This window comes from Buteo buteo, chromosome 9, assembly GCF_964188355.1.
Source record: "Buteo buteo chromosome 9, bButBut1.hap1.1, whole genome shotgun sequence".
In the NCBI taxonomy this organism is placed as follows: domain Eukaryota; kingdom Metazoa; phylum Chordata; class Aves; order Accipitriformes; family Accipitridae; genus Buteo; species Buteo buteo.
Window position 1 is genome coordinate 614,841 of NC_134179.1, and position 288,358 is coordinate 903,198.

At 43.7% G+C, this 288,358-nt stretch overlaps 6 protein-coding genes, 1 long non-coding RNA gene and 3 other non-coding genes across 14 annotated transcripts; 4 read left to right on the top strand and 6 right to left on the bottom strand.

Annotated features, from left to right (window-relative positions):
* Nucleotides 1–42,452: 42,452 nt before the first annotated feature.
* UBASH3B (ubiquitin associated and SH3 domain containing B) lies at nt 42,453–116,958 on the top strand. 2 transcript variants are annotated; one of them, XM_075034815.1, is made up of 14 exons: nt 42,453–42,736; nt 90,490–90,543; nt 91,107–91,293; nt 91,814–92,012; nt 94,224–94,393; nt 96,040–96,248; nt 102,506–102,641; nt 103,044–103,164; nt 104,143–104,265; nt 106,089–106,181; nt 106,961–107,105; nt 109,639–109,745; nt 110,699–110,808; nt 111,687–116,958. In XM_075034815.1, exons 1-14 carry the CDS (start codon nt 42,576–42,578, stop codon nt 111,822–111,824), a joined length of 1,953 nt encoding a protein of 650 aa, XP_074890916.1. In that variant the 5' UTR covers nt 42,453–42,575; the 3' UTR covers nt 111,825–116,958. The 2 variants fall into 2 exon arrangements, with proteins under 2 accessions (XP_074890916.1, XP_074890917.1); XM_075034816.1 differs by having other exon boundaries at nt 42,516–42,736; nt 90,490–90,547.
* A 1,945-nt stretch (nt 116,959–118,903) lies between these two features.
* CRTAM (cytotoxic and regulatory T cell molecule) lies at nt 118,904–134,149 on the top strand. Its single transcript, XM_075036703.1, has 13 exons — nt 118,904–118,975; nt 122,272–122,418; nt 125,130–125,282; nt 125,496–125,627; nt 128,655–128,825; nt 129,382–129,438; nt 129,570–129,635; nt 129,872–129,979; nt 130,732–130,803; nt 131,315–131,419; nt 131,828–131,974; nt 132,357–132,440; nt 133,178–134,149. Exons 1-13 carry the CDS (start codon nt 118,927–118,929, stop codon nt 133,306–133,308), a joined length of 1,422 nt encoding a protein of 473 aa, XP_074892804.1. The 5' UTR covers nt 118,904–118,926; the 3' UTR covers nt 133,309–134,149.
* A 272-nt stretch (nt 134,150–134,421) lies between these two features.
* On the top strand, nt 134,422–154,117 carry JHY (junctional cadherin complex regulator). 3 transcript variants are annotated; one of them, XM_075034820.1, is made up of 9 exons: nt 134,422–134,502; nt 135,548–135,971; nt 138,376–138,871; nt 142,811–142,921; nt 145,503–146,125; nt 146,922–147,207; nt 149,134–149,214; nt 150,498–150,623; nt 152,880–154,117. In XM_075034820.1, the coding sequence occupies exons 2-9, from the start codon at nt 135,580–135,582 to the stop codon at nt 153,081–153,083; spliced, it is 2,319 nt and encodes a 772-aa protein (XP_074890921.1). In that variant the 5' UTR covers nt 134,422–134,502; nt 135,548–135,579; the 3' UTR covers nt 153,084–154,117. The 3 variants fall into 3 exon arrangements, with proteins under 3 accessions (XP_074890921.1, XP_074890919.1, XP_074890920.1); XM_075034818.1 differs by having other exon boundaries at nt 146,946–147,207; XM_075034819.1 differs by lacking the exon at nt 142,811–142,921.
* A 7,987-nt stretch (nt 154,118–162,104) lies between these two features.
* BSX (brain specific homeobox) lies at nt 162,105–164,292 on the bottom strand. The gene is made up of 3 exons (XM_075036704.1): nt 163,728–164,292; nt 162,556–162,752; nt 162,105–162,350 (listed from the first exon to the last, which is right to left on the bottom strand). Exons 1-3 carry the CDS (start codon nt 163,990–163,992, stop codon nt 162,105–162,107), a joined length of 708 nt encoding a protein of 235 aa, XP_074892805.1. The 5' UTR covers nt 163,993–164,292.
* A 27,438-nt stretch (nt 164,293–191,730) lies between these two features.
* HSPA8 (heat shock protein family A (Hsp70) member 8) lies at nt 191,731–197,246 on the bottom strand. The gene is made up of 9 exons (XM_075034821.1): nt 197,008–197,246; nt 195,946–196,155; nt 195,219–195,424; nt 194,968–195,120; nt 194,312–194,867; nt 193,781–193,983; nt 193,248–193,446; nt 192,679–192,911; nt 191,731–192,189 (listed from the first exon to the last, which is right to left on the bottom strand). The coding sequence occupies exons 2-9, from the start codon at nt 196,148–196,150 to the stop codon at nt 192,004–192,006; spliced, it is 1,941 nt and encodes a 646-aa protein (XP_074890922.1). The 5' UTR covers nt 196,151–196,155; nt 197,008–197,246; the 3' UTR covers nt 191,731–192,003.
* Nucleotides 192,492–192,588, bottom strand: LOC142035140 (small nucleolar RNA SNORD14). Its single transcript, XR_012651813.1, has one exon. It is a non-coding gene; the product is annotated as a small nucleolar RNA SNORD14 (small nucleolar RNA).
* On the bottom strand, nt 193,533–193,629 carry LOC142035139 (small nucleolar RNA SNORD14). The gene has a single exon (XR_012651812.1). It is a non-coding gene; the product is annotated as a small nucleolar RNA SNORD14 (small nucleolar RNA).
* Nucleotides 194,057–194,147, bottom strand: LOC142035137 (small nucleolar RNA SNORD14). Its single transcript, XR_012651810.1, has one exon. It is a non-coding gene; the product is annotated as a small nucleolar RNA SNORD14 (small nucleolar RNA).
* A 16-nt stretch (nt 197,247–197,262) lies between the features above and the next one.
* Nucleotides 197,263–200,920, top strand: LOC142034134 (uncharacterized). 2 transcript variants are annotated; one of them, XR_012651466.1, is made up of 4 exons: nt 197,263–197,420; nt 198,048–198,084; nt 198,241–198,536; nt 200,328–200,920. It is a non-coding gene; the product is annotated as an uncharacterized LOC142034134 (long non-coding RNA). The 2 variants fall into 2 exon arrangements; XR_012651467.1 differs by lacking the exon at nt 197,263–197,420 and adding an exon at nt 197,433–197,495.
* Nucleotides 200,921–200,997: 77 nt separating this feature from the next.
* Nucleotides 200,998–245,835, bottom strand: CLMP (CXADR like cell adhesion molecule). The gene is made up of 7 exons (XM_075034822.1): nt 245,442–245,835; nt 210,274–210,431; nt 209,369–209,570; nt 208,372–208,539; nt 207,875–207,997; nt 206,107–206,248; nt 200,998–204,669 (listed from the first exon to the last, which is right to left on the bottom strand). Exons 1-7 carry the CDS (start codon nt 245,467–245,469, stop codon nt 204,375–204,377), a joined length of 1,116 nt encoding a protein of 371 aa, XP_074890923.1. The 5' UTR covers nt 245,470–245,835; the 3' UTR covers nt 200,998–204,374.
* Between the last annotated feature and the right edge of the window lie 42,523 nt (nt 245,836–288,358).

Genomic DNA, 288,358 nt, shown 5'->3' on the forward strand with positions numbered 1-288,358 from the left:
CATGTGTGCTTCGTCGTCGTGGCACGACTCTGGGATGGTAACTTGCTAGAGAGACAGTAAGACGTGAACACCACAGCTGCCCACAAGATGAAGGAGTGTTTCAGCCCTCCCTGGCACTTACAAGAGAACTGCTGCATGAACTGCTTCAGATATTCAAGCTGTAACCACGGACTGTCACCGCAGATCTCCTCCCCATAACGTTAGTGACAGAGCTACTGAGTACCTCAAGGCTGCTGTATGCTCAGCATCCATTTTCCTTGCGAGTACCACAGCGCTGAAGCCCTGGAAGCCAAAGGCACATTGCAAATATGCCGTCTGTGAGTCACAACGGAGGGAGCAGACTGCTGATTCCCTTCATGCCTAATTACCCATAAGCAGTTGGCACGATGATTTATTTAGCACAGCATTGGCCTAGCTTTCAGACGAGTCCTGTGTCCAAATGGAAAACATTCTACTTCCAGTTTTCTTCTTGAAAGAAAAATCATGTGAGGCATTCTAGTCCCTAAAACTATTCTCTCCTGTGATTTATTTGAAAACTGTATGGATGACTGTATGCCAAAGGTACAATGCCTGTACCACCAAGACGAGCTCAGCTACATATATTCTGCCCTGACACACGATTACTGGTTTCTTTGAAGGAAACTGGGATCAGTCCTACCTGTAACTATTCAACTGGGACTGCAGGATGACTTACCAGGTAACAGTCCAAACTGAATTTAAGTGGGAACGAGGTGCTTAAACACCCTTTAGGCTCTGCAGTTAGGGCCTTTAAAGAGCAAAGAGTTGGGCAGGATTGCAAAGGAGCAGAAAACAAGAGCCACGTCCTATGCCTAGAAGCTATTAGGTGACTCCCAGATGGACCATCAGCAACAGAAAGAGGAGAACACAGTCTCCTTCAGGCATCCATGAGTCAGGACAAGGACTGAGGGAAGCCTGGACAACTGAAAAGCCTATAGGGAACAGTACAAGCTTTGGACAGAGAAACTACTTGGGGTTTGGGATGCTGCCCACATATTCTGTTTAACCAGTAAGCTGTGCCCTAAGGCGCAGACCTGAAACAGACTTTGGTGTGGTATCAGTCCTTCTCGGGGTAAACGACAGAGCCCACCAACGCACGTTCACCAAGATCCAATAGGGAACTACCGTTACTTAGATGTTGCCACTTTTAATGAGAGCCAAATGGCTGCCCCTCCCAGAGCTAACAACTCCAGCTGGGACAACTTTGCTTCTCTTTTCCCCCTAGGATGCATAAAACGCGTTTTTGCTCTCCTTCCTGACACCAGAAAAGCCTGGATTGCTTCCCACTGTACTGTGAGAGCTTGAAACTTGGCCATGCTATTTACAGCATCTTCTTTGCCCGGAGGAATTGGAGACACATCATGATTTTTCCACCATATGCAAGCAGCAGGCACTGCTGCATGTGCCAGCACTACTATATGGCAAGCCCAGCCCTACCTGTCGATGCTTCCTCGTGGCCATTCGAAGCACTACAGTCAAAAAGAACAGGATTTCCCGAGGGATGCTTGCCTGCTGGCTCTCATCTTCACTGTTCTTGGTGTTCAGATGCATCCATCCTTCAATTCTTAGTGGGAGAGGACAAATTAAAGAAAGACTGTCAAGGGTGGGGCTCCATTTCTGGTCCTCTTAACTGTTATGTTAGCTTTTGGCTATAGAGAAGCTTTTCAAAAGGACTTAAGTGACTCAGAAGCCTCAAATCTATTGGTTTTCAGTGGGAGTTGGGCTCCCAGGTTCCTGCTGGAACAGCAGAAAAGCCAGTTTTGCCTGTGTCTGGAGAAACATCCAGTCCTTTCTGCTTCTCATTTAACAGCCCCGAGAGAGGCTCTGGGCATCGAGAGGCGGTCTGGCCGATGGGGTATAAACTCAAGGGTGACTTCTAGAGCCTGTTGTGGTGGGCTGACCTTGGCCAGCTGCCAGACACCCACCCAACTGCTCTCTCACTCCCCTTCCCTCCTTAGAGGGACAGGGGGGAGAAAATCAGATGAAAAAGCTCATGGGTTTCCAGAGGCTGCAGTCCTTCAGGGTAAACCCGCTCCAGTGTGGGCTTCCTTTCGGGAGACCCTGACCCGGCGTGGGTCCCTCCCAGCTACTGCCCAGCTCTGGAGGAGACGCCGGCCAGCCCCTGCGAGCGCCGAGCTCTGCGCCCAGCTCTGCAGAGAAGCGGTCCTCTACAAGGCGGTGAGCCCGAGCCGCCACACCGTGCAACAGCCACGAGGGAAGGACCGCGAAGGACGGCAGATCGGCCCAGCTCTGTCAACAGAGCGGCCGCGGGGTTGGCGTCGAGCGTGTATCACATAAACGCAGCCACGCTGGAAATCTCCCAGAGAGCAAACCACAGAGACTCCGCTGGCAGAACGAGCAGATGTGAGTTTCCAAAGATATGGTTTTCCTTTGCTTCCCATGTACTTCAGCAAAGCTTATTCCTACCTTGCGCTGAGAAAACTGGGACCCAGGGGACTTTATTCCTACAGCCACTCGGCTGGCAAGCGGGCAGCCCACACAGGTGGAAGAACTCGGCCTGGTTTTAGATAATGGTGTGTACACAAACGTCCCCAAGAGATGTGCCTCCAGGAGATCACGTCACCGGACTAGAGGTACCAGATAATGGAGCGAAGGATGCTGAAGGAGGAAGCTTCAGAGCTGGTACCAGAGGCACAGCAGTCCGTCTCAAAGGGAGGGTGATACAATACTGCATTTCGGCCCTATCTTTCTGCTCAGGGTAGACACCATACCGTTTAACGTCCATGTTACATACGGGATTTTCATGAAGGTACAATGAAAGCACAAATTTGACAAATTAATTCAAATTGGGACAAAATACTAGCCAGCTTTGGGTCTGTTACTGTTGGTAAAATATTAGGAAATTAAGACTATGTATCCCGCTAAAGATATACTTTGGTCAAACCCCAGTAGCTGGACTTAGAGGGAAGAAACTGAGTTAAACTGTATGATTGTACACAGAGATTGACCACACTGTCTAAATATCTCTTCCAACTTTAGGATCTACTAAAATAGAGAAGGAGTTATTGCATTTATTTTTTGATAAAATACTAAGGTAATCTAGACATATTACAAGTTAATCCACAAGAAAGTTTAACTTTGAAGATGGTACAAAGTACTTGTTTGGCTAGGACAGGAGGACAGACCAGTTATTGTGAAGCATAGCAATTTCCAAGTCTGTACTCCTATGCCACTGGTCTTCCACACAACTTTGGGCAAGACGCCTTCACATCTCTGATTAAAAGTAATCAAAAGGAACTGGACATAATTATTACAAAGATGGCTATGATAAATCTGAGACAGCACTGACAAAAGGCTACAAATAATGCAGAAAAGATCCAGCCACGAAATTCCAGGGGATTCAAACTCAACTTTACATAAATATGCAAAGCAATTACACATCAAGAAAGAAGAAATTGGAGCAAAGCAAGCACACCCTCAAACCACTCAGCCATTGCTTTTGAAACTCCAAATGACCTGACTGCAGGCCTTTTTGCAGCAGAAACATTTTCAAGCAAGTGATTCAAGCTAAGGGTGAGGGTAGGGATGCCTTCAGAGAATTGTCTCCCAACAGAGCAGAATGCTACCTGCCAGAAATGACCCCACCACCACACATGTGGCTCAGCCTGCTACAGAGTGGTGTAGTTCTGCTAAGGTCAAAGTGACCGGCTCTAGTTGCACTAGCTGAGCCAACCTTGGTCAGCAGTCCATCATCTCATGTTTCATAGGAATTAGAAGCTGTGGTTCACATTCGCTTGCTGACTTTTCTTTCGCATTTCTCAAAAATTTGGACTGTTTGTTTCCTCCTGACTGACCTATAATACTTTCCAATTTCATGACTAGATTAACTATGATTTTTCAGTCTTGTTGTAGGATAATAAATGACAGCAAGCATTTCCTATGACAACCCATGGTTTTTTATTCTAGGCAAAATAAAGTTGAGGAAGGAGAAAAGACAAACTGCACGACAACAGTGTTGAGCTCAGGGAATTCAATTTTTCCCCTCTCACAGGAGAGAGCTGTCTCAAGGCTAAATGTTCTGTGTGCATAGGTACATATGATAAATACTTGTAGAGGGATGTTGGTGAAGTGCAATTCTTCTGAAGGAGTTGAGTTACACCATTTGTGCTACGTCTCTAATCTCAAAACAGCTAAACTTCAGTAAGACATGATACCTAAAAAGAGAAAAAAAGGGGGGGGGGGGGGGAATCAAGATTTATTAGTAATTTCTGATATAAGGCAAAAAAAGTTTAGAGTTTTGCTTCTGATCAGCTATAATTAAAAGCCATTATATCTTACTGAATGGGTTGGATGTGTCTTTGCCAGCATAAAAGGACTCACCATCTATCAATCCCTACAGGATTAATGAGTTTGCTGGTACCTAATCCCAGCAAAACCATCGCAGCACGGTGTATATCAGCATCTGAACATAAGAAAATTAAGAGCAGATAATAACCACCAGGAGCATTGCAAGGGACAGGTCAGAACACACAACTTTTCAGACATCACAGTGGCATAGGAATGAGGCTGGACCCTAAGTCTAACTGTAGCTCCTACAAAACCCAGAAAAGGTCAGGTGTTTGCTTTTCTGGTCTCCTTGATCATACAACCTTCGTAAAGATGGAAGATTTCTTTGAAAGGCAACTGCTACGTTCCTCCGACAGGCTCTTCCAACATAAATTAAACACCCTACTATGTGGCTAGCCAGAATTAGAACCTCAGTCTACCAGTTCCCACATGCAAACCTCCAGACTTAGCACTTCGCAGGCGCTTTCCAGGAGCTAGCAGCAAAAGCAAGTCCATAAACATCTCAGAGAAAAATGACAACTGTCTATATGCACAACAACAGGGCCAAGCCATTAAAAAAACAAGGCAATAATATCCATCTCCTTAATCATCTCCCTCAGCTAAAAGCTAGTACAGTCTGCCTTAAATTTCAGCTCCAAGTGCTTTTCACGGGATACGCATCATCCTCATGAATCAAATGGATCCATTTCATTTTTTCCACTTAAAGTCGCTGGTGAGTTCAACTTTGGCACTCCAACAAAAAAAGTCTTCATTGCCAGCATGCACAGTGCTCTGGAATCAGAGTGGGGTGAGGGGAGTGGAAAGTCATTTATAAGGCAAATTTTGCAGCACTGAGAGAATTGCTAAGCTTTACCTCTGGATTTTATATTGCATTTCTTTATGTAACGTTGTGTTTAACTCATAACAGTCTGTCGCGGAGAGGGGGAGAAAGGTGACAGTTTAATTTTCTCACTTCATTTTTGAGATTTACAATAACAGAACCATAGCAATGTTTGATTTCTTTATGAGATTTTGCTGAAGTTTTCACATATCTAGGATTATAACAGCTTGCCTCTGGGGATGTCATTGCTTTGCTAAGGGTTCCCCAAGCACCTTGCAAAGGCATGGAACAATGTGAAAGCCAACAGACTTCCCCCAAGGAGCATCTGTGATTTAGGGGGTCCCTAAGTCTTGTAGCTCTACAGCAGCCACCCAGCATCCCCATAGGCAAGGTGGTCCCAGGTGGAGTATTTCAAGTGTGACCACCTTGATTTGAGGAACCTCGGTATAATGTAACAGTATTTTATTTGACAAGATTGACAAAGAGAAAGCATGATTCTTTATTATCCTATCTGAAAGAGCTCATGGAAAATGTCATTAAAACTGACACTATGAAAACTTCAATTTTGGATATAGTGACACTTTACTATTCAAATTTCTTTATCCAGAAATTCCCAAACAGCTTAGGCGTGGACCAATTGATTTTTAACTTTCACCTGAAAACATCTGCTCGTTTTTTTTTCCTTTCCATCAAATACACATTCCCTCCCTTTTCAAGCCACTGCCCGATCGCTGATTTATTCCAAGAACTCTCCTTTCTTCTTACTATCTGCCTCATCCTTTCTTTGGCTGTTGGTAACTTGTCTTAGCTTATCCTGTTTAAGTAGTTTGCAGGGTCAAACTGAGTGTCATGGTATGTTTGTCTTATGTCCCATGAATTTAAAAGTACCACGTCCTGCAAATGCTGTTGTCTATTTATGTGGCTATCATCACTGCTTTAACCGTGCACTATACCACTGCACATAATACTTTTTCTTTTGATCAGCTGCTTTAGTGATTTAGTAGTTTTTAACGTGTCTGGGTGAATTCACATATCTCCATATCACTACCGACCTTGAAGTAACTACTTCAGTAACTGCTAGGGAAGTGAAAGCCTTTCATTTGTTACAGAGGTAAATGCAATAAATACATACACACCTCTGTAAAGCTTTCATGCAAGCAGAATTTTGTCTTGTGTTTACTTGGAAACCACTTTAAAATGTACTTCTACCATAAATACATAATTGTAAAAGAGTCAGCAGGACTAAAATTCTTGGTATTGAGTGCTACACCTAGTGGTAAGTGTTTGCAGGATTTGTAGCTTTTTTGACATTTAACAAGTAATTACATAAAAGCAACATTTAGAGAAACAAGTCATAATACTAGGAGCAGGAGAGGAAAAAACATTCTAGAATGCTTCAGATACTTACGCAGGGGGCCTATTCTTGCATCAGCAGGCAAGAAATTTATGCAATTAAATTATAACCATTAATGAAACTCGCCCACAAATATAACCTATACATCAGAAGAAAAAGCCCAGCTACTTAAGATGCAATTTTAATATAACAAAGCAAGAGCAATAGATGGTGCTCTGCTGTTCCTGTTCCATGGTACAAGGAGATGCTATAGTACACTTTCTTCTTTACCTGCCTACTGATGCATCAGAACACTTAAGGTACCTCAGATATAGCAACCATGTGAAAGAAAGAACAACTTTAAAAATACATGGTATTACACACCTGTGCGGTTTAAAACAGATTTCTATTATGAACTGCAGCAGAAATTCACAACTGCCAATAAAGGGTAAACGTACATTTTAAATGCAGTGCCTTTAAAGATAGACATTTATTGCATATATGTACTTGAAAACACAGTAGGCTTAATTCAGCAATACTTCTTTTTACTTTGCATTAAACAGCCATGGGACAAAACCAAGACAAAGTGCTTGGAGTAGGGACTGGCATCTGCATAACCCCTCACCAGGGGAGTGTCACAGCACTCGACTCAAGAGTCACATTTCCTTTCACTGGATTAGTGACCTTTAAAATCTCTTCTGCAGAGTGCAACACCTTCTGCAGGCAGGCAGAGCACTGAGTCAACTCAACCCAAAACGTCTCATTGCAAATAACTTCTAAAAAAAGAAGAAGAATTTCAGGGAAAAAATCTCTGTCTTCCTTCTTTATTAGCGGTTATCTTCCTTCTATTTGAAATTTCCAGGGGAAAATAATTACCGCCTAAAGGAGCCTTCTTCAACCTGAATGCCCCTGTCTGTTTCATAAGACCAGTGCCCCTCTTGATGCAGACCTCTCAGGTACAACACAAGTTTTGCTCTTAAGTTGTACCTGCAATTTGCAGATCTCAGCCTGCTCCATAAGCCTCAGTTAAGAAAGTGTTCCCTCAACACTTGCCATCTCCAGCTGGTTAATTAAAGCACGTGTAGGCTGAATGCTGCAATTCCTGGGGATGCTCAGACTGGCCACCTGCCCCTCACCTGAGCTGGTGGAGGAGCATCAGGTGTTGAAATGTCACTGCTTGCAGCGTGGCCTTTCTAAGTCAGCCACCAGCACCTTTCAACCCTTTGCTGTTAACTGAAGCGGCTCAGCAGGGAGCTCATGCGTACCGGAGGGCTGGGGTAGAGGAATACACGGACAGCTGGGAGCCTTCACTTCAAGACATCCCAAATACTTCCACTCCCACTCACAAATGAGAGTTTGCAGTTATGTGCCCAAGGTTATGCACCGAAATTAATGGAAGGGATGACACCATAAATCAGGAGTCCCAACTTCTGACACCAGTCAGACCCACAGACTCCGCATTGCATCATGTGCAGCAGTGTGCACAGTCAAGATAGGACACGTGGGAAGGGAAGAGGCAGAGAGTCTGAAGCTTCTTCTCTCCTTTCTCTATAGAAAGGAGAGTAGTGCTGGAGAACTCGGCAAGACAGACCCAGCACTGTTATATGGTTAGCACTGTTCGCTTGCCAGCTGGAAGGAGACACAAGTTTCAGGGGTCAAAACTCTTAAGTAACGCTCCAGTTTCCAGCTCGTGTCTCCCGAGATGCACAAATACCATCCAACTCACTGTGGACATCATTTCCTTTTTATGTTTCTCTATTTTCAAATTACTAAGTAATACAAATGCTTTTAACAGCCATTTCCACATGCTTGATGTACTCCACAGTTTCTAAAAAGATTTCCTAATAACCCAAGCTTATCTAAATCACTTATTGTTGGTGTTGTTAACATGCAGAAGTTAAGCAATTGATTAAAGAGGAAACAACTGTTTGGTGTCTGATATGAAACGAGCTTCCAAGTCTCAGAGTATCAAGTGAGTTCCTGTCCATATCAGAAAAGAAGTGAGCAGCGGGTTTTCTGTGGTCCCCACAGAGAGGCCATGGCTTGGGCAGACAGGGAGGATCACTTCTCAGTATTGGGCTCTTGTCAGTTTGCTGGCACTTTATGTCCTTTCCCTTTACGTTGTGCAGCTAGAGAACAGCTCCATTTATAAAGTTCCATGAATGAAGAGTTAATATATGATTGGGATGTCTTTAAATACATAAGCATTTCTGTATTAAGTAATAAAGAGTTTAGCAGGTTGATTTGTTGCTTATAACCATTTCTGACATATACTATGTGCTGCTATTATTCCTGTTGCATAGCACCTGTTATCCTACTGGGAGAGATACTCTGCAAGTACAGAATTAAAAACAGATTAGAAGGTTTTGGAGCAAAGACTGCCAGTCATATTCCCATGGCCTCATATCCACCTTCTGTTTAACATTACCTCTTGGCTGGCTTCAGGTGTTCAGAGGAACCTGTGCCAACAGAAGACACTAGCCTCAGGGACGTGGGTGACTAGATGGGGCCTGTAGTCTAACCACAAGAAGAAGAGCAGAGAAGACAAAGACGATGACAACGTATTTAACAAAGTGTAACTAGCGTAGGGAACGGTCAGTCAAATGCTGCTTCTGAGGCCGGACCGTATCTTTGCAATGGGCAGTAGGGAAACACAGGCTCTGACCTTTCCAGTGCAGGGCCATTGCCACAGAGTGCAAGCACAGGTGGTGTTGTGTTGTGGCTCCTTCTTGCACCATTAAAAGCCTTTGAACCTGAAACACTCAGCGGAGGCCACTGCCACTTGAGTTACAGGCATAACTCCATTGGCTGCTAACCCATAACATGCCATTATTCCTAAACCTGACCAGCCATCAAAGGCAAATACACTTTTTCACTGCATCATTTTTTCTTATTGATAAAGAGATTAGAGATTTAACCCAACTTTTTTTCTTAATCTCACATTCACACGTATTTTGAGAATTAGAGGAAGGTTTAATGCCAATTTTATCCTGACAGATCTCAGCCTAACTTCCAGGCATCCTATATATGAAAGAAGCCAGAAATCTTTTATGATACCACCACCAGAGACATTTAGACAGCTGACACTTTAACATCCTTAGGAATATACAATCATCGTCACTTCAGGCAGTCATGCTTTTCAGGCAATAAACTATGATTTGCCTTGTCCTTCACCTGCAACAGTAATTTAATCCACTTCAGTCAATTTAGTGACGGTCCTCTAAAAAGAAGAGCTGGGAACCCAGGTAATTAATTAAGAATAGAGCTTGAACTTGTACTGGAGATGGAAAGTAATCCTAAGTACTTATGCAATTTATTCAAAATTTAAAGTTTCTAAACTACATGTACTACAATGGTGGGGGAAAAGCAATCTTGTTACAAAAATGTTCCAGGACAGCAAACATTGTACGTGTACACAATGCAGGCACAAATGTGTAACAAGATTATGAGATTAAGCACTCCAGAGGCACAGACTTCACAAAGAGATGGTTACTCCCACAATATTAATTCAGCCATATTTTTATACCTTTATGTCTGATGTTAACATTACTGACAATTAATACACTAAGATTTGCATATCACAAGGCAGAGAGGAATGGGAAGCATTGTACAAATGACACATGGTTGATTTAAAATCGCTAGAGTAATGATAACTTTCAGTGATGTCCCTGACTCCCTTTTTTCCTTTGTCAAAAGGTGATATTTCTCTGAAATTTCAGGGGAACTCCAAGAACTTCGTTCAGTTGTAATGTCTGAAGCATGGAAGCAACGTGAATTTCAGGGCAAGCTGCATGATCACTCCAGATAAATTACATCAAAGCATGGGGCACATGGACAAGTTTCACATGGAGTTTTGAGGTTTGTCCAGTACCAACGGTTAACATTTCACTGCCAACCCACGCTAAGCAAAATGAGCCTTATAAGCTGAAACAGTGGAGGAAGCTGCTGAGATGTCATCTTGAGCAGGTCCATCCCTCCTCCCCCATTACAGAGTCCTACCACTCTGCCCTCACCCCAGATACTGACAGTACCATGAGCTGAAGTGAATACTTGGGAGAAAAATCTGAACTGACTTGCAAATGGGTCTTTGAAAAGGAAACGCATTATCTCTCAGTTACAGCAGGTGACAAGGTACCCAGTGCTCATGAGTTCTGCAGTGCATACTCAGACCAGCTGGGGAAGAGAAAACAAGGGTATATTAACCCAAGCGAAGTGCTGCCACCCTGCTTACTGGGGCTACCGCTATAAGGACCTTTCAGTGGAAGATTGCAAATCATTAAGTGACTCCATATGCAGCACATCTGGGAAGGGTTAATTTAACGGCAAAAGGTGTGGTGATGGTAAGCTCTTCAGAGCAGCAGCCATTTCTAGGTACAGCTGCACATAACTGAATGGGGGCTTTTTGCAAGAAACTCCTTCTTGGCCCAAGAACTTCAAATAATACCTAAATATTTAGGGATACATTTGCACACAGTCACTCCCAGTTTTATACAGGGTGGTCATCTGAGTGTGCCACGGAACAGAGGCACCTTGAGCTGGCCCCACACCAGCACAGGTCTGGTAGGGTAAAGACAAACCCAGGGTTCAGCACAGGTATGGGGCCAGCTCTGGTCTGGAGCAAATAAACCCTTCTGGAACACAGGGAGCCCAACACAGGGACACTCGAGTGGCACCATGTGCAGTCCCAGACTGGATCTGGTCAAGATAGTGGAAAATCTGAACTAATCGGCTCCCCTGCGCCTAACTTGCTTCCACATGCAGCCATTCATGTATTTCTGCTTTGCATCCTTTAGTAACCCTATTATCCACGTCTTCGCATTGTCTGGAGTTTCAGTCGCCCCATTATTTTGGACAATGGAAAACAGACTGCGCTATGGTACCTTTCTTGACATTTTAACACCCACCCCTTGTCTTTTCTGTTGATAGAAAGGGCAGAACAAAGTTCAAAAAATAAAATTAAATAAAAAACGTATCTTGGGTTCTGACCCTGAGCTCTGATCTGCTTGGGCAGTCCAACAGCCCAACTAGCTAAATGATCTGTCAGAGAAAAGAACTAAATACATGCGTATATGTATGTTAAGCTTTTATTTAACAGTTAATTGATTAATATTTCTACAAACATATACACCTCTCTTTCCTAAATTCTGTAAGTCAGCATATTTTTTCACCGCAGACTGTTGTAGCCCCTTTTTTTCCTTCAAACTTTATTATAAAGCCCCCAAAGTTCACATAATGTCTCGCTATTGTTTCTTTAAAGAGGAATTCTCCTCCCCGCCTCCTTCTTTCTCTGTATCTCTGAGGCACCACATGGCACAATAAGAGCCCTTTCATGTTCAGGACTCAGAGTCGTTGCTGTGGTAACTCACCCAGCCTCACCGAGTATCCAAATAAATAGCTAAAATTAAAAAATAAAATCAGAAACCCAGTGGGTCTGACTGCAATCTTATCTTTACCGTCATGGCTTCGAGGGACATTAAGAAGCAAAATAACAACCCTTTGCCCAGATTAGTCACCTAAAAGTGTCGATTATTTAAGACAGAAGGACATCTGTGCTGTTCCAACAAGTATTTGGCTGAGACGGGAGCACAAAGACAGAGAAGACGCAATGCAGAGCACTAGTAGCCAGTGGCATAAAAATTACGGTGTGGAGTTTTTAACCACTTGCAGACAGATTTCTCTTCCCCTCCCGTGCTGCTCCCTCGCTCGTATAACAGCTTTGGGATAGACACTGTAAGGAAAGCTTTTGAAGGATTTTATCTAACGGGCAATAAGCAGCACAAACTGTCATTAACTGCTACCTTGCAGGAAATGCTGCTACAAAGAGAAACCCATGCTTTCCGTATGAGGGGAAAAAAAAAAAAAAAAGAAAAAAAAAGGATTCCCCCCCCCCCCTCCACGTGCTCAGACAAGCCACCGCTTGAGGCCCCCAAGTATCTGCTATTATCAGTTAAGTCACGTCTAGTGCCAGGCAAAAGGTCATTTCAGGTCATTCTGGAGATGAAAGGAAGGGGTAATGTATGTGAGAATGCCTGAACTGGCAAGCAAAGAGAAAAAAGGGCGAGGGGGTGAGAGAGAAAAAAGGGAGGAAGGAAAAAGGATGGGAGAAGAGGAAGAGAAGGATAGAGAGAGGGAGGGAGAAGATGAGAGGATGATATCAGCCTAAAAAGGCATATTCTTATTGCCAGGAAACAAATAAAAGACCAAATCACAGCACCTCTGGTGACACACTCTATGAACTTGATTCCTCATCAAGTAAAAAGGCTGCCACATTTTCCGAGGTCATCTTTTTAATTCATTCCTTCAATGAGGTTTTTCTGGTTCTTTTTTTCTTTTTTTTTTTTTCTTTTTTTTTTTTTTTTTAACCTTAACTGCTGAGAAAGGCAAATGCTTAAGGGAGAAAGGACTATCCATTGTCTGGGGTGTCTGCTTCAGCTTCCTTTGTCTGGGAATTATAAGAGAGAGGTAGAGGCTCCTTTTTTTTTTTTTTTTCTTTTTATGCATCTAAAAAAAAATCAATTTTGCATTTAGCAGTGAAAAATAAAATATCATGATGCTAGAGCAGACAGCCCAGCCTTTCTCCATTTGCCTTTTCTCACTTCTCCCCCTTCCACTTCTCTGCCCCCCTCCATAAGGTAGTAGTCGGATAACATTTTCAGTCAAGCCCATCAGTCATTCCTGAATCCATTCCAAGGTTCCCCCTCCACCCCGACTCCTTCCACCTCCCCCTGCTCTCAACTCGAGCTATACTTGTCTAACAAATCATTTTTGTAGGACAAGCGACTGGCTCATGCGGAGATTGCACACATAACCCAGGCACTGTCGACAAACTGTCAGGGGAGGAAGAGCTTTAGTGGATTTTTTTTTTTTTTCCCTTTATTTGTAAAACATTCCTGTTCTGGGATGCCCTTATCCTCTGTGCTCTCCTCCAGCCACTCCAACTTCAAGCTGACCACACTGATCTTGCCTGAAGCTTCAGTGGAGTGCAGACCGTGTTGGGAATTACATCACAAAATTATCCTTTTATCCATGTGTGGCAGCATGGTGGGATCCCTTCAGCACGCAGCAGCCTCACCCAGCCTCATAAAAACATCTTCTTTTGTGCCTTATGCCTGAGAGTGGGTTTTCCAGCCACGCATGCAGAAAGTGCTGCTGTTTGCCCCCTCCCCATCCCGCCATACCCACACAGATTTAGTGCTTCTTAAGGCTGGGAAAAAGGGAAAATTACCTGGGGGATGACTACAGTTTTCTTTGTTAGCAGCAGGATGCTCCGTTTATTGGGGTGGGGAGGGGACGACGGTTGTTAAACTACCTGCGGGTTTTTGGGGGGGCCGCTGAGAGGCTGGGTGGACCGTAGCCAAATCAGCGGGTGACACAAAGCTCTGCCCAGCTTCATGCCGGAGAAGGCTGTTGCCACCCCGCACTGGCCATCTCCTCCGCTGCAAGTGCCAACAAGAGCCCCGTGGCAAACGCTCACCGCTGGCAGCAAGTGGAGATGGCAGGCCATGCAGACTGGCCGCCAGCCTTCCGCAAAGAAAAGCATGGCTATTTTAAACAGGACAAGCTATTTAAAACCGTAGTGCTAAAATAGTTCTGGACATGCAGAAAAATGCCCAGGTGAAGCCTCAGGAAACTGCTGATAATGGTGACATTCCCGCACAAGGTATATTCAGAGGACTTTTCTTGGTTATTGTTCTGGCAGACATTTGAACCAATCAATTAAAATTCATTTTAAGGTTTTGTAGTCAGAGTTCAAAGTCCTCCGAGATACCAAGTGACTCTGTGGATAGAGCTGTGGAGGACCAAGGTTTAAGTCCCATACCTAATTAATCGGGATGAATTAGGTTCACTCTCTCCTGCTGATGGTTCTTCATTGACAATAAATTACACTGTGCATTTTTTTCATTCAGTCATGCTAAGTTTCTAGCAGACACACTATTCTTCCTCATTTGTCACTTTTATTATAGCACTATCTTAGACGCATAGTTGTAGACACTTAATCAATCCTGCTGAGCTGTTACGTCTCTTTGCAACTTGCTGCAACTCTGAAGAAAATTCCTACATGATTCAGAGTCTTCACCAGAAAACCTTAGGACTCTTGCTTGTCTATGTATTTTATAATGCTGAAAGTTAAGACATTTCATAGTGCCATTTGCCCCTTAAGAAGAGCTCATTGCCAAACAAAAATCACTCCCTACTTTGCTTAGGTGTCAACTCCCCAAATACAGGGATGAAACAAATTCAAATGTCCCTTCTTCACACAAAAGTCACTCCAAATCCAGAGTTCTATTTCCCACATATTGACATTTCTCCAGCTGTGGCCTTCCAAAGGGTTAAAGCAATGGCACATTTGTTGATGAAGACAACACTGCAGGTGTGAGTGCACTAATTGGATAACTGAACAATAATGAAAGCAAGAACAGGGGATGGTGGAAAGGGGCTTTTGCAGTAGACTGAACAATTGCAAGTGCAAGATTCTGTGAATGGAGATAAAACCACAATGAGTTTCAGTGGCTTGACACTGCCCCACACCAAAGGCATGCGATTCCCACTGAGCTCAAGGAGACTTACACCACCAGTGAGGCCGATTCCATACATCCCTCATTTGTTTGCCACATCTCTCTAGAAGTACACAGAGAGCAAATCTCCAGATCCGTATCAGGTTCTGCTGAGAAGCACTACTTTGGGCTGTGAGCCCAAACCAAGCTCCAGATGAGAAGGGACCTGAATATTGGGGCTGTGATGGAACAGCACATGTAAAGTTTTCAGCCAAAGCCCAGGGGGAAAAAAAAAAAAAAAAAAAAAAAAATTGTAGTTTGGCTCAGGTTTCAGTGCTAAGGAAACAAAAGCAAATATTATTAATTATTACAAGCAGGTAGGCAAAAGTGCCAGCAGTGGAGAATAAAAATAAAATCCCCAACTATGGTTCAGTCCAAGTTCCTTCCCTGAAGCCTGGCTCTATTAATGCAAGAACCACAAGTGCAACATAATTCAGCATGCACATGGTAACCACTGATGGCCCTCTGAGCTTTCAGCAAGCTATAAAAGAGGCAGGCAAATGCAAAGCAAGAGCTAATGCTACAGCACCATCCCATCTTTAGGCACAAAACGGAAGAGAATAATGATGATTTAGAACAAGAGGTTTCTTATTCTCAGTACAAGGCACACCAGATTTGCTCACCAAGGGATTCAGTAGAGCGTCCAACAAAACTCTAAATGGGAAAACATCTGCCAAGGGACAATCTGGGCCTTGTGATCCTGAACTGGAGGGTGGGGATGGACTACAGAGCATCCCCTCTAACCCTATGATTATAAAGCAATTTTTAACTCCTCCATTCTGCAGAGGTGACCAACGTAGGTACAGACAGGTGATATCATGGGAGACACCGAGTCCTGAGAGAGGCTCTCATTATGAAATTACTGGGGTTTTTCCTCAGATGAGTATTAAATGGAGCAATGCAGACCTCATGCAGCATTCATTTATTACAGCTAACGGGGAATGTTTATCAGAGACTTTTAAAGTAGGAATAGCAAAGAACTTCCAGTGAAATTAAAAAATGTAAATGTATTTCTGATATCAGTTGCAGATTCCTTTCCCCCGCCACTTCCTGAAAATTAGTGTATAAGCCTCTGCCACCAGATTTCCAAGATAGCTTCCTGTAATACGACTGGAGGCATATGCCATCACCACCTGAATATTACTTTGTTGTTAGGGACCAGCCATATGTTTCCTATTTAAAAAAATTACTTTATATCACAGGAAGCCACTTTTTCTAGCAACAATAGCAGAGGTTCTTGTAACAGTTTCACCCATAGAGGGAAAAATAATGACTAACCACCAACTATAGCAGCTTTATCAAAGTCGCAAGTGTAACCTGTTTTTAGAGTCTTCATATTCAACAAATCATATGTTCTGATTAATGTATTCAGTGAAATGGTGCTATTGCAACAGCAACCAGGAGAAATTAAAAGACTTCAGGATATGAACAACATGTTGGAATAACGTCAGCTTCCTCAATCACTGTGCCTCCTGCCTGAAAGTAAAACTCAGCTTTACATAGGGACAGAAAACTTCAAATCTGACAGAACGTTTGGCTCTCTGACAAGGGGACACCTCTCAATCACGAAAACTGAGACCCAGTCTTGACATAGAGTTTCCAAAATCGTATTAAAGATAGTTTCTGATACTATACAAAACCATAACATGGAGTATCTGGAATGGAAGGCAGATGGGAGTCTGCCAAAATTATATTACATTTTTCACTTGAAAAGGAAACTTTCTTTCAAACAACATTATTTGCAATGACAGTGATTTTCCTCCTGAAAAACATCCTGAATACATTTCAATTTGATAGACCCACTGCATCACTCCACACCTGAGACAGGAGGCTGGGGAGCATCATGGCAGAGGGAGCAAAGTGTCTCCCCTATGAAGAGGGACCAAGAAGCATTGCAATCACAGTTCATAAGACACCATGATGTCTTATTTCTGGAACCTAAATCATTTGGGTTTTTAACTACAATATTTAGTCTTTGATTTCTAGCAGGAACAAAAAAAATTTTTCTTCCTCAGAAGCTCTTCTGGAAAAGCTCCACATCCCATTCCTCCTTTGCCAGCTGGCCAAGTCTTCAGAAACATGGCACTAGACAGCAGTTGCTTGCGGGTATCTATTTCCCTTAGATATTGAGGTAGACATTTGATGCGCCTCTTGACAGAAATTGAAAGTGTAAAAAGTTTTAAGAAAAAGCAACAGCGATAAGGAAAGCTTTCCAAAGATGGAGGGTTCAATATTTCAGTATTTCCAAGGTATTCTGATGGTGGCAGGTACATCTTCCATCTACTTTACCAGAAGAAAGGTATCGGAGTCTCAAACTCTACTTTGTGAGAAACAACTTTATTTCACTTTTTACTCAATTACAGCTGGGATTTTTCAATCACCAATGTCAGAAAATTTCCAGTCAGACGCAGCCGAGTGTTAAAGCTGGTTCATCATCAAATTTAGGTTGTCACAACATGTATTTGAATTTAAGTTGCAATTCTCATGATATTTTTGGGAAAATGAAAATATATTACAAACTCTGCCTGGCTCTGAATACAAGCATTTTAGCTTTTATACCCCAATCTAAATTTCCTCCTGAGGAGTAAAAGTACTGCTCATCGTGCAAAACTCTGGCACACATGGTCTAACTTGGTCTCGCCGCACCGTAATTCAAACTTGTCCCTCTGAAATTCCCACAAGTTCAGCGTCAGACACAAGATAGCCTCCACTCAGAGATCTTTGGCTGAGCTTCTCTTGAGATATTTTGATGATTCCAGTCCTAGATGAAACCACACAACTTCCAAATGTGTGAAAATTAGCAAACAAATACTTAGGGTTAAAAAAAAAAATTGTTATTATTATTTTTCTGCCAAGTACATATTTTGGACAAAGATTCTGGTTGGCTGCGGGTGTGTGTGAAGTGGTTCAAACTGCCATCTGCATTAGAGACAGTAATGGGATGTGATAGGAGCGCAGACACAACACGGCGAAGGCAGCTCTCCCTCACTCGCGCTATTGTCTTTCCGCCTCTGGGAGCTCTGCCTGCATCTGGCAGAAAAGTTGATCAACTTGGGGTAGCTAATCAGGCTGCTGCAATTTCCGGCCCTTTCTTTCCCAGATTCCTCAGATCAAAGTTCAAGTCCCAGAATTATTATTCCCCGAATGCTTAATGAGCTCCAACCGAGGGACACCAAAGGCAAAGCTGAAACATTGACCGTGCACTTCATTGAGTTTGGCCAATGTGGCTAAAAACAAGAGGGTGGGATCCATAGCATGCAAAATCACAATATACAGATTTGTATTTTAATCCAATTAAGATTCCTACATGCGAGCAGGGATGGCAAAGGGCTTCAGTCACTTTGTAAAGAGATGTCTGCTTTCCTCATTGCTTTCCCCATATTAAAATTGTGCAAAGGTAGAATTGGCCTTGTCATCAATCAGTTCTAAAGAACTCTCTTTTGGGAGAACAGCAGAGCCCCACAAGCACAAAAGCTTCCTTGAAGACTAAAGTTCAGGATGTTGAAATGCAAAAGTCAGATTTTGCCAGGAGGCACGATTTCTGAAGCCAGATGATTCCACCTCAGATTAAGTTATTGAAGATCTTTGCATGCAGAAACATTTCTTTGTTCTGGCAAACGCTCCCTGAGTTTTCTATTCACAAACGTGACCCCTAGGAAAGCCAGCCAAGATTCTTCTGCGTTATCAGGTCAGAATGTTCAGGGCCCAATTATTTTAATAGTTACAAAAAAAACCCCCAACAATGGTTCAGTACGCCAGTGAGAATAGTATTCAGGGACTTAACAAGTCACTCTAACATCTGGCATGTTCTTTCGAGAAGACTAAACACATGGAGAGTCTTGCTGCAAAAGTCAATGGAAAGGAATGATAATTGCTCATTAGAATGCCTCCTCCACAGGTTATTTTTAACTTCCCCTACTCTTTCTAATCATGCTGAATGCATCAGATGATACTGAAAAGGGTCAGTGCATAGGTTTCTCCTCTCCCAAAACACACTTATAACAAAGCCTTTTCCTAAAGCTGAAGATTCACATGCTACACCAATGGCACCTGTTTTGGTTTTAGACTACAAGCAGGGGCCCAAACAAAACACTTCCAAAGCACCATGCCTTCAGCCAGCAATCCAGATTGCAAAGGCAAAGATACTGACTATAAAAATCAAGAGCTTTCTTTTAATCTGTAACGAAGACAATCGTTTTCCCTCTCCCTCAGCTTTAAGAATGCTGTGCATGGGAAGAATCGGAGATGCCCAAATGCAAAGGCTTTAGAAGACATAAGACATGGAGAACAAGGACAGAGTCCCAATATCAGGAGACTGGTGCCAACAAAGCAATAAAGCAGAAGCCACCAAGTGTCAAATGAAGCAAAACAGCTATTCATCTGCTTTTGAAGGAAGAAAAATTCTGACTGAATTTCCACAGTGTATTTCACCTCATGTTTTCAAGACTGGGGGCTGCAGGTTCTTTGCATTCTTAAAATCAGTGTTACCAGAGCATACCCATGACTACGCAGAGAAGAGACAGCAAACTGGTCAGGTCTGCACACTGTTCCTGAAAGGATGGACTGTATTAGCCTAGCTTGGCAGGGATGCCTTTATATCCCTAGCTGTGTCTCCTCTGCCTTTCAGCCAGTGCAATGCAAAGACATCTCAGCTCAGCCCTGTCTAAATGAGTTCAGATCTTTTCGCTGAACCCATCACCATAGCATCTGAGCCTTTGTAAGTGACACAAAAACTATTTGCATGGGTCACCCCACTTCCTCTCAACCTAGTTACATAAAACTTTTTTTTTTTTTTTTTAATGGGGGTTCAGCAGAGCATTAGGAAAAAGGGGAGATTCTTTGTGGTGTAACATCAAAGACTGCACACAAGGAATCTTGTTCTGAAGCCTCTCACCAGGAAAAGCCAAACGAATGAAAAGCTCACATCAGACAGTTAGAAGACAGCAAAGGCAACGGACCTAGAGGCACAAGGAAAGCTTAAATTCAACAGTTTATGGCCAAGACTCAAGAGGCTGTGTCCTTATTTAAGGCTTTTTAAAACAGCAAAAAGCTGTTTGAAGAGGAACTGAAGGACATGCTTCTAATGGGCTGTAATTTGTTTGTTTATCTGTCTGTTTTTAATGAAGGAACCACAGAGCCTACTAGAGAATATTTGAGTTTCACTTCTGCCATTGTCCCAGCCATTCTCTAAAAGCGCTGTGACCACATCAAATAGCTGCCAGAGCTCCCTAGGAATGGGTCTTAAAAACACGTTTCAGAGCACTGAGCCCTGGGGGAAGGCAGTGGCTGGACGCTCCTGGAATGCAAATCTTCTTTCAGCAACCAGACGCGACCCTGACAGTAGCTGTGCAAGCATCCCTCGCGCCTCCTGCACCAACCTGCCCCCGGACCACCCTGGAAGGATAAATTGCAGGCGGAGGAATTGAGATCAGGCATAGAGGGCTTTTCAGCCTTGATAACTGGAGCGGAGCTGCCAACAAGCAGGCCACCTGCGCGGCAGCCGCGTACGCCGGGGTGTCGGACGCCCTCCGCTCCAGCTGGCCCGCGTCGGCCCAACCGCTTCACCTCCACCAGACGGCTGTCGGGGGCTGTGAGGAAACGCTTGGGCCAAAAACGAGGCAATCATCTGGAGGTGAAAGTCTGCAGCTCCCTGGGCCAATTCAGACCTGAGCCATCTAGCGCCCGGTCCCAGGCCCCTGCCTCCGCCAAGGCGTGAAAGCCGGGCCGCGCTCCTTCTGCGGTTTTCCTTCCGCGCTTGTGGCAAATCCCCCTTCCTTCCAGGAACGTCCTCCTCACCAGCGCCGGGTTTTGCTGAACGCAGAAGTAAACCAGGGTGGCAAACTACCCAGAAGTGCCCTGGTGGAACGAACCCTCCCTTCTGGGTCAAGTTTTCCTCCAAGGCCGTGCTGCCTTTTTGCAGCCACATCCACAGTGCAACACTGACCTCCTGTGGCTGCTGCTCCTCAGCCACGACCCAGAGCAGCAACCAGCAGGCTCTTCCCTTCTCCCCTCACCAGCTGATGGAGACTATCTGGGCAAAAGGGGCTGAAAAACTCCCTCTGTGCACATCCCTCTACTGGCGTTGTCTTCCATGTGTCTATCACCACAGAGAGGACGAAGGGAAGCTTGCCTGTACTCAACTCCTGGCATCAGCCCCAAAAGAAAACCTACCTTTAGGAGATAAAACTAGTCCCTGGCAGCGGGACAGAGACCCCTATTCCCTACAAAATCCGGCTTGCACTGTGCAGGGCCCTTGTGAAGTCATCTACAAACAGATGAATTCCACCCATAGTTCAGTGGCAACGTTAAAGTGATTTCTGGTTTTTCTCATCGCTGCCTAAATTGAAACAGAAATGGCATCTTGCCTGTGTCAGAAGGGGGTCTCGGGGAAGCCAGGATGTACAGTCATTCCCACAGATACCGCTGTTCTGAGCAATAGAGTGGGAAGGCAGCTTGTTCAGGTTTTTATGGTTGTCACAGCTACCAGGTGTTGAAAAAACTTCTCTAGTGTGTTTTCTCTTCCTGCAAGCTTATGCTCTTTTACCACAGGCAATATTAAAACCCCTTCTGGGACACAAATGCAGACGGTCCATGAGTTTCCACCTCAGAAATCATGCTGACCTGCTATACAGCTCAGAGCTCACAGAGGCAAGGAATCCCACAGCAAATTCAAGTGCTTTTTAAAGGTCAACGTGGCAAAGACTTCCAGAATCTAAGTCCTACTCAAAACATGTCTGGCCTACATTCACAGCATTACCTGCCTTAGTTTTGCAGGCAAGCTTGCTCCTGAAGAGCTCTCTTTTCTGGCTGGCACCACCACGGGGCATGTTGGGAGCAGGGAGAGCCTCTCAGCAGCGGACCAATATCCTCAGACGACAGTCCTGAGACATATGCCTCAACTCTCCGAGAGCCCAAGATGAAAAGGGCTCTGGGATCACCTTGCAGGAGGAAGATGATAGCAGATGCCCCAGAGAATTTCTCCATTCAGGACTATGGTACGCCTGGCTACACAACTGAGCCATGCACAAGCAGGCAAGGCTCGTCTCAGCCACGCTCTTGGAGACCCTCTGGGATGCTCAGCAGCACCCAGCCCTGTACTGCCCGACTCCCACGCTCACAGAGCCACACGCATGCTCCCAGGAACCACCGTTCGACTGTCTCCAGAGCGTACTATCTCCAGGTATCAGCAGACACCTTTTGTTGTTGCTGCACCTGCCTTGTTTCAAATATTTTAGGATCCTCTTTAAAACAGCCTAGCATTAGAAGGCTTTTATACCAAACAGCAGCAACACACCACTCAACGACAAACAGCCACCTCCGAGATGCAACGGGAAATCATCAGGAATCACTGTGTCCCACAGAGCAAAATTGTGCCTGTTGGGTTGCTCTGGGTGACCCCGAAACCTGACAAGGTCCTCCAGATATGGCCTGGAAGCTGTACAAAGGGTACGCTCAGCTGATAGCGATAACTTGCTATAGTGAAAGGACGCTTTCTCTGCCATGCCAGCAGGAAGACAGAGGGAACCAAGAACCGCTGCCCTTGCCAGAAGCTGTTAATCAGTTGGTTTTTGCCCTGCACAGAGCAGTGGCTCCTGCTGAGCTGAGAATTATAAACCTACATTTTCATTCCCACCTGCCCCCAGCCTGCCCCTCATTTTGAACACTGCATTGTAAATGATGCATAACCCTTCTGGGCCTTCTGCCTGGGCACAGAAACTTTCCCATATCGAGGGAATTAAAAACTAGGTTAAACATACTTGTCACTCCAGTAAGTTCCTTAAAGCAGATGCAAAAGACTTTTTTTGGTCACTTCTCATTAGAGTTTTGTGACAAGATTCCCTGCAAAGGCTGGAGGTGTTAGATCACAGCTGAAACACAGCAGAGAGGGGTTTGCAGTGGCCCATCCGGACAGCCACTTCCATGTGTTTAACACCCTTGTTCTCCAACAGCTATCAGCCCTTCCAGAATTTATCAGGGTAAAGGCAGAAAAGTCACGTAAAAGATGAAACTGACAGTATACCTGAGTGCACGCATTCATTAACCTGAATGCTTGATCCTTAACTGAGCATCTTGTAGTTTTATCACCCCTAAGGAAAGCCAGACGGCAATACTGATGTTTGGATATGAAGCATCCCAAAGTACAAAAGATCAGGCTTCCACGTGGGGCATCTTCTCTGCCAGCTCCACATTATTTAAAGACAAGGTGGAAGCTTTCAGAAGATTCGTTTTTAAAGTCCTGTTCTCAACACATGGTATACATGTCATTGATACACAATTAACTGCATGTGTGCAATGACGGAGACATTGGCAGAAGAAATGTACGTCTAAAGGAAAAGAAAAGCAGAGAGACATGCCGTGACATGTTATCATTAGGGAGTCATAATTTCCTTCCTGTAGTCATACAACAGCTGTCACTAACATCTTGAACACAGACCATGTATTAGAATACCATAGCAAATGCCTTTTCAGGCAAAAGAAAGAGAGGGCATGTTAACTGGGTGAATAGCAGGAAGAATATTTTGACAGCTTGAATGCATTAACCTCCCCGCAGAACGCCCACAACCTTTGCTAGAACTTGGCTTGGTAGATACCTTCCACATGCTGGGTGAGGAGCGAGGGACCCCAGCAGCTCTGTCGCAGGCACACCCAGAGGCCTCAGCTGTCCAGGGGCCCGTTTCGGTCGGCAGGGGAGATGCACTCATCCCTAGTCACCTCTGGGATCCATCTCTCCACCTCCGCCCTCCCAGCTTTGCACTTTTAGCTTGGATTCAGAAGGGCCAAGCTGGATGTCTGAAATAGCGTGAGTGTCCTGTCTTGTAGACAGGGAACGATAGCACAGGTTGACCTTACACATGAGAATACATCCTCTAGCCTTGTCTTCAGGAGGAGGGAAGGCATTTTTCGCCTTCTAGCTATGACTGTTAACCAACACAGAGGTCCCACCAAAGATGCTATAGTTGCCATTTCAAAACAGAAGTAATTAGATTTCTTACAGTTTCTGCCTCAATCTTGTAGCTTCTGAGAAAGCTCCACACCACTGGCGATATGTCAGCCAACACATTTTAAGAAAACATTTTCCTCACGTGGATGAGGTCCTCCGCGACAGGGCCACGTTCAGGCACCCTGAATGTTTGCTGTAAGTAGTTTATCTAAGGCAGAATGATTATTAAAGCTTTCAGTGCAGCTTTTCCAGGAGCGGTAGTTCTCATTACAATACAGGCTGCAACAACTTATCAATCTTGGGCAAAAGATAATTAATCAGCACCCAGAGCCATTTTTGCAAATACAAAGCCTGGTTGCAACAAACCAAAATGGGGGGGGGGGGGGGGGGGGCGGAGAAAAAAAAAAAACAACCATGACAGAGCTGTTGGCACTTGCCAACTCCTCTTGATTAAACTTATTTTCACCTCCAGGTGCATACACAGGATGAGTTTTGTTAATTAAACCTGCCAGTCAACTCATTATGCATTCAATTAAAAAAGCCTGATGCCTTGATTTTATGCAGCTGGCGGGCTGTGTGGTGACAGGCCATGTTGTTATAGTGCATAAGTTCTAATAGGGAAGGGAGAAGAAACACTCCAAAATATGGCTAAGTGCGATATTTGCTAATTGGACATCCTCTTGGTGTTTTTGTCTTTTTTTTTTTTTTTTTTTTGAGGCTATAACGGATGGGGTTGTTTATCAGACATACAGCCTGGCTGTGTAAAGTGAAAGTCGAGGAGGAGAGTGGAAGAGCATGTTCATCTCATTTGGAAACCCATATAGATGCTCAGAATATTCATGATAGACTCTGGCAAGGTTAAGAGATGAGGAGAGTGGCACCTAGATGCCATGGTGATGAATGCTTTGTAAATAGATTAGACAGAGGCCCTGAAGCTTCTATAAAATTGTGGGGGTTTAATTTAGATGAAAGATAGCCTTTATTCTTAAGGCATCACACTGAGAGTCAGCAGATCTGGATGCAGGCCCTGGCTCTGCTACAAACTCCTTGCATGACCTTGAATAAATCCGAGAAGACCATGCTTTAAAGGTATCTACGGTTATATCTTTCAAGTGGCAACCCTCATCCACCTCTGTGTTCCTCACCTGTCCACCAGTAACTGAAGGCTATTGCTTCTGCTGTGCCTACCACTCTCTGAGCTATCTATATTCAACTTCCTAAGAACAGACGATATCTCTTGTTATACACTGCAAGAAAACCTGTTACAATGGATCTCCAATCTCAGATGACAGAATGAAAACCTGTAACATCTGTGACAAAAGGATTTGTGGTTGCATGCAACAGTTTTACAGTTACCTCACACTGACATTTCTAAGTCTGCTTCATGCTGGCCACAAATACAAGAAATTACCTACAACAGAGGTGACCCATCTGTCGTGCTCTGAGGCAGAGAATTAATTTCTTTTCCACTGTTTCTGTTGTTTTCTTCAGGTTTGCAGGCTTTCGATATAGCTGCCTGTGCAGACAAGAGGTATACTACTCCAGTACTATGTTAATGTGTTAATGACATCTTTCCATCTCAGACCATGCTCCAGTTCTTGTGATAATCTGGGAAATTTATTTAATGCATATACCATCAATGGAAAGACCTTAGGACACTGGCAATAGCATTGATTCCCCCCCCCCCCCTTTTTTTTTGTGCAGTGCTTTATAATTGTGACTTTTCACGTCCTTACTGCAGCTCTTCAGTTTGTTACTGGGTATTTTGTGACTGATGAGGAATGAACGAGATATTCTGTGGAGGCCTCCAAACTACACCTTTGTTCTAGAGCTCACTGTAAGTGTGAGGAACTGAACTTTGACCAAGGAGGTCCCTTGAGTCTTGTATGTTTTATCAGACCATGAAATGGAGAGGGGTTTATTGTTATTATTATTGTAACCTTCTTTACTATCTGGTTGCATGCCCCCTGCAACTGCTGGAAGCAGTGGCCCAGATTCACAAGGATGTCTAAAGGCAAAAAAGATACACCAAATACTTGGTAAATCCCAACAGATCTCTCTAGTGACCATTGTCCACCAATATATGAGAACTGGTCCAAATCCAGAATGACTGCTCCAGACTCCAGCTAAATGCAAATCAACAGTCAACATCTCTTCCCTTGTGGATATTTTTTTTTTCTGTTAGCAGCTGTGTCCCCATCATCAAACTAGCAAGGCAATTTGTGGTTGGCAGTAGCTATTGCAGCTGGTCTGAATTTTTTATGACAACTTTCATTGAGAAATACTAGTTTGTCAGAACAAAAAAAAAAAAAAAAGTTGTGAAGGATGTTAGGTCAGCTAACCTCTGTCAGGACCAAACCACAGGATGGCTCATAGTCTCAGAGAGACACTGACCTCTATCCAGCCAAATACCCTTGTGATTCAGTCTGTTATTTGGAAAATGCCATGCTTAGGTTCGGATCTGTTTTCTGACCCAGACTTGGACTGGAGCCTCTCACATCCCAGGTGAGAACTTGGCTCACTGGGCCAGCAGCTGCTCTGCTCAAGGAGTCTCATTTCCCTATGAAAGTTTTCTAAAAATCATGGTTTAGTCTCACATCTGGGCAGAAGAAAGTGATAAAACTTCAGGCTTTTTTAAGTAACCTGCCCTTCTTGAATTCCAGCCAACCATAGATGTTTATCACCTTTTCCAACAGATGATGGTTTGCAATTCCACCCACATGTGAACAGTTTATTAACACATCCTAACACACAGAGACCAGCAGCTACTGCTAAACAGTCTTAAGACAGGACAAAATTTTTGCCCCTTCTCAAACTTCCAGTACAGGAAAACAGTTAAGCTTGCATGGAAGATATCCCCCCAAAGAGTTATGGTTGTTTCGTTCGAAGGCAGCCCAGATCAGACGCTGCATCTGGTTCTCCCAAGAGACACAATGCGGGCAAGCGTGTGTGTGCTGGCGTGTAGATGGAGGGGAGACGATGCACATAAGATCAATAGCCCATCTAGTCCAAGTATCCTGGATGACAATGGTGCTAGGGAAGAATATAGGAACAGGATATACACAGAGAGATCCTTCCACGCTTTGTCTTTCCAGCCTTGAATGCAGGCACTTCAGGGATTTTCTCAGACAGAGGTTACACCAGGTTAAAACTAAACTTGCCACCTCAAAGGAAATTTGAAGTGAATTTAAAATAAAAATAACAGATAGTCCAAGAGAAGTTGGAAAGCCTTTTTCCATCCCATCAGTGTAATTGCTGCTGTCCTCTATTCACATTCATTTGCAAGGATAAAATAGAAAAAGAAAATTACTGGTCTACAAGTAATTGCTTTCTTCCCCTGACCTAGAAAATAATAATAGTTTGCATTTCTACAGCTCCTTCCACCCAGAGATCTCAAAGCACTTTGCAATCACTTATTAATCATTGCTCTCAGACCCCTGCAAGATAGGTAACCAAAGTACGAAGTACTTTGTAGATGCTCGGAGATGCACAGAAAGCAAATGGCACAGTCACAAGTAAGCATAGAGGGATCTGACAGAGTCCCTCTCACCAAGCAATAAACTATATACCCAGTCGAATGTAAACAGCCCCACTCCCCTTTACTCCACTGCCTGCTAACAGCACAATGGGAAGCGCATGTCCCCCCCTCGCCAGGCTGGAGCAGCTCAGGGCACGGTCCAAGCTCCAGCATCCATGAGAAAGAAGGGTTTTGCAAGGGTGTTCCTCAGGTCCTTGTAAAACACAACAGTTCTCTCTGTGCTGCTCATCTCTCACCTGATCTTGCTCTCCACTCTATAGACTAGAAAGCTGGATGCAGTGCAAGTTTTACGTCGCTTTTGCAATGAATGGGGACACTCTGGCTGTACGTTCAGCATGCCTTCCCAATAATCAGCCTTTGGGTAACTGAAAATTGAGCACAGGATCTGAGAAGGGAAAGGCAGGACATTTCCAGGGTCTATGTATAAATTCATCTCATCCTCTAACAGCCTAACGTTGTTATTTTGGTTCCCTATTCCTGTAGGCAACAATTGAAAATACTACCCTTAGCACAGGTCATTGTCATCAAATTACTGCTTTCTAAAGCTGAGGAGGCAGTCACTTAAGCAGCAAGGAAAGATTAACATAACCAGAACAAATTCAGAGGTACTGCACTTTATAATGGTAAGTCTTCATTCCGCTAGCTCTTTCCTACTTGAAACACTGTTATTACCCTTATGGTGTATTGTGTCCAATACTTAACCAGATTGAAAGTATGCCTGAAAGAAGACTATCTGTTTTAGCATATTAGAGTAAATGAAATAATAATTGTTCCCTTACAACTCTGACTTTTTATCCAAGAACTGTAATAATATTTTACATGTATTAAATTAAGACTCAATCTCTGTAAGGTAGGAAATATTCCCACTTGGTGGAATCAAGAGACAAAAGAATCGGCCACTGTACATAACACTACAGCCTCTATGCACTCTGCTGGGTAGGAAATATGCCTGATTTGCAAGGGTTACTGAGTCATCAGCAGAGCAGAGAAGCTTTGAAAAGCACGCAACTGAACTAGGAGCTTCAGTTCTGTTTTCAGAAGCATCTCGAGACTTTGCAGTTCATGCTACTTTCCAGTGATAGCGGGGTCCTTAACACACTTTTCGAAGTGAAGCTATACTCCTAACCCACAGCCACCCATAAGACAGTCACTACCCTCAAGCCTTGCACCACACTGATTATGCAGTTTCTTCCATCTAAAATCCTCTACCAATACTCAAGCCAGATGGCCCTTTAGTACAAACTGACCTCTCTGGCCCAGGAGCTAAACATGTAAACAAAATTTCTTGCAAGAAATATCCTTCTCTCTACTGAGGTCTGAAGATGATTTCTCCCTCCTGGCAGATGGCAGAGCTGCCGTACAATTCACATCTTGGCACCGCTACAGGCTGGCCCTGCCAGGGGGATTCTGGAGCACAGGACCATTACGGGCTTCACAGAGAAGTTTGGAGGAAGTCAGTGACACAGAGGAAGATGGGGAGGAGCCTTCAGGTCTTGATGTCAGTTCCATAATGGTATTGCAAAATACCAATGTTGGGGTCAGATAGGGTATTTCAGACATTAAGCACACTTATGGCATCCCCAGGAAAGCAAGGACAATTTTGTGCCAGCATTTTAATACTTTGCCCTGGCTCCCGGTGAATTTGCTTAACAATTAAGAAAATTATTTTATTCTTATTTATTCTCATAAATGCCAAGAATAGCCTCATCGCACACTGAAGAGTTCCCTTGCACCATTTAAAACTGCAACAGGAATAAGACCTTAGCATTAGCTTTTTAAAGGAGGGACCTTCTCCAGATGAGAAATAGCTGTTCTGGAAAAGGGATGAGGAAGGGGAAAGACCTCTCCAACCCATCACATGAGGGAGAACAACACGCAGCACTGATACAAAAAACAGGCTACAAAAGCTGCAGCCCAGGAAGAGCTACCCCATCCGAGCCGCCTCCAGTCGACGTGACCAACTTGTCTTCTCCCTTTTCTGTCCCTCGCTAGGGTCTCCTGGGACTTACTATCTCCTCCTCGACAGGCCACGTGCTCGCAGTAAGTAAACAGGACAGTCACGTCACATGTGACCTCTACCAAGGCCAAGGGAGCATCAAAGCTCAGCCACGCTTCTGTCGCAGCTGGGCAGAGGTCAGCAACACGGAAAGGCTCGCACACACCCTGCTCGGTCAGACAGTCAAGCTCTTGGCCAAAAAACAGGGATCTGCGCTTCACGGTCCCAATTCTCATCTTCCCTGCAAGCAGGAGGGCAGGGAAAGACCCCTAATACACCTTCCATGTCTATGGTAAGTCCCTGTTTTCCCCACCTTGCCTTGCCTTTCGCTCTGAGGCACAGCAAACTCTTATTTCTTCAAAAGCAGAACACTTACAAAGGTGGTACGCACCAGAGTGTCACCACCCTGGCAAGGTTACAGCCAGAGCCACCAAGCATTTATCATCTGAACATTCCCGATCAAAAAAAATCTACCTGAGAGAACTCTGCCTCCACAATGTGTTGGGTTTCAGATGACCACGTTTTATATTCTCTATGTTTTGTTTTGTTCTTTTCCAGTTCTGAATGACCATCCTTTTAACCCCATACCCTCACTTGGAAAATCTTGACATTTTCCAAGCTGCTCTTTTTGTAACCTCATTCTGAAAAAAACGTGCCCTATTCACTCACCGCTTCCTTTCCATAACTAGTGCTTGAGCTATTTCTCTGTGTGAGAACTAACTCTCTCTGTGTATCTAACATGTACAAGTATTGCTCAGGCAGAAGGTAAAACTAAAATCGAGGACTCAGAGCTGCATTTTAGAGAAGTTGAATGCTGGAATTAAAATACGACAAACTCCAGGCTCAATACATGGTGTACCCACTAGATGGGGCAAAGAGCTATTTTCTGGTTGTTTTTTTTTTAAAAAAAAAAAAAAAAGCTCTCCAGGTGCTCCTTTCACTACAGTTTCACCTGGCCCATACGACTAGGGAGAAGGCCAGGGCAGAAAGACCTCTGGGTGCTAAACCACTTTTTTCATTTCTAAAACTGCTCCAGGCTGGAGCAGCCCAGCACCTTGGCTGCACTCCCATATTCCCCAGTTACACACTGACCCGCAGGGCCTGAATTACTACAGCCAGGAATTAAATAACCCAGCCAAACCCTAGACTCTATGTCAAAGCTGTCACTTAGGAAAGGGATCCTCTGACGGGGCTGGTGTGCAGGGGCTGCTGTGCACCGCCGTGACGTTGCAGAGGGGGGAAGGACACGATCCTTTGAAGAAGTTTGTGTCCGTGACACAGAGCTGCCCCGACTGACGGCTCAGCGTGTTGTCAGTGCCATGAACCCCACGCAAACCCTCAGCTCCACAGAAGCTGAATGTAGCTAGAGGAAATGAAAGGACCTTAACTCTTCCCCTGCCAAAAATTTCCCTCCTGCACAAAGGTTTTACATAGCTTAATGCACCAAACCATTTGCTAAGCTTGGACCCTTGCCTTCATTTTAAGGCCCTGCTGCTTTGGTCATATGAGAGCCTTTTGTCTAGACAGCGTTGGTGTCAGGAAGTGTTTTAGGCTAGGCTCTGCACTCAGCTGCACTACGTGTGGAGTAACTCTGTTCACCCCCATGGAACTATACCAGCTTCAAACCGATGACCCTGCAAGGGGGATCAGGACATCTGCTTCACAAGCAATTGCTCTGGAAGCTGCATTTCTCACCCTTCAACATCACAACTATGTTCTGTGTTGGCCTTTCACAGGATGAGCATGATATTCTAGTCAGAGCAATTTCAGGTAGAGCATAGGAACAAATTACGCACGTTCACTAGTACTGCACTAACAAGCTGCCAAAGCAAGCAACCTTCTACAGTTTTTATGCTTCTAGGACGCAGGAATTTACACACTGCAATGTTAGCAAACGACGCATCGACTTGGTGAGACCATGAACGCAGAGCATCCTGATCCAAAGCCCATTACAAATGAGTAAGAATTATGAAGAATCTTCCACTGATCTACCATGGGCCATCCAGAAAGAAACTCAAGGGTGCTGACACACTGGGAGGGTCCTTTCTCAAAACTTTCCCTGAAAACACTTGGAGAATGAAGTTCAGGTATCAGGTAGGTTTTGCAGGCTGAAATCACATTACACCAATTACACCGTAATTCCAAACCCCACTGTCCCAGACCAGTAGCTTGTTCAGCACCCAGAAACCAAGGCTTTACAGGCACACTAATCCCATATCTCTCCTCCTAGCAATTCCTGCAACAATTGGTGTGGACATTAGACCCCAGGCTGTACATAACAAAATAATGTCAGGATATGCTATAACCACATACTACAAATGAGCTTTCTAATCACCACAGTCTCCTCTCCAATGGAAAGACCATCAACCCACACCCAGAATTCCCAGGTGATTAATGAAATTTTCCCACCTCAAAAGGCTTCTTTTCTTCTTTATGCTTTAATGAGACCACGTTACATGAAACGAAATAAAACTTGGCAAAACTCCACAAACAAAAACAAAACCTCAGTTTGAGTTACTGCGAACTTCCACCCTCTGAAGCCAGGAAGATCTGATTCACCAAAACAGTTGCTGTGTCCCTGTAGCTCTTTTTATAGCACAGAGCCGGTCTCTGCTGGATGCCTGATTGCCCATTTCTCGTTATACCAAACACCTGTGCAAAACCTGGCACAAAAGTTAACTCTTTGCATCCTTCAACTTGCTTCATGCCTTCGCCCCCCTCCTGCAGTGACTCATGACTTCCAGCAGACTTCCTGAAAACAACCCATTCGCACAGAAAAGCCGGGTTCGACACCAAAATGAAAGGAGTCAGCTCACTGTAATCCTGTACGTCTCGCTATCAAAATGCAGCTGCTTCTGGTCAGAAGTATGCTAACAGGGATAAGTTTAAGGCGGGGAATAAGGAATCTTCAGCCCAAACTCAGTGGGGACTAATGAAGAGGCGGGATGCTAACTCCCAGAGTGAATCAGAGCATGTATGAATGAATGAATGAAGCCAGTTAATTTAGTTTGCCTTGCCTGTGGCTCAGACTGGCTTGGGTTTCTTATTTCTATGCTGAAAGCCTTGTGTACCTCCAAGGATGGCAATTCATCGCTAACAAGCCGCAACCTTTTCTCCACCCCTACCACAGCACCTTGCAGTGCTCTCAGAGGCAGCGTGTGGCTCATGATCCCACTCTAGCTAAATACACTAATGCAGTCCCATTAAAGGTCTCATGTCATGTCTGAAAACCTCATCTTCAGTCATGCACTTGGCCTGCAGATACTGTACCTCGATTCATTTTTTCCCCCTCCTTGTTTTGTAATAAATAATTGCCAGGCTTCAAGGAGGAGGATAAATGGAAACAAGTCATTTGAGGCCTGCGTTAAAAGCAAGTGCTCTCATCTCTCTTTACCTGACCTGCTGGAAACTTCCTCTTCGGCCCTGCTCCAAATCAATAGCTGAGAGCAGCATGATGCATGCTAAATAGCACCAAGCAAACCTACTTTGCATGGGAAGACTAGAAAGAAAGCCCATACTTAAGTGGCCTAGGGGAACTTTTGCCGAACAGGTACAGAGTCAGATAAATTTCAGCAGAGCAACTCCCAGTCTTTTGAAGACATGACTGGAAAATATTTCTATACAAAATGCAGTGTTAAAAGTCCCTTTCAGCATAGTTAAGTAAGGGAAGCTGATCCCAACTCATATGTCTGCCTTCCTTATGGTGTCAAATCCATAGCTGAGGGAGGAAGACAGGCATCTGTCTGTATATACTGTAAGGACGCCTGATCTTGTGCGCCCCATCTGCTATAAAGCTGTATGTTTGGATTTCTCAGGGGTTTTTGATTTGTCAAAAAAATACCCAAATATTGTGCAGAATGCAGTAAAATCTTTCAGAAATAAAGGAGAACTTCCATATACACCACGGTAGCTCCCCCCTTCGAAATACCTCTGTGGGACTATCGGTGGTCTGAGACTTTAACCTCTGGCAAAAAACTTAGGAACAGCAAAACCAGGAAAAAAGCCACTATTTGTCACACTGTCATTAAGCAGCTCCAACCTCCTCATTCATCCCAGTGAGAAATAATTTACTGGAGTCACTGTAGTTCCAGGGTTTTCACTAGTACATGATTTTTCTTTACAGCAAAAATTAGAAAAATTATCTGGAACACAACTGCTGATAGAAAACCACATCGCTTCATCTCTTGCCTGAAAAAAGTCAAGATATACAATCACACTGGAGACTTAATAGCTCTGGGACTGGACCCTGATTTTGCCATTGTTTACAGGCTGGTTTAAACTCCATGGACTGGAGTGTGAAGGGACAGGCAGGACCTTGCCCTCTTGGGAGAAATCTCTGTTCCCTTACATGGACTTTTCTTTCGTAAAAAAAGTCAAAATGTCACTGTCCCAGGGCAACTCCTCTTCTTGTGACCTCAGCCATATGGTATACAAGCTGGCCAGAATTATCTCATGCTATATTCAGTGCACAAAAACAGGGCTCCCGCCTCAGGAGAAAAAAAAAAAAAAAAAAATCAAATATGGAATCGGGAATTATTAAATTATTCCAGCAACTCTTAGGAAAGAAGAAAATCAAGGCAGGGTAAACAAAAGCTGCATTCACCAGCATTTGGGGGGACACCTTGGAGGAGTGCGAGGCTCTCTTGAGTGTCTTGCAAGCGCACAGCTCTGCAGGCATAGAGGAAATACATTATTATCAACAAACACAAGAGGGAAGTGCAGCACCAAAATCCAGCCTGTTGCGGCACAGAGCAACAGGCTTTCAGTCTCGGCTTAAATGTGCTCACACGCTGGTGCACAATGGCATAAAATAGATGGGTCGTTTCATGGTAGAGCCTTTTCCCCCGTCCCCATGTACTGATGCCTGGACCCATGAAGAATCTCATTTACTTTACATGGTTTCGAGGAGGCCATTTTAGTCAGCAACATTGCAAGCTCAGGCTGAGCGCAAGCTGCATTGTAGCCACAGTCTCCAACTGCTTAAGCAAACGTCATTTAAGGCCAAGGTTAAATTCAATTGGACTGCATAGTCTCTTGAAGGTACATTGGTAATTATCCATATTTTTGCTTGTCTAAATTCAACTATTTAATCATCTACTCTTCGACAGAATGCCTCTAAAAGAACAACGTTACTAGACCCTAGAGCAGGACTCTGAATCCAGCCACTTAGGACTTTGTGCTCAGTATTTCAGAGGCTGATAGGGGAAATCCTACCAGATTTAATGGAAGTAATGAGCTTTCAGAGCGTACTTTGAACACAACCACAACGATTCTCCATCTTAATGATGCTACAGAATGATTCAAAACCCCTTTGTCCAACAAAACCTTTTTTGTTGTTCTTTTTAAGTTGTAAAAAGAATTAATGCAAGATCCCTTTGCATTTCCAGAAAACCCAAAGGACTGTACTCTAGGAACTCCAGCAGCTCTCCGAAGACCCCTTCTCAGAGACGAAAGCCTCTCATGCTTCATTACCACCTTTTCACTGAAGTAGCACAACTGTCCAGGCAGAGGAAAGAAGGGGAGACAGCTGATGAGTTTGCTGGGGCTGAAAACTCCTGAGCGGCCGCCACCAGTGGCTCTGGTCCATGTTCCTCAGCAGCCTCCGAGCTCTCCCCCGCCCTGGGCTCCTGATCTGGCCGCTCAGCCCTACTGCAATCGCACCTCCGTTTCCTACTCTTTCCCGTTTCTGAGCGGGTCTATACTTCACTGGGTGTGCAGTGTCAGCCCCTGCATCAGGGACTGTCTCCTCTATTAGGCAGCAGCTTGGAGCTGGGCTGTAATTCCTCCGGGGTTGCTTTTAGCCCAACCTAACACCAAGGATTCCTGCAGGGCCACGGGCCATTTACACAGATCCGAGTGAAATAGGAATCCGGTTCAGAAGTAGGAAGCTCAAAGCATTCATCCAGACTTTGTGTTCTTTAAAATGAGATGTATACAGTGTGGAAATGTTCCCCGGAGTCAAACAGAATGAGAAACAGATGGGAAATTATTTGCAAACAGGAACTCTTTTCTTTCCTTGTTTGCTTGCCTTGTTTTGTTTACCCCTCAAAATCCTAACAAGAAACACAAGCAGGATAATAGGACTGCAAGCTACTTCATCCTAGCAGAGCTGGATAAACAAAAGTACAAAGCCCTGACAAAGCAACACATTTATTTTTATGTGATGTGTTGAGTAAGGCATCTAGTCTTACCTTGGGCCCCAGTCCAGCAGACGCTGATGCATGGACTTAATTTCATTGCTGGGAGTACAATGAAGCTATGCTGAGCACTAAAGTTAAACATATGTGTACACTTCTGGGACTGTGGCCTTAACCAGTAAATCTTCATTATTCTTTTTGCGGATGACAAGAGCAAGGTTTATGCTAAGTATTATTAGTAGAGATTAGAGTTTTGACTGAGCATATTTAATTTGCTGCATCGTTCAGTCAGATAAAGACAGTAGCAGCTGAAATCAGAGCGCCATGTAAATTTATGCTCTAAGTATGAATGTAACGTTTTAGTAGATGATTGCAAAGAGTTACACATGGAGCCACATACGGTGGAATTTAATTTAATTTACAGAAGAGCCTTTATCTTTTAGTCATTCATATAATGAAGATTTAAATAAGAAATAAATTGCAAAGACTTGCAGCTGAAGCAGGATGTTGGATGATGTTCATTCATATTGAAATTACATCTTTAAGGTCCTCTCAAGCTACATAAATGTATCTATAATGGACATACACGTACATGTAAAACAATCCTCTTCTGTAACAAAAAGATGTGCATTATTGAAGTGCTGTTTTCCAGATAAAACTGTTATCATAAACATTAAAAATTGGTCTCTTATGTTCCTAAGCATGTTCAATGACTACATTAGAAATCTCTTTTTCAAATTTTGCTTATCTCTACCATTCCAGCTTTATTGCTGTGTTATTTCTATTTCAATAACTTTGTGAAACTTGATTAATCATTTTCACTTTTGCTTGTAAGCACTTTCACTCTCTTCTCCATTCAAAGGCTGTTGCCATATCCAAAGAGAGGAAAGTTAAAAAGCAAAAAAAAAACTAAAGAAAAATGAGAAAAGGAACAAAAGCAATCCTTAGTGTCACTCCACTGATTTTAGTTTGTTATTGCCTGTCTTTAAGACTAAACCAAATCACCAATCTTCGTATCTCTTCAAACAAGTCTACAAAAGAATTTGGAAGATTTCAAGTGACCATAAACACCCCCTTCCCTTCCTTTTCAATATTATATCAAACAAATGCATTTTTCTCGGAGTAATCTGACAAGGGCCCCGTTAACGATACAGGAATGCAGCTAAACAAATCACAACAAAAAATAGCAATTACAACAAAAGCGAAAGTCAAAAAGAAAGGCCTTTGCAGAAATGGTGCAGACTTTGTACAACCTCCTGCAGATCAGCATATTTTACTGTGTGTGGGAGTTGGGGAAATCCCAGCAGCTTTCTATTGTATCTCGTTATTTCTTGGCTCATTCCCAAGCAAATAAATAATCATCGTAATAAACTAGATTCATACAAGTGTAGCAGAGGCAGACATGAAATCCAATAGATAAGATAGCCAATATTCAAGATGTTTCTTGCATATGGGTTAGAAGTTGGGAGTCTATTAATCTTTTGTTTGCTCAACTGTTCTTCCACTTACAGAGACCAGGATTACAGAGAGCAGACCATGGCAGAACTAGCTAACCATGCTTCTCAAGCCCAGTGTAAGTGGATTTCATACCGATATGCTAATTTACTGGCGGCTTCAGTTCCCTTTGAAAATCCCACCTATGTTACCGAACAGAGTCTGCAAGCGTTTTTCACAGCACGCTGTACACGCGCTTCCCCCGGTCAGCTGCACTGCTGCAGCAAGCAAGTCTGCAAGGAGAAATTAAAAGGAAGATTTGCTGCATGCAACCATTTGCCGAATATATGAAAGAACATGGTGCTGCGCAGGTTAGAAGAGGGTGAACTCCGTCTTTGGAAAGTCTCAGCTACTCACTACTCCTGCGTCTGTGGTTTGTTCGTTTTTTAATGACCCATGAAAGGCCATTCTGCTAAGACTGCCAAATGAAGCTGCCGGCCCTCCCGGCAGGCAAATTCTGCTCTCACATACCTAGAGTATCCTCACCCCACGGGGCCACCGAACTGCAAGAACTGGGCTCCATAAGAGAGGAGCTGGCGCGGTAAATCATTTCCTAGGCACATCCAGAGAGAAAGCCAGGAGTCCTTCCTCACCCAGAATCCCCTGTTGCCTCCTAACCAAAAATAGCTCAAAGCATTTTAAAATACATATGTTATTTTATTTTTCTTTTACGCTGAGAACTGGGCTTGAAAGTTAGGCAAGCTGCGCTAGATGTCATCTGCCCTCTGCTCTCTGAAAGAAATATCTGAAGGACACTTTGCCTCTGGGCTCGTACCTGATGGTCCTGCTCGGCTCCACAGCTCTATGCACAAATGAAGGGATTATGATGAAATTAAAGTGGATTTTGTTTGTAATGAGGAAAATACACTCCAAGTTTGAAGGAAATCCAAGCTAGAAAAGCAAATTCTCCTGCGCCTGTGGCCAGCTTGGATCCTCCAGACCCAAGCCCCAGCTGCTCTCTAATGAAGCCAATAGTGCTGTGACCAGCCCTGGGCCTGAATCCACCCCCACACCTCCACGTCTGCAGCAGAGTTTGGAGTTACAGCCGCAAGGCAATAAAAGCTGGAGATGGATAAAAAATCCCTGCTCCTTAGGGAGTGCTCTGCAGCCCTAATGCATCCTCCCAGAGCCCAAATCTCATGGCAGAGGTTTGAGGTGAGGTAGATATGGCGAAGGGTGAGAAAGTCCTTTCACAGCCTTCTGGACAAAATACAGAATCCTGTTCTGCTATAAACCAGCTGCTCTTTCTATTTTTAAATACTCTGAAGGGACTCAAATATTGCGGTGATGAGAGAAGAGGAGGCTCATGTAAGTACCTAGGCAGATGGATGCTTAGCAAAGGAAGGAAACTATCCCTGCGGGACACAACCACAAATAAATGCTCATTCCAGCTCAACTATAGAAGCCCAAACAGGTAAAATAATCTGGACAAAGGTGTTTTAGGCTTTAAAGCTAAGCTGCTCTCAGGAATGTTGTTCTTCCTCTTTCACCAAGGCTCAGCAGTTGTTCCAAACATGCTCAGATGGGTGTTAGAAAACACAAAGCCCAAGCAGTCACAAAACACTGCCCACAGAGCAACGACCAACTACATCGGAAATGGGCTGAAGTTTGCTGAAGTTTCTTTGGTCTCAGCTTTGTAAAAACTCTGACTAATAATTTTGACTCAATTTTCATGCTGTTTTGAATCAAGTGTGAGGCAGCTGTTCATTTTTCTCAGTGATAAATCACCGTTTCTCAACATTTGGAAACTCTGGAGACAAAAAAAAAAACCAGGGGAAAAAGTGCTGAGGGTGGACTCAATTTTATTTTTAATAATTTAGTGCATTCAGATGCTCAGTCCCAAAGGCATGTTGACACCACTTCAACATGCAGGCAAATAATCGAAGGATGGACTTGCCAAAGCAAGTGAAGGGGGAAAGCTGTAGCCCTCCTTCCCCCAGCTGCCGATGGGCCTGAAGTTGCCATGTGGAATATCTGTGTATGTAAAATGGCTTAAGCTTGCAAATCATTGCAAGATCAGGCTCAAAGTCTAGGAAACGGGGCAACATCACCATTCAGTTGGTAATAATTCAAAAGCAGGGTCTTGAACAAGGACTTTCTGAAAGCATCTGACCCCTTTTTTAAGGGAGGGAAGTTAGGAAGAAGGAAAGCAAAAACCCGTTTCCTGCTGTTGTGCTGTTTATTGCAGAATATTTCCATTGTTAGAGAGTAAACCCCTTGCATGCGAATGCAAGGAGGTAGCATCAGGCTGGGAAGACGGCTAAATTTGGCTCAAATTCCATAGGATCCTGACCCCTTCCTATTGAAGTATACAGCAACACTCCCACTTGCTGTCCAGTGGCCCCCCCCCCCCCCCAATTAGTTCTGTGTTGCATTGAAGGAAGTGATATAAATAATCCCCTAAGAACGCATTTTCCTGTAGGTAGAAGGGTAATATTTGAGCTTCGGTCAGGAAAATAGTAGAAGAGCATGGAGAACACAGACAAGCCTGTTGCTGCTGGAACTCGCAAACTTGCCTGGCTTCAGGCACCCGGAAGCTGTTGCGCTGAAGTCGGGAAAATGATTAGCAGTAATAAGTTAAGCACACATATAAATTTCTAGGACCAGGCCAGCAGAGGACAGGCCACGTGACAAAAAAAACGAGAAAGGTTTTATGTGAAAATCTGACAGCATTTTAAAATAAACTGCCTATCACAGATTTCATACAGGCACAATCCTTTCGTATATTTCAATTTTTGCACTAAAAGTATTGTTAATTTGGGGGACCGAAACACAATTTTCTGGGTGCTTGCCTTTTAAAAAATTTGCTTTCTACTTCTATTTTCTTTCCTCTTCCTATAGGATCACTAAGACAGCTTTCATTTTCAGCTTTCAATCAAAAAAAAAAAGGTGGGAGGAAGCATTATTGCAAGGCACGTATTTAATTGTTGGGGGGAAAAGGACTCCTTCCCGATGAAAGGGTTTTAATGTAGAAAAGCACAGCCAGATCAAATGCAGAGGGACTCACTGAAGTTACAAGGACATGAGGCGGTTCTCTTAGCGGGCCTGAAAAATCATTTCAAGCCAGTATGCAGCCAGTTTCCCTGATGGACTACGAATTCTACGCTCAGCTAGCCTAGATGTGTAAGCATCCTATTTCTGTTCCTTCTTGTTTGTTGTAACATCTTCGATGCTTCCAGTGGACTTAGTTGCAGCAATTCGTCCAGCCAACAAAACTTCAATAATATAACTTCTGTAACGTGGAGGGTTTTTTAATTGATCATGTGAACAGCTAGAGGAAAGAGATCCTCATCTGGGCAAAGTCCCTGGAAGCTACTTCCATAGCAAATTACATTTTTATTGTTATTTCCTGATTGAGTAATACAGCTGGAGAAAAAACCCCATGCATGAGTGAAGGATACCGAGTTAAGTCAAAACACAACAATCCTCACAGATTTCTGTTGGCTGCAAATCCCTGTGTATTGATCACACTCTCCTGGGAACTGCCTGCAGTGCTTGTCTGGGAGGTGGGAGGGTGGGGTCAGCGCTAATTTGGGATTTTCATCTTCCCCTTTCACAAGTCCAGAACTAGCTGTATCTTTGTGGTGTTCCTAGCGTGGCTGGGTATGAGTTCATCGGTGTCAAACACTTCTGGGGGCTCTGGCCATATTATGTTTCAGTGCAAATATTGTTATTAATAATCCTTAACTCTCCTCTTCCGTTAAAATGGAATAGATTGGGTGCCTGATCCAGATTTCAAAGTTGCAAAATGTCTTAACACGGCTGAAATCCATGACTAAATGCTTCTTGGTTTTACCCACTGACTTTAAGGAAGTTCTTGCCAATTAATAGTGGGGGTAAACGAAGGAACCAGTGCCTCAGCAACATCAAAGGAGTTAAAAGTGACTTCAAGAAATGAACAAGTAGCGCTTTGTGCGGCGTCCTTCTGGAGCTTTAATTTTCCTGGTGCTTGTTAGTTCAGCCAGTGCGAGGATGACTTGCCGGCCTGTTGTCCCTGTGGGAACACAGCCCCCAGTGTAGCACGGGAGTGCTGACGGCAGCATGTGGCCGTTTCTCATCACGCCTTTGGATAAAGCGGCAGAAAATAAACTGGCACGGGAAGGGAATGAGCGGATAGTTGGGAGGGGATTTTTTTTTCCCTTCTCTGGCTTCATTGATACAACAAAATGGAAACGGGCTGTTTGCTTTCCCTAACGCTAACGCTAATAACTGCAGTGATAGATTTGTCATTGCCAACATTGCTTCCCTTCCCCAGCATAAACTATCGTACGTTTTAAAAATGCCTCTTACTGGTTTTTAGTTATTTGCAAGGTTGTAATTTCATGCTGTTCTCCATAGCCCTGCGAGCTGGGCTAGTAGTGGTATCTGCTCGTCTTTAAAAGTGAAGGGGAAAGCGGGGAGGCTGTGGGGTGTGTGGTGAAGAAGGGGACGTCAGAAAAAAGACAAAGGAGAAGGAGGATGCCTCTTCCCACGTATAAACCCCTTGGTTTACACCCCAAACACAACGCCAGACTGCAGTCTGAGCTGAAAGACGCCGGGAAGAAAGCAGCAACGTTTGTCCCACCCAGCCCATAGGAACAGGCAGCTTTCGCGTGGGAGGGCAGCAGGGTTGAGGAGCAGAGCCCCGAGTCACAGCGGAGCTGACACTGGGAAGGGCAGTCCCTGCCCTGGAACTGTCACGCTCCGAGGTCGTGTATTCCAAGTGACGGCCTGGAGAGGGCTGAGAAGGACGCAGGAACACAGGATTGAGGTGGAAATTTTGGAGCGCAACTCTTTTTGCCTCTAACTCCGCGTAGTTTTAACTACCAGTGCTACCACATCAAAGCGGCATCAAGCGGCGGCCAGAGCCCCTGAACTCCCAGTACCGCGCAGCGCCAGCGCTCTCTCCCGCGCTCAGTTAGGCCAACATCGCGCAGAGCTTTTCCTCCAAAAAAAAAAAAAAAAAAAAAAAATTAAAAAAAAATCCCCAAACCCCAAAGCAAAATAATTTCTGCCAGCCAGCCTGCGTTCCTCCTATCTGCTCCAACGCCCGGCCCTGCTCAGCGCATCCCCCCCCGCTCCCGGGGGCTGCCTGCCGCTCCTCTCCGGGGCTGCCCCCGCCCGCCCGGAGGCGGCTTTAACCTCGGGGGGGGGGAAGAGGCCGGGCTCCGCGGGGCCGGTTTCTCCTCACCGCCCGCCCGCTCCTTCTGCCGAGTCGCCGGTGGCGGCGTGGGCTGCGCCGGGCGCGCACGTGTGGCGGCGGGGGTGGCCCGGGGAGGAGGAGGAGGAGGAGGAGGAGGAGGAAGGGGGGGGGGCCGGGCCGGGCGGGAGCGCCGAACGGCGGGCAGGGCTGGGCGCGGAGGAGGGCCCTGCCCCGGCCTCGGCCCCCCGGCGGGGCGCTGGGCGCTGGCGGGGGTGTATGGCCCTGCGCGGGCGGCGATGGCTGCGTGGTGGTGATGGCCCAGCGCGGGCAGCCCGCACCGCACGCCATGGCTGCCAAAGAGGAGCTGTACAGCAAAGTCATCCCCCGGCGGAACCGGCAGCACCGAGCGGGGACCATCAAACATGGCTCGTCGCTGGAGATCCTGCTGTCCATGGGCTTCCCCAAAGCCCGGGCGTAAGTCGCCGTGCGGGCCCCCTTGCCCCCACCCTCCCTCCCTCCCCTTGTCCTTTGACGGCCGGCGAGAAGCGACGGGCGCCTTTCTGCTTCGCTGCTCCGGCCTGGGCGGCGGGGGGAGGCGGGATGCGCTGCCGGCGGCGGCCCGGGGATGCTGTCCGGGATGCGCCCGGCCGCCTCTCCCGGCCGCCGCCGCCGCAGCCAGGCGGGAGCGCTGCCCCGGCTCCCGGGCTGTGAGGGAAGGGGGCGGGGGGGCGGCAGGTGCCGTCCCGGTCTGCCCCCCCTCCACCCCCGCGTCCCGGCCCCGCCGCCCGTGGGAGCCGGGGTGCTGGAGGGGCCTCCGGAGCAGCGCGCCCGCCCCGCGTCGCCGGCAAGTTCGGGCTCGCCGGGGAGGCGGTTTTTTGCACCCCCAAGTGGAAAGGGGAGCCCGGCGTTCCTGCGCTTGGAAAAGAAGAGAGTCCTTGGCGCGGTTGCTTCGGCTGACTCGGTCACCCGGGAGATTCTCCTTAATCCGCGCACGAGTCTGCCGAAAAGGGACGGAGCGGTAGAAGAAAATTTCCGTAGTCCGAAGCGGTGGGGTTTTTTCTTGCCCAGTTTAGCAATGCCCCGGTGTAATCTCCTTGCATGCGCTTATGCTTTAAATTAACGAGGCAGCAACATAATGATAACTTAATAATGACTCTCCCGGTTTTAAGCGTAGTGACTCCTGAAGTGGGACCGTGCGCTTTAGGGTGCAAATGAAGCCGGCGGGGATTTGGGTGATTCCTTGATCTGCTTAAGTTTTCCTTTTGTCGTTGATACCCATCAGAAGTCAGTGGTTTTGCAGCCTGTCTTTGTGCAGTTTTTTTCTAAACATAGGAGATACACACATGCAGTTTTAAGGACACGTGTCATCTGTGGATTCATGAGGTTGCTGTGGATCCACTAGCACGTACAGAAAATCTAATGCGTGTTTTCCACTGTCCTACTTATGCTCCTGATGTCTGTCAGTGATCTATAGTTCTCTATTGAAATCAACATACAGCTTTTATATACAATGAATGCCAACAGAGGTAGTAGGAGTCTGGTGACTTACTTCATGCTCTGCTTGTTTGGAAAACCAGATGTGCATCTTTCAGTGTAGCTAGAGAAAAAAAAACCAGCTTGATACTATGAATGAAACTAGTTATTACCTGTACAACAGTGCCATCAAGGCTGACAGTCAGCCCTGGTCTTACCTAACCGTTAGCTGAGGAGCTATGTCTATGGTTCATATTCTTGCCCAAGAAAACACTAACATTTGACAAAAAAAGGACCCGAAGCTTCATCATACGAGACAGGGAAGGTTAAAGGCAGAGAGCAAGCCAGAGAAAGGGGTAAAACATCCCCAACTGCGAAGAGTACTTATTGCAAATATAACCAGCCAGATGGGTAAAACTGTCTTGATACTAAATTCAAGATACTGCGATATAACCCTGTTTGACAACTCAGCCATCTGCTGGGCGGGGGACCACTTTCCCAATCTGAAGTAGCAACTAGTGCCTCTATTCCAGCCTGCTGGAAATACTACAAATAATTCATCATTAAAATTCAGATAAGAAGAAAAACGGAAATAAAACCAGCAACTAAGTACTGCCACCAAGGGTACGCTATGGAACGGCACACAGGTTGGGAAAAGTGAGAGATAGGGACTGCATGGCAAAAGGACATTCCCTAAAGGTCACTGCCTCCCAGAAGCTGTTTTTTAACTCCCAAGCACATTACTCTGCAAGTGTGAGTGAAAGACATTACCGAGTTGCCAGGGAGGTAAAAACACCCTGTCTCCCAAAGTCGGTATTGAGAAGTAGCCTTAGAACAAAGCCCTTTTGAGAGTCTTCTCCCCAAACTCTCCCAACCCCTGTTTTCTATCCCAAAGCCACAGTTACAGCAGGAGACAGAGAATTCAGTGAAAAGGCGCATTTCAGATCTGTGCCTGTAGATCCTGCATACAAATACAAGCCAGGCTGATACTTAAAAGTGGTGACCATCTGTTTGGGTGGCTTGTGCAAAACACAGCTCCAAGTTGTCAGACTAGTCTGTCAGGCGTGTCACAAAATGCCATTGCTGTTGGCATCAGTGGCCGCCTGGCTTCTTCATAGAGCCAGGGGGGATTGATTGGGGCAGGGGACAGAGAGGACTGTTGAAGCCAGGGTAAGAGATGCAGGAGCTACCTGGAGATCCCCAGAGTGCCGCTTTCAGATGTGGTATGGAGACAGTACCGAGGTCCTGGAGAGTATTCACATTGCCTAGCTCTCAGCTTCTAATTCAGCTCGAGTAACTTCACGTACCTCACACCCGTACTAATGGACAGCTTTTGTCTCTTCAAAACTGAAATAGTTAATTATTTGATAGTACTTCTCCATGCTTACAGTTTATAACAGCAATAAGAGCTCAGATGGCCAGGATGATCCTGGGCTTGCGCTGCTGACAGGAACCGAGGATTCTCATGTTCATTTTATTTTCCTGGTTCTGTGTTACTTTGGGCAAGCCGCTTCCACCCTGTGTATGCTAAAATAATCAAAGGTGAAAGACTAAATATGATTTCCAAGTATTACTGGATGGTTAGTATAGCCTAGCTCAGTTAAGGGTAGAAAACAGTATAAGCCAGGCTGAAACCAAGAGAGGATGTCACGGGCGTTTATGCTTCAGGTATCAAGTGCAAAACTGCCATGGATCTTTTGTTCAAATCAAGGCATTATTAAATAAGCCTTTATTTGTCAATCCTGTGTGTGGTTTATGGGGGACTGGGGATACAGGGTCCATCAAAGAAAGACATACCCTTCCTTTCCGAACAAAGATAAATTAAGAGCAGGTATTGAAATTAACGGAGCTCCACCGATGTCGATGTCCCACAACACAGACTGAGACCCCGGAGGTTTTCCCCATTCCCCCGCTAAAGTCCTTGTCGGCACAGTTAGAACAACAGCTCTATCGTGTGCTCCTGGACAGACGTCTGTCTGTCTCTTTTCCTCCTTCCCAGCAACAGCTTTAATTCAGCTGGGCTACTCTAAATTACATGGTGATGCAGTGATGTACAAACCACCTTTGGATGCATTTACCTGTGGATGACAATTGCTCAAACCAATGTAGTATGTCATTGCTTTGGACTATTACTGTGAAGAGCTGTTCTATTTTGGGTTTTTTCGTCAGCACACAATCATTATTTTTTTATTTTGCAATTAGCCCATTATATTACGTACTGTCTAGTCACACAGGAGAAGGCTGTCCCTATCCCGAGTGGTTTCTGATTTAAACAAAGGAAGGAAGGCAAAGGTGATGTTACGATTGCCATTTTGCAATTTGGGCACTGAGGCAAGCATTTTACCCGGGGTCACACAAAAGTCTAACCAGATCCCTAGTGTCTCAAGACCCTGAACACAAGAACAGGCTTCCTCTAGAAAGAGATTTCACACAACTGTTATTTCCCAGTTGAAATATTGCACCTCATCTTGTTATGGATCTACTGTCAGTGGTTGCACCCACAGATCTAATCTGACTGCCAGCACCTCTCATTATTGTGTGATAATCCCTATATAGGTGTTGATAGTCTTCCTGAGAGTAAATAGACGGGGAACCACAATGTAGTTTACAGACCATTGAAACCACAGGGGATCCCTTAAAACTGTTATGCATGTACAAGAAATCAAAAAAATCTATGCATAACATGCATCTCTGTAAAATGGTAAACACAGGAAAATTTAATGATGGACTGCAGTTTCTTTCAGGATGGAAGAAGGCCTTTGACCAAAATTAAATTATTGGAACTAATATAGGAATAAGCAGTTGAAATGCTCTAGCCTGTATGATGCAGAAATCAGCGTGGCTCCAGAATCTGTAAAATTTCAGTGATTCACAGATATTAAAAGTTTCGTGTCAGAATTGAAACTCCTCCAAAATATCCTCAAAACCAGAAAGTTAAAATTCTAGTATGAGAAACAAATCCTGCTTTCTTTGTTTTAATTCTGGGTGCGCATATGTGCACGAATACATAAATATATAAAATCTAAAATGTTACTTGAGTTTCTGCATACAACTCTGAATTCAAGCTGCAGCCCCGAGGTACTGTTTCAGAAGAGATACAGACCTAGAAAAGTGAAGATAATTCTCTGGCCTCTGTCATTACTCAAACTGGGTAAATCACTGTCCATAAACAGAACACTTAAATTACAGGCATCATGCTTTTTTGGTTGCCGTGCTCTGAGTGATAAGCGTAAGAGATAAGCGCTGTTCTTGATACAGGTGGCAAAGCTTTCCAAAACTAAACTGATGCTCCTTCCCATCATCTCAGCCTGAAAAAGGGGAACCTTCTTCTACAGACAGGTCCATAATGTTGGTTTAGTGCGTAATGCTGTGCTCCTGGGTGCATCGGCTGACGCTAGACATAATTGCAAATACTTCCTCCTCAAAAAAATGGGATAGACAGAAATATTGTAGAGTTTACCATGAATCAACTTCACTGCTTCCCCTATGCTACGCATTTCCTCCTTCCTCCCTCTCACAAAAGACCACCTGGGTTTAACTCTGTGTTCATGGGCATGAAGAGGAGTTAATTCGCAAAGCTGTACTACCACATTTCCCCTGGTCCTGAATAGAACCAAGCCAGGCTGATTTTGATTTCGTTTCTCGGTAACTATGAGAATTTAGGACTATTAACAGTTTCATTATTCTCAAAGAAAAGAAGCTGAGATCCAGTTTACAAACAGTAAAATCTTCACTTGTGTTTTGAAAATGTTTTCTAGGCTGCTAAAACATGTTTTGCCTAGTAACAGACGTGGCAACATAGCAGTAGTTCAGCACAGAAAGGCTGCAATGTCTTTCATTCCTCTAGGGTTTGAGCTGGATTTGGGAAAATACTGCATGGAAAATAAGTGCTGCAGATAAACTTTTGATTTTGAAGTGGTTTCTGTTCCTTCATGGCCTTGCCTTCAGGGTACTAGTTTTCTGCACTTGGCTGAAATTCATCTTACTACAAAGGACCATCCCGAAACGTAGGCATCCCGTAAGTCCCACTTGAGCCCAAGCTTTAGAAGGGTTTTCATAATTCACAGGGACTTGTGTTGGCCCAGGGTGTGGAGGGAAACCCCATCCCAAGTGAAGAAGTTGATGCGTGGAAATGTTTCTAGAAGCAACAGTTTAGGCGGCTACATTGAAAGTGGATTTCCAAGTTTGTTAACAGCACTGGAGGAAATCTTCAGCTATGAGAATAGAAAATCCAGGTGGTGTAGCTGCAAGGGCTTAGGCAAAAGCTTTTGTCAGAAGTTGAGAGGCATGCAGCTCTTTGCCCGTGCCGGGGTTTAACGGATGAGATTCTGCATTGTAACTTGAGCAACAGTTTGAGCAATTCACTGGTCTAGTTCGTGTATTGCAATTCCTAGGTTCAGCACGGAGGCCTCTGAACAATTTTGTACATCTGTGCTGGAAGGGATTCAACAGGTTTGCACTGCGCAGTGGAACATGGATACTGTGATTGAGTTAGCAGCTGCCAGGAGGGTGCACTGGAGAAAGGCTTGAGCAAACGTACATTTGGGACTGAGTCCTGCGGCTGCTCTGCATATGGATTTTTTTTCATCGGCTTTATTGCAGATTTCTGCTGTGGGACCGAGAGGTGATTGCTGCAAGTATTCAGACTGTTACATGCCAGCGGCTCCACTGTCTTTGGTGTGGGGGAGATCTCTATCAGACAGTTCCTTACTTTAAAGATTGAAAGTGATAAAACATAGAGGGGTCTTTATTTCCCCTGTATAGTCTGGAAACTGAGGCACAGGGAAGTTTAGATATATACGTCAAATGTGTAGTTAGGCTGGCCCTTGCACCTAACTCTGTAGAGTTTCAGTCTATTAGCTTAATCACAAGACTTAGATATCTGGTCTAAGTAGAACATCTATTTCCATGACATTGTATAAAATTTTCAAATGGAGAGAGACCTTCTCTTATCAGAGACTGAAGAAGTCATTCCTGTGATAAGATCACACTCTAAAATGATAATGGCAGGAGTGGCACTCCATGTTACCTCAGTGATTCAAGATACTATATACGTAACTGCCATTAATCATATCTCAGAGTTGGGAGAAGTGGAACAATCAGATATTCAGGTCTGATATTGACAAACAAAATGCTTCTGCCACAAACATCAAGGAAATGGTTTAAGGACAGAGCATCCCTATACAAAGACTGCTCACAGTAGAGCCAAGGTCAGCGAGTCACTGCAATACTTGCTGCGTAAGTGCTAGCTGCCCAGAAGGCAAGCTTGCACAAGTTCAGGGGAGGAAAAAAAAATACCAACACCTTTATAGTGCCTTCACACACCGTGCTTCGTTGGGATCTCATATTTAAATGTCTGAGTAGCATCACCATATGCAGCAAGTTCCCGGTTCGGTGGCAAGTCAGCCAGAAGACAGCAATCCCTGGATTTCCGAGACGTGTTTTTCAGGGCTGTCTAACTTTGACAAACACTGTAAGAGCTGTCAGAAAGTTTCCTGGTCCCTGAGTACTTAGTTCGTTTTGGTATTGAAATGACACGGTGACAAGAAAACATTTGCTTGTGCTTCTCTCTCCCTGATGATTTTTTTTGTCTTGGAGCAAAGGGCCTGAACTTGATCCTACCCTCTAGACTAGGAAGGAGAGGAGCTTCAGAAAGTGCACCTCAGACCCCACATGTCACTGACAGAGCCTGAAAAATTACTTTCTGCCTTCTGTGTCAAAACCCCAAGCAGTTAATAACTTGATCCTTAGTATGCAATTCTCTTTCAAGCTACATATCAGTTTGGAGTAATACAGATACCAGTGTTATCTTCTCCTTTTCTGTCCCTTTTTCTCTTGCTTCACAGACCTGATACTTCTGTCAGGGCCCAGTTTAAATTTACTGGTGAGATTCTCAAGACAAAGTCTCGCTAGAGAAGCTCATGATTTCAGATATCCAGCATGGACTATTTGAATGGAGCCTTGTTTGCATAAAATGCTGATTAGTCTTCCCCCTTGGAGGCTTGGTGACAGTGTTGGCCTGTTTCTGCAGAATTCTGCAGCACTTATAAAGCCCTCTGGAAGTTTACTCCTAGATTACTGCTGCCACTTTGCTATGCAAGAGCCGATGCTCAAAGGGCGCTGCCAGCCCTCAGGACCTCCTGAACAAATACGCTGACAGAAGTCAGGGGGGAATTCTGCTCTTTGAAATATCATGAGCAAAAGTTTCAAAAAAAAAAAAAAAAAAAAAAATTGGTGCTTTTAAATGTCAAGTGCTAACCCTGCTGGCTCCTGATGAGACTTGCGTTAAGTCACCTTTGAAAGTGAAGCTTAGGCTCCCAAGTCTTGCTCACACTTGAAAATGTTGCCCTAGGTTTTAACTGGCACTCATAGTGGATTCACAGCATGTGTTCTGCAATTGCAAAAAGAATAGAGACATCCGTGTGTGTCTGTACTGCACCAGTCTAATTATCCTCAACAAGCAGAGTCATCAAAAGAGCTGTAGTTTAGCAGCTGACAGTGTTTTGGATTCCATCACCAAGACTCGCTGCAGGCTTTGTGCATTACAATGGGGTGCACCGCGGCGCCTGTGTCTTACTCACCCCCTATATAAACAGACCTGAAAAGAATAGGCCTCGGCTTTGCTTGGCATTATTCCGTCTCCAGCATATCCTATGCTGCCCGGTCGTGCACAAAGACTGAATCTAGAGAGCAGTGTAAAGTGGAGGGGCAGAAAACAACAGCAAGAAATAATGGGATGGGTTGAGGGAATTGCTCAAGTCACCGCAAGAAAGCACCTGACAGCCTGCATAAACAGTGTTTTAGACATCTTGTACCTCTTGTCTATGTGCTGCCCTTTCAAATCTACTCTCCCAACACTTCTCCTGGAGCTCTGACAAGTCCCGGCAGCAAAAGGTGCTTTTTAAGGTACTCCCAAACACCCGCAACTCAGGGTAGGCAGCTAAGAGATGTCGATCTCTCACACCTGGGGAGCAGGAGCCATTGCTCCTCCATTCCCTGGGAAGCCTCAGCCTTCCCGTGTTTTACACGGGTTCCCAAAAGAATAAAGATCAGCACAGAGAGCAGAGTTGCACGTGCAGATATGGCAATATCCTGACGGGTATCATCAGGACCTGAGACGTTTCCGTCCCCCACCAAGCAGCTGCGTTGAATTTAAACAGAAAGCAAGCAACTATAAACTGGGACCTGGAATGAGTGACGGGAGGTGTGTTTGATGCCTTTGCTTTCCCCAGACACCAAATTCAAGTCCTCGAGACTGACTGAAGTCTCCTGTCATTGCCAGCACGAATACCTTGCAGGCCAGTCCCTGTCAGCAGGAGATTAGCATGAAAATGCTGGCGAAAGGTTATTCACGCGGCTGAGCAAACAGCAGCCCTGAGTAAACGTTGGGATATCTGTCTTCTGTGCTAGAAATGCAGAGGCATACCCAAAGATGGGTAACTCTGATAAACACCCTGGCCTTCCATAGCCTGACATCGAAAGAAATTTTAACTGTATTTCGCTCACACCCATCCCCCCCCCCCCCGCTATTATCAAACGCAAGTCAAGTGCCACTTTTTTCCCTTTCTTGTAGTATTAGCTAGGCTCTGCAGTTCGCGATAGCGCGGAATTAATCATTCGTGGTTGGTGACGGTGAAATAATCACCAGTGTAGAGACGGGTGTGTTTCAGAGAGATTTTTCATCTCCTGATTTGTAAAAATGACTATTTTCTTTCTCCTCTACCTAATGAAATATAGCAAGTTCTTACACGACGCAAATCTCATTAATGGCCTGACTCAGCAAAGCCCTTGAGCACATGCTTCTCTTGAATGGCTGAGATTAAGACGTTCGATACATTTCTACCAAGCTTGAAGGGCAATGCATTAAATGGCATTGGAAGTACCTGAAATAGATAAAGTGGTACTGTTTTACTTCTAAGTGGTTCCTCACTTTATTGAGAGCGATTGAATCAGTGTCATGACGCAAATTTCAAGCCCCAAGTTCATGCTGACGTGAAACACTAGTATTGTTTTTCCCTTGTATGGCACCAGTGAGTAGAAGCCTGATTTTTATGCACCACAATCCTGTTGTGCTGGGGGCTGTGCAAACAGAAAAGGAAAACATCATCCCTGCTGCAAGAGCCGGCAATCCAAATAGGAGCCAGAAGGTGCAAATGCCTGGAGAGGAGGGTAAGGAGAGGCCACACGAGGAAGCAGACAGTATCATCTCCTGCTGACAGGCAGTGATCCCATCATTGCCTCCAAAATCCTTTACTCCCAGTTGTTACCCATAGTTACAGCAAGTTAGATTGATGGGTGAAATTCACAGCTGCATGAGAATGGCAATGTTATGAACAGCTACTTTGAAATAAGTATCAGTTCCCATTTTACAGACAGAAAAATTTAAAATGAGACAATACATCAAGTCGCTTGATGCCAGAGAGGGCATCTTAATTAACATTTGCCATCCACTTGAGACAAAGGGCACTCCAGAATTGCAGACTGTAAATGGTGTCAATGATGTCCTGCTCCCTTGTTCTACTATTATATTGAATTTATGCTTCACAATCAATATTTCTTTCTGAGACTAGCTGCCAAGTCCTAGCAAGTGTCAAATCACAATATATTACCCATGGATACATTGCAGTCAGTTCTCCCAGGCACTGTTCAAAGAAATCTCAAACTAAACAAGACTTGGATCTGGTTCATATTCACACTAGTCCATGGGCAGTGCAGACAAACCTTGGAGTAAATATAACTTACAGCTGCACCTTACAAGACACATTTATGTTCCCTTTACAGTCGCTTCGACCCCCTCCCGTAGCATAGCTGTATCATAAATGCATTCATGTTCTAAAGGGCAAAGCCTTCTGGTAGTGTATATCAGCCCAGCACCATTTACTTTGTTGGAACAACACTAATACAGGCCGGCTGAAGATCTCACCCAGAAATAACCCAACTTTCATTGCTTTCATTGCTCATTGATTTTTAGAGAAATTGGGTTTTTACACCATTCCAGTAATGCAAAGAGTCTGTGTATAAATAAGAATCAGTACCAAAGCCTCTGGGAGAAAAATAACAACCACAGGTGTTTCTTGCCCATTGGCAGCACATTTTTATGTTAGGGCCGCAGAGTCTTTTATAAAAAGAGTGACTCCAGCTCTGTGCCGCAGCACAGCTACCCGCTGCCCAGCTGCTCTGTGCTGGGGGAGCACCGGGGCCGCCCAGCGCTTTCCAGAGCTGGTGCACGTAATAATGTTTTCTCGGGCAGCGTGGGTGCAGCTGCCTCCCCAGGTACCCTGATTATTTGGGTCTGAAACAACATCAGCCAAGCGTAGCAGGCTGGGGAGAGGATGAGTCAGGATGGGTCCACAGAGACCCAAATCACGCACGCTCCCTGCAGCGGGCAGATAGCTTGTGCCGCGGTGGCGCAGGACAGCTGATGCTGTTTCCTTCCAATATTACAGTGATTACAGGCTCACTGCTCCACAAACACCCGTTGTCTGTGCTGTTTAACCCCCTCGCTCCTCAGAGTTAGCCCTGATGTGGACAAGAGGCCTCCCGTGTGGGGTGAGTTGCACAACTGGGACCTCTTACACCAACCTGGAACCAGCTGTGTGGGGGTATTTTAAGTCCCACTGACCCACTCCCCCATGGTACTTCCTCTTTTCTCCCTAAGGTAGAATTTTCTCCTTGCAAATGGGAAGATCGGCCTTCAGAAGAATTCTCCATTTCATCACCCAGCTTCCCAAAGAAGCTCATCAGATACTATCTCTGAGAGAGGATTTAAGTCCCTAAGAAGACCCTGACTTTGGGGGTCTTTCCGACTTCCACCACTTCCTGCCCCAAAGCTGCTGATCCTTATCGGGATCAAAGGATTGTAAGCCCTCGGGAATTCTAAGGGGGAGAATGGCGTGTTAGAAGTGCATGGTGTGACTGGGGTTTTGTTTGATTCCCGTATGCCTACCAACAGTTGACAGCCACCGTTCGTACAGCCTTTAACTCCTTTGGAAGTGCATCGCGCAGAGAGAGACTTCGGCTGGTGCTTCGCCCCTGTGATTTCAGCCTAGGCTGCGTCTTAGTGACTTGAGCACCCCAGAAACGTGTCTCGCCAGGCTTCTTGTGTGAGTCAGCCTAACCAAGGGCAGCCTGCTGTGAATCTTTTCATGTTCTCCTAGGAAACTCCTGTGACCAGCTGCTGATTTCTTTGCTTGCGCTTGGTGTTTAGATAGGCCCATCTGCTGCAAAGTGAACTTTAAAAGGGTAGAGCTAAGGCCGCCCAGCTAAAACGTGACGACAGGCGGGAAGAAGTGCATAGGTCTTTTGGGATGACGCAGAAACGGGCTGCAAGAGCCTGAGGCCAGATTGGCAGAACTACATTTGGAAGTAGGTACTGGGATCCTTTGGGCTTAGAGATCCCTTAGCGTGGCAACAGGACTGCCATGTCTTAATGATCTTTCCTCCCTCCATTCGCACCCCCAGTCTCTGTTCCACCAGTCTGCATGACAAATGGAGATAAAATTCTCCTGTTGCTGTGGCTGCCGCGGCCTCATTTCAACCATAGGACTAAGAGCTTGCTGAGGTATCATGGGACTTTCCTGGACAACAGCTTAAGAATTTTACATACTTGCTGTCACCAGCTTGCTCCAGGGGAGAAGGATGGCAGAGATGTCATTTCAGTCCTTCCTGACAGCCGGTGGGGTTATGCAGATATGGGAAGGGATGAGGGCAGGGTATGCCAGAGCATGCGACCTAACACACCCTGTCTTACTTCTGCGGGAGTGAGGGGCAGTGAAGAGGACACAGTCACCAGGGTCTGTTTATCATCCTCTCTGTCAGTGGAAAAACTTGTCAGATCTAACAGGAAGCTCAAGTGAGCAACACAGCGAGAGCCGCTGCAGAGCAGCCCACCCAGCAGACCGGCTGCTGGCTTAGGAGAAGCATCTGCCTCGGTTCTTTGCACCACGGCCGGCTTCAAGGGCAAGGTGCTGCTTTCTTTCGGCCTCAGGTGCCCATTGGTGGAGGAGTATAGTAACTCCCTGTCTCACAGGTGTTTTGGAGGATAAATACATTAAAGATTGGGAATATAGAAGTGCGAGCTTTGATAGTGATGGGGCGTAGGGGTTGTATATGGACCACAAAAAGGGCATGATCCCCCCCCCCCCGGATCACCAAAAGCCAAAAAAAACCCCAAAACCATTACTTAACAGCACACAGGAGAAAGTTGTATTGCTGGGTTTTTGGGTTTTTTTAACTTGCAAATGAGAGTTGATTAACCGAAAGAAATTTGCTATGAAACCTGAGTGCTTTGCTGTGTCTGGAAACCAACCCCTTTTCAGAGGTCAAAAATGGATTACCTAAAGTCAGCAACCAACTTGGAAAATCTTGGCTAACTGATGCTCAGTGTCTCTGCAAATTAAACGCCTCCCAACAAGCATGAAAGCATTATAAGGTATTTGCCCGAGGACACAAAGAGAGTCTCTGGCAGTACTGGGTTTAGATCTCAGTAATTTCGATTTGCCATCAGGCCATAAATAACACAAAAATGTACTCTTATGTGGCAATTAGATACTGTTCCAGGCACCTAGCTCAACTTTCCACCTACTAAATAGTATTTCAGTTTTGCTGCAGCATATCCCCAAGTCTTACAGGGCCTTTGATGTGACTTTCATTACAGAAAGACATGAAATTTTGTGGTTTCATAGGTTGGGTGTAAGTAATGGTAAGGAAGGAATCCTTTTTCCATGCTGCTTTATCTTTCCCTTACTTGCAACACGTTAGTTTTGAGTGTCAGGAACATGCAGTCAGTTTATTTGTGGAGCATCTTTCTAATCACAAAAGTATTTGAAGCAGTTGAACAATTTGGATGAGATTATGCAAATGGATTGAATGTTGTGACTAGATAATTGTCCCTTTGCCTCAAGGTATGCGTCAAAGCAGAGACAAGTTTTTGGTTGGAATGAAAATTCCTGAAAACTACGGCTTTTTTGTTATTGTTATCAGTGGTCGGTGCAAAAACAACCGGTGAATCCTAGACGCATCCCATCTACACCCTGCAAGGTCTGGGCAGAGTTGTTTCCACTGCTGAAGAGTAGTTTAAGGTATGCCTAGCATAGAAACATCCCTGCAGCCTTTGCAGTTTAAGGCAAGTGGAGCTTTGCAACAGCACGCTAGGCAGCGGGAATGTCGTCCTTGGAACAGCACGCTCTGAAGAATCACACAGGTTTCCACAGGCTCCCCCGCCGGGCCCCATGTTCAGGGAGGAAACCCGGATGAAATTTAGCTGCCAATCTGGCAAAGGATTCAAACATGTCGCTCAAGTTCAAACGCGTGAACAATTCCATTGGTTTTAACTGAGATTACTCAGGCACGTAATTGCGCGGCTAGCTTGTGGCCTTTGAAACAATTTTGCTTTTAAATACTGTGGCGCAGGGTGGAGCTTTGCTGATAGTCCTTTGCTGCTGTTGTTACCATTAGCTAACTGCCATCCCACATTAGAAATGCTCGATTTGGTTATCTGGATTAGTGTCTCTAATTTCATTTCCTCTTGGGTGTTAATCAAGAGGGTTTTTTCTCTGATGTGTATATGTGCATCCTGTTTGTTCTGAAATGTGCAATTCCATTATTTGGCTCTAATTATTGCTGTACCCGCTGCCCATGCTGTTGCCTGTGTCCCTGATCTACCTCTTGTAAAGGAACAGAGTTTCAAGCACAGACATTGCCCCATAGTAACTGTGAATGGTCTGCCGCCCACTGCAATGTAAGGAAGGCGGAGAAATTTCCAGTGACTTACTTTGCCATCAGCAGGGTGGTAAGTGTTATTGCTATCTCCATTTCACAGACATGGAAACTGCAAGTGCAGAAGGGTTAAGCTTCTGTTTTCAAAACTGGCTTTCATTTTTTCTGTTTTAAACATGGAAAAACAGGCATGTGTGAGTGCTCACACATCCAATCCCAGATGCATCACTCTCACCATCTTTGAAAATCCTTGCACAACTGAAATAGAAGCATTCAAAATCAGCACCTGCTTTTGACAAACAGAGTCTATGTAATTTGTCCAAAGCCAAACTACCAGTCCAACTTGCATATACTGCCTGGTATGACATGTCTAACATAATCTATGAATTCAGTAGCTCTTTTCAAAGGTGATTAGGGGCTAGGTTTTCAAAAGTATTTAGGCACCTAGACACACAACAAGTCCATCTTGTTTCCAGCTATCTTTTTTAAAAGAAACCACAGGTACCGTCCTGCCCTGGTCCCCATGTGAAACCCATGACCAACCCAGGATGCGTTCAGCCATCACCTTCTCCTGTTCGTTCTCAGCAATTTTCTCAGCACCATCTTGGCTGCTACCACACACCAGTCTGCACTTCCCTGCCTGCCAGATTTTGCTGTACATCTGAAATGGCTCCACTCATACCTGTGGTGTAACATTGCATTAATGTGGCATATAAGTCGCAAGAAAAAGAGGCTTATATTCTACCTTATTCAGGTTAACCTTTGTTTTTCAGCACTAGTGCTTAAAATCTTCTAACCGCGTGGAGGAGGGAAGGGGATCTAACATCTAACAGAAGAGCTTTCTTTAAAGATGTAGATTGCATTATAGGAAATGAGAAGCAATAATCAAAGGAAGTTCTTCATTCTCATTATCAGTTCTCACCGTCTTGTTTCTTGCAGTAGAGTACTTCTGTCTATCGAGCACAGCCCCTCTCAATTCTCTTCATTAGAGATTGGAGCCTGCCTGCATCTCATCATCGCAACCTCTGCACAGCCACAATCACCTTCCCCAAGCCAGCATGGATTTTGCCTTTACTTTTAAACAACTCATTTTCAAACCTAGCAAAAGACGCAGCTCCTTTCCCTCAAAAATCAATCGCTATCAAAGCTTTCTTTTGTCTAGCCTCATTCAGAGCATGCTGGCTTGAAGAGGAATCATTCCCTTGGATTCAGCAGCCTTTGAATCTGGTTGTAAGCATGGATTTTCCTCCCTCCCTTATGTGCTAGTGATATCCAAGTCATCTATAAACCAGCTTCAGCCAGGAAATGTGACTAGCCTGGCCAGTGAGATTGGCATGGCTTCAGCTGGTCAGAAGACCAGGCTGAGAAGAGAACATGTAAATGTTTGCACTCATTGGTGACAATGAATATTCTATGCCGATGGCTGAATGGGATCTATTAAGACATGCAGAGAAGGACATTTAGGTTCCCATCAAGAAAGCCCAAACACATGTTTACATGCCACTGATTTCAGTGAATGGGTCGGACTGAGGTAGAGAAATATTTTGCTCTCTCCCTCCCTGTGCAAGCTAAGCACGGCCGGCAGCCTGTCAGATGAGGAGTAGTTTTCCCACTTTGCATGTGTTCAAAATGGCTGCAAAAAGCAAATGGCAGGAGGAAAACCAGCCCTCTGGGTTTCAGAGAGCAGCGTGCTTTACTGAGGCCGGTTGGAGTTTTCAGAAAGCGCTGAAGTAACTACCGGGTTTGACTTTTAGGAGGTTTGTGAATCACTGTGAGCATCCAGCTCTGTGCCATTTTCGCCCCACCGGGTTTTCACTGCCAGCTGACATGTTTGCAGCGGTTTGTCTCTGTGAGCGACGTTTGGGGAAACAAGAAGAGCAGATGTGGAGAGGGCCGTAGCCATCCTGACCTCTCGTCCAGCTGCAGAGCGTATCCCTCACCACCTTCCCTCCCTGCAGACGCTGTTCAGCATCAGTGTAAACCCGTGGCAAACCTTTCCTCCCCATCGTGCTAACGCTTTCCAGGCATACTCCACCGGCAGCTTTTGCCAGGGCTATTGTGCGTATTTTTTCCCTTCTCAGGGTCTCTGCTTTTGCAGAATCTCCTATTCCCATGATGTGAGGCTCACAGCGCAGCAGCATTGAACGCGTCCCAGAAACACAGTCCCTGGCTTCCTTTCCATCCCTTCCCTCTCCCAGAAGCGCGTCGGACAGAGCGCAGCACGCAACTGCCCTTGCTCTGGGCAGGAAACAAAGGTCAGAAATCCGGAGCTGTAAATCTGCCACCAGTGGCTATTTCTGGTTTTAGCTCCGGTTACAGAAATATGCTCTGGTGACAGGTGATTCCACTGGCCCACCTTAGGTGAAAAGAAATGTTGAAATACAGGATTTTTGTGTCTTCCTCTCCTCTCCTTTTCATGATGCATTCAAAAGACAGAAACAATAGTTCTCCCTCCTGAACTCTGCAAGTTTTAAAACTGCTGTGACTTTTTGTAAGTCATATTCTTCTGTTTTTTTGCCAAGGCCAGTGCAGCCCTGGGAGCACTTCTGACTTTCACCCATTCCCATAATCTTTACAAGCCATAACAGAAGCACACAGTAGTTGGATGATAGTGGAGGCCCCTTCCTCCACCCAAGCACAGGTACTTGGGTTTGCTCCCTGCTCTGCCTCCCCTACCATCCTGGGGAACTTGTCATGACACAGCACAGGGGCAGTTTGTCTCCTGGATATTTCTGAATCTGGGCAGGAAAGGAAAGGGCTTCTTCCATCTCTGCAATGCTTCTGCAACTATCTAGCTCACCCGAAATGTCTTAAGGCGATTGCATATCTATTCAAATACAACATATCTATAATGCTGAAAATCACCAAGATTACTTAGGGCTAGTAGCTGTAAAAATACACCGCGATATACCTACTTACTGTATATATACAGGCATATGCACATATTTATATACATATACACAAGCATATGTTCCTACAATATATACAGTGAAGTATGCAGGATATGTACAGTTGAAGTTAGGCAGCAATTTTTGGCCAGTGTGTGGTTTTCTTTTTTTCTTTTTTTTTTTTCCCCCCACTCTACAATACAAACAAAACCATCAGAATAGCAGTAGAAACCAGGAGAGCTTGTTGGTTCGGAAGAGAATTTGGAGACTGACAACAAACACCACTTACAGAAGTTGAACGATACATCCCAACCAGCCAGCAAACTATGGCAGAGGGTCTGCAGTGTTAAGCGATTCAGACCACAAGCAAGTATGTGCAAGGGCTGGCACTAGAAACACAAACCTGTCCTACAACATATTTGTTCTGATGAGGTCTGTCTTCCTGACCACACTCATAGGAACTTGATGCCTGATTAATAAAATCTTAGGTTTGCACAACATATTACATTACTATTTCACCCATGCTTTGCAAGTTGTGGCCTGGATTAACAGAAAGCTATTGTCAAACAATATATAGGACAGGGCTTAAAAAGAACAGGACACTCAGCAGATCACCCTCAGACCCTTATTGAGATGAACAGTGCTTTGGGGAAAGTGGTGTGTATATATATTGTCTTGCAAGGCCTCATTTTCTGTGGTTTCATCTAAGAGATGCACACCATTGCATGATTGAACATATACAGGATGTGAGCCAGTGGTTTCAGGAAATGAATGGGCTTAATTCTGATCACGTTTGCACAGTGATAAATGAGCAGTCCAAATCCCCTGCTGCCAGTGGGGCTCTACCATGGTTATCACACCGAACTCAGCGATCAGTCCTGGTCTGCTACGATACAAGAGATGTCAGAAATCATCCGTCCAGGCTATAAAGAATAACAGCTTGCCCTTCCTCTAATGTGCACACATAAAAATATAAGACTTGCACAGCCCGTTAGATGAAAGGTTCATTTAGCTTAATACACCATTAAGCAGTTGTTCTGTTCTTAGTCTGTGCCAGTCAGCAACTTGGAAATTTCCTGAGCCAAACTTTGCATTTGGCCCAAAATGCTTCAAAGCCACCATTAAGCCAATCCTAATTTAGATTTCCTTTTCTTAATGCATTTATACTTCAATCTCCACAACACTATGGGCCAGTAATTTCCACCACTCAGTAATGCATTATCTTAAAAGTACTTTGAGTTTGTTTGCTTACGTTTTTAAGCACAAAAGAGCTAGACTCTTTTAAGCTCAGATCTCGGCTTGCCTGAATAACCATCTAAATCAACTCCAGAAGATGCCCAAGGCTCCTAAGCTTATATTGTAGGTAGCTCAGTTAAACACACCTAGTTATGTGAGAAGCATCCAGACCTGAGTTTAGCAAGCAAGATTCAGCAGAGAGGACTAAATTTTACGGGTAAAAAAAAAGGCAAACATCCGCCTTCCCACTCTCCCCAAAGATACCTAAGCCCTTTATTCCTCAGCCACTCATGTGGGTGCTGCTTGTATATTTTTAAAATTGATAGACCTGGGAAAAAAGCATGGATATGGCATGCCCTTAGCTCTTTTAAATGCATTTGACAAAACTTAGTTATCAATCTTAGTGTAAGTTTTGACAGCACAGAAAGTATTGGGTCAGATACATTTTACTCCTGGTCTTCAGTGGGTATTAACAAATCTGTAGTTCATCTGGGCTGGGCATCTGCTTGCTGTAACTCCATCAAGTACCACGCTGAGGCCACGAGCATATTATGGAGAGATTTCAAAGGAAATAGTGCAAAGCCACTTGAAAATCAGTGGGAGCACAGTTCTGACTTGTAATTAAATCATAGCGAATACAGTTTAGAAGAGTCCGATCTTACTGATTTTTGAAGGAAATGGAGAGAATCAAGGATGCAAGTTACTGCAAGAGTCCAGACAGAGATTGGTGGCTATTATTTAGCTGCATTCTCTCTTAATGGGAAGCAAAAAGGCATTGAGTAGAAGTGGGAAATCCCCCTTCTCCCTTTTAGATAAAAAAAGGAGCTTAAAGGTTCAGCGTGAGAATCTTGTCTCCTCCCTGCTGCTCGGTATTCCCCTATTCTCCAGTCTGCAATGAGGGCTGTGTAATACTTCAGTATTAAAGTATTCTGAACTCAGCCTAGGTTGAACATGCCAGAAATTAGTCAGCAAGAACAGGAGCAAGCCATTATCAGGCAGAGCAGTCATGTGTTTTTTCTCTGAGCCAGCTCTGGGATGAACAGAGTTATAAACCAGTTTACAGAATCACCTAAAAGTGTGATATAAGCAAATCCCAGTGCCTAATTCCTTTGATTCTTAGCTGAGCTTATCGCTGGATGGATGATAACAGTTAATTGAACGTGTGGGGGAAACGATGCAGCAGGAACAGTTGGAAGCAAAGTCTGCCCCTTTGGCCTGTGCAGTTTATCCAGAAGAAAGTACCCCTGTGTGAGCTTGCATCTGCACAACCCAGAAACTGGAAGGACCCCAGAATTTGTCCTGCAGTTAACATAGTCTCCAATCTGAACAGGAGCCAAACTGTGAAATCGCTGGGATTCCTGCCATTCGATTTCCTTCAACCTGAATGGAAAGGTCACAGCCTCTACCTTTTAAAAATGACTAAGACTAATAAACAGCTGGGCTACCTTTTGGTAGCAGAAGAAGGTGTCATTGTATCTGCTGTGCGGGTGGGGAAACTCCTTACTGCTACTCGGCGTCTCCTTTGACTCTTCCTTCGTCCCAGACACTCGCTAACAGAGCTTGCTCTAAAAGCTGTGCTTGTCCCCTGAGCGGCAGGCAGTGCGTGCTGGGTGCGCAGGTGAGGCCACGAAATCACGCTGTGACCACCAGCGACTGCGTGCCAGCTGCGCTCTTACCCCTCTTTCTTCAGAGCGGGTCACTTTGCATGCAAGAGGATTTTCCCTGAGTGTATAGTTTGCAAGAAAAAGATGATCCTTAGCAAAACAGGAGAGGCCAAACGGTTCAGGGACTATTGCAGGGCTATACGGATAAGGATGAGTTTGCGCGGAAGCACTTTGACGGTGAAGACTGAAATCTGCATGTGTAGCATGAATGAACCTTTATCCTGCAACCAAATGCACACCAGATGCTGGGATTAAAACTGAAACTTTTCCCTACAGTCCTAGGAAGGCAGAATAAAATCTAAACATGGGCCACTTCAAAGCTCAGCAGCGTTTGAAAGCTACTTTGCTGTGATCTCTGGTGGTTCTGCTCTTAGCAGGTGCAGCGGTTGTAGTTGACAGGAGATTCAGCTGCTGACAGTGTGGAAAAAGCTTCGCACAAACAGGTCACTTTTCAGTTTTGGAGCGAAGCTGAAAGTCATGTGAATGACCAAGTATTGGGCAGTTTTACAACCACTGCCTCCCTCCCACCACAATCACATACCCTGCACACGTCCTAGACTGGGGGGGGGCAGTGCCAAAGTCTGCAGGATTACAATTTGGGGAAATACTGAAAGGAGAGAATTAGTCCGTTGGCTTCGGTTACAGCCTGCAGCTAAAACTATAGATTACAGCATCACATTGTCCACTTTCTTGGATGTTTGTGCTGAGAGATGATAAGTCTCAATATTTGCCATATAAAGCCCCTCTACCTATCGTTAAGAGCGATTCCACTGGCACAACAGTCTTTTATGCAAGAGCCTCAGAGCATTTTACAGTACTGCATGGCAGGGGTGTCGGGGGTCCACCCTGGGCAGGCAGAGTGGGATGTCCTGTGCGAAAGCTGCTTTCCAGGCACAGGAGTTGCCCCCCCAAGACCCCGGCTGCTGCCTGTCTGTAAGAGTGCTACAAGCTCCTTGTTCCAGCTTTGCTCTCCATTCCTTGCAGCAACTTGAGCCATTACAGATTTACCTACTTGGTGGCTTGTCGGGCAGCTGAACACTCCCAGATACAGCCAAGGGCTGTGCTAGTTTATGTGAAAGGGGAATAATCAAAATGAGTGCTACTGCAGAAATCGGAAATTACACTGCTTTGTGAAAGGAGAGCTTAGTAAAACAAGGGCTGAGACCTATGCAACACATCTGACCCACTCCCTCTTTGATGCTAAGAGGTCCCAAGGATGATAAACTGTTCACTCCATTCTCTGTCTTCTCTGTTTAAGCTGTGAGTACTTCAGGGCAGGGATTGTGTCTTACCCTTGGAACAAACAGCAGCCCTGGGCCTGAAGGAAGTTAAAGCATCTCTCGCAGCCTGCATATTTTAGGATGCCTGAGGAGCCTGGCTGTGAAAGCTCTGGGGAACAGCACACCAGGTTCAGCTCTTGAACTAACAGAATACATGAGATGGGAGAAAGTATAGTAAACAACTCTGGGTTATTACGTTTATTTGATAGGAGTTTAGGGGATGTAGGTGGTGTGATTTCTTTTTCCCAGTCGCATCGTAGTTTCTTGACTATTGGGTTGTGCCATGTTATAGCGAGAATTGATGGTTTGTTCCTGTGGAAATAGATGGAGCATTCGAAGAAACAACACCCTGTTAGTTATGAGCAGATTTAACACCCCTGCAAAGCTACCATCTGCCACCAAGAAAGGGAAATTAAAGCAAGATGCCTGAGATTCAGACGCCTGCCAGGGCTTGACTGCCTCCTTGCTTTCTGCTTTCCCTCTCAGCAGTGATTCGTTCTAGGTAAGCATCAGCAGAAAAGAAAGCTGACACATAATTCAGGTTTTGTGCCATTAAAAAAGCATTTCTGTACGTTCTCGAAAATTAGAAACTGTTTGGTTTGTTTGGGGTTTTGTGTTTGTCATTGATAATTATCAGCCTTGGGGCTATAATTAGCTTTTCTGTATCATGTATTTATACAGGGGAAAACGGTGCTTTAAAGATCATGATTTTCCTTCTGCTAACAAAATGGTTCTACCACATGCTGTTTGCTGAGTCTTTCAGGGCTCAGATGAATGCAAAACTAGCAGTACGGTTCATCTCGCCCCATCGATAGCACAGGAAGTGGTTCTCTGAGTATTTCGTAGACAACTACAAGAAGGAGGTACTCACCAAGGCAAGACTCCCCAAATGTCACACGCCAGGTCCAGACCAAAAGGCTGAGGGGAATTATATTCCTACGGGGACACCCACAATATATCCCAGCCTACAGACAAGGGCAGCACCTATTCCATAATGGTCTTAATCTAAGCATGGAAGCAGAAGGGAGCAAGTACCAGGTGGTATTATATAAATGGGATTCACTGCTGTCTGAAAGAAGAGACACTTTGGTCTCTATAAAGGCATGCAAAGGGACTGGTGTGAGCAGGGGCAGCGTTTGGGTAAAGGCGAGAGGGACTTCATACCACTTGAGGAACTTTGCACGAATTTATAAATAGCTGTGCATTTAGACTGATTCTTTTTGATATTTCCATAGAGGGTTGCCAAACTCCAGCCGTAGCTGGAGGGTGAAGGACACATCTGTGGCACTGCACTGGGACGTTATCTGTGCTGTGGTATCTCGGGGGTGCGTCGTTGCACTGGAATGCAGCATCCTACCGTGAGGACACCGAGTTCTTTCAGGGGGATGGGGAAAACGATGCCAGAAGTAATAGTTTACGTCTTCTCCCTTTTCTGGGGGTGTACTGTCCCCTAGCAAGCACGGAAGTGACCAACCAAGCTTATTGGGTTTTTTGGTTCTCTTTCTCTCTTCCAAATCAGTCAACAGGGTGTGGTAAAAAAGCAAGCACACCAGCACTTGGTTTCATCAGCTTTTCTGCCCATTTGCAAGGTCAGAATGACTAGGACCCCATAAAAAAAAACCACATTCAGGATTATTCCTATGCTGATAAAACCCAAATTAATTTCTACAAATGTACTGATATGCTCAACACATGAAAATCAGAATTTCCTGAAAGTAGCTGGACCAAACCGTGACCCATTATCAAGGCAATGGTCTTTACAGAAAAGGATGGACAATTCCAGAGACATGAACTATTCACCATTATTAATAAAATTCTTAACATGACTCAGTCAGATGTTTTCATCTCTAATGAGCTTAGATAATTCCAACATTAAATTTTACTGTATATATTTCCTTTTATTCTTTCTTTATGAATGATGTCCCCATCATTCTGCCACTAACATTCCTGCTTAACTTTTTGCCCTTAAGTCCCTGAATATATTACTATCTATGAAAAGTCAATTCTTAAGGCAACAAACAATAGGAGCAGAAGAAAGATTATATTCTTTTTCTTCTAACGTGCAGCAAGCGGGACAGGGGAATTAGCTTGTTCCTTGTTCTCTCACTGAATTACCGTGTTCTAAGTTTAGCTACTAAACCCATTTGTGCCATGATTTTCTCTCCGTTAATAAGGCTAATGACTACCTGAGACAGCAGCGTAGAGTTTAATCCACTGAGCGCTGTAAAGCATTCTGAAATTCTCAGAAAATAGGGTGCAGGAGTAACGCTTACCTGCAAATTATGGAAAATTCAAATTTATTACTAAGTGAAACACTGTCCTTTTAAGTCATTAAATATGTAACTGCAATACAGACACACTTAAATAAATTATTTAAAGTTATTTCTAGTTGTGTGTGGGAGGTGGGTGGGTGATGAAGTTGATACTTAGTGGTTAGAGCAGCCTTTAGCCTCTACATTTCTCCCCGCTTTTGCACAAGCTTTGTTTTTTTTGTCTGTTTAACTCCTCTGTCTGATACAGACAATTGAGCTGGCTTTGGTCAAACTTTTTTGAGGGGTGTGAAAATTTGTTCTAATTCTACATTTTTCTCAGGCCTGTTTGTGCACCTTGAAAATGTTGGTTTGCAACAACACAAAAGCAGCTTCACACTGTCCTGTCGGTGACCTGATGCGAGGCCAGGAAGGACTCCTCGCACTTCAGAAGGCTTGTCAGACTCTTGGCTTCTATACTTTTTATTTAAGGATTAAAACATATCGTTTCCATGGGATCCTAGTGGCTTTTCTCATGAAACTTCATCTGTCTACAACCAAAGCTCGAATATCATTCCTAAGCCTGAATTACAGCCCTGTGAATGTTCCTTAATGAACCCAAATTTCAATGCCAATTTCTCTCCCCATCTATCACACATATAATGCCTGCGGTACCCAGGTACAAATGTTCCCATTGCAGGAGATGGAGTAAATTACACAAACCTCAATACTGATTTCTCCATTTTGCCACACTTCTTTACCTTCTACTTTCTCTTACAAAATTTGTTGGGAATCGAAATTGTTAGGAAAATTTCTTAGCAGACAATTTGGCCTTTTTCTTTTAAACAAAACAAAAAAAAATTTGAGTTTTGCCACTGTATTTAGTATGAATAGGATTTAGTTTCAGAATCAGGCAAATAGCAATGCTAGAAGATGAAAAGCAATGATTGTCTGAAAAAAAATTATCAGAAAGGTTCCTACAGGATCAAAAAATACGGTTGCAGTTGACTGAGAACTGGATTGAGAAGGAACTACCCAGACTTAAGCACTGAGAACAGATACATTACTGACATACACTTGAAAGCTAAATATATCATTCCTGTAAATGGCTCTTAATGTGTATTTGTTTGAGTTGCCTCCCTCAAACCTAAAATGAGCCTAGCATACATTTTCTGTCTTTCTCCACAATCTGCTAGTCCCCATACAGCGTGACCACAATGAGATTTTGTTGACTGGGTATAAAAAATGCTCACCATTTTAAAAACAATTTCTCGAGTTAATAAGAAGATCTAGCAAAGTCTCGAAAATGCCAGCGTTTTTAAGGAGCTCTAGCTTAGACACAGCAAATACAAATGAAGCCGCTTGACCTATCCTCACAGGCCTTTATATAGCATAGTGCAAGGGAAGAAAATTCTGGTTCCTCACAACTAGTTGTTATGGTATTTGCATCAACAATGCATATCCTGGTAGAACCAAAAAGCCTCCTTCTGACATCAAGGTCACAAGCCAGTAAGCACTGTTCATACGTATACTGATGTCCTTTACTACAAAAAGCTCCACCTGAGTAACAGAGAGGTAACATCATGTGAATACAGACAGGGAAAATGCAAGGAAAGATGGGGACTGTAGCTCAGGAAGAACCGCCCGCTTCATCATCCTATACAGAGATGGGCTTTGCGTGGCAGGCGGGAGTGCAGGACTGCACCTTGTCTACCCATAGAGCTTCCTAGAAAGACAGAAACATTAGCCCTTGTAATGTACCATGTGTGTATAGTGCTGTTTATTTTGCTCTGCAAGTTACTGACCCCACACTGAGCTACATTTCAGCATGCACAGCATGGGCATTATAGATGAGCTCTGAATTATGAAGTCTTTCAGGGTGGGGTTCTCAGAGGAGGCTAAAGAAGTTAAGCAATTTAGTTCTTTGCAAAGCAAGGTGATTTTCAAAACGAAAGTTGATTTGGGAAGCTCACACTTCAGGGTGCCTGTAAAAATCCCCACCTAGGTGCTCCAGAACGCACAGGAAGAAAAAAATCATCACAGACTTTGTTCTGCTGAAGTACCTACAGCAGAGAGCTGTCGACAAAGCAAGGGAATTCAGAGAAAAGGTGCAGTGAATGAATGGAAGGAATAAAATGTACATTGGTTGAGTGACAGGGCTATGAATCTCATGCCCTGGCTGGAGCGTCATGCACTGGGGAAGCGGTTGGTACTAACAGCCCAGTGCTGTTACCAGTTAGTGGACACGCTCCCTTGATGTGACTGCCAAAGCTCTGTGCTCTGGCTCTGAGGACCCTGGCTTCAAACCCTGCTTTCAAACCATGCAAAAAAAATGTCCTTCCTTAAGCAGCCAGAAGGGAATGCAATTAAGGTTGCCTTGAGAAGTTCATAAAGGCTAATGCATGAAAACGAGCAAAGACAAATTGCGGCGGAATATTAGGAAGAACATTTCTAATTGTAAGGTCGGCTGGCCTCGTTCCTTGGAGCCTCTAAATACTGAGCTGAAGAAAGCAAATGAGACGATAGTACCGAGAACAATTCCATGCTGTCTGGGAGATGGGCAGGATGAGTAATATGGAAACTCCTTCTCTACTATATAATGCACTTTTTCAGCCTTTCTCTAGATATCCAGCCACAGTTTCTGGCACTTACTTAGGAACCTGTGTCCTTCAGAAATGAAAATCTTTTTTTGTTTGTTTTTGCCAAGCTGTTTTCTTTCTCCTCACTGGTTGTTTCCTTAGCGTAGTTTAGGATGGGCTTTACCGATTCAGGAGAAAGGAGTATCTCCTATCCTTCAACTCTCAGTCACTGCTGGAATTGGTCTCCAACTCATGTTAACATATTCGGCTCTTCTTTTTGGTTTGTTTTCAGAGTTTGCCTGTGACTTGAACTTGAATTACAAAAATGCCACATGCACACACTGAACACCCCCCCACCCCCCCTGCCTTGTTCTCAATGTTTCCTGCCATGAAGAGCCACATATTCTGCCTATTCTGGCCTTCTTTCCAAGCAGCTCTTGTAGGCTTGTGTGGTTCTTGTAGTTTAGTTCAAGGAGGGAAGCCTGGGAAACCATCACCCTGAATCTATCCCCAGCCTTCGCGCTGCTTAGGATCACCCACTAACTTCTTGGGTTTTCCCCATGCCTGTTTTCCAAACTGTAAAGTGAGAATATCCCATTAATAACCCAGGCACTCTAGCAAAAACCAGCAAGCAGCAAGCTTTTTCATGAGAGTGTAACTGTGGGAATTAGCGTATTTGTCACAAATGTACAAGTGATTAAACTCTTTCAGGGTTCATTCATGCTTCAGTGGGGAATGTGAGGTGAATATGAATATGCTTGTATGTTTTTATTCTGTATCTCGTATCTTCCAAGACTGCTGTGGGGCACGGGGATGGACAAATAGTAGCATTATTCTGAAGTATGTGTGAGTATATGTCACACACTCATACACAGGGAAAAAAAATCATAAGATGGTGGTTAAGTAAGTCTTTGTGTAATTTTAATCTACTATTTTCCACTATGAGTCACCATAATTTACATGTTATCTAACATTGAGAGTCCCAAGTTTATGTTACTTTCTGTTCTATTCAGTGCTCAGTGGGAGAAATCGGCTTTTTGAGGTTTATCCAGCCTGCTTGGAAGAGGTCCTCTCGGTCTGAAGGAGTTAATGGTTTGCTAGAATAACTGTCATCAGACAATTGTGTTATAAAGAGCAGCAGTTACCAAAATACATTTTAGCCTGCAGCATACAAGAACAATACAGCTATTGTACTGTAACCACAGAACTTGGCACACAGATAAGCTTGAAAGGGAATCATGTTTTGTTTATTACGGAAGTGATGGAATCCATTGAAAGGTTATTGTTTGACTCCTTTTGAAGCAAATTCCAGCCCCTTTGTGAAGGGTGTTTGCAGTCTTTGGGTCAAAGGCAGAAGGGAGTTTATTCAGTGGTGTTACCTTTCTTCCACCAGAGAGAGTCTGAAGGATAACAAAATCAGCCTGCCTCTAGGTGACCCGTCAGAAACCCCTACCAAACTGTAATTTCTATTACAAAGACAAGGAAAGGCTGAAACCTTCGGGAGAACAGTTTATCGACATTTTCTATTTTCATCAGAAAACCCGCTCCCTAAAAAGCTTGAAATCAGAACATTTTCAGCTCTTTTCAACAATGATGAAAAATGCATGTTTCATTTGCAAACATGTAGTTCTAAGACAGGAAAAAAGCTGATTTTCAGGCTACATAAAATGCTTAAGCCTCATGGAAATGGACAAGGTGTGAGACTGTCACTTATTTGGCTTTTACCCAGGATCATGTGTTCTGGTCTTAGTCAAAGTCCTCCATCGCTTGATCTGTAGCTCCCTAGTGTATTATATTGATGGGCTCAGTTACCATTTTACACATTGCTTTGGCCACAAGCAATCTAAGAGGCTGCCTGGGTCCTACAGCTGGTGCAGGAGGCAAAAGGCTTAAAACAAGCTCAGGGAAGAACTTTTCACGCAGCGAATAGCTACAGTGTGGAAGTCACAGAGGTAGGGTGTTGTAAAGGGGGAAGGCGAACGTGGATTCAGAGATCATCTATCACAGTCATTCAGATGCACTTTTTAGCTCAAGAAATACTTAAACTGCCTGTTGCTGAATGCTGGGAAGACGCAAGGTATGGGCAGAGGAAGACAACTTCTATGCATTTGCTTTTATACTAGTTTTAAGTATTCACTGCTGGCCGTGGAACAGGAAAAAATGGGCTGCATGGGCCTTTTATCAAATCTAATACAACACTTCTCAAGTATCACAAGGATCAAGTGTCAAATACTGCAATAAAAACAAAAAATCAACAGTGGAATAGAATGCTTACAGAGAAGGTTTCTTCAGCAAGTACAGACTTTTTTGCCTTTTCTGTATGAGTAATGTCTGAATTAATTCAAGCCACCTTGATTTGAGAGAAGCGAGGAGGAAAATGATGGGGACTTCAATATAGTGAGTAGATTTTTAAACGGTAGTGGATTGCCCCAAAAAATGGTCTTGCAGATCTCCCTACTAATGGGATGGAGGGATACATCCTCACATCCTCACCATAAACTGCCATATATTTTTAATTCCTGTGGGGAACCGCCACAAAGTTTGAGGGATGGAAGAATTGGAATTTCTGACCCTTTTTTCTCTCTATCTTGCACCTACTCCAATGGAGAACTGCAAAGCTTAAGGCTTATGACTAAGGACAGAAGCTCATGAGATTGGCTTAAAGACAGTGAGATTTAATAACCAGAACATTAAAACTTGAAAAATTTTTTTTTTCATGGTCTCTAAGGTTTTACGATACACTTAAGTTGTTTTCTTAAGCTTTTCTCCCCAGCCAGGAAGGATATGGATTGACTTTGCTTTTTCTAATGAAACTCATTGATTCTGAAATAATCACTTGATATTAGGATCTGTGCCATTAAAAAAAACAAAGGAAGTAAAATTACAGGATTGAGGAATTCTAATAATACAAATATGAAAGGGCTTTTAAAATTCTTCAAAGGTTATTATGCACTCCACACTTTGCTGATTTTTTAAAGTGCATAATTTCATTTGAGTCACTTCCCCTATAAATTACATACTTAAAAACCTGCTGATGTTGCCTCCAATACTTAGAAAAACATTCCATTTTAGACTTTTTTCCATCTCCCACTGTATCTCAATTTTTTCGATAGATACTTTCAGGCAATTTTTATTTTTATTTTAACCTCAGGAGCAGCACAGATGAACTCAGTTAAAATTAGCTATCACGTACAATGCAGAGCCATCTTAAATCTTCAGTCCTTCTAGTTGTTTTTCAGCAGAAGGTTTATTTTCTGTGATTTTAATTAACTTTGGACTTGGTATTACTAATATTAAGCCAAGTTCAGTAGGGTGCAGTGGCATTTCATGTACTGTGGGATCTTACCCAAAATGCTTACACCTTTAATTAGAAATATTGAAGCCAGAGACATTCAGGCTTGAGTTTGTTCAGTTAAGCAGTGACATCCATATAAAGCAAAACAAAAGCAACCCAGGTTGACAAAAACACTGAGTGCCTGCTGATCCTCAGAGCTACAGATTTTAACACCACATTTGAAAATCAAGGCAGTTTTGTTTAGGTTCCTATTGAGATGCCTGACCTCAGTGATTGACATTTGAAATTTTTTGCCCAAATAATCAAAATTCACAGTGCCTTGTGCAGCCCCCAGTTTATAAAACCCTCCTCCATCTTACAGATGCTGAAACCAAATGCAGAGAAGCAGATCCCTCCCTCTGTGTAGCTGCATTGAACTGGAGCACACACATAAAACAATCCTTTTGCCCATCCTGAAAGAGTCAGACCAATTTATATAGATGTCCCAAAGGCTTCTGTAAGCCACTGGGATTTTCTTCTGTGGGCTTCAGCAGATTTTGGAAGAAATCTGTGGTAACCTAAAGAATAGCAGCAGCAGCCAGAGACCTCACTAACTCTATTTTGGGCACAGTATAAAATGCACCCAGAAATAGATAGACTTGCAAACATCAACCAGCAAAAGAGAACCAAATCCAGCACTCGATCTAGCTACTCAAGTCCCCTCAAGACCTTAATAGTCATGTTTGTCCCTGAGTTTTGCTTGGCCTTCCTTTTCTTCAATGAAGAAGCTGCTCCATTAGACAAAAAGCTACTTCTAATTTCTCTTCCACCCATAGTCCGCCTGTCCACTCATCCATCCATCAGGGTACCACAAGGAACTGCAATTTCATGACGCAGATGATGTGCAGTGGGAATTCATGAGATCTCCTCGGTATTGGTGATTTACCAAACAGTAGATGTTCTGTATTCACCCCACAGACAAAAATAGGGAAAACTCAGAGAAGTATAAATGTGTATATATCCAGAACACTGTCCACAAAGAATACTTTGTACAGTTTTATTATTGGGTTTTTTTCCCAGAAGCATCAACAGTTCCTTAGGCATGTAATTTGTAAGAGGCTAAAATCTAAATTATGCATCAAAAAGGGAGAGATGCAACTTCAGGGTAATAATGCATTTCAAAAACATCAAATGTGTAGTTCAGAGCAGCAGCCTATAGCTGGATATGAGTGCCCAGTCAGCAAAGGCAGCAGAGGAGTGGAAATGTCTCTTCCCCGCATAAACAAAACTGGTAGAAATCTTTATTTTTAAATCTGGCAACAGCAGGGTTGTATCCTGGAATCCTGAATCTATTTGAAGGACTCATCTGATGGGGGTGATCCTTCAGAAACACACTGAACAAAATAGACAAGTCTTGCATGCAGGACAGCCAGGTTTGCAGTACTGAAATCTTCCTTCATACGTGACTGGATATCCAAAAAGGACATTGCAAATCAACAATGCAGGAATTATCTGAAATTATATTTCAACCCAAAAAGAAAATAATCCCTTCTGTTTAACTGACACATCACTATAATATAGCCCAGGGCAGATGTTTGTGCAAATACGAGTCTTAACGCCATCACTTGGAAATCTCGGAGAACTCTGCAAGAATACAATCCCTTTTCGTCCTCCTTGAGCTCTTCTACACCAATATATAGCAGGGGTATTAACTTTCTACTAAACTTCACTGAAACCTAGAGATGGGTGATCTTTTACTAGCAATTCCTATCAGGATTCTTACAAGAGTTATTTAGTTGAGGATAAAGAAACTGAGTCATACGTAAAAGCTGCTTGCATGGCTTAAGGTAAAAGATCCTCCCCCTCAGCTCTTTTGATAGCGTAGAGACCACACTATGAATAGTTTGTGTCTCACAGCTGACATTTTTTTTCTGTCTGTATGTACTAATTGGAAAGTATTGTACTGTTATTTTTGTGATGGTGCTCCTGAAAGATCCGGAGATACTGTCACACTGGCATCATGCATTACGGGAGTTTACAGTGCCGAAGGGAATTTATAATCTAAATATACAGGAGAAAAGGATAGAATGCACCAACAAGAGACAGAGAATAGGCACAGAAAAATAGAGGGCAGGCGTACTTTCACATAACCTTACATGTCAGTAGGTGATGCCCATCTCTGGGCTAGTCATCTCACTCTTCTTCCAGGCAATGGGGAGAAACAGGCACTTAGGGAGCATGAGTCATCCAACCTATTTTAAATGTCTACCCTTGCCAAAAGTAAACATGCCCTACAAGTGCTTCCACTGACTGTAAAGACAAGTCTAGATGCAGGTATCTCTACAGTATGAATAACTATTTAAAAGGAAGGATGCCACCACCACAAGATTCATTGACTTCACTGAAACTACTCACAAAGTGAGCAATTGCTGCCACCCTCATTGGTTTAATGGAGCGAATCCTCCTCAACCTTTCGTTGAGGCAAAAGTCCGTCCTTAGGCTACTGCCATATCATGAGGCTTTTTAGCTGTCCACATTTACTGCCACAAACAGTCAGATTCAACCTGAAATTCAACTGGACAAAGGAAAAATGAAGAAATCTAGGCATAAGCTGATGAAGAGCCACCGGAACAGAATGATTCTCCTTCCATGTTGTCTTACTGTTTCCCACTAACAGCTGGCAATCAAAATATAAGCCAGATTCTGCTCCCGGCAACCCAGATGGAGAAACTCCAGATTTGCTGTGAATCCAGCACAGTTTCTGGGGATTCCTGCCAGGATAACTGAGAAGAGCACATCCTCTCCAGCTCCCTTCACACTGCACTGCGAGAGTAAAAGCGTGAAACACTTGTTTGGAAGGTGACAAAGCTGTGTGCTCTCAGGTGGCCAACTTACACCCTCTTGGTAGACCAAAGAACCCCATTTTGGGGGGAGGGAGTGCTAGAAGCAAAACAATAGCTCTGAGCTAGTACACCTCCCCCTACTCCCCTTCCCACAAACTACAGGAGAGATGACTGTGGACATGCATTTTTTTCTCTCTCAGACTTTAGTTTCTCGTCAGGGCTGTGTTGCAAATAAAGGCCTTGACTATCACAGTGAGCAAATTTTTATCCTTCACTGATATCAAGGGCTCCAGTTAGGGGTCAGGACCAGGCCTGGAGCTGGTCACAGATTTTTTCCCTTGCTCTTTTAATAGAATTTCTCATTTTCTTCTTGCAACTAGGTTTACTGCTCCCAGAGAATGCAGTCACATTGAAATACTACCAGAATATGTGATCGTAATGTAAGGAGATACAACAATAATCACTGATTAAAAAGGAAGAATGAAAAGAGTAAGAGCTGGTGGCAGGATTGCTAAATGCTGATCAGTGCTGTAAGACAGTCTTTGATTTTTTTAATTAATTATACATTCCCTCATACTTTGTACTGCTGTTGATTTAATTGGACTCCTTATTTTTAGACAACCACAGCAAGAGGAAGATAGGGTACAGCTTTCAGAAGCTCAGCTCTAGCCTAATTCTGCCTCATTCAATACCACTGGGAGCAAAATTAGGCTAATGCTGAGCTCTTCCGAAAGCCTTGGTCTCAATGCAGTTTAGCACACTGCATGTTCATCTGTCTTGCAGGATGGAGTAAGTTCTATGCAGTTTAGTCTGTCCACACAGGAATCCATGCAGAACTGGGCTTAGCATCCGTAAACATCCCAGAACCTTAACGCAGGAAAGAATAAGTGCTGAGCAGCAGAAAATGGTGCCGAGGTCTGTCTCCTACCAACAGAATTTGCCCTGATACTCACTTCAGCCTCACTCTATGCAATTTATTTGCACCCTATATAGAAACGTGTCTGCGAATGTGCTTTGCGGAGATAAAGCATTAAATGTTAAACTGCAGAAGGGGCAAAGAGGAATGCACTGAGAAAGGTCTGTTTTCAGCTGCAGCCTGAAATCCTGTATTGCCACAGATGAAAGGGACATGGGGAGACAGAGAAGACCCCTGCATGCACACACTAATTCACATTTCATGGCACCTCCTTATCTGTGCTTCCCAAGGGTGGTTTGTGAAATCGTTGAGGGAGGTAGGAGCAGTGAGAGGCTAGCAGAAACAGGTCTGTTCAGAGAATGGGGAAGGACTGAGGAAAAGTTAGTTATCTTACATGCCCGTATGCACATGGAACAGCAGCCACCAGTACTGGGAGCACAGGAGCCCACAGATCTGCAGCTGGGAGGCCATTATCCTGCAATATTTGTTGACTTTCTCGAAGCCTCAGCACCTGTAGTTGTGGGATCCCCCAGACACGTATGTCTTGTTGAAACACACATTCTGCTCTTTTGGCTTTCCCAGGATAGTAATTTCTGCAATGCTTTCCCAATATATCTGCAACTGTGGCAGTATAAAAGTGCTTGTGTTGGTATAGTTTATGCCAACTTTATCCCCTTTCAGATCTGAACTCTTGTACAGTCCTGATCTCGCTTGGGCTTTAACTGTCTGCACAAAAGCCCTGCCTACCCTGATGAATCTAGGGCAAAAAAATGTGTAGAGCATGCTGTAGCTGCCTTTGAACCCTCGCTGTCTTTGAACAACCAGCTCCAGGAATGCCAGAACTCACAAAGCCTTGTTTTGTGCACATGTCTTTCTGATGGTTGATGCTTTTCTTATGACTGCAGCATTTCTTAGGGCTTGCTTCTGTGAGGATCCTCTGTTGTCTAATGACAAGTAAGGTCACCTCACAATCTTTTCCAGCTGGTGCACTCCTAAGGTTACTTCTGACTATCCAAGAACCTATTTTTACAGAAGCTGCAAGACATGAAATATCCTCGATAGCTCTACATCTCTGTCACATTGGGTTTAAATATACTAGTAGGTTCAGAAGTTATTGTGGAATGTTGGAGAGACCCGCAGACAGACACATGGATGCAGCACGGTTCCATAAGCCTCAGCTCCTTTGAGAACCAGACTAAAGAAAGGCCTCACTGCAGAGAAAAGCTTGAAATGTGTTCCCAGGATACCCTCAACTCCTTCTACTTAAAATTTTCTATTTTCTCCTTTTGCCTTAATCTGAGGCTCTCTAAGCCTGTCTCCTGGTTTGGTGATGCCAAGCCTGCAGCTGACTCCGGCTGCGGATTGTAGGGCAGCAGCTCAAATGGGCAGTGACTCCCTGAATGCATTTGCATTCAGAAGGCAATACTGGACAGGGATAAAAGCAGGGTGCAGCTTTCTGTTCCTGTGAAACACACTGGAATGAGTTTGTCTCTTGGAAGAATGGGATCCTGGACTCTAGAAGAGCTGTCCCATCTCTTACAGCGCACTTACATGCACAATTTACCATATGTGCCTTGCTATTAGCCTCTGAAATACACTGCAAAGAATTATTCTTAATTGATAAACGGTATTCTCCTTTCTTGACCACTTTTCACAACACAGCTCTTAAATATTTACGAAGAAGGAATCCCATGGCAGTCTAGGTCCTCTACCATAATCACAGGAGCCTGCATAACAAAATAGTCTTTAAAAACTGAGTAGACGTTATAACCAATCCTTATCCATACTAAGCACCTGTCATTCATTTAATTTATAGCTCTTTCTTATTTCATCTCCCAAGACCCCACTCTGACAGGGCAGAGAGAGGGGGTCTTGCTGTAAGCACCGTTATTATTTTGCAGTACCAATGCTGCAAGGTGCTTTTCCTGGGTACCGCCACTGACGTGCTGCACTTGCTAATGCTGCTGTTAGTGACGGCTGCCTGGCTAGCAAAAGCTGAAGTGCATCAGTGACGTACAGCACAGCACAGGCTGCCTCGTCAGCGTGATGGCAAGAAAGGCTGCAATATCATTACCATTCCTTCTGCATTTAAGAAAAAAATTGCATTTCTTTGTATGCTTTCAAGATATCAGACACACACACAAAATAGATAAGATGGGGATCAGTTGTAAAAGATTTGCATCGTGAATAATTTTAGAAATACACCCCCACACCAGTACTTACACTCTAGCGCGGGGGAGAGCTATGCTAGGGAAATGAGGTGATGCTAGTGTGTATGTGTGTCTGTCTGTCTAACAATACCTGCCTGAAAAGATCAATCTGGATAACAAGGTCTTCAAGGCAAGCATCCAAGACTTGGCCTCCTACACAACCCTGGCAATAGGATGAAGTGTGCCTCCACATGGGAGATGCTTCTGGTAGAGTGCTAAAGCGAAATGCTAGCTGCCTTTGGTTACTGGGAAAGGAAAAAATCATGAGAAAAACCACTTCGTACTCAGACAACACATCTCATCTGAGAATCCTTATGGTCAAAACTCTTAACTAAAGGGAAGACCCAAATCTCCCACCATTTAGGTACGTGAGCAATCGCAAAACTTCAGTAGTCATATTGGCCAAGCATATGAGTAGAGGAGGCAGAAGACAGGCCAGGTAATGTCTCTGATCCTCAAACACACACACTACCAGCTTGTCTCAGGCAAAAGGAGTGAGGACTGTCTCCTTACTTATTCCCAGTCCACTGCTCCCAGTACCTGACTACTTAGGTGTCAGAACTTAAAATGATAATGGTGAGAGGAGGAGAAGGAAGGAGACATAACTAGACTGTGGGACCTACTTCACGTCGATTATTGATGTGAAAAACACAGAATAGGAGTCGAGCACCTTTATGGTCGGTGCTGTAAAGTTGGCAGGTTTTCAGCAGTGCTTAGCCCCTGGGAATTCCCATCCCTTGCAGACGGATGAAATTATGTGCTGAGCACTTTTTAAGACCTAACACTGCTTGCATTTACTCAGATGGCTCAGATGAGACTGAAATGATTGGGGGAGAGACCCACTGAGCTGATGTTTTATGATCTATACCGTGGTTGTGCCCTACTGAGGTCTCTGAGCCCCATTGTGCCAGGTACTGGAAAGTGCTGCAGCTGCAGAGAGCATTTTACGCTGTTAAACAGACATCTTGGAGCACAGAAAGGTGAAGTTTATTCCCCCGCAACCACGAGAACTAAGCATTAGAGTAACCAGTGCATCACGACACCCGCTAGATTTGGGAGCCCTCAATTGAAGGCTATGAACTGGGTCAAGGAGAATCCCACGGTGAGGGGATGGAGCGGGACCATGCGGGTGACGTGCTGTGCTGTGCTGAAGGTTGCGGTAGACCTTCAGTCAGGTATGCGGCTTTGGGATTTTTTTTGTCAGGGGGTGGGAGTGTTAAGTACAGTCCGGTTCCGGCAAATACATATCCATTTGTTGCTCGCAAGCATCAAATCCCCAGGTTTTCAGTGAACTGAAAAAAGATACTTTTATCATGGCAAACACTTGTTTTAAAATCCTTAGAAAATCTGCTAGAAGAAAGAATAGACCCAAAGCCTTGATTTGCAGTAACCTTTCAGCATAGGCTTTGCACTAGAGCAGCTGGCGTGTGCTTATGCCTCACTGAAGTCTCTAAGTACGTGCTTGAAGTTAAATATATGCATAAGTACTCTTTGGTGTAGGGATAATTACTAAATCCAGGTCTCATTAAGGTCTTCCTATTTTCTTTTTTGTAATTGACTTACATTCTGCAAGAATGTGATCAGATACGGGAATAAAGACTATACAGTTAGAACTGACAGGCAATAAGAAAATCAGGAAAGTATGCAAGGAAATATTCCCAGTCTGTGGTAGAGTTTTCTCATTACATTCTTAGATCCTTCTTTATCTCATTGTTTCTCAGTTTATCACAATTCTTCATTTCCTGTTCCCTTTTAGACTTCAAACATACATATTTTTAATGTGGCTTTTTTTTAACCCTTCCATAGTTAGCATTTAAACCTTTCAGAGACTCTTGGCTAGACCTCATGGACAAATTCCAGATTACTTAACTGGACACTACAAGGACATTTTTAATATATAATCTGGTATTAGAGTTTAAAGTCTGGCCAAGAGTTTATGACTTCTCATTGTTATTAATGTTATAACACTAAAATAACTGTACTTGCATTTTTATAGCTTCTGCCATTTGAGCTGGTAAAGGACAGATACTAACACACAATACTTCATTCCAATTCGGATACCCCACCTTACTTTAGTGTGCAGGACTCTCAAAAGCATCCACATTTGCCTAAATTTCCTCCTCTTGCAACAAGAAGTAGAAGAGGCAAGCCAAAGCTGAGCTAACTTAAAAATCTCCACCAAAGTTTATGTTACAGCTTCATTTGGCTGCAGTTTCCCTCATGTCCTGGGCTGCGGGATTACTTTAGAGAGCTCACTACAACTAGCGAAGACTTGTATCAGCTGAGGACTACAGTGCGATCTAAAGAAGACCAAATACCGTTACCCAAATTGAAATTCAGACCAGAGCTTGCTAACTAACTTTTTTTTTCCCCTAATGGAAACTTTGACATTAGCTTTAGCTTACTGGTTTAACCACACACTTCAAAATCTCTGAGGCAAGAGGCTGAGACCTGTGTGTGATTTCTCACCCCAGGATGGAGCTTCTAGTACCACGGCCCTCCCAACCCCAAGACTATTCGGGGGGGGGGGGGGTGTTTTAGCCTTGAGTCAGTGGCAAGTGTGCCTCATCATCTGCTGCATTAACCCTCCTTTCTCCCATTTCCTACAGCACTTTGGGGTGCTTGCCCAGGCCTCCCATACCAATATTGACATAACTTGGTCCTATCTAGATGGCAAGAAACAGTAAGCGAGGAATACTTATTTGAAATATTTCAAAGTATTTGTATTATTGAAAACAGCAAGGCTTGAAAAATTTCCTCAACAGAGCTGTCTAGAGCAGGAGGCTATTCTGAGTATCTTTTTGCCTTTAACCCAACTATCTCAGCACCCCACCCTTCTTCCTTCCACCTTCCTTAATTTCTAAGACTTCCTTCTTGTTGCTTTGAGTGAGTCTATTTTAGGTGTGCGATCATGGTTAGCTTCTTGCTAGGCATCTACTTCCCATTTTTTGTCCCTGGGGTTTGCCTTTTCAGCAAAGTTGTGAGTCCATTAGTACATACAACATGTAAGATTCCTCATGATAAACAGACGTTGCCCATACAGAAGAGAAAATAACTACTGGTGAAGAAAATAAGGTGTCAGAATGGACACAGCTAGGCTCCTCCAAATGCAGGAAATAATGCAAAAACTGACTAGTGCAAAGGACACCAAATTAAGCTTGCCAAGTCCAGCTGTCAGCACATGGGTGTCTTAACGCTTCCACCTCTGGCAAACAGATATTCAGACTAACCACAAAATATCATTGCTTTGATATTAACCATCGCCTTTCCTCTGGGTAGAAAGTTATTCCATCTCACGCCCTGACCAACTTTAATATTTAATTCCAGATAGGCCCGTGAAGCCTTACTGTGGAGCCCACAGTGGGATTTACTTGTGATATATTCCCTTCCCTCTACCAGACGGAAAGGGGCTGAAACAGTGAACGGATTTGGCTATGCAGGCCCCAACCTGATGCTTCACCGTCTTTGAGCAAAACTTTGGGGATGCTTGTTGTTTGCATGTAAGTGGACGGTATAGTCCAAATCTCATGGCTGTCAAGTCAGAGCAAGTTCAGACAAACATTCAAACTCTCCCTCTGAGGATGCGCATGATACAAAGACCTGGACTCTAACCTAGAAGGAAGTTTGCATCACAAGTTTCATCACAAGATCCAAACCGAGTAGCTCAATGCTTTGTTTTCAGCCTTTAGCTATACCATGTTGACGTTGGTCTATGTTATCTCTACCCGCTTCCTCTCTGTTGGGCTGGGAAAACTTCCCCTTAGCTCTGGGCTTTACTCTGTCTCTGGTGAACAAGGCAACTGTCCACGGGCAGTCAAGAGGAGCTAAAACCACAGGGCTCCTACTCATAGGAGCAGCACATCAAAATCTCCTCGCATTGCACTGAGAATTAGTCCCAGAAAATGAGGGCCTTGGTGGCCTGCAGGGCTCAAGTTCCCGGTACAGCCCAGTGTCACCGACTTCACAGAACAGCAGCTTTCTGGCAAATTGTGCAACTGCACCGCCCCCAAACTTCCTGTTTTGAAACCCCAAGAAGCTGGAAAATGTTAACACCGGCACTTTAAAGTGCTAGTTGTGGCTTTTTTTTTTTTCTTCTTCCTAAAGATCTACATGATACTAAAAAAGTCTACATACAAAGGAGTAAAGTGGGGCTGCCTTAAGGAACTGGGGGCAGAAAAGCAAGCGCATGTCTCTCCAGGGAGCCCTGAGCCAGGCAGAGCACGGCACGTCAGAGCATCCCTAGAAAAACCATCCCCTCTTCCATCGCCTGTGTGACATCAGGTAGCTCACTGTCTCTCCACCTCCCATCGCGCCGTCTCCGATTTTAGGTGTTTGGGGTGCGCTCCGTCGCCGCGGCTGTTGCTGAGTTTTTCGGCAGCAGGTCCTGGTGCTACCGGCGGGAGCTGTGCTGGGCTCTGCGGAAAGAGCGGCCGCCAAAAACGAGCTGTGCCGCTCGGAGCAAGAGGCGAGGTGACAGATGGAGAGGCAGGTGCTCGTGAAGCGGCAGCGAGACGATGGCGGTTCACGTGCCGAGCGGCGCTCGCCGGGCACCGCGTGCCGTAAGCAGCCACCTGGCCCAGCTTCCCGCTCTGGCAAGCCCTGCTGGCAGATCCGCGCTCTGCCTAAAACCCACCCGTGATGGGAAAAAGAGGTCCTAGCGATAAGAGGACCGCGATGCAGAAAACAGAGATATGGCAAATCTCTCTTCCATTCCAGCTCTTTTCTGTATAGGAAGAAGAGCAATTAGAAAGAAGAAAGCGTTGTGTTTGTCTTGAATGCTGCGAGAGAACTTATTTATTTCCAATCAGCATGACAACTGCTTCCTTTTCTGGCTATCACTGAAACTCCAGATGGTACATTTGAGCATACTGAAACCTCTAACTTGGCTTCTTGCAAAGACATTGTCTTCCTGGTTAGCTAAAAATGTATTAATAGTACTGGGATGAAAGCTCCTGCTCTCCTGCACTGCGCTATTTGAATAATGAAATCTTGGTCATTCTGCAGCATTCTGGCTAGTATTAAAATTAGGTGTTTGAAGGGGACAAGCCTCTGCTGAACGTGCTCCGCTTATAACCACCTCCTCTTTGAATTTATTTGTATTATCTATACTTGACTATTTTACTAATATTCAGAATTCTGTAAACCCTTTAACAGCAGCGGTTATTACCTGTCTTCCTTAACCCTGTCACCCTTTTCCAGTGATTGCTCTGCATTAAAAGTTTGAACCATTCTGAATCAGCTAGCTGAGGTGCTGCCAACTCTTACGGTTTTATTAGGGAATTGTGAGACATCATTTTCTTAAATCTCCAGCTTCAGGACTCCTGTTATTTTCAGAGACTGCTGCTCTTTCTTTGACCAGCAGTACATTTCTAGATTCACATATAGAGAGAAAAGCCTAAGGAAGGGAACTGGGAAGCCAGACAACAAATGTAATCCAAAACAAAAACTAAAAAGAAAAACAGTGTCATGACCATAAGCAAAATTAAGGGAAGAATAAAAACACAGAGGACTTTTGATGGTGTGTGACCAATTCAAATCAGCCAAAATACCTGCGCCTCATTCCTCCTCCATCACACGGGGACCTGGCAGAGTGGCTGGCAACTGCGAGCTCAGGACTTTGACATCTAAGCCCATGCCTCATAAAAAGCTGTACTGTTATTGTTCTAAAGAAAATAATATCCTGTTTCCTTTTTAAACTGTGTATCTCTTTAAAAATGTTAAATGGCTGCTACATTCCTGCCTTTATCCCGGACACTTTTTATGAGTCTGTACTTCCCTCTTCTTTTGCTTTAACAAGCTGGCTGAGCAGAGGATTAGGGGAATGACTTCGTGCACATGTGCTAAAGAAGGGGGAAAAAAATCTGCCTTCAAAATCTTACATAACTTAAAAAAATAAACACATAAAACAGAGACACACACCCAGGGCCTCACTCTGCACTGAAAAATCATCATCCATCATCATCATCATGTGGCCAGACTGCAGTTTGCCAGCTGGACTGTCCTCTGAAAAAATGAACATTTTAAATTATGGAAACTAGAAATACATAGCAGTGTGTTTTCCAAAGTTACTTCTGGTGGCGTTTCCCATTTCTCTCTCTTTCCTATTACCAGAGCTTGGTATTCAATAGCTGGGAGTGAGCAGCCACCCCTCGGGAAGAAGGAGGAAGGGAACTACTGAGACCCTATCATGCTGTCAGGCACCTTCTATAAATATTTATGTGACCTACAGGATATAGCACAGTTTGAAATCTTGCAGTCTCCATAGCCACTGTGCAGTCAGGCAGTTCCCCGTACTCCTCTGAAAGTTCCTGTATTTCAGGCAAGACCTGGATCTTTACATAGCTGTGATCTGCTTATAGCGTTTGCTGACCTAAATTGGGGATGTTGTACCGAACGGCGTGTTCCTAAGGGGATCTCGGCGTATAGCAATAAACTCCTGTTTTGTGGAGGATGTGGCTGCAATTAGAGTCACTCAGTTAAACGTGAGGAGAACTTTATGTCTACCATCATGCACGGAAAGCAACAGAAGGATAAGCTAAGGTAATGCTTGCAGGATTGAGCCAAAGCTCAGTGAAGGGAAGAAAAAGTAATTCTTCTGCCATGCACTTCTGTTAGAGTCATTTCTGTCTTGCAAAAACTCCCAAGTTTTTTGCTTAACAAACTGCAGAAAAGGAACCTACCCAACCCCCTACCCTAAACAGGAACTTGATCCCTAGTGATATCTTCCTGTCCTGTCCCTATTTATAGAAGTAAGGTCACCCAAATAAGAACAGAAACAATATCATATGATTTTTGGTGGCCAAGTGAATTCTGCATATTGAAAATTCGGAGGAACACATTTGAATAACCCACATTGAAAACCATTTGGAAAGAACACCTCACTGTGGCCATTTTTGCATGTAGAACAACTAAGCAATTCATGAGACATGCGATCGGTTATTTGGAATTTGGGTATCTTTCCCTACATCAAGTCAGTCATTAGATGGACAGAAATTTTTCTTGCAAAACTATTCTTCAATGTGCAATTGTTTATTGAAAGCCTAAAATAGACACATTTCCACTATTGTACTGTTAATGGTATAAACAATTGATGAAAATTGCAAAAATTAAGGAATCTGTAAAGGTCACCTGATGGGCAGTTTGGAAACAAACACACAACACAAAGCTGGAAATTTTACTGTTTGCGAAGAATTTATAACTGCTTCCCTACACATATTGCTATACAGCAGGGTTTGAATTCAGGACCTCCCACACCATGACTGAGTTTGACATGTAAGCTAAGGGGGCAGTTAACTATTAGGCTTCTGACCTGTACCTGGACTGACAGGCATACTCCAAACAGCAACTGCAGCCACATGTAGAAAAGGCCTATTTTTATTTTTTTTTCATTCCCTTGAGCCAGCCAGCATTTTGGTTTCTACTCTTTTACGATGAACCAACACAGACTGAAAAAAGTCAAGTTTTAGATAGATATATGTACCTATTTGAATATATGTTTACATGAATACGTATTTTATACACACACACAAGCAAAATTAAAATGCCTATTTTACAATCCTAAGAAAAATGTTCTATTTGACAACATTCTTCTTTGAGACTCATTTGGCATAAATTATGATCCATAATTCCTATCTTATCATGTCAGGCAGTCCTTCGAACTGAACCTAACGATGAGGAGAGCCAAGTACTTCCATCATGCTTAATGCAGTTTCCAAAAAAACCTTTATTTACACAGCTAAGTATTTTATGGGCCAAAGATTCAGGGCTACTTGAAATTATGAATTCATCCCTCTGAGGGGTTTTGTTCATGGATAAGAAGTTTGTCTAGGCTTGAGGCACATAATGAAAGGGAAGATTTAGTCATTCCCTTTTACAGGCTGCCTCCATCCTTCCATTGCTCATTCACAAATCCCTCGGTGCCTCCGTAGGCAGATAACTCGTAGGTGGATCTGAGGTAGAGGCTGCTGCGAGCATTTTCTGCTGCCTCGGTGAGCAGCAACACGCAGCAGAGCAAGCTCCCTCTTACAAACAGAGAGGTCGGCTCTGCCGACGGCAGGGTTTGAATCTCTGCTTATTGTAGCAAAGGGAGAGCCAGTGGAAACGGGGAAATTCGGTCCTAAGCAGCAGCCAGAGGGGCCAAGTTTCTATGAATTAGGCATTGCTTCTGGAGAACTAACAGGCTGTCTGGACCCAAAGGTTCAGACCAGCTGCATGACTCAGCCTTGGCGTATTTGAACGTGTGAGGAAGAGAGGAGGCTGCCTGCAGCGGTCTCTGCTCTCTCCGTGCCTGAAGGGCCAGCTCCGAGGGCTTGAATGTCTCAGCCCCTGCAGCCCAGCCTGGCCGCGATCGAGGCTGGGAACCCTGCACGACCGCGGTGCACGAATACGTTCGTCTTCCCTGCCCCAGCATGGTGCCTTGAGTGTCGGCTGATCTCTGCTGTGGGCATCAGTACCCCAAAGTTTGCATACCTTTTTAGTGATGAAATATAATGCAGGTGCAGATAAAGAAATATCGCAAAATGGTTCACTCCCGGCCCTTGCTCTTGCGCTGTTTGCATTAACTTTCCCACATGGCAGTTCATTACCCCGTGCGCTACGACACCATTGGCAGCCATACGCACGCTCCTTTTTTAAACTGGACTAGAATAAGAAAGCTGAGCGCTCACAGAGGAAGGATTTCTGTGTGGTGCTTCTGAGACTGAAGGTTCTCTTTATGGTTAATGCATCATTCCCCATTACAGTCATTTCCTCTGAAGTAAATGGGGTTTTGCCATTATACTTTATGTTTATGGACATATATTTCCTAGCTGAATTGACATTCCCCTGTTGCCTTTTTTTTCTACCCTGAAATTGCAGGAAGCCAAAAATCCTTCAACAGTAATGAGTTAAGTTCTGTAGCATGCAGAGCGGTGTGCTCTCCCATTAAGTGGGCTGGGGTTAAAATGGGCACCATTTACACATTAATATGTATGCCAGGGCAGCAACACCAGTTCTGCTGTAATGTTTCAGGCTAAGGGGTCAACTGTTTAGCTGGGACGCTTCCTAGCAGTATTTTGATACCGTTTAACCAGCGATTGAGTGGCGGAAGGCTTTCCTTGTGACTTGATATTAAAGAGTGTCACAGGGAGGCCTTTGAGGTTGAAGAATCAAAAACATCTAATTCTTTGTGGTGGCTAAAACACCTGCAGTGCTTTTGGAAGGCACTGCGATTAGGATCTTCTTTCCCCTTCCCTAAACTCTCCATCTCCAGACCTGCAGTTGGACATAGCATCTCCCTTGCTGCCTGTTGAAAATCGCTATTATGCGTTGCTGTGCATTGTTAAATGGTTTCCCTGTACTTCATCTCAGAGGCAGCAGAAGTTAAGAGACAGAGGAATTGGGTGGCTCGAGGGACTAGTAATGCTGCACAAAGCTTTTCGCATCCTATCTGAATCCAGGTGCAATTTTTGCATGACCAGAAATGGTTACTGTGTGATGCCGGTTTGGTAGATTCTTAAAAATAAGTTCTTTCCTGGCTTGTTTTTCTTTTCTGGTGCCTCTGCATCACAAAACCACTTCGTACCACTAGCTACAATGCTACAGACAACACTTGCTACCCAGCATGAGTAAATCCAAGCACCTAAGCCATAGCTAGTCACCTAATTAAGTGACCTGATTTTCCCAGGAGGAGAATATGTCTTCCAGCTCCCACTGCACTCAGCAGTTCTGAAAATCAGGCCACTTCTGTAAGCGGCCAAACACAGCTGTGACTAGTTTTGAGTACTCAACATTTTAAAAGTTGATCCTGACAGGCAGGGCCTGGGAGCTGGAGCACCCGGAGGATGGGTCCTCTCCAGGTTCTGGCTGGTGGCTACAGAGTAGGGTGTTTGGGAGGGATGCAGCGCATGCCCTGTTTTGCGACTAACCAGAGGCTATCAGTTGTCATCACCGTTCCCAGCACTAAATTTAAAACAAAAAGCCTCTCAGCTTCAGGTCCGGTGATAAAAATATACTTTGGCTTTTGTTCGCTTTATGCAGTATTCCCTCCTCGCACTGAAAATTAAATTGAAAAGGGAGTTTATTGTCCCCGTGGACGAGATAGGCACCTTTTGAAATCACACATGAACAAACGTGTGTGGGGCCCAGCCTGATGTTTTCTAACGCCCTTTGGGGTCCCGGGAGCACAAAGGCAGAGGAGAAGGAGCTGCAGTCAATTCCAGCAGAGCTCTATTGTGTGATTTGTTCCCAGGAAACATCAATTCATTTAGCGAACAAGTCAACAAGGGTGGGTGGCAGAACCGTCTGTCCTACTGGATTGTGTATGACTCCTTCAGAGATCTGCTCTGGGGTCTGGGGAGAGTAAATAACGAGTGAGAGCCAGCTTGTCTGCCCTCACTTTGCAACAGGAGAAACTGCTCATTTCAAAGCCAGAGCTTTACTGGGAGGGCTTTTTTAATTCACTGCCTCGGATGCAACACAGACAGGCACACTTCAGTAGCAAGATCTATGGTTAGGAGAGTCACATTTTAATTGTGTTTTAAAGAGCATAAACAAGGCAGGCAAGAGGAGAGGTGAACTGAGCAAAGGTGACGTAACAGAAAAGGATGATGAAACCCGCGTAGGATGATCCACGGCCGGCCAGCTGAGGCAGCTGCACATTGCTCTGCTCAAGGAGCAGCCTTCCTGAAAGGTTCCTGGCCTGTGCAAGGGGAGAGCTTTTTGCTCTTTGCTCTTGTCTGAACTACTTTTCAAAGCAAAGCAGTAGCTGTTTTGCATAGTGCATCTGAGCCAGACTAGGGAATGGTCAGCAAGATAGAACAGACCAAACTACAATGTTGACCGCACAAGATGTATCCTTCCAGAAGGCAGGTGCTTGGACCAGCACTCTGCTGATCTCAAATGAATGCTGGCAGATAAGGGCAGCAAAATGCTTCAGGAGGAAGTATTTTCATAATCACAGATTTGCAACACAGCCCTTTTTTGCAGCATTATCTTTCTGCCTTCCTCTTACTCTCAAAATGAACAAAAATATGTATATTCAACGGGTGGGGAAGCCAAGGGCAGAGCTGAAACACAGCTGAGTCAACAACACATGTCTACGAGCTGGTGGGTAATGTTGCATACTCCCGCATGGTTATCAGAGTGCTTTTGAAAGTCATCACTGCAGACAGAAAGGGCGACAGAAGCACAGTAAACGTCCTACCCAGCACTATGGGCAGAAACAAGAAATGCTGGATGGTCCCAGCTGCCCTAATCCTAGAGCCACGGGTTGGACCCTGGAGTCACGACCCTTTTCCCTCACTTGGACCCGCTTCCTATAACCAACCAGCAGCATCTACTCGCAGCAGATAACACAGGGTTCATAGTACATTGATCTTGTCCCTTTGGTCAGGCACATTCCCTCTAGCTTAAAGAGGTCAGCAAGTCTTTTGCACTACTATCAAGCTGTAACATACCATATTTAGTAAGATTAGGTTACAGCTCAAGGCTGGCCGCTGTAAACTAGTTTTCCTGTCCTCAGTCAGATTTTCTGTCGCTAACAGCAGGCAGCTCTGAGACACAGCCTACAACGCACAGAGCAAAAGGGAGGCAGCTGCTTTGGCCACATTAACAACAGGAGAATACAACCTTTCTCGGTCCCTGGCTGTACCCCTGCTCATGCTTCACACGCCAAATGGCAGCCAGTGGGGCTTTACCTTCGGCGGGAGCCGTGCCGGTGCCTGAATGCATTCCCTGTTGTCTAACGCTGGGAAAGACTCCTCTGTCTACCAGTGCAGCGTGGTGGGTCTGTAAGATGTAGATCCTTTTCTGGCAGTGCCCATCGGTAGGATCCCTTCCCCTTCCCTGGCTTCAGGGGTCAGCTGCCTGGAGACCCTACTCTCACCTTCAGCGAAGGCTTCTTGCTCTTCTGACCTTCCTCCAGCCGCATCATTTTGCACGAGTGTGTGCTGGTTAATTAGATTAAACCAGCATCCCGCTCATTTTGGGCTCCTTCCTGCCCCACCTGTAGCACTTGTTTGAGAGCAATACTGCCCTTCTTCCCTTCAGTAGGAAGCTCTGAAATCTTCATGGGAAATTTGCCTCCTGACACCCAACTGAGGGCCTGACTTCTGCCCCATCACCCTAATGTTTCTATTCTTTTCTTCATTCATAATGCTTGCTAAATATTTATGCCATTTGGATTCTGGGTGAATTCCTCATTTTGGCAGTCTCTAGTGTTACAAAGCTGAGCTGATCCACAGCTGCATTTCAGTGCTGATGTCAAGCATTTGGAAAACACATGTCTACAGGTTAAACAGCACTGTGCTGGTTTGTTCTGCAACTGGAAAACTTGCTGAACAGAAGACTTGACTCTTCCTAGCTGGAGCAAAAAGGGATTTATAGGCATCCTGAAGGGAAATAAGCAAAAGAGCGCTTTCAGCGTAGCAAGGACTGAAGGGAGCTAGCAAATTTTGGCAGGTTATTCTAACCAGAAAAACCTCTGGGTTTTGCCCCCTGGTGGCAGCTGAATTTTTTTTGTCTTCAGTGCTATTGCAATGTCTGCACTTCCAGACCCAAACCTTTGATTTTCATGCTGAGCAAAGGACTGGCAAAGAGATCATTAAATGCCAATAGCTCATGCCTCACTATCCAGAAAAGCACCGGGCCAAGCAGGGAAAACCCAGAGGTCCGTATCTTGTACTTTAAACAGGTTGCATGACTTTGCCCCTCAAACTGTGTACAGTGATTTGACAGGCAGCACATCTGAAAGAAAGCCCCAGGGCTGAGAGAATCAGCCTGCAGAGCATATTCCACAGGTTTCTAAACGCACTGTTTCAGCCCTTCCCTGGCAAGGACCCAAGGTCCAAGCAATAGATGTGGCTATAGCTATATAATCCAGCATCACTGAAATATTCTTTTTATTTTGCTCTCTCTTCAGACAAAAAGCACTGGCATCAACAGGTGGAAGAAGCGTTCAAGCAGCATGCGACTGGTTGGTATGAAGTAGTAAATGTTAAAAAGAGTAAAAGAAACGAGTGAATTTAACGTCTAAGATTTCAGCCGTTAGAATGTGGCATGTTTAAACAGGGGTGTTATCTGAAAAACACTAGCAAAATTACTGACCCATTATTTAAGTGCTGTAAATAAGCAATCCAGAAACAAGCCTTGTCTGAGAGAGTTTGTGATCTCGAGTAATAGCAAAAAAAGGTGAGAGAAAGGAACCACTACCCTCTCCACCCTAGCACCTAGACAGAAAACTGACAGCAGCCTTTTCAAAGAGGTTTAGTGCTCTCCTCCCTGCATTTTGTACACCGAAAGGCAGAAAGGCAGAAGCAGTGACCCGAGCCAGATCTTCAGAGCCTCAGTCTGAAACTAAAACCCAATTTTCTGTATTACTTAGTAGTGGTAATGGGCTGCAAGTGAGACAGCGCACCTCTCTTCCTGACCTGCTGGAGCTGATTTTTTCCATAAAGGGAGTGAGGACAGGGGAAGCTGACTTTGCTGAAAAAATATGTGTCTTTATCTGCCAGCCTAACAGTTCTTTCTCCCTCTCAGGCTGTTCTCCCACGTGGGTGACCCATTCCTCGATGACACCCTGCCCCGGGAGTACGTCCTCTACCTGCGCCCCACCGGCCCCCTGGCTCAGAAGCTGTCCGAGTTCTGGCAGCAGTCAAAGCAGATCTGTGGGAAGAACAAAGCTCATAACATTTTCCCACATATTACCCTTTGCCAGTTCTTCATGGTAAACCAGAGCTCCTCTTTCTGTTGCCTCTATGCATGCATCCGTGAGCAGCCCTTGCCAGGCTCAGGCTGGAGACGTTACTTGCTTCATTCAGTCGCTGCAGAAGGGTTTGTGCTCAGGAGCTGGGGGGGTTGTTACCAGAATGGCCTGATGCCGGGGCTTGTTGAGGAGGTAACTGGTTTTTGAGCGGGTTGTTTTCAGGGAAGAGCACCGGCAGAAGACCAAATTCTCATAATCTCAAGTGATTGTTACCATGAGAATAGACAGGGGGGCGGGAGGTTAGGAAGGTTACCTGGGGATAGCTCATCCTGCTTTGACGAAAAGGGAGGGGCAGATGATTTCTAAACATGCCTTTTTTCTACGAGCCTGTGCTTTTTCTCACTGCGTTATAGCAAAAGTAGACCAGTCACGCCCACCCACCCAAGCCTTTCCTTTCTCTACTGAGCGCACTACAGAGCTAAGCACAGGCGTAAGGAACGATTCTCCACCTAAGAAATGCTTGTCCCGTTTCCTTTGGCAGTGCGAGGACAGCAAGGTCGATGCTCTCACTGAAGCTCTGCAGGCCACCGTGATGCGGTGGAAATGCAAATTCCCTGCCCCTCTGCCTTTGGAGCTCTACACGTCCTCAAACTTCATTGGGCTTTTTGTCAAGGAAGAAAGTGCTGAGGTGCTCAAGAAGTTTGCTGCAGACTTTGCTGCAGAGGCTGCTTCTAAAGCAGGTGAGTGACTACGCTGGCAGCTACAAAGAGCTCACGGCTTGGTCAAGGCTTGGGCATTTTCAGAAACCAAAGTTTTGATGGCATGAAGAAATGAAGCTCAGGAAGCCAAGACCTGATTTTTAAAAGTGGCCTGAAGGCTAAGAGCCCAAGAGGAACACCCCACCGGGTGCTTTGGGTTTCAGTGCTTTTTCAGTTGAAAGATCACCTCACACTTAGTCTCAAGTGTTATCTTCTGAAAGGGAAGTTGACATTTGGTGGTTCCTTAACCTTTCAGATAGACGCTCTGTCTGCAAGGCTGAGCATTTCCTGCTCCACTCGCTACCTCAGGCCGCTGCCACAAAACTTTCCTGAGCCATGTAAAGGCTGTGTTCGGTTTTTCGCTGCATTTCTGAGATGGAAACAGGGTTCTGTGAGAAGACCCCTGGCAACCTAGAAGGGGAGCTTTTCAAATCTCAGTACCAACACGTCTGGCTCCATTGCCTGGCCCTCTACTGCTTCTGGAGGGGAGAACCCGTCAGGAGCTGGGAGCGGGGAGATAACCAGAGCACCCCGTGCTCCGACAGTCTCTGCTGCTGAACGGGCTCTCCGGTTGCCCTCCGATTACCTCCAAACTTGGAGGTCAGAACAGCATCGGAGCACTATAATAGCTCCCTGACTAATCCTCCCACCCTCCGTCGCTGTGGTGCTCAGCCTGGACTAGTCACAACACAACCGGTTTAGTCCTTCATTATCACAGGCTTATCCTGGAGCTCAAGTGCATCAAGATATGGCAACTTCCAAGTCCCTGGGGTGTTTCCATGTTAGACAGGCACCCCATAACGTCATGCAGAACATCTACAAGTCTCTGCCCCTGGTTCAGAGGAAGAGATACAGACATGTCGTAGGTTCATCACACCTCTGAAATGCATTGCTTTCACCTGACGGGGACCTAGAACTTTTTTTCCCTTTAGAAGAGGGAGGAAACAGCTGTTATCTTTACAAATGCATGTTTTGGAAGGCAGCGATAGGCACAGAGACATTAGGCAGGTCCAAGGACTGCTGCAGCTGCATGAGAGCGGTACACAGCACAGACAGACATACCCTCCAAACCGACACAGTCAGAAGGGGCAATTCTTACCCCAAAAACACTGACTCAGAAGAAGGAAGCATCAACGGCTTCCAGCAAGCTTCTACCCCTGCAACTGCTCCAATTCAGACCAAATTCGTTCTTTCTTAGGGGAAGCCGATTGCTGCATTGCAGTCCACAGCTTGGTCAGGTTATCACATTAAAGTCTCTGGGGCTTTTTCAGAGATCCAGAGCATATTTCTTCTTGCTGATCAAAAAAAGATGGATGAGCTTGCAAAGCTACCCCTAGCTGGCACTTGGAGCCAAGTCTCTGAATAGCTGCAATTTTGACTGAATAATCAGTCAAATTTAATTGCAGTTTTTGGTTGAATAAGCAAGAATAAATTACATGCAAACAGTGTATCCTATGATTTCCACATCTACTGGAAGAGTCCCAATATTGCACATACTTTCACCTTTCTGCTTCCTGGAATCTCTTCCTAATACAGGTTCGTTTTCTGCAGGATCATTTTGAATCATTATCTTATCAATGTCTGTTTCCACAGTTTTGGAATACCTCACCCTCAGTGGACAAACTGGTAATCTGACTAACGTCCAGGGAAAAGATGTAATCAACTTGCATGAACCTGTAAATTCCATAGATTTGTAATTGCTACCATAGGAGATAGAACAAAGGAGGGAGAGTAAAAATCATGATTTTTAGCTTGCTTATTTTGGAGCTATCCTCAGCTGCTAATGAAAGAAAGGCTACCCCTTACCTAGAAAAGTGTCTTTTTTGGCAGAAGACCCAGTGGGTTCAAAATTACAATAATTGTTATCACACCATCCAGAAACCTGTTTTTTTCTGGATGCAAATGAATTTTGGCAGTTTGGCAAGGATGCCTTGTCTACCACCCTGGTGTGACTCAGGACTGAATCAGACCACGAATCTCTAATAATTTGATCGAGGGTCCAACATACATAAGGAACTCATGCTTGGCTTCCCCAAAGCCTTTTCAGAAACTGGCCTACAATTTGTTCCACTTGAGCTATCTTTAAAAGTTTGGCTCCCAGCTCCTTTTCAGAGGCGATGGACACTCTTACACCTTCAAAAAGCTGCTAATCTCGGCAGTCCCTTGTTGTTAACTGACATTTTCTCGTTGCAGATGTTCACGTGGAGCCCCACAAGAAGCAGCTCCACGTGACGCTGGCCTATCACTTCCAGACCAGCCACCTGCCCACACTGGAGAAGTTAGCGCAGAACATCGATGTCAAGCTGGGCTGCGACTGGGTTGCCGCGATATTCTCCCGAGACATACGCTTCGTTAATCATGAGGTAAATTTTTGGAGCTTGTTTCAGTCCAAATTAAAAAAAAAAAAAAAAAAAAAAAAGGACTTAGCTGAGGTGCAGGCTCTTTTAGCTGCATTTGCAGCTCAAGCTGCCAGCTGAATGAGGACTCCCGTGTGCCCTGCTGAGAGCTGTATGGATACGCAGCGCGGACTATACAGACATCAAGGAATTGGCCTCAGGTCCCGAAAGGACACCCAGAACATAAATCTCCCACATCCCACCAGTCATCTTAACCAGCAGACCATCTTGCTTTTTTTTACTTTTTACTCATACTGTCCAGACTTGATATTTCACCCACTTCATTTCTTGCTTCTTGCGGTAACAAAGTCCTGCTGGATTAATGAATTCTAACTCCTGTTAGCTCAACGTCAGCTGGTCTGATCTCTCAGGAACCAGGCCAGTGTCTTAACCTAACCGCTATCCATACACCACAGAGTAAACAGATGCCAAAGCTTCTGGAGAGCTGAAGTCTCTCGTGCACAGCACTCTGACCCAGCCCAGGCCACGCTTCCCATGCGCGACAGCCTCCTTTCCTTTCCTTTCCAAAGGGTCATCTTGTCCTTTAGAAGCTGCAAGCAGTCAACACTATCACCGATTGCAAAGGGAGTTGCTGATGAAAACCAGCTCACATCTTTGCATATCTAACTTCAGGCAGCCATGTGTGAAAGTTCTGGCCTTGTGGTATCGGGTGGCAGTGACTAGCTTCCATCTTCCTTTGAAGATATCACAAATCATCCAGGAGGATTAGGGAGCAAACAGGCTGACACCATCAGGAGATCAGAGCTGCTCAGCAGATTATGCTTTTTCTTTGCATGATGCCACCGCAGAAGTTAGGCTTGGCCAGGGACAATAACACGTTTGTTCTCCTTTTAAATGGAGGACTGCTGCAGCCATTTCCGAGGAAAGTTACTGATAGACATTTAATACGTGTGGATTCCTCTCACTCCAGCAAAGAGAAGATTACAGAATTACACTCACTGATCTTTCCCCCACCTTTTAACTTAATCCTGTTCATGTTAGGAAATACAAAGAAAACAATGTGGCCACATCCCGGTATTGCTCACCACTTGTGCTTTTTGCTGTGCGTTCTCATGAACAGTTTTGAGAGAGGGGAGTCACTGAGTCAAACCTGTTAGCCCCTTGACAGCGTCTCTGCCTTGTCTTCAAAAGCAACAGCAACAAGGAGAACTGCTCTTTCAGATCAAGCACGAGTAGGTAAACCAAAAATGGTCACTAACTACTAGAACTGTGTAAATTCCAGGTCCCAATAAGAATTCAGTTCTGTTTTTAACAGGACGCTTAGATTTAAGCATACGGTCATGTTTTTGCTCGCTCTAAAAAATCATCCCCGCACTTTCCCTCCTGGTTATCAAAGACACAACTGGAATCAAAGAGGGAAGAAGGAGTAAATACCTAGAAAAGCTTTCCAACAGCAAAGAGTGGGAAGCTGCGGGCATTCCCTGAAGGTAAAGCTTTCCTGGATAAAGCACAAAGTGATGCATTACAAGGAGAGCTGTTCACACCTTGCTAAGGTTAAAGGTCTGGTATGCGAGTGCTCCTGCCTCACTCTGCTAAAGGTTCCCTTCCATTAACAATCCTTTCATTCATTTGTGCTTTTGTTTCTCCCCCAGACTCTGCAAGTGATCTATCCTTACACCCCCCAGAATGATGATGAACTGGAGCTGGTCCCAGGAGATTTTATTTTCATGTCCCCGGTGGAACAAACCAGTACAAGTGAGGGCTGGATTTATGGCATTTCCCTTGCAACTGGCTGTTCTGGGCTACTGCCTGAAAATTACATCACGAAGGCGGATGAATGTGGGACCTGGGTGTTTCACGGGTAGGTAAAGCTGCTCAGTCCAGTTTCCATTGCTGTAAAAAGGGGGTTCAGCAGCTGTGATTTCACCTGGGTAAGTGAAGAGTCTCCCAGGGCTGCTGGGAAGGTCACTTGGGGGAAGTGTACTGGTACACAAAGCCCCATCTCATAAGCAAAGGAAGAGCAGATGCTAACCCTGTGCATGGGATTAGAGGACGATGTGATTTATTTAGCTAAGATGTTACAGCAACTATTACTCACAGGATCGCTGCTGCTGGTGAGTGGAGCCAGAGCAGATGGCTGCTGTAGAGCCACTGCTGTGTAGACACCTCGGTGGTGGGACTAGGATCAGGAAGGTTTAAATTTGAGCCTTAATTTGGGAAGCGAGATTTTCTGTGTGTAATTCCCTGGGGAAAAGGACTTGGGATCAGCAATGTTCCTTAAGATACTTAGCAAGATTTTCAGAAGCGGTTAGTTGCCTGCCTGCCATTGGCTTCAATGAGAATGCAGACCTTGCCTTTTGAATAAGGTTATGCCTTATGCCTCTTGATTTTGATGGCAATTAGTTAAACAGCGATAAAAAACTAGTGCTTGAGGAGTGGGCCTGGGCACTCCTGCAAGGCTGCCTGCATCTCTAAGCACCCAAACACCTTTGACAAATCTAGAGTAGTTTGTAAGAGCACAAGAGGAGAGGGGAGAGGCACATTCCTGCCTGCTGCCCCTCTGCTAAGCACCGTGCAGATACAGAAGTTTGGTTACGGCGGCACCAGCAAGCAGGTTAGTTACAAAGGGAAGGGATGGAGATACAGAACACAACACAGACAGCTAGTATTTCAAATTTCAGTGGGCAAACATGACCTGTGGGGTGAGAGTCTGAGCAGAAAGGGAAAGCATTCGGTCACCCATGTCAGCACAGCACAGCCAGAGGAACTGACCTAACTTGGCACTTAACAGAAATTAATCCAACAACTCCTCAAATCAAGCAAAATGCAGGAAACAAAAAGAGCAAAAAGGGCAAGCAGTCTTCTTCTTTGCCTGTGACTTTTCAGGCTTAACACATGCAACATGATGAATGACAGACAGAGAGCAGGAACAGGGCAATCATAGCTTGCAGGCTGGCTTCCAGATGTGACTGCCACCAACCTTCTGTAAACCAGCCCTGGCTTAGTCCTGAGTCCTCCCCAACCCAGAAGTCCATCAGGCAGAGACAAGCATAGCAAGAGATCATTCATTTACCCCCTCATCACAACCATCTATTCTTTTCTTGCCTGCCCTCTGAGAAATGAACACCACTAATAAAGGGCTTTCGTCCATACGTTAGCCAAACAGAACAAACCTATCTATACTGAGTCTGTCACTGTCAAACTCCAACTCATCTTTCATTATGAGGAAAGAAAAGACCTCGAGGAACCAGGGCTTAAAGAAATGAAAATCGTGACACATGGGCAAAGTCCATCAGTGTTTGTATTAAGACAGGACTTAATCCAGACCCTCCAATCTGCAATCCAGGAAGACCATCCTTTCTTCCCCTAAAATTTGCCAACCAAAATGGTCTCAGGTCCACATACACTGCAGCAGCCTGCTCTAGTGGATTCTGCTTTTTTTTCCTTACAGTGCCTGGAAGTTTTCAGGCCTAGGGAGTAGCATGGGAAAGAATTATTATTGCAGCAGCAACTAAAAGGAAAGCCAAATGTTTTGTAAGTGCAGCACCTCTGCCACCAGGCAAGCAAAGAAAGGAAATGCCCCTTCCCTGATTACTGCTAAAGACTATAAATCATGAATTGGAGCACGCAATATGGAGCATTTATCAAAAACATTATTACATACCCGGAAACAGTCTCATTTTACACAACGGCTTCCCGAAGGGAATATTAGGTTATGGAATGTCATGTGGTCAAAACAATAGAGCAAGCTAAGGACAACCTAAGCCCCACTGCCATCTAGGCCACAGTATTCATGGTAGGATCCTTGTGGTAGGAGAAGAACGGCACACAGATATCTTTAAGCACGGCAGTACTCACCGGGACTGCAGGAGAACTGCCGCGGTGCAGGAGATGGGACCCAGCTCATGGTGTTGGGACCGAGATTGCTGTTGGCAAGCGATGCTGTGATCCTGGGGGATGGTTTGTGCTGCCTTTGTGTACACAGCCTGTTTCATCCCTGCAGAGGGTGAAAAAGAAAGAAGTAACAGCCATGGAGCTTAACTTTCCCTCCTAGTCACAAGAGACTGCATTCTTCAAGTGAAAATCATGCATTATTGAGATCATCACGAAAATACAGCTCACTCTGGGCTGCAGCACCCTGCTTATACCACGCAAGAGATATGACAGGCAAAATGCTATTCTGGGATATTTGATCAAATCTTTAATGCAGCAAAATGAGATTGCTAGTTCCTGCACATTTCACCTGAAAAAGGTTTCCCTGTTGCCCTGCTCAAGTGAGGCAGAACCTGAACTGTGGCCTTTGCAGGACACGGGTTTTATGGCTGATATCCCAATAGTGCCACAAGAGCTCTGCCCGGCACACAGACCTTCCTGGCTAGCACTGTACAAATGTACAACAAAAACATGTCCCTGCCCCGTAGTAAGGTCTGTACCTCAGCTGCAGACCGACAGGCTGCCACACTAAGAAGACAAGCTTGGTGATCTATTTAACAGGGGATAAGAGACTTTGCCTTCAAGGCAGAGTTACTGCCCAGGAAACCAGGTTGTGTCTTGAGAGACTCCGGGTCTGAATCCTTTCCCTGTCTACTAAAAATAGGAATGGTATCACTTCTATTCTGCAAACCCCAAGGATTTTCTGTACGCCTAAACTACATTTCTTTGCTGGTTGTGGCACATGCCTGCATGATTTCTTTTCCTGCCAAGGACTGGACCTGCTGGTAACAATGAGGAGAAACATTCAATCTCTGATCAGTGCTATAGGTTGGAAAATAACTGAAGACAAATTACTTCAGCATCCCACACAATGCAACCCAGATCCTAAGCCTGTGTAACCCATTCTTGCCATCTCCTCAGTAAGGGTATGTGAGTGAAAAATAACCTTTCTGAAACAAGCGCTGGATTCTCCTTAGGGGAGGAACCGGTTGTGTTTGTATCAGTGTCGGGAGATCTGTTCTGACTGAGCCTAGGAGAGGACCTGGCCATAGGTATGTTAAAAACAAAATACTTTTCCCCCGGTATGGTATCAAGGTGGAAATCCTCTCCTGATAGCAGCAGAAGCTACTGCTGAGCTGAAACTAGTTGGAATGAATCCAAACTACAGATCCAGTATTAAAGATATGTATATGTATATCTACCTTAAAAGCTCCCCAGCAAACTGTTTGCAGGGTATTTTCTAAGTTGCCTTTCGTGCCTGAAAATTAGTGGGCTACCAAGCCAAAACAAGAAACTCTTCACCCTCAGCACACAGAGCCCAGAGGAAGTGGGAAGCCCAGCAAAGGTACAAAAATTTACTTGCCCCACAGAAGCCACAAAAACCGAGCATTCAAGACCATGGGGCTCTCCACCTATGCATGTAAAGCCATACAGCAGAAGTAAGTGTGCTATCTTTGTATCTGTGGACCAGCAAAGCCAGAAATAGTCACCTCCTCTGCCCCCAAATGGATAGAAGCGCAGTAGATAGTACACCGCAGTCTATTTCAGCTCCTCGTGAGATGCCAAAGCTACTCCTTGCCCCTTTAATAAGCCTGAGAAATCAGGCTTGGCACAAGTACCAGGGGGAGGAAAAACAGCCCTAATTTTTCAAGCTATGTTTGGGCCTAAGTAGGGTTTTTTCCACTCTTCCTCCCATTCTGCAACAATGGCTGGTTCATTTTCCCCAGGGATCCCTCTCCTCTAGACAGCGATGAGTGATGCGGCAGAGGAGTCTTTCCTACACAGAGCCGAGGACCAGCGCTCGTGTACCATGACACAGAGACCTTCCTCCATCCTCTGCTGCAAGCATCTCCGTTCTTGAAGGGGCCTTTCCTGACTGGGAAGACATTGCCTCCAGGGGCACAGCAGTATCACTGACAGAGCAGCGAAGGCAAGGCATCATCCAGAAGACAGTAGATGTTGTCTGCCTTCAGTCGCTGTTTGCCAAGCAGAGGAACCACAAGCCTTTGGGAAAAGCTTCCAAACAATGACCTATGCTTAGAAGATGACTAAGCTGAAATAGCTTCAGCAGTTTCTGTTTTCCAGCAACAACAAGGAGATACCACTGAAGACAGGCTAGTGGCTCTCCTCCAGACGCAGCAAGATAGTATGCCTTTGCCTCATCATCACTCGTAGCAAATCCTGGCATCTATAAATAGATGGTAAAGCATTCATGGCCTTTTAATAAGAGCTTAGAGAGAAAGAAAGTCTCAGAAATTGTGCAGCAGCTCCTGGGGGTAAAGGGAAGAAGGGCAACCAGTGAGGTACACAAAGAGGGGCAGCCAAACAAATCCACCCGCACTCCAAGCTGAACGCTTAATACAATGATAAATGTCTGTTCGTGCTCCCTGCTCGGGGCTTAGCTGACCTGGGCTTGGCACACGCTAATGCACTCAGGCAGCTTTTGGATCAGAGTTGGCCTTACCCTGCCAGCTGGAAGTGTGTACTTCTGCCTGCAATACATCGCATGCATATATTCTGAGGAGGAGGGTTAGACATGATTTCTCACCACAGCACCCGGTAATATTTCCCTCAGCTTATCCACAAAGCTCTCCTGCCTACAGTTAACTCCTCTTCAAGATCCACCACCCCTGTTGCACCTCGGAGTCGTGCCGTGCCTAACTCAGAGGTATTTGCTGCCCTGACCTCTACCTGCATTTGGGTAAATGAGCATTTGGTCCCTTGGAGCAAGCCCAACCCTTGTTGGGAACTCACCATGACTAAAATAAATACAGTTATAGGAATCTGTAAACCTAGAAGGTCAGGTCTGAAAGAGTAAGAGCAGGAGGCTGGAGAGGTTATCTGCTGCCCAAGGGCTGTGTCCACGGCGGCTGTCGCAAGGCTGCTGCCTCACGCTGTTGGACAGGGATCAACAGTGCTGTCCCTGGCACGGCTGGTTCCCACGTCCCGCTCCCCTTGCCTGCCAGTGCTTCTCTGCATGGCATCTTCACCTGACTGAATAAGCCAGTACCTCAGTCTCATCCTTGCACCCTAACTCCACCAGATAAGGGACCAACATCAGGACCAACAGTGTGGTATTTTCTCCTTCTTTAAACTGGTGCAAAACATATGATCTTGCAGATCTGTTCTTTACAAAAATGCAGATGACCTATTTTTGTTCCATTGGTAGAGGCGCTTGGTGTTATTTTAACAGCTATGAAACCCCTCTTGAGATTTTATCCTAACTAGGTGCTAGTCAGGAAGCAACTTCTGCCATATTTAAGGCACTGAAAAGTGCAAGGAGCAGCAACTATTTCAGTCGAAGTAAATGACCATAAACATTATCTGACAATGTTGTTTTTTTTTAATGACTAAGCAAACGTAACCCACACAATGTAACCGAATCAGCCGAGGGTCACTGCAGCTTCTGTAACTGCCTGCCAGAGTTTACTCCCGAGGGTCTTGGTCAAAGTCCTTGATCGTCTGGACATGAGAGCTTTATTCAGAGGGACCATCATTAGATAAGCCCCTTGAGGAAGAATGAGATCTATTATATCCCTTTTGCTACACTTCACAAGAAGCACTGGTAAGAATAAATTCCCACTGTAGACGGGAAATGGAATAGGCAGCACTGAAAAATGTAGAAACAACAACCCAGACCGAGCGTGCCATGTCCCTGCCAGGGGATACAAGCTATTTTGTGTGCAAGAACCCCGAGAACTGCCCAGCATGAAGGCAGGGCTGTGCTCCAGCTTTCTGCTGAAGCAATAGCTTATGCTACAAAGGTGAGTGAAAACTCCCTGTAGCTATTAGCTTCCAAACTTTGGTCCACAAGACCGCGGTAAGTAATGTGCAGCTGGTCCCCAGATGATGTTAGTGAGCATCCTGTGGCTGTGAGGAAGGTCTTGGCATTTTCCATGAGAATATTTGAGGGCTGACAGTGCCTCGCAGACCAAAGTTTGGGAACTGTTGTTCTGTGAAACTGTTTCTAAGGAAACAGCCCGTTGAGATGGGAATTGTCTCTTCATGTGTGTACATCACCTAGCAAGGTGCTCTCTAGGCAGCACTAAAATACAAATACTAATGTAATAACATGACAACAGTAATTATCATCAGTTCCTGAAGACTACAGCAATGTCCTTACTACAGCCAGAGTGCACGAAGTCCAAAGCATTCCCAAAGCCAACATCTTTCTATTTTTGGCAGGTCCTACTCAATTCTGAATACTACGTCTTCCCCATCCCTTCAAGCCTTCACTGACGGAGTTCTGGAAAGAAGGCAGCAGGAAGACCAAGGACCCGGGGACGCGGGGCCACTCACTATCATCTGCCAGAACGTGCAGGTAGGGACCCGCGCACACACATAAACCACACGCAGTTTTAGTGGCAAGTTTCCAGCAATGGGGTTTTCCCCAACAAGTTATCCTCTGGTCTGCTTTCACTGCCTGTATCAGAAGTAACAAGTTCAAGTTCTCTACAGGCTTTTGAGTGACACAACCACAGGCACAGAAGACATCACTGTCCCCAAACCTGCTCTCAGCATGAGGTGGCAGGGCCCCATCCTCTGCTCACTTTAGCAGTTTTATAGCTGCATAAATTTACCAACTTCAGAAGAGTTTCCTGTACCCGCATTTGCACTAGGGTGAAGCAAGAGGTGCCTGGTCCTGACTCCCATTAGTAAATCAGATCTCAGAAAAACCCTTGCACTTTGATGAAGGTCAAACATCCTGTAATTTTTCTTCCAGCCCCTGAGAATAACCAGCCAGCCAGGGCCTCAGAAACGCTGCCTGTTTGTCTGCAGACATGGGGAAAGGATGGATGTTGTTTTTGGGAAGTACTGGTTGTCACAGTGTTTTGATGCCAAAGGTGAGTCGGCTCCCATGGGTCTCTCAGGCTCTACATTTAGATGAAGGAAGGAGAGTGGCAACTGCCTGGGGCAAAGCTTAGATGGAAGCTGTGGTTTCCTAACACAGAAGTGTTGCTTTGAGCAGTTACAAGTGGCAGAGCATCTCAGTGCAGAGCTCTGCGATGGTAGGGCTGCAGTCAGAAGCAGAAACACAAGCCAGGGAGTAAATACTACATTTGCTAATATTTGGGAAACTCTTGCAGGAAATATTAAAGTAATGTTGCCAAAGAGCATTTTCATTTGGAAATGAAGTCATGATGTAAGTAGTCAGCATCCAGTGCAAACAACTACTACTACCATTAGGAAAATCTTTTGCACAGCTGGATCTCGGTCCTAAATGAAAGTAACACCATCACAGGTACAGTTCGGAGTGCCTTTTTGGGCATGAACTGGAGTTTGCCACCCAGTAATATGCTTGAATTTCAGACTATAGCTAACAGACTATAACTTCAGGCTCTGTTGGCATTAGAGCTGATCAGAAATTCATCCAAAAGTCTTTTTCCTATTCAGAAAATGCCAATATCTTGTAGTCAAAATTGTTGTATTAAAATTGTTGTATAAAGGATGATTTTACAACTACCTTCTTTCTAAATTACATTTGAAGAGCTCTGACATTTTAGCCTCCTGTAAAAGTGTAACATTTGAGGTTTCTTTTGTTGTGGGATAGAAATTATTTCCCCTTTGGGGAAATCTGTCCTAAAGATAACTTTAAAAACATTAGCAACATTCTCTGCTGATTTTGAACTGATACAGCTGCTTAACTTAATTTTATCAGATTCCTGACAGTTTTACAGGGGAAAAACTGCTTGACAGCCAGGTCTAGGCAGTGCCTGCAAGGTACGGACGTTGTGGTGAAAGAGAGTAGAAATAGGCATGATGCTCCCTGCCTCTCTCTGATTGAATAATTCCAGCAACTGCTTCTAACCTTTCCCTCACAGGAAGGTATATGCGTAGTAACCTGAACATGCCTCACAGCTTACCTCAAAGAAGCGGCGGTTTCAGGGATTATGAAAAAGATGCGCCAATCACCGTGCTGGGCTGTACGCAGGCGAGGCTCGTTGGTAAGTTGTCCTCGGCAGACAAGAGCTTGCCCAGGAAGCTTTGCTATCTTCCTCCCACACACCCAGCCAGAGAAAGAGAAAATGCAAGGCAGAAAAAAAATGACTCGGGTGCCCTGAACTAACGGGATTTAGGCGTTTCGAGAACTTTTGCAAAGTCCCTTCACCTTCCCCAGGAAGCCCCCTCTTTCAAAGGAAACCTCGTCTCCTTCAGCCTGCTGAAGAAAAGGCAAGCACAAAATCTAGGACATGGTACGAAATCAGAGCCATCAGCAGTGCGGTTGCAGAGCATTCGCTACCGCCCTATAAACGTGCCACACTGGAAGACACTGTTATTACCAATGTTGGTGCAGCAGTGTGACAGTCACCTCATGCAAAATATGTTTTTTCCTTTACTTTGACAAGCTTAAATTTTGACCTGCAGTTTGCTACACCAATATACTTTTATCAGCCTGTCTGGCTTTATGTTTATGTGGCAAAAACACAGTCCGAATTATTTCCAGTGTGCTCCCCACCCCCCCCACCCCTTGTCCCTGACTTCTAAGCCTGTTGGTTTGTGTATAGACAGAAAATCATTTGGTAGTCAAAGAGCACATATTGAGCATTGCGATTAGGGGAGCCCAGCCCCTTAAAGACATGAGCTTCAGAGAGCAGTACATAGCATTTTCTTAAATTCAAATCCTTTAGAGTACTTCGTGTTGGTCACATTCAAACTAGGGCAGCTAAAATTATACTTGCTTTTTAAACAAAAATAAATCACTGTACAACAGCAGGATGCTCAGACTCCCAGCCACATGGCATTCAGGGTTCGCAATATGCACATAACAGAAGGTGAATCTGGGAGCAATCACAGCACACTTTGCTGGTATCGTTAAATGGGTCCGAGTACACAACTGCATACGTGACCCAGATGCCATCAACCTGCCAGCGCGGCTGCGGCATGCCAGCCATCTGCAGGCAACCGCTCCCTGCTGCAGCGGCACAGACTCGACCTTGAAAATTGCCGGAGCCGTAATTCCTCTGATGACTAAAGCAAATGAGCAGCTTCCCAGTGACGGAGGGCTGTTAGATGTGCCGCTCCTTCTAAATTACCCCACTTCTCTCAAGAGATTTATAGATCGGTTTGACATGATTACAGCCATCATTAAACACACGAAGTCAAGGTTAATAACCCCTTCTTGCTCCCACTTCTTTGTCCTGCCTCTTCAAATACAACAAAAATATAATTCTTTCTTACTACAAGTCTGTGCAATGCTGAGCAGATTCCTGTTCTCATTTAGTTCCCTTAGGCATTGCACAAATATTAATAACCCTAATAGTGGAGTTGATTCTTATCTCATTTTCAGTGATCTTCCACCTGTGTAATGAAATGGTAATTTATACTAGCGAAGAATCGAGCCAATTGAATTAAGTTGGGTTTGAGTTAAGTTGAATCATTCTGATTTATGGCTTATAAATGAAATGAAATTAAATTCAAGCTCTCTACAATTTTTCTCAGCACACTGTTTGCTTTTTGGCTAAATCTAAGAGAAGCAGAAATGGAGCAAAAGCTGCTGTGATTTCTTTGCATACTGGTTAAGTACCTAGATGCACATGGAGCAACACACACAGAAAAATGTATCCCGGTTCCACAGCTGTGCACATCACAGTGCCCAACACACCACTGAAATAAAATACAATGGGTACACATATTTCCCAAAACACAAGCAGTGCAGCTGGGAAGCTGCTTTAGCTCCTTGCTGGGTGGCAGATACCCTGTATGCTGCTGTTACTGTTACAATGCCATTTGTCTGGTTTTATTCCTGAGTGTTGAAACTTGCTTGCAGGTGAAGCCTTGCTAGAAACTAACACCATTGTAGACTACATCTACAGCTCCCCATCCCTACGGTGTGTACAGACAGCACACAATATCCTGAAAGGTAAGAACTCAACAAGCAGGAAAGGCTGCATTCTCCTCACTTTCTGGGAAAAACACTGCCAACCAGATAAAAGGGACCCTGGCATGGGAGACCCAAGTAAATGGTAATTCAGGGTGAGGATTATTTCCATGGGAGCATACTTTACATTAGCGCAACACTCTCCATAAGGAGCCCTTTTCTAATTGCATGGTGTGACAAGTGCTTAGGCAAGCGATGTGCCGGCCCTAACACCGGCTGCTGGTCAGGGTTGGGTTTATTGCCCCCTCCTGCAGAAGCCAGATGTGTGTTCAGGATGGATGGACACGTCCAGCTCCGCATGCCCTGTGGCCTTGCCTGCTCACGCTCCTGCAGCTGCTCGTTGCTGCGTGGTCCCACAGCAATTGCTACCACCAAGGAACTTGCTACCCCCAGTAAGAATAATTTACTGCAGAAACTGGGAAGGGAAACAGTGACAGAGGCATGAGGGGAAACAGTGACAGAGGCATGAGGGGAAACAGTGACAGAGGCATGAGATGCCCTGGCATTGGAAACAGTCGAAAACCAGCTCCAGAATACAGTCACGGCTAGACTCAGTATAATGCATGTAGCTGCGAGCCAGAGGTTTACATTCCCTGGCATATCATATGCCAAGTACATACATTAAATACTTCATTGTTCATACCTACTGTTAATCAACTGACTATGTAGAGAGAAAAAAAAAATCATTTACAATCAAACTGCAGTATTAAAGCTGCAAAGTCTTGCTGCCTTCCTCCCCAGCTACTTTCTCCCTTTTCCAGGTATGCAACAAGAGAACAACCTGAAAATTCGAATAGAGCCGGGCTTGTTTGAATGGACCAAGTGGGTCTCTGGGAACACACTACCTGCCTGGATACCCCCCATGGATTTAGCTGCAGCTACTCTAAGCGTTGATACAACCTACAGGTAGCAGAAAGGGGGGTGAGAGGGTCTTGCATCGCTTTTTGGCTTTGTTTTTGAAGAGTAACACTCTGCTGCATTTTTAAATTTAGGCAGTGACTGGAAGAGCTGCTGAGGCTCCTAGAATAAACTTGGAGCAGGCTTGAGGCTGCTGTGTTGAACATGACCTGAGAATGGCTTATCATAAACCCAATCTCCCAGATCACTGGCAAGGTCCAGCTATATTGCTGATCATGGAGGTCCTCTTTCCATTACTCCTTTCATCCAGTGCATCTTTCAGGTGTCCAGGAAACCCTCAAAGTGTTTTTGTTTGTTTTAACACTTTTCCTAAAACTTATGAGTTTGGGCTCAGCTAACAGAACTAGTTTTGCTGACTGAGTTCCCTGACCATCATGTTCACAGACTGAACTGGATTGTGGGCTCATTCACATGTGCCCTTCCCTTCCCCGGAGGAAAAAGGTTGTCTGTCTCTCTGTTATGATTAGCACAATGATGGATCTTAATTGTAAATTTTGCAACACCCTGGGGAACATGTTTACATCTGTCAGGAATTCAGGGTCTCCTGTGACATCGAAATTCAGAGGTTTTCTATCAAAGAGCTAAACCCTAAGCATTTCTCAGGTCTCAGCAGTTAGATCTGAAGTGTTTATAGTGGAAAAAATCACAGATTTCTGAGTCAGGTTTTCATGGTATTCAAGCCAAAAACAGTTGGTGAAAGCAAACAAAGGAAACGTCTGGTTAAAAAACATTTGAATGGCAAATGGATAAGCATCACTGATCTTTCCTCTCACTTTGCAGAAAAGGGAAACGCAAAGATAATTCGCTTGGCTTTCAGGGGCCCTGCACAGATCAGTCCTGGTGCCTGGTTAGGCTCCATATCCCCAACTCATGCCCTTGCTGCCAGCCTCTGCTGCTTTCCTTTTATCTAGCCACATGGCCATACCTCTGCATTCCCAGTATCATTGCCAACAAACACTGTGGTGCTGCTGGGAGCGACCTGCAGCCTGAGTCTGGAGGGAAACTCAAGACTCTCTCCTCTGCCTCCCCAGTGAAGCATCGCAGCCATGGTGCCCTCCAGCCTAACACACAAATGTTTTTTACTGTAAGCTGCAGGGAGAAAGGCTAAATAAAACCCAACAGAAATAGTCATGTGGCAAAGAATAGACAAGATGATCTGTTCAGGCTTCCCACTCTCAAATTTATGATTCATTTATACAAGCCAGACTCAAAGAGCTCCCACAAAGAAGGAAACTCTAGAAAGGTCACGCAGTTCCAGTCCTCCACTGCACCTCAATGCTGAAATATCTGTGTTGCTATGACTTCTTGCAGAGACTAGCACTTTCTGTCTTAGTGTGAGCCTGATCACTCGCTGGGGAACCTCAGGTAAAAACAAAACATTTATAATACACACATAGTATACATACACAGGAGTTCCACCTACATGGCCTTGGTGAAAAATATCTTGTGGCGGGGCTTTTGTGGTTTATGGTATCACCAGAAACACTGGTGTCTCCCTGTGACCCAGTGCACCCGTGTGTTTAAGAACCCTCAAGCGGAATATGCAGTTGAAACGTGGAAAAGAAAAAGAAGAAGGAAAACGTAAAGAAAAAAATTTTTTTTTTTCATACCTAATTATACCATAAACCACTTGCGTTGCGTTCTTCCAGCCTGCAGCTAAAATTCCAACACTGCGGATATCTAAATAGAAGCTCTTACACTGTATTTATCCCTGAAAGGGTATCGCATGGCTAACACTCGGCAGAGCAGCTGGACCACAGGAGAGTCTCTGCTTCAGAAATCACATGCCTTCTGGGAAGACCATAACGAATATTCTCAGCACAAGAAAAGAGCCTGCTCTTGTGTGGTCAGCTGTTTAGGTGGGGGACTGGGAGACAGCCCGCTGTCTCCTCTCACGAGGGCAATTCCTGTAGGTGTATCAGATCACTGGATGGAGGGAAAAATCAGGTCTTTTCCTTGCACCACAGCACAAAAATACAGCCTTCTGCTTCCTATCCTTTGCTCCTCTGTGCACATCAGCCTACTCCAGCTGATACAATTGGCCAGAGTCCCGCCAGGCAATTCACTGAAACGCCCTGGCCCAGGAGGGAGCCAGCTAATTCCAGGCATTTCCCAGCAATGCAGCTTTACAGATGGCCGAAGCAGCAGTTTGCCTCTGCCCTTCACCATCGAACCACGAGCGGTGAAGAGAGCCAGCACCTGCCTTCTCCACGCTCCACGTGCTGCATGCCATTGCAAAAGTAACACAAGTATAATCAGCATGGCGTATGCTGCCTCCGCTAACTGGTCCACGTTAGAGAAGCACTTGTCATTTTTTCCCAGCTAATTGAAATATCTTAATACAGGAGTGGTAAACATCTCGGTCTTGAAGTTTAAAAATCATCATAGTGGTCCTGACACAAGACACAGTTCTGGGGATTAAAGAAGAGTTAAAGAAACAGATACTTTCAGATGAATCATAACTCGCACTTAAAACTTTATCGCTTCACTCAATTTACTGTACTTGTTTTTCTGCTTACAGACCTCATATTCCTGTCAGCAAGTTAGTGGTTTCCGAATCTTATGATACATATATAAGTAGAAGCTACCAAGTAACAAAAGAAATCATCAGTGAATGTAAAGGCAAAGGTAAGTGCTGCAGAGGGGGTGAAAACCAAGACGGGCTGGGGTGTGAACGCTGATATTGCCGACCAGTCTTTCCCTGTTCAAGAAGATGAATCCCCATATCTGAGTCTCTCATCCCCTGTCCCAGAGACACTGGAAACTCCAGGTTCAACTCTGTGTGTCAGAACTATGAGTTTGGATATGCTCAGCTTAGGAGAAAGGTCCATAGACTTAAGTAGGAGAAGTATTTTAGGGATCTATGCCCAGTGCAACCTACCTGTTTCTCAAGGGAATAAATAAGCCATTTGCACTCTGCTGTCTGTTACCAACATCAGATGGGGCATCTTCCATCCCCTATCTGAGCTACTCATCTGAAATATATTACCCATAAAGACTGTAGAACATTTCTCCAAACACAATATTGAAATAAAAAACCCTCTAGCTTCTATTTTTCATTCACAGTAAAGGAACAGGCTGTTTCTAAGTTCCGGTGATTTCAGTAATTTCATTTCACTGATCTGTCTCTGTATTCTAAACTTTAATAGTTTGCCCACAAACCTTGACAGCACAGTGTGACATTGGTTGTGAAGGATCTTGGAAATGGAAATCTAAAGCTACTGCTGTGGAAAACCAGCAACTGAAATTAAAGTGCTTGTTTTAATCAGAATTAATTTTGGGGTAGAAGAAAAGTATTTGCTTCACAAGGCAGCTGAAATCTCGCTGGAATTCTTGTTTTCTTCAGAAAGCCATTTTAAAACGAAGTAGCACTGAGTTAACCATTGTCCTGAAAATTGAGAAATGCTCTAAATATGTTATTAAACCATGCTTTTTCCCCCATATACACATAGTTTGATGTGTTGTTACATGATAAACCGAGCCCATTTTGAACATTTTAAATGTTCTGCTTGATCGTGGGCAGCGGTCCCTAAAGCTGGCTTCGTCTCCCTCCTCAGCCTGCGTTTCTCCCTGTATTTCAGGAAATAACATCCTGATAGTGGCACACGCGTCCTCCCTGGAGGCTTGTACCTGCCAGCTCCAAGGGCTGTCGCCGCAGAACTCCAAGGACTTTGTACAGATGGTCCGAAAGGTAATTACCAGCAAGGAGTAAAGCTCGCTGTCTTTACAAAGAGAAAAGAAATACGCAATCTGCTTAACCAGGCAGAGGACGCTTTGTTCCTCTCGTCTGATCGTTCCGCCCATTACTGAGTTTCCTCCATTTCAGAAGTCAGGAGAGTAAAGCAGATTGGTTTAAAAGGCTTATCTTAACGTGTCACTTCTGTAACAGATAGCATGGGATCAGACGCCCACCTACAAATGGGCTTGCAGTGACTCTGCCGTAGGCTTTACGGGGACCGTACAGAGACTCCCACAGTGCCCTCCAGTGCCGAAACCACCCCAACCACAGTTAACAGGGCACTTCTGCCCTACAGCACTTCCCCTTCTCACTTCCCTCCAAAGAGCTTTTAACGGTCAGGGAAAAGGCCTGAAAATTATAACGGGGTCTTCTGCCTTCATTGCTTTACCCCTGCCCTGGCTAAGGAGATGGCATTGTGCACCGCCAGCCTTGCAGACGCTCGCTGGGATATTCACAGCTGATACTAGACCTGAGGACACCCGAGCCAGAGTAGCATCCATATTTCTTCTCCACAGCTGTGCTGGCCTTCAGGGTTTGGGACCGTGTCAGCCAACAGGACATCTTTGGTTTGAACTGGCCCATATTTAAACTACGTTACAAGGATGTAATCTGTCTTTCCCAGTGTTTTGCACATACAGTGGTGTGTAAAGTCTGGCTGTCACACCCGAGTCCTACAATCATCTTCTGAAAACGGGCTTTGGGGAGAGGCGGAGAGAGAGAAGCGAGTGAAATGCTTCGGTAGCACAGCAGGACTCGACCCTTCGGGGAGCTCCCTCCTTGCACAGCTCCATCCCTGCTCATTGCCTTTATTTCCACCTCTCTTCACACAGATTCCATACTTGGGGTTTTGTTCATGCGAAGAACTGGGAGATACAGGCGTTTGGCAGCTTACGGACCCCCCCATCCTCCCTCTCACACACGGACCAACTGGAGGCTTTAACTGGAGAGAAACCTTACTACAAGAATAGGCAAAGCTACATGAGCAAGGAAAACCCATGGCCTTTCTAAGCGTTGGAGAATGTCTCTTCTTTCTTGTGTTTATTGGAAGTGGAAAAATAGTCATAATATGTTCAGTGGGTCACACAAACAGCTGTTCTAGCATATCTCTCACACAGCCACAGTCATGCAAGAATTCTCACGTACAACTAGACAAATACAAAAGGGAGTGATCTGAGGGAAAAAATATTAAAATACAGATCGAAGCTCTTGCACAGCAGGAGTCTCTGTTTAGTCAGTAGCTCGTATATTTTCCTACCTTGAATGGAGCTCTGATAACACCAGTAACTTTCACTGCCTTCTGCACCACGTTAGAAACAACTAGCACTGTGTAAAAGTCAAGCATTCAGGATGCTGGGTTTTTTTTCACTACTATTTTTGCAAAGCATTAGCAGGCTTGTTCAGGACCACGTGTTAAGATCCCCCTCACTCACAACCCCCAAATTCTCAGCACCTTCCATAAAGCGTATCACCACCAGCTGGAAATGAGAGTCCAGCATTGCCTCTGCAGGCAGCATCAGATTATTCCTCTCCTCTATTTGAGCACTGTGTTAGGTGTTGGTGTGGGGCATACCGTGGATGCAAAGATCGATTGACGCTGATCCACGTCAGAAGAAAATTCTGAATTTCACGTCACTTACAGATTAAGTTTGCACATCAAAAGGCAGCACCGTTGTGAACAAAGACTGGGAGCAGTTTCTTTTAAGTGAAGATGAAATAAGCCTTTTCCAACCAAACCTGAAGGATTTAGAATGTTGGGGGGGGGGGTTCCCATTATTTAGGTTATTGAAATCCACCCTTGTGCACAGACCCAGCCTAAAGAGTTTGTGTCACTTAAATTCCCTTCAGAAGACCTCGGAAAAGGGTTTTCCCTTTTATACTGAGATTTTGTGCTGGTCATTTACACAGTGGTGGCTTTCTGTCCCTTGTGAGCTTTTCTGTCAGCCCTGGTGACATTCTGCAGTAAGCAGCTTTCTTCAGGAGGTAATGACAAAATCAAAAAGACGCTGAAATTCAGCCTCCGCTGCATGCTTTGCTTCCTTTTCCTTAATTCCCAAGTGCCATCTGTCATAAAGACAAAGCAGAGCTGAAAAAACAGTACACTTAAATTTAGGAGTGACATGCTTTGGCCTATTAAGATGCTATTTATCCAGTGGGGGAAGGGTTAGGATTTTGAGAGAAGGGGAAGAGAAGGGTTTCCATCTGTAGCTAAAAATCTTTGACATTATCACAAGAAGTGTCCTCAGTGCAACAGCCTGCAAGATGCCAATACCAGCTGCTTCACAGCAGAATGCAAAATATACCACAGTGGGTAGTTTACAGTATAAACTGGCTTCAGAGCGGATTTCTTTTAGAATAATATTAGCTTAAGTCATCAGCTTTGGGTCAAAAAAGTTCCTGCAGACATTTGGGTCTTATCAGCATAGGCTTACTTTCAGAAGGTACTTTGAAATGTGCTTAAATGGGATGAAAGAGAATTAGGCATACTCCTTTCTTGGTTTGGGCTGTAAGTCTGCGTATTCCCATAAATAGCATCAAAGGCAAGTTCAGAAGTACCAGGGAAGAAATTCTGGCATCCTAGGTATCCCTCTTCTGTCCAGCTTTTCCTCTGCAGAAAGTGTTAGTGTCCTCATTTGAAATGCTTGTTATGGCACAGCTGGTCAACTTCGACAAAGGCTTATTATTCATAGCAAGATCAAAGTTTGTTTTGTGTTGGTTTCTTTTAACCTATCAAGCCTTCGGCAGGACAGGTCTCACCTTCAGTAGGATACGACTGAGCTGCGCTTTCAGCAGTCAGAACAAATAAGGAGTGATAAACTGCAATCCCCTCTTCCTAAATGAGGCAAAACACTCAGCAATTGCAATGTAACAAATCTTAAGGGGTTTTAGCTCAGCTTTGTCTCTGGGTTTTAATGAGCTTGGCCAGGGAGAGTACGCCAGATTCTGTACATATTTTGAGTGAGTCAGCAGAGAGCTCATCCTGTGCAATATGTACATTGTCATGATCCATAACAATAGTCCATTATTTATACATTTATGACTATGTAATACACAGTAGGCCATTCATAAGTGCATTATTATACCGGGGATGTATACTGAAAAGTCAGGGAGATAACTTACAACGTGACAGAAGAAACTGCTCCTGTGCAGTTATCCTGTTGTCACTTAAGATTTTAACTGTAATTTAAACTATTTTTGGCTGTGTACAGACATTCTGAAGAGCATTTCTGGCTTGTTTTCCTCCATGCTTACTCACTGCAAATTTGCAAAGAGTTTAAAACTAAATAGATGACAATCAACCAAAACTAATTTGGTTACTGATGCACGTGTAATTCTCTGGACTGCTTTTTGTTTCACGCTATGGGCCAGCAAGATATAATTTGAGGCAACAAATATTGCCTATACAAAACAGTGGAGGCTGCTCCGGTCCTACTGCAGTTAAGCGACGTTACAAGGAGTTTATTTAGACAGAAGCATGAAACAGAGAGAACAAAACCTGAATGCACAGTTTGAATATTGTACTAGCTGATCTTTGCATATAGTAAGAAACATAGAAAAGAATGTTCTGTTTGAGAAGGTAGATGTTAAAATACTCTCTTCTTAAAAAAAAAAAAGTATATTTTTGGATGTTTGGGAAAGTATTTTGACAATTTTAGTCTTATCTCAAATTAGATTTTTCAGGTGTCAAGAATCTCAGAAAGAAAAATCTTATTTTCTTCTAGCATTTTGATTTCTCATAGGGGTTTTGTGTTAAGTAGTCTCATGTTGATAAGGCATGTTGGGGGGGAGGAAAAAAAAAGTTCCTTTTAAATTTTTTAATTGACATGTTAAGAATACAAAACAATTGCTGCTTCACTTTCACTCCATTGCTGCTCATTAATGTGTATTTAACGTCACTTCAGTGTTTTGTCCCAGAAGAACATTAGACGTGATCTATCTAAAGTGCATGCAAGTCTTTTCCTTGCCTTCACTGTGAGCTGCATCAGATCCCAAGAGTTTAATTAGGGTATAGGAGGGAAAAAGCAGTTCCCTCTCTTCCCAATTAAGGAATAAAGCTGGAAATCTGCCAAGAGTAAGTTGTTCATCCAGTATTTTCACAAACTGCAATTTAAGGGTTGGGCTAGAAACTTACAAGAATCAAAGCGCAGAATCAAATTCTAGCACGGCAGCAGCTGACGGGATAACACTCGGCACCAGAAGGTCGAAACCAGGGTATTTGAACAAGTTCACATTTTGATCAAGAGTTCGCGCCCTTATCACTGGACTTTGTATCTCCCTCTGCTGAAATGGATGGGAGGGGGCTGCAGCATGCCCCAGCCCCAAGGCTTGAGCTCTGCCTGGGGATACCTTTCCAGTTTAGTGCAGGGGCCAGGTCTATGGTTTCACGCGTTTCCTTTACATTTAGTGCAGCGGCAGCTACAGCCAAATCCTTAAGCCCTCTGAGCATGGAACCAGGTTCTCCGTGAGTGTAAATCGACACCGTATACTCAAATCAACAGAACTTTGCTTGTTTATGCAAACCGAGGGTCCAGGCCATAACTTCAGACAAAAACGTATTTCCCTTTTCACTCAGACTGAACAGTTTCAGAAAGAAGTCAGCTGATGGTAGGAGCCTCCTTCTCTCCTCTGGTTTTAGCTTCTAGTATCAATGTTACTATAAAAGTGATAATTTACATCACCAAATAAGTGGTGGTTTACAAGAATTCTGCAGGAATTCTCTTGAGTGAAGGCGACGCCAGCAGTAATTCTACAAAACAAAAAGGGTAGAAGGGATGCTGGCGTGCAATTTCCCAGAGTACAATTTTGTATCCGCAGCCCTGAGCCCCCTGGGTAGCAATAGCTCAGGGACGTGGGTACTGTCATCTTTGACCGTGTGCCGACTGCGTCTCTTTGGGGAAAAAAAAAGCCAGAGGTTGGGGAGTGGGTTGCGTACAGCACTGTGACAAACTCAGCCTCTCTACGTAGCTCCTGCATACTGCAGGAGGATACGAGGGGTTGTAAACTCTTCCCTCTGCGTCCTGTGGGTCCTTACAAAGGCCTGATCCAGAGCCCCAGGAAACAAAGAGGAAGATTTCTCATGATTTCCTCAGGCTTGGGATAAATCCACGCAAAGCCTGGTCCTACCACAGGCTGCTCCCCCCCACCTGCCACTGACTTAATGAGGAATTTGGAGGGCTCGTATCTGTGTGGGGTTGAGCCCTTCCAGTCCTGATTTAAGAAATGCATGCAGAAGTAGGGTGAGATTTTGTGTCTGATTATATTCATGTTCATTTCAAAAAGAGGGATGCTAGATAGTTGAGTTAGGCTGTAGTCGACTAACCCTCATTTAAACCCAGAGCTGGAAATTAGTTTGCGATGCTTCACAACTTAAAATGTATTAAAGTTCTGTATGAAAACTATTGTTTAGAAAGGGAGCCTTAATAGGTTTGGTTTGTGGTTTGATATGTTTTGTTTTTAAAGAAGAGCCTAAGCATAGAGGAAATTATCTGAACTTTAAAAATATACGTGAAATTATGGTGGTAGCAGACATGCTTAAAATGGTGAAAGAACGAACAAAAAAAAAATTAAGCAGTAAATGTGATTGGTTGCATACACTCTAAATCGCTACTTACTTCTCACCACTTCCTCAAATACTTGTTCCCTGGGGAATATTCATGAACCATACATGCTACATAACAGACAATACACAGCCAGTTCCTTTCTATTACTTCCCATGAAAATGTATTTTCTGAAGTTTCTCTCTGTGGACATCTCTTAAAACTTGATGTTATCAATGGATACTTTTTTTAATTTTTTATTTTAAACCTGTTGTATCATTCTGTTTATTATGTTTTTTAGTGTGAGCAGATTGTATTTATTTGAGAAAAATGTTTGCTGTTTAAAAAAAACAATAATTGTATTGCCAAAAATAGCTGTAATTACCTGTGGCATCTGTATTTTTTTATTTGGGGGGGGTGGTTTGGTTGTTTTTAAATCTCAGTTTCAAGTGCTAACACTGTTAAAACAACCACTGCATTTTAATTTGCTTATGACATTAAATGGATTTCTTGGAAGTCAGACAAAAATGTCTTGTAGATGATTTAATAAAGATGCCACGCACCCGCACCTTGCCCTTCCTATTTAAGTTTTCGTCTCAAGCATGTTGGACTTTGCCGTAGTGAATATTCTGACATAGACCTTCAATGAAGTGCCTGATTAGAGGGGCCGGTGCATTGCACCTGAGCAACGTTTTCAGTGGCTCCAGCAAGATGTAGGTAGGAAAAACACCTGTACTGGGCATATGCCTAGAGAGCAGCTGTACTGGGACCTTGAGATAAAAAGGGAGTCAGGGCTGTTTCTCAGTTTGGGTTGCAATGCTGCCCTCACCGCATCCTATTTTGGGGTGCAAACCTCAGAAGCATCAAGGAGAAAGGGGAATTTGAGCTACGTTTTAATTCCCTCCACTGAAGATGAAGTTCATTTATTTGACAGCAGATGGCACAAAACCATCCCAAGTCTGGTTTTCCATCTACTGCACAGGGACGCAGTTTTCCCACTGGGTCGGAGGCAGGTGGCTTCAGTGTCTTACTGCTGGATGGCTTTTTTCCCCAGATTTATTTTACTGTCGGGTTTAGGTGTGTGGAACTGGAAGCACAACTTTTAAACCAAAGCAATGCTTTCCTTTACAACACATACCTTCTTTCTTATCTGGATTTTTTAATCCAGCAGTAGTTTTATCAGCCAGTGAGACTCTTTCCTTTCAAACCAACTATCTACATTAAACTTTATGGCCTACAGCTCTGTTTTTCAGTAAAACTAATTATATTACAATTAACATAAAAGTCATAGCTTTGATCAATCAGATAGACACTAATAGAATGATGTACTTCATGCACCTGAAAGTTTAATGGAAATGGGTTCCAATAAATTAGAAGTGAAATGCATAATGTATTTATAATTAACCACTTTGTCCAGTTCACTCAAACCCATGTCCTGCAAATGCAGTTTTTAAACCATATTTCTTACCTATTAAAGTCAGCTCATTTTGACAATATTAGTCATTTGCACTAAATGTTGGGGAGTTGCAGAGAAATGCCAGAAGAGGATCTGCCAAAGCCTTTTTGGAAATCAGCACACGTGGCTACACCACAAGAAGAGGCTCTGCCTGCAACAGGCTTGGATAAATCTTGTGATGTTACTAGACATCGCACACCAGGAGACACAAAAAGGTTTGCTATGCTCCAGAGAGCTCCCGAAATAATCAGACCCTCAAGGGGACACGGGAAACCCAGACTCTGCCACCGGTCCTCTTGGATGTAGTCATCCCTCTGCTGTGGGAGGGATGACTACATCCCTCTCCTGCCCCGTGCTTCAGCGAACCTTTCGCAACCACCTCACCAATACTCTTCATTCCCTGGAGAGCCACAAACCACACGCAGCAAATTACCGTTCTCTCGTTATTTGTTTTGCCAGGATCCCTGCAAGCAGAGCAAAGCAAACCTCCCGCGCACGTGGCGGTATGCGACGCAGAGTGACCCAAGACTGTTTTTCCAGGGATTTAAACCGCACAGCTGGGTTTTCAAGCAACCTTGCCAGTTACTGCACTACGGTGGTGTCCGCCAAACAAGCTCTGCCTTCCTGGGTGCCTCCCCACCTTGAGGAATTAAATCCTGCACACGGCGCACCCGTAGCATCCCTGCAGCAGGGGTCCCTGGCGGGGTTACCCCCGGCCCACGTTTCTCTCAACCTTTACCCTCTTCTCCCCACCACGTACACCTCTCCCCCGCACAGACGCTGAGCGAGAGCGAGCTGGAGGGGGTGCAAGGTGAAATGCCCCCAGTCCTGTCACCCACCAGTTTCATTTTAGGGACCTGTGAGGTCACCGATTTCTCAGCAGTCGCCAACACGTAGGAAACACAAGACGGAGCGGGGGAGAAGAGAGTGGAACAGCTGAGAGAAGGAAAGGAGGCAGAGACCCCGGCAGTGATGAAGTCACGGTAAATCTGCTCCCCCCGTGCTGAAAAGGGACCTGCTGCGCAGCGGCCCCGGCAGAGAGAGGAAGCCAGCGCCATCCGCCTGCACCCACACCGCAACATGACTTTCACCAGGGTGCTACACGTCGCGGCTCTGTTCCTGATGCAAGGTAAGCGATACGCATTGTCTTAACACGATCTCCCTTTTGCAAGCAGTCCAGCTTGGAGAGCTCCATTTCCAGTTTCAGCACGCCACACGCAAGGCAGCTTTGCTGTTGTTTTCTTGTTGACAATGCCGCGTTGTCGCCCAATTTCCAGAGCACGCTGGTGCTGGATTCCAACTGACTCCTAAACCCAGTATAGAGGAGACCAGTTCACCTCCTAGCAGCTGGTGGCATGCTTGAGATGGCAAAGCATTGGGGAATCTAAAGATTCTCCCTTAAATTTGGACAGCGGATCACTGCTTACTTACCATGGCTTGGATATCTGTGTATGTCTTTGTTCATGTATTGTGTAAAGAAAGGCTAATATAAGAAGTCAGAATAGTTTAGAAAGCACTTGCAACGTACTTTGAAAATGAAAAGCACTTTAAATGCTCAATCTCCTTACTCCTGCTGCTAGAGGATGTAGTTTATACTTACTTTGCTAATCTCCTGTCTTTCACACACAGGAGAGTGTGAGAGATGCATGTTTGACCATGTCAAATAGGGAAAGATTTAAGTAAGGAAAGCAGCAAGACAGCTATCTACAGCTCAGGATTCTTGCAGGCTTCACTCCTGACCTTTGCAGGAGGACTGCATGCACGAGCCTGGTGCTGGCCAAAGCAATAGTCCCTCTCCTCTCTTAACAAATGCTGGAGCAGAAACCATAGCAGGGCTATTGCTGACACTTTGCTAATGCTCTCGCACACAAGGGTATTGTTAAGAGAGGCCACGTGAAACCTCGGTGTCTAAACAGCAACCAAGCATTCTGTAATACCCTATGCTTAGGATATTTTATTACCATTGATTGTGTTTAACAGAAGCCAGGCCTTAAGGAGCTGTCGGTTATATTCTAGCTGAACCAGCACTTGCAGTGCCCTTTAGACTTGCTCCAAATCAGCAACTTCCACTCTGAGCACACAATCCCTCTTCCCCCAGTATTGCCACAGACTCCTGCATGCTGAAGTTTTACCTGCTGACGACCGCTAGCTGCTCTTGGCCATCAGAATTAATTCAGACTCCCAGTCACAGGTCGGCAGCCACAGGTCAAAAATAACTCATTAAACAGGATGTCTCTATAGGCTACAGTTTTAAAGATAACTCTGAAATGATGCATTGAGTGAGTATCACCGCAACGAGTTCTCTGTGCGCTTTCTGATGGCTAAAATAATAGTAACCAGAGGCACGAACCATTCTGTTCAGTTGCATCCTGCAATTTCTAGCAAGAAATTGTTGCCCTTTCTTGCCAAGAAGGTGGATATATCACTGTACTTGATGCCAGACTAATTTTTCCGGGTAGCTGGGGCACCTGGGATCCACACAGTACAAGAACCACAGTCCTCTGGAGCTGGCACGGCAGCATCTCCCGTGCCCCAGTGACTGTACAGTGGTGGGCTACAGTGGCTTGAAGACCACAGCCATGTCAAACTGCCCCCCATACGAGGAAGGAAATTTGACCTGTGAGTCATGGTCTGAATGAAGCCATGGTCTCTCATGGAAATTACGTCTATGCTCTGTTCTGGGGGCTGCTTTTTTCTCTTTTAGAAAAGCAAGCAACACCCCCACCTTTCCTTGTTCAATCTTGCTGCTTTCACCTCAAAAGGTGTGACTTGAAAGACCCCACAGTGCTGTTAGCGACAGGAAACCGTCGCTACAAAAAAACGCAGAAGGGCCCCGTGGAAAACCACAGACAAGGTCCTCTCTGCTACGTTAACAGCATACACCTCCCAACACAGGTCTTCACAAGTGGAACCCCTGCAAGGAGGTTTTCCTTTTCTACCGCTCCTCTGCAAATGACCCCCGCGTGGCACAAGCCCTGAAAAACCCACTGAAACACTAACCCTAGGAAATGGAGGTGGAATCAAGAGGAAATATAAGCCAAAGCCACTGATGTGCCATATGTGATGGTAAATCAGCTACGGCCACTGTAAGTTCAACAGGGCCTCACCAGTGCACAGTGATTCAGTCGAACCCAGCCCGTGGTGTCTCCTGGCAGCAAAGGATAGACAGCAGATCTGTATTGCAGAGTTTCTCCTTAGCTAAAGCAGCATACATCATACTTACAAATTTGGAAGTAAAAATATTGAGATATTACAAGGAAATCTCTTCTACAAGCTTATAGACTGCAAAAATTAGATAGCGAAGTAAGAGAAAAGATCTATGGTGTATTTGCTATTGTGAAGTCCCAAGCTACAACACTGACCATTTTCCTGGGCCACGTCTGGCCCCCGCAATGTCGGGTGTGCTCAACTCAAGGATAAGGCATGGCAACAGATCCCCAGGAGAAAATGCTGTCTTACAGGGAGACAAGTCCTTCCTCTGATTTTAGTGGTAAAAAGATCAGGTCCAGCAAGAATGCGCTACGATACCTTCATTTCTGGTATATTTTAAAATGTTTTTAAGAAAATGAAAAGCTTTCCTGAAGCCCAGAAAGATTTGTTTCCCCAAACTGCAGTGCTTATGTACGCAGTAGGAACTTGCGGCAGACAGCTATCTGGAAAATAAAATCAAAACACACAAAATGGGAATGAAAAATAAAACCCTCTTACTGCCTATTTACCTAACTCTGACCCAGGCACTGGTCTTAGTAATTTCTCCAGGACAGGCTTTTTTCTGAGGAAGGCAATTCATTCCAGGTCATCAAATATTTTCACAAATGTCTGGAGAGAAAAACACACTTTACTGCCCATCTGTAAAATGAACTGGGAGGAAAGAAAATGAAATTTCATTTTAGTAACCTGTGCCATGCCAGGTTTGAGGATCCTATCTTTGAAAGAAGTTTCAAAGCCAGTTCAGAGAGTTGCAGCATTACAATTTCTGAATAAAAAACCCCTCATTTTTCAGAGGCGCTGATCATTCACTGCTCAGTCATACAGACTTGCAAATCAGGTTCAACAGCTCCAGAATGGAACATGGAATAATGAAAATTAATGTTTGTGCTAACATACAGGGAGAATGTGCATTAAAGGGGTCTGCTATGAGTTCTTCAGTGACTCATGTGGAATAATGTTTAATAACTAAACCTGGTTGTGCTAGCAGGTGAAGATCACAAACCTTTGGTACAAGTCTTACCCAGTGACTGTGATGACCTATCTAATGACCGTGATTTATTTATAATGGTGCAATCATATTGGCAAGTTTCCTAATGTAGAAAAACCTTTACGCCCTCGAAAAAAAGGAAAGTTGACATATTACTCTGTGTGAAACATCGTTGCTTTACTTCATGTCACATTTTAATACTTGTTTTTTCCCTTTATCTCTGGCAGGGGATTTTCCAGAAGCTGGCAGTGAAACCATAACTCTAAAGGAAGGAGAGGACCTAAATCTCCGCTGCACCCTCAGCAGCGACAACAGTTCAGCCCGGCAGTGGTTAAACCCTCACGGGTTTGCCATTTTCCTAAACACCCAGCGGGGTAAGTGTGAAAACTGAATGCAGCACTTTCCACGGGGGGCTGGAGGGTCGCTCAGAAGTGGGCTTTCCTGGCTCCCACCCATGGCCAGTCTGACTCACCTGCCACCCAACTGCCTAAGATGGTTTTACATTCAGCCCCTTTCTGGCAGGAAGCTGACAAAATGGAAACCTCCACAAGAGTGGTCTGGCACTAGAGCTTTTAGCAATGAACTGTAGTTACCACCAGCACCAAGAGATTAGCACAAAAAGCCTACTCTTGCCTTACAAGAGAGACAGGAGTGGACATGCCTGAAAGCCCTGGGTACTTTTCCTCTCATCGGCAAATTCGATGTGCATCAAGAGGAAATTTTTAGAAAATAAGCAGTGATTTCCAATATGTGCTGACAAAACCAGTTACAATTATCGTGTTCCTTTCCACTCCCTACAACTCATGTCTCTCTGTCCTTATCTCTCCTCCTGTTCGCCCAAATTCGACAGCTCTACAAGATGAGGACTGCCTTGGTCTTCCCCATTTGTATAGTACCTAGTCAGCATCTCTGCTTGTTAAAGCCTTTAGGCTTTAATGATAATACTGACTGGGATTCAGCCAAATGGCATTGGGTACCCAGCTCCCATTGAAACTGCCCAGGAACTGAGCGTCCTCTTCGGTTGCTCTGGGAATCCCAGCCACCAGGTCTTGCCACCTGCATCAAACCAGCCTACTAATATTTCCTGCAAGTATTGCCAATATTTCTAAATTGAAAATGTAATGAGTAACTGTTGCTCCTATTTAGTCAGTTAAAAGAGCAAGTGGGATGAGTGTTCATTAGCAATTTTAAATGACTCACACATGTATGTATTTTCTTGTGGAATCCAGGATCACAAGTTCAGTACTCTCAGTATAATGCATATGAACCATTAGAATCAAATGGGATCAAAAAAACCTCAGTGCTGAGCCACTGACAGCTAATCAATATGGGAAACAGGGCTACTGCAACCTGCTCTGTGCTGCTTTGACATCCAGGCTTCCTAAAACCACAGCAGGCTATGGCAGGAGTTCCCCTGCAGCCAAGAACTGCAAGACCTAGGAGGAAATTGCCTCTCCACCAGTTATCTCTATTTTTTACATATATGTATGTTCTCAGTATTTTACACTGTAGAGGTAAGCAAGAGCAGCAATAATTCCTTCATTTACGCAAGTTCTCTATGGCCCTGGCTACAGCCACAAACACTGTCTTTCTATGCAGAGAATTTTGGACTGAGACACTTTATTCTCCCCATGTCCAGTTTTAAATATCTCCACCTTTTAACGGCTCTAGCCCTTTTGATGCTTCAAGTTTTGCTGAGTCGACACAGCAATTTAATAAGGTTAGGGAAAGGACATATCCACTAGTCCCTATAGGAGCAGACCTTAACCCAAGTGAACAAAACAGTATCTGTCTTAAATCACCTGAGGATTCAACCCATAGTTTCCACATCCCACGATTCCCCCTTCAGTAAGACGCGTGATATAACACCCATAAGGACTAGAATTTGCAAAGTATTTGGATCCTTGGTAAGTCAGACACACTGAATATTTTCCTTCTGCAATACAAAAGAAAACAGTCCTCATTTAGAGAGAAACCAAACTTTACAGCACCCATGGACATTTTCATTTATTCTGAATCACCACTATGAATCTCAGTCACATTGCTTCTCCAGTAAACCACTTCATGAATCGGTTCCCTTCAGTCTCATAGCTAAAAATATGACAAGCTAGCTACAAGTCTTACATCATGGTGTTTTAAAGATCCTTTAATAATTAATCACTTCATAAATTATAGTACTGTTGTGATTTTCTCCCAATTCTGTATTTCGACAAGACCTAAGCTAAAAAAATTAAAAATAAAAAGATAGGTTTTGAGGTCTTTTTCTCCCTAATGACTGGTAGACAGCCCCAGTTTCAGTTCAATTTAAGGGCAGAAAGTTACACTTTCTATCCTGCGATTGTGGGAAAAGTCCGTGTGACTTGCGGGTCTGATCCCAAGGACTCCCATGAGTCATCCAGCAGGAGGAATGAAGCAAAGACTAGAAAGTTGAGAAAGAGAGAAAGGGAACTGTACAGCAGAGTACAGATATCCTAGGATATGGTCTCATTAAAGTCAAGGTAATTAGAGAAGGGTAGGAGAAGCAAAACAGGCAAACAATAAGCAGTTAATAAAGAAGTGTGTGCTGACCATAGTGTTCATTTATATATTAAAAAAAAAAAAACACCCAAAGAGGGGAAGTGATTTTTTCAAGGCCAAACAAAGGCCTGGGGAATGGGGAAGAGAAAGGTCCTCAGTTCGTTAATCTATGCTGTATATTCAAAGATCATACTACTTTTCTGACCATATATCATGTCCTCACACCCCAACGTTTGCTTGTATTAATCCATCTAGGCACTTAAAGAACCCAAATTGCTATAATACCTGGGAACACAGGAACAAGACCCCCTGAAAATAAAAGCAAGAAAAAACACGTCGTTTTGCCTGCTGACAGCACACATCCCCCCTTCTTCAATTTACTATTGCCTCTCTACTAGTGCAGCACCAGCTAGGAATGTTTTATGCTAGAACTGCTCCCTTACATCAAGTGCTGATGAATTAGAAAAATATAATAAAGAAAATGATCCTCATTCATTACTGCTTTGATTATCTGTCTTCCTCTTATGTACCAACACGCATAGCATGCTGGGTTTTGTTTTCCTTACAGCTTTAAGAGATCAGAGGTACAAACTTATCCGTTATTCAAAGGATGAATTATCCATCCAACTGTCTAACGTAACAGTGCACGATGAAGGCGTATATAAATGCTTCTACTACAGCATACCGTTCAAAAGCAAGAACAAGGCTGTCGAGGTATTAGGTAAGTTCCTTCACCTGCTTTGTTCCAGAGGAGCAGAACAACAAAGCGAGCTCCTCAATTGCAGACCTGCGTTTCTGCCTGCAGTTGTGTGGTGCATAACACAACATAAGCCTTGTCTTAGCTCAGTCCCCCCAAATAATGCTATGTATGCAACCATTCATAAAACTGAGTAGAAAGATGTACTATAACTGATTCTAAATCTTACTGCTGCAGCTACTCCTTCTAATCCAGTACTGGAAGTATACCGAGACACAGAAAGAAACATCACACTGTCTTGCTATACCCAAGGATCTAAACCACAGCCCCAGATTACCTGGCTGTTGGACAACGGGATAGAGCTCCCTGGTAAGTGTTAAAGGACCAGGGATTGATTACTAACAATTTCTTTTTATCAGCCTTGGGCACATGTAAAAACAGTGGAGGATGAAACACCTTCTGCAACACATCAGCTGGAGCTACCACTCATCCTCCACTCATTTAATACAACTTAGCCCCCGTGGTGCAGATTTGGAGAAAAATCAGCACTAAATTCCAGTATTTGTGCAAGGGAGAGGGCTCATTTGCTTTGCTCATGTTCAGGGCAGACCACCACCACTTGGCACCAAGATCCCTTGAGAGTCTGCAGGGAAATTCTGCTGAAATAAAAGGAAACCAAAACTGTGGAGGCACAATTGTCAAAGCCCCATTATAAAGTCAGTTAACAAATCCATTATCACTATTTCCATATTGTAAACAGTAGACAGATTTTCCTCAGCTTTGCTGAGCAGCTCACAGGCACACCAGCAGCATTTCTCTCTCATTAATGTGTTCAGAGCCAGGCAGCTCACTAGCAGGAGCAAGAAGAGAGCTCAGGAAACACAGCCCACACCACCCTGCAACGCTCCCAGCAGTGAGAGGTCTGCACGCATCTGGGTGGACACACATGAGGAGGAACAGAGCCACCACATAGCTCAATTTAATCTGTGTATGATATAAACAGCTGCTTTTGAAGGCCATGTTCTAATAATAACTACCTTATTAGCTGTAACTGTAGCACAGTGGAGAGGAAATGCACATCTGTATCACAGTGTGAGGAAAATACCTATAGATGAAAATGCATTTTCCTTCACATATCAACAAGCTCTTATTCGTATTTTGCATCATCAAGCAACATATTCAAAGCTTAGACTGTAATCTTCCTCCTCCCAGCCCCAAGATGGCTTTTTAAACCAAGAGCTCTAGAAAACAAGACAGAAGTGTGCTGGCCTCAATATAACTGGAACTCAGGACTAAAGAAAAATATCCGGGCTGCCAGATACACAGGGATTAATGCATCAGCATAAAGCCCTATGCTTAAAGGAATTGCACTCAGGGGAAGCAGCATAGCTGGTAAGTGAGGGACATGAAAGCCAGGGCAGGGAGCTATCTGCAATTGCAGGGGGAAAGGTGCTCTGGAGCAGCACATAGGTCTTGGAAAAGCAGGTTCTAAAATCCTGTATGTGTTTGGGAAGAGCTGGGCTCTGTGTGTGACTGTAAGGGCTTTGGAGAATACCAGCTGTGAAGGTTATGAAGAGCTCAGGGAAGCAGTATGTCACCTCTAAGTTTTTACATACATTTTTCCCAGTGTTCTTCTAAAACAAGGGGTTTCCTTAAACTTGAAACAACCTCATTTCTGGCCTGATAAAGTACATCATTTGTAACATCACAACACTCAACTCAGAGACTACACACCTCCCATGACACATAAAGCCAACCATGCGTTTCTCCACTCACCTTAGCAAAAACCTGTACTTAACCTTGATCTCCTCCTTGCCTCTGTAGCACTAACCCAGTCAGCCCTTAGAGCAAGCCATCCCAGGGAGAACTACCTTACCTTCCACCTCCTGCCCCACAGGCACCTGGAATGTAATTAAGCAGCGCAGGGCCTGTGCTGTGTCTGGGTGGTTGATTTCATCTGTGGCTGGCTTTCAGAGGAAGGAATATTTACACGAAGAGGTGCTGATTTCACCATGCGGCCTGCTTGTGGCCGAAGCGAATTAGAGAAAGGAAAAAATAACTGCCCTAATTCACTGTTTCACAAACTTTCTGCATGTGTCTTTCCTTTTTTTTGTGGATGACAGTCTTTGAGGAACACTCCTTCCTCCCCCTTCCATTCTCAGCTTTAATCACTTACTGCAAATATTTATACTAATCAGAAAATAGCTAATACATCTTAATTACTGGCAACACCTCAGTTCCACCAGGGCTCAGCAGGGGCGAACCAGTTGTAATTACTGAGCTGTTGCTGACGAAGATTATTTCCTTCCTAGCAAAAACACTCTGAAATCCTTTTGAGCTTTCACATGACCCTGCTGGGGATGGATGAGAGGGTTGAGAAATACTGGTCTATATGATACAGCAAGTTACCTGTAAAGGCTAATTTGAAACAAGGAATTTCCTTCATTTAAGACATAAGGGTCTTACCAAGGGTAACATTATACACAGACAGTAGAAATTATTGTGTCCCCATGGGCATTTAAAGTAAACATCTGAAAAAACTTTCCTCTCCACCAGAGCTATTCAAACGCGTCTCTTTGTGTCACATGAAATACATCTTTATTTTTCCGTATCATATAAATGAGTAGAAGTCAGTATTACCTGGAGGACTAGCAACTACATCAGACAAGTTACATGGCTCTCTCTAATTCATTATGGCAAGGCAATTAATCTTTGTGTTTAACTTTGCCCAGCTGCAAAAGGGGAAGAGTCAAACCTGCACTATACGGATGATGGAGGACTTGCACAAGATTTCATAGAGTTATATATGTGTTTATTTATTACAATGTAAACGTTGCACATCCATATTTATTTTATTTTATTGCACAACTTCTTTTTATGTTTGGGGTAACAAATCCACAGCTATTAAGACACAAATTCAATGCCCTTGAATATCACAACACAGAATCAGAACTTTTCTAGATCTCAGTCGTACTGCAAAACAGCAGGTCCTTGCCTTGAGGCTCCCCACTGCGGGCTGTGGGTGGCTGTGGCACACAGCAAAGCAATTTATTCTGTTCAGTAAGGAGCAAAAGTGCTGGTGGGTGTTTGGACATTTCACCGCGGTCCTGCAGGGTGCTGCAGGGGAATTTCCCCACATGAGTCATGAAACCGAGCAGAGGCTTTGGGTTGAGCGCAGGAGGTGCAGCAAGGTTTGCACTTAACTGCCAAGGAAGAAAACATGACCTTGCTGCCTTTGGGCTCCCATGTAATCCATTTACACAATGAACCACTTGTGCGCAGTAATCAGGTGCTGCTTTAGCAGAGCAAAGTAATGCAGATTGCGCCTGGAAGGTTTTTCATTAAATTGCTCTTGACTGGAAAACACTTAAACGTTTTCTTCCAATGGGTGTATAGGTGACACTAAGCACAAGTTAGAAGCTGATGGGAAGAAATGGACCACAACCAGCACGCTGACAGTCCTCGCCTATGGGCCCAATTCAACAGCCAGCTGCATCGTTCACCACAAAGCACTAAGGGAAGAGAAGCTGATGGCATCTTTCCGGTTTGAGGACCTCCCTAGGACGGGTACCACAGGCTCCTTCAGCAGATTTTTACCACTCTGAAGTGGCGAAAGTTATGCAGATACATACACAAAGCTGAAGACTGTAGCCTACTGCCCCATGTGTGGGATCTATTTTCAAATGAGACGGCTACCTGGGGCAATAGACCAACTCCAACCTTAGATTTTGAGGCTTCTTCCTGCTTCTTAACTACCTTAGAATTCATTAAACATTAAGCCACAGCAGCCCAGGCAGGTCACTTCTCCAATGCTGCTGCTAGGATTCAGGTGATGTTTGTCCTAAAGTTTTAAAGATAACTCAAAGTTTATGTTCTCAAAAAGCTGTGAGCTTCCCATATCTCCTGCATATTAGACACATGCACCTGGAAAGCTAGCAGGGTGTAAATATTGTAAATTAACACTGAAGCTGCTTGCCTAATAATTCTCAGTTTGCCTTCTGCCTATTTACTCATCTTTGGGATGGATCTAATTATTCTTACTTCATACTTCCTTCTATATTGCTTGAGTCAACAAATGCTTTTAAAGTGCTCTGAAAGTCGTACTGTTGTCGGGTTTTTTCAGTGACAAAACCAAATCCTGCACCAGCTTCGCGTGTCTCTGAGAATGAGCAATCTACAGGTAGGCATTAATTGCTTGGCCTCTTTTTAATTAATGCACAGGTCAGATAAACATGGCATCTATTCCCAGTTGCCATCAGCACTGAGGGACATTTTGCACAGCCTTCAGAACCACTTTGTTTTTTTCCCCAGTGACCGCAGCAGTGTCAGACCTGAACAGCAGCACGGCCTCCGCTCCAAGCTACCCACAGCACACGGGTAAGTGTTTCACTTTCATTTTTTCCCTCATTTCTTAGCGGTAAATATATTCAGAGGACAGGGAAGCTGAAGGTGGGAGGGTAGGACTCTAAGTATGACCTCTGATCAGAGAGAGCACCCAAACAGTCAGGAGCATGGCATGTCCAGGGCAGGTTTCATTTTTCAAGGATCAGTTCAACGGCAAAGTGTGTCTTCTGATTTTTGTCTTGTGTTTGGGGGGTGGTGGGTTCCTTTAGGATCCAAAAAAACAACCATCCCTTCTGCAGTACCAGAGGATCCAGTAGTTACCAGCTCAGCACCAACACCAACCCAGCAAAACCTCCAACCAGACACCGCATCTACTTGTAAGTTTGGTCTTAGTCACACGCATTTACAAAACCAGGACAGAAATGGTACCGAGAACAGCGTTACCTTCCACGTTACAAACAAGCGTGTGCCATAAAACACCCAGCGTTTCCTGCTTGTGCGGGGAGCCCTCAGTTTTACAGCCATGAAAGCAGGCAAAGCCTCTCTGGCTCGCTGCAGAAGAACATGAGCAGGAGCAGGAGCAGCAGCTCTGGCAGCAAGTGAGCCCAGGCTGGGACCTCTCCGGCCGGTTGCAGTAGGTGGCACTGTGCAACAAGGGTTACCTGGGCATGCAGCAGGCTGCAGGCTCCAGCTGCTGAAGGCAGGAGCTGTTTCCAGCTGAAGAATTGAGGGCTCCACTGCCGAAATCGGTTGGCCAAAACCGACCAAGGTGGGCGCAGGCATGACAGGCCCTGCAGTGAAAAAAAAATCAGTCGGCTGGCTTAGAAATACATGAACTCTTTGCTTATATCTGTTTAAAAGCGCTACGTCGGTGATTACAAATGTCACAGAATGGCTACATCCCGATAAACAATTCCTATGTACGCTGATAAACATACATGGAGAGGGAGCCTGAACCTTTTAACAGGACTTTCACCAGGTGTGCTTACATAGCTGATAAGGAAGGACGTCTCTTATGAATGTAAAGTTTTGGTAGGCACAGCACGCTTTATCATTTTGGTTTTACGAATCAAAGGAGATATTGCCTGTGTACGGAAGAAAGCCAGAGCTCACCTCTCTGTTTGCGCAGGGTCCAAAGGAACGCCAGCTGCAGCAGGAGAGGAAGAATTGGCTGGTTCGTCAAGTTATCATGTCCCCAACGGTACGACCTTACATCATCAGACATGGGTGGCGGTGGCAAAGGACAGGGATTCTCACAACGGGTGACTGCACCACTGTGAGCTATGAAGACAGTAAAAGAGTAGTCAGGGATATGAATACCAAAAAAAAAAAAAATACCTGCTTTAAGGAAAAGGATACATGCTCATTCCTGGGTTTGCAAGCAAGAGAAGCAAATTGATGGACAGGGAAAGCCCCAAAATGACCAAAGAGTCAAAGCTCAGCTTTGTTTTAATTTGGCTGTAAATGGGAACCACTGAATTCAAGAATGTGTATGCGATTCTCAGGATTTTCTGTTCATAAAGCTTAGGTGGTCTAGATTAAAACGAAATACAGTGTTAAGGAAGCGAGCACAGAGCTTTAACTCAAGGGCTCTAGAAGTCCCTTTCCATTGCAGTACCAGGTGCCCTGGAATTCAAAACTGCTGGGAAAATATGCATTTCTTAAGTATCCCTTTGCCCTTCAGAGAAATACTTTTCTTTCCATTCCTCCAGGGACTGAAACAGCATTCAATGGCAATGTCACAGAAGAGGAACTTTCCAGGACAGAAGCCTCACTACCAAGTGAAAACGTAACGGTGATTTCCATCATCACCTTCGGTACGAACTCTTTAATGACAGCTTCCAAACACGCAACAAGCTTTCTTACACCGAGCTGGTTCTCTCTGACTGTGTATCCACCTCCAAACCTTTTGTCAGTACACTAGGGTAATGCTGGCTTCCAATCTTGGGGAGGGACCACAGAAACACAACCATTTTTATAATCTAGAAAATTGTAAATTTAACTGTTTGTTGTGCCAGAGCATGAGTTCCACTGATTTCAATCAGTTTTTCTTGTTCATACAAGAAGAAAAAATTTGACCTCACGTCCTAAACTTAAGTCCAATAAGGTGACTTCTGGTCTCCCACCATGTTCATTTGGCCTTGTTCAGGATATATCATTCTTAATTACCAGAGATACACGGGAAGCTATTTAACAACACAAACATACACCTGCCTCTTTTACAGAGCAAGATCTGAAATCTGAAGGCATCAAAAAGAAGCAGAATAATCTCTTGCTGCCGATCTTGGTGGCTGCTCTGATTTTCGTGCTGCTCATCATTGTCCTGCTTTTTATGAGGAAGCTGAAAAAAGCTCATGGAGTGTGGAAGAGAGGTGGGTGATGGCCCTGTCAGAACAACTGCTGATGCTGCTTTATTCAGAGGGGCTGGAGAGCTGAGGAACCTGTTAAGCGGAGACAAGACACCGTTCCTCCAGCCACCCATAAAACATCCTTCTCCCATAGACAGGCACTGTGACTTGTTCCAAACAACTGTTGAAGAGTCCCTGTAACTGATGGCCTCAGGCCATGCTTCAGCTGACACGAGGTGCCATGAAAGCCAATGAAATTGTTGTCTTAGGCATCTCTCTCAGATGATCAGGATGATTGGATCCCCATTTTATAACTAGTGTCTCAGGATTTTTACGCTCAAGGCAGAGAGTGAGAAAGAGTCGTGGAAAAATCTCACCATCTTAATTACATTTGTTTTCTGCACAGAAAATGATGTTTCAGAGCAGACACTGGAGAGTTATAAATCCAAATCTAATGAAGACAGTCCGGGCCATGTGAAGAATGGAAACGGTAAAAAGTTTTAACCAACATAAACTAAGTAGAGCATTGCTACTGACCACAGCCAGAGCAGACTGCAGTCAATCTTGCTATACAGAAATATTTGCAAATTGCATGTTTTAAACCTGAATATTCTAAACCCAAACCTTTTATACCTGGAGGTCTACCACAGAGATTATAGCTTCAGCAAGAGTGATGCAGAACCGTACAAAATGAAAATCATTGCTTTTTATTTTATAGGTTAGACTGGATAATCACAATGGGTTTATCTAGTTTCTAAATATAATCTACTGAAACACTACTAAAAACAATATCCGTGGTATGTACCAGGAGTACTACTATTGTTAAACTGTCCTGAATGGCTTTTATCTGATTTCACCACCCACAAAACATTAGTGCTTCATCAATCCTATCCCCAGCCAGTGACTACAGACCGAGGCAGGTCTGTCAGCCTCCTCAGCTGGGGTATTTCTGCTCCACACTTGGACTTTGTTCTAAACAAAGGCAGCTTTCTTAGGTGAATAAGCCCACATAACAAAAATGGGGGAACTTTTCCAACATTTTTCAACACGAGTTTATTGCAGCACCTAAACTGCATTAAAAGAGAAAGTGGCTTGTAATTATTGTCAAAATATTTTCCAAACTTACCTTCTTTTTCAAATATTTTAAAATAAATAAATATTTAAATCATGCAGGTACACACACACCGCCTTTACAAAATCAGTAATAAACGTGTGTTTATCTTTCAGTTGTCAGTCAGAAGTCCAACACGCAATACGTAACAGAAGGGTACGCGGAAACAATGCAGAAGACTCCAACAGACAAAAACATTGCAATAAGTGAGAAACTGTTTGGATGTGGAAAGGAAACAGACGTATAGCAACGGCAAATCTATACAATGTGCAGAAACGCCACTGTTTCCTGATACTTATATTACAGCATTCAGATATCAGTATGATTTCAAGGAGCAGAAGTACAAGCAGCTACCCTCAATCCAAAAGCCAATTGTGCTTTTCTTTAAACAGTGGGACAGGTAGATGGGACCGGTGCTCCCAGAAACCTATTAGCAATGAAGAGACTGATCTACCTGTAATCCTCAGAGGATTTAATTAACCACTGCCAGAGGCAGAGCTCATCGTTCCCACCTCAGGTGCTATCAGCAACTAGGGTCCCGGCAAGGGAACACGCAGGCTATGAAGATATTCACGCAATGCTTCGGCCACCTCCTCCACAAGCACGGGACCACGCAGGAAACCCTGGGAGCTGCAAACCAACCGGGACTTGTATTATCTCATTCTGACCCCAAACCTGGGCATCCGGCTGCATTTCCCCAAGCAAGAAAGCATCCTGACGTCCAGAGTGTTAACAAGAAAGAAGGCCGTTCCCCCCTCGCGAGGACTTCTGCCTCGGTTCGTCACCTCGACCGTGACGTGGCGGCTCTCTCAGACTGCATCCGCACCGGTCTGCCGGCGGCTCTGGAACCCAAACGTGCCGAAAACGTGGAAGTCCTGCCAACTCAGGGGCCGGCAGACGCGGAGAGGATGCGTGATGTTACCCACGGGACTCCCCAAATCCAGGGACCGAGCCACTCCGCCTGCCAGCGGGCAGAGCGAGGAGGATGGCCGAGACTTCCCACCTTAGAGCCCCGGCCCACCATCACCGGGACCCGCTTCTGCTGCGGGAAAAAAACACTGAATTCCTAAAATAAAGGCCGTTTACGTTACAACAGAAAGCTGTACTTCTTTTCCTCACTAGATGATCGTTATTTCTGACTAGAAGTTAAGGGGGAAAATGCAGAAAAACGTTTCTGAACACCGCTAGGAAGAAATAGTGCCATTTCTTGGTGGAAACCGGCTTCGACCTGCAGCCCCTCGCCCAGCCCGGGCGCTACCACGCTCCCCGCGGAGGGGGGGGCGGGAGAGGAGGCGGACGCGCATCCCCCCCGCCACCCTCGCGCCTTGGTAGGTGCGGCGCGGCTTCCGCCAGTGCCGCCATGGCGACGGCGGGCCGGCAGTGTGGGGTGGCGGGTCGGGGCTGGGGCTGAGGCCTTGGGGCAGAGCTGAGGCCTGTGAGGGTGAGAGGGGGCCTGTGAGGGGGTTTGGGGGCGAGGGGAGGCTTCGGGGTGGGGACGCACGCCTGGCCTGGCTTTTCTCAGGGGGGCTGAAGACCTGCCTTCAGGCCGGAGAGAGGCTCCTGGGACAGGAGTTACGGGCAAGGCCTCGCCTCCCTCGGTGGACGCACTGCGGAGGCTGACCGGGGGTTGCTGACAGGAGAGGCGGTTTCCAGCAAAAGGTTCCTTGCCGGTGCCAGGCTTTCCTCTCCGGGCTGCAGGGTGGGCACCACCACCCAGCAGCGAGGGGAGCAATGCATTCAGGTGTCCACCCAGGTGTAGAAGGCCTGCCGGAGGGTAAATTCGCTTGTGACAGGCAGTGCTAACTAACCCTGAAAAATGAGAAATTATATTTTGCATTTCTATATCTAAACAGTCGCCCACGTACTAAAAAAAATCACGATGTGCCTTTAAGCGGAATGGTCACACTGTATGCACTGTAACTGACTAATGTACATGTCCTCACAAAACACTGCCTTTTTCCTTCCTCCCAGATGCTTGTATCTGGTGGTGCAAACAACTTATGAACATTTAAATGCAATCAAAGGAAAAGAAACTCTCCTCCTAATTTAAGAAGTGTTCCAGTTCTTTTCACTCCGTTCTTCTCTGTCACACACACTTTCTTGCTGATAGCTTACAAGTCAAGATGGTTTAAGTTGAATAAAGAGATCATACACAATTTCTTTTACCTCTCAAAAGTTAACATAAAATTTTGTTGCTTTGTCTTAGCTTCATTTTCTTTCTCATATCCTGTTTATACATGATTAGCTTTGTTACCACTAATAGTTTAAGGTAGATTTCTAGCAGTAAGTCATGCATTTGCTGTATCGTGACCTTGATATTAACTGCTTAAAGGAAAAGATGAGAGTAAAGAATTGTTTTAACTACAGAAGGTCAAATTCTGAGCCTAAGCCAATGATACTGCCACAATTCTAGCTTTTAACAAATACAATCATTATTATACAGCGAACAACCTTTTTACGTTTACTCTCGTGTTTTCCAAATACAGGGCTGGTGTATACACCCTCAGTGCAAAACACAATGAATTCTTCAGATATGAAGTATATTTCAGTTTCTTCTCCACCCACTTGCAACATGAATAAAACCCATGTTCCTCAAAACGTACTCATGCAACCAGATTTCCACCCTGCAAATTGGAAAAGACCATCTGTAAGCAAAGGGGACTTCGCCTCAAGTCTGCACGACTCCCAAGAGTCAGACTCTGAAAGCCTTGTTCAGGAGAGACAGTATCAGTTAGAACTCCAGCAGCGGATTCGTGAAAATGAAGAGCTGGTAGGACTGTGTTGTGATGAGTTGGAGAATGACAGCTTAGAAGATAGCTTGGAGGAGATGAGTTTAAAAGAACAAGAAGGAGTTGAGTATGACACAAATCGATATACAAATGGAATACAAAAGAATGATGGTAATGGAAGGTAAGGCACAGGATTTTAGTAGATGAGTAGAATAGTTCTGACACTTTAAAACCTTACATTCCTCAGAATATACATGACATCTTCAATACCAACTTATATTGCCAAAATGCTATTAAGAGCAGCTACGGACTTGGTTACACACCAAGATGTACTGTTTCATCTTACCCACATTCGTAATTATTATACCCATTTCTCCAACACAGCCTCAACTGTTTATTATGTTGGCTGAAACACCAGTGTAGGAGGGTAAGAAGGAAAAGAAAATATCCCTCACAGACCCCTACAGGTTCCCCGTGTACTGGCTCTAGACACTGCATACAGAGGCGAATGCTAGATGCCTGTTTAGTTGCCTCTAAAACAGGCAGGCAAGAAGGGAGGAAGTGGCGAACAGATGCATGTTAACCCCTACTCTTGAACATTGCTGGGTAAGCTAATGGGGGAGCATTTAACGACAGTTTCTTCTGGTCTATTAAATGGCCTATTAAATGTAGATCCCCTCTTATTCCTGTCTACCTGATCCAGAGCTGCAGTCAGTGGATGGAGTCTAATGACTGTAATGGGCTGTAGATCAGGCACTACAACATTTAGCAGTATGTGCTGGCTACCATCTCAAATAGGCAGCCATTGCCATGTAACTGGCATTACCTTCAGATGGTGCAGCAGCTCTGAGATCACGGGCTAGAGGGTTTCTGGAGCTGGGCGTGAAAAAGGACCAGAGAGAAAACAAGAACCAGTACCAACACATGCTCTTTTTGTTTCTTACCGAAAGACCTGCGCTGAGCAAACAGGCTACTTCCTGTAAGAAAACTTAGAGGCAAAAATTGATGGGTTGAATCAATGCAGTTTTGTCCTTATAGCCATATAAATATAGAATTAAAATTTCCAGGGTTACTATCACCTTTAAACATTCTTTAGAAAGCATTAACTTGGTACCTAAAGTAAAATTTAATTTGCTGTCATATGCATAAAGGTTTAACACTGCATAAATTGGGAATAATTCTCAAGTTTAAAGGGATTAAATTAAACCTGAAGTAATAATAATGTGCAGTTTCAATTTAATTGTCTACTTAAAAAAAAATGGCAAACAAATGAAGGCTAAATTATTAACAGCATGCTTTTATTCATCTCCTCAACAGGCAAAATGGCCAGTTATTGAATATTTTATTGTGAGTGCAAATGATGTTAATTGTACTAGAAACATGCTCTAATTTTTAGTAATTTTTTTGACTGAATACTGTGCTGAATGTGAGGCTCTTCATTAAATGGAAATTTGATTTTATTTTGTTTGAACTTAGCCTAGTAAGTACTCAAATGCAGTCCATTAACCGGAGCAAATATCACAGCATATACATATGAACCCCCCTCTCTACATCCATTACTAACCTCGGAATTTGAAGAGGAAACGCTGCATCTGTTTTCTACATACAACACTTTTGTTGATGAGTACAGAGTCCATCTAACCTTTATATCGAGTTGGGGGGAGGAATAAAAGGTGCACTTTTTGTCTGCAGATGATTAGAGATGAAGGAGCTCTTCACACTCATTTTGTTCCCGTGCAGTGACCTGGCCTGCATAATACAATTGAGCTGCTGTGCACACATTTCAGCACAATAGAACTCTTTAGCATTATACTCTGTTATTTGAATCATTGCAATTATATCACATATTTCTGTACTCATTTCAAAATATGGTCACCTATTTCTGTTTGCCTGTGGTGTATGACAACTAGGAATAATAATGTTTTCACCAGTGTAAATCATCTAATTTCTAGTACACAGGATACCACGGCACGAATGCTTACCTGAAATGAAAAGCATTGCTAGAGAAACAGATTATTTTATTATTAGGAGCCACTTGAAATATAGGCATAGGCATGTAACTAATTTAGAAAGGATGAATAAATGATTTATGGAAATGTTAATATAATTAACTATGCCACAGTTTGGAGAATCCAGCAGAATACAGAGCTGTAGGCTGTTCTTGCTTAGACAGCCTCAAACTGATGTTTGTGAGAGTGATTTTACTTAAAAGATACCACTTTTATTTCACACAGCAGTCTTCGAAGAATGAGCAACAGTACTGTCTTTCGTAAGCTGCATCACTTTAAAGGAAGCAACAGAAGCAGTACAATGTATCGTTTCATCTTTTAGTTGATTCTACTAGTACTTATGTTTTCTATGCTAAATTTAGGATAAAGATTGTATTCTACTGTGATCTGAATGTTAGGCCAATTTATCATTCACTGATAATGAAAATTAAAAATTAAGAGGAGGTCCTGCCTAACTTTTCTACTAAAAAAAAGCTTGATAAAACTGTTCTGATCCCGATCCTACAAACAGCCATGGCGTATTCACTGAAATAATTCAGTTGACATAAATAATTTTGTGTTTCCTTTTTTAAATAGGAAACAACAGTCTATGGACAAATATTTCAGCCTAAGATACAATCCTAATTGGAAGAACACAAAAGAGGTAGCAGAATTTTGTGAGGCAGAAAAAGCATGCCAGGTTGCTGGAGGAAGCAGTGTGGACTTTTCACAAGATTCATTTTATCTCCATTCCAATGGCTCCCCAGAAGAAAAGAATCAACAGGAGGCAAAGTCACAAGCTTCATTCTCGGAGTTTGGTACAGAATTACTAAGATGCCATGAACCAAATGCGATGGTCAGCAACGAACCTTTCAGGCTGCATACCAAAAGGAAGGAAGACAGCTATCATTACAAAGCTAGTCCCAGTACATATGGCAGTGCTTTTTCTCTTCAGATTCAAGAACATCGACCACAAAGAGCAAAAAAAGACTTTGTCAGAAAAAATAAACGGACTTTAGGATTACGTTCAGAGAAGATAAATTCCTATCTTCAATTACACAGTAAAAAGCAGGAAGTACTTCATCAAGAGCCGGTAGGTAACTTTTACATGTTTTCTAATCGGTATAAACTGAGGACTCTCTAGTGTTAAAATGGAATAGCTGCATGATCAGGTTTGCAGAGGAGGTAAGTAGATATACAATCTATCATGCAACTGGTAACTTCAGATTTCCAGTGAGAATCTTGTTCATCCTTTATGGAATAATTGACAAGTCCTCAGTGACTCACAACCCCAGTGACAGCCTTGTTACAAGCCTAGTTAAGCTACGTATATTCTTGTCCATGAAGCATGTCACAGAGGTGATCTCTCACTGGTTTTTAATCTTGATGCTAAAGAAATGCTGGCTTCCTTCATATGGAATCTACATTGCACCTTATCAGCAGTTCTTTTTTTGCTGCCTCTGATTTTTCTCTGCTTGGCCAGCATGAATTTGGTAACAATCATCTCTGCAAATAGCATATTCCAAATTTTCTCAATGCAGCAAATGCAAATTGCTTCTAATAGCAGAACACTCGCAATTTTTTAACTGCAGTGGGAAATCCTGATGTCACCATTTGACTTAAAAAGCTGTATTAGTGTTTTTCCACTACATTGATCTTAACAAAAAGTGTACGTGAAGTTACAGTTGAGTTTAAGAACCAGAAAACACATTGTGGTCACACTGCTTTCAAAGGCCATGCACGCTCTTGCTTATCCCTGTCATTTAGGGCCACACAGGCAGGAATATCCAAGAAATATGTGTTAGATTTGCATGGTCAGACAACCCTTTCCCCCTACTTGCTTTCTCAGCCAGACTAAACCTTATATTTGAAATCAGTCAGCAGATAACAGTCATGTATAGTACTTGGATTTGAAGAGCCTAGCTTTCTTATGATTGACTGCGAAATGTCAGACAACTTATATTAAGGATTAAGTGGAAATGTAATTACAGTTCCTAATGAACGATTATACACAAGTTTGTTGCTTTTACTTGCTACTTATTATGAATAATGGGAAGGTGGGAATCGTTGAATCACTCCACGAGTTGTAGCATAGAAAATTCTTAACTTGCAAAACTACAGAGACTTTCTGCTTCACGTGACACATTTTCCAAGGCTAATGAACAGTTGACACAACATTAGAGGGCATCTGCTGACTACATTACAATGAGTGTAATGGTGGACAAGCTTTTTTCTAGCAGAGCTATTAAGAGCACTTGTTTTTTTCAGTTATAATTTGGTTGATGGTAAAAATAATTAGTGTAGATTGATGCTAATTAAAGCTGTGTTGATATGATTATGTTTACTATTTGGGGAGTTCTGAAAATGTTTCATATGTAAGTATTGGAGCCAGGGATCAGGACTTCATTGTGTAGACACTATTGAAAGATACATAATAGAAAAAAAATATCTGTTAAAATCAGGGCTATGTTGTAAGACTACCTTGCTGAAGTAGCCATGGGGACAGCAGAGCCATGACATAGCAGGATCCAGGCAGCATGCATGTAGCAAGGTGTGTTTCTTTCTTTGACAAGTCATACAGCCACAACAGCATCACCACCTACTGTCAGCTACCTTTGTATTTGCTGTGGATAGGCATAGGAAGAAGTACTTACCTCTCTTGTTCTTAATCGGGACATCCATTGCTCCGTCTCTTTGGAGGGGATGAAAGAATGCCTGACAGAAGCATCTTGTTGACCAGAGCTGGCCCATGAGCCAACTTTGGTCACCTCTCCTGGAAAACTGTATCAAAAGTGCAAAACCACCAAGTATGCAAAGAATCAAACAAGCCACATGTCTTCTGCTGGAGTGATCAAACATGTTCTGAACACTGGTTTTTCCTAAACTGGATTATTTTGAGGATGTTAAAGCTGGTTTTATTGATATGATCACTGTTGGCTATCAAGTACTGTGGTAATGAAATAGTGTTTACATTGAAGTAAGTACTTTGCATACTGGTTTTTTCAACTGACATAACATTAGGTAAAATATTTGCAGCCTTGTTCTTGCAAGATTTACAGCGGTTATCTCAGTGCATACAGACAGCAGGCTGTACGTACCAAAACATACCATAAATGTGTGCTGATCTGTATATTTACTAACTTATATTGCATTTTATAAAGCATCAAGTTCTTTGCAGTGTTGCCTGATTCTTTAAGAACCTGATGATGAATTTCTGAGAGAGAGAGAGAGAGAGAGAGTAGTAGTGGCCCAGTCTAGCTCAGCTGTACTCAATATGAGTTGCTTTCCTACCTACAAGCCCCTTACTTCAAAGCAAAGAACATAATGTACAATTTTTTAATGGCTCTAGACCAAGGCACTCAGACTCTCTGTGCACTGCGCCTTACCTCAGTGTAAACACCTAATCAAGACTGCCTGCGCTTCAACAATAGCAGCCAAATGCAATTCGAGAACCACAAGCCTTTGAAGTCCTCACTGCAAAGGCCGGTTTTCTAGTCTGGGATAATGACATGCCATGATTGCTGTCTTTGTTGTATCTTTTCAGTAGAGAAGCAATTATAGGCCTCAATTTAACAGAATAGGCATTACACAGCTTATGATTCTCAAAATGCAATTTCATTTGATCATTTTCTCAATTTGATTGGTATTAATAGAATAGTTCACAAAAAATGCTGGCAGAGGTTGTGTCCTGTTCCTCTTTCAAAGAGATAATGTAGAAGTATGCTTTACCTGCCCAGTAAACTATCAATACAGAGAGTCAGTTGGTTCCACCAAAAACATCTTACTGACTGCAAAGCTGTATCTATCCACAGTTCAGGAAACCTGTGTGGTAACTTTATTTGTGAACTTTTCTAGTCGCAACTAATAGAATCTGCATTGCCATCTGGGGCAATGAGATCACCTGAAAACTCAGCAATAAACCCTACCTACATTTTCCTAGTAGTCCTAATCTCTCACCCCAAAGATGAGAGGCCCAGCTCCCCAGAAGGTTTTAACAATTCCTTCACACTGATTGCACCGTTATGTCTTTCAGTTAATAATTCTCTTGGTCACAAATATCTTCTCAGTGCAAGTTCTCCTGTGTTAGCCAGTGTCACTCTGCAGCGGTGCATAGGTACTTCTACCACAAGCACGAGTCCAGCACATAGTTAGCTGTAGTCTCTTTACAGTGAGACTGGCTAACTGCACGCTTAATTGAGGTCACGCCTGCTGTAGTACTTAGCAGGATAGTTTGGGACAACACAAGTATAAATAAAAAGAAAGCATTGTTTTTCCTGAAGTTTTATAGATTGGAAAAAAAGTTTGATGCTTTCAAGAAAAAATTTCATTATTGCTATATTTACGAGGGTATCGCTTCGCTTCAAAATCTGCAGTGCCAGCAGCTACCCTCAAAAAATTGCTCAAATTTGATTTCCAGCCATCATGCTACCACGACTGCGGCCACGTGAAGATGTTCTTGTTTGTGGGCTTGCTGTTTTGCACAAGCTGTTTGATATTGTTGCCAGGCTATGCGTATTAGTTGTTTTATTTCTGCAGCTACTCCTTGTACTATTCTACCAACATTACTATGTTTTGCCATCTTTTTCTGCATGACTCTATTGTTCAAGATCTGCTGTGGTGTGTGTCATCCATCAATATCTTCGTACACTGGCTGATTGCTTGGACAATGATGATTGTCTAGTTGCTTTTCTGTTATTAGGTACATCCACTGGCTCTCATATAAATGGACAGGCCCAGACATTTGAGAGTTATAAGTAGGTTTCTGTGCTGCATACTACCTGCAATTTTCTTTTCCTCTCTTCTTCTTAAAAGTAGAAGGAATACTCCCTACTACCACACCACTGTTAATTGGTTTTCTGCTTCCTTTTTCATTTGCTCTTTTAGCCGTCTTGTTTTCTTGTTATCTATTGTAAAATGCCTAACTTCAGCATTTTAGCTTTAATAGGAGGCAAATTATTTCTCATTCTTTCCCCAAGACTTTTAAATGCTTTCATCAGGTTGGGCTGTGGCCATAAACATTCTTGGTTTTTAGGTTACAGATCCTAAAACTGTTGATGAAGAACCAGTTTGGAGTGTGCTACCATTCCAGATTGTGAAAATGGAGCCTGAAGACAAATGGTACCTGAAAGCGCAGCAGCTCAAGGTTCCTTTTTGATAGAACATGACAATTGAAATATATATGTAAAAGCATTGAAGTTTGAATATTTAAAGCTGTAATCTCATTACTTTTAAAGTACCCATTACTGGCAATAAATCCTTAGCTATATATCAATGGATAATCACCAAAATTTAATGCATATGCTGCTTTATATGCCGAATGATTTTAAATCAAAATAGATCCCAAATCCCCCAAAATTCTGAGCTCAAAAAATCTTATCTATTTAGGACATTATTTGATTGATAATAATGTAAAAGCACAGACTACTACATGGTTATGTTTGATGCTTCATGAGGATTCTGAGCTAGAACTTAACTACTGTTGCATTACTTGTCACCTAAAATCCCCGTGAACATCAAGGGATTACCATAAAACAGAAAATGTTACAAAAAGAAAAAGTCACACTGACCTCCTCCATACACGAGTCTATAGATCTGGTTTACACTGGCCTTTCAAACCAATGCAATGGGATAGTCTTTGGGGCAATAAAAGAGACCAGGTTATCATCACTGGTGAAAAACCAAGAACTTCAGAACCAGAACTTCAAGCCAACTGGAATTATTACTGGCAAACCTAGTTACTCTCTTTGTATTAGAAGTATTTGAAGTAATTCAGGCAGACTGCTTAAATTCCCTGCTGTTTACTTAAGAGTGGAAGCTGCATTTCTGTAAAGGACAAACAAGATTTTATGCTGCTGTTAATTGTGAGACATGTGCTTTATATATGGATTTTCAGAATGAAGGTGTTTTACAGGACTGCTCATTCCATTTAAATAGGACAACATTGGCCTGGTCCCAGTTTGGCAGCAGTTCATGATTTCCACCAGTGCCACAGTATGCCAGAACATTAATCATTACAGCAGAGGTCGAGCTAACAAATCATCATCTTGGCACCAGGAGTCAGGATTCCCTAGTGATAAAGCTTTCGCCAAAACATTCTGCTCTGTATGTGGATTTAATACCTACCATTAAGTAGTTATTCTGAGTGCATATGCTATGTAGTGATTGCAAGTGTTGCTAACAAAAGAACCCTAGAGAGACAGGATGAAATGGAGGATTTTAGTGCTGACAAAGATTAAATGGACTGCAAATGGATTTGTATATTCCTTGCAAGGAAAGCCATGTCTTTCCTCAAAATGGGCAACACCTGATGCTGTAATTGGAAAGCGATAAATCTTAAATAAACTCCAGATTTAGAGTATGTCAGTTTAGCTCAAGACAGTAGTCCTGGTGTGCTTAAATTCTTAAATTGTTTCTTACCATTTGGATAATATTTTGCAGGATACAGGACAGGGAGGAGTGCTTGATTTAGAAATGAAATCATTTAAATCATTGACATCAGTCTGCTTCTACTGTGGACCAGTCTAATAGTGTGTACATAGCCATCTTTTCCTGAAATTTAGTACAGTTTACTTTCATTAGAGGATAAAAGCCAAGAACTGATTTGGTTTTTGAAACCAGGTGGTTGACGGTAAGCTACCACTTGTCTACAGGATTAGAAACAAGTAGTCCTGTGTATTTAAGGGCACCTATTTTTGCACCTCATTCAGATAAAACTCCCTCATTCCATATTTACCACAGCATCATTTCTTACATATGGTCTGCATCTGTAAGGAGCCATTTTTATAGTGTTCTGCCTCAGAATTTGTCCCAGGCCATTAAGCAGTTTTGATGCAGTAATCTGCATTGTCTGTGCAGCGCCTGAATAGCATCTGTGCTTCTGATCTTGACTAGGGGTTCCTACATATTTTAATTTTAGATTAAGTCTGGCCAGGCCATCACTTAGTCTAGCTATGACCACAATTTACCGAGTCAGGGTTAGATAGAAGCAGCTCAGAGTGATTTGGATGGGTCTAATCCAACTTGTGCAAACTGGCCTAACTCATCATCAGTATGTTAAAGAACTGTTATAGCTGTGAAGGACCAATACGATACCTAGGTCTCTTTAAGGGCCCTTCTATGAGGACATGTTTTGTTAATTCAAAAACCCCAAACCTGAAGCCTTACAAATGCCACAAAGAAAGACTGTTCTCCACACCATACTAGACTTTGGGTCACAGATGCTTTTCCTTTTACACTTCACTCTCTGCTAAAAGCTTACTTTTAAAACTAATTTCCATCATGATACTAATTCAGCCGTACAAAAAATTGCTATAACCCTTTTCTAGTTGTGAGTGTACATGAAACAGGGGTGACTGGCTCCATACATCCCTGATTTTTAAAGGGACAGATGATTATGCACTCCAGCCTGTTCAGGCCTGTTCAAGGTACCACATCAACACATGTTCAAATTTCAGTACATGTTCAGAACTCAGCTTCACTGTAACCTGCACAGCTGTTTAAGGGCTGTCTGAAATAAGAATGTTGTCCTGGATTAGAATCATAGAACATGATGTAATCTAGTCAAAACATCAGTTAATCAGTTAATTTGTAGAATTCTAAGAAATAGCTACATGAAAGGCATTGTGACAGGCAAACTTACCCATACACTTGTCTATTGTTGATCTTAAGGAACATATAAAATAGCAATCACTGAAATTCACCCCACTTTTGATAACTTCTTTTAGGATCACCAAAATAAGTCCTCCCAGAGGAACAAAATAAAATCCAACCAGAGTCTGAAAGGGAGAGCTTTCCCAAGGAATGATAGCCAACAACCACCAGGAAGACCAGCAGAACCAAAGTCTTGGCACCACAGGCACCACCAAATATCAGAATTTCAGACTGTTTCCATGCAGGCAGTGGAGCAAGACAGCAGCAGCACACTGCAGAAATGGCTGTATCCAAGTCCTTCTGTTGGCCCTGACACTAATACAGCAGCAAATTCAGATACTTGCTTAAGTAATTTCCAAAATTCAATACATTTTGTTAATCAGGTTTTTACCACATCTACCTATCCTTTTCATCCAACATTACATAAATTTAACCCAGCAGAAGTTGTATCTCCAGCATATACCAACAAAGAGAACAAGAAATACCAGTATGATTCTCCAAATGGACTTCCACATGACCAGCAACATTTATACAACCATGTCACTGTGCAGCTTTTTGCAGGAGATAACAGTATCAATGGTCAAGCACATCCACATCAGAGGAATATTTCATCTACTTTTAATGTGAATTTTCAAGAATTGGTGAAGGATCAAGGATCACTTCAGGATTCCAAAAGACACATTTATGCAGATAAAAGGTATAAGAACTCTGCAATCAGTAGTTTATGATAAGGATATAAGTGTTGAAACACTATCATAACACTATGATGCCCAGAATAAGTAGACATAGACAAGAAAATGTTTTAAAGTCCAAAATACAAAATTATTTTGCTACAAACCTGCCACTAGAGACTACTACTGACTTAAGATTCATTATAACTATTGATTTTTAAATATGGTATTGGAAAAGGACTGTTCTGTACTCCAGGCTCTCTTGCACATAGAATTTTCCACAAATGAAAGTTTCTTTCTGAAAGGCTAGGAGGTGGAGTTTAAAAAATAGATAGCAAAGAGCACTGTGCATAAACTAAGTCTACTGCTAGCTGCATAGGGTTATATCAAAACTTGCCTTGTGGGGTGAATATCCAGAGTCATTCCAGTGCCAGCTCCGGCTCGCTACACATGGGGAAGGGCATGAAAATCCTTAGTTATGTAGAATTTCACCTGCCTTGATAAAAATGAAGGGTTTATTTCACGTGGACAATTAATTCTTTCAGTACTCAGCAGGCCTGATCCAAAGCTATTTAAAGGCAGTTTTCATTGGCTTAAGCTAGCTTTGCATCAGGCTGAAAGTTTCCCCATCTATAATTTTTCCATGGACAGTTTCCATACATTTGGGTGCAAGCAAAGTCAGTCATTGTGAAATACCCATCTTTCTCATGTTCTCAGTATATTCTGTGAGCAAGGATCATCCCACGTAGAGATTGCTTGTTGAGCTATCTATCTGCTGTATAGAGATATATAAGATTATTATTTTTCCCCCTCTTTTTTGAGGCCTTCTCAATCTTCTGTTCACAGTTCACCAACAGCCCCTTGTACAACCTCCCAATTTACACAAACAACGGAGCGACATCACCAAGAAATCACTGGTTTGACAGAAGCTCACTTAGCTGACAAGCACTTGTTCAGCCTACTTCCACCTATAATCCCACAGGTAGAAGGTGGTTCAGAGGTAGTTCCAGAGAGCGGTGAAGGAAATCGAGGGAAAATAAGCCAAAGCAACTCAGAAGGATATCTCATGCAAATGGAAAAGCAAAACCAGCCTAAAGTCAGCAAGAAGGTAAGCAAATAGATGTAGATTGGACAGTTTTACATTTCTATTTCCCCCTCTGATTAATATTTTTTTCTTTAATAATCCAAAAATCTTAAACCCACCCCCCACCCAAAAAAAAGGAATGGGAACCAAGAAATATTTTATTGTTACAGAGAGCAGACTGACACACACTGACTTGCCCAGAGCATTAAAAACCAAGGAACAAAGCTGGAAACAGAAACTAAAATCATTCTAGTCTAAAGAGCAAGGTGGTTCACCACCACCTCTCCCTATGTCACTTTCAGTCTTGATTAGCTCTAAGAACACACAGAGCAGTGTTTGTCCTTTTAGTTATCCAGTGATAAAATGATTTAGAATAAAGCTATTTGTATAAAGCAGCAGGTAGCCAGGGCTCAGATCTGAGCAAACCATTATCCTGGTCATGCTCATTTGCTATCCAACTCAAATCTCTTGGTTTCCAAGGGAATCAAACTGAACAATAACAAACTTAGAGGATTTGTAAAGCTAACGGCATAAACATTATTACAAGTCTCCTGATGATCCCATTTTGGTCCTTATTAAAACTTGGTTCTTTTTGTCTTTTCTGTGTGTCCAGTTTCATACTGTAACCAGTTAACACAGATGCAGTGGAACAGCATAGAGATATCCCTGTGTGTCCATGACAAATGTTTAAGAAGTTAGCTCCAAGTCTCAGGGCAGACAAAGTAAGCTGAAATAATTACTCATGTGTTTCATCTAGAAGGCAGTTTGTGTATTCCTGCTTGAATGCCTCTAAGAAGAATTAGCTGGATTATGATAGTAACTGAAGGGCAGATTTCCTTCCCTTTCTGTTCCCCTAAGTTCAAACCATTGTTTCTTTCCTGTATTTTCAGTAGCTTTCTCACGCTTCATATGTGAGGAATGCCACAGAGAGTAAGACTGTTTATGTCTCACAGAAGAATCCAGCTTTTCCTAGTAAACAGATGCAGTCATACTCATCGCATGAAGTGAGAAAACCCTGATTTTGTTGCAGACAGCTAAATTATTAACTCTTCATAGCACCTTAAATTAAAAGTTAGGTGTAAGTATATCACAAAAGAGTAGGGATAAATGACACAAAGAAACATCAAATAGAAAATTCAGTGCATAGAGTTAGTTTCTCTGCAGCTGAGTTTAACTTGAACATGCCCTTCGAAGAAATGCACATTTTATTTGCATATAGAAATGTCTTGGTGTTTCTGCATTACTCTGTGACTGAAATTACTATAGAGCCCATCATAATGAGTTTCCACTGACAAGTTTTAAAACATAGTCCACTTCTAAAAATTAATCTAGTGTTCTTGAAAGAGATTAGAAAGATTCTGGAAGTATTGGGGTCTTTGTAGTAATGTCATGAAGTATTGAAATGGCATCACCCATGACTCACCTTCTGCTTTCCCTATGCACTTGTAAAGCTTTTGCTGTGCTGCAGGGCATGTATTTTTGAACTGGCTGTGAACAATTTTCCATTGCAGTTTTGAGAACAAGGAAAGGTTACTGTTACTAATAACATTTGCCTAATTTTTTTACCACCAAAATCAGGTACTTTTATCTGCTTCTCTTGTAACAGTTTCTTTGGAGTTTCATTCTAATAACAGTCAAATGGGTCTCTTTAAGCTGTTGAAAAATAAAGCTCACAAAAGATCATTTTTGACTAAGAAAGTATTGCTTTGTGATTTGGATGATTGGCAATTACCCACCCAGATTCAAAGGAAATACAGTGTAATTTGACTTGTGCAATTAACTCAATCTTTTTGGTCACTTACAGTCCTTAAAATGAGACATGCCAAAGGTAAGACTGAGAATGCAAGTTGAATCCTGCTCTTATCTTGGGCATCCACTACAAGACTTGCTTTAATTATGCTCTCTGTGAAATCATATGAAGGAAAACCTGTTACTGCTCTTTGTTTTCAGCCATGTAGCTCAAAAGCCTACATAAATCTGAATGTGAAGCTTGGAGGCCTTGGACCTGACTATGAAGCAATCAAAGAGAAAGTAAGCAGTCCTTATTATATGATCTGCTTTTCAGTTGTGCAAAGTGAACTTAGGCGGGGAGAATGGCAAGGAAATCACTGCTGAGAAGCAACTTAGGTTTGTCTGGTACTTTATGTCCTTGACTCCAGGTCTAGCTTGAGATCCTGAGGGGAGATTCAAACAGAAGGAAAGACAACTGTATTGTGGATAATTTTAACCCTCTAATTTTGTAGTTCCAGAAACAGGGAGTAGTTCAGAGAATTCAATAGGGCTAATTGCACATCAGTAAATTATACACTCATGTGACTGAGTTGCATTGTCATTCCCGTTGTAGAAGGTTTGCCTAACCTTCCAAGTGGAAGTAAAAGAAGAAGTTGTGTAAACACAAGAAGAAAATAGCTGATTGTGCATTACCCTATTGAAATGGAGACAGATTGTTCAGAAGTAGTATTTGAACAACTGGTATCATTTGACCTGTTCTCTGCTGATAATGAGGGTCTGATAGCAGCTGTGTATCTAAGGTACTGCAAACTCCATCCTGCATGCTTTGAGACGCTATTAATCTGACAACAGGTGCTTTATATGGCATTCTTTATAGAAACATTGTAGGACAGCAGGAAGGAAAAATGATAAAATGATCATCCCTTTGGAGTCATTGAGAAGCCCCTGTATTTTCTTCCTCCTTGTCATAAATGAAACAGAATAGAGACCTGAAATTGGAATGGACAGAGTGGTGCATAGCTCAGACCTCTGTGCGTTTTTAACACCGTCATAACACTTCTGGAACCTGGCATGCCACTGGGGTATCATTGCATTGAAAGGAAATAATTGACATTGGCTGATAACAGGGGCAAGGTAGAGCATACTGCTGAATTTGAGCATAGTGAATTGCTGGAAATATAAAGACACAGAATATCAGTTAAGTAAATGAAGCATGTCATTCAGGGCTTTAAAAGTAAGTGTAGAGGTTTTAAAAGTCATTGCAAAAGCTGACAGAAATGAGCACAGCCCTTTTAGAACTGAACAGATATATTGAAACATTCAGAATAAAGATGCACCTGTTGCATTTCTGTTGAGCTCTATCCTCGATATGGTCCAAGAAAAAGCTCTTAAAAATGAAGAGTGACTAAAAAAGCTGTGCCATTTATCAGGATTTCCCGTTGTGCTCTGCTGAGGAATGATCAATAGCGTAGCCAGGTTAAACAGCAACAGAAGTGTAAATGGAAGACTCGGGTGGAAAAAGTGTTTCATTGCTGGATCCACTGAGACATTTAATTAACCATAGACTTCTTTCCTTTTGTCAGAAAGAGAAGTTAAAGCAACAAAAGGAATATGCAAAGCAAATTAAGGAACACAATATGAAAAGCATTGCTTCTGTTCAGAGGTTACCTACAAAACCCCAGGTCATATCTTCAGTGTCAAGACAGAAGGTAAGAACAGAGTCCCTTTAAAACGCACACAGGGAGGGATTCTGGACTTTGTACAAAGAAAAAGAAAAGCATAAATTTAACTTACAGCAGGCTAAAATAGTTTGTCCACTTTGATTTTCCTTTTGACAACTCTAAGGACTTCTACTCTCATGGGGTGCTGACAAGTGCTCATCTGTGCATCTATTCTGTTATGGCTGTAGATGTATGCCAAGAGTTGCCGATTTCTTTGCCAACAGCAGTCTTCAGTCCATTCATCTGCCTTGCTCTTCATGAGAACGTACCAAGTGGAAACAGAGCAGTACTCCATCCAAGCTACCAGCACTCAGCTTGGCTTAAACAGCTAGTGATGTTTTCCTGGGGAAAGTGTGGGGATAAAGGAGAGTGGGACCCTCCTAGGGTGCACATGCAGCACATGCTCTGCTTCACATCAGTGGTAGAGGCCACACTACTGCAGAGTGCACTCTTCTAATGGACCACAGATATCCTCTTTCTAGTCTATTTTCCACCTGCCTGTCAGTCTCACTCACAAACTCTTTTCACTTCAGTTGCATAGCTACAGTATTTGATCTTATTTTTCAAGCCCACACAACATCACTTTAGCCTTTACTGGCCTTCAAAAATAGCCCAAATGAGCAACGACTGACTACACGACAGTGGCATACATAAACAAACAAAGGGAGCACCTTCTCCCTGTTTCAGGAAGTGATAAAGCTCTGGAAATAGCAAATATTTTATCCAATCAGTTCTGCAGGAGCTCACCTGCCTGGTGCTGAAAGCACGCTAACGGGTATTTCTCCAAGGTGACGAATGCAAACTGCATGCTTCAGGAAATAAGTTTTGGAGTTTAATATCAGTTGAATTCTTCAGTTACTTGCGTTTATTTCCAAACCTCACATAAACCACAAAGAGAAAAAACAGTATTCTTTGGATGTCAAAAGGGCTTTGGATTCCTTCAGAAGACTTCCCAGACACTCTTTCATCAAGAACTTGAGATAATGCAACTTCCACTTGAGATGTAACAGGTGTTTCCAAATACATGCAACTGAAACACAGACACCAGAATATGTCCTCTTTCAGCACGGCCCTGCTCAGCTTCAGTGAGACATGTCAGATCTAGAACAACAGCTTGAGCACTCCTGTTTTTCTTTTTAATTTTGATAGTTAAGCTTATCATGCAGTAGAACGTAAGCCCGGTTAAACAGAACTTACATACTTCTTGTTGCACAATATAGCCTTTACCTATGTCTCACATTCACACATGCAAGTTTACCTATATACTGATACAGAAATACATACTGGGAAAAGCGCATGATAAAAGGAAACACTCTGCCAGTGTGGGAAGTACAGTTCTTCAAGATATGCTGTCCCTGTCAGTATTCCATTACTGTCCTCCTTTCCCTCAGCTTCACGGTATAGTTGTTCAGCATACAGGCACTCAGAGTGTCTGAGGTAGAAAAGAATTGGAATGGTGGTTTATTTCATGCTGCTGTTCATATTCTCAGTATAGTACGTGTGGGTCCTGCGCAGACTGCGTGTTACTGGTAAAGAAATTTCCAGTCACAATAGAATATGCATGGGTATAACAGAACTCTGGGAACTCTGTGAGAGACAATTCTTTGTTTCACTCTGAGACAGTTATGTGTTAAGGGTTGGCATGTCTAATACCAGCCTGACTTGTTCAGAAATCTTTTCCTGTTCAGAACTGTGTTAGCTTTGAAATTAACCCAAAAGGAATTTGGCAAGGGATTATTTTAAATCAGGTTCCAGAGAATTTAAAACAATTACCAAGACTTAATTTCAAAACTTGTTTTAACTTTTTAGGCCTTTCAATACATCATTTCCTTAGAATTTGTCATAGGAGCACTCAGTTTCCGTCCATGTCATATTAGCTTGCAGAACTCCCTGCTATAAGATATGGCTGAGAACAAGAGCTTAATGAGACTGAATAAAAAATATGTTTGTAAACTTAATAGACTCGTGTTACTTTTTCTTTTTAAAGAAAAAACACTGCTTCAGTATTTAAGGTGGCCTCCAGTGGTAAGTGTCAGAAAGCAAATCTCCTTGAGGTGAGTAATTTTGCCCACTGCAGAGGTTTCTTGCAGTCACCACTGAAGCATCTAGTATTGAACGCTGTCAGAAACAAGATCAGGAATTAGCAGAACTATTAATTTGACTCAACAGAGAAACACCTAAATTTTCTTGGAAATATTGGTCAGCTTTTCTCTTAATCAGTTACCCCAATTTTCATGTTTTTAGGCTCTGCAATATGCTAAGACGATTCCTAGACCAAAGACTTCCACAGCAAGACAATCAGATGAAGAGGTGAAAGAGGAACGAGTTCTGCCACAGACTTTAAATGGCGACAGTTTACCTCAAATTGCATCCTTGGAAACTTTGCAAAATAGACACGAGAAGGAGAAGCAAGTTGTAGCTGCTTTCAGAACCCTTCATATCATATAAGTATTTTGAAATTATTAGGGATATCTTCAAGGCAAAAATGTCTGAACTCTTTAATTATGAGCTATGACCATCACATCTTGATTTACCATTCCATAAAGTGGCTTAAGTTTAATCATCATTAAATTTTAGAATCGGTTCTATTATACCTAATTTTAAAAAATGTAAACAGTTGCGTATGTAGCATTTTAAATATGGTCGTCTCCGTTGTTATTTTTCTTTGAAATCAACTGATCTAGCAGTTGTATCTTTCAGACTAATCAGCTGTTGGCTTGCCACAGCTGGATCATTTTTAGACATGTCAAACATATGGGCATATCTACAAAACACTAAAAATAAACATCAGTTTCATTTGATGATCTTAATACCAGCAATGTTTCTCTTTTTGAAGTGCAGAGGAGATTTTGGCAGACTGTCCAGAAATAAAGCCAATAATAATCCATTGCTGGTAAGAAAGAGAATAAAAACGTGCACCAAACATAGCAGTTGGTAATGATACAAAACTAATTACTCAAATGTTACTCTGTTATCTGTTAGTGAATAGTTGTCACATCATGACCAAAATTTTGAAGCTTAATCTGGGACAAGGAAATTCAAAACAACTACTGGCTGATCATGCAGACAATCTGTTATTAGCCAGAAGCAGTTGGAAAATATATTGAGTAACTAAGGATAATTGAGAGCTACATGTTTGAGAGGAAACAGCTTTTAACAGATTAAATCTATAAAAGTAACAACAAACAGATGGGTTTCTTACGATGGTTCCGTTTCTTTAACTTAGTAAATTATGAATTAAGTCAACATATGAAATGTGATTAGAACCCACAGCAAGGGAATTTTGAAGAAAACACACTAAATTCTCTTAGAAAATAGGCTAGTTAAAAGGAAAAAAAACCCAGCAACCTTGTGATTATGTGTAATTGCTTTGTCCAATTTATTAGGTCCCCTTTTGTATGGGAGGAGAGAGAAAATTAGTCTTTGGGCAAGAAAAGGGGTTTGAGTCTCCTTGAAGGAGACTAACAATGGAAAGGTAAGGTGGGGAATAAAAGAGATAATGTCTTTGAAATGGCTTTCTCTTTTTCTAGATACACCTTTTCTTAAAGATAGAGATGTGTAAGACTTAACACATTTCTGGGTTAACATTTCATTGGCTGGATGTCTCACAGGAAAGATAATTTTCCAGTAGGTATACAGTGACATCAAGGCATTGGAGGTATGACATATATTGCTGGAAAAGTCCTTTACCTTTCATTTTTTAGAGTCCTGGGTGAGTTTGACCTAGATCCTACAGTCCTCAGGATGCCTCAGTCCTCCTGAAAGTGGGTTAGTTGCTGAAATACGCCCTGCAGGATCTCCAATCAGGCTCCCAACCTAATATGGGAAAAAATTGATGGCCATACTGCATCTCTCCGTCATGGAAAAAGGACATGTTCCTTTCTTTAAAGCCATCCTGACCCGCCTGAGAGACAGGAAGCTCTCCACCCTGTCGGTTGCTTCCCACCACCCATGCCAAATTAGACTTTTAGACTTCTCCGGCGGAAGTTTGTGACATACATAATCTTTGGGGGAAGCTTAGTGGATGAAGCGTCTTCCAATGTGGGGAATGCAAGTCAGGTTGCAGGGGAGGTGTTTTGCATATCAAAGTGCAGCAGCAGACATCTTCAAATGTCCACTGCAACTTCTGGAACAGGAGCATCCTCTGCCTCAGCCTCCTTTCTCCTCACCCTTGGGAACTGCATTTGCCCCCTCTGTAGAATGTGCATGCCTGCAGCATGATCCGTCAAGCTAGGTTGGGTGAATGTTTCCATGCTCTGCCAGTTGCTGCTTTGCATTTATTTTTAAACCAAATGGTAACACTTTGAAGCATTTCTGATTAGGGAACCTCAACTTGTTGTTTCTGCTTAAAAGTGATAATCCCCCCTTAATACAAACCTCAAGTACCTATTTTAATGAAATCTTCAGATGAATATCAAAGAGCTATTTACTCGTATCTAATATTTTAATTAGATTATATTCTCAATTTAACCCATTAAACCCCCTTTGATGATCTCCGTGTTTAGTGTTTAGCCCCAGATGCTGGAGGTAATGAATATTGGACCTTTGATTTAATGAGAACTTCTGCCTTTCCAGCCTGACTCCCTTTGTATCCCCCTTTTTTATTTTCTGAGCTATAGAATTCAGTTAATTGAAGAAGGCTCTTACCACCACACATTAAGGAACCTAAATTAGCATCCCTTTTCTGATTAGAAAATGCAAGCAGACATTTTCTCTTTGATCTGAGGATTGAGTTGAAGTAGGCAACAGTCCCCTGAAAATGAGCTGATGGCCTTATTATTTGGCTGACATGCAGATGCGTCCATGTGGTGCAAAATGCTTAATGTCTTAATTGATCACCTTCTTCCCTATCTGTTATCCTACTACCTTTTCGAGCTCCCATAAATTAGGGTGATCATTCTGGGTGGGTGGTGTGTTTCGTTTGGTTTTTTTTTTACTAAAACAATGAACTTTTAGGAAACATTTAAATACTAAACCCATGCTAAACTAGAAGCCATGTATGCTTACCTGATACTGCATCTGAGGGGAGGGGGATAGATTTTTTTTTAAAAACACTGATCGTGATCATCTCACAAACCATTTGGAAAGGACTGTTTTTTTCATTTTTTTCTTCCAGAAAAAGACATTATTTGCAGCATATGTGGAAAGAAAATCTTTTGATCTACCTCAATACTAATGCAAATTTTTCCTGCACCTAACAGGGTGGCATAAAAAGGGACTATGCAAGTAAATGATGAGCATCCATCTGCTTAAAAGCAAAGGCCAAAACTTAATGTCTTTAAAATTATGAAGGCAAGGAATTTAAATAAGAAATAGGTCTTGGATTTTGCATTAAGTATTCAGGGAGAGATTGAGCTGGAGTAGAACCTGCCTGCCATAGTCCCATGGTTCCAGCACAGCTATCACAGAGCACAGTGTTACTCATCCAGGGGCACAGGCTGCCTTCACAGGGGCAGAAATGTGTTTGTGTACACCACCCAATAGAACTTCTCAGCATTTACTTGGAGGGCCCTTTCTAGTGCCACAATTTCTTCATATTTTAGATTCAGGAAGTGTAGAAGCTGAGACCACCTTCAGTGGTCAAAGACTTGGAGTCAGTTCTGCTTAGGAGCAATGCTGCTGCAATAACATCACCATCACATTTCTTTCGAAGATAACTGAAATCGGCGTCCCACCACCATCTCACAAAAGGTATGAACAGCTGGCTCATCGGCTGCTGACTCTGACAAAACATACTGGTTTATCAGTTAAAAACATTAAATAAGCAGAGCCTAAAAGCCATATTCCGTCATTACATCTCTAAAGACAAACTGTCAAATATGAGGACTGTAAACCAGATGAGGTTATGTCTTAACTCCTGTAGTCTCTGAATACTTCAAATAGGCATGGACAAGCTATAATGTCCAAACAGCCCACAAGCCAAGCATTTGATCATTATCGTCTCCGGTTAGGGATCAATTCTGCAGTAAATGATAATAGCACAAAGAATATGCCTTTTTTTTTTTTTTTTTTTTCATGTTGCCCAAACCTAAGTGCTCTCTGCGTGAGAATAAGCAGGCATGTGAAGAAAGGACTAACTCTGGTGACTGCCTGTGTGGTGTGAGAAAGAGCTGTAGATGCACAAAATCGCAGTGATAGGTAAAGGCAGTGAATCTCCACTGGTGACAGCTGCAAGGGTGAGTTAAAGCAGCCTGCCTTACAGAAGAACCTGCTTTGAAGAGAAGTGATACTGAGCCAAAAACCTGGATGGAGCAGATGCTAAAGAAGCATCCAGCAGCTCAGCAAGAGCTTTGCATAATCGTTGAGTGCAGAGTGTGCAGCTGCAGGTAATACCACAGGGCTAGTTTCCTGTGTGTTGTAGGAGCACTTAAGGGTTTGTTCCAGCAGTCAGAGCAAAGCCAACAAGATACACAACACTGGAGACTATTGAGTCTTTACTTTAGGAAAGGAAGTTGAGTGGTCTCAGCTATAGCTGAACAAAGCGAGTCACAAAATTTGGTCAGCTTGCCTTTGCTCCTGGCATTTCAGAAACCTGTATCATAGAGTTACCTCATTATCGTGGGTTAAAACCAACTTCTTCCTTGAAAGACTATCTGTACCGTAACAGGTAGAAAAGGCACTGCAGTCTGCTATGGGATCACCTTCACTAAAGCATACACTTTACACCCACCTGCCTTTATCACCAAGTGCAATGTATTGCTACCACTGCATGAATACTATGTCAGTGACTGTAGCCACCCCAAGGCACTTCTGGCAATGGAGCTAGAAGTGTTTCATCTAAGCTTATTATGCTATAGAAACAAGATAAATCCAAGGCAGAAAGAAGCCACTTTTTAAGCCAAGTAAGACCATCCAAACAGGGGTTTGCAGTTAGTTAGGGTGATGCTGTTTGTTACAGTGACTAGAAGAGAGGAAGATGAAAGTCATCAGCTCAGGAGGCTACAACACTCAGGAGTTCACAGTGCTGTAGTCAAGCCTCCTCTCTATGTTCACCTGCCCCTCCTCGGCTCCTCAGTGTGGTCCATGCCTGCAGAAATTTCACTTCAGAAAACCAATAGAAAAAAATCACACTAAGTCCATCAGCCAGCAGAGAGAAACAGTGAGCGGAAGTTGTGGAAAGAATTTTGCATAGTGCACGCAATGCCTGGATCACTTGCTGGGCCTGGCGGTAGGCTATTTACACCTTCACCAAGCGACAGCCCATGGTACTTTCAGGGTCAACACTACACATGTGTTTAATAGCAAGACTTTGCGAATGATTCGCTCTATAACTGCCCATACAGCCTGCATATCTGATCTGCTTTTACGTAGCTCTAGCCATAGAAGGAAAAAACTTGGGTTGGAACTGCTTTCCAGTCCAATGAAAGGTAAAAATTTTAAGGGCAGCTAACAGGAAAATGCTCGAAGTCAAAACAGAAAGCAAAGGTTGATGAAAGGATTTTATAGACCTTTTTTTTCAATTTTCTTTAATGAAAACAACAATAAACATAAACCACTTAGGTGCTAAAATAAATTAACAGGAAACAATTTCATTTTTAAGAAAAACTCACAAAAGGATTTTAATGAAAATCAATACTTCAGTGGATTTCTTGAAAAATAAGAAATCCACCAAGATTTCCTATTTCCAGCAATTATTTCCTGCAAGCCATTTCCACCCCAGCATTTCCCAAACAAACATGTAATTATTTAGAAAAAAAAAAAAAGAGTGCACCAGCTCTAAACAATATCTCCCCTACTCCTCAAGCTTCTTAGGGAGAGCAGCAAAGGGAGAGGCAGGAAAAAGCCAGCAGTTGTCACCGAGTAAGTCAGGACCCGGGAATAAAAACTACTTTTATTTATTTTAAGAGAAAAATCTCTGAAATAAACAAACAAAATGCCTCCCCAGCCCTTCCTTCTTCCCAGGACCCTCTCTACTCTCCAAACACACGATAACCTCTTCCCAAAAGCTTACGCAGACTGTCTAGAAACCACAGCCTCCTGCCACCAGCCTGGCAGCATTGCTTCCCAGCCTGGAAGGAGCTGGCTGGTAGGAAAGGGGATGTCTCAGGTAGTGACTATTTCCTTCTTCTGTCTCAGTCTCAGGGGTTTTTGCCCTCATTTACACCAGACTTTCTGGGATAAGCAGCCTGTTCCCAAAGCCTTCTCCTGTTACCTGCAAGGCTCAGCACACACCACTGCAGTGTCCGAACCAGGATGGGGACTTCCCTGGGGTTGGATGGTTCACAGTCTGCCTGTATTTGTCACTGAGGTTGCTAGTGATCAGTGGCTTTGGTTTTAAACATGATTGTCATTTTAAACGTTAGCCAAGGTGCCTAGAACCGTAGAGAGGTGAAGGTAAGTGGGTGTTTGTGGATTTGATTTTATTGGTCACCATAAATACTTTGTGAAGAAGAAAGTTCCTGTAGCGGCAGGGGAGAGGCAGCAGAGACTTGAGAGTTATTTGATTCATATTCTGACCCTTCCTCATAGACCTGGCATGTCCTAAGTGTGATAATGCTGGTGGCAGAAAGGGCTCTTTGTCACACCTGTGTGCCCCAGAGAAACCATGGCACCTTGCTGCTAAAGGGGCCCCATGAACGTGGCCCTGCCCAGGGGACCGAGGTGAGGATCCCTGTGGGTTTTAGCTGCCCCCATCTTACTTGCCGTCACCTGCAGCGCTGTCTGGGTTACGACACAGTAAAAGTCCTGTGTGGCAGAGCCTGTTCCTTGGACATACTCCCAGTGCCTGCACCTGAATCCCAGGACCCTTCCGTCCCTCGAGAACCACCATCAGACTACAAATATTGCCAGCCCACGGGTGTGCAAATGCCCCAGGCTCTGCTACTGCAACATGAGCACTAATTTTGGGGGTGTTTGGTGCAGCGGGAACGTACTTGGTTACCCAGCATCTGATCACAGTCCCTGATCTGTGTTGGGAGGGCAGAGCCTGGCAGTGCCCACTGGCTGACACCACCGTTTTCTTGGCATCCACTGGATGCCTTGGAAAAGAGCAGTGTAAATGCACAGAGGGCAAAAAAGTTGCTTTTGCATGCCTGTGCCCAAAAACTTCCATCACTTGTACATCGCATCTTCTTTTACTTTCTCCTGCCTTTTTCCTTTGTCTTCTTTCCAGCTCAGAATGTTTTTGCACAGCTTTGTCTTTAGCAATAATAATGAGAGAACAAACGATTCTTTGCACAAGTAGAAGCAATCACACACAAATGTAAAGAAACAAGATTTTTAATATCCCTCTTCATTCAGGTGCAATTTTTTCTAACAATTACATGTTCTCTCTCACTAAACTAAAGGCATTTCTCTTGTGTTTCTCTAAACACTTTGCTGCCCAATCCTGTTACCAAAGGCAAGTGACTGGTGTGAAGTCACTGACCCTCACAGCAGAGCCCGACTGGCCAGGCCAACTCTGAGACAGGTGTCCGTACCGTACCGCACCGCACACTGCTCTGCACAGTGCCCAGCCCCGGGAACAGCAGTAGTAGACACGGTCAGAAAAAAATTATCATGTAAATATCACAGTAGAGCTTCTCTTTTATATCACTTTTAATAGTTCCCAACAAAACGCGCACTCGGGGAGGCTGACAATCAGCACAGAGCAAAATGAACAAAATACTTGGTGGGCGACTGAGTACGGACGCAGACAAATGACAGCATTGAACTGAAAGGTTTTCGAGACGGTTTCCATCACCTCCCTGCCTACGGCCGGGTAGGTGCTTAGAGAAGGGAAGAGCCACGGAGCTGGGAGAAGCGTTGCCAGCCAGCGACGTGGCAATGTGAAATAACCTGCTGTACCCAGCACTTGGCTCGCCGCAGCATTTCAAATCACACCAAGGCTTGAGGAGGAAATCGGTTGGGTTTACCTTATGAATTATAATTTTTAGGGAGGTGGGTGGCATTTTAGCAAAATTTGTTGATGCAAATGATTGTCCTAAAAGTGTTTATAAACACTATGTAAAAGACACCTAGCCATTTTCTGGACAGGTGGTTGGTATTGGATATTTCCCCCCCTCCTCAATGTGTGATCTTTATTATTTTACGTGTAAAAAACATAGAGGGAAACCCACGAAAAGGAAGCAAACATACACATTTCAATCATCTATATTTTATATATTAAACAGGGACATGTTTTCCCTCACAAAACCACATGTCCTGTAATCCAAAATGCCCTGATAGTGCTAATGACACCAGATAACCAAATTAACTTCCCGTTAACCAAAAAGAAAAAAAAAATTAAGAAAAAAAATAATTAAAAAAACCTAACGAGACACCAGCCTGCAGACAACATCTGAGCAAGCACAGCTTCTCCTCCAGGTTTTTACCAAGGAAAGCCCCAGCCCTCCCCTGGAGATGCGGAGGCTTTGCTGCGCTCCCAGCGCATTTGCCAACCAGCAGTTCAGCCCAGAGGAAAAAAAAAATTAAATAAAACAAATTTTAAAAAATCTTCATTTACCTGGAAATTAAAACCGTTTCCCGGGCAGGAAGATAAAGGCAAAGCGAGCACGGACAGTCACTGCTCTATCTGACTGCAACACGGAGCTCAGAGAGGCGTTGGGGCAGATGCAGGCAAGGGGGGGGGGGCTGGGGGGAACAGGAACCAAACGTGGGACCAGCTCTGGGGCTCTTTGAGAGGAAAAGAAAAGTATCCGGAAGGTGATTCACACCTGGAAGCCGTGAAGGAATCAGGCTGCCCACCTCCAAGCTGTGGAAAATCTCTTTTGCTCGCTGGGACTGCGTTCGCTCTGAGCAGCCCTGGCTTGATCGAATTATTCGTGATGCCGCCCCCACACCCCCTTCCCTTCCCCATATCGGAATTAAATAAACGGTAATTTTGGTCTTACCTCTTTCTTTGGAGGGCGTTTCTAAGATTCTTTTTGAGTCTATTCCGTGTCCTGGAAGCTCTGCCCGGGATCAAACCCCACCGACCGCACTAGGGAGGGAGAGGGCGAGCACCAGCCCAGCTCGCCGGTGCATTTTTTATTTTTTTTTTGGGGGGGGGGGGGGGGGCGCGGTGAGGCATGCCCTGCCTGCCGCCCTCCGCAACCGCAACGTGCTGGCACCGGGTATGCATTTAATTTAAAATCGAGGCAAGTTCGCGGAACGGAGAAGAGTCCGATATTTCGAAGGGGAAGGGGACACCTGAAGGCAACTCGCCTGGTTTTGCTCTCCCTTAGCAGATTTGCAGGCAAAGCTCAGGAGTGGGGTGATGCTGGGGCTGGGGGGGGGGAGTGGGGGGCAAGCCGGCGGTACCGCGGGGCCCCCTGCGGGGCAGCGCTGCCTTCGCCCCGGGCCCACCAGCCCGCCGGGGAGGGGGGTCCCCCGCATCAACACCTCCTTCGAAAAACGTGACACCCCCCGCCTTCCCCCTGGGCTCCGGCATTACTCAAGGCTGGGGAGGTAGGGGCGACTTGGGGGGCCGGGGCTGGGGGCAAAGCCGCCCCGGAGAGGCAGGTGAGCCCGGCTCGGGCCCCGGTGCTCCTAAAGGCGGTGGGGGCCGGCGCAGAGGTCCCCCTCCTCCAGGACATCCACCTCGTCCTCGGGGTCCTGGAGTAGGAAAGGGCCGGGGGGGCCCTTGCGGGGCTCGGCGCCGGCCGCCTCGGCGAGCTCGGGTTCGGGGGAGCTCTGCTCCCGGTTCTCCTCGCCGGTCGGGTGCTTGGGGTCGTCCTGGGTTTTCCGCAGCTGCTTTTTGTGCTTCATCCGTCGGTTCTGGAACCAGGTTTTTACCTGGGGAGAGCAGGAGGGAGGGGAAAACAAACAAACAAACCCAAACGAACAAACAAACAACAAAAAAAACAACCAAAAAAAAACCCCCAAACCACACACACACACAAAAAAAAAAAATTAAAAAGCGAAGCTGGTGATGCTGCTTGGGCTAAAGGTGCCAGCCCCCTTCCCGGCGGGGTGGTGCGGGTCCCCGCCGCCCCGGTACCTGGGTCTCGGAGAGGCTGAGGGCCGTGGCCAGCTCCACCCGCTCGGGTGTGGAGAGGTAGCGCTGGATCTCAAACCTCTTCTCCAGGCCGGAGAGTTGCGAGTCGGAGAAAACGGTGCGGGCTTTGCGGCGGCGGCAATGCTTCCCGGGCAGCTCGGCGTGAGCGTGGTGCTGGAAGAGGGCTGGCACCGGCACTCCTGGGGGGGCACACACATACACACACACGGAGGAGACCCGGCCTGAGGGTGGGCAGGGAGCCGGAGCTGCCCGGGGGGCTTCTGCCCTCTGCGGCCCCCTGGTTGGGCTGCAGCGGCTCGGAGGTGGGCTCTCCCCCTGCCTCTTTTTTTTTTTTTTTTTTCGTTTATTTCGTTTTTGAGGTCGTTTTATTGGTTTGGGGGGCATCTTGTTCCTCTGAAAACATGGGGCTTTTCGCCTCTGCTGAACCCGCCCCAGCAAGGCAAAGGCAGCCCGGGCAGCGCTCGCAGCCTTCCCACCACCCTCCCGGCAATTAAACCGCAACGAAACGGACGCGGAAAAGAAACCGGGGAGCCCTGGAAAAGGCTGGGAGGAGCGGGCAGGTGGGGAGAGGTCTTCCACGGCCCCCCTCGCCCTCGCCGGTGCACAACTCGGGCTGTCCGGTGAGAAACTTTGGAGGAGGGTTTTTTATTTCCAGGGCAAAAAACGGGCCCGGGAAGGGCTGAGCGCGGATCCCTGCGCTGGCAGAGCCCCAGGCTCCGGCCGGGTGAGGGGACCCTCTCCCAGCGCCGGGAAGAGGAGCCGGCACAGCCCCAGCGGTGCTGCCGGAGGTGGGAAAACGAAGCCCGGTCACCGTCTGGAGGGACAACGCAAGGAAAAAAAAAGAGATGTTATCGGTCCAAAACTAAAAGTAATTTAAAAAAAAAAAATTAAAGAGAGGGAGAGGGAAACCCTCAAGCTCTCGGGCAACCGAGTGAATGACAAGCTGGAGGGCGGCGGGTTCCTTCCCTCAAAACGAAGCCGGCGCTGCCCGGAACTCCCCGAAGCCGGGGCCGGGCCGGGAGCTGGGGCTGGCGGGGGTCGGGCAGCCGGGGCTGCTTGGCTCTTGTCCCCCCCCACCCCGTGTCCCCACCTCGAAGCCAAGCCGGTCAGGAACTCGGCAGGTTCCTCCTGCGAAAGGGGCTGCGCTTACTTACCCGAAGTGGTGAGGAAGTAAGGGTGGTGGTGATGCTCCGGCTTGTGCAGGGCAGGGTGCGGGTGAGGTGCCAGGAGGGTCGGGGTGGGCATCAGGGGGTACCCATAGTCCAAGAGGGGGACGCGGGAGGCCAAGGAGCCGGGGAAGTGCTCGGGGGGCACCTCCCGCAAGGGTTTGGGCTTGTGCAGCAGAATATCCTCGATGAAGAAGGAGGTGGGCCTGGGCGCGGAGACGGGGTGCACGGGCGAGGTGAAGTTGAGGTTCATTTCGGGTGTCGTTCCCCCTCCCACCCCCCCCGGGGGCAGCGGGGAAGGGAGCGAGCCGGGCTGAGCGCTGGCTGCCGGAGGAGAGAAGGGCGGCCGGCTGCACCTCCCCGGGTCGGAGACAACAAATAAAAATAACGATAAGGAACAAATAACAACTGAAAATAAAAAAATCCGGAGCAAAAATAAATAATAAAAATTAAAGCAAACAAAAAAACCCCAACCAAACAAACCCCACGCCACTATCCCCCCAGCCAGAAATAAACTGCAAGAGCCAGGGGATGCGAGGCGGGTGGGTTTGGGCTGCGCGGGGAGATGCGCGCCTTTGAGGCGCGGTGGGAAGGGGGTTCTCCAGCGAGCCAATAGCGATCGGGCGGGCGGGGGGGGTTGGGGGGGGGGACGGGCCCGCCGGGCCACCCAAACCACCGCCGGGGCGCGGAGGGGGCGCGGAGCCGCGCAGCCCCCCCCGCGCAGCGCGGGCGCACCTCAGCCCCGGTCCCGGCGGTGGGGTTGGGGCGTTTTCCCAAATATGAGTGTTCCCCCCCCCCCCTTTTTTTTTTTTAAGCAAAAACTTGGGGGGGGGATTATTAGCGCTTTCCCGACCTGTCCCACGCTCCGCTCCTAACTTATCCCCCCGCAGGCAGCTTGTGCCTTTCCTCTCGGGTTATTACCCCGTTGGGGTTTTGTTCCCGTCCGTTCCCCGCTCGGTGTTGTGCTAACATTTTTTTTTTTTTGTCTTTCCTCTGTTTGTCGTCTTTTTTTTTTTTTTTTTTTCCTAATCTGTAACATTCATTTCCCCGGAGTCAATTTGCTGAAATGGGGGTGATATACCGCATCATAGCCGAGATAATTTCGGTTCGCATCTCAGAAAATTGCTCTAATTATTGATGTTAAACTCAGGGAAATTAAAAGAAGGCACTTCTCCTTCATCTCCTGATTTTAAGCTCTAATTTGTTGAAATCGAGTTGTCATCACAATTCCAATCACTACCGTTAATAGTAAAAGTGTTCTAATAGAGCCAGAATTCGCGCAACCCATGCTATTAGATAATTAAGAAAGATGTTAGAAAGGCAAGTGCTAATCCTTGGGCACACGGACAGCATTTCCATCTGATCCAGCAGGTAGAACAAATTAATTACTAGAATCAATTAGTCCTAAAAGTACAGTTCTCAGGGAAGTGTAAGCCATGTCTTCCATATGGATGAGCTGGTAAATGGTAAATAGAGGAGGAAAAACCTTTAAAAGAATAGAAACGGCAATCGTCCGGTTTTAATGAGCCTGGAACTCGGAGCGCCCGAGTTTTCCAGCGGTGCCGTCTATTCTACACACGTAGTGCCCAGGCGCGGGCAGGCACCCCTGCGCTCATCCTGCACGCAAAGGACATATCTATCTATCTATCTATCTATCTATCTATCTATATACACACATATACATCCGTGCCCGCACAGTATGGATGCGGGTGCACTGCTGCACCGAGGCAGGAGCGCTTCGGGAGGGGCAGGGCTGCCGGCAAAACCTCCCTCTTTTTCTCCAGGGAAAAGAAAGAAAGAAAAAAAGAAAAGAAAAGAAAAAAAAAAAAAAACTGTTGCAGCGTCCCCTCCTGAAACGCCCATTTCGACATCAGCCCGGGATTTTGGCCGGGGGTTTAAAAAATACAACGGGCTAACAACTTTCTCCGAGGAGCAAATGAGTAAGCAAATGAATTAACAGTGATGAAACAGGTCTAATGCCCAACTTGTTAATGGAGGGAGCGCAGCCGGGGGGGTGTAAGCCGCTTGACTGGCCATTTCATCAGCTGCGATTGCTTCTCCGGGAGGGCTGGGGCTTTGCTCATCGGTGGGGTGTATATACATATATTTAAAGCAGATCTGAAAGATTAAAGATGTGTTACTTCAGCCAGATTGGGTCACAGCTTTAGGACTCAGGCGAGAGTTTGCTCGCCTGACAGCCACATCGAGAGGGGCTGCTTTTCAGAGTCCCTTTTATTTAGGGTACAGCTGCGGAGGGGGGAATGGGCCCCCTGGCTTGGCATTACCTTGCAGCAACAGCAGCAAAACCCGGCCCCGAAGCGGGCAGTGGCGCTTCAGGCACCTCAGCCTCTCCCTGGTGTTAATTCAAGGGCAAGAAGCAGAGGTGATACACCCCCCGTCTGGGGAGAAGTCCCCTGAAAGGAAGGTAACCCCCAGGAAGGGGAGACCTCTGCACTGCAGTGCTCACACCCAGGGATTTTTTTTAAATTTAACATTTCATGGCTTTTTGCTGCAGGTATCCGGTGCCAGGTGCTTCCCACTGTCGGCAGGGTGGCCTCTTTGCCCTACAAGCCTCTTACCTATTTTTCCCCTTTTGTCCCTCTTCTGCAGGTCCCCAGGGTGATGGGGACCCAGCAGTATGGATCTCACCCTGGCACCCCCAAAGACTCCCAGCCCCAGCTGCACCCTCAGCCCTCCCCAAGGACCAGCCCCTGGATCACACATTAGCCCTTTTTTCTGGCTGGCCAGACCCACATACACAAGCAAGGTAGGGAGGAGCAGCAAGTGTGGCTGTTTTACTCACTGTGTGTTTCCCTTCCCATGGCGGAGGACCAGAATTGCCCCTCAATGCTGCGCTCTTGCATCCTCCCCCAAACACCTTGCGGGACGGTGTAATGTCTCAGCCTGGAACCCGAAACGATTCAGACCTTCTCCAGAGGCACACGTCTGTGCACCCAGGTAGCCACACTACTGTGGAGCTCGTTTGTTGTTTCTTCAGTAAAATAAAACAATTTCTACAGGCTCAAAGAGCTTTATAAACTTTGCTGGTAGCAATGCATTCATATCCCCCCCATATACGTATACACACACAGAGAGCCCTTTCGTGATTTAATAACATACATAATACACATGTGCTTTGCTTACATAAACACCAGTTGTCATTACCTGCACACTTAAGATCATTTGAAGGTATTATGGGGAAATTTCACTCAGGAAAACAGAAATTTATTAGACTTAAAACCTTGGGGGTCATTTAAAAGGTCAGTGCAGCTACACTGATGTTAGTAGCTTTATTTCAGTGTGTTGCATTAGGGATAAATTTGGTGTGGTTTAAAAATACATGCACTTACCTTCCTGCAGCTCTTGAAGAGGTAAGGTAGCTTGGGAGCCCAGCCTTTTCATGCCTTTCAGGACAAATCCACTTAAAAAGGAAGGGTTAAATTAAAAACAGACAGCCTTGATATAATCAAAATGGGACCCTGGCTGCAGGAAAGAGGTCTGAAGAGCTTCGTTTGAGTAGCCACACTCGTAACATAGAGAGAGGTCTTTTGAACACAAAGCATGGCTTAATGGAGAATGTTCCATACATGATGCTTCAGGCAAAACCGTTCCCCACTCCGAAGGAGCAGCGGGGTGCCTCTGCCCAGAGGCTCACTGGGTGCTGCTGGTGAGAGGGAATAACACTCCTGTCTTCCACTGTAGCTTCTTTGCCCATCTACATTCCATCTGCCTTTGCCTACATCTACCCTTTCTCTGCAGGTCTCTGAAACCCATCTCACCTGGTGCCCAACCCTGCCTCCTACCACTCTGCAAACTCATCGTAGAAAATCATGACTCCCAGGAGCCCAGCGATACCGTGTTCATGACAAGAGATATTTTTTTAATTCATCTTAATTGATGTGACATAAGAGTGCAGTTAAAGGCAGTGATGGGAAGGAAGCCCCTTCAGTACTACTTAAGGTCTGCACTAGGGGTTTTTACTGGCATTTCAGCATGGCCAGAGATAATATTTTAGTGTTGGCAACCCTCTAGTATGCCTTGACACCAGCTCAAGTTTGAGGAGGGCTCAGTGGATGGGCTTTGAGGTTAAACTCTGCCCAAGACAACAGGGCCTGGCAGGTTGTCTCAGGATGGATAATGCAAACGACAGGGCTGGGAGAGGTTGGGAGGGGAAAGAAAGTGTCAGAGAAGAGTTTACCTCCTAACCCGGTGGCAGCACCAGGAGAAGATTCAGCCAAGTCTTCCAAGGCTTATAACTCTGCCACCCCTTGGTTTTCGCCGCCTCAAAAATATGTCGTCCTGCAGCCCACAGACTGGCACTCTCCTTCACTTGTAGCTGAGATGAAGAGAAGACAGAATGAGAAACAGACAAGTAATCAGCCTGCTGATTTTATTCCAAGACAATGAATGCTAAGGTTAAAAGCTGGGTCTGTGTTATTCTGACAGAATCACTGAATCTACCCACAAACATCACGGTAATTTCGGGGCTACAGGTTCTAGGTAAGAAAGCACGGGGGAGGATGGAGGAACACTTCTGGCGAGGGAGCTGCATTAAGAAGTGATTGAGACAGGAAGGTACTTTTGAGGCTTGTATCACTGCCAATAATGGCAAGAATTTGGGGGGATAAAAAGAGATATGGCATCAATGACAGGCAAAATAAAATTTAGAGAGTAAAAGCTTAAACTGTAGCTTCCTCACACTGCTCGCCCAAACCCAACTGTCCATGCATCAGCTCAGGGGTTTCATTCCTAAATCCAGAATTTTATCTCTGTACTGAAAATTTGCCTCATTAGCTGATATAACTGAGCATTTTCTGAAGGCAGCGTACTTACAAAAAGAGAATGAAAGTATTAACATCGACAGGTTTGGTCTAAACACTTTCCCTAAAATAGTGACTCTTATTAACCAAGACCTAGGATCTTTTTAATTATCTAATATTTGTCCTCAACTGTTCCAAAACACAGTAAGATTATTCCTTCTTTCTTTCTTTTTTTTTTTTTTTTTTTTGGAATGAGTCAGAAATTGGGAGGGAGGCTTAGAAGTTTCCCTGGGACCTGCTTTCAATTAGTCTTCTCTTCATTTGGTTACATATCAATTCCTCCTCCTCATGTGACCAACCCATGGGCATTGCTTACTCCCTCGAGGCGAAGGTGATTATTTCACCCAAGACCATCTGTACTTTGGGATCTCGGCTAATCCTTTGCTCTCAAAAAATCCATTCTTGCTGCCGTAGTCACTGCTTTGCTGTCGCCTTTAGCACATTAATGCTTATTTGTTTTCTTCCATTCCAGCTGTGTAACAATCATCTGCACAACTCAACGTTTTGATTCACTTTTTTGCGCCAATGATTCAGAACCTCCCTTGTTTCCCCAATTTCATGATGTATGAACCTCGTATGTCCTTGCTTTTAACCTTCGGGGCAGGATAATCCTCCTTTTCCCTTTCTTATCCATTCAACCTTTATTTTACTCCCATTGTTTTCCTACTGTTCTTTGTGTTTTCCTTCTGATTATTTGTCATACTCTTCCTGTAGCTCCAGGTTCCTCATGAAAACCTCATATGACTTTTCTACTTAGGGGAATGCTTTGAATATGTGATCCCTGAGTCTGATCTCAGGCTGGCATAAGTCAGGAGGAACTTAAATGAAAACCAATGGAGCATATAAATCTAAATGACGCAAATATTTTGATTCTTTTCAATTCCGCTCTTTACTTTCCAACTTTAAGGTGTCTCATTTTGAAGCCTTAAAAATAAAAAGCACATTGGTGATGCACTTCAAGGTCAGAGGAAGCTATTATGACCACCCATTCTGATCTCTTCAATCACATGAGCCAGAGTTTCATCCAGTAACTCCTGTATAAAACTCAGAAAAAACATCCAAACTAGGTAGCCTGTAGAATAAGAATAACAGTTTTCTAAGTCTTTAAATTGTGTTTGATACATCACAATGTACACCTAGGAAATACATGTTTGTACATAGGGTAAATGAGCAGCTTTCTCTTATCTCTAGGTCTCTAGCAAGCCTCTCCATTCTTCTGTATTTATATTTTGACTAGCTGTATTGAAAATCTGTGATTATTTACAAACTCTACCCTAAGCTTTTGTGAATATGGTTCAGCCTTCAGTGAGAAGGTCAGTCTCTACTGGAAAGTAGATTATAGATCACTTCAGACCAGCCTCAACATACTGACTTGGTTTCTCCTCCTAGTTTAAATCCATAAATTGTTATATCATCTTATGCTGAGACAGAAGATGTACACAAATGTCTCGTCTTAGATACCTCTCTCACACCACATGTGGCACATGCAGAGTGATGGCCACATACTGATGCTGTCTTAGCCCATCATTTTGTTAAAAGGAAAGTAATAATTCTTTATTGAAAGATAATTAAACCTTTTTCTTTCATGTTTGTTCCAAACAGATTGCAAAACTAGTTGGACCTAGTTTACAAAAATGATAACCTTTTTGATGATCAAAGGAAGAGATTGGTTCCATTACTTGGATTAGTCAGAGTTGTCCATGCTGTGGCCTTCAGAATAAAGGGAAAAATGTACTTTACAAAGATCTGAGTAACATGCTTTACGCAAAACATTTTTCTATTATATTGCTTCTTGACTGTTTCAGCTTACTCTGTATCTGTGCACTTTATTTTAAGCACTCCAGAAGTGGAGATGACGGGTCTGGGGGGAAAAAGATAGAATCTAGTCAGCATCTCACAAATGCACCTTCAAATAATGCTTTAAAACTGGAAATTACAATTTGAAATGGTATTCTATACATTTCCAAGGATGAGGTATTCAAATGGTGATGATGTAATATAATGTTGTCTAATATTAAAAACACTTTTGCACATCTGTCAGTATTATTTTTAAATGGAAATATTAAAATGCTCTAGGTCATCCGAAACAAGTAATGATGCAGGTGGGTGCCTCATAATAAATTAGTAAGGTAATATTTGCATGATTTTTCCACACTGCAAAAAATAAAGTCAATTTATTTAGTTCTGCAATATTTGATTCAGTCCAGCTATTTCTTGCTCTTTCTGATATTTTATTTTAATATGATTTCCTGCTTAAAAAAAAAAAAAAGGCTTGTAGATCCCTCTCCAACTCTCCTCTTTCCCCTTACCATGGTAAGGTTTTAACAGAGCAGCCAGTTTCAGTCAAATTAGTTGGACAATTAGCAGTCTTCAAACATACACTTTCCCAAAATGTTTCATAAATAAGTGGCTGAACAGAAGGCAGTAACTTCATTATTGCAGCGTGAGTCTGATCTGCATGGCTGGAGGAACCGCACAGGCTCTCGGTCACCGACCCCTCGCTCCCCCAAAACCCGACTGCCTCTTTTGGGTCTGGTGTAGCAAAAGCAAACGCACCTAAGTTAGCTCCCAGGAGGATGCTGTGGGGATCATAACAGTTTCAGCAGCGGATGAACGAAATACAACTGACTAAAAAGCTGACCGTGGTTTCTAATGTTGAAAGAAATCAGGGATCCCCTTCCAGCCGTTGCCTATTCAGGCAATAAGACAGTGCTACAGGATTACCTTTAATTATTCATTGAAGTCAATAGGTGCTTCTAGGGGGAATGGTAACTTTCTGACAAACGTAACTGGACTACGGGTTCAGTTTTGCATCTTGTATGCACGCTAAAGAATTTTGTATATGGGCTAAACACAGTCTGGATAACAAAAAGACTTATATGTTACAAGTTTTTCAAGGCTTGCCCAATTTGAAGAAAAATCATTACATACAGAGTTTGGTGTTTCTTTTAGAACAGGAGAAGCACGATGGAAAACTGCACAGACTTAGAAACATGCTATGTTTTCTTGCTTATGGGATGCACCAATTTGATTTTTTTTTTTTTTTGGTCTTGATTAAGCTTCCACTCAGCTAGTATTTTAATAATGAGTTATGGGGTTTCCTAGCTCATAAATATGTTATCTGCTCTTCAAAGCTAATGTTAGAAACGATCAAAGCAGTGTAATCACCAGGTTCACCAATGCAAAGAAAGTATTTGTTCTCTGCCAAAATCTGCTTTTGTTTTCTTTTGACTTTGGGGGGATCAAGACTGGGCATTCAACAGCCTACAGCCGTCTTTGCAAATTAGTTTGCCATTTGTTATTATACATGGAAAATTAAACCTAGAAGTCCAACAGGTCAAGAGCCATAAGCTTGAATGGAGGAAAACAGCAGCACAATTATGGGGAATAACATATCATACAAAACATCCTCAAAGCTAAGGGGGTATTTTAGAATATTATAAGCTTGTGCGCCTTTCTAACAGCATCCCAAAGAAGAGGTGTGTGCGTCCACCCTTGTGTGTCTGCTCATCTGTGCATTTCCGTCCAATTGAGATCGGTCCTTGAGTCTCAAAATAAGTACAAAAAGGAGAATTTTCCAGTTTGTATCCTCTAGCAAATGCAATTTCCCTCCCAACACACATTAAATTCATTTAGCCTAGTGCATTTTTAATAGACATTATTCATCTATTACCTTAATGAGCTTGTGGTGAAAGCATATTGCCTCCCAATTTTAACAAAAGCAGTCTAATATTGCTGCAGCTTTTTCCCCTTTTGCCTTCTAAGGCAGCAGCATGGAGGGGGGAAGAAAAAAGCTATAGAGACAGATAAGGGTTTTATTCTGTGTCACAACACTACATTAAGAATAAAACCTTCCACTTAAACACTTAAATGAAAACATCGAGAAACTAATTTACCATTTGTAACCACATGATTTAAGTAGGAGCAGCTTTAATTTTCTTCCCATTTTCCTCATATTCAATGTGAGCCCACATTAGATTTCACTGGCTCAAATCACAACACTTAAAGCCACTTTCATTTTCTTTTTGATTAAATAATTGAAATTCCTGTCACTGCCTGCACTTTACTAGCACACAAATTTTATGTGTAAAGATAAATACTCTTTCTTTCTCCCTTTCCTGGCTGTAGGCTTTTTTTTTTTTTTGCCTTTTTCTCAGTTTAATCTTAAAAGCAGGCAAGGTTTAGTTTATTGATGGTTCCATAAAATGGATCAGTACTCCATTCACCTATTTCATGGAATTATACCGCTCCCATTAAGTGATTGTTTGGAGAAATTATGGAAAGCCATCTTCTCTAATTTAGCTGTCATCATTGTAAGGCTACTGCTATCCAATCCTAAAAGGACAGGAAGCCTAGTTACTTGTGTGCTGTTCCCTCTCCCACACGCACATCCATTAATGTCTGAAGCCTTGATTTTTATTTAAGTATTTGTTTCAATTAGGGTAACAAGTTTTATTAATGCTCCCTAATAAGTCACTCTGACAAGATTCAAGACACTTTCCACTGCAGCTCGGGGAATGTCCCAGTCAATATGCAGCATCAATTGGCGCTGCCTGTAACGAGCAGTGGACGCAAAGGCGGCTTCTAGCTCAAGGGAGAAACACCTGCAAGACTCACCCACCTCGGCCGCTTCTAGCACATCTTGCGGGGCTGTAGCAAAACCCATTTCCATTTCTTTTCCTTTTCACTTTAAGCTGCGGGAGAGAATTAGCACCCTTTAAAACGCGTCTCTGATGGACCCTACCTACCAGTAAGCAGGCCGGAGAGGCTGGTGGCAGCTTGCTGTCTTCGTCCCACCGGGTCTTGGGCCATGAGGGTGGACAGTTGTCACATCCCCAGGGGACAGGGAGGGTGGAGGTGCTCCAGCAAGGCAGTTTCGCGAAACCCGGGCTTCGTTATCGTTTCTGGCTTAGACTTTGGAGCCAGCGCCCCTGCACAAGCTGCTTTGGTCTGGGTCCTCCAAAGGATGGAGGGGTCTAACTCTGATTAACAGGATTTAGATTGGCATACCTTGGCATCTCTGTGCTTCAGTTCCTTATATATGAAGCATACATATATGTCTCATGGGTGCCCTGTATTTTCCAGCATCAGCCTCACGATTTAACTCAACAGTCTTTTATGGCTACTAACTGCAGGAGATTTGACACACAATAATATGTGTTGCCTGAATACCACAGCAAAAGACCTACAAAAGACATTTAAGTGAATTTAGAGAGACTCTGGAGCCCCCGTTCCTTCCCCTACCTAAATGACAGAGGCTCGTATAAAGCTTCATGTGTCCCCACTTTGCGGCCCCACGGAAGCAAACAGAGGAGACGGAACATGGCTGGATCCACACTGGGCCCTGCTGTTTTAATCTGCTTGCCTAAGGCATCAGGTTCCTCTGGTCAGGAGGTATTGCAGGGTCATGAAGGATGCGGGAGAGGAGCGAGGCTATTGCCGCGGTGAGGGATAGGGGATACAGAGATAAATCGATAAGGAACTGGACTTCCACGAACACCCAGCTTCCATAAGAAACACACATTATGTTTCCCAGCAAGAACCATTTTGCCATTGCATTGCTGTGAGTTCTTTCCTAATCTGACACTTTGATTTTTCCTAGGCGATGCTTACAAAGTGTAGAGGCCCTTACAGCATCATGCAGGAGAAGTAGCTACCGGGAGGGGTCATGAGGTGCAGGAAGATTTCTTCCTCTTCTGCAGCAGCACGAATAAGAAGGGCAACGTGTGTTGCCTCTAGAGTGAGCTTTTCACTGATGTGAAATAATACAGAGCATGGACAGATGTGGCCTGAAATGGCAACGGGCAATGTAGATGTACCAGTATCACCCAGCCGAGCACAACATGAGCTCTCAGACCCACAGCCACCACCAAGGACAAGGGTGTCTCTGCAGCAGTTATAAATGAAGACAGGAATTAGAGTGTGAGTCTAAATCAAGCCGATTATAAATCAGGCAATGATTAGGGTAATAAAACTGGCCACTATTCCAGCCATGCAAATAGCTTTGTACTAAGTAGGACGGGCAGCCAGCTCAAGAGCTCCCCTAGTCCATCTCCCTGCCTCAAACATGCCCTGCACTTCCCACCTGGAAAGGGATGGCTCTGACAGCCTGGCTGCTGAATTCCTCTCCGATTCCTGCTGCCATAAACACCAAGATCTTTAGATGCTCTATATCAGCAATGCCAACCTAATCAGAACTTTCATTCCTCAGCACGCAGCAACAACCTCCTATTTTCTTAGAAGGAAAAGTCAGGATATTTTTACAGTGGCAAAATAGCAATATCTTACTGCTGACCTCATACCCCCACCAAAGCAGTGATGGCTTTGAATTTTGTATAGATTTCTTTGGGGAAAGTTCTGTGAGCTTCAGAAGTTGTCCAGGTTTTCTAACTGTATCTCCTGAGCTGGTGAAAGATGCTGCCTTTTGCTGCCAGCCTGGCCAAGCTTGTCTCATACACCATCAGGAAAAACGATAAAGGTGACTTTCATTTTCATATAACACGTCAGCCCATCCCACACAATTTAGAAGCCTTCCTAACAGGGTTGAACATGCATGTTCAAGTGGGGAAAAAAAAAGAACCCAAACGAAAACAAACTTTCAGAGGAAAATTTGCCACCAGCATTTCCAAGCAAGCTGGGTCCAGAAGTTAGGGATCTTTCTGTGAGTAAGGCAATGCATGCAATAGGTCAGCCACAGCTTTTAATTCTGAAAGGAGGTCCAAGAAACAGAAGAAAAACATCCTTGTGATCGTCCCTCCCTTTCCCTCTAACTATTCACCCTAGAGGACATTGTTAACATATAATAACTGGGCATGTCAGAATCAATTAGGCAACTCATAATAAAGCAGATGCTGCTATTGTGAGGATGATGCAGTGAAAGTATGGGTATAGGAAGGCCCTCAGCACAGTCCAGGCTAAGCAGATATGATGCTAATTGAATTCTTGCTGGCAATTTTTCACCCCTAAATGAACAAGAAAGAGAGGAATCTTAGAGTCTCATCTGTTTAGCTTGTGAACAGGAAAATGTTTTCAAGCCCAGTAAATGAGCAACCTAATCCACAGGGATGTTAGCAGGAGGGGTTTCTTTAAAAAAAGCAATGCCCCCAAACCCTGATATGCTGAATATGAGTTGTGCCCTGTTCCCACACCACCAGCAGGGATCAGGGCGTTGGTTATTTTATTTAACCTTAAGGAAACCGAGCATTTCTGCAGTTTTTCCTTGCCCAGGTGCTGGAGATCCCACACGAGGCAGCGAAAGGGCTTTTCACCCTGCCATCGGCACACCAGTCTGCCACTTGCAGCAAGGCACTTTCAGAGCTTTAAGGAACCTCTGATGGCACAAATACTTCACATATGAACAGAAGAAGGACTTAATTAGATCCTTGCCACCTGAATTAAAAACTACTCCTCTCCATGCCCCTTTACTGCTAAACCCACACCCAGAAACCTGCCTCTGAAAACTTGCCGATTCTCTCCCTTTTTCCTTTGTAAGGCTGCTCAGAAGAGGGAAGCTCAGCTTCAAGCCCTGGTGTTTAAACGCACTCAGATGTCCCTGAAGCAGCCACTGACCACCGAGGAGGTGGACAGACCTGCCGGGCAGGAAAGTTGGGGTGCACGGGGACCCCAGGCTCTCCTCGACAGTGCTCAGCCTCCCCCAAGCCCAGAAAAGAGAAACAAGACCTTTCCCTGGAGGTTTAGATGCTGGTTTGCGAGTTAAGCTTCACTGAACTGAAGGTGAGGACTCCCACATTTTTACCTGGACTGAAACCTAAATTCCAGGGTTAAACCTGCTGGGTGCTATTTTTTGGCTAACAGCTGTGCTTTTTATTACTACTAGCACAAAAGAAGTGATTTCCCCACCTCGTAGTTATCAATGAGCAATTAAGTCTCTTCTAGTAACCCTATGCCGAGAAGGCCTTTTAAATCAAAATATTTTCCATTTGATTTTCTTAGCTGCTAAAGGAAGATCAGGAAAAATAGGCTAATTGCAGCTATCCTAATTAAGCTCCTGCAAAAACCCATAATTACACCCATATTTATTACCTTTGTACTGGACACTTTAACCTGTTGTGGTTTGTAATTAGCATGTCTGCGTGGGGGGCTGTAAGCTAACATCTTCTCTCGCCCAGTCCAGCTAGAGTTTTGATTGCAAGTGTGGAAACAAACTCTGTGAAACTAATTGGGGTAATTTACGAGGCTTTCTTATTAGCAGCAAACCTAGGTTAGAGAGCTGGGCTGGGTTTCAGCATGCTAGGTGACTCTGTATTTTATTAAAGAGACATTGTGGCATTACTGCTGAGCAGCACTAAGATGGCTTTTTTGGAGGAGAGGGAGGAGGCAGGGTTTGGTCTCCTCAGATCAATACCTGGGCTTCTGGCTGACCCGCTCTCAGAGCCTTAGCAAGTCACTGCTTGTATTTAGGGGTGGGGAAAAAAAAAAAAAAAAAAAAAAAAAAAATCTCTTTGTGCCTCAGTTTCCCCACCCATAGAAAGGAGATAGCCGTTGTTTTTGGGGGTTGAGGGGTCACCCACACAGCATTCCTGCTTCACCCCACTTTACCCCATCTCCACAGCCTGGCAGCCCCTCAGCTTTCCAGTTATCTGCAGCAAGGGTGAGCCCGCGCTGCACTGACAGCGAGCTGCCGCCCTGCCAGGTGAGCCCAGAAAAGCACAACCTGCCCAGAGGGAAGGAAAAATAGGGTGCTTACAGCTCCTGCGGGATGCCCCACTCTCCATGCAGCAGCCGACAGGTCCCTCCTCGCTCCCGATGTACGCAGCAAGCATTTGCCTTCATCCTCAGGCTGGGAACGTGCAGGATGCCTCAGGAAAGGTGGGCACAGCCCAAGCAAACCCACACACTAATTCCTATCCTCAGAGGCAACAGAGGGTAGTTAAGGTGTGTAGCTGGACGCGGGCACACGTTTCAGAGCAGGGCTAGTTCCAGTTTTTCCAAGTTGTACCCGGGTTTTAATCTCCTTTTGCCTTAAAGCAATACCAGGCTAAGGAGAGCAGAGACCTCAGGCACTGCTGTGTGTCTGCTTGCAGCTCCCTGGAGCTGACAACACGTTATTTCAGCTTTTTTTTTTTTTTCTGTAACAAGGGGCTAATAAAAAGAAAATCAACCCTTCACATCCACACGCTAACCCAGAATGATATTTGGGCGGAAAAAAACTAGCGCCAAACACCCCCAAAAATGCTGAGGAAAGGCTGAAATCCAGCCAGAGCAAACTGCATGAAATACCAGCCCCCGTTTTGAGCGGGGGGTGGGGGGGGTGGGGGGGGGAATATGTTGTTGCACTTTCACTGTCGGGCTGTTCTATGCGGAGGGGCTGATGCACAAGCTGCAAGCGCTGACGGTGCCCCGAATGGAAACGCTTTCCCTCGGTCGAGCGCTCCTACTCTAATGGAGACACAAATGGGTTTGCAGGGAAAAAAAGCACCCCTTACAGAAGCAGGACTGGTATTTGCTAAATTCAAACCACGCTGACTGCAAGGGAGAAAAATCTCTTTCCCTCTGGTGCCTGAAGGACTTGCCAGCCCAGAGGAGCTGGTGGGTTTTTGGGGCAAAAAAAAGCGGTTGCCAGCAGGTACCTGGAGATCCCCAGCTCAGCTCTGCAGAAACACCCTGCCCTGGTGCCTGTCCCTGCAAGAATCCCGAGGGCTCAAAGGGCCCTGAGGTGTAAAACTGCAAAGTAGGGGGGCTTGTGGCTAAAATGTTCGTATTTCACAGGCCCAGGGGGCTGTGGTTACAGGAATTACTTGATTTCTCAGGGTGCTGAGAAACCTGAGGCGAAAACTGCCCTTACCCAGACGAAGGCTCCCAGACTAAAAACCACTGAGGCTCCCTTGCCACCTCAAAACACCCAACAAGGTGGGCTTTGATTTCTGAATCCTTTATTATGACCCTTTTCTTTCTCCCCTCCATCAGTTGCTTTTCCTCCCTGGGTGGTCGGGTAATTTCTGTGGCCTTTCTGCCTTATGTTAAGGGATACGCTTTGGGGTCTGGGTCCCTTTTTCAGAATATGGGGCAGGGTGGGATGACTGCCTGTAAAACCATCCAGCTCGCACGCACAAAATATTTGTGGCTTTCTGGATGGATAAACTCTCCCCTGACAGACTTTGGGAGCTAAAATACAACAAGGGGACACATATGTACTCTGCGCACTGCAAAACCAATGCTATTCTGCCTGCCACACCTTACCCAGCTGAAAAAAATATAAAGTGTCCATAGTCTGTATGCACAGTGAGGTAGCAAATGTCTTCAAATAACAAATTGCTGTCTTCTAATAAAAGCGCACTCGTCTCAAATTGGGGGGAGGGGGTCAGTCCTTTGAGGACAAAGTTCTAGATAAGCCCCACAATCAAAGCCACAGAGACTTCAGCAGAAACCAATCAGTGCCACAATGTACTAGTTGTGAAGTTTATTTTAAGACACACAAAAAAGTAAAGAAAAACAAGGAGTGTGATCTTTGCACTAAACAACACTGCCTTTATGGAAATACTCAGAGGAAGGAAAGAAGAAATTTGTTAAATCATGCCATTTTACTGTTCTGAAATAAAGGGCACCCAGCACTGCCCACACTTATGAGGCCATTCAAAGCTGATTTATCGCTTGAGACCACAGAGACAAAATCAAGCCATTACAACCTTTTAAAAGCTTTCTTGCAACAAACTAAAAATATCCATTGCTGGCAGATGCAAGCTGTCGATAAGGAATTTAAGAACTCAGTATGAAGAGTGGAAAGAGTGCAAAGTCTTGATAAACATCTCAAATTGGGTCTTACTCAGTGGGAAACAAGTAGTTTATAGTGGTAATTGTAAAGGGCATTTTACATTGAATCAATTAAATGAAAATCTTTTAAACCCTTTTTAAAAAGAGACCTTTTTAAGTTAACAGGTGATTTTAATTGGAACCATGGGACTTGCATCACAGGAGGTAGGTTGGGTTTTTTTGTCGAGATTTTTTTTTTTTTGGAAGCATTCAATATAGGGGAAAATCGATACACTTCCATCAGCATTTGAACTCCTAGAGTCTTGCAAGTTGAATAGTGAAACTAAGCAAGAATTACAGTTTGCTCTGGTTTTGCGAGGCTTTTTCTAATAATTAAATATGTCTCCATCATAACTCCTTAATGGTGAAAGGTGCAGGAGAATTTATCAAGACTGAGTTACCTTAGGATAATTACTTTTAGTCAGAATCCTCTGCCATAACCTACTATAAAACAGCATACATTTTTTGAGACAATTTACCTCTAGAGAAGATGTCAAACATCCCAGCTGACAAAATCAAAAGCAGTAACTGCATGTGAGCAGCATTTTACTTAAATTCCTTTTCTTACTTCTTCACAACTATGAAGGATATTCTGCAGAATTACCAGCAGCAGGCAATGCCTGCGAGCCTGAGGGACTAATGCCACGAGCAAAAAACCTTCCCTCAAAAGCAAATGACACTTTCCACAATTGCCTTTTAGAGCTGGTGAATTCCTTCCCTTCCCATTGCTCTGTACTCCATCAAATCTAGCACTATCTGCCCTGCAAAGCTGCAAGGTGTGATCCAGAAACACCAGCTACCTACCTGGGAGGAGGCTGGGGAAAACCAGGGGAAGGAATAACACGCTTGCAACTGGTTCCCTCCATGGAGCCCCAGAGACAGGCATTAACTGGGTTAACCTGTGGATCCTTTCTTCCTTGCGAATAAACTTCAGCCTTCGAGTCCCATCTCCTAAAAGTCAGGGGGAAACGTCTGGTGTATCTAATCCCAATAGGGACAGCTGAGGTCCAGGGGCAGGCAGGGAGCTCCTGGAGGGGGAGGAAGGTTTGCAGACCTGCAGGGAGGGTAAAACAGGGGCTTATTGCAGAAAAGGCAGCAACCGCATCACACAACCTACCTGTGGATCCCTCACAGGCAGTTAAACGAAAGCTCATCCCTCCAACAAAAGCAGCTAAGTCTTTGAGGGTGCTCCCTTTTGCTAGCTTTAAACAGCTACTGCCTGTGAATTTAAACATGTCCATTAGAGACCAACAGAGGAACCAGTACCAGGGCTGGAGGCTGCTCAGTGGAGAAAGCCGATGCAGTACACAGCCAGAGAGCTCCTCTTGTAGCTGGGGAAGGAGCTGGCAGAGAAAACTCTGGTCCCGTAATGACTTCTACTGGCCAGGCAGACGCTGGGGGCAAGGGGCGAAGTATGGGTTTGCTCCCCGGCTTTGGGTGGAAGAAAAACGTCAAAGGGGAACTCAGAAGTTCCCCAGGGGAATAGACAGAGGGAGCGAGCAAGGGCAGCCCAGCTTGCCCAGCAGATCTGGCCACCTTCACACAGCAGGAGTGTCAGCAGCTCCTGGCATTTTACTGCGATCTTCGCAAGAGACAGTGTGCATTCCTTAAAGCAACCCTGGAGTTACATCCTGATGTTATCTCAAATAAAAATGTGCAAGTCTCTAAAAGAAGCATTCAGGCCTCTTGGGTGTGGAAAAAAGCCTGGAGAAATGGCCTGGCTGAATGCGAGGAGGAGTTCAAGGAGGCACAGCAGCGGGGACGGGGCATCCCAGTATCTCCCCTGCGGTTCCACCCTTCCCTCCCTCCCTGAACTGTAGGATTAAGAAAAGAGGCCAGCAAGGTTGAAGGCATTAGGCATTGCCATGAGTTTCTTCACTTTACAGAAGCGCTCAGGTCACAGGAAGCATGAAAGCCCCCCCAAGTGTCAAACCGGCACGTATCTGCTGCCTGCTTGACCGACCCTCGGGGTGGCTTTGTAGCCCTCCTGCCCTTCCCTAACCCCACAGTGACTTTCTTGCACTTGCACACATCGTATTCCCAAACCGGTGGGCGACTGAGCGGCTCCAGAAAGCCGGCAAATGCCTTCCACATTGCGGCAGGGCAGGTGGGGAAACTGAGGCACGGCCGGTGAATCACTGCACGGAGGGGAGCAGGCAGCAATCCAGCCTCCGCATCTTCGGCGTCGCGCCCACCCTTCCTCCGTGGAATTGATGTGCCTCTGCTGTGCACTAAGTGATTAGTCTGTGGCTTCACTGAGTGTAAAGTTATGGAGCGAGAGATCCAATCACAGGCACAACTCCAGTTGTGCTACAGGCCTATTTGAAAGGGTAAGTGTTCTGCATTTTTTTTCATGCCTACAACAATCTAGACAAATAGGCTTTTAAATTAAGCAGTGATTTGGAATATAAGTGAGTGCATTTAAGCTGCTAAGAGATGGAAAGATCCTAATGGCTGAAATATTTGTCATATCACAAATAAACTGGCTGTATCGGGAGCTACTAATATAACTAATTTTTACCAAATCCTTCACTGCTCTGTGATAGAAAATGAGGTCAGCATAGGTTGAGGCAACATAAAATGAGCAGCTGCCAGAAGGCAGCACAGAATACTGATAAAGGACTCTACAGAAACTGTACTGCCTGCCCACAGAAAAAAGGAATCAGTTTGTTCAAATTAAGATATAGCTTTTCCAGAGCATCCAGGCTTTTAATGAAAAGCTGCAAACGAATACAGACTTTCAATGGATCTGGAATACAAATGCCTACCGAGATACTTCCTCAAAGCCTCCCTATTGCGCCCTAGACCTGGGTTCACCTGTTTTTTCCACATTTTAATCAGGAGGTCTGTGTGACTTTTGAAAGGCACTGGAGTGTGAGAGAGGGCAGGAGTGTGCCCCGGTGCAGCCGATGAGAGTCCCCGGGATTTCTACAGTTCCTGTGGTTCCTATGGGGCTTTCCAGTCAGAGGAATTAAACCCTGACTTAATCTGCCACTCAGAAGGAGGAAAAGGGAAATGAAGAGAAATTCAGAGGACTTGGCCCACTTTAATAGAAAAAACAACCCCAAAGCCCAGAGATGTGTCAGGAAGAGCTCTTGCACCTCTAGAGGTTCAGGAACAAAGAGCAGGCCCCCCAAATCACCTTGTTTCTTCCATGCCCCTGTGCAATCCTATTACACCAGTAGAAGGTGCTCCGAGCTGCCGTGTTGAGGGTATCACACCCGGGGAAGAGAGGCAAATTCTCAATGTCAGAGACACAGCAACAGACTGTGTTTTGCCTACCATGCTTTTAAGGCTGCCTCAAACATTTGGGATCAAGTGGGATGCAGTCATACTGTGGTTATATGTGAAAAACAACATAATTGTTTTCATTCTCATAAAAAAAAAAATCAAGAACACTTTGGAAGGGGAATTTCCTCTCTCCTTTAAAGGCATGAACAGCCTGTCTTTGAATAAGAGGAGGGTTTTGGTTGTAATAATTGGCCCTTTTCATCCTTAAACCCCAAATGAGTGAAAAAAGGCGCAAATAACTCCATTGGTCAAGTGGTAAACTGAGGCACCGGGAAACTGAGGCACAAAACGTCTTCCATAAGGGAAGAGACAGAGTGTCTTCTCCACCGTGGCAGTCTGGGAGTGACTCCACCGTGGCAAAAAAACAGGTCAGAGAGGGGAGCAGGACATCCAGTTATTATTCGGAATGGTCTGTTAACACAGGCTCATTCACACATCAGCCCGTCTCCCTGTGCCGCATGAGAGGCTGGCGTCGCTGAGAGCGGCTCTCTGGGGATCAATACGCAGAGAGCCTTGGCAAGGGAACAGCCACCACTTGGGAGCATCAGACAAGTTAAGAAAAATAAGATCAACATGGATTAGCAATAAAACTTAAAGCTCGCTGCATTTCCTAAATGGAATGGTGGAAGGGTTCATATTTGATAACCATTAAATGGTTTAATGAAATAATTATAACCCAGACTCCTGAGCCCGGCCACAATCAATAACTATGAGCTCTAAGCAACAGCATGATCCAAGTTCTGCCATTTTCACAGTGCTCCCCAGCAGGCAGAGCGTGCGACTATAGATGCGATTGACAGTAAGTTGCATTAAAACATCCCCATCAAGGGCAATAATAGATTAAAGGCTACTGAGGCGCTGCAGTTGGCTGGTCAATATGCTTTATCTTCTGCATCACCCCCAATTTTGCCACCCTCCCGCATACTATTAGTGGGAGTCGATTTGCTGTCAATGACTAGCCCTGGCAAAAGATGCATTAATGCATGCTCACAAAAGCAGTGCGCATGGCATTATCACTTCACTCACTTTCAAATTACAGCCTAATGCTGTCTCCAGGCAGCTTGTGACACGTTAGCACTATGTGCGGTTTGTTGGTATCGGGCTAAATATTTCAAGTCTAAAGATTTCATCAGAGATTTGATGACAGAAATAAACTACCGCCCAGTGGGAAATCATTCCGAATAATAGAATTAGGCATTGTTGGAAAATCGACAGAAAAGGGATGGTGATGTGGGATAGTGGAAGAATCAACAGAAAAGGGATGGTGATGTGGGATAGTGGAAGAGGAGCAGAAAAAGCATGAGGGGAGAAGGAGGGCTCAGCAACAGGCTGCTGAGTACCCATTTGTCTGCTAACTAAAGGCAGCGTTACTAATAAATCCAGTGACGGGGCAGAGACTACAAGTCAGGTGATGGTCTGTACCTTGCTCCCAGATACCAGGCTTAGGTGCTCTGTTGCTGCTTTTAAACGTCAAAGAACCCCCCACGATACACGAAATGCAGGCGGATATCCCCAGAGGTTTCCTTTATTCTCTGCCGAAGCTCATAAACCAGCCCGTAACACGCACGCCTCCGCATTCCCTCTGCCGCAGGCTGTACTGTCCTTTAGAGCTGGTGGAAAGGGCCTCGAAAGCCGAAGGCAGGAATCGCTCTGAGGATGAGGGGGGGCACGCAGCGGCAGAGCAGCCCTCCCCGCCGCAGGGCTCCAGGCTGACCCCCAGAAAGCACAGTGGGGGCAGGAATTTGGGGGGACCCTGTGGCGTGGGTTACGCAGCCCTTGAGCGTTGCAGGACCCGGAGGGTCAACAGCGGAGCGGCCGGTCCCCCACCCCACGCGCCGGAGAGCCCAGACGGCCGCTGCCGGACACTCCCAAGGCTGGAGACCTCGACCCCGCTGCCCAACCTGGCACCCCGAAGGAGCTGGGCAGCCCTGGCTTTGCAGCCCGGCTGCTAGCGAAAGCCTTTATTTGACGCCGTCTTGGGCGCGCAGCTCGAAGGCAGCAAACCTATTAATCCTTGCTTTTTCAAGGCCCCAGGACCTCTGCATTGACTACCTCCTCCAGCAAGCGCTCCTATCTTTCAGCCTGAACAAAACAGCCACGGAGTCAATCGTGCGATGAAAAAACAGGCACTTGACCAGAGAGAGGAGACAAGTACTGAGGCTTAGCAGCGAGCAGGCTGCTTGGTCTCCCGGTTTAGCTGCGTTTTGCCTTGACAGCAAGCCCTTCTGTAATGGCAATTTCAAACCACAGTTTTGATTCATGCTCTTTCCTCACAACCAGCTGTTGCTAGCCACCACTGAACACCCAGCTCTCACTTTTCCTGAGCTGTTTTTATGATTTTTTTTTTGATTTTTTTTTTTTAGGTGGGGGTTCCTAAGCATTATTTGAAAGACTTAACAGCACCTTTGCAGTTGTTGGTGGTTAGGAAGTTCCCTCTCCTCCAAGGTAAAAAAGTCAAGCACAGCTTGCTTAATTATCCTTAAGGCTACTGCAGATTATAAACCTGGGCTTTCTTGCAAAACATGACTGTTTAACCCCCTAAAACCTGTCTTTCAACAATGCTTTCTTCTTCAAGAAAGTGTGAAAGCTTCTTCAAAGCTCCCTTTCTTTGCATTTTGCAGTATGTGCAGGAAATAAACCCAGCCTGACTCCCAGAGCAAACGCAGGTTTCCCTCCCTCAAGAGCAGAGTGCTTAATGTTTTATAATAAAGCTGTACAAGGAACTTAGAGCTTTTTTCTTACCTCTGCTCCCGGACTCCCTGTGTAACCCTTAGGCTGTAGTTTTCCAAGAAGCTGAATTAGGTGCTTGAACAGGGCTGACAGGGCTGTCTGGAAAATCAGCCTGACTCTACGCCAGCTCCAGCTTCCCACCAGTTAGCAAGAACGAAGCTCTCCCCCAGCTGGGTCACTGACTCCAGCAGGAATCTCCTTCAAACCCAAGCTTAAGCTGCATACCTCTATCCCAGTTTTATTAAAAATTAAATGCATTCTGGCTCTCTTTCTCACACACACACAAACACAGAGAAATTTGGTAATACCCCAAAGCAGGAGCTTTTATAGGGGCAAGCCAGTAACATATTCCTCACCTGTTCTACAAAACAGCCACAGCACTCTATCTCTGAAAAGGGACAACAAAACACTTTGAAAAGGAAAAAATATTTAATTCACCTGGGTGAAGATGCCTAGAAAGCAGTCAGTAGCATCCAAGCAGACTTCTGAGCTTGTAAAACAAGCCCTTAAACTAATTCCTGCCTTGTGAACAGGCTATGCAGCATGTTTGTGTTACCTGCAAGGGAATCAAGGATTCCTCTTCAACAGAACCAAATTCAGCCTCTTCTGGGGAAATATCAATTAAAACCCCTCCCTTAAGCCTATTAACTGAGACATTTTTCATGCTTTGCTCTACGACAGGCAACACTGGTCACTGACAGATCTCAGTTTAGCCGGACTTTACTCCACTGACTATTCTTTAGTCCCTAAAGCATCTGAGAGTAGCTGCAGGGAGAGGCTGTCCCTGGACATCAGCATTTCGGACCCCCCCACACTTCAGTATGAAACCATGCAGAAGAACTATTCCCTCAGCATTTCAATACCAAGCAGAGTGACTTGGAAGAGGTCCTCTGCTCACCACTGAGGTTCCAGTGGGAAGCTGCAATGCCAAGTTCAAAACAAAAGGTCTTTCCTGTACAATGTTACTGTTATTGGACTAAAGCAATCTAAGAGCTTCGGGAGAGACAACCCCCATGAGACCTTCCAGGGAGATGAAGCCCTGGTAGCTCCTGAGGACCCCTAAATAAACTGTGAATTAGTTTTGCCCTTTCCAGTAAGGCAGTAACCAAAGGAGGTGATTCACACGGCCAGCTCTTTCATAGCCCTTAGAGCAGGGGAATAACTGGGCAGCTTCTACAAAAAAGAAATAGTTGCATCACAGGCCATGGGAGCTGAGTGGCCCAAGATGAAGCCATTGCAATAGCTGCTTGGCTGCAAAATTTACTAGTTTGGAGAGCTGGGAACCTGAATGGGGAGTTTGCCTCCTGCAGAGCTCTCCCGTCACTGTCAGATGCAGCATTGCTACTTCTGTTTGCCCCTACAGAGACAGATCTTGCTCATCGGTAAAGAAAATAAAGCTGAATACCCCACCACTTTGGCAGAAAATGAGATCCTCAAAAGATGCACAAATTAAAATTGGGTAGATGTTACCTGCGTTTGTTTCTTGCACCTAGGGCAGCAGCATTACTGGCATGCAACAGAGAAACATGACAGCTACTCAGGTGCTTGCCCTTGACATTAGCCTCACCAGGTACTGCTGTGGAGGATTCCGACCTATTACCCAATCTGCATCTCATTGAGAAACACTTGTAGCAGAAAAAGAAAAATCTTGAATTTAAATTTTTAACAAAGAAAATGAGAAAAAAATGAATTAAAGTTTTTAAAGAAAAGAAAAGGAAAGGACTTGAATTCAAGAACTTCTTGAATTAGCCATACATCAACCTAAAAACAGTTGCCCCGTTTTGCACAGAACTCTTCAGGCTTCTTTGTAGTCATAAATGTAAAAACTCACAAGTTTGACACTCTTTTCACTCCACTAAAACTGTCTATGTCCTCGTGCAAGCACCGGTGTGACCGCAGCAGCCCTTTCTCTCTCCCCGTCTCAGCCTCACGTCTCCCATGGCCTGACCCTCAGCCTGTACCTGTGCTTGTTCATAATTTGCAATGTAAAACCTCATCCCTTAGCCTGACAAGACTGGTAGTTTTGAATCATAGCTCTGACAACCCCCGGGAATGCCCTCCTGTAAAAACTGCGGGCCTTAAGCCACTGTTTCTAAAATACTGCTTTCCAAAAACCATTTTCATTTAGTGTCCCCTATGGCAATAAAGGCATTACACACTATTAATGGGAGATGCCGCTACGGACGGAATTAAATGCCATAAACATTTTTGGGGGGGGAATTTAATTGAAAATGGGGAGGCTGCTAAAAAAAAGAATAATAAAAAAAAAAACAAAAAAACAAAAACAAACCAAACAAAAAAAAAAAAAACCCTCCTTGCCATTCTATGGTCATATGCTGCCATCTGCGGGCCAAGATCCGCCAGTGCCGGCAGACTGCCCGGCTCCCCAGCCCCCCAGGATGAAAAATGCATCTAATCGCTGGAGTGCAATACTAATCCGACATCATGGCTTTTTTTTTTTTTTTTTCCCCCTCCCCTTATTTTGTGAGACGGTGTAACTAATGGTTCGGTTATTCCCCAATTGTCGTTAGGAAATTAGAATAGCCTCCTGGCGACGCAAAGGACGTCGCAGTCGGCAGGCGCAGACGCCACGGGGTCGCAAAGGGACAATCCTGCCTCGGTCCCTGTCCTGCCCTCAGGTCACCCGCTGCGCTGGCTTTGGCTGGGACAGAGTGAAATTTCCTCACAGTGGCTTGCGTGGGGCTGTGTTTGGGATGAGAACGGCGCTGATAAGACAGGGATGTGGTAGTTATCGCTGAGCGGTGTTTGCACCGATGCCGAGGCCTTTCCTGCTTCTCACGCTGCTCCAAGCTGGAGGGGGGCACAAGCAGTTGGGAGGGGACACAGCCGGGACAGGTGACCCCAAGTGACCAGAGGGATACTCCAGACTGTTTGACATCATGCTCAGCAATAAATCTGGTGGAAGGAAGCAGGGGGAGAGGACAGACACACACACATCCAGAGCAATGGCATTTGTCTTCCCAAGTCACCGTTAGGTGCGATGGAGCCCTGCCTTCCTGGAGGTGGCCGCGATGTGACGTAGTGAATGAATGCCATGTTTTGCTTTGCTTACACACACAGCTTTTGCTTTACCTGTTACACTGTCTTCCTCAACCAACAAGTTTTCTCTTTTCCCATTCTGATTCTCTCCCCCATCCCACCTGGGGGGGATGTGAGCGAGTGCCTGTGTGGGGCTGAGCCCCTGGCTGGGGTTCAAGCACAACACTCTCTTAGGAGATGAAGGGAAGGCAGTGGATGTAGTTTTTCTGGATTTTAGAAAGGCTTTTTGATGCTGTCCCTCACAGTGTCCTTCCGGACAAATTGTCCAGCTGTGAGATGAGCAGGTACATGATGCCCTGGGTGAAGAACTGGCCGAATGGCAGGGCTCGGGGGTCGTACTGCATGGGGCAACATCTGGCTGGGGATCAGTCACCAGGGGTGTTCCTCAGGGCTCCATTCTCGGGCCAGTTCTGTTCAATATTTGTATCAATTATCTGGATGCAGGAGCACCCTTAGTAAGTGTGCTGATGTACTGAGAGGTGCCACAGACTCTCTGGAGGGACAGGAGGCCTTGCAAGAGGGATCTAGGTAACTTGGAGCACCGGGCAACCGTTAATGGCACGAAACTGAACAAGAACAAATGCCGGATTCTGCACCTGGGACAGAGTACGGATGGGCACAAGTATAAATTGGGAGAGGAGCAGCTGGAGAGCAGCCCTGCAGAAAGGGAGCCAGGGGGTGCCACTCGACAAAGGGCTTGATAGGAGTCAGCGGCGTGCCCTGGCATCCGAGAGGGAGAACCACATCCCGGGGGGCATCAAACCCAGCATCACCAGCCGGTCAAAAGGGGGCATTATCCTGCCCTATTCTGTGTCAGTGCGGCCTTGCCTTGAGTATCCTGTGCGGTTCTGGGCACTACAATTTTTAAAAAAGGATGTGAAGGTCTTCGAATGCGTCCAGAGGAGGGTTACACAGCCGGTGACAGGGCTGGAGCACATGGCCTGTGAGGGCTCTGGGTTTGTCAAGTTTGGAGAAAAGGAGGCTGAGGGGATGCAGAGATGGAGGTGCTGATCTCTTCTCCCTGGGATCCAGGGACAGGATATGCGGGAACGGTTCAAAGCTGTGCCAGTGAGGCTCAGGCTGGACATGAGGAAGCATTTCTTTACTGAGAGGGTGGTCAAACCCTGGAACGGGCTTCCTCGAGAGGTGGTCGATGCCCCCCCCGTGCCTGTCGGTGCTTGAGAGGCGTTTGGGCAAAGCCCTTAAGAACGTGTTTAATAACATGGTCAGGTAGTTGGACTAGATGATGGTTCTAAGTCCCTTCCAACGGAATGATTCTATTCCAGTGATGATTTTTATGGACTGCAGTCATGACTTCATGAAAAGTGCTGGTCCGCTGTGCGAGGTTTCACTGGGAGCAGCACTGCTGGTACTAGGGGCAGGAAAGTAAGAGGCCGTACGTAATGAATGGTGTGGCACAAAAGACCCTGCAGCTCACACACTGGATTATGCCTCAAGACTCTTTTTCTTTTTCCCGAATGTCCTGCAGGGTGGAGGTAGCACAGGGGCAGTCTCCCTTTTACCATTCCACTGATCCAAAGAAATGGATCCAAAATACCCATGTGTAAACAGGATTGTCCTGCTGCTGTATGCTGACCCTGGCTGAACACCAGGTGCCCACCGTTCTATCACTCCCCCCTCCTCAGCTGGACGGGAGAGAAAATACAACAAAGGGCTCGTGGGTTGAGATAAGGACAGGAGAGATCACTCACCAACTACCGTCACAGGCAAAACAGACTCAGCCTGGGGAAAATTAACTCAATTTATTACCAATCAACCAGAGTAGAGTAATGAGAAATAAAACCAAATCTCAAAACACCATCCCTCCACCCCTCCCTTCTTCCAGGGCACAGCTTCACTCCTGGATTCCCTACCTGCTGCAGCACAGGCTTCCCACAGGGTCACAGCCTCCTTCAGGCACCCACCTGCTCTGGCGTGGGGTCCTCCCCGGCTGCAGGTGGAGATCTGCTCCACCATGGACCTCCCTGAGCTGCAGGGGGACAGCCTGCCTCACTGTGGTCTTCCCCACGGGCTGCAGGGGAACCTCTGTTCCGGCACCTGGAGCATCTCCTCCCCTCCTGCACTGACCTGGGGGGCTGCAGGGTTGTTTCTCTCACGTGTTCTCTCCTCTCACCAGCTGCCGTTACTGTGCCCCAGCAACTTTCCTTCTTAAATCTGTTATCACAGAGGCATTACCACTATCACCAATTCGCTTGGCCTTGGCCAGCAGCAGGACCATTTTAGAGCCGGCTGGCATTGGCTCTGTTGGACATGGGAAGCTTCAAGCAGCTTCTCAGAAGCCACCCCTGTAACAACCCCCTTGCCCCTACCAAAACCTTGCCACACAAAGCCAATACACCTGCTAACAATTCACAACAGTTTTCCACCCCTCCCATTAGCATTTCAGCAGCTGAGCTGCAGCAGGCAGCCCTGTACATCAGTCCACCCAACCAGGGAACATGCGCTTCAGAGGCAGCAATAGGAGTGTTAAGCTCAGAGCATTCTTCCTCTTTGGTTAGGTATTGCTGTTAAAAAAAAAAAAATCCCTCTTCTCTGATGTTGAGAAAGAAGTTACTCAGGCACCAGAGAAAAGTATTTTAAGCCATGAAGTAGCCAAATAAAAAACAACCAACCCTGAACTGATTCTGAAGAATACCTCCCTATATAATTATGTGATTTTTATGGTCTAAGAGCTGCAACTTAACAAAAATTACCATTCCACTGTGCCAGGCTTCACTAGGAGCAGTACTGCTAGTACTATATGTAACGTTATATATATATATACACAAATACATAATAAAATACTTACTATAATAAGCAATTATGTTGCTTATTACTGTGGAAGAGGCTGCCTAAAGCCTCATCCCCACCCAGCAAGGACCTCTCTGAATGAAGAGCTACCTCTTAAGTCACCTTCCCCAAGGGTGGGGGGGACAGACAGGACCCTCGAGCTGATAAATGCCTCAAGGACCAAAGCATGATTATCCACTTTCCTCTTTTAGGTATTTTAAAGATGCTCTTTTCTGCTGTGGGTCAATGGTAACTCTTTGAAAAGGGTGAGGTCACTTAGCTTCAGTTACCACCTCCTTAACACAGGCTTGCTGCCCCTTTTTTTTTAGCAGGTCTCTTCAGCTAAAAGGAGGGGCCAAGAAACCACACCGATAAAGCCACAGTAGCTCTAGGCAAGAAGTCTAAAATTGGTTAGATCACTCACCAACTACTGTGTGATCTTGATCTTTGTACTCTACCATCGAGGGTTTTTTTTCCCCACTTTATTTAGTACAGTGGTCAAAACATATAAAGAAGCAGACACAGAAACATTGTGATGCCCATTAAATAGTTTTTATTCTTTAGGACATGAATTGCATTTCCACTTTGTTTACAGTAAAGTGCAACGGTATTCATCTCCCCTCCTGTGCACATGTTCAAGTATTTAAAATGCCCAGAAAGTTTTAGTTTTACAGCAGCTCAGTTATGGAGTTTTATCTGGCAAAATATACCCAGATGTGCCTACAGGTTTGGGTCCTTCAATCTAACCCCCACCTGGGGGTCCTCCAATACTAACTGCTAGTGGAATGCATTGCCCAGTGTCTTTAGTCCACCTCCTCAATGGTTGGTCCAGAAGAAGCTCCACCAGATGGAGGAGCTCCACCACCAGGGAATCCTCCAGGCATCCCACCAGGCATTCCTCCTGCACTCTGGTACAGCTTGGTGATGATGGGGTTGCATACCTTCTCCAGCTCTTTCTGCTGGTGCTCAAACTCCTCCTTCTCAGCCGTCTAAAAAAGACAAAAGCTCAGTACCTGCTGCTCTCACTAAACACATACAGTCTAAAAGTTAACTAGTACTACCAGGCTTACACATTTTTCACAAGTCTGGGCTTATTTTTAGGCCATCCCCACCCAAGTCAGACTTGCATTGGGCTAGATGCAAGAGTTTTTCTGCTTGGTCTAGTTCCAACAGGACTCAGATCACTCCTAGAGCTGACATTGCTCCTGGAGCAACAGGACCTCATTTTAGGTTAGAGAGGATCATACTTGCAAGCTAGCCAGATTGAAAGCTATATGCTTGCAAGCTGTGGTCGCTCAGACATCCAAGGAAGGTACTTGGACCAACACAAGTCTTTCGACTTCTGGTGGAAACTACGAATGGCTTTGGAATCACTTTCATCACAGCAACCAGTAGCTCTCCTCCATCCTCTGTAGCTTTTGTTGTAGCTCAGCAAGATACCAAAAGCAAACCACAACCAAACATGGAGTATGACATACCTGATTCTTGTCCAGCCAGTTGATAATTTCATTGCATTTGTCCAGGATTTTCTGCTTGTCCTCATCAGAGATCTTGCCCTGGAGCTTCTCATCTTCAACAGTAGCTTTCATGTTGAATGCGTAAGACTCCAGGGAGTTCTTGGAAGACACCTTATCACGCTGCTTCTCATCTTCTGCTTTGTATTTCTCTGCTTCCTGAACCATCCGCTCAATGTCTTCCTTGCTCAGCCGGCCTGCAGAACAAGGCAGCATTTCACAGATCACCATCTTCTACTCAGTCATTTTTAGTGGCGGATTACAACCTCCCACACATTACAAATTCTACACTTCAAGCTAGCTTGGGCAGGCAGGCAGCAAGAGAGGCCCATAAGCTATCAGGTGCCCTCCTCTTAAACCATGTCATGGGCTGCCTTAGGAACTCATGGATTACTGCACTAAAAACAAGGCTCATGGTTGTCAATCAAGATGCATACACATTACAACCAAGCCTTGATAGAGAGAAGGCAGTCTGACAAGCCAATCTTACACAACTAGCCAGTCTCCCACCCTCAGAAACACGTGATCCTTACCCTTGTCATTTGTTATTGTGATCTTGTTCTCCTTGCCAGTGCTCTTATCCACTGCAGACACATTCAGGATGCCATTGGCATCAATATCAAAGGTTACTTCAATCTGAGGTACGCCTCTGGGAGCAGGGGGAATACCAGTCAGCTCAAACTTGCCCAGCAAGTTGTTGTCCTTAGTCATAGCACGTTCTCCTTCATATACCTAGTAAGAAGAACCAGCAAATTAAGTCCAAAGTTTGAATACACATTATTAAATCACAATGGGGGTATTATCCTGAAGTGGCATGGTCGCTCAGACATCCAAGGAAGGTACTTGGACCAACACAAGTCTTTCGACTTCTGGTGGAAACTACGAATGGCTTTGGAATCACTTTCATCATTGCAACCAGGTCTTCACTCACATCCCTCACCAACTGTGAGAACACACCACCTCTAGCCTAGGATTTACTTCAAGTTATCAACCACTGGAAGCGTTGACAAGGTCTTATGATTATGTGAGTGCACATTATCAGCTCACCCCAGTGTTGCTTGCCTACCTGGATCAGCACACCAGGCTGGTTGTCAGAGTAAGTGGTGAAAGTCTGCGTCTGCTTGGTGGGGATGGTGGTATTCCGTTTGATCAAGACTGTCATGACACCTCCAGCAGTCTCAATGCCAAGAGACAGAGGAGTCACATCCAACAGCAGCAGATCCTGTACATTCTCAGACTTGTCTCCAGACAGAATAGCAGCCTGAACAGCTGGGGGGGAGAGGAAAAAAAACATTAAAAGCCCTGCAACAGAAACCCTGCACACTACAGTTAAGCCCACAGCTCGCTCAGACATCCAAGGAAGGTTTTGGCCATCATTAGTAGACTTCTGGTGGAAACTACGAATGGCTTTGGAATCTGATTCATCATTGCAAGTCAAAGTAAGCTTCTTACTGCTTTGAAAAGCTTTACGGATTGAGGTGGAACACCTAGGGCCTACACCAGTACTGCTCCGAGACTTCAGTTCAGACAGCACTGAGTTTGCCAAGAACACCACCCAGTTTTAGCACACACAGAAGATGTGAATTTTTGTCATTACCTGCACCATAAGCCACAGCTTCATCAGGATTGATGCTCTTGTTCAGCTCTTTGCCATTGAAGAAGTCCTGCAGCAGTTTCTGAATCTTTGGGATACGAGTAGACCCACCAACCAGCACGATGTCATGGATCTGTGATTTGTCGAGTTTGGCATCCCTCAGGGCCTTTTCCACAGGATCCAGAGTGCCACGGAACAGGTCAGCATTCAGCTCTTCAAAGCGAGCTCTGGTAATGGATGTGTAGAAGTCAATACCCTCATAGAGAGAATCAATTTCGATACTGGCCTGCGTGCTAGAAGACAGAGTACGCTTTGCACGCTCGCATGCGGTGCGGAGGCGACGAACTGCTCGCTTGTTCTCACTGATGTCTTTCTTGTGCTTGCGCTTGAATTCAGCAATGAAGTGGTTGACCATGCGGTTGTCAAAGTCTTCTCCACCCAAGTGAGTGTCACCTGCAGTGGATTTCACCTCAAAGATGCCATCTTCAATGGTCAGAATTGACACATCAAAGGTGCCACCTCCAAGGTCGAAGATAAGAACATTCCTTTCAGCACCAACCTGCAAGAAGAGATCAATTTTCATAATGCAATTCTTTTTCTACTGCTGGTTTAGCAGGTTTACTAGTTGGACGTCAGGGACAAGTCACTCCATAGCGTACCTTTTTGTCCAGACCATAGGCTATCGCAGCAGCTGTCGGCTCGTTGATAATTCGCAGTACATTGAGCCCTGCAATGGTTCCAGCATCTTTTGTAGCCTGACGCTGAGAGTCATTGAAATAGGCTGGTACAGTCACCACAGCATTAGTAACAGTCTACACAAAAAAACCCAAGCAAAAGTCAGTTATTTATAACTACTCACACACACACAAAATTATTCATCATTGCATTTCACTTAAGTCCTAAACCTCACCTTTCCAAGGTAAGCTTCTGCAATTTCCTTCATTTTGGTTAAAACCATGGAAGAAATTTCTTCTGGGTAGAAACTCTTTGTCTCGCCTTTGTACTCCACCTGGACTTTTGGTCTACCAGCATCATTCACCACAGTGAAAGGCCAGTGCTTCATATCAGACTGGACAACAGAATCATCAAATCTACGCCCAATCAAACGCTTTGCATCTGGAAAAAATAGTTCGCCATATTAAATATGTTCATTCACAAAGTACATTAAGTTATTCCTAAAAAACAATGCACAACGCCCTAGAACACTGTACATAGCTTGGTATTATTACTGCCTGCCCAGCTGCAGGCACCACTGTTTCACCTCTTGCACATGCACAAACTCACCCCTATCACCTCACAGCCACCACAGCAATACTACAGCTGCTGTACCATAAACCACAGTGCTGTCTAGGATTCAACCCAGACACTTAGTCAAGGCCATTTAACACTAACTGCCAAGAACAACCTGCAGCAAGCGAACTTTTTAACTGTAAGGCATATGCCTTCCCAGTATATAATAAAAGATGAACTATTAGTAATACAGTTCTATCATTCAGACCAGAAGCAAATTAGTAGTTTTGATTTCCAAGAGAAAGCTTTAACGCTCCTATCAAGTGAGCAATTCTTATAACCAGGGAACATCTGCCATCACCACGCTAAGCTTCTGTATGTGAAATATGGAAATCTTGCAGCCTTACCGAAAACCGTATTGGTTGGATTCATTGCAACTTGGTTCTTCGCAGCGTCGCCAATCAACCTCTCCGTATCTGTGAAGGCAACGTAGCTTGGCGTGGTCCGGTTACCCTGGTCATTGGCAATGATTTCCACCTTCCCATGTTGGAATACACCAACACAGGAATAGGTGGTGCCAAGATCAATTCCGACAGCTGGTCCCTTCGACATCTTGCCTGAGAATAAAAAAAAGAATTATTGAACTGTAAAATTGAGCTCCAACCGCAATGCTCCCTGCCTTTGTTATCCCTCGTTTTACCAGCAACCGCTCTTTAGCGCATACGGTTAACGCATTTGAGAAGCCCAACCACGTGGTACAGCCCACGGCCGGGGACTCCATCTCCCATCATGCACCTCCCCGCTCCCATCACGTGGCCGGGGGCGGACATCTTAGGTGCTGGGCAATGGAGTCCCCGCTTCACGTGGGCCGAGCTTGTCAGGCCATGTGGCCTGGCACAGCCCCAGCCCTGCTGCGACAGAACCCACCCTGCACCCATCGGGGAGACGCAGCGCCCGCCACCCTACCACCCCAGCACTCGGCGCCCCCAGCCACCACATGGCGGTCCCGTAAGCCCGGTCCTTGCCCCCACCCTCCCCCCCGGGGACTACAAATCCCAGCATGCTCGGCCGCCCCACAGACACTGCTCCACCTCTCCCCCCTCCCACACACATCCCCGGGCGTTCCCGGCGGGAGATAACATGGGCGACAAATCTCCTCTGTCTCTCCCTCCCCCCCCCCCCCCCGGCCGCTTCAGGAGAGCAGACGGACGGAAATCAGAAAAACCGCCGTTAGGTCGGATTTTAGAAAAAAAGGCCCAACAGCGTACAAAACTCTGCAGAACCACCACAGCGAAAGAGAAAAACCCACCGCCGCAGCGACAAGACGGCCTCCACCGCCACCCCCACCCCCAACTCAGCCCGATCCCCCGCAGCTCAACGGCCACTCCCGGTACAAGGGCACCTCGGAGGGCGCTCAGGCCGGACCACGGCTCTCCTCTCCCCGCTCCCAGGGCGGCAGGCCCCGTTACCTGAACGGCGCGGACAGGCCCAGACGCAGACAAGGGAGGCGACTCGGCGAAAGGTTCTGCTCAATGAGACCGCTCGGCGCCCGCCCCGCCGCCTTTATATACCCCCTCAGAACCTTCCAGAAGGGCCCGCCTCTTCTCTCCGCTCCAGCCAATCCCCTCGCGTATTCCGCCACCCTTCCCACCAATGGCCGTCAGCCGGAACCCGCACCCTTCGTGACGCGCACAGGAAGGGGGCGTGCCCGCCGGCCGGCCGGTATTCTCGAACCTTCATGCGCTTTCCCCTCTCCCCCACCCCAACCGCCTACCGCTCCGCAACGCTCGCCCCCCGCCCGCAACGGACGGGGGGGTGGAGCTTCGCGTGCGCGGGAGCCAATGAGAGCCCTCCAGCGGCCGCATGCGGGTGACGACACCGGGTAGCGTGGGCTGAAGGAGGGGGCGGGGGCACAGAAAGAGCGCCGGAGGGGCGAACGGCAGCCAATCGCAACACGGTGCCGGAGGCTCGTTTGCATAGACTGCGCGCGAGGGGGAAGGGGCGAGAAGGCGCCTTGGGGTGGGAATGACCAATCAGAACGCGGGGATGGCGGGTTGATTTGCATAGAGGTCGCGGGCGGCGGGAAGGGGGAGCCGGGTGGGGACGGGGGGGGTCACAAAATGGCGGCGCCATGCGGAGCCCGGCCGTCAGCCCCGGCCCCCTTCCTCATCGTCCCCGGGCCGCCAGCGCGGCACCGCCGTGGGCATCCCGCGGCGGGCGAGCCGCTTCCGTGCCCCCGGGAGCGGCGTGAACGCCGGTCCCTGCGGTGGCGGTCCCGTACGCTGCGAGCAGCGTTGTTCGGGTACCGCTGCGCGCAACCGTGTGGCATTAAACACAATTAACAGCAGGATTAACGGCGGCCTAATCGAATCCAGCCAGAAACGAGCGTTTCGCTTTCCGATCGGAAAGCTGGAGGTGCAAAGAGCATGGCGGGGGGGGGGGGGAGGCGGGAGATCACCCTCTGCCCCGAGAGGAATGACGGCATTTCTCATTTTTGTGCTTCCTACAGCGTTTGCGCCAGTAAATCTCTCTCGGAGCACGATAAGGTATGCCAGCAGCGTGTTGCTGCTCTAATCCTCCCTGTTCTGTTCAACAAGGCAAAAGGCAGCGTTCTCCCATTTCTCCCCACACCCTCATTCTCACCCAGGCAGAGGAAACCATGTTGTCTGCGCTGTTTTAAGGTGACATCGGTTTCTCCACAGAGCAGAATGCGGCCTCCACAGCATCTCCAGCCCTCCTTTTTAATCCATCCTAAGATTTTTCTCGTCCACAATCGGTGCTGAGGCACCAAGTGACACCCCTCGGTATGTCAGCGCTGCTCACTGCATGTTCTCAGCACGACTGACTTCAGTGGAAAGGAAACAGAGGCTCTCAACGGTGGAAAACCGTGGCTGTTCAGCGTCCTTGGGGATCAAGCGAGCGGATGGACGACCGCAAACATTCAGCTGGTCTCAGCACCTTAGGCTGAAAGCTGATCAGAGGTCATAAATCACATAAGGTCAGGCTCTAGCAGGAGCGCTGTGAATTGCATCAAATGTTTACATGGCATAAAATGCTGAGCGGAAAAGTCAGAGGGAGTCGCTAGGAGGAGGGCTACACAAAACTGGTATCCTGGCCAGCCTCTGTGACCCTATACAGTGGGAAAAGGGGCAGAGGAACTTCTGTAATCGGGGGTAAGAACTGTGTGAAAAAGCATTTCTGGTGCGCTCTTAACACTGCCCACAGGGTTAGCCTTAGACAAAAGACTCCTGGTGACTGCTTAAAAATCAAATACTCGGGGGGCGGCACTAACAAATCTCTCCTTTCAGGCTTATGCCAAACAAATGACTGTTTTTCCTCTGATACCTTGCTGTGTGCAAGCCTGCACCCTGAGACAGATAGGAGTCAACACCTCTTTCTTTCATGGTGATTTTAAGTGACCTCTACTAGGGAACACGATGCAGTTACCCCAGATCAGCTGGCAGCTGGTAACCCATTATCAGACCACTAACATGCAGATTCTCACAGCCACACACCACCAGGCTCCCATGACAGATGTGGTGGGTCTGCTGGCCCACAGGAAGTCACTCCTGTCAAGCAACAGTTTGTGGCTCCTATTCTTGCTCTGCCACGCACAGGGCTGGAACCTGAACCGGAATCTTTGGGTGACAACAGAAGGCGTAGTTTGGAGTTGGAACTTGGGTGTACAAGGTTAGAGACAGGAGGGGCAGCAGGAAAAGGAAAGGGGCTCCATATCATGGAGCACTACCTGTCACTCTCCTGTGCCTTTAAAGATAAGGGCAGTCAATACGAACCATCACCCTGTATCTGACCAGGTATGGCATGCAAAGCACACTCCACCCTGTCCAGAGTACACGCTGCTGGAGCACTCAGGAGATGCTTCTCAGGAATGCAGTGCTAACTTGCACTGAATACATTGCACGCCAAGTCTCACAGGAGCCGTGCTGTTAGCAAGGGATTGCGTTTGCATTTTGTATTTTTAAATCATGAGCAGAATTTCAGTAGGACCCAAGAATAGCACTACCTGCACCTTGAAATTAAGCAGTGATATTTAGATGTGCAACCGTACTTTGCTCCACAGACTGATAGCAAGCGAAGGCAGCCTAAAACAACAGTGAGTCAGTGCAGGGAGGAGGGCAGTTTTGCAAATGACTCATTACATTAGAAATTAAAGGCTGTTAACATACTAGACAAAAGTAGCTCATTTACTGTATATCAGAACAATTAAGGCTCAGCAGGCTGGACACTGACAAGTACTGTGTGTGGAGTTTTTTCAAATGATGAATTCCAACATTATTTTTTGAAGCCAATTTAGAGATCTCACATTAGAGATCAAGCACTGCTTCTCCTTTAAGTGTTTAAAACAGAATTGGGAAGAGAGTGGAGATTGTATCAAAGACACACTTCCTATTCACAACAGAAGCATTTGTTATTTATACAGCACTTGCAACTGCATGCCCCGGTTGAAGTTTGAAAATCACACATTTCCATGGCAGTCCCGTCCCTTTCCCACCAAGCTCTCCTCCTTCAGTGTGTCAGTACAAACTGATCGAGGTTAAAAATAACCTAATATTGCTGATACTGTACAAAAGTATGCAGTTGCACAATTCCTCTCAAAATGCATATCACCTAATCAGGATTTTGGATGTCATCAACTCAGGAGGGAGCCAGTAAATAGCATTTCCTTATGAATCAGGGATAGACAGAAGGACACACCTATGAGACCACTGTGTTGTCACTGTGTTTTGTTTTAAATACTGTGTAATTATGTTGCAATTTTTACTCCCAGATTTCAGTAAAGAAGATGGCTGATGATGGGAGACCTCTACGCAAAACACCCCCAGGGAAAGAAGGCTGAAGCACTGCAAGAGAAATCAACCACAGTTATGTTTAGTTACACTAAATTCCACCTACATCTCCCTGACCAGAGATTCCTGTTAGCTAGTTAAAAATGTTTATCTGCAGAGAAGATCTAAACTGCCTGAACACAGCTCTTTAAGGTTTCATTGTCATCTCACGCCCAGTTCTGGAGATGAACTGAAACTCAGTGGCTGGTTCAGAAGTAAGGTCGCAGATGCATGAGTGCAGTGTCACTGGAGTTTTGTATCTGTGCTGTGTCTATGCTGGCACTATTAACCATACTAGCTTGAAGCATCTACATCCTCAGCCAAAATATCTCAGGTGAAATAGCTGCATGGAAGTCAAAATACCATTTACTTCAGTACACCCAAGGTTTCACATATTTCATACCATGTCACATAATTCAGACTGAAAAAATACCCCGGAAAAAGACCAGCTTCCCCACACTTTCTACACAAATATGCATGTAGTCATAAAAATGGTATTTTTGACTCTGTACTTCTTTTCCTTGGATTCAGCTTGACAGCATGTAACACATCATACCACAAAAGATGGAACATTAGTACAAGTTTAGTTGAGCTGCAGCACTTCAGCTGCAGCATATTTATTTATAAAACAACCAACCAAAAAAAAAAAAATTACGAAATCATTGATTCAAAGGAATCAATAATAAATATTTGCTTTCCTCTGAGTTGTTCAGACACAGTACAAGTACACCAATTATAGCAGGTAGAAGAGATGTAAGCTTAGTTTAGCTGCTGAGAAACAAAAGCAAGCTACATAACATTGTATGCATTTAATCACACTAGTAATAACTGGTATATGACAGTAAATGCTTTAAGTACACTATTTTACAAAACAGAGTTTGGCTTATGGTTCATTTTCTTCCCTTGTGCAACTCCTGATATTATCATCCGGAGCTCAGAAAATGTCCCTTTGAAAACAGAATACCTTTGAAATGATCCCTTTCTTGTATTTCCTTTGAGTAATGAACTTTTCCCTTTGGGCTTCATGCTAGCAACTGAAGTGCAGAATTGACTTTGTGTTCACCTGCAAGATCACTGATGTGTGGTCTGAAAAGCACCGCAGCATTTCAGACTTAGTGATTTTAAATCACCACGGTGCCCACATTTTTTAACCAGGGCCACGCATCTTTGCACATTTGTTCCATAGCAGGAGAGGGCCACGGTGCTTTTTCTGACACAGCGGGAATGCCTGGACAGCAGGCGCGTGTACCACCTGCTTCCCAACAGGGCTAGAAACAGCCTGGAACAATCACGCACACCAGGCTTCAGCAATTGCTTCCAACTAACTTCTTTTCCCCAAGGTCCATATACCTTTCATCCCATGCAATCAGACAGATAGCTCATATGATAAGGAGTGACTTCTCTGCTCCAGGAGAGTTGGAGACCAGGAGAGGGCTGCCACAGCTGATCTATCCTGCAGCCAATTCCCAAAGGCCTCCAGGAAAGAGGCTGCCAGGAGCAGGCTGGGCAAATTCTCCTAGCCGGCAGCAAGTGGCTTATAGGCTGTAGAGAGAGCATCCTCCTCTTTGCTAATTGCAAGTCTGGCCTGTGACTCAAAGCTAACCTACAGCATTTGGTATTCGGACTGTAGCCAGCTCAACTGTTTGAATTGTTACCCTTACTTTGTGGTAATAAGTTTCTGGTTGCTCAGGCATGTATTCTTTACTGAGAAAAGTGCTCCTGTGTTTATATGCATAGAATAAGTATCCTCAGATGCAACACAGGTAACGTTAAGCGAAATAAGCAACCACAGAAAAAGCCACAAACTACTTTAGCAGTCCTGCTCATGGTCTTTGGGACTTTCCCAGCTCTGGAGTACCTTGTAAGCACTTTGCAGTGCCTAAGCCTTCGGGGTCCAGGAAAAGAGCAACTGCAGAGGAATCACAGACACTTAGACCTGCTGCTTCCCAACAGTGACAGCCACTACCAAATCCACCAAAACACAGCTGATCCAGGAATGTGCCTCTGGAGTATCCAGGGAAACTGTGTAAGTAAAATGACACAGTATCCAACACCAGGAGCTGTCACAAAAGTAGAAGCTTATCAAACACCTAATACCAGATGTGTCTTTTGTTTAAATCTGTGACTTAACTGCACAACAGATCAGTACTTTGTCCTGCCAAGGGTGGATAGGTTGACACTGGGGTAGAGAGAGCAAGTGATGTTTTGGTACATGTGATGAAAATGGGTGACTGCTCCTAGGAAGAGAAGTTCTCAGATAGTATAGGGCAAGTTTGAAAACTATTTCCCATAAGGAAGTAGCCCAAGCAGGGCTTGGCTTTGCTCAGATTGTCTAGTATCTCAAGCAAAAAAGCTAGCATTCTGGGTCTCAGTCAGAAAAGAGATTAATTACAGTCCCTGGAGTGAAAGAATTACAAATCTGTGGTTCTTCTGTGCTGATCCATCTCCTGTAGACTCATTCCACAAATTGCAGAAAACTTTCCCTCCCTCAAATGAAAAAAAACCCCACATCTCATTTTTTTTAATAGAAAATCATCAGTCCAGGAATACAGGAATCTAGAACCTACAAGACCAGTATCTTGTGTGTAGTAGTGGTCAGAGCCAAATTCTTCAGAGGAAAATATAAATGACAGAATTATGTGAACATCTGCTTCCAGAGGAAGCCTCTGGAGTTCCTACCTCCCATCGTTTCCTGTTGGCCTTCAACTTGAAGTGTAAGACTTCATATTCCTTGGAAATGTTTATTCTGGTTAATTCAATCACATAAAATATTTTATGATTCTTGCAGTTTTTTAAGAGTCTTGCTAAGGCTTAAGCCTCAACAATAGCATGTGGCCCAGCTTTTGGTGTATAAATGGGACAACGCACACAAATATTTTCTAATGGAAGCAGCATTGTGCTTGTTTCCCTGTCCCTGGTGTATTTTCCTCACTATGTGCTCTGTCACTCTATCCTTCAGTCTTACCTGGATGCCTGAAGGTCAGCTCAAGAATGCTGTTCATTCAGTCTTGGGAAGAGCTCTCCATAAGGCTTCTACAGCATGGCTCACCCCAAAACTGGTGAATTCACAACTTGGCAATAGCAAAGATATCTTCCAAGTGCTTCATCCAGGCTTTGTGGTAGATTAGTGGCCCTCACTTTTGGAGGTACTGCCTTCCTTCTGGATTCAGTGCCCAATTCTCATCACACTAAGGCTCATTTGCCACAGATACCACTCCAGTGGAGTTACTGCGGCTTTGCAGTGCTGACCATATCTCTCTGGGTGCATCATTAAGTTTATTCTGGCAATTAAAGCACCTCTGTTGCCTTGACATGAAAGGGTCCTTTGTCTTTAGTACAGAGATCAGTTCACACACATGCCTTAATACTGCATCTCTTGACCTTTTTGAGTGATCCTTTTATTTCCACTTTAGTTACAGCCTTCAGAAGTATTTCACTAGAAGACTGAATGCAGAAAACATGAAGCACCTGTCAGTTCCCTTTGAGGTTGAACATCAGACTAACCTCAGCAGAGAGTCTGCCTCAAAATCTTCAGATAAGACAATGCATCTTTGAGAAAGTTCTCCGCAACCAGTACAAGAGACTTTTCCCTCCTCACAAAACCTCTCTGGAGTATTATGCATCTTTATGTCTCTGTTGATCCCTTTTAAAAAATCCTGAGGTTTGGCTTCATTTCATTTGTACAGCACTTAGCTATTGTAGTTTTAAAATGCTCAGTGTTCCACTTCCAAAAAAGATAATTTAAAAAGAAGGCTCCCTTTTTCCTCAAAGGTATCTTTCTTAAAAAAAAAAAAATTCTGTATCAGAACCTCAGTGCTGGAGGATGTAAGAAAGAGTTGAGTGGGAGGGCTTCTTGTGGTGTGAATAATCACAAGTGATTAAAATTAAGCTGACCAGAAAGATAACTAGCTAATCTAATAATTCCTATGTGGCTGGTGGTACGTGAAGTGTTTCTGGACAGCAGGAGTCTCCAGACAGCTGGTGAGCAGTCACACGGTCTGGAACGCTCGGCTTTGGGCAGGCACCATGACCAGCGTTGCTCCCATTTTCATCAGGTTAGCATAGTCGACTTTCTTTGGCTCAATTTCTTTTCCTTCTGTCTCCCTCTGGCTGTACTGGGGAGGAGTTAGATGGGGAGTAGCTTCCGTTGACAAAGTCCGTTGGCTGCGAGAGGCACTGTTGGCTGTCGACCTCGTTGAGGAGGAACCTGAGCGTGAGCTCCTGGAACCAGATGAAGAGGAACTGGGCTTGACAAGATGGGCCTTGGGTGCCTCTGCATCTTCTCTGCAATCAAACAGATGACAGGGCTCAAATACGGGAACAGAAACGCTTATACATTTTACCAGGTGGAATTGCTGCTGCAATAAGCAATTGCTTATTGAAGCTGCAAATCACCAGGACATATTTGTCTAGCAGTTTGAGCAAGGTACAGGGTTTTCTGAATTCTGTGCTGCATAACTTTGTGGACTGAACTCCCTATTGCTCTGCGGAGCTATTGGTCAAATGGATTTAGAATACATGCTGCACACGACTGGCTCTTTGTGTGTGGCTTTGAGGTCTGTGGAACGAATGCCAAGGGTCAGTGCAAACAGTTTAGCTAGAACTGTCTGCTCTGTAATCCTTACTCATAATGACAAGTGACTTAGGACTAGCTGAGACCAGTTTTTCTAGTTTTAAAAAAAATGTGGGTAGTGAAAGAAGTGTGAGAAGTGGGCCCAGAGAGAAAGAGAAGAGCTAACAGTCATGCATGAAAAGGTGATAGAAGAGGCTGAAGCTCAAACTAAAAATGAAAAGGCATGCAAGATTTGAAAGCAAAGAGAACAGGGAAAAGAGAAGGGAAGAAATCAGCAGAGACTACCTTCTTGCTGGCAACCTGACCATCAGAGTAATCAGCTGCTGAATGGATTATAGAGATGCCTAACGGTACATAGATGTCGTACAAGGGCAGGCAGTCTTTTACAAATAGACATAAGGATGGAGCAAGGCAAGGGATTTCTTCAAGGGCAGGAGCAGCTAAAACTCATTCCTGGAAATATCTTTTCCCAGCACTTTCCTTCCTGAGAAGTTTAGGCTCCATTGGCTAGAGACCAATCTCTGCTTAGGGGAGTTAAGTGGCAGACCTCACATGCTTGTAACAGATGAGTTCAAAGAACATGCGTCAGCATTCTTGGTATACCCGCTCAGGGTGAGGCTTCTCAACTCTGCACGCAGCAGCTCAGGGGATTTTTCACCCTGAGCTAAATCCAGAAGCACAGTTGTTCAAAAGACTCAAGAAAGACTGTGAGAACCTGCCTGCCTCATAGCATTCCCAACAGAAATTGCAATTGGAAAGAAAAAAAAACCAAACCAAACCAACAAACCTCTCAGAACCACAATGGACAAGTGGGTTGAATTTAGTACTGGAGAGGATTATGCAAATGCTTTTAAATGCTGAAATTGCAAGCAAGCATGAGAGAGAATATTTTGTTGAGTTTTATGCTAATTTGTCGGGGGGGGGGAGAAGGGGGGAAGACATTATTATCTATCTAATTTTCTGGAAAGTCTTCACAAAGATTCTCACATTCAAGAAATGTGTCACTGATATTTCAGGGAGATTTTAAAAGCTTTTTAGAACAACCTTTTAAGACACTTATACCTAGGTTACTTAAAACTGTAGTGAAAAGATGTGTGAAATTGAAAGAAGGGAGGGTGGGAGGTGGGGGATTAAATAAAAGGCGTTACCTGATTTCATTTGGTGCCTCCTCTTCCTCATATCTCTTCTTTTCTTTCCTCCTGATTGTCAGCCTCACCACCAGGAAAAGGAGGGAAAGTCCCACCACCACGCCACAAACGGCTCCAGCAATCATGCCGATATTTTGTGCATCTGTTGTCCAGAAAACAAACGTGTTAGTCAGTAAACTCTTACTAGGGTCATATGGTCAGATTCTAGTCCACACTACAACTTACAGCACTGGGTATAAATCAGAACAGAATGTATTAGTCTACTTATTTAGGCGTGTCTCCACACAGAAGTTGAACCAGTTTATCTTCAGGTATTGTTTCTAAACCTGAGCTGACAGTGGGATAAGTACTCACCTCTGGAAGGGTGGGATCACAAGTGTTATGCCTTCAGCTATCGGTCAGAATTGCAATGAGGAGGGAAAATCCTCTCATAAGAGCACAGAACCACAGAAAATACAGAGACAGACAGGACAACCCACACGTGAAACAAAGCACCAGGCAGTTTGCTAGAGGCAGAAGAGTGTTTGAACTACGAGTGTTTCCCCATGATGATTTTTTTTCCCCGTCAACTCACCCTGAAATGATTACAATCCACTTGCAGAATGATTTATTCAATTGGGGGAAAAAAGTGACCTGAGGGCAGTAGAGAGGAAGGAGGAAAGGAAGACCATATGTGCAGGTGTAAGGCATTTTCATCCAAAATAACAAAGTTAATGAAAGGATACTTCCTAGTGTATATGGGCCCTTAGTTAATACTTTATGAAAACTCTTTTGATAAGAGTGGTTAGACTGGGTTTGGCTGAAAGTTGTTTCTTTAAGGCTTGTCCCTATGGAGGGTTTAGCAAACCAAAGTGAGGTTTTAAACCAATTCAGTTCAATTGGCATAAAAGCTGCCTGGACGCTTTTACTTCAGATGCCTGAGGCAAACAGGTTTTCCTTGCTACATGACCATATTCCAGTTATTTCAGGCCTGGCTGGGCAGAAAAATTCCAAAGCTATGGAATCTCCAAGAGACTTCTCTACTAGCAGTCCTTTATCACAGCACTTCCAGCTCCTGCTGACCTCCCCTGAGAGCTGCACATAAAAACCTGCTAAACTATATTGTTTGGATTTGTCCTCAATGCTAGTGCTAAACTCCACCCTTTTCCTTGCATGCATATGCAAAGGACATATGTACCTAGACATGCACACACCCTTAATGGTGTTAATCAGGTAGGACACTGATTTTAATCTCTGGTGTTCAGGACAGGATTTATTAAATCTAGATTAAAACCAAACTATGTCAAAAGTTGTTTTTTATTCTGCACACCATTTCATGACAAAGTCAGCCTTTCCAGCTGCCTTTAGATAGTTCACTGTCCCAAGTGCGAGAGATACGTAATTTGGAATTGGAATGATGGCATATCCACACCAAAGTTTTATGCTTGAGAGTGATCTCATGCAATCACTCCACCCAGAAGTACCTCAAAAGCTGGAGACTCTGGAGCATCTCACTCACTGTTTTTTCCCCTCATATTTTCATTAGTCATTCTCAAAATCAAAATTTCTAACAGATGAAAACATCTGAGCCCAAATAATGTATCTACCCCTTCTGGTTACACAGAGGACTGCTGTGCAAACCCGAAGTGCGATAAATATGGACTACTTCATGTGATTCAAGTAAGAGAGAGCAAAGGCATGGCACAGAGTTTACCAGTCAAGATGAGACAGCTGTGAAGCAGCACTGCTCATACAGTGGTGCGAACACTAGTTATGTGCCAATACTTACGCTGCACTGTCACTTGAACAACACAGCTTTCTTGTCCAGCCTCGTTGGTGGCAATGCATTGGTATAACCCTGTGCTCATCTGTGTAAGATTCTTCAGTAGGACTTGCCCAGGATTAGAAATGTCTGAAACAGGAGAAATGCCACCAGGATTAATCCAAAAAGACTAAGAAACCTTAACAGCGGATAGGACACAGAAGCATAAATTGAACTTCCAGATCAAATCAGTTCAAGAGCAATCAATAATGCCTCACAAAAGATCATTTATCAGCCTTCAGCAAAACACTAAACAAACTCCTCACGCACTTCCTTGTTCAGGGTGGAGCACACCACAACATCCAGCTGCAGTAGCGAGAGGTACTGGTATATCATTGCTATTACTGCCACCAAGTAATCCCCATTTAAAAAGCAGGCACTTGACTCTAAACATGCACGTACGTGTGGGCGGCTATCTGGCTTTGAGCGTACTGAGAATTCTAAGAGGAAATGACCTGACTTACTGACTCTTGATGTAGGCGGGAGATGTTCAGCTCTCTCGTCTTCCTCATTTATGCGCTGCCATCGGTAGGAGATGGGTGCAGTGCCAGAGGCAGAACGGCACTGCAAGGACAGTTCCTTTCCTTCCAACAGCTCCCCTTCTAGCCAGCATTTGGGCTTGGAAGGTTTTTCTAGAAGAAACAGAAGACAGGTCATGTAAAAGCAGCAGATTATTTTCTTGGTGGAAACCCTTTCTTTGGCAAAGTATGTAATTTAAGCAGCTTCCAAGAGCTGCCTTCTCTGGAATTCATTAAGGAATTACACCAGTGATGTTTGTTAGGGGACTTTAGCTGCAACTGTGTGCAACTTCATAGTCTAAGTGGAGCTGGTTGGCTCAGACATAGAAATGATACATTATAATACTCTGGGGCAATTTGCCTCACGGATACCTGCATCAGGAGCTGTATCACTGTGTTGCTCTTCTAGTTACTATTTAGAGAACATCCTTTCCCTCCCCCTACTTCTCCATTTCTTCCTTCTCCCCACAGCATCTGGCAGGCCAGATTCTTCCACAGGATGACAGTGTACATGAAAAAGCCAACCAATAAACTGAAATCAGGGAAGAGAAATGCTAATCCCGGCAGCTTATTTGTCACCTCCACTGACTTGGATCAGTTTGGGGTCCTGGGACATGAACCCAGAGTCCTCAGCTGGAGATCTGGACAGGGCGATCGCCAACTAAGCTAGAATATCAGTATAGTTTGTGTGATGAGATCACAGAGATAATTTGGAAAGAACAGTTCATATGATTTTGCAGGTGATCATACTTACCTCAAAACAGTTCTTTAGGCTCTTCCTGCGTCCTGGCCTTTGCCAAAAAATGCAAAGGCAGATACGGAACTGGACAGTGAAACCTGATCGTGAAATGTCTTTGTATTTATACCCTGCTGAAATAAATCTCTCTCCAGGACATGAACCTAGCGATTTTTTTTCCTTGGAAGAACAATAAAATGACCTTACCTACAACCTTCAGGGTGATGCGAGCCCATTCGTACTGCCCAGCATTTTTAACCTTACATATGTACTTCCCTGCATCGCTGGACTGCAGTGATATGATTTGTAAGGATGCATCTCCAGCAAGGAAGTTGGATGTGAAGGAAACACGCCCCTTCTGTTCTTCATTCAGGTCATCATAAACACGGCCTCCAGAGTAAGTGATCACCTGAGGAGCAGACAGTCACTGATCAGCCAGCTGTAAATTTACTTTCACACGGAACAACAAATCAAAGCATTTCCAGGAACTGCAGACTAAGCTTCTGCATGGTTAAGTGACTTGCCAAGGGTCACGCAGGAAGCCTGTGCCAGGGTAGAAAATTAAACCTGCATTTCAAGTCTGAAACTAATACATAAAACTGTATTTGTGCTAGAGATGTATATTGGAGCATTTATACTAGTGTCAAAATACACGTCAGCTTATGCCACAATATATAAAAGCAGTCCTTAATTTTGGTGGGATTTGGCTAGGTAATTTAAGCTACTGCAGACCTGATTTTATAAGTATTAAACTACTACATTTTTATGTGAAACCAAGGTTTCAAAAACTGGGCCTGCAAAATCCAAGGTCATTTTTGAAAACCTGAAGGACAATTCTGAAGTTTGTCCAATAATGATTACGTAACAGTGTTAGTTTAAAGAAAACTCGACTGTAACACAACCTGTTCCAATACAGCATGTGTGAATAACAAATAAGTTTTACACATTATAAATCTCTCTAAATAAATCAGCTGTTTTCTAAACACTGCTTACTTCATCAGAATAACTTGCAAAGATCATCACAGAAGTCTCTTTAAATCAATGGCTGCTGCTGATGTCAACATAGAAATAAGACGATTTTCTCAGCAGATACTAACTGTGGCTCAACCTACCGCTTTTTGTACTGTTTCGGAAATGTGCAGCAGCCACTCAATATCCAGGCTCCCTTGCTCCAGGAGGCCCAGGCGGTGATGACAGGGCAAAGTCACGTTTTCTTCAGCTACTCTCTTAAATTCAGTCTGAGCCTCAGACAGCCAAACAGAACAGGAAGCTGAAAGACAGATGCCGGTGGTCAGAGGCCAGGATTAAGGATGCATCTCTGCACTGACAAGCGTTGCTAGCTTAGGTTTCCCTGGATTCTTCCTCATTTGCTTCACAGCATCAAAGAAAACCCAACAGCTTGGCTTCCTGGACAGATTGCAGCTGATTAAAGGGGACATCTATACATACGTAGGTAGTTAGTTTCACACTAATATTTAAGCACGAAGAACAGATGGCTTCACGCTCCAGGGCTGTCAATACCAAAGTTACACCCACATCCTCTATGCACGCAAAATTTCAGATAATCTCCTTGGTTTTGCCTTCACCTTTTACTACCTTAATTCATGAGCAGTATTTCCACCCAGAAGACCTTCAGAACCCATCCCTTTATTCCTGTGTCAGCCCAGCAAGGCTTGGAGTCTCTTTCCTAACGCTAGATGATGTTTGCTGTGTGCATTTCAGCACTGGAAACAAGAGACCAGCCTGGGAACAAGAGGGTTAACCTTAAGAAAGGCATGGTACAAGTAGGCTAGTGAAGTGTCTTTGAATAGCAACGTCAAAAAAAAAAAAAAAATCATAACTTGTCAAAAGGGGTTTGTCAGGATTTAAAAAAAAAGGGGGGGGGGGGGGGACGGGACGGGACGAGACGAGACGAAATTGCCAAGCTGAACCACTAGAGGGAAGCAGAGCCTTTTAAATGTTACCAGTAAAACCCCAGACGCCTGTTAACTGCCTAAAACCTGGTCCAGGAGACGGTGCGCCGCGGAGAAACACGATGTTCAACCAGCACTGCGTTAGTCGCTGTGAAACTCGCAATTTCTTTCCGAGTTTTTCTATACTGCATCCTTACTAAAATTGGACAAAATCAGGGGTAGGTTCTTGGCTTTGCCCATCTCTAACTTTTGATAACACGTGGACTCACCATGGTAAGTTCAAACTCAATTAAAATTGACCCAAAAGATCAGAGGTGTGGAAAATTCCAGGCACTTAGGTCAGAGACCCCCCCAGGCCTGCTGTGACACCAAAAAAAAATTTTCCAACCAAGTTTCCATAGGGATTTCTGGGGCATGAATGCCATCTGCCTTTTGCGCATGAATCTACAGAGTGCAGTTGGGTTGTTCTTAAGTTTTGCTGTGCAAGAAGAGAGCCTAAAACTGGTTTGTTTTTTGCCTCTATGAAGTGAGATAAAATGTCTTGCTTCTTGGACTAATTACTGTGAAACCGATGAAAACGAGGAGAGTTGGCAGCACCAGGGAGTCACATGTGTGATTGAACACACAATCCTGTGATTACATAGCAAGATTAGTGGCAAGAGCATAAGCAGCTCTAGTTACATAGGTTGAATGCGTTCCTATACTTGTATTTAAACAGTGGATCTTTAACCTTCCCTTTACCTTTAAATGAAGGAAAAAAACCCAAAGCAGGAAAAATTACGTCCAACATGACACTTCCTCGGCTTTTTCTGTTGCTTCAGGACCAACTCTGGTTTTAGAAAATTCACTCTGCTCCTGCTCCCATTCTCAGATCTGCCTCTGAGTTGTTAGCATGACCATCCCTCAGCTCCTGAGCTTCTGATATTTAATCAATACTTGCCAAGCACTTCTATGAAAGGTATCATCTACTCTGTGCATGCACACATATAAAACGCTTGGAATTTTAAGACAGGTGAAGTCTTGCAAAGGATTAAGCTCTCCTCCCCTGCACAGATCTCTGCATGAATTGATGAGAGTAAAAGCTCCTTTTCAGCCACATTAGCTGTTTTCTTTAAACGGAAAAGTAATCCAGCTTATCAGTGGATGCACTAGTCTCAAAGCTCCATCTGCCAAATACAATTATACATTCTGCCTAAGATGAATGCCTGCTTTCTCCTACAGCCCACATTGCTGCGGGCTGCCTTCGTTAACACACTGACGCTCACTAAATGAGTGATCAATAAGTTTAGTCTAAGCATTATGCTAGTGAGCATTCACATAACATTTGCAACATTTTCAAAGTCCTGTGCCAGCAGAGCACTGAGGTTTTGTGCACACCTCATAGGGTATTCTACATTTTAAAATGTAGTTTTACATTAAAAGCCTTGATCAGGATTATAAATCCCTTTTGAGGGATTCTAACAAGCATCATTTTCATTCCTCTCTGGCTTGGACAGACTGTTTTTAGCAGACTTGTTCTGGTTCTTGTTGCCCCTAGCAAACATGGTCTGATTTGAGAAAGAGCCCTGTGCTCATCTTCTAAATGGGAGTAAGATCAGGGACACATCCAGCGAGATAGTGACTGCAAGTTTCTAAAGCACACTTTGTTTTTTCAAAGGTACATGGAATCAGAGATAATTTGGAGCTGATTCACTACTGAACTGATGACCAGATTGTCGTGCACATTTCCTACTTTTTCATGACATGTCAGTCTTACTAAGAAAAAAACCCCAAACAACAACCAACCAACCAAACAAACAAAAACCCCCACTTGTCCCTTTAGTCCTTATTAGTCCTTTAATAATGCCACGAACTCACAAGGAAGCCTGTAAGTTTCGCAGGTGTTCTAGACAAGACTCTCTATTTTCTTTCCAGTCATCTATACCTGTACAAAGTCAAAAGGAAGCTCAAAACACAGCTTCATAAAAATACCCAAGATAGGGTGCCAGTTATGGAAATTATGCAAGAAAAATCCAAAGAGAGCTCAAAGTGAACAAACCTCATGCCTTGCAATAGTTTGGGTAGGGTCTCACTGTAGCAAGCAGAGATTAAACGGAAATTTACCTTTAGATACCTGCCAGAATTTACAGTATATGCCTCAGAAAGAAAAAGGAACTAGAAAATATATCCAAGTCCCCTCTAGGTTATTTTGTTTTATTATTTAACAAAGAATAAATGCTGTCTGAAGTTCTCTTGCATTTGTGTAGATGACACCTAGGAAGAACAGGTCAAAGAAATGAGATTTTGCTCACAGTGCTTTTACCACCACCACCACCCCCCAACCACTTTAAGTTTCATTTAAACGAGTACTAAAGTAGAATGTCTGCTTACGGACAAGCCCCTACAGCGGCAAACACCTCCGTATACCGGCCAGGACACACATTGGCTAGATTGCAAAAAGCAGTTTGTTCCTGGCATGGGCTTCTGCTTTGCTAGATGGGGTGGCACAACTGGCTCCATACCTTTCCCCCTTCAAGAGCTTCGCAGCCACACGAGGGCAGAGTCTACTCAGAGTAACACCTTAAGGGCTGGCTCCAGCAGACAATAGATTAAGACAATAGATGGTTTTCCCAGAAGTCGGATCCAAGATATTTGCGGGCTCCGCAGTTCTTAGCCCCCCAAAACCTCCTCCCCTTCCACATCCTGTGTGCAGGCGGCTCTTTATGCTGCAAAGAGCAATTCGGGAGTTGCTTCTTTCAGCTTTACTCAGCCTATGTCCCATGACTTCAGAAGGAGGTTGGTTTGTTTTTCCTGCGGAGCAGGAATCCTAAGCTTATTGCAACTGCAGCATTTTGAAACCATTGGCCGTGGGCCTTTAAAAAGAGTCTTGGGTGCAGCGCCAGGCTTGCTGACACACCACAGGCAGTGCAATGCTCTGTACTTGGGGGAGGAGGAGACCACCGTAATATTTAAACATTTGCTCTATTGTTCAGAGGACAATAACTCACCCAACACCCTGCAGACAGTGGAAAAAGATTTTTGCCTTTGATCCCTCACTCATGTTTTAAATATCCAAGAAATACAGAACAACAAATACTTTAAACAACACCGAAGCTAGCGCACCTAAACAGACGGTACCTAAACAGCACAAGCACAGATGTACCAGGGGAAGGGCGCAGACCGAGCCAGGGCACACAAAGGGATTCTGAGCCCTTTCAATAACAGGCCATTCTGCCTTGTCTGCATAGCAGATTTTAAAGAAAAAATTGTGGACAATATCCTGCATCTTTCTCATGCAAAGATGCCAGTCAAAGTATTTCCTAGAACTCATTTTGACATTTTTAATGGACTACTGATTTTGAATGTATATAAGAGGGTTTGAATTTCAGAAAAGTCAGCCCTTTGAAATGGATGTAGAGGGAAGGAACCATTTCCTGGGCAATGCAGCCAAGTGCTGAGCAAATTGGGCCTGTGTATTTGGTCTTATCACAGATTATGACCATCCCCAACAGTGTTTTCCTGTCTGAATCCTTAACATGATCACATATGCTTTCATATACATGCCATTATGAAGCACAGTTTATTCTCATGCCCATCCAATAACAAGTATACGTATATACACAAATGCACATATATACCAACAACATCAAATATACATAAACATACAAGCAGAATCAAAGTGAAAATAAATGTTTTGCTGACATTTTTATTTGTAGGCAAATTCATGTGCTAAAAGCTAAAGAGCTTCCAGATTTAAATCTTTCATTAGGTTCAGAAGAAGGTTTGAATTAGGGAGCAATGCTAAATATAGATTATACTTTCTTAAAAAAAGCAGTAAGTTGTGCTATATCACTGCACTGCTGGAATTAGGAGGAACAGCCCAGAAAAGATTCAGAGAATTGAGATACAAGAAATCCATAATGATGCTTTGTAAACTTGGCCCAAACCATACCTACACCAAGTTCATTTAAGATATGAATATCTAAAATGGGTCTTGAAAAATTTCAGTTGCTCCAAGAACATTTGTGAAGTTTATTTTTCAGCTACACTTCTTATAATTTTTATTTTGGCTTTTTATCAAAGACAACATTTGCAATAAGCTATTCCAAGACGTTCATGTCCAAGGAGAAGCAGAAATGCAACCTATAATTTTCCTGCAACTCGAGACATCCTGTACTAGCACCCGACTGAGGGAAGGGACTCAGAAGCAAGTGACTCAAACCTGCTGCTGAGGAAAACCTTCTTCAATACCAACAGCAAAAGCAGGAAGTCCAATAGTATCTACACACACAGTTTATAGCACTGTCTGGACGATTTCCATTTCACCTGTGATAGGTGCTCTATCTGCTTTTGTTCATTAATATCAAAAAGTTTCCTGGATGAAAGTGTGACACGAACAGTGAATGGCTACTGTTGTCATGGCACATCACATTCTTTCTGAAAGAACAGTCCCCTACAGACAAGTTTTCTCAAGTGTAACCAGTAGTTTTGTGGTCTGATTTTGAGTCCTTCTTGGGATACTCTTGAACATTATTTTCACATCTGTGTGATTCCACTATCTGAAAATGGGGTCCTTCTGAGAAGGAAGTTTTCGTCCTGTAGTCCTCCGAGTAACTCACACATTCTTCTCAAAATCCAGGTAGGCTGTTGGAAAAAAAAACACCTCAGTGCATCCAACAGTCCCATGCTATAGCTGGTCCCAGCTAGATCTGCAGGCTGAACTGCTTGTGTAAGCACTTTGTTTTAGTCAAAATGATCCAAATTAGCAAAAACCTTCTACTTAAACATTTTAAATTAGCCCAAAGAGAATAAATATCCAGAGAATTATTCAGGCTTGTAGTGTTCCTCTAGCTGAATAATCCTGCACATTTGACTCACTCTTGTGCTAAAAAACATTTATCCCACTCAAGAAAGTATTTGAAAACAAAGTATGTCTAAATTAGATATATACAGAAATAATATGTTTGACAGTTAAGAAACAAAAAGCCCAAGACAGCCTGCCATGTTGCAACTTTGAACCACTCCTCCATGCCAGGAATTTAAGATGTTTCACATCTGTTAGAGTTTGATCTTGCTACAGTCTTGTAGGAAATGATTTACTAAGCTTCTTTATGGAAAAGCAAAAGCCTGCCCCCACTCTGTCCAGTCATAACGAGCAAAATCTAAGCATTTTGCAATAAGCAAATTTAGAATTTTACATGCTTAAATAGGAGGCTGACAACTACTTCTATGGCCAAAGAATTCCATCTTGAGTAAAACTTTCAGAGATGCATGAGTGACCTGAAAGCTCAAATCAGCTAAGTGCTGAAGACACTACAGACACTAATTCTACAGTTAAGTATTTAAGTCTCAGCAAGCCTTAAAATTAAGGTCTCTATCGAGAAACCAAACATTTTCCCCCCCACTATTACTGTTCAGTAACGATGACAGACACATGCACATTAAGGCTTTTATCTCCCCTTTGACTCTTTTCCCCATTTCTGCTGTGGATAAAGCAAGAAAGATGGAGGATACCTATGTTGGTTTGTTCCAGAGCTGTAAGGAGAACCCACAAGGTCAGCACCCCCTGCTCACCCTCAGACCACACTAGCCCTAACAGTTAGTTACCCTGACAGCATTTTAGGCCAAAAGAAATATAAAGTGGTGTCTTCTTACAGACAGCTATTTTGCATTCTTTGCACAAGGGAGGAGAAGCTGGGGGAAGCCGAACTCTCCTAAGGATAATTAACTCAGCCAAGGCTGTGCTCTGGGACATCTGCTTTCTGTATTCCTTGGCTGGCAGAGACATAAAGGCCAAAGGTCGCCTTCTCCGGAGAGCTCGAGTGCTCCAAGTGACCAAGACCTGGCCCCCAGTGCATGCTGCCTGCAGCCTGCTCCCCTCTGCCTCCCTTTGATTTCAGGAATTTGGTTGTGAAGCAAAAGCATCTCAAATCAGAAAAATGTGAGCTAACAGTCAGCTCCCACTGGAACAGGCTAGCTGTGTTAAAATAAAGAGGTCAGCCTATCCCCATCCATATCCTCACAGCATTGCAGAGGTTCTCTGTAATTGGAACCACATGTGCTTGGGGCTGAGGTTTGAGGAGGCTGTTAAAACAGAAAGCAAAGAGGACAAGTCCTGCACGTTGCCGAGTTTCCAAGGGATGACGTGAAGCATTTGGAATTGAAACCGCCAAGGAGCTAGGAATGCCCAAGGAGAACAGAAAAAGCAACATTTCACAAAGCAAAGCCTCTGATTTTTAGAAATTTGCAACGACTAAGCAAGAGTGCGGGAGGGACCTAGAATATGGCTGGTGATACACAGGCTCCTACCAACAGAAATATCACCATCTGTGGAAGCATGGGCAGGAGTTGGCCACCAATCCCTCCCTGGGCAGTCCTGGATGAGGGGGAAGGGGCATAGCTGTTACCAGCATAGCAGCAGTGCACATGATGCGCATTCTAAATGCGCTACGTCTTCACGCTGGCCCTAGGCACGAATGAGGTGGTTCTCCCAGTGCGGGTCTGGGTCTCACAAATGGTCCCAGCAGCAGTGATGCAATATTCCCCGGGGAAAACTCAGGGTTTCTCTAGTAGATTAAAGACAGATGAGAGACTGACCCTGCGATACGCAGTAGCCACACACATTCTAAGGATCTTACCTATACATTCCTAGAATCCAAGAGGTAAAATTCTGTCCCTGAAAACGCCAACAAGAAGTTTGTCTTCAGCACCACCACACACAATTGAATCCAAAGCCTGGAGAGACTTTGGAATATTGGAAAAACATTGAAGCTTTCCATTAGCTGAGGATCTTCACAGGCAGCCGGCAGCTATGTACATACTGTGGCTGTCCTATTCCTCACTGCATTTTAAAATCAAGTGCAAGCAGGAGATTCTGGGTTTACATCCCTGGAGACCAGAGAACAGAAAACAAGGCATCAGAACCGCATCTTACTATTTAATGGTTCACAGAGCCTTTGTACTGAGGAATGTGTGAAGTCCCTTAGCCTTTAGTCCAGGCAATTTTATCAGTAAAGTGGTCCAGGTGTCTTCTGTTTACAGTAACACAGCTCAGCTAAGCCTTTCAGTAATGCAGCTGGTGATTTCAAGCTGTGTGGACTAGATCTGTACAGAGAGCTTGTCAGTACATATCACAGGTTCCTTGGGGGCTGAAGCACCTATGGCTGTTTGATAGTCCCTTTCTCTGCAAGAACCTCTGGGCTGCTTTGTGTACCTTACAAGGCTTTGCATTGAGGAAAGCAAGAGAACAAAGACATTCCACCCCTAAATATCAGAAATTTCACTCCTTTTGCCTGGTTTCAAGTGAGGCTTGAAAGTATGGGAAGAAAAATGGTTTCAGTAATAATTTCTAGGGTGCCTTCTGTCTGAGAAGTATGCTTAGGCCTCAGTCTTTCAGTGAGCCTATTGTTGCTGTCAGTTCACGGACGTAAAAATGAAGGCGCACAGAAATGAAGTTATCTGCCCAAGGCAGACACCAAGCAGAATCCAGAATACAAACCCAAAGAGACAGCAACAAAACTGTTTTCAAAATAGTATTTGTCCGTCGGATCTTTCTTCACCAATTTCAAAGTCCAAGGAGTAGGTTGCATCAGCTGAGGTAACTCTGAAAATCGGGTAGAGAAGAAGATACTTGAGAGGTTGATAAAGATTCCCAATAAAACCATTCTTATACTGAGGATTCCCTCTCCTTTTTTTCTCCTCAGCATCAGAGCGCAAGATGTTAACCAGGAAGTACTGAACTGATCATGTTTTTCTGCTGCTTTTTGTCATAGAAATTCCACTTGTTTTAAGCTTGCCAAAAAGGTACCAAGAAACCCAGAAGATACTCAAAAGTAAACTTCATCTTTACTTTCACCTCTCTGCATCTTTCTCTCACAGAGATTTTCAATAAAGTTTGATGTAGTTTTAAGGTACAAGCTTCAGTCCCTGTTTAGCACATCCCTGTTACCTCAGCGAGATGTTCAGTTGCATACTCATAATTGCACATAACAGTATAACATCTCACTTGTCCACTACAAGCCCTACTAATATGATACAAAACGAATGCCTAATGTATTAGCACTCTGTCACTTTTCATATTCTCATAGTCACTCAATCTCAAATCCTCAGCTACAGCCTACCCTAGGGCAGAAAATGAACAGCAGCGGCAGCTCCTCCCCATTACGCCCATAAGTCTTGTGAACAACATACATTAAACTCCGCAGCACTTCTAGGATGAATACACGGTGCAGTCTTCTGGTCTGAGCACAGGACCAGGAACAACAGCAGCTTAACTCTGTAAGAGTTATGTTACAGATACTGTCTAGCCAGCTGTCTGCAGCCACTGTTTCTCACCAATGCTATAGTAGTTACGATTAATTACTTGATATTTACTAAACCCATCAGAGGTTCGAAAATTAAAGAAACCTCATTCTCTTAATCCTCATCCTTGCACTGACTTCAGTATAAACTGGAAGGAAGAAAAAAGGAGGATCGGGTTCTGAATTTTCTTATCACTATGATTCAACTCCCTCCCTGCGTCTTTCCTAGAGTTTGGCACAACAGCATACCAGCTGCAAGCACACTCTGAGAACAGATACATCTTTTCTCTTGTTTTTTCCGCTGTTACCAGGAGTTATGGCATCTGGACATGTACACTAAGGTCTTGGACAAGTGGAGGCGGAGCTCTGTAAATCTCACTTTCTGAATCAGAGCTACAAATTGAGCAAGTGAGGATTACCAAGGAATGCAAACCCCAATGTAAACACTGGAGGAGACACCCACCAACTCCATTTTAGGAAGCTGGCATCATGTACACAACTCACTAAATCTCTGCACACTGAATATTAGTTTGCATTGTACTGAAGAAAGTCTGATCTTGCATATGGTGAAGCCCTGTGCTCAAAATGATCCCGAGCTTCTTCCCAGTAACATTTATAAACCAAAGACTAGACTGAATACTATACTCATGAGAACTTGCATTGACTTTAAAAGAGACAAGCATAATTTGGAAGGCATTCTCCCTTCAGAAGGACAGCTTTCCGAAGTGGAGCACAACAGCTATTTTAACTGACAGCAACACTACACAGCTGCTGCAAGTGATTCTGAAGTTAAGAAAAGGACTGAAAAGTCAGACACAGGAAATGAGGAAATGTTATTTAACACAAATTATGATAGATTCCTGCACATATTTTTTTTTCGGTGACTGTCGGGAGTACAGCTGAACCTAAGGCATTCTCGTGCCAATAGCCAATAGCAGTCTCTGACAATAGCCAGAGACAGTGAAGTCTGATGAGGATTCCACTACCCACAGGATTGCAGTGTGTGAGCTAAGGGCCAAATTCCAACTTCTGGATCCATTCCACTTAACAGCCTACAATCCTAAAAAGGACATTACTATACAATAAAGTTATATTAATCAAGTTGGTTAAGTGCAGCAACAAAGCTGCACCCTAAGAAACAATATAAGAAAATGAAGAGTTACTCTTTTTGTTTTTTGTTTTTTTTTGCTTCTGTGAAAGTTTTGGACCATTTAAAAGCATGTGGAAAGGTGTATTGTTTATTTTTTTTCAACTGTCTACTGATTTACTTAAATCTTTGTTCTTTCTTCTTTATTTAATCAATCTTAGTGTAGATTTATCAAGACCCTAGTCTTTAACAGTTCAAAGCATGAATTCCGTTACCATGTAAGACACTCGGAAAAGGCGTAAGGACTAAAACAAAGCAGATCTATTTCACTTCCCTCAGTAATGGAAGCATGCTTAAAGTACTGACTTTGCAAATCCAATTTTAACTGGCTTTCAAACATGCAGGTGGAAAGACTAAAACAAAGCTTCGGTATTATTTGAGCTAAATAAAACCTGCAAACTGTTGGGGGGACAACAGGGAGGGATACTATTCCAGAGTTCAACATCTCAGAATCTATCAGAGCTTAACCTAACTGAATTATTTCATTTCTAATGGGCATATCAAACAAACTGTCTCTGCAATAGGAATGAGATTGGCAGGGAAGCAATTTTCTTCTCTGCTCACCTTTGGGCTCCAATGCCAGCAGCCGAAATGCATATTATATATATTTTGCATGTTTGCAAATACCAAGGGCTCTGCAAAGCAACAAAATGTGCAGAAGCCTAGGGCCATTGCTAGGGGAAGCCCTGAATGAGAACATGCAAGCATCATGCCTTCCAAATATTCCTGTGACCTTTGCTCAAAAGAGCAATCTAGTTTTCCTCTGGCACATGTCCCTTCCCTAAAGTGAGGGATGCCCCAAGTAAGACTGGAGAGGCAGAGCCCTTTGTAAAACCAGGCATTGGGTATTGGCATTCTAAGAGAAAAAAAGCCCTGTCTGAGAGCTACAGTACATCATCGAGCTCCGGTGAGCAAGCACAATGTTTCCAAGATGCTGAACAGGAAGAGGGGTTTGGAGGGGGAGGAGGGTAAAAACGGGATTCAGGCAACAGTTGAACAAATCTGCTAATTGGATGTGAAAAGGTCAGACATCTTATCAACATACATGCTGTAAAGGTCAGGTGAAGTACACAGAAGTAAGCCTAGGAGGAATGGGTAGCACACACGACCAGCTCCACCACCGGGACTCTAAATTTTCACCCTCCTGATTTTCAGTTTATCTAAGAGCTCTGACCAACTTAAAAGCATCACTGAACTTTTCCTATGTTCTTATTCAGAGGGATCCCTACCACAACTTGACAAACTGATCTCCTCAGCATCAAGAAGCATTTCTATCAACAGCCCTGGCTTATCATAAAGCAAATGTTGAAGAAATCTTGAATGGTTGGAGAAAAGGCTAGTCTTTGAAAACAAAAAGTAGATTATACTACATTTTTCCTATCCCGTGAACAACCGTGTTTTGGATTGTTGTGATCAAAATGTGCACGCATCATCTTTCAGAGTCACTTTTAAAACTGCTGTTGAGGACAACAAACAATATCTGTAGCAGCTACCTTAAACTTCTGATGTCTCAGTTTCATCAGAACTGCTTCAGAACCACAGGATAGTGGAAGTCAGAAGGGACCTCCAGAGATCATCTCGTCCAATGCCCTGCTCCAAGCAGACACTACAGTCCCTTAAACATCTTTGTGGCCCTTCGCTGGACTCACTCCAGTATAGTTGTCTCATATTGGGGAGCCTAAAACCAGGCATAGTGCTTCACATACGATCTCATCAGTGCTGAGTAGAGATGAAGGATCACGTCCCTTGACCTGCTACCTATACTCTTCCTAATGCAGCCCGGGATGCTGTTGGCCACCTTTGCTACAAGGGCACATTGCTAACTCACATTCATCTTGTTGTCCCACAGAACCCCAGGTATTTTATCTGCAAAGGGTAAAGGATATAAGCTACAGGATACAGGACTCCAGAGCTAGTTCAGGAATACAAGCATTCCATGGAAACAAGGATCTCAGTGGTTCTGTACTGTCTAATGAGAAGTGATGGAGGAAGAAATTTCTACCGAATGATTCGAGAGACTTGGTAGAGGGGGGAGTTCCCAGGAAATTCATCTAAAGTTCCTGGTAGGAAAGCTCAAGCTAGAAAAGGACCTCAAGCCCTGATGCAGAAGTATGGTCTCCTGGACAAGCTGCAGCTTTTCTGTACCTCAATTCTGTCTTTTTCAATTTGTCTAAGAAAACCTGCATGCCTCAGGGATGCATATGTAAAGCTTACAGAGGGAACAACAAAATTATAGAGAAATCAGAGCCAGACTTCTCAGAGGTGCACAATGAGTGGATGAGAGACAATAGACAAGTTCTAAAAAGGGGAATTCTGGTCAGATACTAGGAAAAAAATTCACTATGAGAACAGTCAACCACTGGAAGAGGGGGTCACAGATTGTGGAATCAGCATCCTTGGAGCTATTCAAAACTGGACTGGCTGAAAACCTGATCACCTTGATATAAGCTGACCCTGCTTTGAGCCAAAGACCTCCAGAAATCCCTTCCAATTTATGCTATTCTGTGACAAGCTCTAAGTCTTACAGCAGGTCAAGGAGACACCCATGAGACTCAAGTCCCACTCCCTAAGCCTTAGGCCTTCCTGCTTCCCTGCAACTTCTAGACTGCCCAGAAAAAAGCATGCAACGCTCCTCTCCCACTGCCTTAGCTACAGAGAAGTTCCTAAGTGCCACAGTTTGGTTTCAGCCACCATGACACAAACTGTGTACGCAGCTGCTAGATCAGGGTGGTGGGGTCTTCAATGATTAAGTCCATTGTAATGTCTGGCAGCCATCTGTCAGCCACATTTACAGTAAACCCCAGCCCTCCTAGCATGTGTGGTCTGTGGGGATAACTGAGCACATAATTTATTTGATGAATTCAACCTCTTTTACTGCTGAGAGTATCTGTGAGCAGGTCACAGCTGTCTCCAGTTTCGCTCCAGTACCAGCTTTTTTTATTTTTCTCTCCACATGATGGAAAAACCAATCTGTTACAACTGACCAGATACATCACCTGATATTGTTTCTTGATTGCCTGAATTTGTAAGACATAGATATTTAACATTGAGTTTTCCCCAATATTTACTTGGGCAATACTGAAATTTATTTCAAAGTGCCAGAAAAATAACTAAATCATTAATTGACTACAGAAAGTGGAAAAGCAAATGTGCTAAGGTAAAACCTTAATATTTGCACAAATGCTCTGATTTGGGGAATTGGATATCTGGGGAGCTCAAACACTCCAGTTTGCTTCCTTTGTCTCCATACCTTATTGGTCATCCTGGAAATCCATATAAACTCAAGTTTGCAGGGAGGTACCCTCTCTGAAAAAGCCACAAAATATGCTTTCCTGCAAGTGGAAATCAGCTTTTTATATTATTGCAATTCAGTGTTCCAATGGGTTAATTTTGTCTTCAAAAATTCCCAGTGTTCCCGAGCCAGAATTGCCACAAAAAGCCGCCAAAATATTTGGCTAGTCTCTGCAGTACTCATGGGTTTTTGCTGGTTTGGCTTCTCTAAGAAAATCCCTTTTCTTTAATAGGAGCTGACACAGCTTCCCCCCCCCCCCCCCCCCCGCTTTAAGAAGGGATTTTCAGTCAGAAGAAAGACTAGACAAAAACCACCATCTAAACTGAGGCCTCTGATCTTTGTCTCCCAAGCTGCTGTTCACTGTCATACCCTTCACTGAGGGCACACACAGCTGCAGGTTTTCAGCACCTCTGCAAACCAGCCATCGAAAAATCTCAACCATAACTTGTTTGTACTTGCATATCCAGAAATTTTGGATGCTCAAGCCTATCTATTACACTTCGGGGACCTGGATATCACCAAAGAGAAATAGAAAAGTACAAAGAAAAGGAAATAGTATATTCAATGAAGCTTGTCACTTATTTACTTTTTTTAAACCTTGCAGACTTCATCCAGCGGCAGTCAATTAAATAGTTTCGTATTGCATAAGCAAAAACATCCTTAACATTACCTTCCCCTACCGGTGCACCACAATGTGACTTGTGCACATTGTACAATGAAAAGGACAAAATCATGACTCTCCCATTGACCCTCGCACACCAAGGTCTTGGTGTTCTTTTCACAGCCCCTTAGTGAAGGGCCTAACTATCATTGTTTTTAGTTTGCAAAGGAAAAAGCAGATATTGAAAGCTCAGTTTGCCCATGGATAGCTAGGGACGCAGCAAGACTGACCGAGATCACAGGGAAACAGTGGCAGAGTTGGAAATAAGATCTACAATTCACAAAGTCCATCCAAATCAAACTACACACTGGATACACCTCGTGGCTGCTTGCAGAAGGCAGGAGCTCTCAATGTCCCTAATCACCAGGCCAAGCTTTAACTCCAGCTAAATTAACTTACAGCACAGTCCTTTTGCTTCTTATAAAAGTTAAGTTACATTGAATCTCATGCAAGTTACCATTCTGTGCCAGGAAGAGACCATGGAAAAAGGCTGTATGCCCACTGTGCTTACACTCACAAAGACTGGCACCCTATGCAGACCGGGGGGGTGGTGGTGGGGGGTGTGTGGAAATCAGCTCATGTCAGCTCATTACTTCTAGTTTCCAAATAGGACAGAAAGTGAAGCCAGCACAGAGCTCAAGCTGCAAGGAGGTAGCTGGCTTCTTGCCCGATACATCAGTTCATTTTTCTGAGGCCCCTTCAAGCCTCACATTGCTAAAAAAGGAAGATGGAAAATGTTATGCTGGAAACAAGAAATGCTGCATCTCTCCCTCTCACTCCCTGCCTGGAGGGAACATCTCTAGGTAAGCTTCGGCCACCCAAAGGAAGACCAGGCTGCTATGATTTCACCTGACTGTTGCTTCACAAAGTAAGCATGGGAATAGTGACCAGCCATGGGCCATTCCTGACACTCATCATATTCCTGGCGGCTGCTAAAGAACTTGGCTGTAAAATACCGGTGTCAGGTTATACCACATCCCCTCCAGCTCTTTGAGAAACTCCAGGTCCTGAAGAAAAACAGTCAGCTTTTTCACTTAGTGCTGGTGCCACATGAGCAGATCTGGCAACTGACAGCATTTCCTTCTGAACCTTGCACGATTGTTACACAAACTAAATATTTTCCCATTGTGACTAAAAATGGCAACAATAAAATCCCTATTCACTGCAAGAGCCAGGTTTTCTTGCAAGGCTGCTTCTGCCTGGAACTGCCATCGCAGAGGGAACAAACGCTCCAGAACAACTCCATCAGCTCTGCTGCAAACATCTCAGTGGTGCCTTTCATCTTCAACCTTCCCTTACTGATTAGGAAACCAATGTCACCAGTACTGTGTTGATTTTCAGAATCTGACACTGCTTCACTGGATGGAGGATAAGCCAGCCATTCACCCCAAGCTATGAAGCAGTGAATTCGAAGAAAACCCCTTCTCCTTTCCAAATCAGCATCCCCTCCCTGCACGACACCTCCCTGCACAAGGTTTCGGGACCGGTGGTTGTGGAAGGCAGTTACGTAAGCGCTGCAGGAACTGAGGGGGAGAACGAATGTCAAAACTTGCTGAAACATGAACCCGGGAGCCTTGTGGATTCAGTCTCTAACATCCATCAAACATGATTAATTTTAATGTCAAAACGTTTTAATGTCAATTACTTTTAATGTCACTGCTTCTTATTTGCTAGTGCAACTGCATTTTAGAGCTGATAAGAGATTCCCCCAAAGAACTTTTAAGATCAAATAAATAAACAATCAAAAATAAATGCGACAAACACAAGCAGCAGCCTGGTGCCTCCCTGCCATTGTAAGGCTCTTGATGTGGTGAATCTGACTATTTCAAAGGCTGAGGCAGTTGAGAAATAGAGCATCTGAGGCTTTCATGTTTAGGGCCAAATTACTACTTAGTAAAAATTTGCTTCTACTCCTTTTTTTTTCCTGACTACATAATTTGGCTAATTGAAGATGTCTGTTAGACATGTGGCTTGATATTATTTACATTAGGCTAAGCCCTCAGACAAGGATATATTTTGTTTAGATGCTGCGTAGAGTAAAGAATAACAAAGACAGTCGTGATTCTGGGTATCTTAAAATTTGTGTATAAAAGAAGAGACAACAGGGAAGTTGAGACTGATGAGGAAACTCATAGAAGTGGACTTGAGACTTAAGATCTTTAGGTTGTCAAGTGGCTGGGGAAAAACTGGACAGCTGAAGATTTTTTTTTTTGGACAAGGATGTTAACTCCTCACATAATTTCAAACCCATTCAAATGTTGCAAATTTAAAAGCCTGTACTTTAATTCAAATTCCTCTGGTTTTATATGCTCTTTGGCAGACACTGAGAAGCAGCAGATAGACGGGAAAAGAAACAGCACAGAACAGATAGAAAAAGAAGGGCAATGAAAGAACATACTCTATACCCTACATATGCATAGTACTTGCTTGTTGCCCTCTGAAGAGGAATTAAAGCACCTTCCTCTTGATGCAACATTCAAATAGCTGCTCTATATCCAGAAAGTCCATTGTTTTTACAGACTTGATTCAGGCTGAAAAAAACTTGAGGGTACAACAACAGAAAAAATTGATACGTGAACTTCTGTTTGTTAAGCTTTTTTTTAAATAGCTGGAGAAGTTGACAAAGCCTCAAACCCCATGGGGTTTCTCAAAACAACAAAAGAAGCCTTGTACATATCTTTAGGATAAATTATAAGACTGAGGATAAGTCAGCCCTCTGTTCTAATACCAAACTTCCATGGGTAAGAAAAAAAGATATTTAAACAGACAAACAAACCAAAGAAAACAAAGACACCGGAGAGTCAGTCAGACAACTGCATGGTCTTTAATTTTAGAGTCTAAGAACTGACTTGGTCCACTCATTGATATATACTTGTCTACCCACTTTTGCACTTGCCACCTCACTTAATGTTAACACACTCTGCAGCTCTGTGGAACTACAGCAGTTTTACTTCAGAATGCATATTTTAACCCCATAACAGTTCAATGGGACATTTTAAGTGTGTAGCTCCAACAATGTTAGCAAATTAAGTCTCAATCCATAACACAATTGTAAGAATGAAATGCAACATTTATTAATAGATTTTCAAAGCCAGAATGGATGAGTTTTGATCACCCAAGTTTTCAGTACAGCAGAGACCACAGAACATCACCAAGATGTTTGCAGTTTGACAGCTTGCAGTTCTATTAGCATGTCTTTCCAAGAAATAGCCCTACTGTGCTGGTTCAGTCGCACATCAGACTCCCTGATAATTCCTTGAATCTTAGCTTCTATCCTGCATTTGTCTGGGTTCAACTTCTAGCTACCAGCTCTTAAAGACTCTTGTATTCTAGATTACACAGCCCTCTGAACAGTTATCTAATAAAGACAGCAGGGGCTGCCCTGATCTTGGGCAGGAATCCAGGAAGGCAGAGATTTAGCATGAACCAACCCTAGCTGTCAGTTGATGTTCGGATCCAGGGCTCATTCAGAACTGAGGGGGGGATTTACATAACTTAATTCTCTCCCTCTTTTCAGGCAATTAATCACAGCACCCCACCCCTTTATCTGGGCAAAGTGTCTATCGTGTCATCCTTATGTCTGTGTTCACCTGGACACATTGGTGCTCATCAGAAAAACATTTACTATAAAAGGTAAGCAGGTAAAACATGAGAGGTGCCAGGAGATGCCAGACAGCACATTCTGAGAGAGCTTGGTGTATATTTGACAGCAAGCATAGTCCAGAGTCTTCTCCCAGTCTTCAACAGTTCACATTCCTTCCTTGAGCTAAACCCCTCTCCGCTGCTTTGTTTCGAGAAGATGAAAAGCAGCCTTGTGCCAGGGGTTTACTGCAGGGACCTTTACCCTGACCCAGGCTAAGCAAAACTCTCCAGGCACAAGCTCCTAACAAAGCACCACATTCCAGTTATTTACACATTTCTTCTGTCCTGAACCGGCTAGAGAAAAAGAGCATGGCTGTAAGGCTGCAGGGGAGATCTGGAAAGCCAGCTCTTCACAAAACCACCCCAGGCTACATCAAACTCTCCACAAAGACAAAGTTCAAATTCCTCAGCAGGTTCGCCAGCCTATCTTTGTTTCAACTCCTCTGTCAATCTGAGAAATGATCCAGTCTGTCTTTTCCATTACAGTCGACTCATCAGATTCACCAAAGTTCAGCAGTTCAGACCTATATAGTCAGCCAGTGTCCATGCCTTTTATTTATACTGAGATACTGGCCGTGAAACATTTTTTCTAATAAAATCTCAGTAAGCTCACACTGAAACACACCTTAGGCAAGTTCCCTTCATAGATTGGTTCCTTCTTTTCCATGGCAAGCTGGGTACATCATGTCAAGGATATGTATATGCTAAATAGCATCCCAGTTTTTTCTCTGTGCACATATACTTCTGCCACGGACTTAAAATCCTTTAGAAGACAGACTTGCAGTCACAGTGGCCTTGTAATAGAACAGTATACCTGCAGTACCAGCAGAACCTGACACATTGTCCTTTCCCACAACACAAGAACAGCAAAAGCAAGACTTGAGTTTGCAGTTCTTCAAACAGACATGATGGTAAGCACCTAGTGTTGCCATATTACAGACTAGCAAAGGCAGAAGACCCAGTTTGCTTGGGAAGGCAGATTCAGAAATGGAGCATCCAGCTGCCAGAAAATAGATTCAAAGTACTTCTGTTCAGGAAGACATTAGATATTTAGAAGGCTCAATCACAAGTTACATTAGATTTATTTCTTCAAGTGTATAAATACATAATTTTCCCTAACTGCCTAATATTCAGCAATAAGTTTCCCACATAAGCATGTGATTCCACACACTTGTGAGTTTTCTTCCCCCTCCATCTGATACTGGACCATTTTGGAGTGAAACAGTCACTTAGATAAACTGTTAGTCCCATCTGGTCCAGTAGTTCCTAGCTCCTTATTTCCATGTTTGCTCTCAGGCAGGACTCATCTGACTCACTGGGTGAATCTATGTAAGAGAAGTGAAATACTTATTAGGGTTATTGTAGAGTTTCCAAGGCATCTGTCAGAGTCTGATGCAATTGTGACAGCTCACAGAACTGAATCAAGGGCACGAATAACTGTGGCAAACCTATGGGCTGCAGTAGGAAGTATGAGTACATTAGCCATTCGTCGACTATAAGTATCAAGAAAAATCTGGCCAAGGAAGAGCGCCTTTTTTACCCTGTTCCTGTATTCCTCTCCTCAAATCAACTCCTATTAAAAACTGGAAACAAGATAACAGGCTAAGTGGGTATCCTAACCCTTATTGTACCTCTTATTCTGTAACACATTCTTATTAGTTGCTGGCATTCTGTCCAGGACACAGTTTTAATGTGCGAATCTTGCACTGACAATTAACTTGCCTATTTGTTCTTTGATTGCCATATCTGGAGTGACAGGATATATACACCCCTCATTTCCCTATTACAAGCCTGAGTTTAACCTCCCAGCTTCTGCCTCCTGTGTTTCTTCAGCCCAGCAAGCTCAGCAAATGGAAAAGTTGCAACAGCTTCGTAATACTGAGAATAGTTTATTATGTTTGCCTAGTAAAGAAGGGAAAAGAAATCAAATGGCTCCATACTGTAGATAACAGCGGTTCATCAGCCCCAGACCACACAAGTCTCCACATCTGACCCTCATTAACATCTAGAAACAAAACCAAAGTATGTCTGCCAGGCAATGGGTCTTTCCTGACATTTATGCAGAATAAGCCAAATAAGATGTGCCCACTTGCAGGGTCCCAGTTAATCCTTAAGGATCATTTGGGATGATCATAGGTACCAGCATGATTGGAGCAGGAATAACAGGGTATCCTGAGTAAGATTTACAGTCTGGTCTGTAGTGAGGCCAATTCCCTTGATCAGTCAGCTGCTTCTGGCATCCTTCAGGATAGAAACTGCTGTTTTGGCGGGGGGCGGGGGGAGGGAGGGAGGGGACATTGTCATGGGTTTGCTCAGAAATGTTTTATTCAGGCTGTTTATCCTCAAAAGAACATTTCCCTTTTAGATAAAATTATCTGGATTCTGTTTATTCTAAACACAGGAGACAGGACTAAGGCATTTCCTCTTCTAGGAAGTATGGCTGAGTGTATTTCCTACAAAATTTATAAAGAATTGAAGTAAGGACTTGCATGGCTTCAAACTCTTCTCCCCAAAATGCTGAAAGAGCTGGCTCTGTCAGAGCACAGTTACAACCCAGTAGCATAAAATACAAACACAAACAGACAGCAGCTATAAACTCTTTGGAAAGGGCAGGCTGATAAAAACCATAATCAAACTATTTACCAATACTTCGCATTGTTTTGTCTGAAGACCATAAACCACATCACATAATGAGACATTTCCCTTTTTACAGATGGGGAAACCAAGGCTCCAAAATGAATTGTAAAACCACCTACTGGGATTACGGTTGAGATGAGACAAGTTAATGAACAACAGATCTGAACCTTACCAGTGAGAAGTTTTCATTCCAATAGACTACAGAGTCATCACTGGAACTGGAAAGAAAACCACAGGTTCCTGTCTTCCCATCTCTTCTCCTTACAAACAATTCTGACTCTCTTGCTATAAAGATATTACCAAGTTTTATATGTCATTTTCCATGCGTTAGTCACACTGTACTTCCTACAGGAAGTCTCTACCTCCACCTGAAGCACAAGGGAAGTGTCTTGGTCAGTCTTCCAGGAGACCTGAAAGCCAAATAATAAACAGAGCTCCTCTGCCCATAAGGTCAGCCTGTCTCAACATTCATAGAACAGCTCAGGACAGATGCAAGTGTGATGTTCCAGTATCTTTAATCTCTCACAGCTGCCTAGGACATTTTCCCTGGCATCTACTCTGAATGTTCATATATTATGTACTACTTCTGTATCAGAGGGGGATGTAGAGAATATATGAAGAGTGACTGCTATTTAAAATGTCTGCAGAAATAACATTTATCTGCTACATCAAGTCTTCCCTGTGTTTATAAAGCATGCATAATCATTACCTGCTCAATTACTGTTGTTAAAATGCATGGTTGGCAGCAAGTGCTGCCCATTGTGTGGCTCCACCAGCTCCCTGTACTAGGGGGATTCTTCATGTTTTGTTTTTAATTCTGCATCATAATCAGGCCCTAATTTTATGCATATTGGCTCAGGATATTTTTCCTTTCTTTTACATTGTCAGTCTGCTTGCCACATCCTTGCTGAAGGGGATTCCTCACTTTAAGTCCTTCTCTTGGTAGGGCAGGATGGCCTCCTTTGGTTGAGGATTATAGGCTCTGACAGTGCTGACACAGAAAAATAAAACCCCAGAATGATTTAAAGCAATGAGCAGGGCTGTTCCCTCAAGATCAGGAAGACATAGCTACTACTGTCCTTTCCTCCTATAACTCAGAACCAGTCTAAACCTGGCTACTTACAGACCTCATCCAGGGAGGGCAAGTCACAGACCCTTTGGCAGCCTCCACCCCACCATGCACTCTTCACTTGCTGATAAGATGATCAATTTTTAGTAACAAGGAGACCACACACTGTGTCTTCCCTCCATGAACTAAAGCATTTATGGCCCAGTGTCAACAGAAATTACACTAACTGAGGCTGGGACATTAAGGCATAAAGGGATGAAGAGACTTGGACATACTCAATAAAAGCCAAGAATATCACAAACCTCCTAAACCCAGGGTAATTAGATCATACTGCCAGGCAGATCCATACTGAAAGGGTGCTAGAAGACATCTTTTTAAGAAAAGAATATTGAATGAGCTCAGTTCCAATCTATTCCACACAGATGCTTTTGAAAAACAGAATTTATTTTCTTTTAGTGGATTTTTTTCCTCCATTCTGCTTATACAAGATCATCATAAAAAATGAAGCAGCATTTAAATTAGCAGCAAAGATGGAAAAGCAGTGCCAATTCCTCCCTGAATAAGCTCCTCCTTTGCAGGAACAGGAAATTAATTTCCCTTCCAAGGGTTAAAGAACTTCCTGTGCCAGACTCACTACATCAGGTGCTTTCAGTGTAGAGAGATTTTCCACGCCACTGCTATGACACTGTCAGAATCTGGAGATTTACAGCAAACATCCTAGACCCCATCAAAGGCTTATGAAGACCAAAACCACAAGAGAAGATACGCATATAGAATTAAAAGAGTTTCAGCATAACCAAAGCACGTCTCATTGGCATGAAGAACACCAGCAGCTATTGAAGTTGCTCTTTTTCTGGGTAGGCTAGGTTTTCCATGCACATGGTTGCAGAACAGGAAATATTGAGAGGACAACCCAGAGGACAGGGACTAAAAGGAAAGCTATAGCCAGAAGCAAAGCATGCTGCACACATGGTTTTGCACCACATAGTATGGAAGAGGCTGCAACTCTGCTCTGTAAGTAGGGAAAACAGGCAGGAATGGCACAGGAAGGGGCAAGGTTCTTGCATATGTCATATGCCATTGCAAAGTGATAAAAAGTATTTGCATTCAAAGGATTCTCCTCAGGGAAGATAGCCTTTGTCAAAATAAAGGACATGCCTCTGCCCAGCACAGCCTCCATTAACTGAGAGTTTTAAAGTATATAGAAAGTACCCACTATAGCTGTTTCAGCAGTAGTAAATCACTTTGAGCAAACAATTGGTTTTTTTACTATTCATTTAACATATTTCTGAGCTGGGGTAGGTTGTGCCATACACCAGTATTATATTCTATGAAACTAGGCATGCATGAATTATCAGTGCATTGGTTTCTGGAAACAAAGAATGGAACAGGGAACAGTCCACATCAGCAGGAGCCCTCAGAGAACCACTAATAAGGGAGAAACAAATGACAAGATGCCAATATTATCTAACTAGCTAGTTAAAAAGAAAAATACTTCTACATGCAGGAATAATCAACTCTTCTCCCCATCTTTTTGCTTAAAGATGTTTCTAAGGAAAAGATGAGGGGCAAATGAGAGAATGAATCTAAGCAACATTTTCATTACCTTTAAAAAACTAGTATACAAATTTGCTCTGGGAGCTGAGAAAACCAACGTAAGAATATACCTGAAGAACAGTATTTATGACTTCCTAGATTTAAGTGTCTCTTTTATATGAGAGGGCTGATTAAAGTAACTAAGAAGAAATTTTTGAAATGCCAGGTACCATGCTTTCAGAAAGGCTTCTAAAGGATCTGTGTTCAAGACCTAACAGATAAACCCCTAAATTAGTCCCGAGCACTTGGCAGAAATGCATGGTGCACAGCACCCGAGGTGTGGCACAAGTCTGCTCCATGCTACAGTAAATCTCTTTTTCTAGCCATGCCAGCATTAAATAAAGAGGAGAAGCACAAGGAGGTCAGGCAAAGGTAGAGAGGAGAGACATTATAAGAACTGAAACCAGAAATATTCAAGTTATTCAGAAAATATATAATCTTGGTGACAAACTGATGGGAGACTTTTACTACCTGAGGCCTTCAAACCAAGCCTGGCTCTCTTTCTGAAAGAAAGATTTTACCAAAGTGATTAAAATGAGTGCAAGGATAACAACAATGAAATCCTTTGCCCTCCAATGTATTCTAGCAACCTTCAACACTGCCCTCAATTTCCTTCTAACTTTACCTTTGAAGAGGGGCAGAGTTCTTTCTGCAAGACTGCTTGAAAATCCCTGTTGCTGTGTGTATATCAGGATATCTCAAGGCTTTCTTACAGGCATATCTGAAATAGATTTCTGTTGCATTTTCTTCTGTGGTTTTAATGTGTTGAAATCCAGAGGTGCTGAGAAGTCCAATAATCCTAATTGCACACTACAGGGCTGCTCAGTAGTTAGGACCATTAGCAAAGTATAATAAACTTGCTAGCAGATACTGCTTTGTGATCTGGCCAGAACAATCCCAATTTACATAAGCCCACAGTAAGGGAGCACCCTCAGCAACCTATCTGAATGGATGTTCAGACGTCTGAATATCTTGGGATCCCGACTTTTCTGCCTTCTAACTGCATGAATTCATGCTCTAGAATTACATTAATAGATGCTAACCTATTTCCTGGCTTGTTTAGACAGTAAGCAGGAACAAAACTAGGTTTAAGACATTCTGGATTGCTATGCCAGCTTTCAAGTCTGCAGTATTGTAGGGAACAGTGCAAACGGGCAAAGAAACAGTCCCTGCCTCAGAGCACTTACAACCCAGAAAATATCATCCTAAATACTTCCATCTGGTACAATAAGGCTCAGTTTGTTCCATTCACGTTCTGGTTTTGGCTTGCCTCCTCTCTTCTGGTGCTTTCACAGAAGAGGATATGGGGCAGGGGAAGATGCTTGCTGACAACTTGAAAAAAACCCACTGCAGCCTCCACTGCATTCAATGCCTTTTACTAATGGGTATGTATTCATTGCTATCCCACAATGGAAGCAACATGCCCAGGGCATTACTAAATAGGAAAAAGATGCAAGCTCAAGTAATTAGAGGGAAAAGTATTGTGCAATGCAGGATCATTAGCTCCAGAGCAGAGAAGCTCAGAGTTTTGAACTTCTCTTGAACTAGGTCATATTAGGTCTGAATTAACTAACAGCTGCAGAATAGTCTCTTCTGTTTACTCCAGGGGTAGCCTTGGGGCAAATGGAAGGAGGTCCGACAAAGCCAGATAAGCTGGGATCCATTTGCCACGCTGAGTGGCACTGATGGGAAGACTCTTCACCCATTAAACTAGTGCCTGACATGTCTTAACAGACTATCACTTTGGACTTTGCAGCTCCATTTCTACACTGATTTCAAAGCACTTCACAGTTCAGGAGGGAAAGGTTGCTATATTTCTGAGTGCTCTTACACTTACTCTGCAGAACAGCAGCTGAGGCACAAAGCAGTTGAAACCAGCATTTTCAAATGCACCTCCAAAACTTTGATTGCTTAAGGGACACTTGACAGCAACACATAGTTGGTGTGACCAAGCTCATGTATCCCTAGACTTGCATTTTCAGAAGCACTGACCCTTTATAACACTTGAAATGGAGACACTCAAAACTAACAGATACTTAAAAATGGAGCCTGAATTACTAAATCACTGAGTCACCGGCCAAACCAAGAGTAGAATCTAGACATCCTGAATGCTGCTTTGGCCGGAAAACACTCACAATTGCTTAAAATTCCCCTTTGGAAAAGAAATTAAAAATCACAGCATTTGTCAACATAAAAGCTATGCTTTGCCTGGTTAAAATTCGCCTTTGTCTCCAAGCAAGAGCTTGAAACAATGGAAATGAAGAGGGGTTTTGCCCACAGCGCAGACCACATTAGAACAAGACAAAGCTGTACTGCGGAAACATCCATCCAGATTGGATGGATTGAGTAAAACAGTTCCTTATGTGAAATGCTGAGACTCCTAGGGCATTAGCATCAAGCTCTCTGCAAGTGCCACTTCAGTCACATTTTGTGATCGGTGCCTGTAATGGAATCAACCTACTCTAGGCAACTGAAAAAGAAAATGCCACAAAACCAGAACTGATGACCAGGAATACTTTGAAGGTCTCAGAACAAGCATAATGCCAAACTACTTATGTGGAATTGAGTTTCTGAGCTTTGCTGACAAAATGCATGTGGTCTGCTTTGTGCTCAAGTGGCAAATACCCAGTGTTTGTATGTTACAGCAGCATCAATTCTACAAAAAGACACACTAGGTGTCTACAGGAAAACAGATGAAGCTGGCACAGGCAGCTTGCCATGACATCCAACCCCAGGCAGACCAGAATAAACACACAACATGAGGAACACTACCAGCACTTGAGGAACAACGGGTTATTTATGGCAGTAATAAGTAATCACCAGAACTTCATTCGGCTAGATCACTGATACATATCATTTCCACTTTAAAAAGTAGAGGGTCAGGGATCCTGTCACCCCATGAAACTACGCATTCATTTGATGCTACTTTCAGAATCTGCTGAGGTCCAGCATGCAACTCCCATTGTAAATTGACTCAGGTTCCTAAACATCTGGCTCCTAACATCAGACCAGGTCTGCTGCTTGTCATCTACATCAATGTGAAACAGTCTCCCCAGTGTTTGCAGAGCCCTGATCTTAGCTGGGGCCTTCAAGAACTACTATAAAGCAAAGAGAGCAAGCAGCTGCTAATAATAACCCCTACACTCAGCAGGCCCAACTTCAATCACAGCCTAGTGCAGTATGACTAAGGAAATGAAGGCTTCACTAAGTGTGATTGAAAGCTGTGACACCATTTTAAGACTGTTTTTACACTTGAGCAGTTTGAAGTAATGCTACCAGAGACATCTGAAAATTAGGTAGTGCTCTGACTTCCACTGGCAATCACGTGTTGCTTCATTTTCTGAAGGATACAATAGCTCATAGGCTCACCACCGGCTAAAACACACTGCACCAAATTCTTCACTTCGTGTACCTAAAGTCAGTCAAGTTCCCTCAGCAAACTCATTTCCCATTTTGAGCACACTAAGCTGCTTCCTTTCCATGAGCAGTACTTTTGCATGCTCATGTCTTACAACATCCACAGAGCATTTAGCAGACGTTCACTGAAGCTGCGTGTTCCTGCACTGAAATGAGTCCTACTGCCAGTTAATGCCTGGGGAAAATGAAGCAATTTCCTTAATATTACTCAACAAGGCAGGATGTACCGCAGGATTCCCAGCACTCTGCCAGACACAGGCCTCAAGTCTCACTTCAGCAGATTTGCTCTGGAATTACCCTCCCATAGCAGAGTTCCAAATCTGGCTCTGCACCTTTTTCTGCAAAGGTTTGATAAATGGTCCTTTGTTCAGAAAAAAAAGCCCTGATGTTGGAGAACATGGCTCCTTTTTCCTCTTGTCCCTGGAATTGTGATTGGAAATAATTGGAAGTGTCACTGGAAGTAATCAGAAGTGACAGTCCCTGGGCTATAAGGCTTTTGCTTCAAGTCTAACGATCCCCCCGCAAAACAAAACCTAAATTTAAACAATGAAGTCATAAAGTGATTTGCCTTCAAGGTTGAAAACCCTGCAATATTTTTTTTTTATTTTTTTATTTAAACAAAAGAAGTGCCTGACTGTGGTTTAGTTCAATATTCAAGGCTTGCTGTGTTATATGAAAGACTTCCCCTGCACACACAAAACCACCCCACCATTTCCTGGCACTCTGCAGCCCTACCCTCCAGATAAAGGTTCATATCTATATTAAACATTTCTATGGCTTTTAAAATTTTATCAAGCCTTTAAGAAACAAAGAAATAGCTTAAGCAGTCTGAGCTATGAGATTCAGCCAGCATGCATCTCAAATATTCCAAATACTGGAAAACCACCTAATTCTAGTATTTTTGCTGAGGCACAAAGAGGGGAAGGGAATGGAGTCACTCTTTTCTTTTTTTTTTTTTTCCCCACAGTCCAGTTCTGGAAAGGCCTCTTACTAGCCCAGTTTGCACTAAATGCCATCCAGGCACATAGGGAAAGACAGTCTCTGCTCAAAAGAACTTAAAGCCAAAGAGTAGAAGGCACAAGGCAGTGGAAAAAGAGCTACAGAGGGACCAACATTAACTTGCCAAGATCTAGAACAGAGCAGGGAACTGCATCCAGATTCCCAACCCATGCACTGACCACTCCCTAATGCTTTGCTGAGCTGTTGCTTTTTTTTACCTTCAGATACTCCAGCAAAGCACACCACTTCCCCCTACAAAGCAGCCTTTGAGAGGCATTTCCACTGATAAGAGTACAATGTTGTTAGAGTTACTATGCCACTGCTGCCAGTTAAAAGATTATAAGGAGCAGTTCAATTTTTGAGTGAATGCTGGTGCTCATGCTTTAAGACAGACATAAAAATACTCCCCTTTGTCAAAAGCCACAGGGAAGGACAGGGGACTCCCACCTACCATTTAGTGTTAGCTGGCTTCCAGGTTCTGCTCTGCCAAGCAGCTCAGTGCAATAGACACCTTAACTACAAGTGATTACTCCATAGGTATATGCTAGCTAGAAAAAAACTGGGTTTTCCTCTTTCATATGCAGAACAAAGTAATTCAGAGACTAAGCACACAGCCCAGAATTTCCTTTATACGAGGGCTCTTCTGGTAAACATAGCAGTCATTCACACTGTAAGTGGAGTTTCTCAGCACATCGGTACTAAAAAGCCATGAATACTTTAGCAGGTATCATATTATAAAGTAAGGATAAGTCAAACCTTCCCATTGCTTAGAAGTCATCCCTCCAGCTGAAGGGCCTCGGGTCGATAAATTGTAGCTGATGGACTCAGCTATTTGTCAATGATCTGCCCATCAGTACTACTACCCACATTTGAGGACATGTTAAAAGGAAAACAGCTTTAAGTCAGAGCTGCATGGATTCTAGACACGTAACATAACCGCTACTTTACCTTTAGGCAGTGTGTGCCCACCCGTGTCTTGGCTTCCTCCTCTGTTAGTTGGGCTTTATATAATTCTCTATCCATTATGGCCCTGCTGGACTGAGTTACCCAAAGCTTTATGTAGGTGGGACACATCATAAAGCATGCTACAAAAGTAGCAGCAGTGCAGCATTATGGTAGACCAAATGCAGTCTAGTCATGGTCATCAGTTGCCTCTAACTGTGCACGCTCCATTTCAAAAGACTGTTTACAGGAGAGCAGCCTCTCTTCTGCCAGTGCATATTATAAGCACAACAAAATTTTCACTGACCTTTTCCTACCAAAGGCAATTAAACTGCAGGCACTAAGCTGAACTTCAACCTTTCTACCTAGTCAGTCAGGAACAAGTCACATACACTAAGGCTTCATACTCATTTTCCAGCCACAAAAATGGATGTCAGCTACACAGGAGAAGAGAGAGGCTGAAAATATACTGTAATGTATATTGATTCTTGTAGGACAGCAGTTCTGACATCATGAATCTGGGTCTGGCCCATTAAGAGAAATGCTGAGTTACAACATTTGCCTTGTTAAACTGCCAAATGCTTTCCTAAAGAAGATGAAGGAGCAGATGAGGACAGGACTCTTTTCATGACCTTCTATCACATTCACCACCTTCAATGCATCTTACAATTGCTCAGTCCTCTTTGCAACACAGAAAAGATAGATCTACCTAATGAGTCGCATAAAGAAACCAAGGTACCAAAAAAGCGGCTTAAGAAAAGCCTAGCAATGGTGCTTCGCTGAGGCAGGGCAGTACCCATCCTCCTCACATTGCCTAGTTGTTTTTTGTAGCACTTCGTGAGCTTCTGGGGAAAAAAGATCAGCTTTATTCTGGGTTGCTAACCCACTGCTAGAGCTCCCAGTCACTATTCCATACACCTTCTCTGTATTCTGTCCAGGGAAGAGCATATTTTAGGCAAGGTTTGAACTCCTGGCTGGCAGAGGTGGGCTATTATTCCACTCAGCAATACTGAAGCAGCAGATTGAAGGGAGAAGAGAGTCTAAGAAATGAACAAGACAGAAATTCACCCTCCTCACTTCTGTTGACTTTCCATCACTTCACACATTTTCCATTGTTGTGCTTCCTGCACAGCCATTTCTGCATCCTCCACTATCCTGTCATTTGAGTGTCTATTCACAGACCTCAGTGACCTGACTTCACCCTTGGCTTTTTGCTGGGCTGCTTCTGTAAACTAACCATTTCTAAAAACAGATGAAGAAACAGCTTTTGGGAAGGAAAAAAAAAAAAGACCCATTCATCTTTTAGACAGGGCACCGCTAAGTTCCCACTGCACCCAAAGTAGCCTCTTTTGCAACACATTAGTGCATGCAAGATACGCACAATATTGTGCGCACACGAGCCAAGCTTTCTCTGCAAGTGTATAAAATACATTACAGATACACAAGCAATGACTACTTTCTTGGCCAACAGAGGGGACTGATCTAGCTAGAAATCCAAGTTATAGTTTGACTAAGGCCGCAGGGTCTATTTCTGAGGAGAAAAGGCACAGAAAGCAGCTTGCAGCACCCCACCTCATTGGTACTAGACACATACTTGCCATCATTTAGTATGGTGTAGGAAGCACACTTACACACAAAAGATTTTTCAAATACACACAAGGCTTTGTCAGAGTGACTGTTTACATTTCTTTTCAGGCAGCTCCTGAAAATTCAAACAAATCCCAGATTGCAAACTTGCTAAATTCCCTATAAAGTCCTGTATTTGCCTTGAGGAAAACAGGGGCATTTGTTGTGATCCTGAGGATAAACACCAGGATATCTCCAAGCCAGTTGTGCAATGACACTTCTGGGAAGCTTGTGCTGCTCTTACACAAAATGTTCTTCTAAAGTAGGCCAGAGTACCACAGAGAAACAGACCACTAATTCTACATGGAGGAGACAAGGTCCAGGATGGGCACAAAGGCAAAACGCCAGTTGCTTTCCATGGGAAATTCAGAAAAGTTGCCTCCCCCCTCAGCTCTATTTCCCATAAAATGAATTCATCTTCAGGATTTCAACTCAACTTTGGCATGCTGCTTTTCCTTACTCTGGAAGGTTACCTTTTTTCCTCCTTTTCTTCCTCATGGTAAAACAGAAAAACAAAAAGGATAAAAGTAACCCCCCAAATAATTTTTAAAATTAGATGCTAAAAATCCAAACTATTCCATATAAAACAAAGCACTACAAAGTGTCTTGACAGAAAATATTTGATGCAAACCATCCCTGGCTTTAGAAGAATTTTAGTGTCTCACAAGCAGTGTTAACTCTGATATCCCGCCAGATAGCAACTCACTTAATTATGTCTAGCTCCTTTGAATTCCCCCTGGAGTGCCAAATGGAAACACTGCTTTTCTTTGCTCCCTTTCCTTAGGTATTCCTAGAGAAGTGTTCTATTAAAGAGCTCTTTCCTCTGTCCTAGAACTAAATTCACACTACTGTAACAGGCTGAATCTTGCATACAGTTGATGTTTTGTTGACTGCTTTTGGAGTTTTCATGACAGCAACATCGTCAATTATATGAAGCTGTCCTTGGGAAAATGGTCTTTTGAGCTAAATACACCAAGAAGTTACCTGCATTCCTTCAGAATCCAGTGACTCAAAGAGAAAGTAAAATCCGCAGATCAAAATCACATACAAAAGCCCTTTTCACAGCTACAGATTCTTCTTTTTGTACTCCACTCCTGAGCCAAGGCTTTGTTTTTGTTAAGTGCTGTAAAAACATGGGGCAAAATCCTTGTCCCACCAAGCTTCTAAGTACATCATGAAGCAAACAGGCAAAAGCAAGAGAGAAGGAGCAACGAGAAAACTAGCAAATAGCAAGTATATTATATACTGTTGGTTACTGCTGAGAAATTCAGGAAATACCTGGAAAATCAGCAGAACTGTAAGATCCATCAGCTTAGTTTTCAGGTTGCTTAAAACAGTCTCCCTTGCTTTTTACTAGTTCCAGGCAGAAGCATTCCATTAAAATGTAAAACTTCCCAGTAACCTCACTAGGAGCAGGAGTGCGTTTTTTTTTAAAAAAAAAACACTGCAGTGGTTCTTGGCTTCGCTGGAGTGTAGCATTGCAAGGGTTTAAGGAGAAGGAACTCAAGGAGATGCGATAGGGCACACTGCAGGTTGCCTGTGCTTTTAAAGCAGAAGACAAGGCCAGAGTCAGCACACTAGAGCACAGCCTCAGGCTGACCTACCACCGCTGAATGCTGCAGAGCTGCTTCCATATCATCACAGATTTTCAAGCTAGAAGTCTGGTGAATACCTAGGCAAACGCATGCTGTCAGACCCAATTGCTCATGCCAACAGGCACTGGAAGGATCTGCGCCATAACCTTTTTCCCAGCGCAGTGAGACAATCAGAGTCTTGGTGTTCAGTGCAGCGACTGTATACCCCTGGGACAGTGCTGTAAGAGAGTCATTGACCTCAGAGCTTAGAGGGCAGAGCTCAGCAACTTTAGTACAAAAGGTACTTTTACTATTACAGCTGCACCCACTCAAGCAACACCACCCCCCTATAACATACCAATTCTAACACACTGAACACATCTTTGTCAGACAATTGTTAAGTCAGACTCAATGTGCATTGCGGTGAGCAACCCCTAACACTAATGTAACAGTTCACTGCCAATGCAGGACACCAGAAAGCTGGATGACTGCTTTGGCTTGGCACATCTACTGCTTTGAATCTTGAACCCATCTGTTTCTGAAGGGGAGAGCACATACACTAGCCAACAAGTGAAGAAAAAGCATGTAATAGCAGTGTCAAAACCAAGCATACAAGCATTACCCATGCGAACATATTTGATTACAAGAAAATTAGCTTTTTACTTTAATGGAAGGCTCATTAAAAATATTCAAAATTGACTTGGAGGGTGTGAAAGAAGGCAAAGGAGACTTCTAGCACCTGAAAATTTAAGCCAATTCAGTAAACCATTTAAATTAAAGCATTTGCTAGTTTTTACTGGCTGAGGAATGCAACATTCTATTATGAAGTTTTTACACTCAGAAGAGAAGAATCACAGATATTTCCCTTGGAAATTTCCCTTTTGATTTTTGAGTGCAGCATGTTATACAAGGAGTCTGAAACAATTTTGACCAGCTGTAGACTGAGATGAGAATCAGGTGTCACACTTACATGTAGGCATACACATTAGCATGCATCACATTCCACTCCTCACACCTTCCTGCTTCATTTACCTAGCCTTTACTAGGGAAGTAAGCATGGTCATGGTCATGCTCTTGCCCACACTTAGGAAAGTCTTTCATCTTGTCTTGTTTTAAAAGTTTCCTTAAAACTAATTGGCTCCTGTTTCCTGTCTCCTCACACAGCTGTTCACTTGCCCCAGAGAAGTACACAGCGTAAAAGACAAGGACTGTATATATTAGCCATGCTATTACTATGTTTAAGAATGAAAAGCTTAACCAGGCAACCTTCCTTTCAAGTTTGCTTGGCTTCTCTAACCCCCTTTTTCTACACTAGTCTCTCACTTTATCAGCAAGAAAAGCAGGCCATCATTGGCACTTCTATACCTTTTTACTGCAGAAAATCAATTAGGCTTTCTCTAGCTAGCAAATGAGGCTCCCCCAACCTCCTTGTTTTCAGGATGATCTAGGAACAGGGAACCACAATACTTCCTTTTCCCTGGGACATGCTTCTAATATTGGTGAAGGAAGCTGGACACAGAGCAGGAAGACCAAGTTATCTGTTGACAAGACAGGTAAAGCATGGGCAAGACAAACAGCAGTTCAATGACTAATTAGTACCAGGAAACAAAACATGCCAGGTTTTGCTGTGAGCTTTGGGAAGCCACTTGTCCTCTGCTCACCAGTGCTTGGACAACTCCCACAGAGAGGCTGAGAAACTCACCTCATGGGTGAGGGCATAAGCTGTTGATGGCAGGGACTGTCTTTTATTTTGTGTTTATGTGTTACTAGCATAGTGGAGATGCCTAGATGCCAAAGACATAAGAATAACAATGATAAAGCCCATTGTGTTTTATAGATAAAAGCAGCACTAGTCACACAAAGGTAAATTGTCATTACATTACAGCCAAAAGCACCTTTTCTGAAGCAACAGCTTATTCCTTTTGCTCCAGGCCTTCAACTCGTGGGAATATTCAGCAGCTGAATAGGTTTGGTGGACCAAAGACTGCAGTTACCATTTGTCTCCATGAGTGAGGTAAGCAACCTATCCTTCTGTCTCCTAATTTCCACAGAGCTGCTTTCCTGGCCATTTCTGCAGGGCTGACCCAGCCCAGACACCTCTAGCAGAAGCCTAGCTGTTCTTCCTAACCTTGCTGTCGCATCTCCTGGAGTCTTCTTTAAATGCTGTCTCCACCATACTGAGACAAAAATGGCCAAAGCAAATGTTCAAGGGGGACAAACTGCTGCCTGTACTCCCCTGCAGATTCCACAGCATGTCCAAGCCCACTGCCACATTCCTACAGATAAAACCTTTGCTAACAGCAATCCCTAGAGCAAAAACCTCTTCTACAATTTATTCAGCAGTTTTACAAATGCCGCCTATCTTTCAGATATCTCAAAATCTGGCTAGTCCATGTTCCACACCTGTGACCCTTAAGGAGCAGAGCTGTCCCTGCCACCTTTTTTATAGGTGTCCAAAACCTCTATTCTACCTGTGCCCAGCCACATCAGTCCACCACAGTGCGGGGCTCAACTCTTCCTAGGGAATTAAAGACCAATGCACTTTTTCACACCTGTACCCAGGTTCCTAGGGGACAGGAAGACCCAGGAATCACAGCCTTTGCCCAACCACAACAGATTTCAAGGCTGTCTGCCTGTCAGCAGGCAGAACTGGCAAGCAGAATGGAGACAGAAGCTCACTCATCACATTACAGTGCCTCTGGAGATGCAGAAACCCAGGCTGCTTCTGAGTCAGTCTTGTAGGCAAGCTCCCTCGAAGACCCCAGGGCTGCAAACTCTTTTCTCCATAGTCTATGGCTTTAACAAACAGCTCTCTTCAGCCCTTCTGCCTTCACTGTCCTTTAATGTCTTTAACATCTCCTTTCCCACTCTCCGCTCCTCTCCTATCAACAGTCAATGTCTACCTCTTTTCTTTCCCTTGTTTCAGCAGCCCTCTTTCTTCCCATTTCTTGCCTTCCCCCTTTATCTCCCTTCTCCCATCCTTTCCCCCAACTCCTCCCTCCTGCACTTCAACACATCTGTTTCTAATCTTAGGCATCAATTGGAAACAATAACCCCTTTTTATTTTAAAATCTGAATGTTAAATGCCCAAGCAAATCAAAACAGAGTTAAACAAATTTGACACTATGCCCGAAACAAAGACATTTTGTTCACCTTGTTTTGCCAAAGAGGTTCGAGCCCCTTGCTAGTTCATTGCTTAAAAGCGCTGCCCTCTTTAAACAAGAGACATACATTCCAAAAGGAGTCTGTCTAACCACCACTTCTAAAAAATGAATCCAGATATTAAAAGATCTCTGGCTATCAACCTGCTAATAAAGCAAGAAGAAAATAATCAGAACCCAAACGACACTGAAATTGGAGTTTTCCATAAAAGTTTTTTCTTTACAAATCCCTTTCTCTAGCTCATCAGAAATGAATTTCAGTCACGCAGAGAGGGCGCGTGGAAGTTTGATTAAAAACACTAACAAAACCAAAAAGCCAACCTACCTAAAAAGAGAATTGAAAGTGCAGACATTCCGTCTCCAAGCAAGAGGGACTTTTCCTCCCTTTTTCTTCCTTTCTCCCAGGAACAGCAGGCAGACCTGCACAGGATTCAAAGGAACGCCTCTGGAATGCACTGAGTGTAATTGCATCCATGTGCCAGAAAAATAACCAACTTCACTCTTTCTTCCCTTCTGCTATTCATCTCCTTGTCCATATTCCATCCAGATTCAGTGAGAGCTTTTAGACCTCTGCAGCTGGTAATTCAGGCCCTTGAGTTTCTGGAAAAGAAGAGACAGAGGCAGCGCAGCAAGGAGTTCACATCTACGGCAGCATAGAACAATTTTGCTTGTCTGAAAAGGAGAGAAGCAGGGGAAAACACTGTGCTCAATGTTCACCACATGGCTGCCTCCCAGAAGAGCCCCTCCCTATCATCAGCTGGGATTAATAGTGAAGACCAGTCATGTGGGTGAGGTACAGTTAATTTCTAGCAATAATATATATATATACACACTTACCTTTGAAGGAGAAACAAGAGGATTTCTCTAGTGTCAAAACAGTTAAGTTTGTAGGCAGTAAAAATCCAGCACGGAAAAAAATCAGATTCGTCACTCAAGGGCTAGAGGGACTCTTCGGAAAAAAGCACACATGCTCTTCAGAACCATAAACACACTCACATGTATACATTATCTTTATTCTCTTTTGTAGCTAGTAAATTGCAGAATTAAAGCTTTTAGTCTTACTGGAATACTTTCTCCATTTGCTTAATGGTTTTCTTTTTTAATTTCTAGGAGAGAAAAGATTCCTAAAAATTGATTGAATTTTGCATTTATCTGTGCTTCAGTGATGAGAGAAAAAGCCAAGTCAAGCAGAAATTGGTTGTCTACATTTAGTGACTGCTATAGGATGTAACTTATAACTCATTCCCAAAGGCCATTTTAAGGCAGCTTGAGAGACATTTACAGCCCATCTTCAGCTTCACCCTAGTGCAGCTAGCAAGTGAGCAAGTTTTTAAAACTAGCTTAGTTACTCTACTCCATTTCTGTCATCACAGCAGTGAAGACAAATCTCTCAGTATCTGTAAGAAGGATCAAATGTGGTAGAGAGTAGAGTTCACAGAAGATGACTTTGACCATCTACTGAGCTGAACCAGCCAGAACTTTTTTATTTTTTAGTAAAACACGTCTAAATCTCACTGCTCACAGCAAGGCTGTGCAAACAGTGATGTTATACATGTGAGCATATACACAACTGTTCTGATCTATTGCACTTTACACATATACAGGTCATGCTTACACCTTTATATCCATATGCCCTAAATACATCTGCTTTCCAGAAAAGCAAAGCACTGCCAGCTAGCCTATTTTGATAGTAACAGTAGAGTAACACTGGCTACCTGAAACACTACAGCAGCTATAAAACCATTCCAGAAGCTGAGTAAGCATTTGGGTGGCTATCCTGTGCTGATCTAGGTATTGCCACAGCTATGCAGATACCAGAACCCCAGCTAGTTAGTTGAAGTCTGCTAAGGTGCATCTACATAAGCAGTAACTGCATATTTTTCTAAAAAATAGGCATACTCACAAAGAAATGTCCATCATAAACAGCTGAGTGCAAATCAAACAAATTTACCCATCTTGTGCAATTTGGGGATGGAGGAAAGCTTTGGAAGACAGAACAAAAGTCCTTTCCTTTAGGAATACTTATGCAAGTATTTCTAAGACCTAAGAGAACGAGCAGGCCATATGCAAGGCTGCCAGCCCGCAGTTTGAGACATCAGACTTCAGTTTCAAGCTCTCTCATTAGCTCCCTGTGTAACCCCATCTACACATAGTTTCTATATACCTCCATTGTAAAAACAGGGATAGTATGCTGCTCTCCCTCTTCTTGAAAACAAATACAGCAATCTTCATGAAGTCCACAATGAGAGGCACTATGCTTAGAAGCTCTCTAGGAATTCAGTACCTTAGCTCCTCATTAGAGTATAAGCTTTTCGAGCATTTACTGAAGACAAGAAACACTGCTACCCTGGGCAAAATTGGACCCTAGATTCAGGCAGATCGCATCAGAGAGAAATAACATGGATGAAAATTATCCTTCTGCATTCTGTTTCATTAAAGTTTCATTTGGCCCTCCGAGCCTTAGATAGAAACAAAAACAGCATTTGGCTCCTCCTCTCCAAAACAGCTGTTCTCTCTGTAGCAGCGAGAAAGTGTTTTAGACAGCATATTCAGCTAATACAGACTGATGATACAAAAGCAATCATTATCAGGTGAATATAACAGTTCCTACAGAGCAGCCGTATCTATCCCATCCACCCATATTGTAAGAGCCAATTCCTTCAGAACTTTTCCCCACACACTTGACCAAACCGACTGCTAGTTTTCAAACAGTTGAGTGGATCTGAGAGAACATCATTGATTTTCAGTGCAGGACATAAATCAATGGAGAAAAGTGCATTTAATCCCTTCCCCCACTCTCCAGAAGCCAAGCAGCACTGAGCTTGTCTCTCTGCATTACAAGTCTGACAGAAGACATCCCAAGCTATGCTGTAAATATCCAGCATACTGCTCTGCTTTAATAGAATCAATGCATCAGAAACCAAGACAGAGAGAAGCGTTGTCACCCTGCACTCACTGCCCAGCCTCCACTGAAAACCACAGAGCTGGGATGTTTGAGGGATGTATGCAGAGGAGGAGGGGGATGTGGAAAATGAGAGGAGGCCATGCATGCAAAATCTCCTCTTCATCTTGGACAAGCCATTCCACAGCCTGCTCTCACATTACATTCAGCCCCTTCAGGAAGCTCCTCAAGAGCAAGTTATGCTTTGGGGTTCAGTGGGGATTCTCCCTCTGGTGTTCACACCTATTATGGCAAGGGCATCTCACTTGTTTGCGTAAGAGTTCCAGCAAGAGGCTGGTGAGGGCTGGTGTAAGTACATATAAGGACACCCGTGCCACTCGCACCAGCATATCCTCTTAAAGCCTTTGCTGATTGTGTCTGGGGGAAATAGATCATATCTACAGAACATTATTTTTCCAGAAAGGGCAAATGCTTCTAGTCAGCTTGTGAATGCTTTCACCTGGTACTATACAACGCTAGCACAGCATGGGAGATACGCATTAAGCACTCCTCAGCAGGGAGAATAGCGCAAGAGAGAAAGTGATGTTTGATATCATAAGCATTAAGCAAAAAGGCTTCAAACAACCTTTATAAACCGAGTTTAGTTTTCAAGATTCCTGTACTGCTGTTGACAGGCCCCACTTTTAAGTCTGGGGTAGGTTCAGGTTAAAATACTTGTATACAAAAAGCTGTAGAAATCCTCACGGGCCACAGACCAGCTTTTTTGCGGCCTTCCCTGCTGCTGTCGCAGTTTCAGCCCCTTTCACATTCGCATGAGTTACCCCTTTCAGGAAAACATGCTGTCTTAAACCTGCATGTGCCAGGAGCCTGCCCCACACTTGTTAGCTTGTTCTTGCACCTCAACTAGTAAAAACACATGGGGGGATCCTTTCTTAAGGCCATATTTTTCTGTATCAGGTTATTCCTTTCCCCTTGCTGCTCTTCCTCCTCCAGGGAACCAGCTCCTCAAGATGTAGCTGCCCACCATTGCTGCAGAGATGCACGCTATCTTCTCAACTCTAAATGTGCTGCATATGCCCAGCAACAACAGCTCTAACACACCCATCCCCCAAAACATATCCAGAAGCCCTATGTTCTTCCAGAACTGTTATTACATAGCAGTAACACAAACTATTGCTACACAGCTACCCTCTTGCACTGATCTTTATTAAGTCTGTTCTCCGAGACTCCCAATACAAATTTCTCTCACACAGTTTAAATTATTTCAGGAGCTTATTGATACAGCCAGTAGAACAGGGTTCATCCACCAGGAGAGCCAGATGAGCACATTGAATCTCTCGAGCAAAACCATGCTCTGTTCCGCTTCTGGCTTTGCAACTGAAAAAAGCACAAAAAAACCACTCTGACAAAGCAAAGGCAAACCACACAAAGAATCCAGTCTCTGAACGAGAAAACCCAAAACAGACAACAAGGAGTATTAGCGTAAAAAATAAAACCCTTCACACAGATTTCTTTCCACAATAAGCCACTCGTGGAAAGGTTACTTTATACGTCAGGACTTGGATATTGACTTATAAATCAGTTGTTCTTTAAGAAGCTCTCATCTCTCAAGTAGGCTTCAATAATTGATCATGAAAGTACTATTAGTCATTTAATATTAGTTAAAAGTATCACTTCAACAACCCTTAGCACTCACACTGTCAGTAACTATATCTGAGAAACACAAACAAGAAGCTCCTTAAAGCTCTAGCTAATCTGAAGTGCCTCAGTCCACACAGCTTGTTACTCCAATATTTATTTTTGTTTGTTCTACAAGAAAATATGCTTACTACTTTTTTGGATGATCTTATTTTATATGTAAGCACATAACTTAGTCTGCATTTATACTTTGAGGAACAAAAGTAAAGAGTTCCTCATACAAAGAAACATTTTAAATCTTTATTGACTAAAGGCTGTTGTTACAATAGCTAGGAACTGAGCACAACATAAGCTACTTAGATCATACTATTGCTTCTACAGTAGAAGCCAAACCAGATCAAAATCTACAAGCTTTCATCTTCATTAACACCAAAAACTTTAAATACTTTCACAATAAAAGGCTTTTCTTTTTAAGTGAAGCCCTTACAGAGCTTTCCCAAAAAAGAAAGCATTCCCTCAACTAAAACATTACCAACTAATCCAATAAAACACAGAAGCATTGTAAGGAAACAATAACTTCTCCACACCTCCAGAGCTCAGACCCCCCTCTAACAGAACAGAGGAGAATCAACAATGCTGGGTTTTATTCTATTTCCTCTGAAAAACCTGCCAGTGAAACACCATGCTTTAATTTCCCAGCTGTGAGATTGGAAAATTGGCAAGTAAAGCTTATCTATGAATCACAGGTGTGAAGCATATGAGATTACACAGGGAGGGTCTGAACACAGGTGTGGAGTGTATGAGATTAAACAGGGAGGGTCTGAACACAAGTCGAAAAGCAGGAGAGAAGGATGGTTGATTTTTTTAGGTATAGGAAATATGGTAGAAAAAAAGTCAATGGTTTATGAGTTTGAAGGTTTTTATATTTTTTTTAATTTTGTATTTTAATGTATATGTAATAAATGGTGATGGAAAATGTTGGAGGAAAAGCTGACTAATCAAGCTAGGAAGAAATACGTATGTGAAAGCAATGGCTAAGAAAAAGAAAAGAAGAAAAGTTGTTTGCTGCTTTTACTGTAAGGTAACTAAACCCCACTTTTTTAATACTTTAGTATAAATTTATTTTAAAGTAAGTATAATTTTTATATGTTGGGGAATGGTTTGAGCATGTGGACTTAATTTTGTTGTAAGTAAAATATAAGAAAACATAGAAAGAAAGATGTTGGAAAAAGATTGAGTGAGATTGCTGTGTTGCTCTGCCTGAACCTTAGCTTAGGGAGGCTTGGGTAACTGGTGTTTTTCTTGTAAGTGCTTGTGACTTCAGAGCATTAATAGTTTAGTTCTGATAGTGCTTTTTGTGTTGGTGTAGCTTTCTCTTGGAGAAGCTTTTGCACTGTTGAAGCTCTTAATGAGGGAAGACATGTATACAATTCTTACCAGATTCAACTTTTAAAGTTACTTTTCCCAGTGTGCAGCTGTTTCTTTGAAATAAGAAGTCTAGTAACCTGGCACATTTGAATTGACCCCTGTTGATTTAGCCCTGTTACTGACCTATTATGTGATAATTAGCACACTACCCCTTTGCATTTTTTCTTTTCCCTTTTTTTTTCTGTACTTGTTTCATATAGCACAGTAGTTGTTAGTATAGTTACTAGCAATATCAAATCTGTGTCTTAGCTGGAGCCTTCAAACATAATTGTGAAACAAAAACTAGGAAGTCTGTTTGCCAAGTGTTTTCACAGTACAGAACACTGTTAATTCTGGGTTCTTTCAGGAATAGATGAAACTAAACATAAAGCAGAAATTTGTTCAGATGCTTAGAAGCAAAAGAAAGCAGTAATGTTGCTTACTATAATTGAACAGATAAGATAACAATACTGGAGGACAGAATGTTTAAATTAACTTTAATAGATAGTCCTATAGTACTGATTAATAGACTTCCAATACTCCTTGCAGCTGTTTTTTTTACTGGAGTGTCTTTCTGTCTTCAAGAGTAATGAAGGCGAGAAGGCTCATCATGAGCACTGTCTGTAGAAATTTCCTCCTTCAAAGGATTCAATAAAGGTTGGTAGAGATGAAGTCTGACCCACAGAATAATTAAGGAGAATTATTTATATCCCAAGAACAAACGTTTAAGCCTTTTTAAACAAAACTGTCGAAGGGAAAAGGTGAACTTCACATTAGAGTTTTCTGTTTTCTCAGCTTTAAGCAAATATTTCGATACTTTCAGTATAACTATCAGTGCTGCTTTTGAAAAAAATTATAACATGCTCCAGAATAGCAAGCCATAATGTGCTTCTGAATTGCTTTCAGGTAACTTCTGTCCAATTACTTCTGCTGTTTAAAATCTCTTCTACCAATAACTAAACTGAAGCTTACATTCTTGACTGCTTCCATCATAGGATGCAGTTTGTATGATGTGTTATTGCCAGCTGCCTGTAGAAAAGTAAGTCCTTTGGCTTGGTTAAGAGAATGTAATGCATCTTGGTTAGTAAACAAGATTTTCCTCTCCATATTAGAAGAAATTATTTAGAAGTGCTGACTTAGGAAAGAAGTAGCTTAAAAAAAAAAAAATCAAGGGGAAGGAATAAATGCTTTATGAAGTCTTCCTATAAATATGTTTATGAATGCTTAGCAGTTAACTTGAAGTTGCTGTATATAGTAGGCAGGGCAATCTAAGAATACCCACGCTGAGACTGAAACTGCAAGTCCCAAGCCACAGTCTAGTTCTCTTGCACCTCTTGTTTACCCTGCGTTAGAGAAGGGAAGAAGAGGAACCAGCTGGTCATTTCTACGTGGAAATGGTCACTCTGTATGATTTCCACATCCCTGCTATCTTCACTTCTGCTCTCTTAGAGCAGTCATCAGTTTGTTAGCAGCAGCGTTTAACAATTGGGTAAGATCTTCTGTGACCCTAAAGAAAAGGAAAGATTTGTATCAAACCAAAGAAGGCAAAGAAGAAATTTGTATCGTAGAAATTTCTCGCTCCCATCTATTAACCTTGTCATTTGGGACAATGGCATGCATAAAACTGATCTGTTGACTACTACCCATTCAACTTGGAAGTGGGCAAAAGTTTTCGATGTGCAGTGGCTGTTTACAGAGCCATAGGAAACAAATTTGAAAACTTCACCCAACTGCTTAGTGGGTGTACTAACCCCACACGCTGTTACAATGACCTAGCAGAAGAGGCAGGGGAAGGATGAAGTTAAAATGATTGGTGTAGACTTGTGGGCTCATTCTTAAACATTTTTTTCTAGGTCAATGTTAAAAAATACTGTGAAGTGAAAATGACATGGGGGTAATGTGGTTTTGAATGGCGGCCAGGCAGAAGCCTTCTGTCCCTGGAGCTTTGTTTTAGTCTTCACTAACACCGAGTTTGCTTAGAGTATGTGGAATAACTAAAGAGCCTATTTAATCAAGGACAGCCCATATAAAACATTAACTGGAATGGCATGATGGACTGCTGTGGAGATGATTGTGTGACATTTGTGCACCTGTGTGGTCCTGGATTCTGTTCTTTCACCTACTCTCTGAGATACAACAGGCTGTTAAGCTGTGCCTCTGTTTACATCTCCATAAATACATTGGAAAAGGTTTTTTCAAGCTGCTTAGAACCTGCTTTTAAGCACTTTGTCAATGTAAGATCAAGGTTGCCCATCTGTAGGTTATAGGTAGTTTGGTTAGATGGGATCCGTTTTGTCCTTTGCTTTACAATTGTTGCACTTTTGTATTTTCTTTCTCAGCAGTCAGATTTTTCTAACCTCAGTGGCTAGAATGACTAGATAATTTCATTAGGTATCCAGTGTTGCAAGAAACATTTACAAAGCCATTAGGACAAATTTCTTGTTTGCCAATGCCTGCTGAGCATGTAGTTCCTCATGGAGTCAATTTTGGGAACTCTCAACAAGAATATCAATGCTGAAGTATGCATGTTTCTATTGTAATTGCTCAATATCTACATTTAATGACTGTTCATGGCTGTATTGATATTTTATTGGGTAAGACTGGCACATTTTCCTCCCTTGGTTGGAGCTGCTTGAACACATTGTTGAAGTATTTTGTTCATTGCTTTTCAGCTATTCTATCAATACTGTGCAGCGTGCAACTGTGCTGACAGGTGCAAATGTGTGGAGTGCGTGTTAAGCTGACCTAAAATTTAAGATGTTTCATGTATGTGTTTGCATGTTTGAGTCATCATAGCTGGCATTAAAATGCTACCCTTTGCCTACAGTATGAGTACCACCAGGTATTTTTTCTGCTTAGCCACATGTTATTCATTGATTGGGCACTTAAAAGTAGGTAGGTCCTGTTACTAGTCCATTGCTGCTTTTACTGGAGTTTATCAAGCTAGATCTGGGTACAAAATGGAAAAAAAAAAAAGAAATGGGGAAAATATTTGTGAATGTGCTGTGTGTCTTAGTGTCTCAATGAATGACTTGTGTAGCAGGACGTTAACTAAATTTCTTCAACCATGGGCTGCAATTGCATTAACTTCCAGGTGAAAAGTTCCACATGTGTAACCCAACTCATCCTCAGTGCATGTGGTGATAAGTTCAAGCTGCTTATGTGTTTATCCGTGTTTTCAATAGCAAACAAATGATGGTGACCTATACTGGCCAGAAGAAACAGAACATTGCTAAATCTGGCAATGCCATGGTTATAACGGAATATGAATACTACAGTTTCTATACCTATGTTTGTCTGAATCCTGACTTAAAAGAAGTCCTTGTAGAAAGCAGCTGTTGTGCAGCCTGTCTGTTGATACCTGTGGCTTAAGTGGAATATGCATGACAGTCTGCTAAGAGGGGTCCGAGGTCCAAATGCTGAAGAGATACCGAACCTGAAAATGTCCCTTTGAATCAAAAGGAATTTTCTTATTGAATTCGAGTTGACTTCCTGTGTTTTAATGAGTACCAACTTTCAGTCATGAAGCTTGCTCTCTGGACTTGCTGTCCTGCCGTTTAAATATTCTTATGTAAATGTTATCAGAACATTGCATTAACTGTGTGCTGCAGTACTGTAATTGGGCCAGCTCGCTACTGGTTAGAAGTAGAAAATGTGTTGTCAGTGAATTTCTCAGCCTGCTTTTATCTTGGTGTCTTGAACTTGATGTCCCATTCCTACTTACAGATGGTTAAGACTTCATCCAGTTTCCAGGACAGTTAAGTGATGCCTACATTACTCTGAAGGAATGTCTGGAGAGTCTGAACATAGTTTTCTTTGCCTTTTTATGTAGAATGTTCTCTCTGGGCTTGTTTTAGCAGATGTGGTCTTGTTGCATCTGAGGCTACATTGTGGATACTTTCTGTGTATGTCACTAAATTCTGTATGCAATTTTGTGTACAAGGCTTGCTTTATTTGATGACAGCTTTATTGTACCAGTTACTGCTGTAGACTGTATTGCAGCGTGCTGCTTAACACTATATGTAACTGTTAAATTTAATTACAATAAACTGTATTTTAGTGTACTGGTGCACTAATGAATAAAGGTAGGCAAACCTCTGTGTAGGTACCCTGAGGCATTTCTCTTAAGATTTCATGAAATCCCTGAGACTTTTGGGTGTCTGACCCAAGAAAACCAGTGGTTCTGATTTTTAAGAAAAGTAGTCATGTGCCAGTTACCTGAAAATGGGAGGCCTCCAGCCTGTTCAAAAATGACTAACAATTATAAAATGCTGGCTTTTCGGTATGGACTCTTAATGGGTTTGGGTTTGTGCCCTGTGTGTCCATATGCTTCAAAAAAAGGTTGAAGCTGGTGAACTTTCCTGGGCATACTTACATGTGCAAACATATTGTTGTACACTCATGCATATATGAGCTACATAATCTCTCAGCTTTACTGTTGCAGTTTGCTTGAGGCAAATGTCCTGTGAGGTTATGTTTAAATAATGCCATCTAAGATAATCATTTAATGTATATTACTAATTTAATGTGAGCTGTAAGGAATGAAGGTTCCAAGACCTGTTCTTTCAGCTCCTATTAAAATGCCAGCGTGGTCACCGAGGCTATGACACTGACTCTGTATGGCTAAAAGACTCTCAGAAAGGCTTACTGCTCAGTTGCTAAACCTTTTCTGACAGTCTCAGTTCTACCAATCAAAGCTATTTAAACCCAAAGGACTCTTTGAGAAGTGATAGGCAATCTTGAACACAGACAAGGGACACAGGTGATGGGAACCTATGATGCCAATGCAGGCAACATTCTTAAAAGTTCCTTTTACAGCTTTGCTTTGTTATTAAGTTGTGACTGGGTGAAATCCACCCCATTCTTCAGAAGAGCTCAAGCAGTGAAATAAAAAAGGCAGTGAATGCTGCAGGCTAATGCAGGAAATCCCTTGACTCTTTCCTCATTGTCCCGTGTTCTTGTCTGGTGATCTAGTGATAGTCAAATCATTTGGGCATCGGGGGCAGGCTGGAAGAATCAGGACCATGGTTAATAGGAGAAGTCTAATAACTGCTCAGACCAGTACATTAGGGAGCAACTGCTTTCTGTACAAGCTAGCTGTTTCACAGGAGGTAGTACCTGAGTAGAAGCTGTCCCTCTTGACCCCTGTCTTAGCTTGCTGAAGTGAATTAAGGCTCCTGTCTCCTGTTGTTTAACAAGAACATCTATTCTGACATTTTATCTATTTTTCTTTTAATCTCCTCTGGGGTATTATAGCCTGCTTCCTATTGGAATTTTTTGTATAGATGTTAAGATGGGTGTGCTGGACTGATTCCATCCAGGACTGATCAAGTTCTGAAGCAGAAAAAGAATTAAGACTCCTTAATGTGGGTCTGAAACTTCAACGAACAGAGTTACTGTTCTAGCCTTCACTTTCTTCCACCTACTGTGACTATTCTTGGGACATGGCATGGGTTTAAGTATTTTGAAAAGGCTTACCACATGTGTACTGTACTGTGAATTAATCATGTTATTAAATGAGTAGTCCTTCTCAAAGGTATTCCTGGATACTTGAAACTGGTTTTCTGTTGACTGTAAGGGGTTCTAGTTTAAGGAGAGCAGATAGGCAAGATGGGTTTGCTCAGGTTTCTTGATAGCTGAATTACAATGGCCTAGCATCTCTAAGGAAACCAATTTTCATGGTCTCAGCAGTAAGGAGAGAAGGAGAAAGATCTCCTTCCCGTGTGCATAGAAATATTCATGATGAAGATGTTGAGATTGCTAGGTTGGAGTGAGAGCACTCTATTAATAAATAAAGAGCATCAGTATCTTATGACATTAGTGAGGAGAGAATGACATCTTTTGCTTTTATTTTTTTCTATTTTAGAACATTTGGGTTATAGTATTCAGCTCAAAATGACACTTGAAGCAAGTTTCTGAGGAATAAAAAAAAAAAAAAAGTACTTTGTGTTGCACTAAAGGAATCCATTAAGCTTAGTGGGGGATGAGCAGCTGTGTAAGACTTCCCTAAGCTCTCTCCACGGGCACCTCAGTGTCTGAGATAGTTGGCTCACAGGTTTGAATGTCCTGACTTCAGGCTGGATGGGTCCTGGAGGAATATCAGGAATGCAGGTTCCCCAATAAGCATATGTGGGGAAGGAAACAGAGTGAGCTGGTGGATTTTTGGGATACTGTCAGGGATGGTAACTGTAGTGGAACTTCAATCCTCTTTTTTCAGAAGGATCGAGGTTTTAAAAAAGTAATTAGTCCAGTACTAATTAAGACATGAGCCCTATCTGGCTACTTTGGTATTTGATAAAATCTTGCTCTCATCATGTCACAACTGTTATCTCTTACATAGATGAGGGAACCATTTTTAGACTATTCTGTCACTGAGTTTTCCTCAGGAACTCCTTGCCCCTTCCAGATTTCCCCATTCAAGTGATCTCCTTATTGGTCATTTACTTAAGATTTAGGCAGCCTACAGGCTTTTGCTTGAGTCCTAATCTGAAATAGATCACCTGAAAGGCAGTATTATTTTTATTTGGAATTGTCTGCTTTTAGTGTATGAAAAGCTGTACCATTGTAGATTGGTGGTACCACCTTGCTGATTCTGTATTATGTAGTCCCCTTCTGAAGAGGAATGCTGCTCAACAGTTCTTCCATGCAATATCTCCTCTGCTGGGCTACAGATCTTGATCTCTGAGATGGAATGGGGTGGGAGGGAATCCAAGTGTTTCAATGTGATTCACTTCTAATCCAAGTGTATTTAAACCTAAAGCTGACCAACCTCCGTAAAAATGTTGAATATGCCCAATAGTTTCCTGGTTCAAGTAGTTCAACTATTTACATGCTTGTTTATTTCCTATTTGCAGCACAGAAATGCTTTGGAAGTGGTGATGTATAGCACAGGAGGAGGCTGTTCACTTAGTATCAATGTAGCCCGGGCTGGGAAGAGTCAAAATGCATAATCCTATAGGTTTTGGAACAAAACTGAGTTTTTCCAGCTGAGATTCTCCCCTTGAAGATTAGTAAGGGCATTTGAAGGTTGCTAAGTATCTGGGAAGCTGGAGGTACCCACATTGCTAACTTCTGGCATCTCTTCCAGCCCCTGAAATGAGCTGGTTCTTATTGTGAAAGAACCGCAAAGGAGACAGCCTGCTGTATTCTCACAGAAGAGGAGAGTCTCATCAGGATATCAATAAAGCCCTAGCCTCACAAATACAATCTGAGGGGCAGCAATCCTGTCTGTGCAGACTGCATGCACCTCCCCTATAGAAGGTTGCCACTGAAAAAGTGATGCTTAGCCTAAGTACATGTGGCTGTTCCTGTACATCAGCGGAGTGGTGAAAGAGGAGGGGCTTGGCAGACAAACTCCTGTTCTGAATGACTTTACCTGGAGGTAATCTTTTCCACCAGGCTGAGTCTGACATTAAAAATGGAAGAGGCCAGGGACATTTTCCACCCAAAGCTCAATGGAAAGTGGCAGGTGTCAGATTTTTGCAAATTTCTTTCTCTTAACTTACAGGCTTCTGCTGACAGGGACTTGAAGGCTCCAACCTGGAAAAGCTCCAAACTAAATTTCTGCAACTAACTTAAAATACAAAATATTTGTAAAAGGTGCAAGGGAAGGGGAAGGACAGAGAGGTTAAAGGTAGAAATGGAAATTCTTTAGCTTGGAGAAGCAGTGTGGGGGAGAAATCTCATTTGTACACTGCTAGTCATCTGAAGATCTTCACTTGCATGCTGGTTTAGTCGTTCAGAATACTGTGCCTTTGCCAAACACTGAACTCAGAACAGGATTTTCCTTCTCTTTTCCTTCTCTTGTCATTCAAGTGCACATGGAGAAAACTGTTCACCAGTCAGGTCCTTTGGCTAACCCTCCCTGGGTTACCAGCTGCACCTTCTTTTGTGTATTAGATTCAAATATGTGTATCCTGTAAGCTAATTCTCAGCATCATGCTCTTTGGGCGTCTACCATCAGATGAGGAACAGATGCTACAAGAAAGTAGATTCCAAATTTAGGTGACTCATTTCCTGCTTCTAACAGATACATGTTGGATCTGTCTTGGGCAACAGTTGTGTCTTTTTGTCATGGCAATAAATTTCATCAAATTAATCAACCCTGCAGACTATGACTTGGATAAGATGCAGTGTTAGGACTTGAGCTATGTCGTGAAGATAACATGCTTTAACCAGTTACTGCGTGTCTGTTGCATGGTGATAGCTACCCTCTTAGGCCACTATGATTGCAGGGTTACGCAGCTCAGTTTAGACTGTGATGGAGGAAGACATTCAGTGCTTAGGCTGTGGTGCTTGGGAACCTCTGTATTAAGCTGATGTTCAAACCAGGTCATGTTTAATGTCAGCTTTCAGACAGCCACTTTGAATTAGTATGTATATTCCCACCTGGGAGGGAGTGCTCTTCCCTCCTCACCTCCCACTAGTGCTTTCTTAGAAGAATAAAGTAAAACCAAATACTAAACCTTTGACTTAAGAGATGTGTTAGCCCAAGACATGTAATCTAGAATCTGTCCGGGCTTCATATGCAGGAAGTCTACTGTGTATTAATTGCTTGCAGGAAACTGCTTTGCATAATAACTAGTTCAGTTTACAGCTAGGGGAATTAATCTGTGTACAATACCTTGGGAGATATTTGCTTGCTTGCATCTGGACAGGAACTAGATGGAGCAACTTGCTTTCAGATGCTTTCAGCTTTGGATTACTGAAACAGAAGAATGTTTGATGTGAATATTCTGGCTCAATTAGACATCTGAATGAAGGACTTGTATTAATAAATACAGGACATGTATTGCATTCACAGAATGTCAGTTTGTGGTTGGTTTTGTTGGGAAGGTTTTTCAGGTATGTGATGGGATAAAGTCATACAAGAGTGAGAGAGGAAACAAGGAAGGGAAGCTTTGCTGCCTAACTGACAATGAGATTAATCTGTTTCATGTACTCTAAGTGAGCTATCAGATAACCTGCTACACTTATTTTTTGCTGTCAATTTATATTGGTTCAAAACTAAAGTTCAAAATACTTCATTAAATAAACTTTTCTGCTTCAACTTCTAATTTCAGCTGGCTATATAGGTGGGTCTTCTTAATGAGGTATTCTTAGCCTAGGATTAGAACTCCCATTCCATGACCAACAGCCATGTTAAAAAAAAATAATTCTCCATAGAAACAAGCAGCTAATGACCTGTGCAAACTGAAAGTTGAATTAAAAATTTTCTTACAGTAATGTTTAGTGATATCACTTAGATGTTTTGCTACTTAAAGCCACTGTGATGGTTTAAAGTTAAAAAAAAAAAAAAAAAAAGGAAAAAGTGAGGAGGAAATACCTTGACTTGTGAAATTAAATGTTCAGATATTTTTATTTCTACCCCTTTGTCCCTCATACCTTGTTGGTGGACAGGAATTAATTGACACTTAATGTTCCTGTGAAACCTTCAGATTTCAGTGACACTGCTCACTTATTGAAGGAAAAGAGTTTAATCGGATATATTGCAGCTAACTGTATGAGCTTTAACTCTCCTTCTCTGGCTAGAAACTGCATGCAGAGGGTGTTCAGTTAATAGAATTCCTAGGCATCATTGCTGTTCTGAAAACACTAGAGCTGAGGTTTGGCTTCTTGCCCTTTGTTGTTCCTCATGTGTTACTAGTCTTGTTCCTTTAGATGATGATTCTTTCCTTTAACTTTGGTAACCTGAGGATAAGGAGTTGGAGTTCGGAGAGAAAGAAAAAAAAACGTAGTTCTTTCCTCTTGGAGAAATGTTTTTGGTTGCTTTTGTGATAAATGTTTTTAGTGAACTTTTAAGCAAGTTGTCACAATGTGTTGCTGTGGAAATTAACAAGAGTCTCCATAAACAGGTTGTATGGTGATAGCAATGTGAGAGATGCTGTTACTTTGACAGTGGCCCAAACATAAGAGGTTTTTAATTATACACCCACCCAGCCTCAGCCCAAGAGGACAGCTGCTAGTTGAGAGCTCACAAGGTAGCAGAAACCTTAAGGTGAAGAGTGTGTGCATGTGTTCTGGTGAGGATGATAGTATTTGTGAAGCAGCAGCACATTTGTAATGGTATCATACCTGATTCAGCTACTGCAGGGTTACTTAGGAGTCCTTTCTTGGTTGTGGTCATGAACAAGAATATTCTGCCTGCCTAGTGGAAGATAAAATCTAATTAATAGAACAACTGTACTTGATCAGAGCAGAAGTCCAGAAATTGTAGTATTCTCTGTGTGCTGCTGGTTGTTAGCAAAATCTTAGTGGATGGGTGTAAGAAGCAGGCAAGCACAGTATGACCTTCTCCTTTGCATCACCATGATGTTTTACAAGGAGCGATTTGGAGATTCCTTGAGCCAGAGGCTGTAACTGCCTCCCAATGTTTGATGGTTGAAAAATAAACTATTTTAACTCAATGGAGCTGGGGAAATTGGAAGATAAAACCTACTGTTTTCATCTAGACTGTTCATGACTCAGTACTGTTTTGTACAAGTATATGGCTCAATGTTTTATCTAGCATCCCGTGTCATTGTTTCTGTAAAATTTCAGAAAGCATAAACAGTTTTAGGCTTTAGTATGAGTCACTGTATGCTTAGTTATGCTTGTAACTATGCATTTAGATAAGATGGCCTATCAACATCTTTTGTGTTACAAGTTAAAGTATGCTTGTGTATTAATGCAACTGAATTCCTTGAAGTACCTCATGGTTTTGTACTTAGTGCTGCATTATTCCTGTGCTCAAATAGATTTACATACTGTATGTAATAGCGCACAGATTACCATATTTATGATTCTCTGTTAATGGAAAATTGGTCCTTTAACTCTAGTGTATGTAAAAAAATTGAGCTTTGCATGTTCTTTCCGTATGTAGCTCTGAATTATTTATGACTGACCTTTAAAAAGCAAGGAAAAAAGAAAATGCAGTTAGTGGAAATGCTTTGAAAATGTAAATACATTTTGTAAGTACATTGTGTGTCTGTTTGGAGCTGAAGACAAAATAACATGTCTGGGAGATAAAGCAAAAAACTCTTTGTAACTTAAATTATAGGAACTTGTGCCCTGCTATCTCTGAGCAGGAGGGATGCTGGGTGGTCTGTCTCTCAGGAGGAAGCAAGTTCTGGCATTGTAAAGCATGCAGATGTAGCTTTTCTCTTATTCTGTATCCCATTGTTCATAGTGAGAAGAAAAACAGTGAGAAAGGGGAAAAGGGGACACTTGATCATTGATATTGCTAGAGTTACCTGAAGGGGGATAGTTCTGGTTTTGCTAACAGACAAAACAGGCCATGTTCTAAGCCTTGCTTGACACTAGCATGGAGTTTAAATAGAAGTGACCTTGGCCTTTCAGACGAAAGGATTTCTTCACTAGTTTTTGGCACCAACTTTTCTGTCACAGGTAGTTGGCTGTTTTTACTTTTAGCTCTTCCTGCACCACCACCTTTTGTTTGGCAGGAGGATTCTGATCACTTTACTGAATAACTGGAGTTGTTAATCCTCTGGTTTTTCTTGAGTTTCAGAAGGGAAGGAGAGTGGGAGCGAGACTGTTACTTTGGGTTCCACCCACAGTTACTCTGCTGGACTGGATAGGCAGAGAAACGTTGCAAAAAAGCTGGCATGCTTGCTAGCATCTGCTGGGCAATGTACTCTGTGTGATGGGGTCTTAGCTATGTCCTTCTGCTGAAAATTTCTCTTGTGCAAGCAATAAAGCATGTGATAGTATCTTCTTTGTTTATGCAGATCACTCTTCTTTTCCCTGTTGTGTATTTTGTTCAGTCACTTTTAAGTGAAGGCTTTGCTGATACTGAAGTGTTTACTATGAGCTGGCTCTTACCTTGCCTCACTTCAACTTCAATGAGTTCAAGTAGGAATGCTGAGTAGTTAAAGATTGGGGGGCAGCAGCTGCATCAGTGTCTGAAATTGGTGCTCTTTCCCACAGTGTATAGGAAATCAACTCAGTGTCAAGGACAGCTGTCTGTATTCTTCCTTTCAGCTTCTTTGCAAAGAACCTTTATTACTTCCTAGACTGTCCCAATACTGTGATGTGAAAAAGAAGTTTCCCCCTTAGACTGTGGGAGACAGGGGTGGGAGGGAACACTGAGGGGTGGGAATGTTGATGCAGAGGGAGCAGCAAATATTCCTCATCTTTGAGAATCAAAAAGGCTAGCTATAAAATGTAGACTCTTCTCTGCACTGTCAAGGTCAAGTGATTTGTTGCTTGCTCTGTCAACTGATGCTCTATCTTGAATGTGGATGTTCATTCAAAGTTCTAGATTGACAGCTCTGCAGCCCTTAATTAATCCATTCCTCAGAATAATTTGGCAGCAGATTTGACATGACCTCACTACAGTGGAATGATGGGATGTCTGAAGGGAAGAAAGGGGGTTGAAGCAGTTATGTAATAGAGAAGGAAGACAGGAGATTAACTTGAATGTCTCATCTGCTGATCAAAAGTGTGATGTTAATGCTGCAATGTGAATTCAAGGCTGGATGTGCACCTCAAGAATTGGATTCCATGATGCTTGCTGATTTTTGGGGAGCCTGCATGCTTCTGACATGGCTACATGGACATTTTGGGCGCTGGCCCTTGATATCTGAATACAGAATTTCTACACTCTGCTGAACTTAACTAGAAGCCTGTTAAAAGGAAAAGTATGTTTCAGGCACATATGCAAGTTGTTACAGATACTGGTTTTTTTTTTTTCAATGTCTAACCGCCAAAAGGAAAGAAAAATGTTGCTTAATGAATAATTCACAGGTTGTGCTCTGTTTGTTAGGATTAGTGCCTCTAACTGGGTGGATACCTATCAGCATTCCTGTTTTTCTGTAGCTTCTGTGTTGGAATAGTGGTTATCAGATGTTAATCTTTTTAAGTTGTAGGGTCAGATGGAGGAACAAATTGCAAGAACAATGAGGATGCATTGTTGTAACCAAACACCTCTGCCTTCACTTTCTAAATGAGCTGAGTTGTTATAGTGAAAGGTAAAAGAGCTGAAATTGCTTTCTCTTCCAGGACTTTGTTGTTGAACAGATCATGAACTTGAGAATTGCAGTGGAAACCACCTGTTGTGGCATAAATTCCATGCTGACCAGTATCACCTGCAAATATTGTCAGGTTCTGTTGCTTCTTTTAATTAGACTTCCCAGTTTTTACAAGTAAATCCTCTCTCACTTAGGCCAGAGGGAAAGGTCTTCTCCCATTGGTTTTAATGCCCCATGTTTGCTCGGTTTGGTATGAGAACAGAACTAAAACTGCTGTTATCCAGGTGTATTTATGTCTTGGCATTAGCTCGCTTGTGCTGAATGTACATGTAGGTACCTGATGAGAAGGGATGGGTAATTCTTGGGAGAAGGGCAGTAGTCTTGGGACTCCTGCAATCAGTGTTCATTTCCTGGCTCCACTACAAAAGTTGTGGGTAATGTGGAGTTATTTGCTTGATCTCTCAGTGCCTAGGTCGCCCATCTGTGAAAGGAGAGCTATAACTTCATATTTCTTAACCCGTTAGTGTTCACAGAGCAGACAACTCATAATGGGTACATCGGGTAGCTGCCTCCTGGAACAGAGTTTTGGCCTGTATGGGGACTCTCTTTGCCACAGGAGCCTGGGGAAAAGCCAGGCTCAAGCTAGAAAACAATGGGGAGGATAAACAATAACAATGCACTGGGGGTGTTCATAGCCTGCCTTGCTATGTCCTCAGAGGGAGGACATGAGATGAGGGAAGCCTTCCATGCATTTGGTGGGTTTAGTGTTTGAAGAATAGAAACTTGACTTGTGTGGGAAAAGTCTGAATAAATTTTGGGCCTGTTATTTGTCATTCCTCTGGCAGGAAGGCATATACACCATCTTTCAGAGGGCTTCTGCCATTCATGCATGTGTGCACACACTAAACATACAGTGTGTGGTATTTGTCTGTAAATGTTTTTTCCTTCAGTTGGTAAGATGCTTGTGACTGCTGGTAGTTTGGGAAAGTAACCTAGTCCTACTTTGTGTTTTGCACAGTGAAGTAGAAACTGTCACCTTGTTTCAGATTCCCCCCTGTCACATTGATTACAATGATCTTAGAGAAGGACAGAAAGATCTTTAGCAGCAGAACCCGTGACTCTTACAGCTTTTATGCTCTGCAGGAAACCCTATAAATTGTTCAGCCTGGGTATCAATATCCAATGGAGTTGGAAATAAAATAAGACAATTTCTTATTCCTACTTATCTAGCGCTAAGACATTTTTTTAAATTAGGGATACATTCTTTTTTCCTGTCTTGTGCTTTGAGTGTAGTATTGATGAGGAAATCATTGAAGTAGGCGTCACTTGCCCCCTGTGCTCAGACAAGTGAGGTGAAGACAAGGACTGATTTTAACAAACTTTGATTTCAGCTTTGTATCACCCAAAGGTTTTGAAGATGTGAGATGATTGAAAGGTGATATCATCGTGGCTAGGCTGTGTCCTGGAGTTAAGACAGGGTAACATGGGATGTGTTTCTCTCTGGATCTTCCACCATAACTAGAGGTGCTACTTCATTCTATAGCCTACATGGAGAATGTAGGCTTCTGACTTAGATCCTTATCTAGTGGTTCGTAGTGGGTACAATTTTTGCTCAGATTAGATACCTGCAGTACATAGTTTGTGGTTATTGACATTGTTGTAGGAGAGTTTGTTACACTGCTACCATGAGAGAGGAAAAAATGCTATTATGTTTTTTTTGCTAAGGAGAAGTATACCTGTTATCACTGAGCTAAACAGAAATGCAACATTTCTCAGCAATTGCTGGCCCCAGCGTTTTAACAGAAAATTAGAATATTTATCATTTGAAGGTGGAATAGGAAAAATCTCAGACTTGTAACTAGAAATAGAACAAGGGACAGAAAGGTGGAAGACAGTGGTCTATTCCAGTCATTAAATATTGAGGCATATGTCAAAACCAATGAAACTGATGAGAGTGCTTCTGTTGATGTTATTGTTAGGGAAATTAGGACCGGAGAGGAGATGCACAACAAGATGAAAGCTCTGGGGCATAACAGACACAGGTTTATTAAAACTAGACTCCAGACAGTAGCTGATGTTAAAACTAAAAATTATACTGAAGCAAGCCTCCATGTCTCATCCTGTCCCTCAGAGGGGGCAGCTGCATGTTATTTGAGTTACAGTAGCAGTGAAGAGCCTCACTCGGAGCTATGCACATTGACATCAGATGCTCTACAAATGCAGAACGGATATTGTCTCTGACTTTTTTTTTCTTTCTCGGTGTTGGGCTAAGGGAAAACTCGGCCTTCAAAAAGCCACTGTGTTTCATGAAAATGCAGTTTCCAACTTCAAAGCTCGGGTTTTTTTATTTGACTATTGGTTAATGGATTGTGAAATAATGAATTTCCCAGGCTCTTATTCTTTTAGTAACGATGCCACCTAGTGGGCTTGATCGGTAGGAAGGGCGGTGGGCTCTGCAAAACGGCGGGGCCGGTTGGACTGGATAGGGCTGGAAACGAGGGAGCAGAGCATGTATCCAGTGCTTTGGAAAGGCTGGTATTATTTCCCTTTGTCAACGTTCTGCGTATTTCCCTTACCATTATACAGCCTTACCTAGCAACAATTTTCTTAACAATTACTTTTTGCACTTAATTACTGAGTTGCTATCTAGTTACTTTCAACTTCTTGCTGCTGTAGTAAGAGAAGGCCTATTTGGTGGATTTTAACATGCAGTTTTAAAAGCAGTGAGTAGTAACTTTGAATTTCTGGACATCTCTATCAAATACATATCAAAGAAATATAGTGCCAACAGCTCATTCATTGGAAATTTTAGGAACTTGTACTTCCTGAACACTGTTCCTTTACTCAAAATTTCAAAGGGCTTAGCTCAGAGGTTGGTTAATGTACTTAAATCCCCTACCCATCTGAGATAGATGAGGCATGGAGAAGTAGTTTCTTAAAGGTTCTTGGTATTTCTGATACCTGGGGCTGTCCTGTAACCCTTCCGCTTAACAATATTGCTGAGGTGCCTTTGAAGAATGAGATCACTTGATTTTCTGCGCTGTTCTCAAGTCCTAAAAAAAAGAAGAAAAAAAAAACCAAACCTTTTGTGAAAAGAGTTGATACACCTTTCTTCCTCCTAGTGAAACATCTGGCACGTTTTCAAAGGCAAAGGTTGGTACAGAGAACACTTGGACTCTTTGGCCTACAGCATCAACAAAAATAGTTATTGTTACATGCTGTGATATCTTGTGACAGTGATGGACAGAAGAAAACACTTTTGTTAATAGCGGAGCACAGGGCAGTTACATGGATTTGTTCTACTCATTTGCTGGAGGAAAAAAGGAATCCTTCTCCCCACTATGAGTAGGTCTCCTTAATTTTTGTAAAGAAAAAAAAGATTTGAAAAATCCTCTAACTTCATAAAATGACTGTCTGTCTTGTTAAAGACTCCCAATGTTTTGCACGCTGGCAGAACTCTTTACTGTTTGGGCTCAAGCCATGGGTCTCATGTCAGAGTTAATATGTACAATGGCTTAAAAGTGGTGGATCTCATCCATGAAAGGAACAATGTGTACTCTTTCCTGTCATTTTCAAGGGGAAGTGATAAGAAAAGGGGGCTTAGCTGAGAGGCTTTGGCCAACAAAGAGCCACATGGGTTTGAGCCATGTGTGTGACTAACCTGGTCATTCACACCTAGTCCTGAACTGGAGTGGGCTACATGTCTCCGACCACTCAGCTGACACATGGCAACTTGTTGCATGTCATTAACTGAGTAACTCATCATCTACCCCAAGCCCCTGAACATTGATAAGCTTCGATACTGCGGCAGTAGTATAGGCATCACCTCAACTTTCTACATCTATTCCTTATCTTTCTTTGGTTCGTTAGGAATCCAGCCATGCATCACTAGGGATGAACCTCTTGTGTGCTGGGTATGTGACATTTAGACAGTTTTTGCAAGCTGAATCTATGTGGTTCTCCTACAAGATGTCAGTATTAACCTGTATATTTCTGTGTGCTAACTATGTTCTTGCTGTAAAAGCTAACCAAAAGAGTTTCTGGCCTGAAAAATTTGTGTACACATACCACTATTTTGATCTTTTCCTTAGAATTCTATATTTTTTCCGTTGTTTCACTGTAGAACGACCTGGTTCTGAAAGGGAAAATAGATGCTAAAATGTTGCATTTTTAACTAAATCTTTTAGAATATCAGAAAGAATCCCCTTAAATGTAGAAGGTTGGGAGGAAAAAATAGAAATGCCTGCTTACCAGTTCATGCTGCCATTGAAATACTAGATTTCTCTGTCACAAGGGACAAGTGTGTGTGAAAGGAGCTCGTGGGTTGCCTGCAAACCAGAAACATCCCTTCTGTTTCCATCTCATAACAAGCATTCCTGGGGGAGACTGCCAACAGTTTTTACATGTTAGCAATTATTATCTTGATACACAGAATAAGCACTGCCTGACAAGGATTTGGGCCCATCAGAAAACATACTTAGCATAGAAACTACAAAGGCTAAGGGGATGTGAAGGTATGAAGTAAAAGAAAACCGAGGAGGCTAGGTGGCTGGGAGGTGTTTGCTCTGGTTTAAAGCTGGAGCCTCTGTTCGAATGTAGCCCTTCTCAGCAGGGATTGGAAGCCTCACTTGACTGCTTTGTGAAACGACTTTCCTTTTGTTCTTAGCTCTCAATCACAAATGCTCTGGGAAGGGTAGATCATTTCAGTCCAGTAGACGAAAAGGTGAAAAATGAGTTTCAGTAGGGCTCAGAGTCTGAGTAAGTACAGGACGTCTAATTTTGCTTTATCCAGATGTCTGCCTCTTGGGTTTGCAGCTGTATGAACATTCTGAAGGTATGCATCAGTGCTGCATCTGTCAGAGGCAACAAACTGCCTGCTGGCTCATCCTGTGTTGGGATGAAGCATAACCAGAGCCTGAGGCCTGCCCTGTGTCCCAGCAGATGGAGCCCTCGCTGAGCCTTTCCATTTTGAGTTACTGCTGCATCTGCTAAACACTCCCTGGTCAGCAAAAAGTCTGGAAACAGTTGCAAAGCAAGGGTTAGTGGGGTAAGGAGGAAAGGGCAGTAGTTGAAGCTTATTTCTTTGCATGAAAGATCCAGAAGATAAAGAAATTGCTACACAGAACAAACAGAGATAAAAGAAATTGCCCTGGTAAACCCCTTGCACTTAACGTCTTGAAAAAAACTGAAGCAGTTTTGACCAGAGCCTAGTGCTTCATGCCTGCTAGGAATTTAGGAAAGAGGATGCAGTAGGTTGGATCATGATCTAACAACAGTTTATTAAGTCTGCTCATGTCATACCACATTAAAGTTTAAATATGTTTCTCCCCAGGCCTCCAGAGAAACTTAATGCCTTTCCCTCATGCTTTTATCTTTCTGTTACTTGTACTTTAGTTACAAGTATGCTCTTTTGCTGCTTTCCACAGTAAATTTTTCTAGGTCATGATTTTTATCTGGCAGTGGAAGTTAAGCAAGGTTAGCCTAGGTTAACATTTGAATAAAGAGTTTTAAATAAAATCCACGAAGTCTGAGGAGGGATTATTTATGCTGGGTATCTTCCATGTTACTTTGGTGGGCAATGTACTAGCTGACATACACTTGTGGTGTGAAAGGGTGAGGTCCTGATGGTGTATGCTTATTGGTATTAAACAGCATGTGGTACTTCTGTCTGAAGTTATTTTTGGCTTTATTTCAAAGCGGATAGTATCTTGTCATCTTGGTTACTCCATCAAAAGGAAATATTGCCTGATGACTCTTAAGAGTTCTACAGTGTTTCAGTGACCTGCACTGGTGGCTGCTTTCCACAGCAGCTTAAAAGACTTTTTGTTAGGAGTGATATATATGTAAAATGTGCTTGTAAATGCTCCAGGGAACAAATGTTATTTTGGTGCCAAATGTCAGGGTTTGCACTCTGAAGCAAATTACTGGGTCATGTACGCTGGCAGACCCAGAATGGTCTGCAGGTATGTCTACTCATAGAATGGCCATTTCTCGTACATGTACGTTTTGGTGGGCACTAACAGGAATATAGTAAAACAGATTGCATAGAAAACAGATGGCTGCTTCAGCTGTTCACAGATGTCACAGCAATGGCCTAGTAATGTTCTTTGTAAATACCTGTGTATGCTTTTATCTGTTATTGGACGCTAACAAAATCCCCGAAGGGCAAAATGAGGAGCCAGGACTTGTGCAATTAACAAGATTTCATGCAATCATTTGCTTTTTGGGTGAAATTCCTTTGTGTAAGACTAGCTGGGAAGGCTGCTATTTAGCATAAGAGGAAAGCAAATTCAAGCTGGAAGGTGCTTATTAGGCAATGCTAATTAAGAGCTAGTCTGGATGTGTTGTGTGTTGCTGGTGGACATTTTACCATGCAAAGGAATTTCATGCAAGTGAATGTATGCAAATATGTCTTCTGAATTGCTTAACATAAGAAGGATTCGAGAGGCATGGTTTTTGTGCTTTAGGCTACATAGTAAGGCGTAAGAGGGCATATAAGGACTGTGGATTCTGCTGTATGACAGAAGCGCACTTGAGAACTTAATTAGGGCAGAGATGTCTAAAATGAGGGATGTGGTAGAGAGTACACTGATGGTACAGGGTATTGGGGGAAGAAGTGTGACAGTGTTAAAGAAGCATCACCAGGGGTTTTGTATGAAATAGCGTTGTCTAAGTTTGCTAATCTACTTTCCTCGGTGTCATAAGTGCCAGAATGTCAGCTTCATAAAAGTGGTAGTCAGCAAAAGGCTTGCATCGCTGAAACAGACGAACAGAAGCCCTCTCTGATGGGCACTAACATTACAATTTTCCATTTGACCTCAAGAAAGGTCTTTCAAGGGTAAATGGTTGAAAATGGTGTCTGACTCTTGTCACTTGGAATATCTTGAAAGACTTAACTTCAAACTCCCCTGAGGTACTGTATTAATCGCCCAGGCCAGAGAGTTCAACAGTAGGGTGCGTAAATCTATTCCTATTATCATTTAGCATGTAGCACCCGTAAGTATGGACAAGGAGTCTGTTTACCTAGGTGTTGTATAAACACTGAACAAAAGAGAGTTCCTGCCCTACAGAGTATACTGCATGCAAATTAAGTCAATTACTGAAAGGTTAAAATAACTCTAGCAATTGCTAAAGAGGCTAGGCCCTACCACATCCTGTTCACTGGAGTTTTGTGGTTGACATCTGAGCAGCTTGTCCAGGCTGAAAGACACAGAAGGCTAGGGAAAAATGCTGGAGTTCCTCTTTTTGAGGACAATGTTTTTTTTCTCAAAAGGGAAAGTTTCTGCTCCTTTGCAAGGGAGTAAAATTATCCTTCCCACTAGAGCTTTTAAATATTCCCTGAGGACCTGTGGGAAGGGTGGTCAGCCTACTTAAAAAACAAGGTGTGCTGGAATACTCCTTAGTGAAGAGACTATGCTTATAGTGCTAGTCTCTTTTCCTGAATGGATGAAAGCAGTGGCACAAAAGCTGGAGCTTTGTCAAGTAAAGCCAAAATTTGTAAAGGGCTTTGATGTCTTTAGTTGAGCAGTGGTATTAATTTATGAAGATAGTGTAGGTAGTGTGAGTTAAGATGTTAAGCAAATATTTCAGGCGGGAATGCATGCATGCCTGCACAATGGTGCGAGTCTGTATGTATAGTGTCATGCTCTTGTGTTAAGTGGTATGCTGCCACCTTTAATACTCCCTTTTCTGTTCTGCTAGCTTCTGGTACTCAGGCCTGAAATCTGACTTCTCCGTTGTCAGTGGTGTCCTGCTGGCATCCCTAGAGAGCAAATGATTTATAGTAATTGGTGTTTTCAGTAGCAATCAGTCGGCCTTTTAAGTGGATAGCAATTCAAGCTGCACTTTGAAAATGTTGATTGAACATGGAAGGCAGCATATATTCTTGATGGAAATAAGGAAGTCAAAGGCTTGCTCTGAAACTAGGTGGTTTGTAAGGTTAGCATGAAAAAGCACACAACTTTCTGCAGCCCAGGGCATGAGGAACCACTCTTCAGGCTGGAAAACTACAGACTTGAGCACAATTGAGATGAATTAGAGCACCCCTTACATGTGGAGTGAGGTGTGAGTCCAGATACATACTTTACAAAGCGGCTTTTCTTGACCAAAGTGGAGGTCACAGTGAGTGAGGCCTGCAATGGCCAGGTGGTCTGAAAACAAAGGAGGGATTTGTAGGTGAAGTGGTGATAAACTTGGATTTACACTGACCTTGTCACCTGAATGCAATCCCAAAATACTTTGTGGAAGCATCTTGAGACTTAAGCACAGTGACAGCTACCTCTGGGTGGCAGCTTCTGAATGCAGTGTGGCTATGCCACCTGACAGTTCAGGATGGGAAATTCTGTGTGTGTCTCCCTGGGAAATAACACAAACTACTTCTTGTGTGGTAACTTTATGTCCTGGCGAAGGTCTCTAGCTCAGTTATAGCTTTTAAGGTAACATGTTGGTATGCTAAGGACAGCTCTTCCTGCCCCGACACCCTTCTGTATGCAATGTCTCTCTCTTGCCTTCCAGTTTTGTACAGCACAATGTTGAGGCTTATGTAGCAAAGTTCATGCTTTTTTCCAGTCTATGTAAATCAACTTAGATAAGGCATGGATTTACTAAAGGAGGCTAGAAGGGCTGAAGCCTGCGACAGAAAACTGTCAAGGTAATGCATATTCTCACTTCACATGATGTGATAGCGGTTCTTCTTCCTCCGCTCGGACTGGGGAATGCACTTGGCACTGCCTTAAATAAAATAGGAAATGTAGCCTCTGGGAATGCACTGGATGTGGTTGTGTAATAAAGCCTCACAGGGAAAAACTGCAGCAGGAACATGAGTCTGGATAATACCAGCAAAAAGAATTAATCCTTCTATATTTGATACAAACCCTGTAGCTATGAAAAAATGGTTTAGCACGAAGGTTCATGGTCATATGAAGGTCCATAATTTGCCATAGTACTAGAAACAGTGATTGTTCCAATCTGGCAGACCTGCTACTGCCATAACCTCTCGGTAGTCAAAGTAAGTAATGTGCTGCTGGCCTTGCCTGGCACCTTCTGACCCCCAAGGCTCACAGTCTCCTACTAGTTTTCCTTCTACATGCTGAAGACATCTAAGTTTTAATTCTGGGAAACACGTTTTTATGCTTACTGCTATCCAACCTGTTGTCAACCAGGAAGCTGTTCCATATCTCACAAAGCACAAATCCTGCAGGAAGGACATGCTAAAAAAGTGAATCGCAGCAAGAATTCTAGGAGAACAACTGCATCTTTCTGTCTCAACAGACAGCCCACACTTGTGTTCTTTAGAGCATTTCACCTTAGAAAATGGTCTTGGTAAAAGATCAATGTGACCCAAGTGTACATACAAGTACTGCTAATGGAGCCTAAAAATAAAACTGAAGTAGGGGGTAAATAAAAAGGTGCTAGCATATCTTGTGTGGCTTTTTTGGTTTAGGTTTTATTTGTTGCACTGAAGGGCAATATTGGCAAATGCCACCACATCTTTTTTCCTCCCCTAGGCTGTTTGCTGGTAGGTATTGCACAGAATGATTGCTATGAATATTTTACTGTTTAACAGGCTAAAATATGTTACCACAGGAAGCTATGAAATATTAATACTTTCTATTTGGTGAACAATATGTTCATAATCTAAGCCTTGGATCAGAGGTGTTCAGATAATCTGGATCTAGGTAATGGAATAATGAATTTGTATGTGGCTGGAAGGAACTATGTATGCCAGAATTCTCCAGCCATTGTATCCAGACAGGCAAGAGGTTTACCTCTATCAATTCTTGCATGTAAGGACTTGTCTCTTATATCTGGTTAGGAGAATCCTCCGATTTCATATCAACTTTTCTCTGTTACTGAAATAATCTAATCTTTATCCCTAGAAGAGGTAAATTTGCTGTTACATTGGACTGTTTTTTACCTGGTGTATTGTGTTAAGACATGACTAGAGCTTTTTGGCTTTCCATAGAACTAAGGCTAGCATGCCTTTTTTTTTTTTTTTTTTTCCGGTTAATAAGTTTAAAAGTTCAGTCAAAGAATAGTGATGATTTTTTTTTTCTTTTCCTAGTATGTCTTGGGGATGTTTGCAACAACAGCAACAGGTTCATTCGTTTGACAATAGGTATAAAATTTTCTGCCAAGGCAGCTCGTGTGTAAGACTACACAAAGCAGAACTGAGAGACAGGAAAGCTTATTCAACAATTCTTATTCACTGTGTTCTCCTTGTAATCTAAGGGCAGTTTTACAAACTATGTTCCTAGGGAGATTTACAACTGAGGCCCCAAGGATCTGTAGTAGCATACTACTTGCTTTACCCCAGAAAGGAAAAGTCAAGCTGTAAGGAAATGAGGGTCAGAAAGGAACCTGTCATCCTGTGTTTCAGCTTGCCAAAACTTAACTGATACTATTGAGAAACACCAGTGGGACTGGTTGTTGCTTCACATAGTAGCATCCTCAATTTAACTCTAGCTGTGAAAGGAAAAAAAAAAAAAAGCCCTTGCCTAATAGAAGCAAGCTGTATTTTACTGTTCGTTTGAGTCTACTGGAATAATTGGAAAGCTCATACTATCACCACAACAACATGGGGTGACAAAAGGTATGACAGGGTAGCCTCTTGCTAGGATAAAAGGCATATATGCTGCATGTTGTTCTAGCTGAGTTTGTCTGCATACCAGGCACATGAGAAATTATTGCCTGTATCTTGAAACCCTTGATAATTGGCAGGTGCTTGGTGAGGGTTTGGGTTCCATGACTAGAATCACCTGTCTTTGTCCAGCCTTCTGTTCTCTGGTTTAGTCTTAATTCTCTCTGCATCAATGGAAGGAAGTATCAGAGAAGGAACTTTTTTTTTTTTTTAAAGAAGGAACTTTTCCCTACCCTTCTTCCAAAGGGAAAGAAAAAGGAACAGTGGCATATTAGCTCTATTCTAGTCCCTGGCTGGACACAGCTCTATTACTACTTAAATGAATTGCAAGAAGTAAAAAGCCCATAGCAACATGATCAAGCAGTTAAAGGAAGGTATTAAGAATTCAGCTGAACTCTATTTCTGACTCTGACAAGGCTCCCCAGGTGGCACACAGCAAGTCACTTAACTTAAATCTAGCTTACAGTAACCTTTCCCTAAAAATGATTCCTCATCGGACCCTTCCCAGTGACAATAGCAGCTCTGACTTAAATAAGAAACAGGTCTATATGAATACTTGTGTTTGCTAATCTTGCAAGGCTACCAGTCTCCTCTGCAGGTGCTCTGAGGGCCTTGGAAAGGTGCTTGTGGAACTGCAGGCTTGGATGGAAAATGGTATAAAGCAAGCCTTTTTCCTCACTTGTATCTTGGGTAGGCTAGGTTGGTACTCACTTGAAGTTAGTTTAGTATCGAAGGACGCAATGTGGCAGCAAAGGCAACACCCCCTGCCCCAAAACAGGGAAGGTTCTTCATTTGGTAAATATTCATCTAGTGCAATGGGGAATTCAAACAAAAGAACCTTGGCTACTGAAAAATACCATCAGAGTGCCTGAGCGAAGGCATTAGCAGTTGCAATCAACACACCTGCTGGAAACCTCCTCCCAAAATGCTCCTCATAGGAACAGTCGGTAGGGTTTTGTGTAAGATGGCAAGAGAAGGGTTGCAGGTGCCCACCCTGGCAAGAACATGCCGGAGATGCTGAAGCAGAGGCCTGCAGGCCTGCTATGCTCAGCTCCCCTGACCTGTGTGTCGAGACAGTCATTGCCTGAGGAAAAATCTGGCTGCGAGGTGACAAAAGGCTGGGGGGGGGGTGGTTCTGAAGCCTTTCACCCCCCCCCCCCCCCCCCCCCCGCCCTCGGCGGGGAGCCTGGGCACAGCTGTGGGGCCTGGGCTCCCTCGGAGCTGAGGGGACTCACCTGTGCGGCCTCACTCACCTGAGGAGATGAAGGCTTCCCGGGGGTCCCGCAGTCCAGTGTGTCGTCCCCCCCCCTCTGCGTGGCAGTGCCTCTCTGGGGACAAGGTAACTTTATTCCATTTTGTAGGATGAGGGCTGGGGAGCAGCCCCTCAGGGGCAGGCCGGGGGTGGGGTGGCAGGTGGGCTCAGCTTCTGGAAGGTTCTGCCTGTGTCGGGTGACCCTCAGAGCCCAGCGGGAGAGAGGAGCCTCCTCTGATGACTGGTAACGACGACCTCCTTTGATTTCAGGGGTAATTGTGCAGAATGCAATACCCTATAAACAGGTAACTTTTTTTTCTTCCTTTTTTTTTTTTTTTTTTGTTTCTGTCTGAATCCATCCTGTGTGCTGAGGGCCAGGAGTGTCTGCCATGCTGTCTGGGGGTGAAAGTCCCCCAGGCTCTGGTGTGTGTGTGGAGGGGTGTGTTGGAGGGTTCTCTGCTGAGGCTGTGGCTTTTGTGTGTTTAAAAAAAAAATAAAATTTTAAAAAGAGGGGATAAAGAAGACTTTAGGACACTTGTTTTTTGGGGGTCAGGAAGCCTGGGTTCAAGTCTCCAGTTCCATTGAATCCAGTGAATCATCTATGATTGCTACAATTCTTGCTTTCTTAGTGTCCTAGTGACCTTTCAATTGTCTCTGCTGCTATAAAGAGTATCTGTTACTGGCGGCTGGCTTTTTCCTGTCCAAAAAAGCAGGACTGTGAAGTGAAGTTGTACCTGTAGGCTTCTGAGAAGGGGTAGGTCCTTGAAAAATGATAATTGTTCGAGTGCCTGAGGTGTCTGATCTGCTGTGTGTTTGTTGTTCCCTTCACCTCAGGCTTGGTGATGTAAATGGTCATGAGTCTCTGCATGGGGAGGAGAGACTAGGAGAAAGGACTTCCTTGCCGTTATGCCTTATGATTAAGTGTTGGCCTTGACTAGTAGGGTTTAAGGTGAGTTTTTTGTCTCAACCCTGTTGTCACATTGCAGGTGGGCCACTTTTTCTGCCTAGGCTTCTGGAAACTGTCTAGATGCTGATACAAAACCTAGAGCAGGTGCCGTAAATCTGAGTTTAAGTGTTCTGAGTACAAATGTTATAATCTGAGCCAAATATTTCATTCCAGGTTTTGAATTGTATTAATTTGTTACATGATTTTTCTCCTTTCCGAACCTCATGGTTATTGGTGGATTTAATAGCAATACCTGGGTTTTTTTGTTAATCTGTGGAACTTGAATTTGCTTGACAGCTGCAGAGTTCCTTCTGGGCAGATAAAGGCAAGTACTTGCAGTGACTTAAAGAGGTTCTTCTGAAGGAAGAATGGATTAGCCTTGAAAGAAAGGGTTTTTTCTTTATCACATGCTCTGTACATATCTGCATGTTTAAAAAATTTTTTTACTGAAACAGTATAGTAGAGGGACATGAAAAGGATGAGCCATTGTTACAAAATTGCAAATCCCCAAATGTTACTGGTGCTGAAGTAATCAATCTTCTGGTGACTCTGCTGGTATCTCAGTTATAATACCTTAGTTGGTGCTCTTGGTTTATAATTTGGGTAATAAAAATAGATGCCATAGTCAACAAATCCAAACAACCCTTTGCTTTCTAGTTATTTTAAGGTGCAAAAATTTTTAAGTTAGATTTGTGAGTATCTGGAGTAGGCATGCTTAAATAACTTGAAAAAATATTATAATCAGCTGTTTCAGTGACTAGATTGAAGAGGTGAGAGCAGCTGTGACTTTATTGCTGCATTCTTTCAACTTCACTGTGTGAAGTGAAAGTTTAGTAGCTTCTCTGTAGGGTTAAGAAACTCCCTTGGTTTGTGTAGGTATCAACCCCCCTGTTTTTAGGGTGGTCATGCTGAAGCTCTAGGCACCTTATAGTTCTTGTTGCCTAAGCACATGTCTTGGAGTTTAAGGCATAATGAGTTTTCAAGTGTGGTGGCTTGGGGTTTGGCTTATCTATGTAAACCACTGACAATCAATAGTATTCTGTGCTCCCAGGGTCAGTCTGGGGAATGTTTACTGTAGTTAGTTCTACCCCAGAAAGACTAGGAAAGTTTGAGTTTTGAAGGCAGATGCTCTCCCCATATGCTCAATGCAATTACTTTTCTGGTATTGCATTGGAAGCTTTCTCATTAGATTATTTTAAAGAGGAACTGTTTTGCTGTTTAGCAGGAATGATACCCTTGATATACTGGTGATTTTTCACTTGCTTTACTGTTCTCTTTGCTGCTTTAAAGATCTTCTCAAAGAATGTTTTGTGTGTGGAAGTGCTAGAAAGAAGGGGAAATTGAACAGCTAAATTTGGACAATGCATCTGTTTGTGTGGAATGTTTTTGGTATGGAGCAAACATTGTGAATATGCTAAATGACTTTAATAAAACAGCCCCAAGCCCTGTCTCTTTCCCTGAAGGCCTGCCCCGGTGGTGGAGAGCTGTATTAATCTTGCATTTATTATTAAACACCCTGTCCTTGAAAGAAGCCTTGAGGCCAGTTTTCCCCATGAACTTTATATCTCTGGTATTTATTGTTTACTGCTGCCTGTCTGTCTCTAGTGTAATCTATCGGCTTTAGGCTTATATTGGCCTTGATGGCAATAACCACTCGGATGGGAGGGGAAATGAGTATAGGGAAGATGTCATGACTCTTCTGTGTCTGGTTTCTGGCCTTTAAAGCAAAAGTCACTGGTTGTGGCTGTTACTCTGGCAAATGACTTGGATTCTAGCCCAAGAGGGCGCAGCTCCTGACTCTGCCCTAAGGTTAGCAGCTGGTATTTATGCACTGCCTGAAATGCACAATGACCTTCTATAAGGTTTTTTGCTGTTCATGAATGGTGTCAGGGGCTGAAAGTGGGTAAGTTAGCCATGTAACAATTTCAAAAAGGGCCATGTCAGACAGCCTGTCAAGGACTTGATTGTCTTAATATCTTTGTTTCTTCTCCTTATCGAAGTGTTATGGATTGCAACAGAAACTGATAGTTTAAAAGTTTTGCTGATGTGTAGTTCTGCTAGAATTCTGCCAAATACAAGATACGAAGTCATTTTACAGCATGCAAGAGTTAGATAATAGGTTTATTTCCTGAGAAAAGGAAGCTCAAAGCTATCGCATTCTTTGTTGCCAGGTTTGTTTTGCCCACCCATGTTGCTGGGGCGCTAGGGCTTTTGAGACTATACCTTTTTTGCATCCAATTACTCACCTGTGCTTTTTTGTTATTTTAAGTGCATGGTCTGAAGTAAACACAAGTTAGGAGTAGGATGTGGTAGTTCACTGAAGAAATTCAGCCACCTACAGTTGAGCATTTCTACCATGAGTATTCAGTTGGAGAAAAGATGCATCTGTTAAAAGCATTTTTCAAATCTGGCCTGACCTCCGTAACCTGAGGAATGTCTAGTTCTTCTGATGTAAATGGTATGTAGACCAAGAACTCATGAAAATGGTTCAGAGTAACTTAATACTGGTGTTTTCAAGTTCTCCACAGTCTACACGGGCTTTAATTTCTCTGCTTCAGCACTCACAGGTACTAAGATGGCTTTTATTTTCTGAATTGCTTGATGTCTTTGTTCGAAACTAGATTTGGTCATATGGGAAGAAAAAAAAAAAGGAAGGAAGGAAGTTAGGTCAAAGCCTAGGACCTGCTTCTTTGATAGAAGCACTGTATCTCAGAAAAAGAACCCGTTTCCCGAAGGAACTCCTTTTATGTTTGTATAGTATTTATTAGTTGACAAATTGCAAATGCAACCTTGCGATCGGCTGACCAATCTTTTTTTCTTGTAAGGGTGTTTGAATAGTTTAAAGGTACATAATGTGGCCTAGCAAACAGTGAGCTTTTTGCTGAAACATTTTTTGAGACATATCTGAGTTCACTGTTGTTTCCTAAGAGAGAAGGTGAATCCATCTTTGGCTCTGCCATTTCACATTAGCCTCTCCCAAACACTGGATTACAAATTCTATCAATCTCCAGTGGGGAGCAATCCTGCAGAATGCCCAAGGGAACTGAATAGATGTCTAGCGACCTCTTAAATCATATGAAGTCACTCAGATCCCATGCTCCAGCTGCTTTATGCAACACCAGAAGCTGCTCAATTTTTTCTTGAATTTCCTGTCTTTAAGTAGTCTGCTTTCCTTTCTCCTTCTTCCAGTTCACTGGTTAACTGGTTTGCATTCAAATTTATGGGTGGTGGGAGGGGGAATAAATTCCACTGTTCTATTTTCTGTTGGAATGGAAGGGCCAAATCTCACTTCAGGTCTCCTCTAAGGACTTGCAAATGAAGAATGAGGTCTTTTTTGGCTTTTCTTTCTAATTGGCAGCTGAAAAAGTAAAAGCTAATCATAGCAGTTCCTAGCTGGATGGAGCCAATTGGAGTTGTGAATGATTTAGGAGTTGTACTTGCGGTGCTGAGCTTCCAGCTGCTTTCTCTACTTGGTTCAGGACAGAAATGAACATGTGGTCCTAAACTAATGCTGTCTGCAAAAAGCAAAGCAATGGGATGACTGAAGGAGTTCTCTAGTGCAGATAGGGTTTTGGTCCTAAGTTCTAATCCCATGTCTGCCCATCTTTTTCTTTTCTTTCTCTTTATGGGATGGTGTACTTCTGCTTTGAAGGGATACTACTGTAATGTTTTGAAAGCAGGGAAGACTACATAAGTGCAAAGTCTAGTTCTGTGGTTGATTTCTCTAGGAGAGGTGCTGTCTGTGCCTGCTCAGGGTGGGGAGCAACAACTGTATTTGTGTAGTAAAAAAAAAGCAGCATTTGACTGATTTTTGTCAGAAACCGAATGTTCGGCAAAAATGAAATACTGTTTTTACCCTTGAGTAAAGTCTTAGCAGAAGACTTCATATTTGGGGGAATAAATAGAAACCTGTTGTGCAGTCAGACTTAATCCCTTGTCTAGGTGGGCTATTTTAAGTGTTTTATTTCTTGTTTGTAAAACTGCTTTTCTTTAGCTGCTTATCAATATCCACAAGTCTTTGAGGTCAAATTCCATTCTCAGAAGTGCTGGGTTAGCTTTGTGCTGACTCCCTGCTTGCAGAAGGGAGATTAGAACCTGTGGGAGGTAAAATGGTAGAGTTGGCTGCAGGGGCACAAATCTTTTCTCTTCGCAAGGGAACAGATTTAGATCTGAAAATAGGCAGGTGGAAACCTGATGTCCTATTGCATAAATACTGTAAGCACAGGAAGCATGCTTTTTGGTAGTATTACCGTTATTTTTTTACCTTTTTAAAAACTCATCATCTCAGCTCCTATGGAAATCCCTGTGTCACTTTTGTCATTTTAAGAATATTTTAAGCTGTGCCTTGACAGGTCTGTCTTCAAGGATGCTTCGCTGAGCCATCAGGGGATGCATGAAGGAGTAGGCTTTTAGAAAGGGTCAGCTTTGCTTTTTATAGATGAGCACTCAAAACAAGAGAGGCGAAGATAACCTTAACATAACAAAACTTGTTTGAGTAAGGGCTGTATTTGAATAATGGCTGTATCTCTGTAAATTTTGGCTTCTGGGCACAGAATTTTTTTTCTTCCAGTCTGGGTAGACTAACCCAAGACACTGATTACAACTTGAAGTTTGCAGTATGTCTGCATGGTCTCTTGCAGACAGACCAGTGCTCATTTTACTTGTGCTGTCAGCCTACGGAGCACAGTGAACAGTGCTTTACTTGGGGATACCTGGTTAGCTGGCGAGCAGTGGCTTTTGGTTCTGTGCTTGCTTGTATATAGTGAGGAATGTAGGCAAAACAGTTTCATCAGTAAAAGGTCAAGGGATGGGGTGATATTTTGTGGACTGCTAGTGCTTTATGCTGTGATGGGCTTAAACGCTGGCTGTGCTCCCAAGAGAAGGCAAACTTGCAGGAAGAAGTTCTTTGAGCAAATCTTGCTGAACATCTGGAGAAAAGCAGTTAACTGACGTTGTTGCGAGGTGGCTGTGTTGCTTGTTAACTGCTACCATGTATATAAATGTTGCTACAACCCGGTGGTAATCATAGCAGTGGTGCATCTTAGCATGTATAATGCTGCTATTCTGTATTAGATCAGGACAATGTGTAAGTTGTACCCTCTGTGAAGGGAGACTTTCCTACTGGGAATTAGGGGGAGATTGTCTCTTCCACTTGAAGGAATTGGGAGATGTCAGTTTTTGCTTTTACTTGCTCTGTACATGCTACTGTGTACATGAGCCAAGTACTCTAGCAGCACAGTGTGGGTCATGCTGAATAGGCTAATGCACCCTGCTGCTCTGTCTCTGTTTAGATTGCATCTGCTATCCAAGATAACCTGGATATCTGCACTGCAGTGTAGACAAACCTTTAGTCCCTGACTGTGGTTTTGTCTGGCTGCTGCGATGCTCCTTTATGCATGATAAGGTTGTTCTCTAGAAGCCTACTTGCTCTTTGGCTACAGTCTTTCACATCCTTGCAAAATGTGATTGCACCCAGTCACATGCCCTTACAGCTATTAAAGAACAAACACAGGTTTGCTAATGTCTGACTTAAAACTATGATAGGAAGGTTGAGGTTTGTGTTGAGAACAAATGGTATAGGAGCAGCCCTGAATTAGACTGTCTTGGGTGGGGGAAGGGTGTTGGAGATGTCTGGGGTTTGTTTTGTGGAGGTTTTTTGGTAATCTGCTGCCTACACCATGTGCTCGAAGCTACACTTTGTTTCTCTGACCACGGTCTATTTGCAGTGTTTGGTTCTGACTAAATGTCTTTGGTGAAATGTGCTGCTGCTTTCAGTTTTTTCTTTCTCTGATTAGGGTGGGTTATGTCAACCTACTAAAAACCAGTCCACCAGCTTTCTCTGACATGCATTGTACAAGTCAGTCTGTCCCCTGAGACTTGTCAACCACAGAATGGTATCTAGTGTTTCTGTCAGAACTGGAAGTCTTAGGTGCCGTACTGAGCTGTGGTAAAAAGTAGGCCCAGATATCGGTCTCAGGCTACATGATGGATTTCGACTTGATTGCAGTTAATGCAATCTTGGTGTCCAAATCCCTAGGGCATGTTTTTAAGGAAGGAAAACTTAGTCTGTGGTCACTGAATTAAGACAATGTGCAAAAGCAATGTAATCATGGTCAGGAAGAGAGGATCACATCAAAGCTGTGAGCTTGTTTTGACAGAGTGGAGTGGTATTCTCTGCTCAAAGTGAATTAATGCTGAACAAACCTGATTACCCATTAACCTGCTCTAGCTCAGCACGTGTGTCTTCTGTATATCACTCTTGTCTGGTATATATAATCCTAGTGCCCTAACCTCTCTGACTCTGGGAACAAATAAATACTTAAACTTCCCAAGAACTGTATTCTTGCTGCAGATGGTGGGGACAGATGCACAAATCCTCTGACCCTCTCTAAATCCATCTGTAAATGGAGGAAGTATAAATATTTGGACCACTCCACTGTAGGATTCAAGCGGCTTTCTTTCCACTTCCAGTACTGTGTGTTTGGTAACAGCATGGGATTCAGTAGGCACCCTCTTTCCATAGCAGACCCTTGTTCTGCTGATAATGGGTTTTGTTTGTACCTTCCACATCTGCAGCTCTTTTTTTTTTTTTTTTTTTTTTTTTTTTTGGGGGGGTGTGTGTGTGTGTGTGTGGTGTGTGTGTTGGTTTGGCAGCTTCTTGTCATTGCTTTAAATCTCTCTTTTAGATTACGTTGCAAAATTCCACCTGATGCTGAAGAGGGGTTTCTCCAGGAGTAGCTCCGAGGGGATGGATTGGAAAGCCCAGGGAAAGGAAGATGCCTTGAGAGAGCTCCTGCTTCCTGCCCAGCAGCCAGAAGAGGGTTAACACGGCGCACAGCTCCTGTGCAGGCAGCGTGTGCACTTGGCAGCGAGAGATGTGCTACAGCGTGAGAGGAGTGGAGCAGGAGCTCTCTCTTCGCTTTGCCGGCTGTCAGACTGACCTTCCATCTCCGGAGCTGGTGTCCGGCTCCCATTGAAGGGTCCCCGCCTCCCAAGCCTGCATCCCGCCTCTCCGGAATGGGATCTTCCCCTCTTGGCACGGCGGCGTCTGACCGGGCATGCTGCTGTGAGGCGCTGGCTGGCTGATGAATGAGTGTTCCTCCAAGCAGAGCCAGGTAAGACAGCCTTACTCTCGTTCCCCTTCCAGCCGGGAGTCGGTGGCAGTACTGTAGGCACTGGGTTTTGATGGTCGGTGGGAAGCCAGGCAGATACATGACGGTGCTTGTCTCTTAGCATGGAATAAAAAGTACAAGTCTTTGAGGACACTGTTGTACTGTCCTCTCTGGAGGTGTCTATGGGGGGACTTTCATCGACTTGTCAGCTATGTTCCCTATTTGAAGCACTGAAGTTACTGCAAGTCAATAGTAAAGCTATTAACATGGACTGTTGAAAAGGCTGTGATGGGAAAGATCAGCTTGTATTTTTGGAGGGATAAGAAATTCTGTTACTCTTCACTTGTTTGATTTCACAAGATTTAAATGTCTTTGAGACAGGTCTTTTAGAGTGACAGTATTAAAATAATACACACCATGTGAGAATAGAAGGCATGTGTCTTTTCACACAGGAAGGATGCTGTGTTCAAATAACTGTATACATAATAACATAGTATTTTGTGGACTTCCTGGATATTGCAAAACACTTGTGCAGACAGTGTTTCAATTTTAAAAACAAGCTTTTTGCTCTGTTCTCATAGCTGCTAGTTCAGTGGGTTTTTTTCCTCTAATTTCTTAGTTGTTGGGGTTTTTTGTTTTTTGTTGTGTTTTTTTTTTTTTATTTTAAAAGAGCTTTTAGCTCTGTCAACACATTCCTGGCTTGCACACTTAAGCGATTGCCTTGGAAATAGCATGCTGAATGTGAGTTAGCAGGCTACTGAACACAGCATGTTAGTCTAGCCTTCCCATTTCAGTTGTCAGAAAAGCTATTGCAACAAATTAATATCAGTCTGACCACACTTTTCATAACTAGTTGTCTATGTGCTTTTAGAATGAGCTTAAACAAGGCTCCTGAATGTCTTGTATAATTCATATATATACACCTATACGTATGGCAGGAGGCATCGCTTAGTGCAGTAAAAGAACAGAGTTGCCAGACATCCTTGGCTGGAGTGTGGGCTGAGCTAGGCAGGGATTTTGACCTCACATTGATTATTCTGTGAATACACTCAGCTCATAAAATGTATACGCGCCTAATCTTATTAATAGTGATCCTTCTCAGAAGCAGGCATTAGGCCTTAAATAAAAGATGACATTGTTAATCTTGGTTGTTAGCTGGTTGTGATTCTCTGAATGTTTGACAGAAAACATTTATAAACTGTTAGCCCTGTATGTTTACATGTATAGAGTGAATGCAGATATGGCAAACTTCATAAGCCGTTAGAATTCTGATACAAAAGTCAAACGGAAAGAAAAAAGCAGGTGAAACCTTGACTTAAGGTCTTGGAAGCATTCCCCCTGTTTTTTTGTTTAGTCTTCTCTACAGCTACTTAGTGCCCTGTTGCTTATAGCAATTGCAAGCATGTAAACTGGAATGAAAGAATACTATGGTTTGTGACCAGAGCTGATCTGCTTGTCTTTCATTTATCTAATAACAAAATGTTGCATCATGTGATATAAAATTCATTGTGCTTGTGTGCATGTTTCATGAAAATGCGCTGAAGCAAATGGTGGAAAAGAAATTTAAGGTCTGTATGGAGAGATTAGGTGCTGCTACTATTGTCTGCTTTTGAACTTTCCCATATAAGAAGCCTGAAACAATTGGGTAAATGTTAAATAAGAGATTTGTTACAGAATTATGACTTTTCATATATTAAAGAATGATTGTGATTTGGATCTTGTTTTATCTGGATTAGATGACCTCTGAATCGTTCTTGTTTATTCTCCTTTGCAAACCATATTCAGTGAATACCAGTGACAAGACTGGAGCTCAGGTCTTGAAAAACCAAAAGCTTAAGGCTTGAAGCTCCTGTTGCCTTTTTACTCCTTAGGCATGGAAGCAGGGGAGTGAATACTTCAATCTTTGGCCTCTCCTGGAAAGAACATGGTCTCTTAGCACTTTATAGCATCAGTTTTATTTTGTGAATGTAGGTGTTTATTACTAAAATTCATCTGGCAATTTATCAATTACTTGCTAGGAAGCCAAAGATCAAGGACTCCTAGGCAAAAGAATCTTAGGGGGGAACACAATTAGAACACCGCCTTAACGATGCTCTTGAGGGTCAGCAGCAGCTAAGAATGTGCACTACTTAAGTACAAAATATTGCTGTAGGTAACATTCCCTGGCTACCTTGGAGTAATCCATGTGTGCTGAAGAAATGTCTGGTAGAGTTTCTCCATTTTTGAGATGGCCCTTGCTATGGAAAAGGGAGAATCCTGTTGTCAGCCATGAGCACTGTTGCCCTTGGGCAACAACAGTCAGTTGCATCTGCCATTGGACCTAGCCCATGTCCCAGCTGTGAAACTGAGTGCTGGTGAAGTCTTGGGAGAGATGGTGGTATAAATCATTGGGCTAAGAGGAAAAGAGAGGCCTGCGCAGTGGCATAGAAATGTCTGTATGTGACAGCAGTGGGGAGAAGAACCTTGAAGAGAGGTGGGAAATGGTAAACTTCTTGGGAGTGTACAGGCTTTAAGTCACCCCTCCCACTTCAAACACCATGTCTTACTGTTGGCTTGAGGTATCTCTTATTTAAATTTCACAAAGGAAAAAGGATTCTGCGTATTCAGTTGAGAAGCAAGAGTGTATTTTTGACGTCGATGATCCGTACAAGCTGGAATATGTACCATGTTTAACAAATGAATTCTGGAGTGCAGAGGTATTTATGGAAAGGTTGTGTGTGCTGCCAAAGGGCAGAAGACACATGATTCTGATTACCTTGCATCTTGAAAATATTCTGAATCTTGGAGGAGACTGTCATTCCCAGGAAGAAAATGAAGCAAGTAAAGCGTAACACCTGACAGGGAATAATCTTATTGTGTGTTTGGCTAAACTTTCTATGAAGTTTCCATTTATAAAAGACAATTTATAGTTGGCTGTCTGGGAAATATTATGCTTGTAGTTAGACTGTAATGTGCCTATATCAGAGATGAATTTGAGTAGTGAGTTTGAGAACTTGTTTAATTCTACATAGAACTACTGTTTACTATTTCTAAAGCATCTGTTGCTCTTTAATTACATGAATGCCTTCTAAATGTCTTATTTCATGTAACTATGACTATTCACACTCAATTCTTTGCTTGTTTGGGTTTTTTTTGCAATCAGACTTCTAAAGCCAAGCTTTTCTCTTGAACTAAATTTGATTTATACCATAAAGGATGAGGTCCTGGAGTTCTGGGCTCTTGATTAAGGAAGAATCTTAAATTGATTTGGGGATGAGCAGTGACTTGAAACATCAATAGTAAAAGGCACTGTAGGACAAGAGAAGGGACAAAGCGTAGCCTTACCTGACCTAAGGAACGCAGTCATATTTTGATGTGCTCTCATGGCATGTTTTATTTTTTTGATCCAAAAAATGAAATTGCCGATTATAACACTGTATCTTTGGCAATGTGTTTGTCTGGCCTGCCTGTGGTTAGCATGTTCATTTAGGGCATCGTGCTTAATAAATGCTTCTATAAGCATTGCTCTTTTGTGTTGCAGAGCAAGGTGCTGCCCCCCTTTCCCTATTGTCACATTTGTCATGCATGCTGCAGTTGTGTGAACGTGTAAGCTGTGTATATATTCTCCTGATACCGCATATTGATGCTCACTTACCCTATGCACTTCATGTCTGTCCCAAGCTACTTAATGTAAAGGGTTGTGGTACACAAGTTTATTAGTAGTCTATTCTGGAAATACAGAGATCTCAGGTCTCAGAACAGAGTTGCATACTGCAGTAAGTTTCTATGGTAATGAAATGCAAATCACTCTCCTGTGCTTCCATGCTCTGATAAGTCTTTACTGGGGAGACAGGTGCAGGGTGAAGTTAAAGGCATAGTTTCAGTTTTCTAGTCTCTGAAATAACTTACTTCCTTACAGGAGATTAAGTTAGACAATATGCAAATTCAACTGGATCAGGTGTGCATATTGTGCATTTCATATGTACAAATTAACAAGTATGAAACTAACTGTCCCTGGTCTTTTGAAGGCCTTGAGTTTGTCTGCAGTCTAGCTATTCATGAAAGGCAGGATCAAGCCTGCTCTTCTTGGATGGCAGATGAGCAGTAAGATCTATGTTTTCAAACTTCTATTTAAAGATATAATGACAGGTTGGTTAGAGAGCTAGCATAGGATGCTTGGAGGCTTGAGTTCTGTCCCTGCTCCATTGTAGACTTCTGGAGGGGACAGTAAGTAGGTCATTTAAGGTCAGCCATTTTATGGGTATGCTGGTGTTGATTTTGTTGGTATCTGAGTGTTGAAATACTGTTGAATGAGTGTGAGCTGTGCTGGCCCTCAGCCTCTGGCAAGGAGGATGCCAGCATCACCCTAGAGGATGTTGTAAAATGATAAATACAGAAG

Excerpts from the sequence above, each read along its gene's own strand:
- BSX (XM_075036704.1), bottom strand. The coding sequence starts at position 163,992 with ATGAACCTCAACTTCACCTCGCCCGTGCACCCCGTCTCCGCGCCCAGG. Across the intron at positions 162,753-163,727 it reads TTACTTCCTCACCACTTCGG|GAGTGCCGGTGCCAGCCCTC; the intron begins GTAAGTAAGCGC and ends GTGCCCCCCCAG. Across the intron at positions 162,351-162,555 it reads TCAGCCTCTCCGAGACCCAG|GTAAAAACCTGGTTCCAGAA; the intron begins GTACCGGGGCGG and ends TGCTCTCCCCAG.
- CLMP (XM_075034822.1), bottom strand. The coding sequence starts at position 245,469 with ATGTCTGCACTTTCAATTCTCTTTTTAG. Across the intron at positions 210,432-245,441 it reads ACTTTCAATTCTCTTTTTAG|CTTCCTGTTCTGTTTGGCTG; the intron begins GTAGGTTGGCTT and ends TCTGTCTTTCAG. Across the intron at positions 208,540-209,368 it reads CATCACCCTGAAGGTTGTAG|AAAAACCTTCCAAGCCCAAA; the intron begins GTAAGGTCATTT and ends TGTTTCTTCTAG.
- HSPA8 (XM_075034821.1), bottom strand. The coding sequence starts at position 196,150 with ATGTCGAAGGGACCAGCTGTCGGAATTGATCTTGGCACCACCTATTCC. Across the intron at positions 195,425-195,945 it reads TCCAACCAATACGGTTTTCG|ATGCAAAGCGTTTGATTGGG; the intron begins GTAAGGCTGCAA and ends TATTTTTTCCAG. Across the intron at positions 193,447-193,780 it reads AGCCTGGTGTGCTGATCCAG|GTATATGAAGGAGAACGTGC; the intron begins GTAGGCAAGCAA and ends TCTTCTTACTAG.
- CRTAM (XM_075036703.1), top strand. The coding sequence starts at position 118,927 with ATGACTTTCACCAGGGTGCTACACGTCGCGGCTCTGTTCCTGATGCAA. Across the intron at positions 122,419-125,129 it reads TTTCCTAAACACCCAGCGGG|CTTTAAGAGATCAGAGGTAC; the intron begins GTAAGTGTGAAA and ends TTTTCCTTACAG. Across the intron at positions 129,980-130,731 it reads ACCAGACACCGCATCTACTT|GGTCCAAAGGAACGCCAGCT; the intron begins GTAAGTTTGGTC and ends CTGTTTGCGCAG.
- UBASH3B (XM_075034815.1), top strand. The coding sequence starts at position 42,576 with ATGGCCCAGCGCGGGCAGCCCGCACCGCACGCCATGGCTGCCAAAGAG. Across the intron at positions 91,294-91,813 it reads CCCTTTGCCAGTTCTTCATG|TGCGAGGACAGCAAGGTCGA; the intron begins GTAAACCAGAGC and ends TTCCTTTGGCAG. Across the intron at positions 106,182-106,960 it reads AGCACACAATATCCTGAAAG|GTATGCAACAAGAGAACAAC; the intron begins GTAAGAACTCAA and ends TCCCTTTTCCAG.
- JHY (XM_075034820.1), top strand. The coding sequence starts at position 135,580 with ATGAATTCTTCAGATATGAAGTATATTTCAGTTTCTTCTCCACCCACT. Across the intron at positions 135,972-138,375 it reads AAGAATGATGGTAATGGAAG|GAAACAACAGTCTATGGACA; the intron begins GTAAGGCACAGG and ends TTTTTTAAATAG. Across the intron at positions 146,126-146,921 it reads CACATTTATGCAGATAAAAG|GCCTTCTCAATCTTCTGTTC; the intron begins GTATAAGAACTC and ends CTCTTTTTTGAG.